General features: G+C 28.5%; 21 protein-coding genes, 2 long non-coding RNA genes, 1 other non-coding gene and 1 pseudogene across 29 annotated transcripts; 14 read left to right on the top strand and 11 right to left on the bottom strand.

The window, feature by feature from the left end:
- The first annotated feature begins 6,283 nt into the window (after positions 1-6,283).
- LOC111684525 (Ca(2+)/calmodulin-responsive adenylate cyclase) lies at positions 6,284-136,164 on the top strand. Of its 5 annotated transcripts, none has more exons than XM_046946805.1 (24): positions 6,284-6,981; positions 108,688-109,111; positions 109,209-109,388; positions 111,067-111,078; positions 111,496-111,669; positions 114,275-114,543; positions 117,850-117,961; positions 118,035-118,162; positions 118,223-118,526; positions 118,608-118,838; positions 119,378-119,383; positions 122,256-122,390; positions 124,425-124,889; positions 124,947-125,122; positions 125,196-125,306; positions 125,392-125,632; positions 127,761-127,907; positions 127,982-128,066; positions 128,131-128,265; positions 128,340-128,514; positions 128,578-130,066; positions 131,782-133,001; positions 133,070-133,863; positions 135,085-136,164. In XM_046946805.1, the coding sequence occupies exons 2-24, from the start codon at positions 108,911-108,913 to the stop codon at positions 135,423-135,425; spliced, it is 7,131 nt and encodes a 2,376-aa protein (XP_046802761.1). In that variant the 5' UTR covers positions 6,284-6,981; positions 108,688-108,910; the 3' UTR covers positions 135,426-136,164. The 5 variants fall into 5 exon arrangements, with proteins under 5 accessions (XP_046802761.1, XP_046802762.1, XP_046802763.1 ...); XM_046946806.1 differs by having other exon boundaries at positions 6,285-6,981; positions 122,256-122,318; XM_046946807.1 differs by lacking the exon at positions 122,256-122,390 and having other exon boundaries at positions 6,285-6,981.
- Trnai-aau lies at positions 77,824-77,897 on the bottom strand. The gene has a single exon. It is a non-coding gene; the product is annotated as a tRNA-Ile (tRNA).
- Positions 136,165-142,252: 6,088 nt separating the features above from the next.
- Positions 142,253-143,844, bottom strand: LOC124419106. The gene is made up of 2 exons (XR_006940404.1): positions 143,790-143,844; positions 142,253-142,451 (listed from the first exon to the last, which is right to left on the bottom strand). It is a non-coding gene; the product is annotated as an uncharacterized LOC124419106 (long non-coding RNA).
- Positions 143,845-143,925: 81 nt separating this feature from the next.
- LOC124418711 lies at positions 143,926-145,591 on the bottom strand. Its single transcript, XR_006940181.1, has 3 exons — positions 145,581-145,591; positions 145,469-145,476; positions 143,926-144,124 (listed from the first exon to the last, which is right to left on the bottom strand). It is a non-coding gene; the product is annotated as an uncharacterized LOC124418711 (long non-coding RNA).
- Positions 145,592-146,159: 568 nt separating this feature from the next.
- On the top strand, positions 146,160-147,163 carry LOC111684500 (antigen 5 like allergen Cul n 1-like). Its single transcript, XM_023446685.2, has 3 exons — positions 146,160-146,313; positions 146,369-146,763; positions 146,829-147,163. The coding sequence occupies exons 1-3, from the start codon at positions 146,191-146,193 to the stop codon at positions 147,082-147,084; spliced, it is 774 nt and encodes a 257-aa protein (XP_023302453.2). The 5' UTR covers positions 146,160-146,190; the 3' UTR covers positions 147,085-147,163.
- Positions 147,164-147,773: 610 nt separating this feature from the next.
- LOC111684509 (antigen 5 like allergen Cul n 1-like) lies at positions 147,774-148,891 on the bottom strand. The gene is made up of 3 exons (XM_023446693.2): positions 148,756-148,891; positions 148,297-148,688; positions 147,774-148,093 (listed from the first exon to the last, which is right to left on the bottom strand). The coding sequence occupies exons 1-3, from the start codon at positions 148,873-148,875 to the stop codon at positions 147,835-147,837; spliced, it is 771 nt and encodes a 256-aa protein (XP_023302461.2). The 5' UTR covers positions 148,876-148,891; the 3' UTR covers positions 147,774-147,834.
- A 535-nt stretch (positions 148,892-149,426) lies between these two features.
- LOC111684503 (antigen 5 like allergen Cul n 1-like) lies at positions 149,427-151,029 on the top strand. The gene is made up of 3 exons (XM_023446688.2): positions 149,427-149,593; positions 150,153-150,547; positions 150,618-151,029. The coding sequence occupies exons 1-3, from the start codon at positions 149,468-149,470 to the stop codon at positions 150,871-150,873; spliced, it is 777 nt and encodes a 258-aa protein (XP_023302456.2). The 5' UTR covers positions 149,427-149,467; the 3' UTR covers positions 150,874-151,029.
- A 2,416-nt stretch (positions 151,030-153,445) lies between these two features.
- LOC111684515 (antigen 5 like allergen Cul n 1-like) lies at positions 153,446-154,636 on the bottom strand. The gene is made up of 3 exons (XM_023446700.2): positions 154,463-154,636; positions 154,017-154,408; positions 153,446-153,954 (listed from the first exon to the last, which is right to left on the bottom strand). The coding sequence occupies exons 1-3, from the start codon at positions 154,586-154,588 to the stop codon at positions 153,672-153,674; spliced, it is 801 nt and encodes a 266-aa protein (XP_023302468.2). The 5' UTR covers positions 154,589-154,636; the 3' UTR covers positions 153,446-153,671.
- A 348-nt stretch (positions 154,637-154,984) lies between these two features.
- Positions 154,985-156,093, bottom strand: LOC111684518 (antigen 5 like allergen Cul n 1-like). The gene is made up of 3 exons (XM_023446704.2): positions 155,836-156,093; positions 155,379-155,770; positions 154,985-155,318 (listed from the first exon to the last, which is right to left on the bottom strand). The coding sequence occupies exons 1-3, from the start codon at positions 155,953-155,955 to the stop codon at positions 155,060-155,062; spliced, it is 771 nt and encodes a 256-aa protein (XP_023302472.2). The 5' UTR covers positions 155,956-156,093; the 3' UTR covers positions 154,985-155,059.
- A 3,345-nt stretch (positions 156,094-159,438) lies between these two features.
- On the top strand, positions 159,439-160,412 carry LOC124418710 (antigen 5 like allergen Cul n 1-like). Its single transcript, XM_046945882.1, has 3 exons — positions 159,439-159,625; positions 159,678-160,072; positions 160,135-160,412. The coding sequence occupies exons 1-3, from the start codon at positions 159,503-159,505 to the stop codon at positions 160,385-160,387; spliced, it is 771 nt and encodes a 256-aa protein (XP_046801838.1). The 5' UTR covers positions 159,439-159,502; the 3' UTR covers positions 160,388-160,412.
- Positions 160,413-167,814: 7,402 nt separating this feature from the next.
- Positions 167,815-168,747, top strand: LOC111684516 (antigen 5 like allergen Cul n 1-like). The gene is made up of 3 exons (XM_023446701.2): positions 167,815-167,970; positions 168,035-168,429; positions 168,492-168,747. The coding sequence occupies exons 1-3, from the start codon at positions 167,848-167,850 to the stop codon at positions 168,745-168,747; spliced, it is 774 nt and encodes a 257-aa protein (XP_023302469.2). The 5' UTR covers positions 167,815-167,847.
- Positions 168,748-169,892: 1,145 nt separating this feature from the next.
- Positions 169,893-171,106, bottom strand: LOC111684517 (antigen 5 like allergen Cul n 1-like). Its single transcript, XM_023446703.2, has 3 exons — positions 170,785-171,106; positions 170,328-170,722; positions 169,893-170,263 (listed from the first exon to the last, which is right to left on the bottom strand). The coding sequence occupies exons 1-3, from the start codon at positions 170,905-170,907 to the stop codon at positions 170,008-170,010; spliced, it is 774 nt and encodes a 257-aa protein (XP_023302471.2). The 5' UTR covers positions 170,908-171,106; the 3' UTR covers positions 169,893-170,007.
- A 3,835-nt stretch (positions 171,107-174,941) lies between these two features.
- LOC111684519 (antigen 5 like allergen Cul n 1-like) lies at positions 174,942-175,892 on the bottom strand. Its single transcript, XM_023446705.2, has 3 exons — positions 175,734-175,892; positions 175,270-175,664; positions 174,942-175,210 (listed from the first exon to the last, which is right to left on the bottom strand). The coding sequence occupies exons 1-3, from the start codon at positions 175,854-175,856 to the stop codon at positions 174,958-174,960; spliced, it is 771 nt and encodes a 256-aa protein (XP_023302473.2). The 5' UTR covers positions 175,857-175,892; the 3' UTR covers positions 174,942-174,957.
- A 2,098-nt stretch (positions 175,893-177,990) lies between these two features.
- On the top strand, positions 177,991-179,024 carry LOC111684523 (antigen 5 like allergen Cul n 1-like). Its single transcript, XM_023446709.2, has 3 exons — positions 177,991-178,154; positions 178,212-178,606; positions 178,668-179,024. Exons 1-3 carry the CDS (start codon positions 178,032-178,034, stop codon positions 178,918-178,920), a joined length of 771 nt encoding a protein of 256 aa, XP_023302477.2. The 5' UTR covers positions 177,991-178,031; the 3' UTR covers positions 178,921-179,024.
- Positions 179,025-180,003: 979 nt separating this feature from the next.
- Positions 180,004-180,965, top strand: LOC111684526 (antigen 5 like allergen Cul n 1-like). The gene is made up of 3 exons (XM_023446717.2): positions 180,004-180,139; positions 180,204-180,595; positions 180,662-180,965. The coding sequence occupies exons 1-3, from the start codon at positions 180,017-180,019 to the stop codon at positions 180,915-180,917; spliced, it is 771 nt and encodes a 256-aa protein (XP_023302485.2). The 5' UTR covers positions 180,004-180,016; the 3' UTR covers positions 180,918-180,965.
- Positions 180,966-188,779: 7,814 nt separating this feature from the next.
- LOC111684504 (antigen 5 like allergen Cul n 1-like) lies at positions 188,780-191,154 on the top strand. Its single transcript, XM_023446689.2, has 3 exons — positions 188,780-188,962; positions 190,371-190,765; positions 190,832-191,154. Exons 1-3 carry the CDS (start codon positions 188,840-188,842, stop codon positions 191,085-191,087), a joined length of 774 nt encoding a protein of 257 aa, XP_023302457.2. The 5' UTR covers positions 188,780-188,839; the 3' UTR covers positions 191,088-191,154.
- A 123-nt stretch (positions 191,155-191,277) lies between these two features.
- On the top strand, positions 191,278-192,557 carry LOC111684505 (antigen 5 like allergen Cul n 1-like). Its single transcript, XM_023446690.2, has 3 exons — positions 191,278-191,738; positions 191,814-192,208; positions 192,272-192,557. The coding sequence occupies exons 1-3, from the start codon at positions 191,625-191,627 to the stop codon at positions 192,519-192,521; spliced, it is 759 nt and encodes a 252-aa protein (XP_023302458.2). The 5' UTR covers positions 191,278-191,624; the 3' UTR covers positions 192,522-192,557.
- A 3,743-nt stretch (positions 192,558-196,300) lies between these two features.
- On the top strand, positions 196,301-197,270 carry LOC111684507 (antigen 5 like allergen Cul n 1-like). Its single transcript, XM_023446691.2, has 3 exons — positions 196,301-196,446; positions 196,520-196,914; positions 196,973-197,270. The coding sequence occupies exons 1-3, from the start codon at positions 196,333-196,335 to the stop codon at positions 197,220-197,222; spliced, it is 759 nt and encodes a 252-aa protein (XP_023302459.2). The 5' UTR covers positions 196,301-196,332; the 3' UTR covers positions 197,223-197,270.
- A 2,038-nt stretch (positions 197,271-199,308) lies between these two features.
- Positions 199,309-200,313, bottom strand: LOC111684533 (antigen 5 like allergen Cul n 1-like). The gene is made up of 3 exons (XM_023446724.2): positions 200,143-200,313; positions 199,683-200,077; positions 199,309-199,620 (listed from the first exon to the last, which is right to left on the bottom strand). Exons 1-3 carry the CDS (start codon positions 200,254-200,256, stop codon positions 199,371-199,373), a joined length of 759 nt encoding a protein of 252 aa, XP_023302492.2. The 5' UTR covers positions 200,257-200,313; the 3' UTR covers positions 199,309-199,370.
- A 2,629-nt stretch (positions 200,314-202,942) lies between these two features.
- Positions 202,943-203,891, top strand: LOC111684532 (annotated as a pseudogene).
- A 4,109-nt stretch (positions 203,892-208,000) lies between these two features.
- On the top strand, positions 208,001-209,000 carry LOC111684531 (glycine-rich selenoprotein-like). 2 transcript variants are annotated; one of them, XM_023446722.2, is made up of 3 exons: positions 208,001-208,158; positions 208,250-208,334; positions 208,396-209,000. In XM_023446722.2, exons 1-3 carry the CDS (start codon positions 208,140-208,142, stop codon positions 208,604-208,606), a joined length of 315 nt encoding a protein of 104 aa, XP_023302490.2. In that variant the 5' UTR covers positions 208,001-208,139; the 3' UTR covers positions 208,607-209,000. The 2 variants fall into 2 exon arrangements, with proteins under 2 accessions (XP_023302490.2, XP_046802254.1); XM_046946298.1 differs by having other exon boundaries at positions 208,068-208,185.
- Positions 209,001-211,175: 2,175 nt separating this feature from the next.
- LOC111684529 (regucalcin-like) lies at positions 211,176-224,307 on the bottom strand. The gene is made up of 4 exons (XM_046945788.1): positions 224,046-224,307; positions 211,760-212,348; positions 211,556-211,700; positions 211,176-211,496 (listed from the first exon to the last, which is right to left on the bottom strand). Exons 2-4 carry the CDS (start codon positions 212,346-212,348, stop codon positions 211,304-211,306), a joined length of 927 nt encoding a protein of 308 aa, XP_046801744.1. The 5' UTR covers positions 224,046-224,307; the 3' UTR covers positions 211,176-211,303.
- Positions 213,881-220,844, bottom strand: LOC111684528 (regucalcin). The gene is made up of 4 exons (XM_023446719.2): positions 220,696-220,844; positions 214,503-215,091; positions 214,297-214,435; positions 213,881-214,227 (listed from the first exon to the last, which is right to left on the bottom strand). Exons 2-4 carry the CDS (start codon positions 215,089-215,091, stop codon positions 214,035-214,037), a joined length of 921 nt encoding a protein of 306 aa, XP_023302487.2. The 5' UTR covers positions 220,696-220,844; the 3' UTR covers positions 213,881-214,034.
- Positions 224,308-224,505: 198 nt separating the features above from the next.
- LOC111684508 (ATP-dependent (S)-NAD(P)H-hydrate dehydratase) lies at positions 224,506-226,069 on the top strand. Its single transcript, XM_023446692.2, has 2 exons — positions 224,506-225,196; positions 225,261-226,069. The coding sequence occupies exons 1-2, from the start codon at positions 224,708-224,710 to the stop codon at positions 225,861-225,863; spliced, it is 1,092 nt and encodes a 363-aa protein (XP_023302460.1). The 5' UTR covers positions 224,506-224,707; the 3' UTR covers positions 225,864-226,069.
- Positions 226,070-232,052: 5,983 nt separating this feature from the next.
- LOC111684534 (zinc finger protein hangover) lies at positions 232,053-245,097 on the top strand. The gene is made up of 8 exons (XM_046947077.1): positions 232,053-232,058; positions 237,141-238,082; positions 238,870-239,022; positions 239,089-240,172; positions 240,351-240,770; positions 240,867-241,768; positions 241,834-242,382; positions 243,018-245,097. The coding sequence occupies exons 1-8, from the start codon at positions 232,053-232,055 to the stop codon at positions 244,500-244,502; spliced, it is 5,541 nt and encodes a 1,846-aa protein (XP_046803033.1). The 3' UTR covers positions 244,503-245,097.
- The last annotated feature ends 2,902 nt before the right edge of the window (positions 245,098-247,999 follow it).

The raw sequence follows: 247,999 nt of genomic DNA, 5'->3' as shown, positions 1-247,999 counted from the left end.
TTTACATGGACAGCCAGCCAGCCGGACAGACGGACGGACGGACGGACGGACATGTCTTAATCGACTCAAAAAATGATTCTGAATCGATCGGTATACTTTAAGGTGGGTTGGACCAATATTTTTGTATGTTACAAACATCAGCACAAACGTATAATACCCTCCCCACTATAGTGGTGTAGGGTATAATGATTTTAAAAATTTTTCGAATGAGTTCATAATTAGTCGTACAAAGCTTTCATGAGGCCACTTTATTCCATATATTTTATTAATATGTATATATGTATGTATATACTAAAGTATACATTTTCTCGAAAATTTCTTCAGATTAGTGGTACATGAATTAACTGTGGACTTGATCAAAAATAGATCCATAGATGTATAAAGCAATTAATAAATGATTTCTAAATTATATTAGCTACATCACAGAAGATGAATTTCAACTTTTTCAATTTATTATATACATATCTAAAAATATTTCTGTAGATGGGTTTTCATAAAAAAGTATCTTACAGGTGGAGGGTATTTAAAAGTCTGCATTAACGAGAATTTAGATTTCCCATGCCTGATATCTGTTATCATTTGAGATTAATAATGATATAGTATTAACTTAAAGGTTCATTATGATTCATATTAAATTTTACACAAACCTGTTATACCGGTCAAAACTATGTACTAAAAAATATGCCCACCAATAACAGTTTGCCCTACCTTAGCGCAGACCCGAACCACGACATTAATTAAAGCAACAAATTGTCAAGAGTAAATGAGAGAGAATAAGTTTAAAACCATATAAACAATTAACTAGTTGAGCTCTCATACAAGAAAAAATGCGTATAATAGGAGAGTAAATGCAATTTGAATAAAAATTAGTTAGACGAATTGTGTCTAACAAGTTGAGGTATCTAAAAGTATAAACAAAATCCAAAACAGTTTTATTGACATTTAATAAACTCGCTCTAAAAGTGAGAGTGATGAGCATAGAGTATGTATTACAAACAAAATGCAGCAGTAATATTGCGTTAAATGAGCATGAGCATGAATAAAATTGAGATAATTTTAGTACGAGACTTAACAAAAAAAAAGAAATACTTAACGTTTCTAGATACGTACGAATGAATGAGTAGCAATCCAAAACAAAAAGAAGTGTATCTTATTAGACAAAAAGTTTTAAACACTTTTAATTCAGTCTACGAAGAGATTTCAAAGCGAACGGTTGGAATTGAAGAAGAATAAAAAATTTTACAAAAAATATATTGGAAATAATCTAGCGGTTGTTAAATAAAAAGTCAAATAAAAATTAAATTTAATGACAAAAAAAAATCTAGATAATTTTTGAGTGTGTTTTTTTGAATGGATAAAACATAATATTTACGACATCTTTGATGAAAATTTATTTGAAAAAAAAAAATGTATGTGAGTGTAAAGGTGTAATAAAGTTAAAAAAAAAATTGTTAAAGTTTTTAAAGTCTTTAAAATGTTTACAAAAAATTTGAAAGAAATATTTATGGTTTAAGCAACAATTAGCAGAAAAATGTATATCAACTAATGGCATTAAATTTACAAAAAAATAATTAATTTAAAATGCTAAAAGGAAATCAATATTTGCGTAACAACAAAAAAAGAATAACAAATAACTAAAAAGGAATATAAAACTACAAAAAATACAACAATATAAATTTTATTACTTATTAAACTAAAACGAAATTAAATAAAGTTTAGAGAAAAAACAAAATTATTTATCTTAGTATCTATTAGATAATCACTCAACAGTGAAGTGCTCAACAAATTTTCCATTTAATTTATTCTTAATGTTTTTTTTTTTGTAAAATTTTAAAATAATTTTTCTTTGTTTTCAAGAAATTTTACAAAAATATTTCATTATTATGTAAAATGCTAAACAAAAATTTAAACAAATTAAACTAAATTAATGTGGAAAAACCAAAAATAAAATCGAAAAACACAATTTGTGTAAAATTGAAAACATGCTTTGCGTCAGCTTTTTTGTCTATTTAACTTATATATTTTTTTGCCAGTTTCCTTTACCTTCTTCCTTCCTTGTGTGTTATTTCCTTCTTTAGTTCCTTTATTTGTCGAACTTCTATTCTAATTCGTTTTGCTACACCTCTTTCTTCTTTATTTCTTTATTTTGTCTCTATTTCCGTATGTCTTCTCCTCATATGGTTTTTGGGTTCTTTACTTTTACGTATATATTTTTTTATTTTGGTAACTTACGGACACGGTTCCTTTATGGATTTGTCTGTGGTTGTCTGTTTGCTAAAGATAAAGTCAAGAATGTTTGTTTTTTTTTTGCGTATTTAAACATGTGTGTTGTTGTACTCGGGTTCTGGTTTGAGGCACCCTACTTGAAAAGTTTTGGTTTTTGCATGTTTTTAAGGAGTTTTCTCTTGTTGTGTCTAGCCTAAAAAGTTGTCTGGAAAAGATTTTTTTGGAATTTTCTGAATGATTAGAATGAGAAGGTGCAATTGAATCATCAGACAATGATATCATAAATGTAATGTATTTAAGGCGTATTAAATAGATAATAAATATTTTGTTTTGGTTAAAAAAAAATTGCTATAAAGTCTTTCCTCTAAGGTGTGAAATTTTTATAATAACTATACTTCCCCACATTAAATTTTACAAAAACAATTTAGGACCAAGCCCACAAATATTTCAAAACTCTCATTAAATCTAACTTTTAATTAAATATTCTTAATTTTAATTAAATATTCTTGATTTTTGAAAAATTCGGAACATATTCTATGTATATATCAAATCAAAAACGATTTTTTTGAAAATCGGAATTAATTCACGATCCTATGATTCTGATAAAATTTCATTCTAATAAACACATGTCTTTAAATCGTATACACATTTAAAGACCTTATTCAAGTTGATGAAAATTCTTATCACGTTTCAGCACTAAAACTGTCTTATGTGAGGAAGTCCACTATTTTAATTCTTTAAAACCGATATAAGGGATAACTGTCTAACGAACTATAATACTCTTGTAAATTTTCACGATGGGACCTGAAAAATGCCATCAAATTATCAACGTTTTCATGGAAGTTGTGTCACTGTTTCATCGAAACTTGCCCGATATTATATCGCAAAATTGCATTCAGGATTAAGACTTTTTCCTTACCAGTTTTGTTAGTTACCCAGAGATAAAGGTATACTTTTCTAAAGAAGTGATATACGCTGAATCCGCAGCTGTGGGCAAATTCTGGAATTCGATGTAGATCGAAACCTCATTAGAATTTTTTAATATTTTTTTTGCTTTTAAATGCCCGGATTTGGCTCCTTGGCTTAGCATTAAACACAATACATAGATATAATTTTATACATTTTGAAAATAAACCCGTTTTTTGGACATATTTAAAAAAATATATATGGCAACCTGAACTGATGTTTGTGGCATTATCGGACCCGATTTGTTTAAAGTCTAAACTCGCGTTACGGTCAATGAAGATCGTTATATCATTACGATCAATAGTTTTTCTTAACATGATTTCGAGAATCTATTTAATTAATTTAGAAGAATTAGAAATGTTTTTGTTTAAGTTTTTATACGAATAAAGAATAAAAAGTTAAAAGCATATAATTAAAAAGTTTTCAATTTTGTCAAAATATCGTCACCATCAAAACTTTGTAATTACATCGATAATAAGCAGAGTGGTTATCGGAAAAGGTCATTCAAGACTTGGTTCAATAATAAATTAAACTCTTCAAAATTAAAATATTAAATAATTTTTACCTCGATTTTTTAAGATTTATTGACAATAAAGTGAAAAGAATATTTGAAGGACATGATCAATATGATCAAATTCCTTACGAAAATTGGTAGAGAATTTATAGTCCATTTTTTGAGTCATAATATATAAAAATTTAATCATTAGTATTTTAAAACGAGTAATGATATGGAATCACGTTTTAAACACTTTCAATACTGCTTTAAGAAACTCCTCCTCCAAGGTCCTATTGTAATTATAACAGACAGGCGGATAAACATGCATGTATGGCTAGATCAGCAAAGAATAGATAAAATCGAATTTTAAAGGTTGAAAATTTCTAGGTTCATTTTCTTTGTGTTTGAACTGTGTAAGAAAATTTTCACATATTGAAGCACATTAACACATCTTTTTCTAAAACTCAGACTTCTTGAGAAAACTATCAAACAATATTATATCAACAAAATACTTTCTTGTAAATATACTTTTAAACATTTAACAAATAATATTTCCTAGATACTTTACAATAACAACAACAACCTCTAAACAATAAAAGCATTAAGAAAAAAACATATCGACCTAAATTCTTACCATACATTATGATTTCTGCTATATGTACTTCTCGACAGCTTTTAAAATCTAAAATGTAGGGTAATGTAGGGTCGTACTTGACCATGAATAATTTCCTTTTTTTGTCCATATTCATACTTTTTGTTTTTATTTTCTTTCCTTTTTCTTTTTCTTCTTCTGGTATTTTTTACTACTATTTTTTTTTTGTTCGTTTTTGCCCTTTTTGTGCTACACTGGTTTCTTTCTCTGCAAGAGCTTCCTGCACTTGTATCTTTTGTCGCGCCCTTTTTGTTTATTTTTGTTGTTGCTTTTACAGTTTATTTCTTGTTGTATCCACACTACTGCTCCTCATGCACTAGTCCGCTCTCTTTGTACTTATGAGTAAATACTAGTACAAGTACTTTTTTTATTTTCTAAAATTCATGTGCTTTTTTTTTGTTTTTCTCCAACAACATTGGAAAACAAGCAGAAAAGTATCCAACAAAACAGTTTGTTCTGTTTGTTTTTATTGTTATTCTAGTACAAGGTACAATTTTATTATTTTTACAACGTTTTTTTTTTTTGAGGAGAGACCCCTTTTATACCATGTGTTAGGCGTAGAACCAGTATTTAAACTTTTGACTGCTTGACTGATTTACTGTTGATGATGGTTCTTATTTTTTTATAAAATTTTCAGGTTTTTAGAAATATTTGTTTCTTCTGTTGTTTACAAATATAATTTAGGTTTTTGTTGTTTGTTTTCATTCATGGTTATTGTTTTTTTTTTTGTATTTTTTAATAATAAAAAAATATTGTCTTCATCAACGTTGTCATAATCATTTGTTATCGTCTCATCCAATGTTGTTTTACACTTTTCTTCCGTTTCTCGTTTTACAACGAACAAGTTTACGTTTAAATGTTTTGTTTTTTTTTGATGAGATAAAGCATTTAATTAAAATTGTACCTGTTACTCTCCCAATTATAAGAATTTTTATTATTTTTAAAGAAAAATATATTGTTCTTTGTTTTTAAGGAAATACCTTAAGGTTTTTCGATTAAATATGAATAAAAACTAAAAAAATAAAAATCTGTATAGAATATTTATGTATAAATTAAATACCTATAGACTAGGCCATAGACTTTAGAATAGACTATAGACTAGACTATAGACTATACTATAGACTAGACTATAGACCAGACTATAGACTAGACTATAGACTAGACTATATACTAGACTGTAGACTAGACTATAAACTAGACTATAGACTAGACTATAGACTAGACTATAGTCTAGACTATAGACTAGACTATAGACTAGACTATAGACTAGACTATAGACTAGACTATAGACAAGACTATAGACTAGACTATAGACTAGACTATAGACTAGACTATTGACTAGACTATAGACTAGACTATAGACTAGACTATCTAAAAATCTATTAATATTTGAAAATTATATGAAATGTTTAAAACTTAATTAAAAAGGCTTCAGCTACAAAAGCGTCTCTAACACTTTCTGATATTTTAAAATAGTTTGAACTAATAATACACATAAATTTTCAAATTAGTTATCGCAATCAAAGTTTTTAATTAAAATTTAATCTTTTTTTTTTTTTTTTTGATTTTGTATATAAAGGCTCCATTTCCATAAAAAAGTACCAAATAATATTATGCGCTTATAACAACAAAATAAACAAAATGTTCTTTCACCATAATAAAACCATAAATTTTCTCTCAATTTTTCTTACGACACAACACGTTTTTATGTCGCGTGCGTTTTTAAAAATAAAACTAGAAAAAACAACAACAAAGTAAACAATAAATAATAAAACCGAAAATGAAACCATAAAAAAAACAATTATCTAAACAACAAAAAATATATATTCACAAATATAAATATCTAACCCTTCTTTTTCTCTATTTTTTAATTTTACAGATAAATTTAAAACAAAATTTTCAAAAAATCTCAAGCAAATAATTTTAAACGAAGAAAATTGTGCAAAAAAAAAAAATATGAACATTCTCCAATATAATAAAAAATATTAAGAGAAAAAAAGCAGAATATAAATATCTCACCTCAACAGCATTTGGATTAAGCTCTATTGTGTTTCCTTTGGGTCGAAGCCAACAAACGAAAAAACTCAACAAACTACCAAGTAACTCTGGTCTGTTTATTGTGTCTGGGTTGGTTGTTTCCAATAAAATATTAAAAAAGTTACTAAAAAACAACCACCTTTTCTTGCTAACAAAAGCAACAATAACAACAAACAAAAATACTGTCATCACATGTAGAAAAAAATAAGTTTAAATCGCAGTTTAATATGAAACATACATAAATATCTTGCAAATATCTTGTGCTTTCAAAAAAATTCCCATCAAGCAGAGTATATATTGTTAAAAGAAAACAAAAGAAAAAAATCAGCAGACTATTGTCAGCCCAGACAACAACTTGAACAACATCTTGAGTTCAAAATCTAAAAAAAAATCGAATAAACATTTTAAATTTATAGAATATTGACAATATTTAACTTGTTATTGTTCTTTACAATATAAAAAGTTTATTCTTAATTGGATTTTGTTTGTTTTTGTATTTGCGCCCTATACATCAAATGTGCTCCATGATTAAATCATCATTTGCTGTTTTGTCTTCATCAGTGTCATCTTTATTGTTGGTCGCATGAATCCAAGTTATTATAAGGTAAGTGACTTTTTCTTTTAAATTTAATTAGATTTTGTTATTTTGGTTAAAAATCAATTTTAATACTTAGTTTCTACTTGTTTTCTGATTTTTTTCAAGTTGTTTATCAAACAAAGCCAAAATATAGTAGAATTAACCGAAAAGTATTTTGTCATAGTTTTATTTTTTTCAAATGAGAAAAATCAATCAATAACCCAGCAAAATATTGGCAGAATTTGAACTATTTTCTAGAAAAAAAAACTCTAAAAAATTTTAGACGGAAATATTTAGAGGAAAAATAGCTTAGAATCTGAACTTATTTCAGTATTGAAATAGTTTAGAATCTGCACTATTAACTAGGCGGAAAATAGCTCAGATTCTCATCAACTTTCTAGACTGAAAATAGCTCCAAATCGCAATTTTTCTAGAATGGTAATAGCTCCAACTCGAACTTTTTTTCTAGACTGAAAATAGCTTAGAATCTGAACTATTTTCTAGACGGAAAATAGCTCAGACTCTAAACTATTTTATAAACAAAAATAGCTCAGACTCTAAACTATTTTTTAAACGAAAAATAGCTCAGACAAGGAGCTTTTTTCTAGAAGGAAAATAGCTCAGACAAGGAGCTTTTTTCTAGAAGGAAAATAGCTCAGACTTGGAACTATTTTTAAGACGGAAAATAGCTCAGACTGGAACTATTTTCTAGAGGAAAAACGGCTCAGCATCTGAACTATTTGCTAAAAAGAAAGTAGCTTAAAATCTGAACTATATTCAAGATGGAAAATAGCTCTGACTCGGAACTATTCTCTATACGGAAAATAGCTCAGAATCTGAACTACTATTTTTAGACGGAAAATAGTCAAGAACCTAAACTATTGCCAGACGAAAATAGTTCAGCATCTGAATATTTTCTGAACGGAAAACAGTTAAAAATCTCAACTATTTTCTAAATGGAAAATAGCCCAGAATCGGAACTATTTTCTAGACGGAAAATAGCTCAGACTCGGAGGTATTTTTTAGACGGAAAGTAGCTCAGACTCGGAACTATTTTCTAGACGAAAATAGCTCTGAATCTGAACTTTTTTCTAGACGTAAAATTGCCCAGAATCTGAACCATTTTCTAGACAAAAATAGTCCAGAACCGAAACTACTTTTAAGACGGAAAATAGTCAAGAACCTGAACTTTTTTCTAAAAGGAAAACAGCTCCGAATCTGAACTATTTTCTAGACGTAAAATAGCTCTGAACTAGAATCCAACTGAGAAGCGATTTCTCAGAGAACTTTAGTTTTTATTTGAAAACATTTGCTGGGATAAACAAAAATGTTGCTACTTTGCCAAAATTCTGTGCAAATATTTTGGTTATTATAAAGAAAGGAAAAATTTCCATTAAAAAACAGAATGTTTTCGTTTTATAAACACGTGAAGGAAAACTGTCATTAAAAAAAAAGTACTTTAAGAATATTCAATGAAATTTAAACATTTGTAAGGACTCATTCAAAAAACTGTCATTCAAAAAAACACACTTTAAAAATATTCAATAAAATTTAAACATTTGTAAGAACTTATTTAAATCCTCAACATGGGACTAGATATTTTAAATAAAACGTTAAAGTAAAAATTAAAAAAAAAGAAAAATAAAAATTTTGATAAATTTATTAACACATTTCCCCTTCCATACCACTGTACTGTGTAAATTGAACTTTTTCTTGATTTCTTAACTAAATGCTATTATTTCTTAATAAAATTTCTTTCTTGCCGACTGTCTAACAGACACATAAAGTTATTGACACCAAAAACTTGCATAACTTCTAAATTTACACTGGCAACTAAATAAACTTCAATATATTATTCAACTTCTTGCTCTTTTTGCATTTTTTCTTTTTTTTACAACTAACAATTGAAGTTGACAAAAGAACCCATTGTTGGTGGTGTAAAATAGAGAAAAAAAACAAAAAAATATTTTTATATACAAAAAAAAACTACAAAAATTAATTGAAAAATAGCAAAGAATTTAACAAACAAGAAACTATAGATAAGAAACTTCTTCTTTTGCACACAATAATGGATGAACTCTGAATAAATGAATGAAATGTATGAATAAAATGTATCATCATTCAGTTATATTTAATTGAGTTTCATTATATTCTATAAGCTAGTAGATTTGAACAAAGAATAAAGAACAAAACTTCCTAGAAACCCCAACAAATGCCAAAGTGTAACTGGAAAATCGTGTCAATTTAATTCAAATAATTGTACATAAATTACAAAACAGCAGCAGCAAGAGCTAAATTATTAATATTGTTTATTTTTTTTTGCTGAATATATATGTTTGTACACATAAATACAATAAATTTATGTTTAAATGATTAATATTTATTAGATAAATGTTGTTTATTAATGGTTTTTTAAATTGTTTGCAAAATGATAAAAACAAAAATTAAAATAATAATGCATAAATTTATATCGATTTTTTAAAAGTGCAGATGTTTAGAAAGTATTTATAAGAATCTATACATATAGGCAGGAGTATAAATAACCCATATTGAAATAAGCTGAGAACCTTAACTATCTTCTTGATGGAAAATGGCTCAGGTGCTAAACTATTTTCCAAATGGAAAATAACACAGAATCTGAACAACATCTTAGACGGCAAACTATTTTTTTAATGGAAAAATACCTCAAATCCGGGACTATGTTCTACACAGAAAATACCTCAAATTTGGAACTATATTCTAGACAAAAAATGGCTCAGATATAAAGAAAATTTATAGACGGAAATAGCTACCAACCTGAACTATTTTCTAGAAGACAGTGCGGAATTTGAAATATTTTCCATCTAGAAAATGGTTCAGATTCAGAGCTATTATCAGTTTAGCAAATAGTTTAGAGTCTGACCATTAGAAATCTAGAAATAGTTCACAATTCTAGCACATTCTAATATATATTGAAGACAGAAAATAGATCAGAATCTGAAGTATATTCCACATGGAAAATAGTTCAGAAACGGAACTTTTTTTAAACAAAAATGGCTCGAAATCGGAACAGTTTTCCAAACTATTTTTTAGACGGTCAATAGCTCAGAATCGGAACTTTTTTCTAGACGAAAAATAGCTCAAAAGCGAAACTTTATTCTAGACCAAAAATAGTTCAGAATGTGACCTATTTACTAAACCGAAAATTTTACCGATTCGGAATAGCTTTTTGTACTATTCTAAGACGAAAAAAGAAGATCAGATTCTGAATTATTATCTAAAAGTTATATTCTAAACATTTTCTAGCTCAGAATCTGAATTATTTCCTAGACTGAAAATAGCTGAAATTAGCTAAGGATCAGAACTATTTTCTAAACGTAAAGTATTTCAGATTCTGAACTATCCTTTATGCGGTATTTCAACTAAATAGCTTCACATCAGATATGGGTTCAAGTCTTCTGAAAAAGTGAGAATGTAATGTTACTCTCAACTGAATGTAATGAGCTTCCAAGTGGGAATTTGCTATATTAAAATCATGCCTTATTGAAGCAGATTTATAAGGGAGAAAATAGCTTCCCTTACAAACCTGCTTACATGTAAGCTCCAATTTTTACAGGGAAAGTAGCTCAAAATTTTAACTCATTTACTACTCTTTAACTTAACTACTCTTTAAACTTAAAATACCTAAGATTGTCGATCTAGACGGAAAAAAATTTAAAATCTTGAATCTTTTAAGAGAGGTAAAAGCATAAAATCTAAATTAAAAATCCCTAAGATTGTTGATGGCAGTTTAAACTAAAAATCGAGACAAAATATATCTCATAACAAGAATTATTTCTCAAATCAATAAAATGCACAACATACAGTCAAACAATAATTAGACTTTACTTAACCCCGTTTCAAAACAACTAATTAACATATGACCCTCATTAAAACTAAGATTTGTACAAATATTAAGTACAAATTGAATTGATTTCCCCTCCACAAAATCTTTGGCAATTTATACTAAAATCTAATTAAGTATTTGTAAAACGTCGGCTCAATGCTGTAGGAAAAAGGGTGGTGTAATGAAAATTTTAAGCTTTTGCCCATTAATATTACACAATTAAAATACTCAATATGAACAAAGTCACTTTGAAGATAGAAAAAAAGGCAATTAAAATTAAACGTTTATGACTGTTGAATGTTTTTCATGTTTTAAAGTTGAAATTTATATTCAACAAAAATGGCACGTCTCTTATTGCAAATGAATTCCAATGGAATTCTCTAACCTGCTACGTAACTGCAAATACACTGAGAGGAATTATGTATATTTAATTAAAATCAATATGTTTTAATAACTAAACATAAACTTTAAAACTTGGAAATCTTTTTTGAGAAGGGTTTGCTGAAAATATGGTCCTTTGAATAGTTGTAAAATTTTACAAATTCAAATTAAATTATTCTAAATGTATTTCTCTAACTTCACATAAATTCCAAACATAATCGTATAATTCTGAATATTTCTCATTATTTGTTAGTTTTTTTTTCAAACTCTAAATACTTTATTTAGTTGCTGTATGTATCAAGTTAAAATTATTTAATTTAGTTCTCTTTAGATAATTTTCATACCAATGCAATTTTATTTATACACTTACATATACAATGTATGGCTTTATGTAAAGTATATACATATATGTAAAACGTGCTCTTGATTTTATTGGAAAAACAAATTAAACAAAACGAAAAAAAAAACAAAGTTTATAACTTTTACACAGCTGCTTTTAACACACATTTATTACACCATAAACATTTACAAAGATTACAAACATACATAGACAAGTAAAATGTATGTACTATACTCTACATTCATGACTCCCTATATGAACAAAATTTACATACTATTCAAACAGATACATATGTTTACACTTACAGTATAGCTAAAAATTTAAGCAATTTTCGGTTACTAAATTATCAAAATCATATAAAATTTGTTAAAACAATCTTCGTATAATAGAGAATCGATGGCTGAACATTGCAGATCAAAATATAGCACAGCGTCTACAGATAGTGATTCTCAACTATATTCTTAGCACCGAAGAAAAAAAATTCATATTAGCAGAAAGTAGCTCTTTGAACTATTTCTTGGGGAAAATGTAAATTACTTTCAAAGCAACAAATAACACAAAATCTGAATTTTCTCTGAGGAAAAAGAAGCACAGAACCTGAATTATATTTTAAACAGGAGACAGCACAAAATCTGAAGTTTCTCTAAAGCTAAAAACGGCATACAGTCTGAACATTATTTAAAGCTTTTAATAGCACATAATCTGAACTTTTTCTATGCAGAAAATAGCACAGAATTAAACTATTATTTAAGCAGAAAAAAGCTCAGAATTTTAGTTATTTTCTAAGCAAAAAGTATTAAATAGTTTAAACTCTCCAAAGCATTAAATAGCACACTAAGCAGTAAATAGCATAGAATCTTGACTATATTTTAAGCAGAAAATTGCATAAATTCTAAACTTTATATAAATCAGAAAATAGCACAGAATTTGAACTATGAATATGATAAGCAGAAAAATCAAACAATTTTTTAAGCCTAAAATAGCAAAGAATCTAAAATAGTTTAAAAAACAGAAAATAGCACAGAATCTAAATTATTTTCTAAACACAAAGATGCACATAATTGAACTTAGAATATGTACTAGTTCTAAGCAGAAAATAGCACACAATTTAGACTTTTTTTAAGCGGAAAATAGTATAGCACCTTTACTATTTTTTTAAGCAGAAAGTAGCACAGAACTTGAACTTTATATAAAGCAGAAAATAGGACAGAGTTAGACATTTCTTTATAGCGCAGCACCTAGACTATTTTTTAAGCAGAAAGTAGCACAGAACTTGAACTTTATATTAAGCAGAAAATAGGACATAATTGAACTTAGAATATGTACTAGTTCTAAGCAGAAAATAGCACACAATTTGGACTTCATTTTAAGCGGAACTTTATATAAAGCAGAAAATAGGACAGAATCAGACATTTCTCTAAGCTGAAGAATCTGAACTATATATAAAGTAGAAAATAGCTCAAAATCTGAACTGTATGTTTAGCAGAAAATATTAGAATATCAAGTACAGAATATGAAATATATTTCAAGCACACACATGGACTATTTTAAAGCTGAAAATAGCATAAAATCTAAATTATTGTCTAAACAGAAATCTGACAAAGATTATCAGAAGATTTTTATTACTTAATAACAAAAAGTTGCTTAGTTTTCAAACAATACTGTGTCCTCTATAAGTGAAGTAAAAATACAATGTATGCGTGAGTAAGACTTAATTCCAGAGAACTTCATGGTGTTCCTTGTTATTGATTGTTTACATTTAATGTAAATAAGTAAAGTACATACAAAAGATACAACACACTACACTCTCTCTCTGCCTCTCTCTATTCATCATTCTTTCGCCCTCTCTTTAACACATACTAAAATTTTATACACTTTACAACATTTAATTGGCTTCATTTCGTTAGTTGTTTTCTTAATACTAGTATTTCTCTAAATTATATTCACTTGTAAGTTGTTGCTGTAGTTTTATTTTCTTATTTGATTTTATTTCATTGTTTACAAACATTTAGCTGTACCATTGTGTTTACATTTGAAATTAACAACAAATTTCATTACATAAGCCATACATCCAATCAGTCAGTCATCCAGTCCGTCCGTCCGTCAGCCAGGCAAGCTGTCAAACAGCTACCGTTGTGCAGGAGTTTTAAACTAAAATACATTTACGAGTTCATATGTTAATTAGTCGGTTATTTTTGTTTTAAATTTTTGATTTAAATTTGAGTTGGAATGCTTAAAATTTTACTTTTTTTTGAGGTAATGTTTACTTTTAATATAGCATTTGTATGTGTTTTTCTTTTAGATGTCATCCGGCAATTAGTTTAATAAATTACATTACTTTAATGTACTTTGACAAGAAAAGTTTAAAATGGAAACTGCAAAGAAATTTTTTTCAAACTAAATTAATACTAAAAATAAATTTTTAATGATGTAAAGGGAATAATTAAAAAGTAGCAGAGAAAAGATTATAATGTAAACTTAAATAAAAATATTTTCTACATACATACAAAAAAAAAAAAAAAGAATATGAAAAAATTCACAACAAATAAAACACATAATCTGAAGTATTTTTAGACCGGAAATAGCTCAAACTCTGAACGGAAATTAGCACAGGTTCTGAGCTATTTTCTAGACGGAATAATGCGCAGTATGTGAACTTTTTTCTAGAAGTTCAGAATCTGAATTATATTCTAGATATAGAATAGCTCAGAATCTAAACTTTATTTTAGACAAAAAATAGTTTAGAATTAAAAATATTTTTTAGACGAAAAATATATCAAAATCTGAACTATTCTCTAGATGGAAAATAAAACAGATTCTGATCTATATTCTAGACGGAAAACAGTTCAGAATCAGAACTATAGCTTAGAATCTGGGCTATATTCTTAAACAGAAAAAAGCTCAGAATCTAAACTATATTATAGACGGAAATAGCGGAGAATCTGAACAATATTCTAGACGTAAAATAGCTCAGGATCTAACCTAAATACTAAACTTCTGTTCTAGACAGAAAACCGCTCAAAATCTGAACTATTTTCTGGGCGAAAAATAGTCTAGAATCTGAACTATTTTGACGGAAAATTTTTCAGAATTTGAACTCTTTTTCAATACGAAAATATCTCAGAATCTAAACTATTTTGTAGACGCAAAAAAGCTTTGAATCTGGACTATATTCTAGACGGTAAATAGTTTAGAATCTGAACTATGTTCAAGACTGTAAATAGGTCAGAATTTGAACTATGTTCAAGACGGCAAATAGCTCAGAATCTGACCTATATCCTAGACGGAAAACAGTTATCTGAACTATTTTGTACTATTTTCTGGACTCAGTATCTGAACTAATTCAAGAAATTGTTTAGAATATTAACTATTTAATAGTTAATATTCTATTCAAAATATATACAATTTCGACTCAATGTCAAATCTATAACATTCGTCACACTATATTTAAACACAAACCATCTTCACTCCATGTTGCACTTGTAAACCACAAACAATGATCTCTAAGTTTCTAGCTATACATGGAATAAAACAAAAATTAGACTTTTGCATGCTGTTTTTTCTCATGCACTAGCTGTTATATTACTCCTGGAGGTGATGATGATATTGTTGTTGTTGTTGGTTAAAGTTCATTTGTTGCAACATTGATTTAGCAGCGACAAGCAAACGAGATGTGTAGTGTATGTGTGTGGTTTATGTTGGTTGCAGTTCAGTGAACCGCTGCAGAAAAAAAGGTAAAATTATAAAAACAAAAAAATAAAAATAAACATACTCATACCGTGTGCTAAGTATACGTTTAACAATTTTAAGGTTATACTGGAGTGTGTGATTTTATGTTACCTTCAGCAAAATAATAAAAAAAGTGTGAAATTTGCGTTACATTTTTAGAAGGATGATATAAATTCTCACATGATGGTATACACACCTTAAATATTCTACAAAAAAATATGGAAAATTATTGTAGGAGGCACCTTTAAAAATTGTTGGCGTTACAAAACATTGGCACAACATACATACGATACTTCTTTAGACTGCCATCATCACCATTTCTATTTTTGCTTGAAAATACATACAGCCTTCTATGGTTTGATTTTGAAAATATTCTCAATAAGAATGTCATTATAAACATCAACATCATCATCGTTTTCAACATCAACATAAAATTAAGAGTTGCGCTATGGATTTCTATTTTTGCTGCTCTACTTCGCTATTTTATATGACTTTGTGTTGGGGACCTTCTTCTATTTGTGGCACATTAAATTAAAATGTGCTGCACACATGTTTGTTCGTAAAGGCAAAATCACACTCTATTTGCAACCATAATTAAAATTTGAAAAAAAAACGAAGAACTGGAAAGTGTTAAAAACAAATATTTGTATCTATGAGTTTTTTTACGAATTCTAAAATAAAATCCATGTGAAGGGTCCTAGATTTCTTTACTTTATGAAAATTTATGCGCTATTTTAAATTTATTCATCATTGCTGGCTTTCGTTTTGCAAACGGAAATCATAAAAATACTTTAAAAAAAATTTAAAATATTCTCTTTTTCTTTATAATTTGTGTCTATTTTCCAGAACGTTGACCATTAAAAGAATTAAGATTTTGATTTTTTTTAATAAGAAAACATTATTTTTTAATCGCTTAATTAGCAGGCAGAAAGAAAGGAAAAAAATGAACTATTTTCTAGACGGAAAACAGCTTAGAATCTGAACTATTTTCTAGACGGAAAATAGCTTAGAATCTGAACTATTTTCTAGACGGAAAATAGCTTAGAATCTGAACTATTTTCTAGACGGAAAATAGCTCAGAATCTGAACTATTTTCTAAACGGAAAATAGCTTAGAATCTGAAGTATTTTCTAGACGGAAAATAGCTCAGAATCTGAAGTATTTTCTAGACGGAAAATAGCTCAGAATCTGAAGTATTTTCTAGACGGAAAATAGCTCAGAATCTGAACTATTTTCTAGACGGAAAATAGCTCAGAATCTGAACTATTTTCTAGACGGAAAATAGCTCAGAATCTGAACTATTTTCTAGACGGAAAATAGATCAGTATCTGAACTATTTTCTAGACGGAAAATAGCTCAGAATCTGAACTATTTTCAAGACGAAAAATAGCTCAGAATCTGAACTATTTTCTAAACGGAAAATAGCTCAGAATCTGAACTATTTTCTAGACAGCTCAGAATCTTATAAACACAAAAGTCACTTGTAAACACATAACACAATTAAATTCTACATAAAGAAGTTTGAAGTAGACTTTAATTGTTCTAACAAAATTTAAAGGGTAGGGTCATATTTACCGCTACCCCAAATGAGCCCTCTTGTAAAAAATCGTCAACAATTATGTTAAAAACCCAATTAAATTTAAATTTTTTAAAATATTTCACATTTTTAAAATACTGACTGGTGTAGGGTATGAGTCGACCATGCTCTACTATACATTCATACTCTTTTTTTATAATTCAATGGCTAAAATCCTTTAACATTTCTTGCAGCTTATAGAAATATTTTCATATAAATAAAATTTACTCTTGAACTCTTGGCTTTTTCATACGTTATTTTCATGGTTAAACTTTAACTGCGCAAAACTAAGTGTTAATTTATTTTTAACTTTTAACAATTTCTAATGGAGTCTAAACATGTAAAAAATATTTTCACATCAATTTTATCTATTTTGCGTATGACCTCGTAAGTACCTGGCTGACGTTAATTTCATTTACTGGAAAAAAAGAAAATGGGTATTTTCCCATTTAGCCCTTGAACTTTTTGTTTAGTTTAAATGGTTTGATGTCTACACTCAATCGAACAAGAATACACTTTTTGCTATTTTTTCATAAATAAAATTTAATGCCGGCATTTTGTATTATTTCAAAAAGAAAACAGAAACCAACATTCATTGAAAATATTCTCTATTTCATGATCCATGTATTCCATAGAAAATTTCGTTGATAACATTTTCACTGAAGATGAGTGCAATGTATTATTTGTTTTTGTTATTTTACCAATTTCACTGTGAAGGTTTCGTATTTTTTTGTTTTGTTCAGCAAGGGCCATTGCCTTCTTCTTCAGCTTCTTGCTAATCAACAAACATCAGCAACATCATTGTCGGCATGTTTTCTTGCTGTAAATCCAATGATTGTAAAAATCTCCACTCTACTAGTGCTGATACCCAATACCATTTGTAATCTTGTATATATGAATATTACAATATTTACTTTAAGTTTACATGCTATTTACGTTTATGTAAACACATTCTGTACGTGTGTGATTGGCTCATATTCCAATGTATAACATCTGTCTGTTTATTTACGAATGGATTTTGCAAGCTTTTACTTTGATGGAATTAATCAAAATAATAACAACAACAACGATAATATTTGTTGATTGTAAATAATCAGGTTGATAAACCTCATTTTAATGATCATGCAGATGCAATACAATTTTTAAATAAAATGTATTTAAATGACGTTGTTTTACGATTACATGTTATTACTTTTTGTTATTTGTTTGAACTATTTTCTAGACGGAAATTAGATCAGAGTCTTTACTATTTTATTTATAGCCCCAGAATCTGAACTGTGTTATAGAAGGAAATAGTTCCAGAATCTTAACTATTTTATAGACGGAAAATAGCTTAGACTCGGAACTATTTTTTAGACGAAAAATAGCTTAGACTCAACTAGTTTCTAGACGGAAAATAGCCTGAGTATCTGAACTATTTTCAAGACGGAAAATATCTTAAACTCAGAACTATTTTCAAGACGGAAAATAGCTTAGACTTGGAACTATTTTCTAGACGGAAATAAGCCCCAGTATCTGAACTATTTCCTACACGCAAAATAGCTCCAAGTCTGAACTAGTTTCTAGACAGAAAATAGCTCAAAGTCTAAACTAGTTTTTAGACAGAAAATAACACAATGTCTGAACTAGTTTCCAGAGAAGAAATAGCTCAGAGTCTGAACTTTTTTCTAAGCGAAAAATAGCTCAGAGTCTTAAGAGTATTTAAAAGTATTTTCCAGATAGATTTAGACGAAATTCTTAACTACTTTCTAGGCGAAAATTTTCCATAATCTGAAGTATTTTCTTAACGGAAAATAGTCCAGAACCTGGAATAAAGCCTAGAATTTTCGTTCACGGAAAATATCATAGAGTCTGGACATTGTTCGGGCATAATACTGACACAGAATATCAACTACTATTAAGGCGGAAAATAGTTCAGAGACCGAACTATTAGCTCATCATCTGAACTATTTTCTAGCTGAGAAAAAGTTTTAAATCTAAACTATGCTAGAAGCCCAAATAGTTCAAAATTTTAGCTACCATCTAGACGAAAAGTAGCTTGGATAGTTTAGATTTTAAACTGCTATCTGAAAAGAAAACAGCTGAGATCCTTAACTATTTTTTTAGACGATAAATAGCTTAAAATCGGTAAATCGTTTAAAATCAAAACTATTTTTTAGAAGTAAAATTATAATCCAAACTATATTTTCAGTGTAAATTAGCTTAGAATACGAACAATATTATAGGCCGAAAATATTCCCGAATTTATTTTCATTTACCTTATTTTCATAATGTTAAAGCTTTGTCCTATATAGAATTATTAATTGTCAATTAGTTAATTAACATTTTGTTAAAATTATTTATTTTTCTTAATTTTTTTTAAGCCAATTATCACTTCATCTAGATTACTATGGAGCAATAAGACATACTGACATGTTTATTATCGGTATTATCTGGAATTATAACAAAATTGTTCCAATAATTGACATGACCAAACCCAATTCTAACAACATGTAAAATTTGAATTTTAAAACGCAATAGTTGAAAACTGAACACGCAGAATTTAAAATTTTTTGATGAAAAAAAAAAAAACAAAAATCAAGAAAATAAATAAAAATCAATTATAATTGTGATTGCATAAATCAAATAAATAATGTTTAAATATAGAGGTATATGTGTCCATATGCTTAAACATGAACATTTTAATCATTCGTTCATTCAAACATTCATGCAGGCAAACATGTTATGAAATTTTTAATATTGAAAACAAAGTACAACCATTTTTAAACTTTGCTTGCTTACTTGCAGTAGAAAAACTTTAAAGGCCTAAAGAAATCGTTTAAATTATATTGAACAAATTCATCATTAAGTTTTTTTATTATTTTTTTATTTCTATAAAGTTGGCTGGTCTGGGGTGTTGTTACGATACATGCACGCACGATCGCATACAGTTACAATTTGTTTGTCGAATGAATGCTAAGGACAGCTGGAGGGACATATTAATGTGGCTGCGTTGTCGGTGACGACAACTAATTGTTAAAGCGCATGCTTAACAACATTGAACAATTCTTTGTAATAAATTATGAATGTGAGGGAATATACAATATAAAATATTCAATAAAATGTAATAAATTATGATAGACACGATCAATCACAAATAAAATTATTCTGTTAATTTTTTTTGTTTGGATTTGATTTCTTGTTACTGTAACTGCCAACTGGCAATAATATTAAAAATAAAATTCTATTTTTAAAGAAATGTTTGTATAAATTTCTTCTTTTAGAAAATCACAACTGGAGAAATTTTATTTTATACAAAATTTTCTCTTTATTGAAAATTTTAGAGAAAATTCTATTTTTATAGAAAATTTTTAAGAAAATTATCTTTTTATTGAAATTATTCGAAAAAATTCTATTTTTTACGAAATATTCAAGAAATATCTATTTTTATACAAAATATTCTAAAATTTTTTTATAGAAGATATTCGAGAAAATATTCTTTTTATAAAAAACTTTCGAGAAAACTCTGTTTGAGAAAATCTTCTCTTTTTATTTAAAAATTTTAAAGAGAATACTTTCTGTATAGAATTTTTTAAGATTATTTATGTATAGAAAATTTTTGAGAAAATTTCCTTTTTATAGAACATTTTCGAGAAAATTTCTATTTCTTTTTATAGAAAACTTTTAAGAAAATTATTTTTTAAATTTTCGCAAAAAATTTTTTTTTCTCTTTTTTAAAGAAAATTTTCGTGAATTTTTGTAAAAATTATCTTTTTATAAAAACAATTTTGTAAAAATTCTCCTTGAATCGAAAATTTTTATAAAAATTCAATTTTGATAGAAATTTTCGAGAAAATTATCTTTTTATAAAAAATTCACTTTTACAGAAAATTTTGGTAAAAATTCTTTTTATATAAAATGTTCATAAATATTCTTGTTTTATCTCTTTTCGTAAAAATTCTCCTTTATAGAGAATTTTCTTAAAAATCTTCTCTTTTCGTAATGTTCGTAAAAATTCTCCTTTTATAGAAAATTTTAAAAAAATTATATTTTATAGACGAAAAATTTCTTTCTCTCTTTCTCTTCATATAGAATATTTTCGAAAAATGTCCCTTTCTATAAAAATTTTAAATTACAAAGTTTTTATAAAAAATCTTAGGAATACTATATTTTTACATAATAAAAACTTAAAAAAATTTTTTGGAAGATTTTCAAAAGAATTTCTTTTTATAGAAAATTAATAAAGGCCTCTTTTTATAGAACATTTTCGAAAAATTCCCTCTTTTATAAAAAAAATTAAAAAAATGCTCTTTTGATAATAAGCTTCTAAAGATTTATCCTCTTTTAAAAAATGAACGAAAATTGATCTTCTATATAAAAGTGTTCAACAATTTCTCTTATGGAAAATGTAAAAATAATTTCACTTTTTATAGAATGTATTTTTAAATTTCTCTTCTTATAATAAATCTATTAAAATTTTCGCTTCTTAAGGAAAATTTTTAAAATTTAATAAAATATTATTTTACTCTTATCTAATTTGTTTATTACTCAATTATATAAAAACGCACCCAATAAGAGGCATGCCACATTTTTTGTTGCTTTTACTGTATTATTTATTAATCAACGTTCAACACCTTGTTCTAAACATTACAACTTTGTTTTGTTTAAATAATTTTAACTCTTTTCATATAAAATAAATTACGTTAAGTTTTATTACAAAACCAGTTATTTATCAATTGAATCAAATAAACAAATAAACAGATGGACGGACAACTGTACTGCTTGATAAACTAAACCCAAAACACTAGATTAATGTATTTTTTTAAGGCACACATTCGACTCATTGTAGTTGTGAATTTTGGAAAACCAAAGTTTTCTTCTAATAAAAAAAAAACTTAAAAATAAACACTGAATTTTGAATATATAAAAATTTTACAATTCTCATCACGTTTTTATTTCATAGACTTTAAATTTATTTTTATCTAGATACAAATATTGAGTGTAGATTGTTTATTTTTTAATTTTGTATGTTTTCGTTTCTGTACAGGCGTGTTAGAGTTTAAAAGTAAATGAGTAGAGTATTTTTTCCCTCATGTGTATAAAGGTGAGCGCATGTGCACTTTAACTATACAAAACACCTTGCCACCCGCTAGCATTTTAAACATGTCTAATGACAGGCCGACGCTGTGCACGAGTGCTGAAATAGGGTCAGAGTTGTTAAATAATGAAATTTTTGAATTTCTATAGTCAAGTCTATAGTCTAGTCTATAGTCTAGTCTATTGTCTAGTCTATAGTCTAGTCTATAGTCTAGTCTATAGTCTAGTCTATAGTCTAGTCTATAGTCTAGTCTATAGTCTAGTCTATAGTCTAGTCTATAGTCTAGTCTATAGTCTAGTCTATAGTCTTGTCTATAGTCTAGTCTATAGTCTAGTCTATAGTCAAGTCTATAGTCTAGTCTATAGTCTAGTCTATAGTCTAGTCTATAGTCTACTATATAGTCTAGTCTATAGTCTAGAATACCATGAACTCGACTTAATTTTATGTCCATGATCCTTTGAAAAAAAGTTTTTGTCAAGGTTTATTCGTATTATTTTTAATTATTTATTTTTAATTATATTAATTTTAAACTGAATCCGTAAAATTGCTAACTCTAATTTGAAACCGCAATATTTAATCAAAATTTACACATTTATAAACCACAATTTAAACTACTGAACAAATCAATTTCCAAAACCCAATAACCCTTATTAGAAACACAAAACAACTAATAATAACTACAAAAACAACTAAATTAATACATTTTTCAATAAAACCAATAAATCATTAATCAATTAAAATTACAAAAACAATAGCAACGATGGCAGCAAAAAAAAAAAAAAAACAATACCCACTTGAAGTATGTCAAAATATATGAGTAGAGTACTCGAACTCATATCATCATGATTATCATCTTCTTCATTATTTAATTTATTTTGTAACACATTCACATACTCGTGCCAACAACTTGCAACACAATTTTAAAGAGAAAAAAAAAACAACACATGCTTGCCTGGGTGCATGTAGTGCAACTTCTAATTAAGAGTATTTGAGACAACAACTACTACAAAACTGCTCTTTAACACTGTACCTTAGTGTATGTGAATATATGTAATTGTTATTGTTATTTTACTATTTGTACGATAGTTGCATTTGTAAAACCTGTATGATTTGTTTTTTCCTCTTTAATCGTTTTCATTTGTTACACTAACTAACCATTCATCCATCTATCTATTCGTTCATATGAGTGAATATTTTCATAGTAATTTTATCTTTCCGTAAGTGGAGTAATTAACGTGGGCACACGTTCTCCTTTTTTTAGTCTGTTGTGAGTAAAATAAAATAAAAAGTGACGTTCCAATATTCAATTTTAGGAATTTAAACACTAAGGGTCTTATTCAAAAACTTTTATCAAAGTTTTTTAAAACAAATTTTCATACAAAATTTTATCTACTTATAAACCTTTGATAAATGATTGTGAATAAGGCAGTAAATAAGCATTTTATTTGGATTTTCAAATGATTTGTTTTATATCGTTTTGTTTTGGTAGGACAAAACTAAAAACTACTTGAGTGATTTTCAGAGTATGTTTATTTTTTATTCAGTAGAGTTGTTAAATTAATACAAAATTTTTAATTTTAAGAAACAATTTCTCATTTTAGAGAAAATTTTGTATAATTTCAATAAGTTTCCTTTTTCAGGAATTTTTCAACAAAATTTTCTTTTTATAGAAAATTTTTAAGAAATTTTCTTTTTTTAGGAAATTTTTAACAAAATTTCTTTTAAAGCAAATTTTTAACAAATTTTCATTTTATAGAAAATTTTTAAAAATTTTGAAGGAAATTTTCAACAATTTTATTTTAAAAGGAAATTTTAACAAATTTCCTTTTCATAGGAAATTAAAAATAAAATCGTTTTATAGAAAATGTTCAACATATTTGTTTATTATGAAATTTTTAACAAATTTCCTTTTTATATGAAATTTCCTTTTTGTATGAAATTTTCCAAAAAATTCCTTTTTGTAGGAAATTTTCAATTAATTTCCTTTCTATAAGAAATTTTCAACAAATTTACTTTTAATGGGATAAAAGGAGGTTTGAGATTTCAAAAAAATTTCCTTTCTATAAGAAGTTTTCAATAAATTTTCTTTTTATAGACATTTTTTAAAAAATCTCCTATTAATGGGAAAATAGGATAAATTCCCTTTTTGTAGGAAATTTTCAACATTTTTTTTATAATAAATATTCCACAAATTTCCTTTTTATTGGAAATTTTTAATGAATTTTTCGTTTTTGTAAAAGTTTAATAAATTTCTCTTTTAATATCCTATAGATTTTTTTAGTTTTCCATATTAGATTCTGACAATTTTTTCTTCATAAAATGTACTCAGATTCTGACAACTTTTCCTTTAGATAAAAATGCACCAATTTTGACAAGTTTTCCAACAGAAAAATTGTTTTTGGATTCTGGCAACGTTGATCAGGATTGCTCTGATTTTGACAAAGTTGAGCAGGAACAAATTGTACTGTAGAAAGAGTTTTCAGATTGTACCTTTAGAAAAAGTTTTCAGATTCTGACAACTTTTCCAACAGAAAAATCTTTTAGATTCTGGCAAAGTTGAGCAGGAAATATTGATCTGATTCTGATAACATTTATATAGAATAAGTTCTCATATTCTGCCAACTCTTCATACAGAAGAAAACACTCACATTCTGACAACTTTTCCTATAGAAAATATATCCTGATTCTGTGGAAAAAGTGTTAAAACTCCTATAGAAAAATAATTCAATTTCTGTTTAGCATTCGGAATCTGCCTTATTTTTTCCTATAAAATAGGACTAAAATCCGGACAACCTTTCCTATAAAAAAGGACTCCGATTTTGACAACTTTCTCTACGGAAAAAGTACTCTGATTGTGACTACTTTTCCTCAAAAAAAAGTACTCAGATTATGTTTTCTCTTTTTATGGAAAAAGTGAACAAGACTCTAATCTTCTCTCCATTTTTTTGAAAGTTATCGGATTCTGCTAACTTTATCTATAGAATTAATATAGGAAATCAGAATCAATTATTTATCGCTATAGAAAAGTACTTTTCTTTTGGAAAAAGTGCTGTGATAAAATCTCTATTAAATTCCTAATTTATTTAATTATTTTTTTTCAACTAACGACGCGTCTTCTTTACATTATTAAATCATTACGGTGGCTAACGAATCGTAAAAGCGATAAAAAATAATATGGTTCCACCTAATAACCATTAATGATATCTTCCCCGATTTTACTTATCATTAAAGCTAACTAATTTTACAATTGATTAATTATACATATTGTGATAAGTAAACAATTGTTTATATGTACTATTTAGCTTTATTGATTTATTTCTGCAGTAATTGTATTGTGATTTATTAAAACCATAAATTGCTACAGTAATTATTAACTAAAAATAATGCTAAAAGTAGACAATAAATAAAACTACAAAGTGATAAAAATTTTGTATTTTTATTTGTTGTTACACATTTATTGTTGGGACAACTAAATAAGTAGGAGTAAACAATTACCGATTACAAAAAAAAAACGAATAAATGTATATTTAAATCCCAACAATTGTGTGTAAAGTAAATAATTCATTATAAGTAATACTCTAATAACAAATTGCTTTTTAAACTAAATAATAATAAATTATAAACAATAAAATATTAAAAACTATAATTGATGACTGCTTAAGTTTTGACACTAACGCCACCTACAACATTTTTTTCTTTTTTGTTTACTTCAAAAAATTTTTTCTTTAGATGGGAAAAGTGTGTTGTTGAGTTTCAAATAGAAAATAATATTTAATTAATATTTAGTGAAAACATAACAACATAAAGTTATATACACTTTTTGTTGTTGTTCTTATTGTTAGTAAATTTATGTTGCCGACTTTAGCTAAATGGGAAATTTACTTTTTCTTTTTTTTCAAGTTTTTTCTTTTGCTGGTTTCAATGTGGGTGTTTAAACATTTAAACAAAATCGTTTTGGGTTTTGTTTTTATATCGTTATTTCTTGATTGGTTTTCTTTAGTCGTATGTTTGTTGTTACTTTTGTATTTTTTTTTGCTGTATTCTTACATGGCTTAAATGTAGCTTTGTCCACTTGACCCACTAACAATTATTTGCTGTTGTGTTTTCATTGTGAATATGGAAAATTTGTTGTGAAACACTAGGGACATGATTAAGGGTCTGTTGGTAAAAGTACTTAGTTTCTTACAAAATTTTCTTTACAGAAAAAGCACTTTGATTCTACTTATAATTAAGATTCTAACTAATTCTAATTATAACTCGTTTTCTAACTTTAACTAATTTTTCTTTAGCAAAAGTAATCTGCTATTGTAGATTCTGTGTACTTTTTGTACAGATAAATACTTAGATTGTGACTACTTTTCATTTAGAGAATGTATAGTAAAAGTATTTTGAATCTTAATACTTTTACTATAGAAAAAGTAATCTGATTACTTTACATATACACACTTTTAATATAGAAAACTGTTCCGCTTAACTTAAAACTACTTTTCTTACCTTGACTCCGTCTGCCTTTCATATTTGTAAAAGCTCTTAGGTTGTGACTTTTCTATATAAAAGTTAAAGTGATTACTATAGAAAAAGTAAACAGATTCTGACTGCTTTTCCTACAGAAAAAGTACTCCCATAGAAAAGTTACTTTCCTTATAGAAAGATACTCAGATTCTGTCTACTTTTCCTACAAAAAATGCACCAAAATTATATTCCTACAGAAAAAATCTACTTGTTCTATAAAAAGAGAAAGAAAAGGTACTCCGTTTCATTCTACATTTCCTAAACTTGTTCTATGAAAAAAGTACTTAGACTCCGACTACTTTTCCCATAGAAAAAGTATTCAGAATTAGACTAATTTTCCTATAGAAAAGTTCTGAGATTTTGACTACTTACTCATTTTCTGGTTACTTTCCGCCCGTAAAAACTTGAAAATGAGGGAAAATCCGATAAAAAAAAGGTATCGAAATTGATACAATCCGTTGTCAAAAGTGATCTTACTACGTTTGTTAACATTTAGACAACAAATGAGTATACAATTTAAGCAACTTTATGACAACTATCGTTGTAGTTTTGAAAAGCATCGTTGTCATTGCATTAACGTATTGTTGTCATTTCGATTACGCTTTATGTCACTTTGGCAATGAATTGTTGTGACTTCGACAACGAAATAAAGTGATCTTACCACGTTTGTTAACATTTAGACAGTGGATGTGTATAAAATTGTAAGAAGACCCAGTTATCATTATGACAACCACTGTTGTAATTTTGACAAATAATCGTCATCATTGCAACAACGAATTGTTGTCATTTCGATTAAGCTTTGTACCGCTTTGGCAATGGTTCGTTGCGACTCCGAAAGCGGAAAGTTCTGGTTGACAATATAAAGATTGGAAAAACATTATATTTTGTTACTTTACTCTCGTTAACTCAGTTCTCAGTGTTTTATTGGCAACTTGTGAATGCAGTATGAATAAATAAATATGAATGTTACTTTTATAGTGTTCATATAATGTTTTATATATTTAATTTTTTTCTTTTGTTTTGCTGTAACGAACACATGTGTCACCCACAGCATAAATAACATTCATAAAATATGAAAAAAAGTAACTCGAATAAATATAAATTTATTTATAAGTTCAATTTAAGATTAAATTTAAGTACAGTAATAAATATTAACAATATGGGAAATTGCTAAAGCTAAAACGGTTTAAGCTTGAGAAATGGCCGGGCTTTAAGTAACAGTTTATATAGAGATTTTTATTTCTCATTTAAGCAAAATATTTTTAAATAATCTATGACTTTCTTTATAATAATATATTTTTTTTTCTTTTTTTCAGGTGAGTACCGATTTTAAATATAATTCTGAAAAGGTATTTAAAAAACATTATTAAAAATAGTTTAATAGTAATATTGATATATTTCATATAATTTATTTTAATTCAAAATATTTTCTTCAAAGTCTCAAAGCTTTAAAAATTTTACTATATAGTTTTTCTCTTTAACCTCTAACATTTTTACTTCCTTTTATTTTACATTCAACTGACATTAAATAAATTTATTCGAAATAAAAACTTCTATTCACAGTTCCCATCAATAATAAAATACAAAGAAAAAACAAAAAAATCCATTTATTGTGAACTAATTTTTGTTCACTGTTTACCAATTCATAAGTGCATCTCTTCATTTTTTTCCTTTTGCTACTGATATAAAATCATATACAGATAATATTCTATACATTATTTTTTCTCTGTAACAACTGACAGTTCAACAATTGTCAGAGAAGTAGAAAATTGAATTCACTTCGCATAACTCGCGTACAGTCAAACGGAATACGTGAATGCTAAATGCATTAAATAAAATATTGTATTTGTATTATAGTGTTTTTTTTCATTTTATTTAAAGTAAATATTGTTTAAAAGGAAAAAAATATTAAATCAAACCTAAAATTCAAGATACATATTAAAGATAAAAAGAAATAAAAAAATCGAAACTGTAGTGAATACAACATGCTGCAACACATGTACAAATAAACAAAAATAAAAAATACGTTCAATTCGATTTTAGTATTCAATTCGAAATATTCAGTGTTCAATAAAAATAATAAAAAAAACTACAACAAAATATTTTCATTTCAATCATTGGCAATATATCTTTAGCGTTATTTTGTTGTTGTTTTAGTAGTATGTTGTAGTAAATAAATATTTATCTAAATATATGAAGTACAAGTCAAAGTAGAAGTCTTTGTAGTAGCAATAACGCAGTCTACTATTACTCAGCAACAGTGGTTCTTAAATGGGAAAATAATTTGAGTTTTTTTCTACAGAGAAATTAGTCAGAATCTTTACACTTTTTCCATAAGAAAATTAGTAAAAATTTGAATACTTTTTGTATAGAAAAAATATTCAGAATCAAAGAACTTTTTATATAGAAATAGTGGAGAGAATTTGAGTACTAGTTCATTAGGAAAAGTAGTCAGATTTGCAGTAGAATTTTTTTTATAGAAAAAGTAAAAATAATCTGAGTATTTAATCTATAGAAAATTTTTCTATAGGAGAAGTATTCAGAAATCAAATTAATTTTTCTATAGGAAAAGTTGAAAGAATTTGAGTATTTTTTTTATTGGAAAAGCTGACAGAATCTGTTAATTTTTTCTATATGAAAGTAGTCAAAATCTGAGTATTTTTTCTATAGGAAAAGTAGCTAGAATATTAGTACTTTTTGTAGAAAAAGTACATTTACAAGAAAAGTTGGCAGAATGTTTGTATCTTTTATGTCGAAGAAGTGGTTAGAATTTAAGAACTTTTTCTATAGAAAAGGGAATCAGAATCACAATACTTTTGTCATAGGAAAAGTATCTGAGTACTTTTTCAATAGGAATAGTAGTTAGAATTTGAGAACTTTTTCTATAAGAAAAGTTGTCAGAATCTGCGAACTTCTTGTATAGGAAAAGTAGTCAGAATTTGAGCACTTTTTTCAATAGGAATAGTAATCTGAATCTATGTACTTGTTCAATAGGAAAATTACTCAAAATTTTAGTACATTTTCTTAAGAAAAAGTAGTCAGAATCCTATTTTTTCTATAGGAGAGTTAGGCATAATCTAATAGGAAAAGTAGTCAGAATCGGAGAACTCTTTCTATAGGAAATGTATAAAGAATCTATAGGAAAAGTAGTTAAACTTTGAGGACTTTTTCTATAAGAAAAATTACTCAGAATTTTACCTTTTCTTAAGAATGAAGTAGTCAGAATCCTAATAGGAAAAGTAGTTAGAATTTAAGAACTTTTTCTATAAGAAAAGTTGTCAGAATCTGAGAACTTTTTGTATTGGAAGAGTTGTCAGAATATGAGTACTTTTTTTCTATAGGAATAGTAGTCTGAATCTGAGTACTTGTTTTATAGGAAAATTAGTGAGAAAAAGTAGTTAGAATCCTATTTTTTAATAGGAGAGTTATTCATAATCTAACAGGAAAAGTTATCAGAATCTTCTCTATAAAAATTTTTCAAAATCTGAGTACTTTTTCTATTAGAAAAAATAGTATGAATGTAAGTACCCTCTCCATAGAAAGAATAGCTACAGTCTGTTTTCTGAGTACTAATCAGAAACTAGTCAGAATGTAGTTTTTCACAGGTCCATACTTTTTTTTGCTACAGGAACAGTTTTAAGTACTTTTTCTCTAGAAAAAGTACTCAGTGAAATTTTAAGTACTTTTTCTATCACAATTTACACACAATTTTACACATTTTTTTTGTTTAAGAACCACTATCACAATTGATTGGTTATATTTCTCTCCAAGAGCCATGAATTATCAATACAAACAAACTAAAGACAAACATATCAACGAACAACTGACGACCGACCGACCGACCGACCGACCAACTGAACAACCGACCCAACAAAACGCTAAATGAATGCGTGTTTAAAAATTTAGGTCAATACACGAAGACGACAAAGTTGTACGTTGCCACTACGACAACAACAATAAAAAAACAGACACTAGCAGCAGTTGTAACAACATCAACATATAAAATGTTGCTGTACTATTGGTTTGTTTGAACGATTTGGATACGTTTTGTTTGACTATTTGACGTTTTGGCGGCTAAACGGCTGCTGCAGTTATTGGGTGCTGCTATTGCTACTGGTAATGGTGATTATGATGACGATATTGCTGCAGCCATTTCATTTAGTTCGAACTAGAGTCAATTTTGTCGGTTGCTGGGTCTGTAAATATTTTAAATATTATGGATGCTGTCAGTTTTTATGTTGTTTTAGTCATGTCAATTTAATTTAAATTTGTAGTTTTGTTGGTATTCAAAAAAGATACAATAAATTTAAGTAATATATAGTTGAAAGAAATGATTCTAGAAAATTTACTGCAAAAAAACATGAAATAAATACTATTTTTTTGTGAAAAAAATTGCATAGATTTACAATTTTTTTTTTGAAAAAATTCATTTATATTTCAAAGTATAATTTAAATGATACGCTTTGAAAATTATTTTTTTTTCGCTTTTTTCACAGACATTTTAAAGTGTTCTCACACACAGCGCAGCACAACACAGCACAGGCAAATTGTGCAGCTCCCAAAAAAAATTTACTTTCTGTTCTATTTTAATTTATTTTAGCGAAAGTTTATTTTTTTTGTTTATCTTCTATTGGTCGCCAACCCATCATCTTTATTGATTTTAATAGATATAGAATAAATAAACCTCCTTCATTTCTTATGTTGGATGCATTTAATTTATTTTATGATTTGTTTATGGAAAAAAAATTCAAAATTTAAGAAAAAGAATGTATGCCACTTGTCTATTTGCTGGAGCAAGAAAAAGAAAAAAAACTAAGCCAAAACAAAATTTATGATCTTTATCATAATCATGTGTGTGTGCGTTTTACTCTGGCATAAAGTTGGTAAATAGAAAATATAACTCAGTCATTTAGACAGACTGACAGTCCACCAGCAAAGTCTGCCACCAAATACATATTAGCAGTAACAGCAGACAACATTGTTTAAGTTGATGATGGTGCTGCTGTTGCTGCTGCTGTGATGAAGATAAATCTTGACATACACCAGAAAAACTTGTATAAGAATGTAAAACATTTAAGAAATTTATTTGTCTTTTCCACATTGTTTTTGTTTTTGATGTGCGTTTTGTTTTGTTTTTTTTTTTTGAAATTTTAAAAATTTATCTCTAAAATGCATAAACAGAGTTATATATTCATTTAGAGATTCATATAATTATAATAAAATTTCTTTTTTTTCTGACCTTATTATTATTTGTGCTGCTTTTGTTATTTTTTTCTAAAATCTGATAAGATTAAGTTGTAAGACAACTAAATTATTTTTTCTTTTTTATTTTGAAGAATGATATGGAAATATTTAATATTTGGGTTAAATTAAAATGATTTGTTTGGGAAGTTGTTTAGTATTTATTTATAAAATTGGAAACTTTTTATCTGAAACGTTAAATGTACTGTGTTTGAGACTATTTTACTACAGACAAAAAGTAGTACGATTTTGATTGATTTTTTTCATAGAAAAGTGCTCATATGCCTAAAATCAAATTCTGTCTGTTTTTTCATTAAAGAGTGCTAGAATTCTGACTACTTTTTCTATAGAAAAACTACTTAGATTCTGAATTCATTTTCTATAGTTAAAAGTCTCAGATTCTGACTGCTTTTTCAAAACAAAAGTAATCTAATTCTGACTGATTTTTCTATAGATAAGTACCCAGATTTCGATTTTTTTCTATAGAAATTGAACTCGGATTCTGCCTAATCTTCCTATAGAAAAAGTTACTCCAATTACGAATACTTTTTCTATAGAAATAGTATTTCATTTCTGAATACTTTCCTTATAAAAAAGTACAAAGATTTTGACTACTTTTCCCATAGAAATAGTACTCAGATTTTGAGAACTCTTCTTTAAGTATTATTATAATTCTGACTTTATTTCTTAACAGAAAAAGAACTCAAATTCTGAACAATTTTCCCAAAGAAACAGTTCTCCGATTCTCTAAGACTTGAGAACGGTCTACCATCGCCACTTTGTCTTCAATGAAGACGCAGGTGGCAATTTTTGCACATTGGCTATGACCGGTACCATGCGCAAGTACTTTGCTGGAGTACTCGAGCTATCTAATCTCTTGCCAAAGTAGTCACGTTGTAAGACAACCACACTACTATGGCTCTGTTGATTCGGCAACAGCACCTAGAGACGTAACCGGTGGACCGAAGCACGATCCTTCAATAAGCCGTAGACATCGTTCTTACTCACAGTGACACGCTGTGGCAAGTCGAATATGAACAGAGTAAACTCTGAACATATCTGGATAAGGAAGGAAACTTAATCGGTATCTCTTGTATATGATATCTTTCATTCATCATCATTCAACCCAGTACACATCTCATTTATTCGACACATTCATAGAGAAAAACATACGACACATTCATTTAGGTATACGGGTGGGGTAAGGCCCGTATACCTCTACATTCATTCTATATCATATACAATTGACACCAACTCATTTCCAACGCTTAGTCCCACAGTCACTCCTCTGTGGGGTATCTGTTGATTTTCGGCAACAGCACCGAACCTTATCCCGAAATATTGACTATTATCATGCATCAGTCTTTTAACCGCCACTTATTCTCTTCCCGCGAATTTGGGTTCAACCAACAGCCACTACGTGGATCCCGAAGGAACCTCACCCAACTGACCAGCGAGGACATAGTCCTGCGGGCAACTGGCCACCCGTAGTACCAGATTATGCGGTGCTCTGGTCAGACCTCTGGCAATCTATGCAAGGACTAAGCCAAGCAGTAGACTGAGACACCAATTTTTCAATCCCGGTCAGATTGGAGGTATTGGGCCCTCTTTATACCCCGGGATTGCAATAACACCAAGGCGGAGGTCTTCGCCAAGGTAACATGCCCCCGGGGGTCCCCCGGATAACAGTTTTACCAGTCATAACTGGCTAAAAAAAACAGTATAACGAATTTCTTTTAAATAAATAAGTCTTATGTGAACTTAAATCTCTTAGCCAAGTTTTTTGAGGATTGGTTCATAATTGATCGCCATATAAGATCCCTTTCAAAATATCTCTTAAACGCTCTTTACTGGCTCAGAAATGCGTGTACAGTTGGGTATAAACCAAAATCTTTCTGTTAACTTTTGTGAGCATCGGTTCATAATTGACTCTGACCCCTATATAAAGTGCCCTTGAAAAAATTACTTCAACGCTTATTACTTGTTCAGAAATGAGAGTACCTCGATGAAATTCGATATAAACATGTTTTGTATGAGCCAAAATCTTTACTTTACAGTTCTATTTTATTCTTCTATCGAAAAAGTACTCACAAATTCTGACTACTTTTACTACAGAAAATATATTCAGATTGATACTACCAAAGTATAACAAGTAGTCCGACTCTCACATATTGGAAATTACTCTCTCACATCTATGAGTGCCGTGTGAATTCGACTCTCTTCTGAGAAATTTAAACTTGTCAAAACCCTCAAATGTTTAACTTACTTTTTTGGTCACTTTTAAGGATCGTACGCAATATTGCAGTTATCCACAAAAAATTTGCAATTTTTTAAAATAGTTTTAACGCATTTTTGATTTAGAATTTTGTTTAATTTTCATGAACTTAAAAAAATTTTTGTTTCATTATTGACATTTCATTTTTGTTGTTGTTGATTTTTTTTTACAAACAGAGTTTCAATTTTTCGTATTGAAAATTCAAACAAATTTAAAATTGTAATTTTTTATAAAACTCTGAGTGTTTAGAATACACCAATACAAATACATTTTTGTTACTAACACATATTTAGAGTTAGGTACTTTTTCAGTAACACATGCTTATAGTTAGGTACTGCTGTCAAAGAGTCGGACTACTTGTTATACTTTGGATACTACTTTTTCCATAGGGAATATTTTCAGATTCGGACAACCTTTAGGAAAATTAGTCTGGTAAAGTAAAAGTATTTTGTTTAATTCTTTTGCTATATAAAATTTTCGTTACATATTCTATTTTTAAAATATTTTCTTTTTACGGATTTTTTTAATCATCATTAATCATTTCAGTACAATAAATAAATCATATTTGTTTTTATTTATTTAAAATAATTATTTATTTGTTTAATAAATATTAAATATAAAAATATTTATTTTCCTATAATATATTTCACAACTATGGCTAAATATTTTCCTTTTTATTTATTGTTTCTTTTTTTCATAATTATTGTTTAATTGTGTGAAATTTAAAATTAGTTAGATAATAAAATTGGCAATAAAATTTTTATTTGAAAATTATGTTAATTTTGAGTCTTTTTTTTCAAACAATAATAAATATATTAATAGATGTTAAAATTTGCATTATAAATTTTGTAAATTACTTAAAAAAAGTAAAACACGAAAACATTGTGTTTCAGTATGATAATTTATTTACGTTTTTAAATTTATTATTTTAAAATGTGACAGTTGTGACAATTTTAATTGAATTTAGAACAATATTTTATATAGTACTTTTTTCTTAATATGTTTATAAAGATAATTATTGGATTTTTATTAAAAAAAAACAGCTTTTCAAAATTAATTAAAGAAAATTTTATATTTTTAGAAAGCTAAAAGTAGAATTTTCGATATCAAAGAACATTTACGGTTTGTAATAATGACATCTCAATGTATATAAATATTTCACAAGTATGATAAAATTTATTAATGTGTGAATTATTTAAAATAGATTTTGAAATATAAAATAGGTAACAAGATAATAGAAGATTTTTTTACAAAATTATTACAGATATTTTAAGAAAAAACATTATTAAGCAGAATTTATATCTACTATTTAGAATAATTTAGTATTGAAATAAATACCCATATGTTACTTAAACAGCCATTAGAATAACAAATTATAAACATTAAGCACAGCCCCCTTCCCGCCTTATTAAATATACATTCCATTTCCTCTTTACATTATATTTTGAAAAGTTTTATTTTATTAAATATTTACAAACTCACTCACTCACACTCTATAAATTATCTAAATAAAATTTGTTAACACTTTTGTTCTAATAAATATAGTAAATACTATAAAAAAAATAATCAAAATTATACCATAAATAAATATTTTGCTAAAAAATTGTACTTTAACGCGAAACTTGTTGAGTTAATTCAAAACAATATTATTGACATTAATAATTTTTATACAATAAACAAAAAAATTTACACAATTTTAATTGAAATAGTAAATAGAAATGTTGTTGCTGTAGGGCAGGTCTATTAGGGAGAAAGATGATGATGGGGGGTAAATGTGAACAATGATTAAATGAAAGTTAATACAAATTTTGTTTTTTTTTTTCATTGTTACCATTAGGTTACAATTGAATGAAGACATTGACCAGAAGTCCGGGTATTAATCGGCTTTATAAACAAACACAACATTAGCTAACTAGAGATATTAAGTCAGGCGCGGATACAGATCAATCGTTTTTCTTTCTTCCTCATTTTTATATTATGTATAAAAGTTAGAAGGAATTCTTCTTTTCCCTCCCCCTGGATATGCACTTGTGTTAAGTAATAACCTATCACCTGGGTCAGTGTTTATGTCATTATTAAGGTCTCAGCTTCTTTCTAAATCCGATGAGACACTTAAAATCGGTTGATAATCTAATACTGACTTATAAATACTTAAAGGTATGAAAACCTGTTTTTGACCAGTTTGGTAAATTTACTCGGCTCTACCTTTCAAAAAAATACCACAACTTCTCAGGTATTTAAATTTTGTCTCACAGTGTCATTTGATTGAATTTTATTTTAAATTCTCTCTCTATACACAAGATCGTTTCCGATCGTTTTATCTATTGCAAAGTATTAAAGAAAATTCTCTGTAATTACAGAATTAATCGTATTTGGTAATTCTTTAGAGATCAAGAATTTTATGAAAAATTCTAAAGAATTTATCAAAGATAAGATTTCTAGGTTATCATATTTCATATATTTTTAAAGAGTGATAATTTTATTGAAAGTTAACTATCTCAGCAAAAAAAGAGCTTCCAAATAAGCGAAAAAGAATTAGAATTTTCTCCATGGAAGTATCAAAAAAGACTTGAAAAAAATTCACTACTTCTGTAGTCATTTCCAAAAAGTAATTTTAATGCTCTTTTTTCGAAAAAAAAAATATATATATATATTTTCAACATTGAAAAAATGGAATTATTTTCACTTCTTCGGAACATTACTTCATCAGAAGGTAAAAAAATCACTTAGTACTACCTTTGAAGTGGTGAAAAATGTTATTCTTTTGGAAGTGTTTCGTTTTATTTTTGCTGGGTACAGATTCACGTATACGGGATACAAGGGTCCCAATTTTTTTTACATTTTTCTCTATTTAGAGCGTTATTTTAAGTTCTCAGCTACAGTAAATGGTTATTTCCAAAGAGAAATACTTTTTTTTAGAATTTAATGACAAAAACTGTAATATCCTGCGATATAATTCGAAAACACTTTAAAGTGTGTGGTGAAGTCTAATCCATAAAAAGTTTAGCGGTTTAGTTTTGTGCGTGAAAGGGTTACATTTTATCTGATATTCTCTTTCGATCGGGAGTTTCATCGAAAATTCTCAGTAGATCCAAAAATTTTTTTTGACAATTCTTGCAGATTTTGAATTTTTTATTAAAAAATACTACAAATTAGTAGTTTACTGAAAACTCTGTAAAGATCAAGATATTTTGTCGAAAATGCTAAATAAATTGAGAATATTATTGATAACTATCTCTAGAATATGTTTTGGAGGTCAAGAATTTTGTCTAAGATTGTTATCTGTAAATTATCGAGAATTAATTCTGAAGTTCTTAAAAAATTTCGAATTTTATATCAATCGAGATCTTTATTCTTAAAAGATCAAAAAATTAGACCAAAAATTTTCTATAAATAAAGAATTTTAAGAAAATTATCTATATGTGAATAGAAAATTTTCTGTAAATCATAAAGATTTTTATGGAAAGTTTTTTTAGAGATTGAAAATTTTATCAACAATTGTCTATCGATCGAGATTTTTATTTTCTAAAAATCGAGAATTTTTCCAAAAATTTATTTTCTATGTTTCAGGAACTTTTTTTTTTTCGCAAAATTCACTAAAAATGAAAAACTTTTTCAAAACTAATTAAATGTTATTAAGAATTTTATCGAAAATTCTCTAGAGATCAAGTTCTTTATAGAAGATTTTAAATAAATCTGAATTTTATTAAAAAATTCCTTTTTAGAACTTTGTGAAAACTTCTTTAAAAGATCGGCGATTTTGTCATAAATTCTCTATAGATTGTGAATTTTGTTCTAGATTTTTTGATAATTTCAACGATAACTTATTTTAAAAATAGGAAGATTTATCGACTATATTCTCTCTGTAAATGAAGAATTTTTTAGAAAGTGTAATTATTTCGTATTTTTGTTTTAAATTTTGAATATTTTTTGAAAATTGTCGATAGATTCTCAATAGTTTGAGAATTTTTCAAAAAACTCACTACTGATTGTAATTTTTGAATTCCTACCTCCATAAAGGCTGCGTTATAATTCTTTAATAAAAGATTAATATCTTTATGAATACAAGGATGAGAATGCAGCTGTATTCTACATTTAGAATTTTTTTTGAAATTAGTGAATTTTTCACATTTTCAAAGGATTAAATAATTTAATACTTGCAAATCTGTCTTTCCCTGTAAAAGTTATTGCAGCTTTAAAAGTGATTAATTTTAATATGTAAACAAAATGTAAAACATTTTAAGCTAAAAATAACCTTAAAATGACAGCTGTCATAAGTTTGACAGACGCTTTACAAAAGCAACGCCTTTAAAAGCATGTCAAATCAGAACAATACTTGTTTGTATGTATATCAGCAACAATGGCAACCAAACAAAAAGCACAAAAAAAACATGTAAATTGAAAAATATTGATAATTTAATTTGTTTTCATAAAAGAAAAAAAAACACAAACTTATTATTAATCATTAAAGATTTTTGAAAAATAAATAAATATTATTGTTGTTGAATAATTGCTAAATCAAACAATGATGATTTAGTGGCCAATTAACACTTCATTTTTATTACTTTTCAATTTATTTATTTTTTTTTACTTTTGTTTTTATATTTTTTATAACAGTTTTTTTTTATTGTTGATACTTTTGTTCACATTTCATTAAATTTAACCATTTAAAAATGTTTAAAAATCTTATTGCTGCTTTTTCAATTACAAATTAACTCATCATATCTCATCTTTTGAAATCAATAGATTTTGTTTTTAATGAATGAAAATTGTTTTTTGTTGTTGTTGTTTTAATTAATCAATTAATTAATTGATTTTTTGTATTTTCTTGGCTACCACAATAACAAAATTTTGTGCAATAAAATACAATAAAAATTAATCATTAGATTGCAAACTAGAAACAAAAAAACACAATTGTATTGAAACCGAAAAAAAACTAATGCATACAATAATTTACAAATTATCTAACTAATTGCATTAGAAATTTTAGTTTCTTTTTTATTCTTCTTTTTTTATAGGTTTTTTTTCTATTATTTTTATTTTCTAAATAGTTTTGTGGCTTTTCTATTAGTCTATATTAAATGAGTGCATGTGTACCCTACATAAGAATTTTAATGGGAGTAGAAATACGGAAAATGTTTTGTGTATTGATAAATTAAATAATTTAAAACACAGTAGGGTGTATGTCGTTGATAAATAGAGCTCGTTATTAATTATTTAATGAACACAAATATATTATTTATAGGAATGGTCAGTTAGTTGCCCCATTCATAATATTAATTTAAAAAAGAATATTTTTTTTTTCAATTAGCATTAAAATCTGAAGTCTGGTTTCTTCTGAATTAGAGTTTTTTTTTGCAAATTTTCTATAAATCAAGAATTTTATTCAAATTTTTTTATAAATCAAGAATTTTAACAAAAACCTCTTTAAATTTGAGAACTTTAACAGAAATTTCCCATACTTTCAAATTCTTTATAGAAAATTCTCTATAGACCTAGTATTTTACAGAAAGTACTCTACAATTTGAGAATTTTATTGTAAATTCTTTATAGATGGGAAAATTGTATAGAAAATTCTTTAGAAATCCATAACTTTATCAAATGTTTTCAATATATTAACTGCCTTGTTCATAAACATTTATCAAAGGTTAATAGAACAAATTTTGTATAAAAATTGGATTCAAAAAGCTTTGATAAAGGTTTATGAATAAGACCTGAAGACATTTAGAGAAATGTCTCTATAAAAATATAATTTTAAGGAAAATTTGCCATTAATCGATAATTTTATTAAAAGTTTTAATTTAATTCAAGAATTTTTATTGGAAATTCTCTAACGTTTGAGGCTATAATTGTAAATGCTATATATTTCCAGAATTAAATCAGAAAATTTCTAAATTTTGAGAATTAAAATAAAATAAATTTTTTTTGAAAATTATTTGTAGATCGAATATTTTATCACACATGTTTCTATAGAAAATACTCCAGATATAGAGAATTTGATCGAACATTTTGAATATATTGAACATTTTCTACAAATTGAGAATTTTATTAAAAATATAAAAAATCTTCCATAGAATTTTAATAAAGAATTTGCTATAATTTTATAGTTTTATTGAAAATTCATAAAACATTCTCTGTTGATGAAGAAATTTGTATAAGTTAGAAAATTTGATTTAATATTCACTCGAGAATTTTATATGAATTTTTCATCAAAAATGTTCTATAGATTAGTAATTCCTAATTTTTATTTTATTGAAAATTCTGTAACTCCTATTTTTTATGCAATGGTAGTTTCAATTCTAGAATTTTGTACTAAATTTTCTAAAGAAGAATTTTATCGAAACAGGTAGAGAATTTTTATAAAGATCGAAAAAACAATGGAAAACTATTTCCGGGGAGTTTTATACAGATTAAGAATTTTAATTGAATATTCTTTAAAGATTGAAATTTATAATTGACAGATCTGTATCGATTGAGAATTTTATCGAAACAGAGAGAGAGAATTTCAAATAAGGATGAAAACTAACTACTATTTGGGAGTGTTTTTACAGATCAAAAGCTTTAATTGAATATTCTATATAAATCGAGAATTATAATTAATAATTCTTTATGAATTGTAAAGTTTATCGAAACAGATAGAGAATTTAATATAAATTTCTAATTCTTTAGATCGAGGTTTTTATAAACATTTTTTTAAAAAAACAAATATTTTCTATAAAGTTATTCTCTTTAGATTAAAAATAAAATAACTTTAAAATTTCTACTTCTACACTTTTATCGAAAAGTTTCTATAAATTAAACATTTTATCGATAAATTTTTTGTATTGAAACTTAGACAGAATATTATTCACAACTTTTCTCGATATCGAAAACTCTATTGAAAATTTTGTTTAACCCCATATTCATAATTGCTTAATAAAGTTGTTAGTGGTTTATTGCAGGAATTGGGTATGGATAATGTGCATAATAAACCTAAAATAACCGATTAATATCTTTACGAATATGGAGGTTAATGTTTAGATCAAAATTCATTATCACAAATTCTATATTAATTTGAATTTTTGATGGAGAAAAACTGCTTTGTTAGTTTTTCATTTCGTGATCCCATGTCCTTGTTAATGGACTTCAAAGTTTTAAGAAGTACATTTAAAAAAAATATTTTAAATATCACGAAATGAAAAAATAAAAATGGAGATTTTTTTCCTTTAATTGATATACATTAAAGGAAAAAAATCTGACGGTTTTATCTAATGAATTTTTTCTCTTTTTGTCGGACGGTGAAATTTAATCAAAATTTTTTTTATGAAAAATTTTCCATAAAGTCTACATATTTTACCTAAATTTGTCTAATTATCAAAAGTTCTATTGAAAAGTTTCTTAAAATTAAAGAAGAAGATTGAAATTTTTATCAAAAAATTTTCTATATTCTGAAAATTTTTCAAGAGTTTTATTGAAATTTCTTTATAAAATTTTTTTCCTGAAAGTCTTTGTATATTGAAAATTTTATTTAAAATGTTCTATAGATCGAGAGTTTTATAGAAAAGCTTCTTAAAATTTAAAAGAAGATCGATATTTTTATTGAATAAGAATTTTTCCAGAAAATCCTCGTTGATTGAGGTATTTTATAGAAGCAGTTGTATAATTTTATTTAAAGTTTTTTTTAAAGTCATTCCAGATCAAAAAGTTTTGATAAAATTCTTTATATATAAAGAATTAAACTGGAAATTTTCTAATAATGGAGAATATTTTTCAAAAATTGTTTTAAATCGATTTTTTTGTATAAAAAGTTCGATTGCAAATTTTTGTTAATTAAAAATTGAATTACTATTTCTCTGAATATCGACGTTTTTATTGAAAAATTTCCATAAAACGATAAATAAACTAAAAAAAACTATAAGTAATGAATATTAATGAAAAATTCTTAAATAAATCTTAATGATAATAAGAGTATTTTAATGAAAGTTTTTAAACAAAAAGCATAAAATTAATTTTCCTGACAAATTGCAGTTAATTGTTTTATTCTCTCTCTCTAGACACCCCAGTACTTTTCTTTAATTTTATTTATTGCTTAATTTAATTAATTTTAATTTCATTGCATGTAGTATTTTCTAAACAAATACAAAATTAATTAATCAAATTTTTTAGTTTTTTTTTCGCTTCTTAATTTTGTTTCTGCTGGCAAAATTGATAATTGTTTGGTATTGAAATTTTTTTCAATTGATTATATTGAGTTGTTTTTCTAATGAATTTAATTGTACAAACAAGAGCATTTAAACTGTAAACAAATTGTTTTATTTAGACTATGACAAATATTTAATGATCAACTATTAGAACAACACTTTGCGAAAATAATGATTAATTTTTGAAATTTTATAAATGTTTTGTTAAATTAATTTAAGAACAAATTTAGTAGTAGAACTTAAGTTAAAACAAAGTTTTTGGCTGTAAATATTTAAATATATTTTAGTTATATAAGCTATTTTATTTCAATATTCACATGTATTATATTTGATATATTTGACTAGTTTGCTCTTTAAAAACACTTAATTGCTTTGGTCCTTATGTTCATAAATTCTATTTTAAAACTTTCTCCTAAAACCCTTAAAATAATAAAACATAATGATAGTTTTTTAAAAAAAAACTTCCTCGTATGATTTATGAAATTCTTTAACACATGTATAAACTATTTATATAAATGCTTTCATATTCAACATTTTTGTCGAAAATTGGTCAGACTATGCAGAGACAATTTTAATGTTTTTTTCCTTTCATACTTCCATATGTATTTCATATTTTAGTTTCAGCCCATTTGCCTTGTTCTAGACTAACTGCACTGCATTATTACCATAAATATTTCACTCTAAAGACTCTTTTCGGCAAAAGAACAATGAACGTATTAAAAACACTTAACGTTCTATAAGTAGACAATGTGTACGACCGACAGATAAATATGAAAGACAATATAAAAATTGTTGGTAGAAAAAAAGTATGATTTCAAATAGAATACAAGCAAAAAAAAAAAAAAATAGATAAATAACAACTGACTATTTGGCAGTAAAGTATTCATATGTTTGGTCATAAACATATACATTTTGCATACATGCATGCAAATTAAAGGGTTTTTGAAAACAGGATAATTTAGAAGCAAAATTTAAAATTATCAAAAAAATTTTATTAAATATTGGCCAAAATTTTTTATAGTTCGTGAATATGATTGAAAATTCTCTATAGATTAAGGATTTTGTTCTGTATTCTTTGTAGATCAAGAAGTAAATTCATTCGATTTTACTTCAAATCGTATATAACTTGAGAATTTTACCAAATATTCTTTAAAAATAAGATATTTTATAGAAAATTCTATTTCGATCAAGATATTTATTAAAAATTTTTTGAAGATCGAAAAATTCTTATAATAACTAAATTATATATCAAGAAATTTGTTTTCTTAAGGTCGGGAAACTTTCGAATATTATCTATTTATTTTATTCACTAAATATAAAAAAAAATTCTCAATAGATCGAAAATTTTATGGAATATTCAGAGATAACGAATTTTATGGAATCCTTTATATGAAATTCTTCTACAATTTCTGAATTTTATCAATAGTTATAGTGTTTTCTGAAAATTATTTAAAGCTTAAATCTTCATCAAGCTCTCAATAAATGGACAATATTATGGAAATTACTTTTCAAGAATTTTTATATAGATCGAAAATTTGGTTAATACTTTACCTATGGGGAACTTTAAAAATATTCCCTAGTCTGGCAATTTTATCATTAATTCTCTATATTTAGAAATTTCATAAAAAATCATTTATAACTCGAGAACTTCATAGAAAATTCTTTAAGGATTTTCTTTATATTAAAAATTTTATTTAAAAAAAAATATTAAAATAAATTCTCAATATGTCGATAATTTAAAAAAATATTCTCTTCAAATAAAGAATCTGGTAGTTTCTTTTATTTAAATAAAGTATTGTATTGAAAATTCTCTTTAGATCGTGAAAATCTTATAAAAAATAAATTATAGACCTACAATCTAAAAATTGAGTTTAATAAAGAATTAACGATAAAATGTTAATTCTTCATTGAATGAAAAAGTTAACAAAAATCCTCCTATAAATTCAGAGTTTCATCAAATTGTTCAATAGTTTAAGAGTTAATCTAATGCAGAATACAATCAAGATTAGTAAGAATTCGAATCTTCGTCATAGGTTGCGTTATATTTTTATTAATTTTTAAAAGATCAAGTCTAAAACTCTATAATTATACAAATGTCCAATTCACAATCGCAGTTGTACGGTTGTATCGTAGTATGTCGCAATTTTTTATTATTGATTTGTTTTTGTTTCAAAAAAAATTTTTATTTGAAAATTTTTATGACATACAACGCTACAACGATACAACATCGATTGTGAACTGAACAAATATTTTGGAAATTATTTTATCATAAGTTATAGTTCTTCTATAGACCGAGAATTTCGTCGATTCTTTACTTATGGAAAACTTTATCAAAATCTTCTTCAGTCTGACAATTTTATCAAAAATAATCTATATTTTGAAAATTTAATCAAAATTCAAAGAATAAAGAATTTTGTTTAAAAAATGTTGAAGATAATTCTGAATTGAAAAATAATTTTTTAGAATATTCTCTTCAAACTAAGAAACTAAGAAAAATTTATTGAAAATTATTTTTAGATCGAGAGAATCTTTACAATCTAGGGGAAAATAAATTATAGATCGAACATTGGTTTTCAAAATTATCCACCGTTTAAGAAATTCTCTAAAAATAAGTTCGTGAATTTTATCGAAAGATTATCGAACATTCATTATATTTTGAGAGTTCTCGTATAAATTGTCGTAATTGTTGACAGGTCAAAAATATTATCAAAAATACTTTATTGGGAACTTTATCAAAAATTTATTATACTTTAAGAATTTGTTCAAAAAATTCTCTATAGATAAAGAATATTTTCCCAAATTCTTAATTCAAACATAATTTTGTTGATAATTCTTTAATTATTGAGAATCTTAGCAAATATTCCCCATGAGTAAATAATTTAAAAGGATATTCTTTTAACATATTGTAAAATTTATTTGCAATCATCTATAGTTTAAAAGTTTTATCGAAAATTATGTAAAATTCATAAATTTTTGGTAGTTCAAATGTTATCAAAATTTTTCATTAAATAATGATTTTTATAGAAAATGTGTTATATTTCGAGAGTTTTCATTAAATATTATACCGCAAATGGTTAGAATTATGTCAAATATCCTCCATATAGAAAATATATTTTAAAAATTATATATAGATTGAGAATCTCATGGATCATTTGAACGTTTCTGTATTGTGCAATTAATTAAGAATCAACTGCCCTTCTATTGAAGTTATTATAAAACGGTTAGTGTCGGATTTTCTAATAATTTGTTTAAAATTTTAAACACCCTTTAAAAATTACTTGTCACAAATACATGTGTGATTTTCATATATCATCTTTTAATAATATTTAGTATTTTTTTGTTGCTACATAAAAAGGGATAATAATAAAAATAACAATTGTTTAACGACCATAAAGTTTAATATCCATAAAATTAAAAGGTAAACACTAGACAAAAACAACTAAAATATATCAACTCACACAAGTATACATATTTATGTTTGTGTACATATCTATATATTTCTAACTATAATATATACTGTAATCCTGTAGTTCGATTTTATAGAAAAATTTTACGTAATCTAATACATAAACTTCTATGAAACTATTTTGAAAAGGATACATTAATTCCTGGCAAAACTATTGGGCTACTGATAGTCTTCTTTAACAACGACACACACACACGCAGACATTTCCTTTTCCGAGAAAGTTCAATAACACTTTTGACTTAATAAAGTTGATTGAACTTTTAATTAAATTTTACTAGAAATTGGTAAACAATTTATAAGATTATTTTTGTATATTTTTCTGAGAAAAGAAATGAACAAAATAAAAGTTCATGTTTATGCTAAAACAACAATAATATCTTAAATATCTTTATCACATTTTAATTTAAAACCATATGGATGCAGCAGGAAAGTGTGCTTAAGCGTGTTGCAAATTTACTCAAGACAAAGTTAAGCACGTTAGCAAACAAATGCTGAACAAAGTTTATTAAGAAGCGTTAATAAAACGCATTTGGTTCGTTTTTATTCCTTAAAGTGTTTTTGTTGAATTTCCGGCAAAAGGTAAATTTAAATATTTCAATTTAAATAAAAACAGGGAATTAATTTAAAACAAAAAATAATTAAAATTTTTTATTCAAACGGAAAATTCTTTGTGTAAAGAAATTTTTGCTTATATAACCTATAAAAGGAAATTTCAGCGAAAAAGTTCTTTAAAAGGAAACTTTAGCGAAAATTTCCTATAAAGCTAAAGTTTTTTTTGCGGAATTTTTCTATGAAAGCGAAAATTTTCTAAAAATACACAAAATTTATTAAAAATGTTTTTAAGCTAATTTTTTACGAAAATTTTCAATGGCACAATTTCTATAAAAATGTTTTTTAAAGTTTTTCATTTTAAAAAGAAAATTTTGTTAAAAAAATCTAGAAAAAGAAAAATTTATTGAAAATTTCAATAACAAATTAAAATTTATCCAGAAGTTCTTATGAAAAGATATCGAAAAGTTTCTATGAGAAGAGAAATTTATCGAAAAAAGTGTCCATAAAAAATTTATATAAAGAGATTAACTGATTGATTTTTTTTTCCTATTAAAAGAGAAATTTATCGTAGAATTTCTTATAAAAATAATAATTTATCGAAAATTTTCTATGAAAGAGAAACTATAATAATTTATCGAAAAATTGTCTACTGAAAAAGAAATATATCGAAAATTATCAATAATAAAGGAATTTATCAAAAATTTTCTATATAAATAATAATTAATCGAAAATTTTCTATAAAAAGTGAAGGCATATCGAAAAATTTTCTATTGAAATAGAAATTTATCTACAATTTTCTATGAAAAGAAAAAAATTTATCAAAATTTTCTACAAAAATATTATCGAAAAAGAGAGTTTTACCGAAATTTTTTTATAAAGAAAGGAATTTATCAAAAATATTCTATAGACATCGAATATTTTCTATAAAATGAGGAATCTATCGAAAATATTCTATAGAAATAGAAAAAAGAATTTTATGAAACATTTTCTATAAAAAAAATCGAAATATTTATGTAAAGATATAAACTTATCGAAATAACTGACATTTTTCGGAAATTTTCTATATAAAGTAAAATTTATTAGAAATTTTCTATAAAAAAAATTGCACATTTTCTATGAGTTTCTTTTCTATAGAAAATCAGCTTTCAGTTAAATATTCTTTTTTTACAATTTAAATTATTTCTCTTTGTCTCTATGATTTTTTTTAATTCATTGTTAATGCCCAACTAATTTGACTGTAATAAAACATATTTAACTTCAAGTACACACTTTTCAAGAATTTATGTGGAAAAACGAATTAATTTTGTAAATATTTATTAATTAATGCTATTTAATTATAAATCATAAAAAAGATAAAAAAGTATCTTAAATCATATTTAAAAAGCAAAGATAATAAATTTAAATACAACATTATTAAATGTAGGTGTATGTATGTAAATAACACATACAATTAAATATATAAATTGTATTGCTATAGAATAAATGTATATTTAAAAGCAGTAATTAAATGATAAAAATTTATTAAATAAAAACGAAAAAACTGCGAACGAAAAAAAAATATGAAATTCCCACGGCCATAATAAAACAAAATTGTGCGTCTATTTGACAGCGTATTTAAAAGTGTGTTATAAAAAATTACTGATAAAATTATGACAAAAAAGCTTATTCTATTTAACGCTGTGCGCTTTTTTATAATATATCAAATTACATAATAATTAAAACAAATACTTACATTTTGTATAGACTGACATTTATTTGCATGTAAACATAAAGTTGAATTCACATTAACAAAATATTTAATAGTTAAAGTGTGAAGACTTAAAAAAAATTTTGTTAAAAAATTATAATTGCAAAATTTTTCTATACAACATACATATATTTAAATTAAATATTTTTTTTATTTTCTATACAAAAGTTACTGTTACCTCTTGGTGGTATGAGTGATATTTTTTAGCTATTAAAATTATTAAAATGTATTATTAAGTGTGTATGTGTTTGTTGGTCTATTACTCATACGTCATGTTGTATATTGCAATCATGTGTACATACTACATATTGTAAGTGGTAACACCTCTTTTCAAATTTATGGACTTTACTTCATGTTACTAAGTATATGCCTTTAGTATTTTTAACTTTTCTTAATCTATAATTAAAATAGTGCAAATTTAAATTAGTTTTTTTTTCTCGCTGCTATTAAATTGCAAATTTTGTTTATAACAATTTAATTGATTTTTATTATTATTAATCACTTTAAGTCACTATTTTTTTAATTAATACATAGTTTATTTCTAATATTAATTATATGTTTTATTAAACTGGTTTTTGGAGAGAGGGCTTTTAAATATTTTGATATATTTATGGATATTTATATACATATATAAATATAAAAAAATTGTGGCTTCGGAGATTGCTTTGTATTATTTATTTTAGAAGCAGTTTTTATGATTTGTAAATATATTTATTTATATCATATTACACTCACAAATAATGAAACATTGACTCATATATAAAATGTTTTATGTATTTAAATACTCAACAGTTCTGTTGGCCATTCTCCAACCAATTGTTTGATATGAAAACTAACTAAATAATAGTTTTAATTGTAAAGCAACTGATGACAGAGGATTTTTCTTGAACTTTGTGTATTAATGTTATAGAATAAAACCTATGTTGAACCGTATGCATTAAAAGGGATGTTTTACATCACACACTGTTCCTATAAAAGCTTGAGGGTATTAAGTCTAACTTCTATTAACCCTCCGTCATGCGCATGTATCTGGCCAGATATTTTACGAATGTAACTGTGATTTTAATATATTTCTAATTTGGTTAATGGTTTGAGTCTCCGGGTCCCCTTTACAAATATTGTTAGATATCGTAATATTGTTACTAAAATGGCCATATTTTTCATATAAATGTACTGAAATACACAGTGTATCTCGCCAGATACATGCGCTACGTACGTGACTATCGGAACATGTGCATGATGGAGGGTTAAAGTGTAAGTTGTGATGGAACTGTTTAAATAAAAAGTTTAATATAAAAGTATTACAGGGATCGTATTCCTGGAAAAAGAAGAGATCTTAGTGGAACATTAAAGCAAACCCTTCCGAAATCTATTACTACCAGCGATAAGCTTTGTATTATCCCAGCAAAAATAAAATGAAGTGCACCCTTCCATGTGTATAGTTTGTTAATTAGTGAGTGTGTTAGTTAGTTAGTTAGTTAGTTAGTTAGTTAGTAAGTTAGTTAGTTAGTTAGTTAGTTAGTTAGTTAGTTAGTTAGGTAGTTAGTTAGTTTGTTTGTTTGTTTGTTTGTTAGTTTGTTTGTTAGTTTGTTAGTTTGTTAGTTTGTTAGTTTGTTAGTTTGTTAGTTTGTTAGTTTGTTAGTTTGTTAGTTTGTTAGTTTGTTAGTTTGTTAGTTTGTTAGTTTGTTAGTTTGTTAGTTTGTTAGTTTGTTAGTTTGTTAGTTTGTTAGTTTGTTAGTTTGTTAGTTTGTTAGTTTGTTAGTTTGTTAGTTTGTTAGTTTGTTAGTTTGTTAGTTTGTTAGTTTGTTAGTTTGTTAGTTTGTTAGTTTGTTAGTTTGTTAGTTTGTTAGTTTGTTAGTTTATTAGTTTATTAGTTTGTTAGTTTGTTAGTTTGTTAGTTAGTTAGTTAGTTAGATAGTTACTTAGTTAGTTCGTTAGGTAGTTAGTTTGTTAGTTAGTTAGTTAGTTAGTTAGTTAGTTAGATAGTTAGTTAGTTACTTAGTTAGTTAGTTAGTTAGTTAGTTAGTTAGTTAGAAAATTGGCTTCACTATGTATTTACTTTTGGAATATTCGGTCTGTTTTGACCTCAGATGCATTCTTTATTAAAAGGTTCAACTGATATAGATCGAAGTGACTCCAAAATGTGTTAATTTTAAGAATTGTTTCCATATATGGATTTTTTCATTCCGTTTGTAACACATCAAAATATTGGTCATAGACCCATAAAAGTATATATATATATTCTGGGTCCTTATTATTCTTATATTTCTGAGACGATCTAGCCATGTCCGTCCGTCTGTCTGTCTGTCTGTCTGTCTGTTGAAATCACGATACGGCCCACAAGGAACGAGCTTGACAGTCTTTAACAATTTGATGGGGAGAATTCAGAAAATTACTAGTAAAGCGTTTATCTAGTAATAATCGACATAAAAAAGTATATACTTAGGAACATAATTCTTTATTCCCAATTTAATAAGGACTGATCTATAACTTACCCCAGCCTCTATCAAAGGTTTCCTTTAGGAAAGATTTTGGTTATTAAAATACGAGTTTTCCTTATTTATATACGAAATTTGACATAAACAAGTTCAATACAAAACGAAATCTATGTACAAAATTTTATGAGTATCGGTTCATAATTGACGCATATAAAAGTCCTCTTCAGAAAATTACTCATACGCTCACGGTTTAAAAATTAAAGAAAAATATTTTGTTTTTAAAAATTAATATTTTGTTAGTTCAAGAGAGCTCAGTCCATAATAGACTTAGGCCATATTCCAAATATCACCTTGATGTTTATAGGGGAGCATTCCTTTAACGGCATATGTTTTGATGGTGGGTATATGAGATTCGGCACAGCCGAATATAAATATGTCTCTTGATAAAAATGTGTCAGTTTTTTTTTATATTCTAACTAGTTAAATAACAAACATATTTATAAATCTTAAAAATTAAGAACACATAAATATTTAAAAATAAAATTCTAATTATAACTAGAAATATAAAAATATTTTCAAATCAATAAACCTAAATCTAAGATAACTTACCACAAAGAGTTTATACAAGATTTTCAAATTTTTATACCTTGATTGTTACTTTTTCCAATTTTGTATTTTTCAATTACAAGTAGCAATTGAATTTTTATTACTTTGTAGTTGGCAGTAAATCATCATCACCAGTATACTCTGTCAATAGCACCATAAACGTGTCATATTTTGAAATACCTAACAGGTCATCAATTTTATAATAGAGAGAAAAAAATGTCCTTTAGACATATAAAACAACAAAAGCAACAGCATACAATAATAACAACATTTAAATGAAATTTAACAAACAACAACATTTATTCATCTATTTTTTCTATAGTCGTAAATAATTTTTCTAAGTCCATTTCATTTCGTTCACAACAAGTTTATTCACATTTTGGTTGTGTTGTGGTTGGGTATTCAAATCGACTGAGTTCAGCTGAAACAATACTCTGCTCCATGGTATAATAGAAGTTTAAGTTGTGACACACTAAACGAAAAGCAACCGACGACTTTAATGTATTGTTTTGAGACTATAGAATATAGAGAATTCAAATTTGTGGTTATGACACCAGGACGACTATACAACAATATAAAACTGAATAAGTGCTTTTATTTCTTTTTATATTGTATGTATATAGGTACATATATTCTATTAGAGAGAAAATAACACGTTAGCATTTAATAGACATTTTATAGAGTTAACAAGCTTCATACATGTAGTATTTGTTTGCATACAAATTCTAGTCCAATTTTTAAAAGAGATATAATGGCAAAAATCGTGTAGATTTGTGTGTGTGAAGTTAAATTCGAATTTAACTAGCAAAGACACAAACCAGATTTGTTAACAGTGCTCATTTTGCAGCTAACAGAGCGCTGTTATCAGTTAACAGAATATTATAATTGAATTAGAAGATCGAAAACTGACCATTTTGGAAGCAGGATGAAGGTTCCACACATCCAACTATATGGAAATGGTGGTCCAAAGGCTACTTAACGGAACTGTGCGTGAAATATATCTGTATTCATAGTAAACATACATAAAAATTGAACTTTGTTTACCAATATTCTGGACAGGATTACTGGAACTGAGTGAAAGTTACACATGTCCCAGTATATGTAAATGGTAGTCCTAGGGATATGTCATGGATCCGCATTAGTGGAATATCTTAAATAATCTTGGATTGCCTTATTTAATTAACATTTTTTTGAAAAATTCTTTAGAGGATTAGTGGCACTGGGTGGAAGTTACACATATCTCACTATATGGAAATTTTAGTCTAAGGGGTACCTAATGGAACTATGTAAGTTAGATATCTGAAATAATTGTGGGACTCCCAGAGAATAAAATTTAGTTTTCTTTAAAAAATAGTACATTTTTTGAAAATTTCTGGAGAGGATTAATGGAACTGAGTGGAAGTTACATATATCCCACTATATGGAAATGTTAGTCTAAGAAGTACCTCATGGAATTATTAAGGTCAAATATCTGAAATAATCGTGGGTCTCCCACAGAATAAAATATTATTTTGTCTAAAAAATACTACATTTTTGGATATTTCTGGAGAGGATTAATGGAACTGAGTGGAAGTTACATATATCCCACTATATGGAAAATTTTGTTTAAGGGATACCTTATGGAACTATGTAGGTAAAATATCTGAAATAATCGTGGGACTCCCACAGAATAAAATTTAGTTTTTCTTTAAAAATAGTACTTTTTTTGAAAATTTCTGGTGAGGAATAATGGAACTGAGTGAAAGTTACATATATCCCACTATAAGAAAATGTTAGTCTAAGAAGTACCTAATGGAATTATTATAGGTCAAAATATCTGAAAAAATCGTGGGACTCTCACAGAATAAAATTTAATTTTCTTTAAAAAATAGTACATTTTTTGAAAATTTCTGGAGAGGATTAATGGAACTGAGTGGAAGTTACATATATCCCACTATATGTAAATTTTAGTCTAAGAGGTACCTAATGGAACTGTATAGGTTAAATATCTGAAATAATCGTGGGTCTCCCACAGAATAAAATTTTATTTTGTCTAAAAAATACTACATTTTTGGATATTTCTGGAGAGGATTAATGGAACTGAGTGGAAGTTACATATATCCCACTATATGGAAAATTTAGTTTAAGGGATACCTTATGGAACTATGTAGGTAAAATATCTGAAATAATCGTGGGACTCCCACAGAATAAAATTTAGTTTTCTTTTAAAAAATAGTACATTTTGTGAAAATTTCTGGAGAGGATAAATGGAACTGAGTGGAAGTTACATATATTCCACTATATGTAAATTTTAGTCTAAGAGGTACCTAATGGAACTCTATATTTTAAATATCTGAAATAATCGTGGGACTCCCACAGAATAAAATTTAGTTTTCTTTAAAAAATAGTACTTTTTTGAAAATTTCTGGTGAGGATTAATGGAACTGAGTGAAAGTTACATATATCCCACTATAAGGAAATGTTAGTCTAAGAAGTACCTAATGGAATTATTTAGGTCAAATATCTGAAAAAATCGTGGGACTCTCACAGAATAAAATTTAGTTTTCTTTAAAAAATAGTACATTTTTTGAAAATTTCTGGAGAGGATTAATGGAACTGAGTGGAAGTTACATATATCCCACTATATGTAAATTTTAGTCTAAAAGGTACCTAATGGAACTATATAAGTTAAATATCTGAAATAATCGTGGGACTCCCACAGACAAAAATTTGATTTTGTCTGAATAATAGTACATTTTTTGAAAATTTCTGGAAAGGATTTATGGAACTGAGTGGAAGTTACATATATCCCACTATATGGAAAATTTAGTTTAAGGGATACCTTATGAAACTATGTAGGTAAAATAACTGAAATAATCGTGGGACTCCCACAGAATAAAATTTAGTTTTCTTTAAAAAATAGTACATTTTTTGAAAATTTCTGAGAGGATTAGTGGAACTGAGTGGAAGTTACATATATCTCACTATATGGACATTTTAGTTTAAGCTGTACCTAATGGAACTATGTAAGTAAGATATCTGAAATAATCGTGGGACTCCCACAGAATAAAATTTAGTTTTCTTTTAAAAAATAGTACATTTTTTTAATATTTCTGGAGAGGATTAATGGAACTGGGTGGAAGTTACATATATCCCACTATATGTATATTTTAGTCTAAGAGGTACCTAATGGAAATATATAGGTTAAATATCTGAAGTAATCATGGGACTCCCACAGACAAAAATTTGATTTTGTCTGAAAAATAGTACATTTTTTGAAAATTTCTGGAGAGGATTAATCGAACTGAGAAGTTACATATATCCCACTATATGCAAATTTTAGTCTAAGAGGTACCTAATGGAACTATGTAGGCTAAATATCTGAAATAATCGTGGGACTCCCACAGAATAAAATTTTATTTTGTCTGAAAAATAGTAAATTTTTTGAATATTTCTGGAGAGGATTAATCGAACTGAGTGGAAGTTACATATATCCCACTATATGCAAATTTTAGTCTAAGAGGTGCCTAATGGAATTATATAGGTTAAATATCTGAAATAATCGCGGGACTCCCACAGAATGAAATTGATTTTTGAAAAATAGTAAATTTTTTGAAAATTTCTTTAGAGGATTAGTGAAACTGGGTAGAAGTTACACATATATCACTATATGGAAATTTTAGTCTAAGGGGTACCTAATGGAACTATGTAAGTTAGATATCTGAAATAATCATGGGACTCCCACAGAATAAAATTTAGTTTTCTTTAAAAAATAGTACATTTTTTGAAAATTTCTGGAGAGGATAAATGGAACTGAGTGGAAGTTACATATATCCCACTATATGCAGATTTTAGTCTAAGAGGTACCTAATGGAACTATATAGGTTAAATATCTGAAATAATCGTGGGACTCCCACAGAATGAAATTGATTTTTGAAAAATAGTAAATTTTTTGAAAATTTCTTTAGAGGATTAGTGAAACTGGGTAGAAGTTACACATATATCACTATATGGAAATTTTAGTCTAAGGGGTACCTAATGGAACTATGTAAGTTAGATATCTGAAATAATCATGGGACTCCCACAGAATAAAATTTAATTTTCTTTAAAAAATAGTACATTTTTTGAAAATTTCTGGAGAGGATAAATGGAACTGAGTGGAAGTTACATATATCCCACTATATGGAAATTTTAGCCTAAGGGATACCTTATGGAACTATATAGGTAAAATATCTGAAATAATCGTGGGACTCCCACAGAATAAAATTTTATTTTGTCTGAAAAATAGTACATTTTTTGAATATTTCTGGAGAGGATTAATCGAACTGAGTGGAAGTTACATATATCCCACTATATGGAAAATTTAGTTTAAGGGATACCTTATGGAACTACATAGGTAAAATATCTGAAATAATTGTGGGACTCCCACAAAAATAAAATTTTATTTTGTCCTGAAAAATAGTACATTTTTTTGAATATTTCTGGAGAGGGATTAATAGGAACTGAGTGAAAAGTTACATATATCCCACTATATGCAAATTTTAGTCTAAGAGGTACCTAATGGAACTACATAGGTAAAATAACTGAAAATAATCGTGGGACTCCCCACAGACAAAAATTAGATTTTGTCTGAAAAATAGTTAGACATTTTTTTGAATATTTCTGGAGAGGAGATTAATCGAACTGAGTGGAAGTTACATATATCCCACTATATGAAAATTTTAGCTTAAAGGATACCGTATGGAACTATGTAGGTAAAATATCTGAAATAATCGTGGGACTCCCACAGAAAGAAATTTGATTTTGTTTGAAAAATAGTACATTTTTTGAATATTTCTGGAGAGGATTAATGGAACTGAGTGGAAGTTACATTTAACCCACTATATGTAAATTTTAGTTTAAGAGGTACCTAATGCAACTATATAGGTTAAATATCTGAAATAATCGTGGGACTCCCACAGAATAAAATTGATTTTTGAAAAATAGTAAATTTTTTGAAAATTTCTTGAGAGGATTAGTGGAACTGAGTGGAAGTTACATATATCTCACTATATGGACATTTTAGTCTAAGGGGTACCTAATGGAACTATGTAAGTTAGATATCTGAAATAATCGTGGGACTCCCACAGAATAAAATTTTGTTTTCTTTAAAAAATCGTACATTTTTTGAAAATTTCTTGAGAGGATTAGTGGAACTGAGTGGAAGTTACATATATCCCACTATTTGGAAATATTAGTGTAAGATGTACCTAATGGAACTATGTAGGTTAAATATCTGAAATAATCGTGGGACTCCCACAGAATGAAATTGATTTTTTAAAAATAGTAAATGTTTGTAAAATTTCTGGAGAGGATTAGTGGAACTGAGTGGAAGTTACATATATCCCACTACATGGAAATGTTAGTGTAAGGGGTACCTAATGAAACTATGTAGGTTAAATATCTGAAATAATCATGGGACTCCCACAGAATAAAATTTGATTTTGTATGAAAAATAGTAAATGTTTTTAAAATTTCTGGAGAGGATTAGTGGAACTGAGTGTAAGTTATATATCCCACTATATGGAAATTTTAGTCTAAGAGGTATCTAATGGAACTATTTAGGTCAAATATCTGAAATAATCGTGGGGCCCCCACAGAATAAAATTTATTTTTCTTTAAAAAATAGTACATTTTTTGAAAATTTCTGGTGAGCATTAATGGAAGTTACATATATCCCACTATAAGGAAATGTTAGTCTAAGAAGTACCTAATGGAATTATTTAGGTCAAATATCTGAAATAATCGTAGGACTCCCACAGAATAAAATTTAGTTTTCTTTAAAAAATAGCATTTTTTGAAAATTTCTGGAGAGGATTAATGGAACTGAGTGGAAGTTACATATATCCCACTATATGGAAATGTTAGTCTAAGAAGTACCTAATGGAATTATTTAGGTCAAATATCTGAAATAATCGTGTGACTCCCACAGAATAAAATTTAGTTTTCTTTAAAAAATAGTACATTTTTTGAAAATTTCTGGAGAGGATTAATGGAACTGAGTGGAAGTTACATATATTCCACTATATGCAAATTTTAGTCTAAGAGGTACCTAATGGAACTATATAGGTTAAATATCTGAAATAATCGTGGGACTCCCACAGAATAATATTTTATTTTGTCTGAAAAATAGTACATTTTTTGAATATTTCTGGAGAGGATTAATGGAACTGAGTGGAAGTTACATATATCCCACTATATGGAAAATTTAATTTAAGGGATACCTTATGGAACTATGTAGATAAAATATCTGAAAAAATCGTGGGACTCCCCACAAAATCAAATTTTATTCTGTGGGAGTCCCAATATTATTTCAGATATCTAACTTACATAGTTCCATTAGGTACCCCGTAGACTAAAATGTCCATACAGTGAGATATATGTAACTTCCACTCAGTTCCATTTATCCTCTCCAGAAATTTCAAAAATGTACTATTTTTCAGACAAAATAAAATTTTATTCTGTGGAAGTCCCACGATTATTTCAGATATTTTACCTACATAGTTCCATAAGGTATCCCTTAAACTAAATTTTCCATATAGTTGGATATATGTAACTTCCACTCAGTTCCATTAATCCTCTCCAGAAATTTTCAAAAAATGTACTATTATTCAGACAAAATCAAATTTTTGTCTGTGGGAGTTCCACGATTATTTCAGATATTTAACCTATATAGTTCCATTAGGTACCTCTTAGACTAAAATTTACATATAGTGGGATATATGTAACTTCCACTCAGTTCCATTAATCCTCTCCAGAAATTTTCAAAAAATGTACTATTTTTTAAAGAAAACTAAATTTTATTCTGTGGGAGTCCCACGATTATTTCAGATATTTGACCTTAATAATTCCAATAGGTACTTCTTAGACTAACATTTCCATATAGTGGGATATATGTAACTTTCACTCAGTTCCATTAATCCTCTCCAGAAATTTTCAAAAAATTTACTATTTTTTAAAGAAAACTAAATTTTATTCTGTGGGAGTCCCACGATTATTTCAGATATTTTACCTATGTAGTTCCATTAGGTACCTCTTAGACTAAAATTTACGTATAGTGGGATATATGTAACTTCCACTCAGTTCTATTAATCCTCTCCAGAAATATTCAAAAAATGTACTATTTTTCAAACAAAATCAAATTTCATTCTGTGGGAGTCCCACGATTATTTCAGATATTTTACCTACATAGTTCCATAAGGTATCCCTTAGGTTAAAATTTCCATATAGTGGGATATATGTAACTTCTACTCAGTTCCATTTATCCTCTCCAGAAATTTTCAAAAAATGTACTATTTTTTAAAGAAAACTAAATTTTATTCTGTGGGAGTCCCACGATTATTTCAGACATTTGACCTAAATAATTCCATTAGGTACTTCTTAGACTAACATTTCCTTATAGTGGGATATATGTAACTTCCACTCAGTTCCATTAATCCTCTCCAGAAATATTAAAAAATGTACTATATTTCAGACAAAATAAAATTTTATTCTGTGGGAGTCCCACGATTATTTCAGATATTTTACCTACATAGTTCCATAAGGTATTCCGTAAACTAAATTTTCCATGTAGTGGGATATATGTAACTTCCACTCAGTTCGATTAATCCTCTCCAGAAATATTCAAAAAATGGACTATTTTTCAGACAAAATCAAATTTTTGTCTGTGGGAGTCCCACGATTATTTCAGATATTTAACTTATATAGTTCCATTAGGTACCTTTTAGACTAAAATTTACATATAGTGGGATATATGTAACTTCCACTCAGTTCCATTAATCCTCTCCAGAAATTTTCAAAAAATGTACTATTTTTTAAAGAAAACTAAATTTTATTCTGTGAGAGTCCCACGATTATTTCAGATATTTAAAATATAGAGTTCCATTAGGTACCTCTTAGACTAAAATTTACATATAGTGGAATATATGTAACTTCCACTCAGTTCCATTTATTCTCTCCAGAAATTTTCACAAAATGTACTATTTTTTAAAAGAAAACTAAATTTTATTCTGTGGGAGTCCCACGATTATTTCAGTTATTTTACCTACATAGTTCCATAAGGTATCCCTTAAACTAAAATGTCCTTATAGTGAGATATATGTAACTTCCACTCAGTTCCACTAATCCTCTCAAGAAATTTTCAAAAAATGTACTATTTTTCAGACAAAATCAAATTCTATTCTGTGGGAGTCCCACGATTACTTCAGATATTTTACCTATATAGGTCCATTAGGTACCTCTTAGACTAAAATTTACATATAGTGGGATATATGTAACTTCCACTCAGTTCCATTAATCCTCTCCAGAAATATTCAAAAAATGTACTATTTTTCAGACAAAATAAAATTTTATTCTGTGGGAGTCCCACGATTATTTCAGATATTTTACCTACATGGTTCAATTAGGTATCCCTTAAACTAAATTTTCCGTGTAGTGGGATATATGTAACTTCCACTCAGTTCGATTAATCCTCTCCAGAAATATTCAAAAAATGGACTATTTTTCAGACAAAATCAAATTTTATTTTGTGGGAGTCCCACGATTATTTCAGATATTTAACCTATATAGGTCCATTAGGTACCTCTTAGACTAAAATATACATATAGTGGGATATATGTAACTTCCACTCAGTTCCATTAATCCTCTCCAGAAATATTCAAAAAATGTACTATTTTTCAAACAAAATTAAATTTCATTCTGTGGGAGTCCCACGATTATTTCAGATATTCTACCTACATAGTTCCATAAGGTATCCCGTAAACTAAATTTTCCATGTAGTGGGATATATGTAACTTCCACTCAGTTCGATTAATCCTCTCCAGAAATATTAAAAAATGTACTATTTTTCAGACAAAATAAAATTTTATTCTGTGGGAGTCCCACGATTATCTCAGATATTTAACCAACACAGTTCCATTAGGTACCCCTTAGACTAACATTTCCATATAGTGGGATATATGTAACTTCCACTCAGTTCCACTAATCCTCTCCAGAAATTTAAAAAAAATGTACTATTTTTCAAACAAAATTAAATTTCATTCTGTGGGAGTCCCACGATTATTTCAGATATTAAACCTATATAGTTCCATTAGGTACCTCTTAGGCTAATATTTGCATATAGTGCGATATATGTAACTTCCACTCAGTTCGATTAATCCTCTCCAGAAATATTCAAAAATGTACTATTTTTCAGACAAAATCAAATTTTATTCTGTGGGAGTCCCACGATTATTTCAGATATTTTACCTACATAGTTCCATAAGGTATTCCGTAAACTAAATTTTTCATGTAGTGGGATATATGTATCTTCCACTCAGTTCGATTAATCCTCTCCAGAAAATGTACTATTTTTCAGACAAAATAAAATTTTATTCTGTGGGAGTCCAACGATTATTTCAGATATTTTATCTACAAAGTTCCATTAGGTACCTCTTAGACTAAAATTTGCATATAGTGGGATATATGTAACTTCCACTCAGTTCCATTTATCCTCTCCAGAAATTTTCACAAAATGTACTATTTTTTAAAAGAAAACTAAATTTTATTCTGTGGGAGTCCCACGATTATTTCAGATATCTAACTTACATAGTTCCATTAGGTACACCTTAAACTAAAATGTCCTTATAGTGAGATATATGTAACTTCCACTCAGTTCCACTAATCCTCTCAAGAAATTTTCAAAAAATGTACTATTTTTCAGACAAAATCAAATTCTATTCTGTGGGAGTCCCACGATTATTTCAGATATTTAACCTATATAGGTCCATTAGGTACCTCTTAGACTAAAATTTACATATAGTGGGATATATGTAACTTCCACTCAGTTCGATTAATCCTCTCCAGAAATATTCAAAAATGTACTATTTTTCAGACAAAATCAAATTTTATTCTGTGGGAGTCCCACGATTATTTCAGATATTTTACCTACATAGTTCCATAAGGTATTCCGTAAACTAAATTTTCCATGTAGTGGGATATATGTAACTTCCACTCAGTTCGATTAATCCTCTCCAGAAAATGTACTATTTTTCAGACAAAATAAAATTTTATTCTGTGGGAGTCCCACGATTATTTCAGATATTTTACCTACAAAGTACCATTAGGTACCTCTTAGACTAAAATTTGCATATATTAGGATATATGTAACTTTCACTCAGTTCCATTAATCCTCTCCAGAAAATATTAAAAAAAAATGTACTATTTTTTCAGACAAAATCAATTTTATTCTGTGGGAGTCGCACGATTATTTCAGATATTTCACCTATATAGTTCCATTAGGTATCCCTTAAACTAAATTTTCCATATAGTGGGATATATGTAACTTCCACTCAGTTCCATTTATCCTCTCCAGAAATTTTCAAAAAATTTACTATTTTTTAAAGAAAACTAAATTTTATTCTGTGGGAGTCCCACGATTATTTCAGATATCTAACTTACATAGTTCCATTAGGTACCCCTTAGACTAAAATGTCCATATAGTGAGATATATGTAACTTCCACTCAGTTCCACTAATCCTCTCAAGAAATTTTCAAAAAATTTACTATTTTTCAAAAATCAATTTTATTCTGTGGGAGTCCCACGATTATTTCAGATATTTAACCTATATAGTTGCATTAGGTACCTCTTAAACTAAAATTTACATATAGTGGGTTAAATGTAACTTCCACTCAGTTCCATTAATCCTCTCCAGAAATATTCAAAAAATGTACTATTTTTCAAACAAAATCAAATTTCTTTCTGTGGGAGTCCCACGATTATTTCAGATATTTTACCTACATAGTTCCATAAGGTATCCTTTAAGCTAAAATTTTCATATAGTGGGATATATGTAACTTCCACTCAGTTCGATTAATCCTCTCCAGAAATATTCAAAAAATGTACTATTTTTCAGACAAAATCTAATTTTTGTCTGTGGGAGTCCCACGATTATTTCAGATATTTTACCTATGTAGTTCCATTAGGTACCTCTTAGACTAAAATTTGCATATAGTGGGATATATGTAACTTTCACTCAGTTCCATTAATCCTCTCCAGAAATATTCAAAAAAATGTACTATTTTTCAGACAAAATAAAATTTTATTTTGTGGGAGTCCCACAATTATTTCAGATATTTTACCTATGTAGTTCCATAAGGTATCCCTTAAACTAAATTTTCCATATAGTGGGATATATGTAACTTCCACTCAGTTCGATTAATCCTCTCCAGAAATATTCAAAAAATGTACTATTTTTCAGACAAAATAAAATTTTATTCTGTGGGAGTCCCACGATTATTTCAGATATTTTACCTATATAGTTCCATAAGGTATCCCTTAGGCTAAAATTTCCATATAGTGGGATATATGTAACTTCCACTCAGTTCCATTTATCCTCTCCAGAAATTTTCAAAAAATGTACTATTTTTTAAAGAAAACTAAATTTTATTCTGTGGGAGTCCCATGATTATTTCAGATATCTAACTTACATAGTTCCATTAGGTACCCCTTAGACTAAAATTTCCATATAGTGATATATGTGTAACTTCCACTCAGTTCCACTAATCCTCTAAAGAAATTTTCAAAAAATTTACTATTTTTCAAAAATCAATTTCATTCTGTGGGAGTCCCACGATTATTTCAGATATTTAACCTATATAATTCCATTAGGTACCTCTTAGACTAAAATCTGCATATAGTGGGATATATGTAACTTCCACTCAGTTCCACTAATCCTCTCAAGAAATTTTCAAAAAATTTACTATTTTTCAAAAATCAATTTCATTCTGTGGAAGTCCCACGATTATTTCAGATATTTAACCTATATAATTCCATTAGGTACCTCTTAGACTAAAATCTGCATATAGTGGGATATATGTAACTTCAACTCAGTTCGATTAATCCTCTCCAGAAATATTCAAAAAATGTACTATTTTTCAGACAAAATCAAATTTTTGTCTGTGGGAGTCCCATGATTACTTCAGATATTTAACCTATATATTTCCATTAGGTACCTCTTAGACTAAAATATACATATAGTGGGATATATGTAACTTCCACCCAGTTCCATTAATCCTCTCCAGAAATATTAAAAAAATGTACTATTTTTTAAAAGAAAACTAAATTTTATTCTGTGGGAGTCCCACGATTATTTCAGATATCTTACTTACATAGTTCCATTAGGTACAGCTTAAACTAAAATGTCCATATAGTGAGATATATGTAACTTCCACTCAGTTCCACTAATCCTCTCAAGAAATTTTCAAAAAATGTACTATTTTTTAAAGAAAACTAAATTTTATTCTGTGGGAGTCCCACGATTATTTCAGTTATTTTACCTACATAGTTCCATAAGGTATCCCTTAAACTAAATTTTCCATATAGTGGGATATATGTAACTTCCACTCAGTTCCATAAATCCTTTCCAGAAATTTTCAAAAAATGTACTATTATTCAGACAAAATCAAATTTTTGTCTGTGGGAGTCCCACGATTATTTCAGATATTTAACTTATATAGTTCCATTAGGTACCTTTTAGACTAAAATTTACATATAGTGGGATATATGTAACTTCCACTCAGTTCCATTAATCCTCTCCAGAAATTTTCAAAAAATGTACTATTTTTTAAAGAAAACTAAATTTTATTCTGTGAGAGTCCCACGATTATTTCAGATATTTAAAATATAGAGTTCCATTAGGTACCTCTTAGACTAAAATTTACATATAGTGGAATATATGTAACTTCCACTCAGTTCCATTTATCCTCTCCAGAAATTTTCACAAAATGTACTATTTTTTAAAAGAAAACTAAATTTTATTCTGTGGGAGTCCCACGATTATTTCAGTTATTTTACCTACATAGTTCCATAAGGTATCCCTTAAACTAAATTTTCCATATAGTGGGATATATGTAACTTCCACTCAGTTCCATTAATCCTCTCCAGAAATATCCAAAAATGTAGTATTTTTTAGACAAAATAAAATTTTATTCTGTGGGAGACCCACGATTATTTCAGATATTTAACCTATACAGTTCCATTAGGTACCTCTTAGACTAAAATTTACATATAGTGGGATATATGTAACTTCCACTCAGTTCCATTAATCCTCTCCAGAAATTTTCAAAAAATGTACTATTTTTTAAAGAAAATTAAATTTTATTCTGTGAGAGTCCCACGATTTTTTCAGATATTTGACCTAAATAATTCCATTAGGTACTTCTTAGACCAACATTTCCTTATAGTGGGATATATGTAACTTTCACTCAGTTCCATTATTCCTCACCAGAAATTTTCAAAAAAAGTACTATTTTTTAAAGAAAACTAAATTTTATTCTGTGGGAGTCCCACGATTATTTCAGATATTTTACCTACATAGTTCCATAAGGTATCCCTTAAACAAAATTTTCCATATAGTGGGATATATGTAACTTCCACTCAGTTCCATTAATCCTCTCCAGAAATATCCAAAAATGTAGTATTTTTTAGACAAAATAAAATTTTATTCTGTGGGAGACCCACGATTATTTCAGATATTTGACCTTAATAATTCCATGAGGTACTTCTTAGACTAACATTTCCATATAGTGGGATATATGTAACTTCCACTCAGTTCCATTAATCCTCTCCAGAAATTTTCAAAAAATGTACTATTTTTTAAAGAAAACTAAATTTTATTCTCTGGGAGTCCCACAATTATTTCAGATATCTAACTTACATAGTTCCATTAGGTACCCCTTTTACTAAAATTTCCATATAGTGAGATATGTGTAACTTTCACCCAGTGCCACTAATCCTCTAAAGAATTTTTCAAAAAAAATGTTAATTAAATAAGGCAATCCAAGATTATTTAAGATATTCCACTAATGCGGATCCATGACATATCCCTAGGACTACCATTTACATATACTGGGACATGTGTAACTTTCACTCAGTTCCAGTAATCCTGTCCAGAATATTGGTAAACAAAGTTCAATTTTTATGTATGTTTACTATGAATACAGATATATTTCACGCACAGTTCCGTTAAGTAGCCTTTGGACCACCATTTCCATATAGTTGGATGTGTGGAACCTTCATCCTGCTTCCAAAATGGTCAGTTTTCGATCTTCTAATTCAATTATAATATTCTGTTAACTGATAACAGCGCTCTGTTAGCTGCAAAATGAGCACTGTTAACAAATCTGGTTTGTGTCTTTGCTAGTTAAATTCGAATTTAACTTCACACACACGTAGATTTAATGGAACCAACATAAGGTAATCTTTTAAAAACAATATCTTTTGAAAGATAAAAATCTGTTAAAAAAGTTAAAGGTATTGAAGACTTAGAATCTGATAAACTTTTACTGAAAGAAATTTTCAGTTAAAAACATAATCGGAAAAACTTGTCAAAACTTTTTATGAAAAACTCGATGTCTGAACAACTTTTTTACGGAAAAGCTCGATCAGAATTTTAAAAAAACTTCCTACAGGAAACAGTTCAGAATCTGAATAACATTTCTATAAAAATGCTCGGAATTTGAACAATTATTTTATGAAAGTGCTCAGAATTTGATCAACTTTTCTATGGGAAAACACGTTTAGAATCTGAACAACTTATCTATATAGAAAACAAGATCAGAACTTTAAACGATTTTCTACAGAAAACTTGATCGCAATCATAACTTTATTACAATTCGATAAAAATTTAAACAATTTTTCAGAATCTGGTTCAGAATCTGAACAAATTGTTTACAGAAAACTGAAAACAACTTTTCTGCGGCTGAGGATCTAAACAAGTTTTCTATTTAAAACTTGCTTAGAATTTGAAAATCTTCTTCGGAATTTGAAATATTTTTTTTATTGAATATACATTCAAAATCTAAAAAAAACATTTCAGAAAATTCGAATATTCGTTTCGAATTTAAACAACATTTCAGCTGAAAACTGGTTCAGAGTCTGAACAAATTTTATACTGAAAATTGGTTCCAGATCTGAACAACTTTTCTTTCGAAACAGATTCTGGATCACAACAAATTTTTACGGAAAAATGTTTCAGGATCTGAACATCTTTTTTATGCAAAATTGGTTCGAAATTTGAACAACCTTTCTGCTTAAAACTTTTTAAAAAATTGAACAACTTTTCTAAAAAAAACTTCTTCGGAATCTGAAAGATCCGAACAATATTAATAGAAGACTTTACAGGATCTGAACAGCTTAACTTCTATATGATAAAATGTATTATTTATTCTTCACAATTTGTCTGTAGAAAACTATTTTAGAATCAGAAACATTTTTGTGTGAAAACTTGATTATCATTCTCCACAACTTTTCTATGAAAACTTTTTCAGGATCTAAACTTTCCAATTAAAGTTGGTCACATTACTCTCCTTTGTATTTCTATACGAAAAAGTATACAAAAAATATGTATGTTTCTATGTGTGTTCTCCTATCTAGTGCTGGTGTTGTTTGTCATGAATACTTCGTTATTGTGAATGTGTCCTTTTCATACAATTTTTTTTGTTCTGCTTGCATATCCTTTTTTATGAGAACATTTACCTGTATATGTATAAATACACATATATTTAACCACATATGTATGTATGCATAAGGATTCGTGACTATCTTTGTTGATATTTATGTATTTTAACTTAGCTTAGCATATTTACTGCAACAGCAGCAGCAATAGCAACAACAACAATGAAAATGACAAAACCAGCAACATTTGCTATAGTAATGATTTACAACAACTGTATTGTGCTGTTGCAGAGGAGCTTGTACTTGTACAATAACCAGACTTAAACTATAATATACGGGAGGATGACACCCTTGCATTACAGGTGTCTGTGTATGTGAAACATATATACAGTTGTGCAATGTAATGTTATATCATTGTTTTAGTGTAGTATGATTATGAATATACACACGTTTATTTGTATCTAGGTATTTCTATGTAACTGTCATTGTCATGAAAGACACTTGTAGAGATACACACATTCTTACATGTGAGTTTACAAGACGACACTTTTCAACACTGGAGGTTCTTTTGCTTCATTTAGTTTAAGACTTGTTGTACTATTATTGTTGCAGCAGTTGCCACTGCTTTTGCTGTTTAAATGAAAAATAATAATAATACAGTGAGGCATTGTATTACAATGCAGTTTTATATTTGCAAAGTATTATTTTTTATGTATTTTATATTGTAAAAAAGGTAAAATACACCATCATCATAGTACTACTACAACTACACACCTCTAGGTAAACAAGTGTTAGTTACATACTTACAGCAGCAAAAGTTGTATATATGTGTGTTGCTGTATGTTTGTATTTGTATCTAAGGTTTATTAATCTAACTATTATTTCCAGTTTATTAACCTTTGCAATTTGTTGTTATTACCTACATTTTTCCACATTGATATTTGATGTAGTAGTAGTATTATTATTTAGTTATTGTTGCTTTTGTTTTGAGAACAACAATATGTTGTTAACATTTCTTTGTATGTTTTGTGTTTGTGTGTATCTTTTTGTTACAATTTTATAACAATTACTTACCGACACAATTTTTTTTATAAAGTCATCTCTGTCAAACACTAGTTTAACACACATTTACATTTACAACATACAGACATGATTATTAAATTGTTTAATAATTAAAAATCATAATTAAATGCATTGAATTTAAACTGTTTTTATCTTTTCTTACAGGTATGTGGACAATTTTAAAGGAAATTAAATTTGAAATATTAAACTGTAAGTAAATTGAAGTTATTAAAGTGTTTTATAAAGGATAATTTAAGTTTAAAATTTTTTGAATTTCACGAAAATAATAATTAGCAACAGGATTTATTATTTTTTTTCGAAAATTTTCTTAGAAACAAATTTAAAGATCTTTTATAAAAAGAGAAAGAGATTTTTCTATAGAAAGAGTATTTTCAAGAAATAATTTCTATAAAAAAAAATAAAATTTTCTATAAAAAATTTTTACCGAAATTTTTCTTTAAAAAGAGAATTTTTGTCAAAAATTTTCTATAAAAAATATTTTTTTTCGAATTTTCTATAAAAATATATTTTTTCGAATTTTCTATTAAAAGAAAAATATTCGAATTTGATAGTTTTCTATAAAAAAATAATTTTTTTTCGAAAATTTTCTATAAAACTTTTTCGAAAATTTTCTATAAAAAGAGAATTATTTCAAAAAAGTTCTATAAAAAGAGAATTTTTTCAAAAAAGTTCTATAAAAAGAGAATTTTTTCAAAAAAGTTCTATAAAAAGAGAATTATTTCGAAAATTTTCTATAAAAAGAGAATTATTTCGAAAATTTTCTATAAAAAGAGAATTTTTTCGAAAATTTTCTATAAAAAGAGAATTTTTTCAAAAAAGTTCTATAAAAAGAGAATTTTTTCAAAAAAGTTCTATAAAGAAGAGAATTTTTTCAAAAAAGTTCTATAAAAAGAGAATTTTTTCAAAAATTTTCTTAAAAAGAGAATTTTTTCGAAAAATTTCTATAAAAAGAGAATTTTTTCGAAAGTTTTCTATAAAAAGAGATTTTTTTCGAAAATTTTCTGTAAATAGAGAATTTTTTCGAAAATTTTCTATAAAAAGAGATTTTTTCGAAAATTTTTTGTAAAAAGAAAATTTTCTTGAAAAATTTTTTCGAGGTTGCAAAAAGTTGTTTTTGTTTTGTATAATCCTTGTTAAAAAGTTTCTCAGGAATATTTAACTAATACGACATGTCTTATAAAGTTCTCCCAGTAACCCCCCTCTTAAACATTAATTAATTATTCATGACTAAGTACTAATTTTTATTTTTACTATTAAATTACAAAAGAAGGGTTTTAATTATTTGTTTTTGCAACAAAGTTTAGTTTATTTTATATTATTTTTCTGCATTTATTATTTATTTGTAGCATTTGTATTCCATTAACTTGTTTGCGGTTGGGAATTACAACCGCAAAATACAATTCTATGCCAAACTTTGTATTTATAGTAGAATTCATTTACTTAATTGAATAAAAAATTATAGAAATTTGGTTTAGAATTTAAATTAGTTTTTGAGAGCAATAAAAAATTGTGTTTATTCAGTTAATTTACTTTTAAGATGCAAAAAAAGTTAATTATATTGAAATCGAAATATTGAATTGAAGTGTTTGTTCTAGAATATAGATAATGAAACACTTGTTCTAATTGAAAATAATAATTAACTTATTTTTTGAAAATTTCAATTAAAAGTAGAGTTTCTATATTTTTTTACAAAAAGAGAATTTTGTTTATAATTTTCTATAAAGATACAATTTTCTTTAAAAAACTGAATTTTGTCGAAAATTTTAGTAAAAACTTTCAATAAAGAGAGAATGTTGGTGAAAATTATATATAAAACCAGAAATTTTTTGTTAATTTTTTTAAAATAAGATAATTTTCCGAACATTTTCTATATAAATAGAATTTTGTTGAAAAATTTCAGTAAAATGAGAATCTTGGTGAAAAATTTTCTTTTAAAACAGAATTTTCACGATTTTTTTTTTTATAAAAAGAGAATCTTGGTGACGTGTCATAATGTCCAGTGACATAATCTCCATAAAAGATTTGACACACCCGAAAGTGTCGTAATGTCATGGACGTTATGAGAATTCATAAAAGTGTCATAATGTCCATGATCATTGTGACAGAAATGTATTGCAAAATTTGTTTAGAATTTAGGAAAGGAAAACTTTTATTCTGAAAAGAATTGCTGTGTATATTGCATTTTGGATTCTTTGGAAAAAGTGTCCTTGATAGACGACTATCGGCCAGGCGCAAGTTTATTTCGAATACCGGTTTCGCAAATTTGAACCTTTTTTAATAAAAAAACATTATGACACGCTATCGAGAATCTTCTCTTAAATTTTTTATAAAAACAGAATTTTCACGAAATGTTTCTATTAAACGAGAATTTTCTTTATGAAAGATAATTTTCTTTAAGAAAAAAATTATCTCAAAAACTTTCTGTAAAAAGAGAATTTGGGTGAAAAATTTCAATAAAAGGACAATGTGTTAAAAATTTTTTATGAAAAAAAAAAATTTCATGAATTTTTTTTTTCTAAAAAGAGAATTTTCATGAAAATTTTTCTATAAAAAAATAATAGAATTTTAAATTAATAGAATTTTTTCACGAAATTTTTCTATAAAAATAATAATGTCTCGATTTTGTTTAAATAGAACTATTTCACAAAATTTTCTATTAAAACATATTTTTGTAGAAATTTAATAGAAATAAAAATAAAATTTTCTCGAAAATTGTCTATAAAAAAATTGTATCGAAGAAAAAAAAAATCGACACAAATTTTCTATAAAAAAAATTTTTAATAAAAAAAGTATTTTGTAGATTTTTTCTTATAAAAAGGAAATTTTTTTCGAAAATTGTGTATAAAAGGAGCATTTTTTCAAAAAAATTCTTTAAAAGAAGATTGTTTTCGATTTTTTATTATTTATTTACATTATATTAAAAATATATAAATATAAGAATATAAAAAGATTTTTTTCGAAAATTTTATATAAATAGAGAACGTTCTTGCAGATTTTGAAAAAGAAAAAAAAATTACGAAAATTTTTTACAAAAAGTAAATTTTTTCAAGAATTTTCTATAAAAGGCAAGTATTTTGTTGAAAATGTTCTATAAATAGAGAATGTTCTTGCAGATCAAAATTTTTTACAAAAAGTAAATTTTCTCAAGAATTTTTTTTAAAAAGCAATTTTACTTGAAAGTTTTCTATACAAAGAGTATATAAAAAAGAAAGATATTTTGAGAAAAACTTTCTTTTTATAAAAAATAAACAATTCAAAAAATTTCAAATATTGTTTAAAAAGTAATACTTTTTTTGAACTTTCGAAAAAGGTTCTTGAAAACCAAAATTTTTTATGGAAAAGTTACACAAAATAGTGAAAATTTACTTTTGATAAAGATTCTTTTTTCAATCAATTAATTCAGTTTATAAATCAATTTTTAATTAGTATAAAAAAATGTGGGCGTTACACTCCTTCAAAACTTATTGGTTCATTTTTAAACGTTTTTAAATTTATTGAATTTTTAACAAATTCAACACTGACTCATAAATGTTATTGTTTTTTACCAATAATTGCTCATAAACTTTAAATAATTGTAATTCAATTAAATATTTTATATTTAGTTTTTTTGTTACTTTGAAACTATAAACATGCAGTGCAAATAAATGTTTAACTTTTAAAGTTTTTTCTTGTTATTTTATTAGTTAATAAAATTGTTGTAGTAATTGCCTTTGCTGTTAATTTAAAGGTGTTCTTTTGGTCACGTACCAAAGTAAGTGACTACTTTTTTTCTAAACGTAATACCACAGTAAATGAAATATTTTTAGACTCTTTTTTTAAGTATTTAACGCCAACTCTTAAATTAATTTATTTTAGTTTTGCTATTTTACTGTTGTTATTTGTTTTATTAAATTCGTTAGTTGTTTTAACATTTTGAATGTCAAATACATACAACAATATGTTGTTTGTTTAATAATGACAACAACAGCTAACAATTCAAGCAGCAATAGCAGCAAAAAAATAAAATAAAATCAGCCACGCCAACAACAATGATGACAACAGCAACAACACAACACAAGACAAGAAATTATTAATTTATTCGAAAACTAATTGACATTGACTTTGTCCTTAAATAAAAAAAATAATACAAAAAAAAAAAAATATTTGTATTTATGTGTGTATTTAAAAATAGCAGTTATGTATACATATACATATGTATGTGTATATAAATAAATGTACATAATAAATAAATATTATGTGATTTAAATAGTTAATTAATGTAATTTATGTATTAAAACATGTAAGGCATTCATATGTTTTGTATTACAATTTAATTCAAGAGTTTAGAATATATTTATTACGAAAATTTCCATAAAATTGCTAAAATTTAGAAACATAAAATTTTATAGAAATAATTAAGATTTCAAACCATTTGAGACATATTCAATCATGATTATAACTATTTGTTATCCATGATAATTTTGTTAATTTAAAACGAGTATAAAAACAAATCTTTGGGTATAATAATAAATATAAATCCTTCAAATATAAACCCTCTCCTTTCCCAATAATTGGAATGTTAATATTAACTTACATGCACCCACTTTAACTCATTTGCCATATTCAGTCATCCATTAATTCTTGATGCATGCATGACATGACATGACTCATACATTTTAGTACATTTAATCCTTTAAAGTAAACAACTAAACATGTGATTTACATAATATAAGCTATACTCATAAATAAATAAATATCCTCTTAAGGAATTGTGTTGAAAACTTTTAAATTAAAAAAAAAAAAACAAAAACAAAATTTTTAGAAAAAAATGCACAACAATACAAATTGTTCAATATACGAACAAAAAGTACACCCACTGAATTTGTAACCCCCTTATATGCATGGAAAAACACTCGACTTTAGTGCATAACATATATAAATAGCTAGTACTTGTACTAGTAAGTAGTTTAGGGTGTGCAGATAGAAATATTTTATTTAAATCAAATTATTACATATTCAATTGCAAATAAATGTCAAAGTGTTTTATGCAAACACCTGCCGTGTTGGCCTAAAAATACCACCGTAAAGGTCTTTTTCAACCTTTCTCCTTTGACGACTCTCCAGACGCCCTATTGTTAATCTTTTACGCAGATGGCAAATATGGTTCTGCCGGTGCAAGTACAAACACTGTGCTCAATTACTATAGCTATCAAATTTTTGTCCAATGTTGCCCCATTGCTTAGCTTCTGAAACGTAAAAAAATCACATCCGTTTACAACCACTCGGATGGTCTCTGTTGAGTCAACAATATCAATATGAATAGAGACATTATTCGATAGTATGAAATTCGAATCCACCAATATGCCGAATCCATCAATTTACTCATAGAGAACACACTGTGGTAAAGTTTTCCCTCAACATAACTGGACAAGGAAGCGAAATTTTATATTATTAAATGTATTCTTATTCATCCGACACACTCAAAGAGAACTACATCAGACACACTCATTATATGTATATGGTTGGGTAAGATCCGAATACCCTACATTCATCTCATATCATATACAATTAACACCAAATCATTTTAAGTGCTTAGTCCCACAATCACCACTCTATGGAGTATCAGTTCTCTCGGTAAAAGCACCATACTTTCCTGAGCTTTTCTCTTCTTAGGTTTATTTTTATATGTTAACTCCCCAGGTAACATGATCGTCTTTGCCTTAGATAATGAGATAGAATCCGATTTTTCATTTGGAGAGTCGTGTTATTGACACATTTTGATGTTCAGAAGCAACTACTTCAACTTCCTAATCTGTGCTTCATAAAGCCGTGTTTTTAGTAATACCATCTTTATCCATTTGCTCTATTTCATCGTTTTTGGGATTAGCTTTTATCCTTCCTGACCATTATTTAAAGGCTGCTGTTGCTCAAACTCTCTCGAAGTGGTGGACAGTCTATTCTCCATTAGCTTAAGTAAAACTACCCAGCAAAAATAAAACGAAGTACTCAGAAAAAATCACATATATCACAATTTCAAAAGTAGCACTAACTGAATTTTTTAGCTTCTGTGGAAGTAATGCTTATTGACATTCAAAGAAGCGAAAAGAATCAATTTTTTTAATTGAAGGTATATTTTTTGTACAGCAATTTTTTGCGTTAAACCAATTTTATTTTGAAGTTAATAAATGTGTGAAATTTTTTTATGTTAATATTTTTTGAGTCAAATTAGTTGTACTCTATAAAGCTAAAATTTAACTTCATGATAAATTACAAAAAAGAACATATAAATTACTTCATGAGAATGAATTCATTTGCAATGAATTTGGAATCAAATATAAAGGACATCTCTCGTATGACAAGCATGTGTTTAAATTAACACTTCTTCATATATTTTTCGTGGAGTCTACTTCTTTTTGCTTTTTGGAAGTTCCTTTTTTGCTGGTTATAAGTGGGATCTATCACAGTCCTCTATTCGCAACACGTAGACACATTTGGTAGGATAAATCTTTACAGTTTTTTATAAAGATTTCTGGATATTTACAGAATCGGTTGGTTCGGTGTTACTTAGTTTTTTGTGTGTAATTTTTGAAGAAATGAAAATCGAGAAATAAAATTGAGTAAATTTTTTGTCCGTAAGCTAAATTTGCTAAAAGAGAAAGTTAATAAAGTTAATACTTTTTCTTAATGAACTTAAATGGGGATTTCATGGATATTGTTTCATAAATTACTTTAGGGACAACCTAACTCACAATTTCTATTGTGTATTTAAACACATATGCACATGACATTGAAATTCATATTATTATTTTGCATTTTGCTAAAAAAACAACAATAAATAAATGGAAGAACAATGTATTTCAAAAAAAAAAAAAAAAAAAAAATATATATATATATATATATATATATAGTTTTTATGTATATTTAAGCCCTTATTTTGAAAAAAAAATATTTAAAGACATGCAAAGGCATAAAGATTGCATGACCAAAAACAAAATATAAATACAGGGTATAAAGGCCATTAAAAAAGGGGTAAAAGGTATAAAAAACATAAAATGTAATTCAATAAATAATAGCTATACGTAGAAAAACACATGGGAAAATTCAAGCACAATATATATTAAGTAATATGTAAAAATATATAGTCGGCCATGACCGATCATATGATAGCCTACATTAGTGATTATGTTAAAAATTTTGAAAAGGACTTTTTATCTTAACGAAAATGGACAAATTATTTAAACTTATATAAAACTTCTTTATTTTTGAGATTAAACAACATTTAACATAATTATTAGATCTATTCGAGGGTGCAGTTGTATGGGGAAAAAGAGAGACGGAATGACAGACAGACAGACAGACAGACAGATAGACATACAAAGCTTTGAAAGTAATTCTGAGCAAATATTTTTGGCTGTTACAAACATGAGCATAAACGCATAATACACTCTCCACTATAGTGGCGTAGAGTATAAAAACATTGTTTTTAGACATATTGCGCCTTTCTTTACTAAGCAAATAGAGAAATGTCTATGAAGTGTCAAAAGCTATTTATGATAATAATTATAAATCATGTAAACTGTTAGTACTTAAATAAAAAGGTGAGGTGATATTTATACAATGTTTTTAACACTTCCCAATATTTACCTTGAGCTGTAAACGAAAATTTTTAATTTTTTTTAAATTAATTTTATGCTTTTTTAAATAAAAATTATGTTTCATAAATCAATTATGAAAATTTCTTTAATCGAAATTAATCTTTTATTATATATTAGCTGTTGAGACCTTTTTATCAATTTCCTTTAGGAGACATCTCACTCTTCTTTTTGTCTGCTGAAAAAGCAGACATTTAATTTGCATAAAGTTTTAGTAACCGTACCCCCGTATTCCTAAAGATATTAATCGCTTATATTAGGTTTATTAAGCTTTTTTTAATATGTATATTTTATATACATATATGTATATATGTGTTAATGTAAATTTGTATATTATTTTTTCTTTACATGTCAAATAATCATAATAATTCTTTCAACACAATAATTCATTATTGTTGGTCTAATGGCCAGAAAAAAATCTAAAAATATTTACATATTTTTGACAAAAAAATAAATACATAATACATTATTATTACCCATGACTCGTTCAATCGTTTATGGCAGTTAAAATGTTATTTAACGGAAATCATCTTTAAATTCGAAATAATGACACATGTCAAACATACAAAATATGTAAGAATGTTGTAGTAGAATGTATAAAAAGTTTTTTGTTTTTTGTATTTTTTTTAATGTGAGTAAACATTTATATAGTATCTATACTATAAATGCTAAAAAAATTGGAGGATAGGTTGAAAAGTACTTAAAAATGTTAACTAAATCTTATTTGCTTAGGTGGACCTCTCTCTTCCCACTCGCTTTCAAAGTAAAAACATACATTGAACAATAATAAGTGAGAAAACTAAAAATTTCGATAGTATTTCAACAGACAACTGGAAACGAGTATTTACCTTGTTTGCTTACAAATGACTACTTAAATAACTGCTTACAAAAGACTGTTAAAAACTAGATTTGTTTTTCACACAAAAAATTCATCTCACTGAATACGAACTTGGTCGGTCGTTCTGTTCGTTAGTTTGATGTCTAACTCTCATTTATTTTATGAGGCTTTTTTATTTTCGGAATCATGTAATGTAGCCGGTAAGTGGTTCTGTAAGTACTACTTATTACCGAGCATTCTGTTTGCTCTGGATTCAAATGTAATACTTTATTAAAACAAGCCTGTCGATCACGAGGCTATAGAAAAAGGCTTTAACTTATGGTTGTTTTAAGTGTCCTTAGTATTTAACAGATTTTGTACAATCTTGTTTTATCAAATTATTACCTTTCTCTCCTGACTGCCAATTACATTATAGACAATATGGATAGCATCAATTTTTAATACTGTTGACCCTCCATATTGTCACATCAAAAGACCAATCTTGTCACATTTTGAAAGGTCAATTCATATACCAAACTTCTATAAAGATAGGGTCCTCTTTCAAATAATCCCAAGTCTAGATATCAAACGAGTGAAATTTTTGTACTTTCCTTAAGAAGGTTCAATTCTCGAACAATTCCCCAATTAATCTGAATTATTTGAGATGTATAAATTTCAGATTTTCTTCGCTTTAAATAATCATTGTACCGATATTCAACGTTCTAAAAAATATAAACACGAAAGGAGTTTTTTTGTGAAGCGACTCAAAGGGAGTGTTATTATTATAGATTCATTACAGCAGCTTGATGTTATCATAATCCCAGCAAAAATAAAGCGAAGTACTTCTAAAAGAATAATACTTATCACTACTTCTAAAGTAGCAATTAGTTAATATTTTACCTTCTGTGGAAGTGGTTTTTAATGACTTTCCAAGAAACGAAAATAAATTTACTTTTTCTATGCTAAATATATTTTTTTTTTGAGATAAAAATTTTATGTTTGGACTTTAAAATTAATTATATTCTATAATAATACAACTTCACTTTCGAATATCTTCCAAAAAAAGCAGCATAAAATCTACTTCTTGAGAATGATTTCAGAAGAAGTGAATTTGGAATTAAATAAGAAGGACATTCTTTCTATTGTAATTGAAGAATTTGCGTTTGTGAATTTTTCTTCTATGAATTTCAAGTAATTGGCAGAACTTTAATTATAAATAAATATAGTTTGTTTGTTTTGCTCAATTACCCAAGCAATTGTAATTGACGATGTAATAATATATCATCATGTAATCATTACCTTTCAACCCTGAGCAGTTACACAGATGTCAAGGGACCTACAATTGGAAGAGATGTTAACGAAGGGATGGCAAGATTTCTACATCTGGTACCACGTAACGAGTTTCCTCGTTCAGGTTTCCTAAAAAGTCTAATGAGTGGTTTAGTTATATTTTGTGTCGTTAGTTCATGTGTTATTTTCGAATATGCAAATCGAGTAATCTACTAGAAATAAATCGTAGTCAAATAACTTCATTAGAACGTACATAAGTTATCTGGGAATCTTTACCACAGAGTCCTCTCTAAAGGGCTTCAAAAGTGTATATACTTATGTGTATATTTGTACATTTAAATGATTATACTATACCGTAATCAATGACATTTATTTATCTTTATTTATTATTTTTTGTTCTCCTTTCATTTTGTTTATTTATATTTTTGCTCTTTCCATTTCCATTTAAAAAATGTCACATTTCCGTAGCAGTTTTATGTTGTTATTTTGTATTTGTCAAATATGCAGAATGTTTTCTACCGTTAGAAAAATTTAATTAAATTAGAAAAAAATTGAACTAAAAAGTAAAATATTTTTAATAAGAAAAATAATTTAAAATTCAAAAAAGTTTATTGGCCCATGAGGGGATCGAACCCGCGACCTTCGCGTTATTAGCACGACGCTCTAACCAACTGAGCTAATGGGCCATGTTGTCGAACATGAAATTTTCACAGATGTTTAGTATGTGTTAGACATGTGTATTTTTAGAATAGAAAAGTAAGTGATAAGAAAAATATATTTTTTTTTATTTAGTGTTATTTAAATTATAAAATAAACAAATTATAATAAATTTTATCGCTCAGTATGTAATAAAAATTGTCAACAAAGGTTTATGATTAAATAAATTCAATTAATTTGTATAAGTTACGCATTCTAGCGTAGCGACACATTGTCTGTGCGATAGATGTAGAGATTTTAAAATAACAATATAAAATAATTTTTGTTAAATATAATTTGTTTAATAAAAAATATTTTATTGTTTAATCATGTTATTGCATGCTTGTTTTACGTATTCTAATATAAATGCTTTCGTCAAACAAAATGAAAATTTTATAAAACCAATTGTGCACTTTTATTTTTTAAATTATAATTCACAATTTATTTTTTTATTCATCTTAATTTCTATTTTTAGTGTTAGTATTATAATTTACATTTGTTATTTTTATTTTCTTTATTATTTTCGTATCTATTTAAATGACTTGACAAATTCATCTACCCTCTCTCTCTCTCTCTCTCTCTACACGCATTGCAATTAGCACTTGTAATTAAATGAACATTATTATTAAATTAAATGCAATGAAATGTAATAAAATAGTTGTATTTATGGTTTCATTTTATTGTTTCCTATAATGATGATAATAATGAGGTTTTCCATATTATAACAACTCAATTACTCGCAAAATTGCATACATTAAAAACAATGTTGATAAGATTTGTAATGCATATTGTGATAAAGATAATGAGACAAATTGTTATAAAATTGCATTTTTAATACATAGCTATTTACTTAAGTCGACTAACGGGCCCTGGAAGATTTGATGTTTAAAATTTAATTATAAAAACACATTTTATTTTTTTTTTTTCGATTAAATTTGAAATTAAGTCAAGTAAATTTTCAACTTGAAGAATATTTTTGAAAAATTCTTTTAACAGAAAATTGTCAAAATATTTTCTTTTAAGAGAAATTTTTTTGTACTACACACGACTATAGTAGGGACGGTATTATTCGTTTGTGCTGATGTTTGTAACAACCGAAAGAATTTGTTCTACACGCTTATGCGCTTTTTGAGTTGATTTAGCTATGTCCGTCTATCCGACCATCTGTCTATGTAACAATGTTAAGCTTGTACGCAAGCTTAAGGTTGCAATTATCAACATAATTTGATAAATTTTTGGCACACACCTCCTTTTGGCGCAAAGACGAACGCTACTGAAAATCGATGAAATCAGTCCAATAACACCGTACCACGGAATAGTTTCAGTATATAGTTTCAGCTAAACTTTAGTCTAGTCTATAGTCTAGTCTATAGTCTAGTCTATAGTCTAGTCTATAGTCTAGTCTATAGTCTAGTCTATAATCTAGTCTATAATCTAGTCTATAGTCTAGTCTATAGTCTAGTCTATAGTCTAGTCTATAGTCTAGTCTATAGTCTAGTCTATAGTCTAGTCTATAGTCTAGTCTATAGTCTAGTCTATAGTCTAGTCTATAGTCCAATCTATAGTCTAATCTATATTATAGTCTATAATCTAGAAGAGTTAACTAAATTTGTTTAGAGAAAAAAATTTAATCTTAAGAAATAATTTATTGTAATTTTCTCAGCAAATGTAGTAATTTTGACCTCTATGAATTATATTAATGAAGAACTATACAATTTTTCTCTCACCTATAATAGTGTAATATTATGTCATCCATTAATATTATTACTGGCGACAAAATAACAGTGTAATAAAAACAAAAACAGTATAAATAAAAACATAAACACCCACGGACACAGTTGACAAAAATATATGAAAAACAAAACTATATAAAAAGAAAATTTTTCGTAGAAACATTTTAACAATTGCGTAAAACAATTGTATAAATAACACAACAATAGAATTGTATAAAAACAAACTTAAATACATTTCATTTAAGCCAAATTAATCCAGTTTTCATCAATTTATAAAAACACATAAAACAAAAATGAATCAAATCGTTGTGGGATGTAATCATATACATTGAAGATTATTTAATTTCTCTTTTAATATTTTTGTTAGCAAAAAGATTATAGCGAAAAATAAAAGTTTTGTAAATATTTAATTTGCAAATCTTATTTAATGCCACCAGAAAGAAAAAAAAACAATTGTTTAAATTTATATTTGTAGGCTTTTGTATTTTCCCCCAATTCTAAATGTTTTACCATTTAAGTGTTATTTTTATAAGAGTACGGAAAAAAATTTATAATTGAATAGATCAAAATATAATTTAATGTTTACAAAACTGCTTATCTAAACAAAATTATCACAGTTGCAAAAACTCAAATATTTTTGTTTTTTCTTTTTTTTTTTGGTGTTGAGCAAAATGCGATTTTATAAATATTATGATTTTTGTATTGGATTCAGTTGTATGTAAGATTTTATAGGAGTGTTTTGTATTATTTCAATTTTGATTAAAAAAGTAATCAATCAAAATACTTATATCTTAAAATTCATTCGCTAATATTAAACTATTTTTTTAGCTCTAAAGTTTCAATAAAAGTACAAACTTTTTAGGATTTTTTTTTTTTTATTGAAGATTTTGTAGGAAATTCTATTTTTTATAGAAGCATTTTCGAAAAATTCTCCTTTTATAAAAAATGTTCGAAAAAAATATATATATTTTTTGAAGACAGTGTTCGTAAAGAAATTTCGAGAAAATTCTCCATGCCACTGCACTGCGGGAGTTTCCTAAATTCACTGATCCTGCCTTTCACCTCAACTTTCTTGGCTCTTGATGTAAACTCGTTAAGGCTTCTTGCAGCCATATATGGATCTATATATGCTAGATTGTTCCGAGCTTATCAAAAGTTTTATCGAAATTTTTCGAAAATATTTCTATTTACTTATATAAAAAATTTTCGATAAATATTATTTTCGATATAATTTTTTTAATAAAAAATTTTCTAGAAAATTCTCTTTGTAAAGGTTTTTTTTAAAAAAATCTCTTTTGTAGAAAATTTTTATGGAAATTATGTTTTCATAGTTTTTTAATTCTGTTTTTATAGAAGATTCAAAAAGATAGTTTTTTCAATTAAAATTTTTGAATTAATTCTTTTTATATAAAAAATTTTTGTAAAAAATTTTACGAAAAATCTCTTTTTTCAAAGTATTACAACAATTTCCTAAAAATTCTCTTTTTATAAAAATCTTTTGCGGAAATTTGCTTTTTTTATAAAATTCCAAAAAAATCTCTTTTAATAGAAGGTTTTCATGAAATTTTTCTTATCTGTATAGAAAATTATTTTTTTTTTACAAAAAATGTTCCTGAAAATTCTCTTTTTACAGTAAATGTTCGTAAAAATTCACTTTTTATAGAAAATGTTCGTAAAATTCTCTCGCTTTAAAAAATTATCGTAAAAATTATATTATTGTAGAAAATTTTTTAAAATTGGTGAAAATTCTCTTTCTATAAAAAATTTGTGAAAATTCTCTCTTTATAGAAAATGTTTATAAACACTTCCTCTTTATGGAAAATTTTCATGAAAAAATCCTCTTTTAGAAAATTTTAGAGAAATTTCTATTTTGATAGAAAATTTCAATATTTTGTGTTTAATAGATAATTTTCATTAACTATGAAGAGTGTTCGAAGTTCGCCTATAATTCACTTATACCACTTGACAGTTTCATAATAACAACAATTTTAGTCGCACACAAATTATTTCTAGACAATTGCCAATATTAATATGTAAGTAGATATTTAATACGAGGGTGTTTTCTATCTCTAATAAATACAAAAATAAAAAACATTCAATAATGATAAAAATAATACCCTCTCTGTATAAATAATAATTGGTATGGTAATTGTTTTTTAACCATATAAAGCTCAAATGACAACATTGTCTCTAGACTATTTAAATCTAAGGAGGAGTTTATCTTGAAAATTACAGTTGACCTAATTTAATAAAATAGACTGATGCAAAGAAAAGATGCCGAAAAAACAATTAAATTTGTCACAAAAAACAATTAATTTTATATTGTTTTTAAGGGGGATTTAGTAATATTTTTGTGGGGATTTATTCAATATTGTTATCTATACAAAACTTGTATTTTTGCTGTTTATATTTTTTCGGCTTTTGTTCATTTGTTTTTAGTATTATCTATTGTTTAATTTATTTAGAATTCTTTTTGGTCTTGTGTCTCTTATGGACTTCACGTTTTAGTTGTTATTATCATGTTATTTTTAATATGATTTATTTTTATTTAATATATTTTATATGATTACTGCAATTTACTTAATAAATATAACATTTATTTAATGTCGTATCTTGTCATTTAGATTAATGCATTTAAGTTATAAAGCATGGAATGCACAAACTCAGCGTGTGGCAAACAGTGATGTCAACTTTTTGAAAATTTTTCTTCCAGAATAAAAATAGTATGGAAAAGAATAAAAAGCTTATTAAAATTTTTTTCTAGAATAAAAATAGTATAGAAAACTTATTGAAAGCCTATCGAAAGCTTTTACTTGATAGAAAATTATAGAAAGTTTTTTGTAGAATAAAAATCGAATAAAAAGTTTTGTAAGTTAAAAACTTTTAAGAGAATAAAACAAAAATATAAAGTTCTCTCTAGAACAGAAAACATATTAAATGTTTCTTCTAGAAAAAAAGTTAAAATGTTTTCTATGCGGAAAGCCTATCAATGGATTTTTACATGTTAGAAAACTTTTAAATTAAACTATTAAAAATTTATTTATAAAAGTTTTTGTATCTAATAGGAAGCTTATCTAAAGCTATATAATATACTTATGGAAAGTTTTTTTATGTAATGGAAAGCTTCTCAAAAGCTTTAACACTACTTAATCGAAAGTTTCTTCTAATATAAAAATTTTGCATGTAAACATTTTGTATATTATTGAAAGCTGAGGCTTATCGAAAGCTTATTGAAAGTTTCTTCTAGTTTGAAAAACTGATTAAACTTTTTTTATAAAGCTTTTTACATAATAATGTATCAAAAGTTTTCTGTATAAAATTCTATTCTATTAAATGTTTCCTCTGGAATAAAAAAAAACAAATTAATAGTTTTTTTATGAAAAAAGCTTTTAAAGAATAGAAAGCTTACTGAAAGTTTCTTCTAATATGCAACACTATTCAAAAGTTGTCTATGTAATAAAAAACTTTACTAAAGCTTTTTACAAAATAAAAAAACTTGTCGAATATTATCTGTCGAATGGGGAAGTCTCTTCTAGAACAAAGAAAAAATTTATCGAAAGTTCTCTGTTTCAATAGAAAACTATTTAAGTAAAATTTTGATAAATTTGTTGATAAAATCTTGTAGATTTTTTTCAACTTAAAATTTTATTAAAAAATTTTTAGAAAAAAGCAATTTTAAGAAAAAAATTATATACAATTGTAAATAGGTAAAATGTTTTTAAAGCTTTTAGGGTGTTTGTATATATTACATTCATAATTCCTCTTTAACCTTTCATCTTTTAACATAAATACCACCTTTTTAACTTATGATACTTTATAATATCATCAATACAATCCGGCGTTATCACAAAATTTCCCCTACAAAGTTTATTGGCACCTTTCACTGAGAATTATTTAAGGGTTGCTTATAAATACATTAAATATTTTTTTTAACAATTTGTGAGCTGTAATTTCACACTGATTAAATGTTTATAAACAACATGCTATACATTTTTTTTATTTCAAACAAACAAGCATATGTAGCAAAGTATTGTGCACATAGAAATATATCATCAATGTGTACGTATATAAATTAATAAATATTGTATGTACAACATTTATACATACATACATACTTGACGATACATACCTTTTTCCTGCTGCTATCAAGTTTTTATTCAGAAAACAAAAAAATCAAATAAAAATGCGAAAAATGAAACTCACTGAAATAGCAGCAGTAGCAGAGTAACGACAACAACAGCATTTAAAGCAGCAGTAGCAATTTAAAAAAGCAAACATTTTATTAAACTTAGAATTCTGAAAGCCTGGTAGTAGAAACTAACCAGCACTACAACAAAAATTATAAAAATATAAAGAAAATTTATAAAACAAACAGAGGAGAAAAAAAAACAATGAATGACGACAAACTTTTCTTTTTGTTCTTTTTTGTAATTTGTGCTAACTTGGTCTGTAGCCAGAGAACAAACAAAAAAATACTTCTGTTGGCCAAAGTTTAGTTGCTGCAAGTTGCTGAAACCTGCAGAAAACCGAAACAAGAAATGCCACAAACAACATTCTTAACAACAATATCAATTTGTGGCGAAAGAAAAACAAAAACTTCTTTAATAACAAATTCATAAAACCGGACTTTTTTTTACAAAGATGCGTAAATTTGAATTTTTATGTTTTGTGTTGCTGCTTGCTGCCTTTTGCTTATTGCGTGACTGACATTTCAAATGGACATTAAAATTATTAAAAAAGTGTATATATATATTTTTGGTTTTGAGAGAAATTATGACATTTAAGTATAGGTATGGGAATTCAGCTTATTAATAACAACAACTGTGCACAAATTAAAAAAATTTAAGACATTTGTGCATGATACATAGCACTTAATTGAGTAGCTGGGAGTATTGATTATAAATTTATGAGAAATGAGGAAAAGAAAGAGGATAAGAAAGAAATTAACTATTAATTTGTCGAACATATTCTATAAATAGAGAATTTAGGCAAGATTTTCGATAAAAATAGATATGTTGTCAAAAATTTCTATAATTTTGACAAAATTTTCTATAAAAAGAGAATTTTGCTAAAATTTATATAAAAAGAGAATTTTGAAAAACATTTTCTATATAAAGAAATTTTCGAAAAAAACATTTCTATAAAATTAGAGTTTTGTCGAAAAATTACAATAAAAAGAGAATTTTATCGACATTTTCTATAAAAAAGTGTTTTTTGGTAAAAACTTTCTATTAAAAGAAAATTTTGTCGAAAACTTCTTATACCCTGGGTGCTTTGCTACCCTATTCGAAGTTAAATGAAAATAAAATTTAGATTACAAAAGTATAAAAGGATCAACAATTTTATGAAATAAAAAAAGCACAAAAAAATTATCTCTTATAGATTGTAGGACTGTGTAGTTTTAATTTCATGTTCTTTCTACATAATAGAAAATTAAAAAAATAATATCTTACAGATTTTTAGAACCTTGTTTATTTAAGTTTAAGTTTTTAAGTTCAATAATTTGTCTTAAAGGTACCAATTGATGAACGAAAAAGTACCCAAATGTTCTCTTTTATATGTTATAATTCAATAAAAATGATATGTGTTTAAGTTTATGTTTATAAGCTAAATTATCGAAAGCAATTAAAATTCGTTGAATAATAAAAAATGTACTTTTATAATTTTTCAATAAGGTACGAATGTGATATAATTTTTTTTCTATGTTCACTCGATAAAAAAGTACATGAGATTAAAAAAAGTACCAAAATATAATTTTTATCGATTTACTACTAAAATGAAAGCGAATTTCGAAAAAGTACCAGACACCTGTACGCTAATTTTAGGAATAAACAACGATAAGTGTAACGTTTTTGTTGTACCTCTTTTAGTTTAGGAGATATTAAGTTACCAAATTTACCCGTTTTTACCCTTTTTTACCCCCTACAAATTTGAATTTTCAAAAATCCTTTCTTAGTGGATCTACATGACAAAAACTACATTTAGAGTCAAAATGTCATGTTTCTAGGTTCAGCCGCTTAGGCTGTGCTATGATCAATCTGTCAGTAACGCAACTCTTTTGTATATATAGATAATTTTAATTTCCATTCTAGAATAGAATTTTCTCAAAAAATAAAGTTTGGTCGAAAATTTTCTATAAAAAGAAAAGTTTACTTCAACATTTTCTATAAAAAAAAGAGAAGTTTGCTCGAAAGTTTTCTATAAGAAAAATATTCTTAAAATATTCTTTAAAATATTCTTTTAAAAACATTTTTTTAAAGTCTGTCTGTTAATATGATTTTCACTATATTAAGAACAAATAAGATAAATTCTTGTGATATTTAATGAAATCGGTTCAATTTCCATTTAAAACGTTGGTGGTTTTAAGTGATATTTTTATTTTCCTTCTTCTCATCAATAAAGAGAATTATTCTTATGTTTGTATGTAAACTTTCATTTGTTGTTTGATTTGTTTTGTCATTTCGCTTGTGTCATTGTAATTTTTTTTGCTTTCATCTGTATTCAGATTGTGTGTCTGTTTATGCGTCCGTCTTTCCGCCCATATGACGCTATAAAGGAATGACAATAAGTGTGACAGTCAGATTGTCTAGAATAAAGTACTGACGGCGCCTTCTCATAACTTGCCATACAAGTTGATAAGTTTTATAAGTGTCTGTCTGTCGTTCTGTCTTTTTCTGCTGCTGTTAGTTGTGATTATTATAGTTGTTGCTGTTTTTTTTTTTCATAAAAAGTAAAACATCATTTTGCAAAAACTAAACTACCAACAACCAGGCAGCAAGTGTATTTTATTTCACTGTCATCATATATAACGTTGAATTTTTTTTTTGTTGAAAAATTTTTTTATTGAAGGGGCAACACCCCACTACCCACAAATAGATGGGAAGGCATATAACTGACTGGTAGACTGGGCTGTTTGGTTAGTTGGTGGTTTACTTGTTGTTGTCGTACATATAAAAATATTTATAATTTTTTTTTTACTCTGATGATCCATAACATGATGCCTTTTGCGAAACCAGAGAGGAAGGTGTGTGTAAGTGTGTCCGTCCGTCTGTATGTATGTCTGTCTGAATGTAGAAATAAATACAAACTACCAACATTTATACTTATTTTGTGTTGTTTTACAGTATTTTACTTATGATTGAGTCAGTTTGTATATAAGTATTTTCGCTTCTATGTATGGTTACTGCCTTTTTTCCATAACAAAGTATCGTTTGAAGAAAAGTGTTAACAGTAAGAAGTTTTTACGGTTTTGACAAGGATAAATATTAGTAATTCGAAAAATGTGTTAGCTTATCATTTAAAAAAAATATTTTAATTTAATTACTAACAAATTTCTTTTTATTCAATTTCAGGTAAATATTTGGAAAATATAAAAATATTTGTTTCAAGAAGCAGTGATTATTTTATTAAACAGTGAGTAAAAAATGTCTCTTAAAATTTTGATTACCTCAAAATAGATTTTTACTATTATTAAAATATATGACTTTTCCGGGTTTGTTATATAATCCAGGTTATAGACTGTTCTTTAGACCAGACTATAGACTGTAATATAGTCCAGACTATAGACTGTTTTTCAGTTTGAGCTATAGATTGTTTTTTAGTTCAGACTATAGACTGTTTTATAGTCTAAACTATTGAATGTTCTACGGACTGTTTTATAGTCCAGACTATAGACTGTTCTATCGTCCAGACTATAGACTGTTCTATCGTCCAGCTTATAGACTGTTCTATCGTCCAGACTATAGACTGTTTTATCATCCAGACTATAGACTGTGCTATAGTCCAGACTATAGACTGTTCTATCGTCCAGCCTATAGACTGTTCTATCGTCCAGACAATAGACTGTTCTAAAGTCAAGACTATAGACTGTTTTAAAGTCAAGACTATAGACTGTTCTATTGTCCATATACTGTTCTATAGTCTAGGGTATAGAACGTTCTATAGCCAACATTGTAGACTATTCTATCCAGATTACAGACTGTTCTACAGTCCAGACTATGGACAGTTCTACAGTCCAGACCATAGACTGTCCCATAGTTCAGACTATAGACTGTTCTATTGCTGTATTTGAAGCCCTTCCAAACAGCTGATTCACCACTAAAGACACAAATCTAAATGGCACTAAAGTAGTGTTCAGTATTTGGGGGACCAATGTCCTATAAATGAGCTTCTGAAATCTAGCAAGAACATCAAAGGGAACTCGTTATAAATGCAACTTATTAGCTTGAAGCGAATATTCTTCAGAACTCTTTTTGACGCGAGAGAGAGAAATTTGTATCATTCGTTCTTAAAAAGCGAACGAATTAAGACTTTTGTCGAATTAAAAAATCGCTATAAAACGAGAAGTCGAAAATTCCTTATAAATAGAAAATTAAAAAAAAAATATTCAAAATAAAACATTTAGCGAATATTCTTTATCCCTAAGTTATCCCTATAATCATACGAAAAAAACTACTCTCGTACAATCTTTAGTTTTTTGAAATTATTTTTGCTGAGTTTTATTTTAGTTTTTGTGGAAAATATACTACTGGCTACTGCTGTTACTGTTATTTCACTTTTTTCTCTTCTCGTTTTCACTCTCTTCCCACTCCACTTGTTGTTGCGCACAAGTGCGGTATGTTTTCAAAAATCTAAATAAAAACATTTGCCATTTGAGTCTGTACGCCTGGTATTTAGCATGAATTATCATAAACATGTTTGTGACAATTTATCATATTTATTATTACAATTATTATGATGAAAGTAAATATAATCAATTGTTTGTTTGTCTGTTGCTCATATTGCTAGCAGAGCATCCCTAGCAAAATGATTACAATGATAATGATGCAGATGATGTGATAAGATGATTTGTTTTTTCTTTCTTAGACATATGATAAAATATTATCATTGATAAAAATCTATATGTGTAAACACAACCACCCGCTATTAGGGGGTAATTTCCGTTATTTAGTTTTAAAATGCGTAGGAAAAAGTTCTACCTTAAAGAATTTTCCTTTTTGTTATTATACAATAATGATAAAATATTTTTGTTGTGTTCTATAGCTGCAGTTCTTTGTTTGCAAACAATTCCTCTCTTTTTGATATCACAATTTGTGACAGGCGCTCAAAATCTTGAAACTAGCAGCAGTATTTTTATATAAAAAATTTTCATATTTTTTTTATATAAATATTTTCACTTTATTATTGTTGTCGTTGATGTTATTTTGTAGTGATATGTTGTTGTTTGTTTGAGTGAGTGCAAGTGAATAAGTAAGTAAGTAAGTGATTGACAGACTGTGCCCCCTCCCCTTATTTTACACCAGCGAGTGTAAGTGTGAGTAGTGTTTTGTTTACTACTATTACTATTTGGTATTTTTTTAAATTAATTGAAATTGAATCAGTTTTTCATTTTTTCTTGCTATTGCTGCTGTTGACGTTGTAGTACGAGTATATGGAATTTATTTAATATTCTTTATCTAACAGGGAAAACATAATGCAATTATATGCAAAAATATTGTAAGTGAAAGAGGAGGATTAGGTATTCAAAAGTGTATTGTGAAAAATTTGTATGCAAACCGATATCTGTTAGTTGTTGTAATGAATGAAAATTAAAAATGTTTAGGGAAATTTACTGTGGTTTTGATACAATTAAGGTCATTGTTATTGATATTTAAGTAAAAATTGTAAAATATTTAGTTTCGATTAGAAAATGTAACCAAATTAATTAATCATGCTCTAAGTGCGAATTGAAAAATGGAGAGTGTTTTAAGGATATATAAATAGGAATTGTTGTAGTTATCTTAGCGGTAAACTTAATCTGTAATGATTTGTATTGGTGTTAGGTTTGATGAGTATATTTTTAAAATTTGTTTATACTTATATAAAACTTAATTGTGCCAATTTTTAGAGAGATTATAGAATATATGACGTAATTATGGCATAAAATGTCCAAATCGGAAGGTACGGTTGCATGGGGGCTAGGTGAAATAATGTGCCGATTTCAACCATTTTCAATTTCGTCCCTGTGCTAAAAAACATGCTTGGCCCAAATTTCATCAAATTATCTTGAAAATTGCGGCCTGTACATTGCGCACAAGATTTACATGGACAGCCAGCCAGCCGGACAGACGGATTCTGAATCGATCGGTATACTTTAAGGTGGATATTGGACCAATATTTTTGTGTGCTACAAACATCAGCACAAACGTATAATACCTTCCCCACTATAGTGGTGTAGGGTATAATTATTTGTAACTTATTTCGAATTTTATAGTCAATTGACTATTTCCATAAATTAATCAAACGGCTGGTCTATGAAGCAGATTAGTAGAGTTCATACACAATATATATGTCGCTAGACTACATCTATATATTAGTCAAAGGAATTGTCTATAAACGAATAGATATTTATACAGTTTCAATGGATGCTATCGCTAAGTGCTATAACAATAGTCAATTTTATTATGAAACTATGCGCCCAATTTTTTTTAACAATATTTATGTTTATACTTATGACATACACTAATTTCATAAGTCAACACTGAATATGCCTTTAAAAAAATTGCTGATTCCTATGTATTTCTACCTGTTGCGTTCAAAAATTTCCCTTAGTTCTAGTTTCCGGGATATTGTGGTTTTTGGAAAAACGTTATTTAAGAAATTTTTTGGTATTTGTGAATTATATAATATTTTGAATTCATGGGTATGTAAAAATAGCAAACAAAAGTTGAATTCAATCCAAAATATTTCACTGCGTTTTTTTTAGCGAATTTCCAGTTTTAACCGAAAAATGGTATTATTGGTTTGTGTTGGTAGTACTTCATGAACAAACTCCAACAAATTTAGCCCAAAGTATTGTTGTAAGGATAAAACAAAAAAGGCTCAATTTTCAACATCCTTGCAAGGTAATCTAGTATTACTGCAATAACTGTCATCATGATTATGCTCTTTAGAAAGATAATTTTATGTAGATTTTCATGTTGTTCCAGATCTGCAGAATTTATTAACATTGTGTGTACAAAAATCGCAATATATCAAAAATTAGAGCTAACTGAAAATTTTAATACTGATTTTTGAACTCATATCATAAAATAACATAACATTAATCATTTTTTGACTAGGAACAAATTTTATGAAGAAAATAAAAGAAGACGAACATAGTCTCCATATACATGACAATATGGACCCCGTGTCACACACTTGTGATTTATATCTCAGGTGGTATGGAAGGTGGGTGTGGCTGTTGTTTGAATAGGGTCAAAAGTAATATAAAATCTTGCGGTATTAAATTAGTGAAAATTGATTAATTTTCGTTATTGAGTTTATTTCAATCAAATATATCAAATCTTTTGAATGATGAAATTTATTTTTGAAATGTTTTTTAATTTAACTATATCCAAATTTTCATTTCTCATTTACTGAATCACATTAAATAAGTACTTTAAAAAATAATAATGTAATTGTCGTAAATCTATATTTATGACAAAAAAGTTTCTCTATGAATACCCTTAATTTGCAATAAAAAATAGTACTCATTCACTATAGCTCTATCATATACACTGTAGATTGACGTTTTTAAATTTTGTGGTGTGACATCAATAAATCAAATAAATTGAAATTCTTATATGAAATTATAATGAAAAAAGTAAATCACTAGAATGCACAAATCAACAATAAAAAACACACGCCAGATTGCTGCTTAAATTTACTAAACGTGTCTTTAGTGTTACAACAGCAACGACTACATACAACATGCACCAGGTGCAGGCGTCATGCGAATACTTATAATGCGAAGCCAATGCTTGCAGTAGAAATCTCAAACAATTAAGACACTTTTAAAACAAATAAACAAGAAAACTTTTTACATATCCCCTCGCAAGAAAATAAAACAAATCTCAAACAATTAAGACTATTTAAATACTAAAAACAAGATAAATAAGTTGGTTTTATACATTCACCTCGCACTACACCATTGCCAGCTAAATTCTAAATTGTTTTGAATAAATTTAAACATTTTCTTATAAAATTTGATATGCCAAAGTAAATAGGGAAATTTCTATTTTTTTTAGTTTAATATTTACTAACAAATACTATTGGAAATGGTGTATTTTTTTACTAATTTTCATATAAATGGTTTTGCTGTACAAAGTAATCGACATTTCGTTGCTATTGTTCACATCACAACAAGCCTTAAATTGTTGTTTTTGTTAATTTTGTTTTTATCAAGATTTCAGGTTTTTATTTTTTCGTCTTTAAAAAAAGCTTAATTTGCATATTTTCTACACCTCTCACTCATTGCATTTTTGCCACTACAAGTGCAATAATTATTAAATGGTTTCATTCTGTACAACATGTTCCACTTTTTTTGCGTTTTGAAGTAGTCGATTGGTTAGGTGGTGTATTTAACCTGACTCTAATTGTTCGTAATTGACCTGCTTGTTTGATTTCATTTCATTTTACAAGATCATGGTTAATCATTTGTATAGTTATATGTATGAGGTTTTGATTATTATTTGCATGTATTATTGTGTTTAACTACAATATAGTTCAGATGTTGGTCATAACAGTTTTAATTAATTAAATATAAAAACAAGTTTATTATGCAATATATACTATTATCCTATAGTCTGTATAAAATATGTAGTAACCTATAAACTGTATTACTGCAATACTGTTCTATAGTCCAGACTATAGACTGTTCTATAGTCCAGACTATAGACTGTTCTATAGTCCAAACTATAGACTGTTCTATAGTCCAGACTATAGACTGTTCTATAGTCCAGACTATAGACTGTTCTATAGTCCAAACTATAGACTGTTCTATAGTCCAGACTATAGACTGTTCTATAGTCCAGACTATAGACTATTCTATAGTCCAGACTATAGACTATTCTATAGTCCAGACTATAGACTATTCTATAGTCCAGACTATAGACTATTCTATAGTCCAGACTATAGACTGTTCTATAGTCCAGACTATAGACTGTTCTATAGTCCAGACTATAGACTGTTCTATAGTCCAGACTATAGACTGTTCTATAGTCCAGACTATAGACTGTTCTATAGTCCAGACTATAGACTGTTCTATAGTCCAGACTATAGACTGTTCTATAGTCCAGACTATAGACTGTTCTATAGTCCAGACTATAGACTGTTCTATAGTCCAGACTATAGACTGTTCTATAGTCCAGACTATAGACTGTTCTATAGTCCAGACTATAGACTGTTCTATAGTCCAGACTATAGACTGTTCTATAGTCCAGACTATAGACTGTTCTATAGTCCAGACTATAGACTGTTCTATAGTCCAGACTATAGACTGTTCTATAGTCCAGACTATAGACTGTTCTATAGTCCAGACTATAGACTGTTCTATAGTCCAGACTATAGACTGTTCTATAGTCCAGACTATAGACTGTTCTATAGTCCAGACTATAGACTGTTCTATAGTCCAGACTATAGACTGTTCTATAGTCCAGACTATAGACTGTTCTATAGTCCAGACTATAGACTGTTCTATAGTCCAGACTATAGACTGTTCTATAGTCCAGACTATAGACTGTTCTATAGTCCAGACTATAGACTGTTCTATAGTCCAGACTATAGTCCAGACTATAGACTGTTCTATAGTCCAGACTATAGACTGTTCTATAGTCCAGACTATAGACTGTTCTATAGTCCAGACTATAGACTGTTCTATAGTCCAGACTATAGACTGTTCTATAGTCCAGACTATAGACTGTTCTATAGTCCAGACTATAGACTGTTCTATAGTCCAGACTATAGACTGTTCTATAGTCCAGACTATAGACTGTTCTATAGTCCAGACTATAGACTGTTCTATAGTCCAGACTATAGACTGTTCTATAGTCCAGACTATAGACTGTTCTATAGTCCAGACTATAGACTGTTCTATAGTCCAGACTATAGACTGTTCTATAGTCCAGACTATAGACTGTTCTATAGTCCAGACTATAGACTGTTCTATAGTCCAGACTATAGACTGTTCTATAGTCCAGACTATAGACTGTTCTATAGTCCAGACTATAGACTGTTCTATAGTCCAGACTATAGACTGTTCTATAGTCCAGACTATAGACTGTTCTATAGTCCAGACTATAGACTGTTCTATAGTCCAGACTATAGACTGTTCTATAGTCCAGACTATAGACTGTTCTATAGTCCAGACTATAGACTGTTCTATAGTCCAGACTTTAGACTGTTCTATAGTCCAGACTATAGACTGTTCTATAGTCCAGACTATAGAATGTTCTATAGTCCAGACTATAGAGTGTTCTATAGTCCAGACTATAGACTGTTCTATAGTCCAGACTATAGAATGTTCTATAGTCCAGACTATAGACTGTTCTTTAGTCCAGACTATAGACTGTTCTTTAGTCCAGAAGCCTATACTCTACACTATAGACTGTTCCGTACGCTGTAGTTCATTTTTGTTGTCAGTTAATATTTCCAGTTTCTTGCTTAATTATTTTGAAATAGTATTACTATTTCAAAATAATTAAGCAATTTTTTAAATCATATTATGTAAATCACGAGCTGTTAATTGGTGTCAGCTTTTCAACGCTAATAGTGCAATTAAGTAGTTTATAAGTATTTGTGTTGTTTTTTACTTTTATTGATCTAAATCTAAGAGAACAAAATTATACTACAAAATAGAAACACTTAATTGTTTCTAATATTAGTTTTCACTTCGTTTACTAAGGGGATTTTTGTTGTGAGTGAAAACACAATCATATAATTTGTAGGGAATATATCTCCCGTTTAACGTAGATTACAGGTAAATATGATGACTTGTTATAGATATAATTACTAAGCTTTAGTTAACAATTTTATTTAAAATGTAACTTATAGTTTTCAAATAAAAAGTCATTACATGATTTGGTCCTTCGACAATTTACTCTTTAGAGAATATAAGCATAAGCGTTTTAATAATATAAATTTGACATTTTGGGGAAAATGTTTTTAATTTGTTTCTTCGCATTTATTATTTGGGTAGCAATTAATTTGTTTGTGAATATTTGTTATTTATTTGTACAAAAGTAATTGCAATACTTTTGTGCTAAAAATAAACCATAAATAGTCTATAAATTAGAATTTTATTAAACGAACAAACAAATACTTCTCTAATAGCTCATAAAAAAATAAATTTTTAAAGCAAATTGACGTAAATTTTGCTTAAAATTACATTTACATTGTTTACAAAATTTCGACGTCAGCAATTTGCCAGTGCAATAAAAAAAATAACTATTAAGTTTTATACAAAAATATGTCTTTTTTGAAAATTTACTAAATAATATTTAATCAAAAGAAAAACAGAACAAACAACAAATTAAAATACATTTTATTTTCAAAAGATATTATTTATAAGAAAAACGTGTTTTCTATAAATTAAAGCAAATTGCAAGTGTATAAATATTTTCTACTCAGACGACAAATATAAAAAATACATATTTACATGTTGAAAATGTTAAGAATAAAAATGTGACATGCTGTCACACCTCGACCATATAATTGTTTAATTGTCGACGTAAATCATGAATCTTGTTTGCAGAAATGTTTTTTGTATAACGGGGCTACATAATTCTGATTCTTGAGATCTTTTCTATTCTCTGCTGTGGTTTGTTTTTGCTGCTTTGTTCTTAGTGTTTCTATTGTCGGTCATATAGTCTGACAGACGTACATCATTTCTAAGACTATAAACCATTTACCTCATTATCATTTTATATACTTGAAACAAAATATTTTTTTTCATTTCATTTGAATATAAAACATTTGTTTCATTGATTTGTTGGGGGTTGACAAATAAGTTGAGAAAAAATGAAAAGTTATTCATATTTTTTTCTTATTTATATAAATAAGATTATTATTTTGAAATCTGTAGGTGTTGGCGAAATTTATATGCTCTATTTGTGAACTGTGGAAATTAATTAATATCCAGCTTTTATGTTTGTTTTGATAGATTTTTATTTTTTTGTTTTTATTTTTCTTTTGCATATTTAAAGCATTATTCAAGTTTAGAAATATACAGGTATCATAAGATAAAATTTAATGCAAGATTTTTTATAAAATAAATATAAATTTTCTATACAAGCAATATTTGATAAATAGAGAATTTTAAAGAAATATACTTCAGTATATAAACTGATCATTAGACCAGACAATTCATTTATATATAGACTTGTATATATTCTAGATTATAGAATGGTCTGTAGTCTTGATAATAGATAGTCTAGATAACTGTCTGGACTATAGTCCGGTCTATAGTCCAAATTATAGACTTGCCTATAGTCCAGTTTATAGACTGATCTGTAGTCCAGATTTTAGACTGGTCTATAGTACAGATAATAGACTGGTCTATATTCCAGATTATTAACTGTTCTATAGTCCAAATTATAGACTGGTCTAGTACAAATTATAGACTGGACTATAGTTTAGTCAATAATTTGTTTATTAGTTCAGATTGTATACTTCAAACTATAGACTGATTTATTATCTAGGCTATAGATTGATCCTTACTTAACTGGTCTAAAGTATATATTGATATAGGTCAGACTATAGACTGATCTCTAATTTAGAATGTAGACACATTTGTAATTCAGACTGTAGACTCATTTGTTGTTCTGTAAACTGTAACAGACTGTAAACTGATCTGTAGTTCAGACTATAGACTGACCTGTAATTCAGATAATAGACGGATCTATAGTCCATTCCAGTCACAATTTCTTAGTTGACTGATCTGTAGTTCAAAATATCGACTGATATAAATATTGGACTATAGAGTAAATTGTAGTTCTTAATACTGAACTGTCTGTAGTACAGACTTAAAATTTATCTATAGTCAAGGCGGACTGACATGGTTCAAACTATAGTCCACACAGACTATATATTTGAATTTAGTATGTAAAATGGTTAAAATTTGCTTTCACCGTTTAAGTAATATTAAATATTTATATTAACTTGCAAACTTTAATATTTAAAAATTTTAATATTATCATATTTTATTTAACTACACTACTCGAAAGCATTATGTTATTTTTTACATTTAAAATTGACTCACCTGTTGCCAACACTTAAACAGTTTTGCTAAAATAGAAATGAACAATCAACCATTCAGTTTAACATTATGCAGATGTTACAAATTTTGCAAAAAGCTCATAAATACTTGTTCTATCTGTCGTTGACATAAAAAGTAAAAAAAAAACTTTAACAAATAATGAAATTGATTAAAAAATAGAAGCTAAATAAAATTTATAAATTGCTTCTTTTTTCTTATATCTGTAGAATAAAAAATAATGTCACTGTAAGAAATTTATAACAAAAAAAAAAAAAAATATAAAAAATAAAATGAAAAATATTAAACAAATCAAATAAACTTGTCACCATTTACAAGCAGCAGTTTCATTTATTTATTTTGCATTCACATACATACATATTTTTTTAATTTAAATTATTTAAACAGTTGTGTTAATTGTTAATGTTTTTTCTATTTGTTTTAAGCAACAGAAAGTATATAGAATTTTTTTTAATATATCTTCTATTTAAATTTGTAAAGACAATATTTTTATTTTATATTTTTTGGCATTAAAATTTATACAAATTATTGTTTATTCATATTTTTTTCTTTTTAAAAAATATTCGAATAAATGTCGTTCTTATTTTTAATTTAATAAGAAAATTTGGAATTAATTTATGGCAAATTTAAATGATTTTTGTTTGTTGTTTGTTTAGCTTGAAATTTAAATTAAAAAAAATATTTTTAACACTCATACGTATAAGTGTGCAATTAATGGTTGTCAATATCAATCATACGTAGAAATGTGGATGAACTTGTATGTAGTTGTAGCGACAGTGGTGAGGAACCGTGTTGTTGTGATTAAAAAAATTATATTGAATTTTACAAGAGGTAATTTTGAAAGAAAATCTAATTACCTGTTATTTTTTTCTCCCGGAAGGGAAATAATATATTGACAGCAACTAATAGGACAGCTCTTCCTTGACAGAAGAAAATTTTATTTATAGAGATATCTATGAATGAATACATATTTTAATAAGAATACAAAAACTGTTTTATTAAAACATTAACAAGCTCTTAATGACAAGTGAACTATTGACTCAATTGCTTTTCTGGAATTTCTCAATTTCATAGTTACATTTAGTAACAAAATGTATTTTGTGTTTATCATAATATGGATAAATATGTACATATGTTAGTAGTTACAACCAAATTAACAGATTTAAGTGTTTTTTTGTTGATGTTTGACAATATGTTGGAAAAAGGTTTTTGTTGCATTAATGTCAGTTCAAGTACTGTACAGCCAAACACTTTACAGCAAAAGAACACTTTTAACAACAGAGACATATGAAAGTATACAATACATATGTACATATGTTTGAGCATATATGTATGTAGTTATATTTACGTGTAAATGTCCAGTATAATACGGATTTTTTAGTGTGGAATTAAAAGTTTTTAAAAATATTATTTTAATATAGATTTTCTATAACTTCGCTTTTCATAGAGAATTTTCTATATAAAAAAATTTTTTGTAAAGAATTTTCGATAAATTCTATTAAGTTATCTATAGAATTCGTAATATGTTCTCTACAGAATTAACAAATAAATACTGCTTATGGAAAATGTTGAATGTTTCTTTTCTAGAAAATGTTCAAATATAAAAAAATTAATAAATCCCTTTTTTGTAGGGAATTATTTCTACAGAAAATTCCATGTCTATATAGAAATTCCATGTCTATTCTCATTCCCTCTCTTTCTACAAGGAATTTTTGATAAATTCTATTGCTATAAATAATTTTCGATTAATTCTCATTCTATAGTGAATATTCGATAAATTTTCTTTCTATAGAGAATCTTAAATAAGTCCTCTTTCTATAAGAAATTTTCAATAAATTATATTTCTATAAAAAAATTTCGATAAATTCTCTTTCTATAGAGAATTTTTGATATATTCTGTTTCTATAGAGAATTTTATTTAAATTCTTTTCTATAGAGAATTTTCTTTAAATTATCTTTATATGGAGAATTTTCAATAAATTCTCCTTCTATAAGGAAATTTCCTATTTTTATAGAGAATTTTCAATAATATCTTTTTTACAGAGAATTTTGAATAAATACTGTTTCTGTAGAGCATTTCGAACATAGAGAACATTTTCGAGAAAATTCTTCTTTTACAGAATTTTTTCTAAAAATTCTCTTTAAAGAAAATTTTCGTTCTACAGAAAAATTACTTCAAAATGAAAGTTAGAACTCTTTTAATAGAAAATTTTCGAGAAAATTCTTTTATAAAACATTTTCAAGAAAATTATATTTTTATTGAAATTTTTCGATAAATTTTCTTTTTAAGAAATTTATCTTTTTATATAAAATTTACAAGAAAATTATCTTTTTATAGAAAATTTTAGAGAAAAAATATATTTTTATAGAAAATTATCTCATTATTGAAAATTTTCGTGAAAATGATCTTTTTATTGAAAATTTTGGAGAAAATTATTTTTTTATTGAAAATTTTCGAGAAGATACTATTTTTATGAAAAATTTTCGATAAAATGATCTTTTTATAGAAAATTTTCGAGAAAATTCTGTTTTTATAGAGCTTTCGACAAAATTCTCCTTTTTAAGTAAATTCAATTATTGTAGAAAACTTTCGAGAAAAAGCTCTTTTATAGAAATTTTCGGCAAAATTCTATTTTTATAAAAATTTACTTTTTATGGAAAATTTTCTAGAAAATCCTCTTTTTCTAAAAAAAATATTTCAGAAAATTCTCTTTAAAAAAATTTTCGTTCAAATTTCCTCCTTGTAGAAACTTTTCAAATTACCTTCGTATATTGTTGAACATGTACATTCGTGATGATTTACAATGTTTTTTGCCCATTTTGTACAAACCATAAATTAAATATTAACAAAATGTATTTCCTCTTAATGATACATTTAAAAATAAAGAGCAATTTTAATTTAAAAATCTATTAAATTAAAATAAAGTAATTTCTTTTATCATCCTTTTTAAGTTCTGAAAATAAGCACACATAAAATTTAATCATTATCTATTTTTAAGATGATGTAGTAGACGAACATGAAATTCATTCATGCCTAATGAAAAAGAAAATTGGCAATTGACATTTACATACACATGCCACAAGTTGTGGCAATTGTGAAAGTGGTAGTGATATTTTACTAGTTTCTTTAGTTTTTTTTTTTTGCAAAATTTTTACAATACTTGCCGCCACTTAAACTATTTGACACCATTTGACACTCAAGTCAGACGCCACATCGAATAAGAACACAATAAAATTATTTTAATTAAATGAACAGCGCAACAATACAAGTGTAACAATCACTGCAGCAATAATGTATTGTGCCAAAATAAAATAGAAATAAGCGCGTGCCCTGATATTGGTTTCGATTTAAGCCCAAAAAAAATGTATTTACTAACAGAAAGAAAATATAAATACAAATAATAAATTAAGCAGACAACAATTGTATAAATATTCATTCATATTAATTTCATCACATCTCATCTCATCTCATCCACCTACAGATTCAACTACTTGTCTTGTGAAGTGTTGTAGTTGTACTTTCATTTTTGTATTCGTTGAGTTGGTGAGTGAGTAAACAAACATTTGTTACGCACGTGAGTCGAGAGTGAGTGTCAGTTTTCGACTGACGTTAAAAGTATGGAAATATGTCTTAATAAAAGACATAAATTGGGAGAGTAGCGAATTTAAAGCACCCTACTTTCTTAATTTGTTTATATTTCCGCATCCAATGCCCAGTTTTTTTCTTAATTATCAGAATCAAAACTTATTGATCTAAAATATTGCCCTTTGTTTCAAACTTATTATTAAACTGATAATATCTACACTTCAATCTACACCAATCCATTAATATTTAAAATACTATTTGAAGAACATAAATTAAATACAAAAGAACATACAAACAAAAAAAAAAAACTAAATGTGATTCTGTTCATATTTTGTTGGCGAGTTCTTAATCATGTTTATAAATTCTTTTCTTTAGCTATTTTTGCCACTTTTTTTCCTCTACTTGCCAAAAATAAAACATTTCAATTTGAAGAATAACATCAACAAAGAAACACAAGTTGACGTTATATATTGGATACATTGAATATATTGAACACAATTATGAAGTATTTGTATCTGGTAAACATTTATGGAAGAGAAAAAATTTAAATAGAAACACTTGAACACACAACAATAAGTGTGCAAGTATTGAGGATTTTTGTTATATATTTAAATATTTTTAATTTTAAATTGTTGTTATTGGGCAATTAAAATAATATTTTAATATTAATTAAAATCCACTGATCAACTAAGCAATTGGATTTAAATCAATACATTTTTTTTAATTAATAATAATAGTTCTAATAAATTAAAATACATGTATAACAAGTTATTAAAATATCTGTTTCAGAATAATTTAATTAACTATGCTGCTTTTTACAGCCACATTTCTGTTTTTAACCTTTGTTTATATAAGTTTGTAAAAATTATTTCCTACTTAAACTCGATTTTTGAGTGAAAACATAAAATTCCATTTTCTGGCTAAACTGGAAGAGCTAGGGCCAAAAGAATGAAAACCTGTGATCACTTTATTTTTTTACTAAAAAAACATAAAATTCCATTTTCTGGTTAAACTAGAAGAGCTAGGCCCATAAGGATTAAAATCTGTGATCACTAGTATTTCCTACTAAAACTCGATTTTTGAGTGAAGACATAAAAGTCCATTTTCTGGCTAAACTAGAAGAGCTAGATCCAAAAAGGTGAAAATCTCTGATCACTAGTATTTCCTACTAAAACTCGATTTTAGAGTAAAAACATAAAATTCCATTTTCTGGCTAAACTAGAAGAGCTAGTGCCAAAAGGATGAAAATCTGTGATCACCTTTATTTGTTAATAAAACTCGATTTTTGAGTGAAAACATAAAAGTCCATTTTCTGGCTAAACTAGAAGAGATAGGGCCAAAAGAATAAAAATCTGTGATCACTAGTAATTCCTACTAAAATTCGATTTTTTAGTGAAAATATAAAATTCCATTTTCTGGCTAAACTAGAAAAGCTAGGACCAAAAAATTAAAAATCTGTAATCACTAGTATTTCCTACTAAAACTCGATTTTTGAGTGAAAACATAAAATTCCATTTTCTGGCTAAACTAAAAGAGATAGGTCCATAGAAAAAAATCTGTGATCACTAGTATTTCCTACTAAAACTCGATTTTTGAGTGAAAACATAAAAGTTCATTTTCTGGCTAAACTAGAAAAGCTAGGGCCAAAAGGATGAAAATCTGTGATCACTTTTATTTCTTACTAAAATTCGATTTTTTAGTTAAAACATAAAAGTCCATTTTCTAGCTAAACTAAAAGAGATAGGTCCAAAAGGATGAAAATCTGTGATCACTATAATTTAATACTAAATCTCGATTTTTGATAGTTAAGAGAATGTAAATGAGAAAGTATAAAATGGAAATATTTAAGTTTTTTTTTTAATATTAAACCTAAAAGCACAGAATTTAAGTTGGTTAGTTAGTTAGGCTTCTACGGTTCAACATAGACCGATTGATGATAAACCAGTTAGAAACCAATCTTGGACACATTTTGTTGGTTTCTAAATGAGATAATTCTCAATCTCATTTTCACCCCAGTAATTAAGTTAAATGTTCTATTAAGTCAAAAAAATTTTAAGTAGACGTAAATTCTTTTATCAACTTTTATAAGGATAGGGCCATAGTTACCCCTATGAGGCCGTTTTTTTTTGTCAACAATAAGTAAAAATGTACCGGAATAAAGTTTAAAAACAAATCAAATGCTTTAGTTTTTAAAAATAATCATCATTTTTAACATACTGACTGGTGGAGAGTATTATATGGTCGGCCATGCCCGACTATACATTCATACTTGTTTTTAAATAAAACTATTTACAAATCAATATCTATTAGATTAAAACTATTTTCATTTACTTTTACATTTTGCTTTTCAACATTTTCTCTAATAACTTTTCCCACTATGTACAAGTGTGTAAGACAACTGACAAAGTGTCAAAATCTTTATACAACATTTTTTTTTAAAGAAAACTTTAAAGAAACAAAATGATAAATCTATATTTAAAAAAAATTTATATAAAATTTAGTTTTAAACTTTATGTATTTGACAAGAGTGTACACAAGAAAATGAAAAAAAAAAAACGAAAATGAATTCAATAGAACAAAAAAGAAATAATGAAAATAAAACTTAACACGGAAACGGAAGTTGAGCATGTGTATGAAAGTGTTGAGAGTAATATTTTAAAGTGATACTTGTGTTTATTGTGTCAGTACTTGTATTAATATTGTTGTAGTACTTCTTTTCTCGTTTTAGTTGTAGTAGTTGTTATGGCTGTAACTTATACTTTATAGCTTTGTTGTTTTGGTTGGAACATGCCACAAAATCCCGTTAAGCAAATAAGCAACATTTATCATAAACCTCCTCCAACTCTTGCAAACATTAGGTTTCGTTGTTGCAATAAGCAAAGTGTTGTTCTAAAAACTTTTCAGAGCACAAGTAGACAACACAAGTTTTCTTTAACTTTTACGAGCATTAAGGAAAATTTGTCTCCACATACATACACTAGTTAAGTCCCAGTTGTGGGTGTTAAAAAAGGAAACATATAAATAAAATGGAAAAAATGTAAAACTCTGTGGAAGCTTTATTCGGTAGTGAATAATTCATATTTTTATATGAATCTAAGTGTATGTTTGTATACATTTATGTTTAATTTTTATTTCCTGCCACTAAATAATTTATGATGTTGACATAAAATATATATTTATAAAAATAGAGAGAAAAAACAGAAACCACATGATTAAGTTATGGTAATTTAAGTAATTGTATGCATATTTGTTAAAAAAAATATATATATAAAAAAACTAAATTAAAAAGTTTGTTTTCAACAACTTTAAGTTATTAAGTAAAAGTTGAAAATATTTTAACAAAATTGATTGTTGAACATTTATAGTTTTAATTGTTTAAATAACGAAAGTTTTTTTTACTTTCTTGTCTATTGTTTAATTTATTTTGACCTTGAATGTTGTGATTGATTGTGCCACCAAATTAGTGGTGTGCAACAGAAAACAAATACCAAACAAAATTACTTGTCAAAGTTCGTTCTATTAAGATTTTTGCAATGAGTTTTTTTTTTTGTAATATTTTTTGGGTATAAGTTTTGGTTGTAATATTTTTTGGGTATAAGTTTTGGTTATGTCAATCGATTTTTATTGGTTTGTTGTTGAAGTATTTTTAATTCAAATCAGAGGGGTATATATAAGTTTGTCATTCCGTTTTTAAATTGTAGTATATACTCTAGATCCTTATTGATTAAGTCATGTGCTTCTGTCCGTCCGTCTGTGTATGTTGAAATCAGTTTTTAGAAGACCCCAGATATCAGTAAGATTAGTATCTATATATATAAAATTCTAACGTTACTGACTGACTGACTGACTGATTGACTGATTCATCATCGCACAGCCTAAACGGTTAAAGCTAAAGAGCTGAAATTTGGACAGGGAGTTGGTCTCCCACCAAATAGATCCACTAAGACGGGATTTTTGGAAATTCGAATGTTTAGGGGGTAAAAAAGGGTAAAAACGGGAAAAATCGGTAACCTCATATCTCCTAAACTAGAAAAGATATAAAAATAGTTTAAAGCTTATCGTCGTTCATTTAAAAAATAAGCGGACAGGTGTCTGGTACTTTTTTCAATTTCGGCCCCTTTAGGGAATAAACGGGTAAAAACTGTATTTTGGTACTTTTTTTGCACCCCATGTATCTTTTAAACCAGTGAAGATTCAAACAATTTTTTTGACTCCTTCATAACTTGACGAAAAAATAAAAATATAAATTTAGTACTTTTTGGTTATTCGGATGTTTAAGGGGTGAAAATTGTACCTATTTTTGGTACTTTTTTCATAAAACATTGATTTTGGTTTATTATCTTATACATATAAATACGTAATAACGGGCTCCCACTTCGATGTTGCAACATTTTGGAATAGAATTTTTATTTCGTTAATGGGTAGAAAAAAAGTACCAAAAGGGGTAAAAACTGGAAATTTGATTTTATTCAAACACAATGATCCAATTTAGATAAAATTTTTAGATTTAGAAACACTAAATATGCTAATGAGGTGTTATTTGGAAACCCGGTACCAAGTGATATTTTTTGGTACTTTTTCATTCTCCATCTGGTAGTTTTTGAGTTTTCTTTGATATTGAAATCGAAACATGAAATTAATAATAAAGAGACTTTTCAGTACTTTTTCGTTCTACACAGGTATTTTTTTGAGTTTTCTTTAAAATTAAACCTAGAAGCATGAAATTAAGCATGTAGAGCCCGGAGTAAGTGAGAATCTAAAAAAAGGGGACTTTTTGGTACTTTTTCGTACTTCGACTGGTACTTTTTGAATTTTCTATAATATTGAACCTAGAAACATGAAATTAAGCATGTAGAGCACGTAGTAAATGAGAATCTATAGTTTTTGGTAGTTTTTCGTTCTACAAAAGGTACTTTTTGAGTTTTCTTTAAAATTTAACCTAGAAAAATGAAATTAAGCATGTAGAGCCCGGAGTAAATGGGAATCTATAAAAGGGGACTTTTTGGTACTTTTTCGTTCTTCAAAAGGTACTTTTTGAATTTCCTATAATATTGAACCTAGAAACATGAAATTAAGTATGTAGAGCCCGGAGTAAATGAGAATCTATAAAAGAGGACTTTTTGGTACTTTTTCGTTCTTCAAAAGGTACTTTTTGAATTTTCAATAATATTGAACCTAGAAACATGAAATTAAGCGTTTAGAGCCTATTTTTAAGTGAGAACCTATAAAAGGGCACTTTTTGGTACTTTTTCGTTCTTCAAAAGGTACTTTTTGTGTTTTTTTATAATATTGATCCTAGAAACATGAAATTAAGCATGTGGAATCCGGAGTTAATTAGTATCTATGAAAGCAATCAGGGACTTGAGTGAATGAAAATTTAAACTGGAATATTTTTGAATTTTCTATAATATTGAACTTAGGAACATGAAATTAAATAAAATAGGTCCTTTGGTACTTTTTCGTACTTCACTGGTACTGGTACTTTTAGAGCTTTCTAAAATATTGAATATACAAACATAAAATTAAACACGCAGTATCCCAATTGAACGAAAATTGAAAAAGCATACTCTGGTACTTTTTTGTTCTTTTACTAATATTTTTCGAATTTTCTATAATATTGAACCTAAAAACATTAAATTGGACATGTAGCTTCCTGATTGTATAAAAATCTTTATGCGATTTTTTTGGTTTCTGGTTGAAAATTAAACATGCGTCATCCCGATTTAATGAAATTATATAAAAAGGCACTGTCTGGTACTTTTTCGTTCTTCAACTGTTTTTTCTAATATTCTGTAATATTGAGACTAGAATCATAAAATCAAACTTAAAGAGTTCTCTAAATGGGGAATTTTTGATATTGCAGTTATATATATATATATATACATTTACAATAATGATATTTATTTTATTCCATTACGATGAGGGTAGCGAAGCACACTGGTATAGCTAGAAAGTTTTAATAAATAATTAAAAAAATTTAATTAATACTAAGGTTGTTCCATACAATTGGAAAAATTGTTTTTTTTTGCACGTGTACGATATTTTAGTTAAATAACTTTTATCTAATTTACTATTTCTACACACTTTAAAAATATTTGACATCCTTCGGCAAAAAGAAAAATAAATCAAATTTATTTTACAACAAATTATTATGGTTTTGTTTTATGAATTAGAGATATTGCCCTACAAACATACATATATTAGATAAATCCACCTTTTTTTATTCAAAAAATCCAGTTAGATTTATCAACTGTATAACTACCATTTTTGCACTATTATTTTTTTCTTAAACTTAATATTAGCTTACACAATGTTTTTTTTTTGGAAATAATGATGACCAAATCGAAATTTCGAACTTCAAAAACAAAAAGTCATTAAAAACCCTCTAATCAACATTAGTAATAATTTATGACCATTTTAATTTTTACCCTCATAACTAACAAGAGCTATATAATATCTGTAAGAATCGAAGAAAACCCGAGCAACGCCGGGTACATTTAGCTAGTATTTAATAATTATTTTAGACATATTGGTTGGAGCTACAATACTAATACAAAGAGCCTTATTGGCTCTTATGAACTCTATAATTATAGGGCCTCATTTAACCCTAGCCTCTTTAAAAAAGCTCCCTTCAAAATTTGACAATTTTATTCAACAATAAATGACTGAGGCAAGGTACAATTCAACTTAAGAGCTTTATTATGAAAACTAAATTAAATTTTATTCTTGTAACTTCATACTTGTTTTTTTCTAATGCATTTTTTCAAACTTAAATTATTTTTGTACATCTTATTAGTACATGAAATATGCATCAATTGCATATAGAAAATTATTTAATTTCAAAATAAATCAATCATAATTTTTAAAAATTTTACATTTTTACGAACACATTTTAAACACATTTTAAATTCCTTATTTAAATTCCAATATTTCATACATATTACACTGTGTGTATGTATCTCATATAAACCACCTTGACGTTTACTATAGATAGTCATAGTATTAGTAGCTGGTGAATAGAAAAAATTCTCTTGTGTTGTTGTAAATAATTATAGAATTTTTACAGTTAACGAAGCATAAAATCATTCGTGTTCAGTTTAGTTTATACATATTTTTTCTTTCTCCTCTATTTCCCATCTAACACCATTATGCCACACATGTACATAAGTATCTAAAAATGTTTGTAAAATCGTTTCATTACAACTACAAAGTCATTTTTCCCACACTTTTTTGTGGTAAGGTTATTATAGCTGTTGTTATTTTTGTGTGTGTTTTTTTCTACTTTTTTCTACTTCTGTGTTATGAACTAAACAAATTTGCTAAAGTGTTTGTAGCATGCAACAAATACATTGATAGGATTTTTATTTACAAATTTACACACATGCATTAGACCTGCAGTTAGAAGGACGTACATGAAATAGGCTTTAACGTGATTATTAATTAGGAGAAACTTAGATAATTATCTAAAATTACTTCAAGTACAAATAGTTAATTGATCTTACTTTTAAAAGTTATTATACAGAATAGTTACACTGTATATTTTCTAGTTTACTAGGGGACATAAAAGTGATTAACAATTTCTTTACTACAAAAAATACAACGATTACAAATGAAAAAACTAACTTTGCAATATGTAGATATATAATTTTGTTAGGTTAAAAAATTACTTTTCAAACAACTGACTACATTTTTGACTACTTAAGGACAATCAAGTAATTAGTGATGTAGTTTTCATTTCACAAAGATTTGGTTGTAACTTGTAAAATAACTTAAAAAATTTAGAAAATCGGGCTAACTTATTAGTTAAGCATTAAAGTTAAACACGTAAGCGTTCACTCCTTTCAAAACTGCTGGGTAGTAACTGTGTAGGTAATGTAAACAAATCAAAGAGAAAGTGAAAATATACAAGTATTTTTAGATTATTTAAAAGGTGTAGATTTTTTAAATGATAATTTAAAAATATAGAAATATTAGAAAATACATCCATAAACATTAGTTTTTACAAAAATCAATAGGAAATAGTAACACTTAACCTAACAGGATAAATTTTGTGTTTGAAATTAATAAATATTAAAATTCGCTTCAGTTTTAATAAAAGAGACTATATAAACTTGTAAAATTACTGTATAAAATACTTAAGTCATACAGACTTGTTTCATATTCCAGTTCGGAGACTTCGTTAACTTGTCAATAGTTCATAGGCTATTCAAAAGAATTGCTAATAGACTAGTAGCTGAGCTATCCAATACATTAGCCTTTCTACTAGCACATAGGCAAGACAAGACAATATAGTATTTAATGGACTTGTCCATACACTGAAAGAAAAAACTTCGTAAATACTATGTTATGTTAATAATTTTATTAATTAATCTTATCTTTTCTATTTTCAGTTACAAATGCCATTAGCCGGAACAAATTCTCAACATCTCTAAAAACTCTTCTAATTTTGGCTTCGTCATTTTAAAAGACCGCCTCACCCAAGGCGGTGGTGGTTGGTTGGGCATTTTTACACAAAATTTCTTTTCAAACTTTTTTTTACTCCACCTACAATTTTTTAAAATTATTTTTTTATAACTTAACTAAACTATAAATTAAGCCAAAATTGATTTTATCATGGATCATGCGGTTAAAGCTACACGTGGTCGACCCTGGAATACACTGCGTTTTGAAAATGATGAATTAGAGTGTTTGTATCAACGTTATACGTTGAAATTGCAACGTTTCTCGGTGCTGGGTGTAGTAGCTTTGGTTGTGGTGCTATGTGGTGTTATGGCAGCTTTATCTTTAGCTTATAATAATGCTCCTACATTTCACGTAAGTATATTAATAATATAATAATAAGAAATATATATATTTTTTTTTGTAATTGATATATTTGATTTTTTGTGATTTTTTTCTTCTTCTTTAACAGAATGTCTTCAATTCATTTGTGTGCCTGTTATTTGCCATAATTTTAATATTGTTACAATGTCGCGTGATCAAAGATCATCATTTACCCTGTCTGTGTTATGGCATTTTATTGTTTACTGCTGCCATTTGTATTGTATCGATGCCAACATTAGGTTCCGTGTTTCCGGTGGATACCAAAGAGGTAAGTTGAAACTTTTTTCTTTTTTGTTTTAAATGTGAAATTGAGAACATGCGATTAAATAACAAGGTATTTGTTATAGACAAATGAATTTTATATATATCAAAATAATAAACAGGGTTTGAAAAAGTATTTAAGTTGAAAGAAGTGATTTTCTTTTGATGCCAAGAAGAAATCATACCAATTTGAGATTTCTTGTTATGGAGTCCAGCGTATCACAAAGGAAACATTCAGAATCAATGAAATCAGACAGTAGTCGGTCTGTGACAAGTTTCGCGGGTGAATCAGTTTCGTCTCAAACGAATCAGTTGGAACTGTGATAGTGTGATCAGAGTTAAGCAGTTACTATGATTTTATTAACTTAATGTCTTGGACGTTTAGTTTTGGTGTCGATACGTCTGATTGACCAGACTACAAAAACTATTTTTGACAGGTTCAGGTTATAGTGTCTTTAAATCGTATGATACCCAATTTCTTGGTATTCGTATACTTTTTTTCTGACCTGACCTAGTTGAAATTGACAATAGTCTTAATGTAGCAATGCCCCCCACATATCTTGATATCCAAACTTGTTTACTTGGCCTGGGCGTTCCGTGATTTACGTCCCATAATCACCATTTTCGAAAAAAAGCAAAAGAAAAAAGCACATTCAATCCGATTGAGCAGGTTTGCTATAAGTTACGGTGAGCATTTAGTTCAGCACTGGAGCAAATGCTCACACTTTCCGCTTGTCCATCTCGGTTTGTATGCTCAAAGCAACAGAAGTTTTGTTTCGTACCATATCGAAATAATAATTGTAAATAAAAGTAGACGATCTCGACATGCTCCTCTGTCCGTCCTTCTGTCTATTGAAATTTGTATGCAATATAGGGTCCATTATGAAAGAAGTTGGGTTGTTTCGTACCATATCAAAATATTAGTCGTAAATAAAAGTAGACGATTTAGACATGTTACTCTGTTCGTCTGTCTATTGAAAGGCCTGGTAGGATCCGAAGAGGAGCAGCTATTTACAAAAAACAAATGTAGATCACATAAAAGCTTAATTATTTTAGGTTCCAATTACTAAGGTCATATATGCATGCCTGTCTGCCAGTCTGATGAAAGCTCGATAGGATCTCAACGAAAGAAATTATAGTGCTTTAATGTTTCATAAATGTTCTCATTCACCACTGCTAAGTATTGTGTGTCTAAAAATTGGTATAGAATTTTATCAATTAAAGCAAAAATTATTAGAGTACATGATCCATTTAGGTAATCCCAAAACTACTAATTATAGTACATGATCGGTTCATGCACTCCCATAATTTTAGCAAGAAAGTAGTTTTGGGATAACTCCGACGTAGTTCATGCATGGTTTACTTGTTTTTCCCCTAGAACTTTACAATGTTAAATGGAGTATGTTTATTCCGTATATTTGAATTAGTTGTTGACCAGTCCTAGTCCTGTGGGGAGTAGTCTCAATTTTTTGCAGGGTTTTTGTGTCAATTCTTCATGCAATTAATAAATTATTTTAACTTTCATAAGTGTCCCCCACTAATAACAGTCTCTTAAATTTAGACTAAAATTAATTTATACTTTTCTTTCGCAGATTTTTTACAAAGTATTTCATATAAAATTAAATAAATTTTATTTATATTAATATTATATTTTTTAATTTTATTATTATTTTTTATTTATAAAGGAAGAATCAGAGGTAATGATGATAAAAATAAAAAAAAAAACTATAAAACATAGATGGTTTAAAGAAAACACAACATTACTAAAAAGCTAAATTATTTCATCAGCTACTATTCTTACTATTCTATAATTTATTAATGGTTAAAAAAACCCATCCATTTTTGAAACAAATGGAGGTCATGCCTACAATATTTCTAGAATTTTTTTCTCACCATCAATTTGTATATGATTGATTTTATATCTCATGTCAGACAACAATGTAGTTTTAATATAAATTACTCTGGACACACATCCTCAAATATACACACACTAGTAGTAGTTTACTATAAATCTATATTACTATCTACATAATGTAGTTTGCATATTTTACATTTTACTAATTTGATTTTATACCATTTTTTCTTTATTTTTTTTCTTTTACAACAATTTACAGGTCATGGCCGAAGGTGTTTGGCAAATAGTATTTGTGGTCTTTTTGGCTTATGCCATGATGCCATTACAAATCTGGGAAGCTGTTTGTTTTGGCATAATCCTACCATTGGTGCATATTAGTTTAACTGTATATAAAATATTTACAGATTCATTTCGTTATTTGGAATATAATCAGGTAAATATTATGATCATAATAAAAACAACAGTAATCAATTAAATTAGAAAATATTTCATAAAGTTTAAAACAAAATACTCTATAAAACGTTTGCTAGTATAAGCATTATAAAAAATCACTTTTACAAACTATAATTTAATTTAACAAAAGTGTATTTATTATTCTATTAAATTAATTACTCAGTAGAGGTTTAAAAAGTTTTCTACAAAAATAGGATATACAATATTCTGTTATTTGCTTTCTTCATTTTCCGTTGTGGTTAGTTGCTTAATTTTACTCTTTTTTATTCGGTTAAACTCAAAAGGTCAAATGTTTAAGTGCTAAAATACACTTTAACTCTCATATGAACTAATAAAATCTCCCACTATTGTTTATGTAAACTACTTACGTATGAGCAATATTTAATTCATATGAGAAAATTAAATATTGCTCATACGCATCATCTGTGTTGAATGAATGCGAAGCAAAAGCATTTAAAATTAAGTTCATACAGTTCATTCGTTTCTTTTGCTGTTTTATTTAAAGGGTGTTTTGGGTTAATTTTCATTTCAAAACTGCAGAGGTGGTTACTTTTTATAATTAAATGCTTTAATTTAGTTATTTGGTAACAATTGATGTTAAGTGTGTTAGATTTAATGGGGTTTTTGTAGGTTATAGCAATTTTAAGTGATTTTAGTTTGATTTTTTTTTTTACTTTTTAGTGCCTAAGAGCAAAAAAATCAACTATAAAAGTAGAACAAGTTGTTTATAAAGCATTATTACGTCCTTGTTTTAAAATTGCAAAACATTTTTCATTTATTTCAATAAATTGAATTTACAATCATTGAAAAAGAAAATTTGAAAACAAATTCTTAATACATTTTGAAGGCAAATTTTGATTTTAATATATTTTTTAAATTTAAAAATTAAAACTATAAAATCGATTATATTTTTTACATTAATATTGATAGTTTTTATAAAAAATGTCTTAACTCGAACATTAAGTACGGCTAAACAATAACGATTTTTGTTAAAATTCAAATAATTATTGAATCTAAAAAAAATAATTTCAGAATGAATTCTTTGAGAACATTTAATATTTTTAAATGTATATGAATATGTTGTTTTATTATAAAATAAATTGTCCTAAAAAAAATTGAGAGTGCCAAACTTAGGCCAATAAATAGTCGTACACAGCAAAATGTACACCATGAATGTACTGAAAAAGAGCTTAAGGAGATTTGATTTTAACGCCGACTTGTCATAGGAGGGTGTCCTTTTTATTTGATTCCTAATTCATTACATCTGAAGTCATTCTCAGGAAGTGTTTTTTTTTTTTTTTTGAAGTTATTAGGAAGTGAAATTACAGTATTATTGAATAAAATTAATTTAATTCGAAAATATCAATTAACTCCAAAATAAAAATTGTTTAATTCAAAAAATTTCGATACAAAAAATATATCTTGTAGCAGTCCATTTTTATTGAACAGTATTTTATTATTTAAAACTACATTTAAAATTTAACGTTTGTTTAAAATACAACCCTGTGAAAAGTCACACCAGTATTTGAATTTAACGCATATTTTTGAATTTAACGTAATCTTTATTTAACAGTATTTTATTATTTAAAACTACATTTAAAACTTAACATTTGTTTAAAATACAACCCTGTGAAAAGTCACAATAGTATTTGAATTTAACGCATTTTTTGAAATTTAACGTACTCTTTATTTACCAGTATTTTATTATTTAAAACTACATTTAAAGCTTAACGTTTATTTAAAATACAACCCTGTGAAAAGTCACAGCAATATTTGAATTTAACGCATATTTTTGAATTTAACGTACTCTATGAAATGCAACTTTGTTTTTACCTTATTTTGCAACTATGTTAATGATCCCTACAAATTAATGACAACTATGTGTGAAAAAGGGTATAAAAGCAGCGACATTGCTGTGAAGAATTTCAGTAGCATTCGGACACTTCAACTGTGAAGATCATTGTCCAGACTAATTTAAGTACCGGACGTGCCTTCTTGCTAAGTGAAAGATAATACCTACTAATGTTTTTGTAAAGATAAAATATTTTTTGTATTTTTCTTATATATGTGTTTGAATGAACCCATACAATCTTAGAAATAAGATTGCTTCAATATTAAGTTAAAAAATTGGATTATTTTCGCTTCGTTAGACGTCAATAAACATCATTTCCATAGAAGGTAAAAAAATCACTCATTGCTACTTTTGAAGTGGTGATAAATGTTATTCTTTTGGAAGTACTTGGTTTTATTTTGCGAGGTAGCTAGGAAAAATTTCTTTATAATGAGAAAAAATTTACATTAATTTTATAGAAAAGATAAGCAATTGTTGTATTTTTGTTTTTAAAAATATTTTTAATCTATCAAATAAAATAATCGATTAAACGAATATTTTAAATCGATAATTAAGAAAATCATTTTTCATTTTATAAATTCTATATTATTTTTCGTTCCTATAAACTGTATATATTACGAGTTCTTATAGACAGCGAAGTCAGTTAGGCTATGTCCTATTTATCTATTTTTTAATCTATTATTCGATTAAATTTTCATTTAGTAATCATTAATCAATTTTAAATATTTTCCAGCTTATTGCCAACATTGTTATGTTTATTGGTGTTAATGTGGCCGGTCTTGTGGTCAATATTATGATGGAACGTGCCCAAAGGCGGGCATTTTTAGATACACGCAATTGTATTGCTGCCCGTCTAGAGATACAGGATGAAAATGAGAAATTGGAAAGACTACTATTGTCGGTACTACCTCAGCATGTAGCAATGCAAATGAAAAATGATATACTCTCACCGGTGGCTGGACAATTTCATCGTATTTACATTCAAAAACATGAGAATGTTAGGTAAGTGACAAAATTAATAAATTAATTTTAGGAAATAATATTTGTGTTATTTGTTTCCTTTTTGTACTTTTGAAAAGCTTTTAATAGAGCTTCTAATAATAACCATTAATTGCCTATTTCTGTTCGAGCAGAAAATTGCAAAAAAAAAAGCCATCTGTTCTTAAATAGAATAATTATATTTTTTCTACAATTAAAATATTTTTATTTACAAATTGTACAATTTTTTTTTCTTTTGTTTTGTTTTACATTTAAAAAAAAATTTCATTGGCCTGAATTCAAAAAGTTAAAATTGTGTGTTTTTAAGATGTTAAGTGAAAAAGGTCTTATGGGGCAAAATATTGTAAGATAAAGAATAGATAAAAAATTTATGAAAAATATGAATCAAAGAAGTTCTTCTGGTACTTTTTGTTTTTTTTTACCCTACATATTATGCGTTTGTGCAAATGTTTAAATACCCAAAAATATTGGTCTTACACTAATACAAATCGGATCAGAAATCGTCCGTCCGTCTGTTTGTGTTCATATAAAGCTTGTGCTCATATAAAGCTTGTGTAAATGTTTTATTATTTAAAAAATAATTCAAATTTGGTGGACCATTCCCCACCATTCATACTTGTTTAAATAATATATTTTGAATTTTCTATAATATTAAATATATTATTGTTCTTCAAATTTTACTTTTAAAAGTCATACAGCAACAACAGTTCTCTAAGAAGAATAAATTTTACTTTTTCTATTAGGGAGATATATTATAAATGTTCTTTTAAAAATTTAATTTAAAATAGAGTGTCAAATATGGCACTTAATACCTTTTTAACTATCCCCTAATTTAATCATTTATAATTCGTTTTCTCACAGACCATAAGCTGACATATGTTTGATATATTTTTCTTTTCAATTTACAAAACATTTCTACGTACACACTCAAAGCATAGATAAATTTAAAAATTGTTATGATTGATGAATTTGGTTGATTTAAATGAAATGTTTGTTTAAATGTCATAAATAATTCTGTTTTAATTTAAAAGTAATGTTTTTTTTGCCAAAAATAAAAAGCGAAGAAAAAAAAACAAAAAAAAAAAAATGTAAATAAAAAACCAGAAATGCAAAATAAATTAAATAAAATATATATTCATTTAATTTATATTCATTCATACCACACAATCTAGTACTACATGTAGTTAATATAAACGTACAATAATTCTTTTAGTAAAAAAATTTGTTGCATCTAAGCATCACATGCAATTTATCCAAAAAGAAGATAAACCTTTATTTTAGTTGTTCTTTCTAACGTATTGACGTCACCGCCTGAATCAATATAAATGTGTGTTAGTGTGGTTGGGCGGTTGGTAGAATGTTCTTTTGGATTTACATTTCTTGGTCGATTGTTGTCCTGTACAGACATATATCTGTGTCTGTATATGGATTTGTTTATTTTTTTTTTTTTTTTTTTTTTTGCATTTCTTTATACAAGAAGCACTTTTATTTATTTAGTTTATTTTGTGCATTTAAATTTAATGTAAATTCTTAATGCATATTTTGATCGTTTTTAACGTTTGTATATATTTTTTTTTGTCTTCCGCGTTAATAGAAATTTGTTGGAATATTCAATTTTATTAATTAATGTTTTTGTGGTAAAAATTTATTCAGTACTTTTATTTAAATTAACATAAACATAGTTTTTTAAGCATGAGATCACACTCTTTTTACAAAGTTTTCTTGCAGAATGTGAATAAAAAAATGCATTTAAGTTTTATGCTATTAAATTCATTTATATTTTTTATATTATTTTGTATATTTAACTTAAAGTCTTTTGTAAACACTTAAACAAATTAAGTCAATAAAAAATGTTTAACCATTATAATCAGCTTTAAAAGCACCATATTGCGTATGATTATTATTTAATGAAGAACAAATATTGCAAAGAAATCATACGCCCCGATGACCACAGACATTGTTAAACAATTTCTGAAGAAATTTTGCAAAAATATATTTCTTTAGTTTAAAAAACAAAAAAATCTATTAAGCATTTGCTAAAGCTGTATAAATATGAACTTTGAACTTTGATTTCTAATATTTAAGGAATGTGGTTTTTAATGTTTTAAAGGACTTTTTAATTAAAAAATTTTTCAAGTGTTTTTAGTTTTATTAATTATACGGTGGCTTTAATTTTAACCGAATTACTGTATATGATTAAATTAAATACTTCATAAATACATTTGTACCTTAGTTTAGTTTCAAGGAAATCGTAGGTAACAGATTTACAGGGAAAACAAATATGAATGTATAATCGGCCATGGCCCACCATGTGAAACCTACACCAGTGAATATGGATTATTTTTTAAGTAATAAATCAATTGTTTGAAATTAGGGAAAATTCCGGGGAATTGTTACTTACTATCCTTATAAATTTTGGTTGAGGAAATAACGCCTACATCAAAGTTATTTATGTGGAAGTTAATCCTTAATAAGTGAATGATTTTCTAAACGGTAGATAACATACTAGAAAATTTAACATAATTATGAACCTAAAAACCTATTATCCGACCCTATAGAGTATGTATGTATATTTGCAGCCTTTCTAAATTGCAGAGTTCATTATATAATGTCCGTCTGTCTGCCTATCCGTCCTTCTATATGTTTGCTGAAATAAATTTTCCAAAGATCCCAGATACTATCAGTACTCAAATCTTCAACAATTCTTTTAGACAAGCTTTATAGAAGTTTCCTATTAAAAATCAGCCTAATCGGTCCATAATATAACAAAATAAAGTCTCATAAGAAAAAAAATGTTCTTGTAGTTAGTTAAGACTTTTTGGTACTTTTTTTATTCTTAAAAAGGTACTTTTTGAATTTTCAATACAATTGAACCTAGAAGCATGACATTTAGCATAGAGCAAGTGAACACCTCTAAAAGAAGATTTTTAGAACTTTTTCGTTCTTCAAAAGGTATTTTTTGAAATCTTGTATAATATTGAGAAAAAGTATATAAAATTCGGAGCCACCGAATGTAGAATGCTTACTTGTTTCTATTAAAACTTTTATTTATGTTCGCTGACAAACCACAATGCAATAGATCCTAAAAAGTCGAGTAAAGATACAACTTCGAGTAAAGAAAAAAATTATGTAACAATGATGGATAAAGTGACCGATCGAATATAACAATCCAACTTGTTTTTAATAAAACCTGCAAATCTGTCAGGCTTATATTTTATACAATTTTTATGTTGTGAATAATTTTCAAATTTACAAAATTTTTAATATTTTATAATTCCTAACAAAATTTATGTTTTTCCTCAATTACAGCATTTTATTTGCGGATATTGTTGGCTTTACTGTATTGTCCTCTCAGTGTAGTGCACAGGAATTAGTAAGACTGTTGAATGAACTTTTTGGTAGATTTGATCAATTGGCTCATGTAAGTGTTATTAAGTAGCTTTGATCTTGTGAATTAAAAAAATAAAAACATATCTTTATTTACAAATCTTTAGGACAACCATTGTTTACGTATTAAAATCTTAGGAGATTGTTATTATTGTGTATCGGGTTTACCCGAACCACGTAAAGATCATGCCAAATGTACAGTTGAAATGGGTCTCGATATGATTGATGCTATAGCGTAAGTCAATAAAAAAGCAATAATTTTTTTATTTATCGTAATTGTTTGTGTTTCCTATAGTTCGGTTGTCGAGGCTACCGATGTCATGTTAAACATGCGTGTCGGCATTCATACGGGTCGTGTTTTATGTGGTGTTTTAGGTTTACGTAAATGGCAATTTGATGTCTGGTCCAATGATGTAACATTGGCCAATCACATGGAATCGGGTGGTGAACCGGGTAGAGTACATGTAACCCGTTCCACTTTAGACGCTTTATCCGGCGAATATGAGGTAGAGGCAGGACATGGTGATCAAAGATCATCATATTTAAGAGATCATGGTGTTGATACATATTTCATAGTGCCACCACCACACAGGCGTAAGGTAAGTTTTGTGAAATATATCAAATTTATTAAATAGTTTTATTGTATAATGATTTATTTGATTTATGTTTTTTTTTTTTAGCCCTTAATGTTAAATACTCTCGGTGTCCGTTCAGCTATTGGTTCTCGTCGTAAATTATCATTCCGCAATGTTTCGAATGTGGTCATGCAATTGTTGCATACCATAAAATTTTCCGAACCAGTGCCTTTCTCAAATATAGCCACTGGTTCTTTTCCCTCCTCTGCTGGCAGTGGCGGTGGTAGGGGCAGTACAGCAGGCGGTGAAAATCAATTGGAAAAAAGTACTAGAAAGGTAAGTTTTTTTAATTACTTTTTATTACTAGTTTGGCAATATTTTGTTAGTAGTTTAGTGGTAAATTATAAATTTTATTTTTGCTTTAAATAAAAATATTTGCCTAAAAAAGTAGTTTTGCTTAAAAAAGAAAAAAAAATATAAAATTTGCATGATATTTTTTTAATAAAAAGTTATTACAGAAAAAAAAATTTAAATAAATTACTAACCTTTTAAAAAGTTATTTGATAAATTGAAAATATAATGAAGATTTTTAAGAAAACATTTTTAAATTAATTTTTTTTATTTTTTGTTTTTATCTTTTCTTTTTTATTCTTAAACACCTTATTGGCTGGGCTATTTATTTAAAATGATTATATTTTATTAAATTTTTGTTTTTAATTCTTTTACAAATTTCACGCTTTGCTTTAAACACTTTTAAACCTTCCTTCTACAAAAAATTTAATTAAATTTATTTTTTATTCCCAATTTTTTTTTAATAATTTATTTAATTTTCTTTTTTTTAATTTAATTTTATTTTCTTTTATTTTTTATTCCAGGATGCGGTAAGTTTAATTTTTATTTTAATTCTTATTATTTTCTATCTAAACAATTTTAAGTTTTCAACTCTTCGTTATGGGTTTTATATGAGAATATAAAGAGAGAAATATTTTTGTATAAAATATTTTTGAAAAAAGTAACATGTCCACATGAACATGTTTGTGTTTTTTGTAAAAAGTAACTAACAATTTGCGGTGTAAAATTTGTAGTGTTGTTTGTTAAAAAAAAATTTAAAAATATTAAAAATTATATATTTTAAACAATTTTTTTCAACTTAAAACTAGATTTTTATTTATCTAGTTAATTTTATGTTTAACTTTTGTAAATGTCGGAAATTTGTTTATAATTTGTTGTGTGTAAATAAAAATCGTATCTTATTATAATAAAATTAGTTAAAAAATAATTATATAAATATTTATGTAAATTAAAAGTAGTATTTAATTATTATAAATAAGTAGTTTATGAAAAATTATCTTTCTTATAAAAAAACACGAAATTCTAAATTGTTCTTATTAAGATGATTTGCTTACAAAGTTCGCTTTAAATGTGAAAGAATACCTAAATATTTTTATAAAATTTCAAACCATCTGTTTGAAACACATCGAAATATTTGTCATAAACCCAAACATATATATTCTGGGTTCCATGACTGTTCGTCCGTCCATCCGTCTGCCTTTTAAAAGCACAATAGCGTCCGAATGGAAAGAGCTACAAAGTTAAACGTTATCTAAGGTTTTTTAGATATAGAAAATTGACCTAATACAAGTAGCCTCCCGAAAAGCAAGATATTCGATACAAAAAAGTTCAAAATTCTTTCTACGGTCAATAATTGACTTAACCCTTCATAAATTACTTTAACGACCATTACTGCCTTTTTAGTAAAAATTAATGATAAAATTTGACAAGCAAGTTTCTTAAGAGTCAAAATCTCCTTACTCCCCATATAAGGTCCCTTCAGAAAAAATCTATAATTGACCTTACCTTACAGCCATATTTCACGGTGGTCTTTTTACTGTGTGAGCTTTTCAACGACTCACCACCGACCTAATGTGCATCTTACCATGTGCCGGTGCATTTTACGTTTATGGAATTTCTAGTATACGTGCACTTTGCTCAAGTACTTGAGCTATCTAATCTCTTGTCATAGTAGGCCCATTGGGGACGTATTTGGTAGTCCGAAACACTGATCATTTCAAGGTGTTATTTTTCAACCACTGGATGAACTTTGCAACGACTCACCACCGCCGCCTTGTGTAATTTACACGCCAGTGACATTTTACATTTATGGAATTACCAGTTCAGTATACGTGCTATTTGCTCATGTAATCGAACTATCTAATCTCTTGACATAATAGTCCCTTTTGGAAAGGCAGGTGTCACGAACAAGCTCAAGTTAACCTCGACAAAGGAAAACTTTATATGTCACTCAACAACACTACTAAGATAACTCTGTTGATTCGGTAACAGTACCTAGGGGACGAAATTTTTCGTCCGAAACACGAATCTTTTTCAACCACTCGATGAGCTTTGCGACGACTCTCTTACCATAGTAGTCCTGTTGGAGAAGAGTTCAATCTAATCTCGACAAAGGGAAAACTTATATGCCGTCCAAGCACACTATCAGATTCAAGTAACAGAAGGTATACCTACACCTCGTATAATCAATATTTGCATTATCAGCTCAAACCCAATATTTTGTTAATCCACAGTCATGCTTCTAGTAGTTGGTACCGCTCCTAGAATCTAGAAAATTTGTTACGAAAATTATATTTTGCCATGAATCAATTTTTTAGCCAAGCACCCTGCTACCTGCCAGTTTAGGTTTAAACCACAGCCACTACGTGAATCCCGAAGGAACCACAACCAACTGACCAGCCAGTACTCTGTCATGCAAGAAAGTATCCACCTGTAGTACCAGATGATGTGGTGCTCTGATTCGAACTCATGTCAAACCGTACCAAGAACTTGCCGAGAAGTGAAATGACATCATCAGTTTGTAGTCCCGGCAGACTAGAAGTACCAGTAGCATCTTTTTACTCCGCGATTGCTTTTACTTTTTTCACTTATTCTTTATTCTTATTCCTCCTATGTATATTTTGTATGAAAAATTTTGGGTTTTGGCGGGGAAATTTTCAATTTAACCACACACAACCCCCACCCCTTGGATCCGCGCCTATTCTAGGTTCTTATCTAAGATAATCAAGCTATGTCCGTCCGTCTGTCTGTTGTAGGCTTAAACGAGAGAAGCTTTTAAAAAAAAGTCATATAATGCTTGATATTTTTGAAAACTACACACACTTTCCTATCTATTGATATATAATACGACCATCTCATCATTTCAATATGGCAACGTTGCTCAATTGATTTTTCTATTAATTAGAAACGAACATGAAGCAAATCATCTTATCAACAAGATTACAAAATCTTACTCAATCTATATTGGAATTTATTTTTGATTTAAACAACATTTCTTAGAAATTTCCATAATTAAATACTTGCATTTTCAATATGAAAAATTTAAACAAAAAAACCTTATTTAGTTTTCTGTTAAATAAATAAACTTCTCTTCTACTTCTATAAAGTCTAAACTCTTCTAATTTCTTTTCTATTATATTTTCTTTCTCTATTTCTATAAAACATTTATTTCTTTTTTTTTTGTAATCATAAATTATCCATTTTTTTCGTTAATTCTATAAAAAATTTCCTACTCTATCTCTTCATCTGAACATTTAACTTTTAATTATTTTTGTTTTATTTTTTTAATATTAATATCTTTATGTTTTCTTTATGTTTAATTATTGTTAATTTAATTTATTTCTGTTTTATTATTATTATTCTATATTTGTTTTTGTGTTTCATTTGTGTTTTTTTCTCTAGGTAATACGTCTACAAAAAATCTTACATGCTCCAACACCACCAGGTGGCGGTGTTACCATACAAGTAGGAACAACTTCTAATTCAACTTCGAATACGATTAGTCGCATTCATAGACATAATAATCACAAAAATAAAGTGAGATTTGTTGTTTGCAAGAAAAAAAAAACAAAAACGACAAAATACAAAACATATAAGTCCATTATTTTAAAATCAAAAAATTAAAAAAAATTACAAATTGTTATTTGTTTTTGTTTTTACCAACCCTCCATTCATTTGCTGGTTTTGAGAAAAAAAAATCTTTTTTTTTTGAGTTAACGTTTTTATTCCAAATTTCACTTTGATTTCGGTTGCAGTTTTTTTCTTGATTCATGAAGTTTTCTTTTTTTAACTTTTAATATTTACTGTCATGTTTTTGTGAGTCGAATTAATGTATCTTTTTAAAATTTTGTACAAAATTTAATTGTACAAATTTTTAATTAAGATGTTAAAAGTTCGATTTTTACCAAACTGGTCAGTTAATCATTTTTATATATTAGTTGCGTTTTTTATGATGTTGATTCCTTAATAAAATTTTTTTAAAGAAATGTTTGGATTATTTTAACATTAAATTTCTTAACAAAAAATATAGTTGAAAAGAGCTTTTAATGAAAATAACGTCTATCAGTGAAATTTTTTGAAAAGATAAAATAAAAAACTTTTTTAGTGAAAAATTTTTTAATTTCTGAAAATTTGAAAATTCTGCGTTTATCGCCCTTTTGAAAGGTATATTTTTTACAAACATTTTTTTCTGAAAATTTTCAAAAAATGTTCTTTTAGAAAAATTTTATACTCTATGAGAAATGTTTTGTTCTAAAAGCTTTTTGTATTATTTTTGCCTAAAAGCTTTTTACTAAAAAAATTTAATTTTAAACATACAACATAATATGCTTTTATGTTGACAGAAAGCTTATTTATGAAAAAAAAGATTTTTTTATTTTTTGAAAAGCTTTTTTTCGTAATGTCTTCTTCATGAAAAATTTATAAAATAAATTGTGAGAAAACCTTTTCTCCGTTTATCGTCTTTTTGAAAATAATTATTTTTAAACGCTTTTATTTTCTGAAAAATTTCAATTAAAAGCCTTTTTTAGAAAAACTTTATATTCTGTGAAAAACGTTTTATTTCAAGCGTTTTTTTTATTAAAAAAAGGTTTTTTTACTTAAAAAGTATTTCGTTCGGTATAAATTTTTTTTCACTACTGAACATTCATTGTGAAAAATGTTTGAAAAAATTTTTATGGAGAAAGTTCCTTTTTAAAGCAAACTTTTTTCTGAGAAAGCTTTTTTACTAATTTGTTTCCGAAGTAAAACTTTTTTTAAGAAAAGCTTAATTCAGTGAAAGAAATATGTATGATATTAATAAATAAAAAAAATATTTAATTTAAATATTTTTCTAAAAAAATTTTTTCGGAAGTAAAAGCTTTTTTTATATTTTATTCAGTGAAAAAGAGCTTTTGTAAATTGTATAAATAAAATTTGTTTTCATAAATTTTTAATCGAAAAAGCTTTATCGAAAAAAAAAATATTTTGCTAATGAATTTCACTGGGATTTAAAATTTCCAAAATGCTACTCTTTTCCTAAAAATATAATCCAGACATTTCAGTAAATGATAAATTCAACCTAAAAATACATTTGAAATTTATTCATCCCAGAAGTTGTTTTCGAGTTAAAAAAGTTTTGTCTTGATTTATTTGCAATTTGCATGTATCTGAGTTCTTTAAAAACCATTAAACAACAACATTTTCTTTTCGACAACAAAACCGTAAACATTTTATTATTTTTCCATTGTATGATTTTTTGTAAATTTTGTAAAAAAAAAACAAACAGAATTAAAAAAAATCATTCTAAAAAAGCATGAATTAGCTTTATCCATATATAAAACAACCAACCTATCAGTAACATTATTGCATGTAGAAGTTATTTATTATACTACTAACATTTTATCTCTGGGTGTAAGATTTATTTGCAAAAACCATAAATATTTTGTTTATTATTACAATAACATTTAAACATTAATATGATTTTCTTAATAATTAAAACTAATTTATTTCTTTTCTTTACAAAATTTTTTTTCAACTTTCATTTTAAACACCCCCCGCCCCTACAAAAAAACAATACATATTGAAAAATAGTCTAAAGTAACCGATAAATTTAAGAGACCCTTTCGCAAGCGTCACTCTTCGGTTCATCATCAGCCGACAAATCGTGTAAATCGTTTTCTTTCGCAAGCTATAAATGCTCGTTCTGTGGATTGTGATAAATCTGAACATGTGGATCGTATAACTTTAAAATTTCGTGAGAGTGATAAAGAAAGGGAGTATCGTAAAGATTTCGATTTAGGTTTTACAACCGCTATGGGCTGTTCACTTTTACTGTTGATTTTGGGAGCAGCTTTACAAGTAACCGCTTTGCCCAGGACTTTGATTTTATTGTTATTATTTTTAACGGCATTTGTGTGGGTGAGTGCTGTTTTAATGCTTTTATTGGCAGTACGTTTAAAATGGATCAATTGGGATCTATCACAAAGTTTTACTTTACGTATGGCCATAACAATATTTACGGTGATTTTGATTTATTCAGTGGGTCAAGTGAATGTGGTAAGTTTGTTATAAAATCTAAATATTTAAAGTTTATATTAATTTATATGTTTTAAGTTTACCTGTGTTTCCGATCATCCTTGCTCGAGTAATATTACTACAGCGGCACCAACTTTAGAAGAAGATCTGCTAATGATGGCCCATCAAAGTGAGGCTCATCGTAAATGTTCTTTACCCCAATATGTTTCACTATCAGCCACATTTGCTTTACTATCGGTTTCGGTATTCCTAAGGTAATTTTACTAATAATCAAATAACCTTTTATGTAAAATTTCCAATAATCAATAATTTATTTTTATTTTCTAGGTTACCTATTATATTTAAATCTTTGCTGGTCATAATGATGGGTGTCATTTATAGTTTATTTATTGAACTATCTCACACAAATATTTTTGATTGTTATGACAGTCGTGTCAAGTAAGTGTTTAAATCTTTTAATATTTATACACAAAAATATATGTGAATGTATTGTCCTTTATTCCTCTTTCACACAATTTTGTAGCGCCTCGATTCCACTTCATTTAATCTCATTGGCTCGTATATTAATTTTTATGATTGCCATTCTTGTACATGGTCGTTTAGTTGAGTGGACAGCAAGGTTAGATTTTCTGTGGCAATTGCAGGCATCTCAAGAGAAAAAGGAAATGGATGTTTTGCAGGAGTCGAATAAAAGAATATTGCACAATTTGCTGCCAGCCCATGTGGCTGCACATTTTCTTGATAATCAATTTCGCAGTAATATGGTGAGTATACAAAGAGTTTCTTTATTATTTTGTATTTTATTTTATATGATTACTGCTGTTTTATATCTTTGAATTTCGTTTGAAGGTCAAGTTTATTGCTATAATATTAATGTAATGTAAAGTTGAGTTTTTTTATTCTTTCAATTAACAGATAAAATGTATTGAAAGAATTTAATTATTTGTTTCATGTGTTTAATGGATATTTTGTGAAAGATGTTATTGATGGTTTTAAAAAGATTTTCTTTAAAAGTAGAGTATAAAGGGGGTCATGAGCCACTGTTTTTTTTTTTTAACTCTCTCTTTCTTATAAAAACCAACAATTATATTGATATTTATTTTCTCGTTTTACATACTTATGTATTAAACTGATTTTTGGTTTAGCATTTAATCCATTTTGGCAAGTGTGCCCTTATGGCGCTTAATCCCCCTTCTACCCTACTCAGTGTTTAAAATCTTTTTAAGAAGATTTTGTTTACACAACAAAATACATATTTTCATCATGACATATGCCATTAACTAAGATAATACTGTTGCACTGTGGTTCTCTCCGGGGCATGTTACTTTGGAACATAGGTGTTACCAATACCTCTAGTCAGCCGGAACTATAAACGTGTGATGTCAAATGTATCCTCGGATTCGCCTTGGAGTTATTTTTCATAGGCTCTATACACCAGATAATCTGATACTACGGGTAGCCAGTTGCCCGCAGGACTTGTCCTAGCTAGTCAGTTGGTTGAGGTTCCTTCGGGATACACGTAATGACTGTGGTTTAATACCAAAAATCTCGGGGAGAGAATGTTGGTTTGAGGACTGATATATCCTGATAGACCGTTGTCAAATCTACCTAGTGGATAAAAAAGACCACCGTGGAAAAAGGCCGTCAAGGCAGGTGTTCACGTTAAGCACTCGACATTCGTGTTACACTGTGGTATGAAAGAGTTCCAAATTTTGATAATTAATCTTTCATTTCTAAACGGTTTTTAAAATTTAACATGGGCTTTGATTTTAAACTGATATCAACCCGTAATTTCTGAACGAATAGTTTGTTCATTATTGAAAGTGTTCTTGACGCTAATTTGGCACACCTACACTATAGGTTAATTTTTATACCCTTCACCTTCGTGAGAAAGGTATATATAAGTTTGTCATTCCGTTTGTAATTTCTATAATATAATTTTCGGTCCCTATAAAGTATATATATTATGGATCCTTATAGATAGCGGAGTCGATTAAGCCATGTCCGTCTGTCTATCTGTCTGTTGAAATCAGTTTTTAGAGGTCCCCAGATATCGGCGAGATTCGAATCTTCAATAATTCAGTTAGACATGCTTTCGAGAAGAACGGTATTTAAAATCAGCAAAATCGGTCTATAAATAACGGAGATATGAGCAAAAATCCGAGACAACCTCTGAAAATTTCATCAAAAAAACCACATTTTTTTCATGCTTTGTTAAAAAAGCAACAACAATACTGTGAATTGGATAAAGATGTACATGTGCGTGTGGAGATGTATTTGGTTTTATTCAGCTGTGTATTTTTTTTGTATGTTTGCATGCTGTTCTGTTCTCACGAAGGTAAGTGGGTATAACAAGAACAAGGAGATAAAGCAGTAATATGTTGGTAATACAGCTCTGATATTTGTTTGAGGGTGGTAATACAGTTTGACGGTGGTATTACAGTACAACGGTTAATATTTCTTTCTGCTACAGTTTATATTTGTTTGAGTGTATGTTATGTGTGACATGTGTGCAGAGATACAAAATAAATACAAACTGTTTTTTAAAACATACTTGGTGAAGGGTATATAAGATTCGGCACAGCCGAATATACAAATATTACTTGTTTTTTCTTCATTAAATAAGAATCAGCACTTGTCAAAGCTTGTTTGTAATCCGATCGATTGATAATTTTAAAATCTATCTAACAGAACATTATTTACCATTTAATTAGGGAATAGTTTACTAACATTGTCCTACAAAAAGAAATACAATTCGTTAAACACATCTGAATTTAATAAAAAAAAAACTACTGAAACTAGTCTCTGGTTTCAGACTTATTATATCTAGTTTATAGCCAATTATCAATGTCGGACAAACATTTTTATAATTTTATTTTCAATTCAATTTAGGAACTTTATCATCAAAGTTACGCCAAGGTGGGTGTAATATTTGCCAGTGTGCCAAATTTTCATGAATTTTATACGGAAATGGATGGTTCCGATCAGGGTCTAGAATGTTTACGTCTGCTTAATGAAATTATAGCAGATTTTGATGAGGTAAGTTGAACAAATCTCGTACAAACTTTCATAAATGTAAAATTTATAAAATTTTATTTGATTTTTTAAAATAGTTACTAAAAGAAGAACGTTTTCATGGTATTGATAAAATCAAAACTGTGGGTAGTACTTATATGGCTGTTGTAGGTTTAATACCAGGTATTGTATTGAAAACATTTTAAACCGAATAATAATTTTAAATTTGAAATAAATCCTTTTTTAGAATACAAAATCAATCCGGTAGATCAAAATTCTGTAAGGCGTCATATGACCGCTTTAGTGGAATATGTTAAGGCTATGCGGATGTCTTTGCAAGAAATAAATAGTCATTCCTATAATAATTTTATGTTAAGAGTTGGTAAGGACTCCTTTAACACCTTTACATATAATCAAATAAAAATCTACTACATCTTAATTATAATTTCTTTAAAGGCATTAATATTGGGCCTGTGGTGGCTGGCGTCATAGGAGCCCGTAAGCCTCAGTACGATATTTGGGGCAATACAGTTAATGTGGCCAGTCGTATGGACTCGACTGGCATACCCGGCTATACACAAGTTACTCAAGAAGTCGTAGACAGTCTGCAGGGCTCACATTTTGAGTTTAAGTAAGTTTTTTTTTAAAGAAATATTCTGTTAGATATGTGTTAAAAATTTGCTACCTCCCACAGATGTCGCGGCACTATTAAGGTAAAAGGTAAAGGTGATATGATCACCTATTTCCTCAATGACAACTCCAGCAATGGCCTCAATGGTGAAGTGCGTAATGCCATGATTGGTAATCGGCCATCCTTTGGTCAGCTGCCACAAACCCAACTGGCTAGCCAATTACAAACTACCGAGTATTATCAAAAGCAGTCACAATATCAAGACAACAACTATCATGTTAATATGAATTCCGAAACCTATAATGTTAAAAAAGATTTCGGTCTTAATAATATGGAACATGAGGGTAATAATGTCTTGATAAAGGCCAACTCTATGAATGAAGAACAACAGTTATTGCTGCAACATATGCAGCCACAACATCATCAACATCACTTACAACAGCAGCAACAGCAAAGAATGAATAGTAAACTGCAGAAGCAACCATTCCTTGCCAATGGTGGATTGCCGAATATACATGAAAATGGTCATAATGGTGAACATAATGGTAATGAGCATAATGGTTTCACTAATGGTTACAACAATTATCCAGGTGGAGGCGGAGGTGGCGGTGGCAATGATTTCTCACAGCAACAACAACAGCAGCAGCAACAGGCAGCTGCTCAGCATCAGCGTCAACATTCTTCTAGTTCTATGAGCAGTATGGGTTTAAATCCTAATTCCATAACACAACAACAGCAACAACAACCTTTACCTCAACCACCTTTACCACTACCACCACCACCTCTAACATCATCTACATCAGCAATGTCCAATGTACCACCCGCCCTACAACAACATCATCAACTCCAAAATCAACAACCAGCATCATCCCTGACATCATCATCGGTAATGTTCCGTGAACAATTTAATATTATTGAAAATCCTAGCAATAGTCGTTATAATATTCTTAATAATTATAATAATCCTCCTACTCCTCTTTCACAACATTTAATGCATCATCACCAACAACATCAACAACAACACAATCAACTGCAACAACAATTACATCAAAATAAACAAATTCAACACGATCAATTGCAATTACAACAACAGCAACAACTACAAATGCATGATCCTTACGCTCCGCTGGAAAATTTCAATAATTTGTTATATGGTGCCGCTAACGGTGGTAATGGTAAACGTGAACAAATGCATGCATCCTTCATCCATACAACAACTACAACAAATCTAACTACTACTTCTACTACTACACCAACTTCTACTACTTCTGCTACTACTGCATTAAATAATTATCATCATTATTTGTATCAGCATCATCCGGCAATGCAACAGCATCATCATAATCTTAATAATCATCTATCACATCTTAATAATTATCATCATCAACAACAACATAATAATAAAAACTATCAGCAACAACCAACACAACAGCAAACATCATCGTTATCCTCTTCGCCCATTTTGACTCACAACAACTCAAATAATCATTTCAACAATTATCACAATTGTCGCGAAAGTGAACCGTTGTTGCTTGCCACTCAAGTGGCCAAGGTGAGTTACATAGACGATGATAGTAGTGATTGTGATGATAATGATAATGAAGAAGATGCATTTTTGGGTGGTAACGAAGAATACCTCTTATGATCACTTCACATCACAAGTAGTTGAATGTAATCGTAGTAGTTTTTCTCTCTCTCTCTCTTTCTCTCAAAAGCACAATTTTGATATAAATACATTTTGTGTATATTGGTGTTGGTATCCTTATACATAGTGGGGCAAAAAAAAGAAACAATTTGTAGAGAATTACCCGCAGTTTACCCGTTTTTATTTTTATACATATTTTTGTATAAATATTTGAAATTTTCTGTTCTTCCACCAACTTCTAGAACTACGGTCTTATGTCTAAACTAAAATGGTGATAATCATCTTAATCTTAATCAACTTCAACTTTATCTAACTTTGCGATAAGTTGTATTGCTATTACAAATATAAATTAGCTGCCAAAAGATCGTGAGTTCTATATAATTATTGAACAAAAAAATAAATTCAAAATTATTATTCATTTTCATATTTTCCATTCCCATACTTTAATGATTAGCGCATAATGCTTGATTTCAAAAGTAATTCTCAAACACAAACAGCAGTTATTTTGTATTCTTTTTGATGATTAATAATTTATAATTATAAAAATATTTCTATTTCTATTGAGAAAATTTAGAGAAAATTTCGAGAAGAAGATTTAGAACTTTGTGTTAATAATTTCTCTAAAAATTTAAAATTTGAGACAGAAAAAGTAAAACCTGCTTTCAGAAGTTAAAAAGATTTGAAAAAGACAATTTAATTCCATTCAGTAAAAACCCCCTAAGGAATAATAGTCGATCGTAAAAAAGTTTTTAATATGAAGATCATCGAATCAAAATTTTTTTCCTAAGAATACAAATTGATCGAAAGTATTCTCATGAAATCTTTTCGATTGATAAGTTTCCTTAAAATGTTTATTAATATAACAATTTTTCCTAGAAATATGTTCGATCGAAATGTTTTCTAAAGAAATCTATTCTAAACGTTTCTAAGGAAAAACAGATCAATTAAAAGTTTTTAAGGAAAACTAATTGATCGAAATGTTTTCTAATAACAAGAGGTCATTTGTTGCAAATATTACTTCAAAATCATCGTGGATGTTTATAAGTCGTTAGATATTAATTAGCTGGAGAAAGAAAACATAATCAGAATCTTTGATTCTTTAAATTTAGCTAAGATTAAAGTTAATTTTAAGGTAATAATTATGCCCTTTAAATACAATGCAAACATTAATTACGACAAAGCACAAACTAAAGACAAGACTTACCCACCAACTCATCGACAACTTTCTATCAATAATCCTTGATTTCAAAATCTTCGCTGTGAATATTCCCAAAGTCTCCTAACAATGATTTAATTTTTTATATGTGTCTTTTATTATTTTATTTACTAAGTGGTTAATGGTTTTCTATATTTCATTTGTAAATAATTTATTTTATGTATTTTTCTATATTTTTTCTAATCCCTTAAATCAAATTATTAATTGTTTGTGTTGCGCCTAAATGAATGCATGGTGGAACATCTAAAACTCAAAATCATCATTATCTTTATGTGTCTTATGTATATTTGTAATTATCTGTGTTTATATGTATATGTAACCATAATAATGATGCTCTAAAATCCTCGTGCTAAATTCCTTGTCCAAATGATAAATTCAAATACATAATAAAAAAAATGTCATAAAGATAATGCCCATGCAACATCATCAGCAAATGCATCATACTCCCAATAAATATGAACCACCACGTTATATGTGTCCCAATAATTTGTTTATACAACAACAGCAACAACAACTCCAACAGAATTACCAGCACTACCAACAACATCAGCAACAACAATATCCTCTCTACTCCCAACAACCACAACCTCCTCTACCAGCCCTACCACCCAAACCTGCCACCTTAACAACGAGTCTAAAACAGAATACACCTCTTCTACGATCATACATGAAGCCTCTACCGAAGCTACCAACTGAACTGGAAGAGAGTCGCGAAATGTCTTCCACAGATGATTTAAGTTCACGACCTCATTCGCCCTCAATGAGTTCGTCCGACGAAAGCTATTCCAAAACCACCGAGGGAGAGGGTGAAGAAGACTCACCTCGCATAACAGCAACTAATAATCTTGTTACACGCAATGGTGGCAATCCCTTACAATGGCTATATCCCTGTGACATACAAGTGGATCCCACTTCACCTGTCATCGACATGTCCAATCTAAAAGATTTTGAAGTGAGTTCCACAACAGAAAGTCAGGGTCAGTATACTACCACAACGCAAAATAAGGGAGACTCTTGTAATAGTTTTGAATATCAAGATCGTTTGTTACTGGCCCAAAGCAAACAGGGTAATGGTAATGGTCAGACATCGATTAGTGGCAATCAAAATGCTACCAAATCACCATTTGAGAGGGAATTGCAAAGACTTTTAAATGAATCCTCTAGAGCTAGAGGTTTAGCTACAACAACACACAATTCAACAGCAGCTACAGCGTCCTCATCGACGGGTGGCAATATAACATCCGTTTCGGGAGGCAATGCTGAAGGCGGTAACACCACCAGCAACAGCAGCAGTCGCAACAACATAGACATCAGCTACTCTGGCAGTAATAGTAAATTAAGTTCGAATGGTCTAAATGTGGCCGCTGGAATTGGAGGAAGTGGTAGTCTGGGCAGTAATGGTAACTTGAGTGGAAGTACTCCACTGAGTGGCAACAATAATTTGAAGAATGTTACCACTGCTATGGCAGCCACCATATTGGATGAATTAAATTCACCTACAACGGGAAGACAACTGGGATCGAAGATACCTGTGAGTACAAGTTTTATGATAGCCAAACATCCGGTGGGGCTAGAGGCTATAAAAGAGATAACTAGGAACAAAAATCCATCAGAATCCAGTCAAATGTAAGTTTGAAAACTAAGGCAATATTTTTAATACTTGAGATAAATATATTAATTTCATTGTCTAACAGGCAAACATCCGACACCGAATCCTGTGAAATATTACATGAAACACGTAATCAACTAAATTTGGCCATGATGGATATGACCAATAAATCTTCGACCTCTACTAATGGTACAAACTACAACAATTATCCTCAGCATATACAAAATCAACAGCAGCAACAACCACAACAACAGCAACCAATTGCTACCAAAGAACATAATCATCGTCATCGTATGCGACCACGTTCCAAAGATTTCGATCAAAGTCACGAAAGTCTTGATCAATTAGACGATCCTGCGGATAATAAAAATTCGCGGTATAATCGTCATCATCATCACCACCACCATCATCATCATACAAATCATCATGGTCACAATCATCAGCGACAACGGAACAATCATCAACATCTTGTCAATAATCATGATGAAGATGAACGTGACGATACCGAAGATAATTTGGCCGATGAAGAATTTGAAGATGATGAAGTGGGACGTGATGTACGTAAGAAACGTTTAGCGCAACCCGACATGGTCAATAATCAACATCAGCAACAGCCACAAAATCATCATCAACATGGACCATATCATAGTGAAGATGATTTAGACGATGAGGATGATCATGAATGCGGTCCTGAGGAGGCTTTAGTCGGAGCTTTATCGAATGGTTTGCACGATCATCGCAGCGATTTAATAGAAGCGAATGTGATAAATGATGAGCTCAAATATGGTGCCGGACATCATAATCATCAATCGATGGACTCGAATCATTTGGAAAGTCAATCCGAGTGGTCGGATGATGATTGTAGGGAAGAAGCTACAGGTAAGTGTTGCGATATTTAAAATTAAAGTAAACTTCATATAGATCGAACCAAAAGAAATAAAACTTTGTGACCGAAAGGTTTTCTAATAAAATCAATTCGATCAAAAAGTTCTTAAAAAAACTGTTCGATCGAAAAGTTTTGTAAAGAAATCCATTCGATCGAAAAGTTTTGTAAAGAAATCCATTCGATCGAAAAGTTTTCTAAAGAAATCCATTCTATCGAAAAATTTTCAAAAGAAATCTATTCGATCGAAAAGTTTTCTAAAGAAATCATTCGATCGAAAAGTTTTCTAAAGAAATCATTCGATCGAAAAGTTTTCTAAAGAAATCATTCGATCGAAAAGTTTTCTAAAGAAATCATTCGATCGAAAAGTTTTTTAAAGAAATCATTCGATCGAAATGTTTTCTAAAGAAATCATTCGATCGAAAAGTTTTCTAAAGAAATCTATTCGATCAAAAAATTTTCTAAAGAAATCCATTCGATCAAAAAATTTTCTAAAGAAATCCATTCGATCAAAAAATTTTCTAAAGAAATCCATTCGATCGAAAAGTTTTCTAAAAAAATCCATTCGATCGAAAAGTTTTCTAAAGAAATCCATTCGATCGAAAAGTTTTCTAAAGAAATCCATTCGATCGAAAAGTTTTCTAAAGAAATCCATTCGATCGAAAAGTTTTCTAAAGAAATCCATTCGATCGAAAAGTTTTCTAAAGAAATCCATTCGATCGAAAAGTTTTCTAAAGAAATCCATTCGATCGAAAAGTTTTCTAAAGAAATCCATTCGATTGAAACATTTGCTAAAGAAATCGATTCTATATCTATTTTCTAAAGAAATCTATTCGATCTTAATGTCTTCTAAAGGAATCTATTCTATCGAAAAGTTTTCTAAAGAAATCCATTCGATCGAAAAGTTTTCTAAAGAAATCCATTCGGTCGAAATGTTTTCTAAAGTAATCCATTCGATTGAAACATTTGCTAAAGAAATCTATTCTATATCTATTTTCTAAAGAAATCTATTCGATCTTAATGTCTTCTAAAGGAATCTATTCTATCGAAAAGTTTTCTAAAGAAATCTAATCGATTAAAAGGTTTTCTCATAATATCTATTTGATTGAAAAGTTTTCTAAAGAGTTACGTATGTGTGTTATTGAAATTATGACCAATTAAATATTAAGTATACGTATTAGAAATAACATTTCCATTAATCTTATTTTATTTCTTAGGTGGTGCTGAATCCACTGGCTATATCACCGATGAACCGGGTTTGGAAAATATATCTTTATTAAATGAGGCAGGTTTAACCGATGCCGAAGGTGCTTTATCCGATGTCAATTCTTTATATAATGCCCCAGATGTTGATGATACATCTGTTTCCAGTCGTGCCAGTTCCAGACTATTAAGTTTAGATTCATTAAGTGGTTTATATGATTGTGATATGGATTCAAAACACGAAATGGCCATTGTAAATGTATCACATAAAATAACAAGTAAATTTGGAACACCACAACAACAACAGCAGCAACAGCAATCACAACATCAACAACACCAGCAACAACAAAGTTAATTAAACCTTTAACGATTACTTTACTAAATACTAGTATAGGTGGTAAGCAAGAGAAATTAGAAAGTGAGCACATCATCCATAAACATTCTCTCCTTAAATTAGAAATTAAGAGACAAAACTAAAACATTTTTTTTTTCAAAATCTATTTTCCTTAAGATGTATGTGGTGCATATATTCAAAACCAAGATGATATAAAGAAAACCTAAAATTTATTTAAAAATGGTGTCTATTAACAACTTAATACTACTTAATTAGATGTGTATGTGTTAAATATATATTTAAAGAAAAAAGTAAAAATAAATAAAGTATTTTTTGATAGCAGTATATTTAGATTTAACCAAAAAAAAAAACAAAAAATATACAATTTATCAAAAAGATTATAAAGTAAATCTTCATAAAAGGTACATAAACTTTAAGTTATCAAGTCAAGTCAAAGAAATATTTAAGTTAATTAGAAATTCTCAATTGTAAATGTTACTACAAAAAAGGCAACAACATTGCTGCTGTATACATGTATCTAAATATGTATTAACAATTTAATGCTTTATAAACAATGCTTAATTAAACAAACGATAAAATGTAAAACAAGAGAACCTTAATTAAATATCCCGGTTAAAAAAAAATACAAAAAATATTTCCAAGAAAATACAATTAGTAAACAAAATTTTGCGCTTCATGACAAAAAAGTTTTTGTTTAAAAGTAAAGAAAATATAAACATAAAATTCAATTTTAAATAAAACAAACCTCTCAATTGCTTTACTTAATTATAATATTAAAATTAATAACTTTTTATAAATATTTTTTAATTTTTTTTTTTTTACAATTATATACTTAAATTAGATTTAAATTATGAAATAATTTCTTGTAAAATTATCTATTAAAAAGTATAAAAACGCCAAGCGTTTTTTTTTTTAGTTAGTGACATACTTTTAGTTTATTTTACATTAACATTTATTATTTGCTCATAATGCTTCCAATTATTATGAATATTTTTATATTTTCTCCCAAAAATTAAAAAAAATGGAAATCTTTAAGCTAAATGGCATTCTTTAAACTCCTTAACAGATAAATAACATACTTATTCATGCACAACTAATCTAACAAAATGTTATCACTAATTACTGCTGTACATAATTAATTAAACAACTTAATATGTGTTTTAATTTCTTTTGTTTGTTTAGTTTTAAAGTCATTATTCTAGTTTGTATAATTAAAAAAAAAAAAAAAAAATTCAAAAAGAATATTCAAAATTACATTTAAGCCTATTATTAAAAAGAAATATTAAGTAAAACGCTATTCATATGGAAAAAGAATGTAAACTATAATGTAATTCATTATCATGAATTTAAGTTATTTACCAATATAATAAATACATTAAAAAATCAAGAGAAAATTATTAGAACCTATAAATATACAAAATAATTTGTCTTATTTTCTATTATGATTTAGATCAATATATTCACTGTAAGTAACAGGAATTGTGCTGAGCTATCACTTGGATCCTTGTCGATTATGCAAAAAATTGAGCGTTTTAATTTAAAACGCTTATAATTACATAACGAGGAAGCGTTTTTAAAAGTTAAAGATAGCGTCTTGTAATCCATATCTTTTTTCATAAACATGCCAAATTTGAAGGTGATAGCTCCAATATTAAGCATACTATGGACAAAATTGTGATTTGAAGATTCAACCAAATCAAGCTTTTTTAATAGCTTTGTCAGCAAGGAGTTTCAAGCGTTATAGCTCAGAAACTACTGAAGCGTTTTAAGTGATTTCTTTATCACATGATAGATTTGGAAATCTAGTTTTGTTACATGCAAAAAATTCATCTTACAGATTCACCTTATCCGAAATACGTAAAGTTTTCGTTTTAAAACGCTCCCGAAACTTAACAGTATTTTCAAAATGATGTAACTTCTAAACCAATGAAGCTTGTTCCGAAATTTCTTCGCTGTAGCATAGATTTTGAATTTAGCTTTCGTATGCTGTGCAATTTTTGAGAACTGCCACGCCCATTTTTCATTTTACAGCATTTTGAAGTTTAAACGCTTACAAAACAGGTGAGTAAGGAGCGTTTTAAATTTTTTGAAAATGTGTTGAATTGTTGTATCTTTCTCTACATCCATGCCAAATTTCATCCAAACAGCTTTTAATCTGTAGCAGTTATAAGCTATTTGCTGAATTTTTGTTTATTCCACAAAAAGTGATTTTTCAAAAATCCAATTTTTTTTGTGAAGTACTAGGAAAACATAATCGAACAGTAGGTGGATTCCACATCGTGTTTTTCTTAAACTCGCTATAACTCTGAAACTAAGAGAGATAAGTGAACCTAGTTTTCGACAAAGAATAGCTTAGAAATTGAGCTATAACTTGGATGTAAAATGTTTACGCAAATGCCACGCCCATTATGAGAAAAGTGGGCGTTTTACATTTAAACGCTTGTTAAAAGGGTATTTATAAAAGTTTTTAAAAACTAATGATGGCATATTTTAGACAATATTTTTATCTATAAGTATGTTGAATTTTGTGGTCATAACTCCAATATTGGATTCGCTTTGAAGAAATTTGTGAGTTTAAGAATTTTCCACAAAAAGCTGTTTATGTGTCCTAATCATATTTTATTAAAAAACGCTATAACTCTGAAACTAGCGAAGCGATTCACATGATTTCTTTTTCATGTAAAAGCTTAAGAAGTGGACTTTGGCGGGGAACTAAAATTTTTGTCAAACTGCCACGCCCATTATGAAAAAAGTGGGAGTTTTGCTTTAAAACGCTTACAATTACATAACGAAGAAGCGTTTTTAAAAACGAATGATTACGTCTTGTAGACAATATATTTTTTCATAAACATTCCAAATTTGGAGGTAATAGCTATAACACTGAGCATACTATGGACGAAACTGTGATTTTAAGATTTAACCGAATAATGCTGTTTTTATAGCTTTGTCAGCAAGGAGTTTCAAGCGTTATAGCTCAGAAACTACTGAAGCGTTTTAAGTGATTTCTTTATCACATGATATATTTGGAAATCTAGTTTTGTTACATGCAAAAAATTCATCTTACAGATTCACCTTATCCGAAATTCGCAAAGTTTTCGTTTTAAAACGCTCCCGAAACTTAGCAGTATTTTCAAAATGATGTAACTTCTAAACCAATGAAGCTTTTTCCGAAATTTCTTCGCTGCAGCATAGATTTTGAAATTAGCTTTCGTATGCTGTGCAATTTTTGAGAACTGCCACGCCCATTTTTCATTTTACAGCATTTTGAAGTTTAAACGCTTACAAAACAGGTGAGTAAGGAGCGTTTTAAATTTTTTGAAAATGTGTTGAATTGTTGTATCTTTCTCTATATCCATGCCAAATTTCATCCATACAGCTTTTAATCTGTAGCAGTTATAAGCTATTTGCTGAATTTTTGTTTATTCCACAAAAAGTGATTTTTCAAAAATCCAATTTTTTTTGTGAAGTACTAGGAAAACATAATCGAACAGTAGGTGGATTCCACATCGTGTTTTTCTTAAACTCGCTATAACTCTGAAACTAAGAGAGATAAGTGAGCCTAGTTTTCGACAAAGAATAGCTTAGAAATTGAGCTATAATTTGGATGTAAAATGTTTACCCAAATGCCACGCCCATTATGATAAAAGTGGGCGTTTTACATTTAAACGCTTGTTAAAACGGTATTTATAAAAGTTTTTAAAAACTAATGATGGCATATTTTAGACAATATTTTTATCTATAAGTTTGTTGAATTTTGTGGTCATAACTCCAATATTGGATTCGCTTTAAAGAAATCTGTGAGTTTAAGAATTTTCCACAAAAAGCTGTTTATGTGTCCTAATCATATTTTATTAAAAAACGCTATAACTCTGAAACTAGCGGAGCGATTCACATGATTTCTTTTTCATGTAAAAGCTTAAGAAATGGACTTTGGCGGGAAACAAAAATTTTTGTCAAACTGCCACGCCTATTATGAAAAAAGTGGGAGTTTAACTTTAAAACGCTTACAATTACAAAACGAAGAAGCGTTTTTAAAAACGAATGATTGCGTCTTGCAGATAATATATCTTTTCATAAACGTTCCAAATTTGGTGGTGATAGATAAAACGCTGAGCATACTATGGACAAAACTGTGATTTTAAGATTTAACCGAATCATGCTGTTTATATAGCTTTGTCAGCAATTAGTTTGATGCGTTATAGCTCAGAAACCATCAAAGCGTTTTAAGCGATTTCTTTTTCACATGATAGGTCTAGTTTTGTTACATAAGATTTCTTTTTAAAAATCTTAGCAGTGTTTTCAAAATGTAATAATGTAATATGTATATGTAATATATATATGAAATGCAATATAACATAAACTAGTTCTGCATAACAATGAAGAAAATTCGAAAAAGCTTAATTGGTTTAGAAGTTATTACATTTTGAAAACACTGCTAAGCTTTTTATTCGGATTATTTCGGATAAGGTAAATCTGTAAGATGAAATCTTTGCATGTAACAAAACTAGATCTATCATGTGGAAAAGAAATCGCTTAAAACGCTTTAGTAGTTCCTGAGCTATTACACTTGAAACTCCTTGCTGACAAAGCTATAAAACAGCATGATTCGGTTAAATCTTAAAATCACACTTTCGTCCATAGTATGCTCAATATTGCAGCTATCACCTCCAAATTTGGAATGTTTATGTAAAAAAAGTAAAACTCCCACATTTTCCATAATAGGCGTGGAAGTTTGACAAAATTTTTAGTTCCCCGCCAAAGTCCATTTCTTAAGCTTTTACATGAAAAAGAAATAATGTGAATCGCTTCGCTAGTTTCAGAGTTATAGCGTTTTTTAATAAAATATGATTAGGACACATAAACAGCTTTTTGTGGAAAATTCTTAAACTCACAAATTTCTTCAAAGCGAATCCAATATTGGAGTTATGACCACAAAATTCAACATACTTATAGATAAAAATATTGTCTAAAATATGCCATCATTAGTTTTTAAAAACTTTTATAAATACCGTTTTAACAAGGGTTTAAATGTAAAACGCCCACTTTTTTCATAATGGGCGTGGCATTTGGGTAAACATTTTACATCCAAATTATAGCTCAATTTCTAAGCTATTCTTTGTCGAAAACTAGGTTCACTAATCTCTCTTAGTTTCAGAGTTATAGCGAGTTTAAGAAAAGCACGATGTGGAATCCACCTACTGTTCGATTATGTTTTCCTAGTACTTCACAAAAAAAATTGGATTTTTGAAAAATCACTTTTTGTGGAATAAACAAAAATTCAACAAATAGCTTATAACTGCTACAGATTAAAAGCTGTTTGGATGAAATTTGGCATGGATATAGAAAAAGATACAACAATTCAACACATTTCAAAAATTTAAAACGCTCCTTACTCACCTGTTTTGTAAGCGTTTAAACTTCAAAATGCTGTAAAATAAAAAAATGGGCGTGGCAGTTCTCAAAAATTGCACAGCATACGAAAGCTAATTTCAAAATCTATGCTACAGCGAAGAAATTTCGAAAAAGCTTCAATGGTTTAGAAGTTACAACATTTTGAAAATACTGCTAAGTTCCGGGAGCGTTTTAAAACGAACACTTTACGTATTTTCGATAAGGTAATCTGTAAGATGATTTTTTTTCATGTAACAAAACTAGATTTCCAAATCTATCATGTGATAAAGAAATCACTTAAAACGCTTCAGTTAGTTCCTGAGCTATAACGCTTGAAAGTCCTTGCTGACAAAGCTATAAAAACAGCATGATTCGTTTAAATCTTAAAATCACAGTTTCGTCCATAGAATGCACAGCGTTATAGCTATCACCTCCAAATTTGGAATGATTATGAAAAAATATATTGTCTGCAAGACGCAATCATTTGTTTTTAAAAACGCTTCTTCGTTATGTAATTGTAAGCGTTTTAAAGTAAAACTCCCACTTTTTTCATAATGGGCGTGGCAGTTTGACAAAATTTTAGCTCCGTGCTAAAGCCCATTTCTTAAACTTTTACATGAAAAAGAAATTATGTGAATCGCTTTGCTATTTTCAGAGTTATAACGTTTTATAAAAAAGTATGATTAGGACACGTAAACAGTTTTTTGTGAAAATTCTTCAAATTACAGATTTCTTCAAAGCGAACCCAATAGTGGAGTTATGACCATAACATTCAACATACTTGTAGAAAAAAATATTGTCTAAAATATGCCATCATTAGTTTTTAAAAACTTTTATAATTACCGTTTTAACAACCGTTGAAATGTAAAACGCTCACTTTTCTCATAATGGGCGTGGCATTTGGGTAAACATTTTAATATCCAAATTGTAGCTCAATTTGTGAGCTATTAGATGTCGAAAAGTTCACTTATCTCACTTAGTTTATAGTTATAGCGGGTTTAAGAAAAGTACGATGTGGAATCCACCTACTGTTCGATTATGTTTTCCTAGTACTTATATATATATATATCTATATATATATATATATATATATATATTATATATATATATATATATATAGATATATATATATATTATATAATATATAGTAATTATATATATATATATATATATATATATATATATATATTATAATATATATATATATATTATATATTATATATATATATATATATATATGATAGATATATACACATGTTAAGGTTTTTATATTTAAGATAAATTTAATTAATAAATTAAAATAATTTACTAACTAATTCTATTTATACAGTGAATCTATTGGAGACCACACTGCCCTAGACATTCCGTCTGCCAGCATATGGTTTGTCTGAGGCATCGGTCACAGAAATAAATGCCTATAAGATAAAAAGGTAAAATAATATAAAATAATGTTTTTAAAGAAACATTTTATTCTTTCTTCTTATGTTCTGCATTATTTAAAGCCTGGAATTTTATAGTTGTGGCTGATGATAAAGAGGCATCCTTTATTATCATAGTGAGATCCCACCAGGAATTTTAAACTTTATTTAAATCCAAAGCCAGTGCTCATTTAGTGCTCAAAATAATAACAACAATCTGAAATAAAGTTAGAAATAAAAAAATTTTTAGTCTTTTATTCAATTCAAGATCTAAAGCAATTCCACTTCAGTTGAAGTCTCTTTTTAATTCAAGTTCTGTTATGGTTCTGTTCCAAGACCCTACAACGCAGAGGTCAAATTATTATACCCTACACAACTTTAGTGGGGAGGGTATATTGGTTTGTGCTGATGTTTGTAATGCAGAATACTATTTGTCCTATATCTTATAGTATACTATTCGGCTCAGAAATATTTTTTGAGTCGATTTAGCTATGTCCTTTCGTATATCCGTCCGTACATGTAAACCTTGTAATCAAACTACAGGTCGCAATTCGAAGATAATTCAATGAAATTTGGTACATGATATTCTATTGCCCCAGGAACAATAGTACCCCCGAATAGAGAAATATTGTAATCAAACTACAGGAGATAAAGCAATGAAATTTGGCACATGATCTTTTATGGTACTGTATTGAAAACAGTTAACATCGGTCCATTATTTCATCTAGGCCCCATAAAACTGAACCCGCCAAATAGGGCTTTTAAGTTCATAATTACGTTTAATATACTCGTATCTAGACAAAAAGGCTGCAAAATCAAGTTCTATACTAGCCTTGATGACCCTGCTGAACTTTATAATCTTATAATTAGGGGCCTCATTTGACCTAGCCCTTATAAAACGCCCCATCAAAATTTTACATAAATATCCACAGTTATATTAAACATATATGGCTTATGTATATCTGATGCATCTTGCCTCCATTCAACATAAATGCTTTATTATGAAAACTAAATTACATTTTATTCGTATACAGTGTAGGGGTATTATATGGTCGGCCTCGCCCAACTATAACTTCTTACTTGTTTTTTTTTTGTGTTTTCTTTAATCTTGAAAACTTTTGCGTGTAAACTAACCTTTCTGGTAAATTCCTATTTTGAATCCGAAAACGGACTTAGAATGGACCTAGTCTATTGTTTCATCTAAATTCACGAAAGCTTTTTTATTTAGTACAATTTGTACTATTATTTCGGGATATTTAGGCCGATGGAAACAGAAATTTGTAATTTAAGACTAAAATCAGAATTTTGCCAAACATTACCATCTCTGGCCCCAAGAGCCATTATTTTGAACATTTTTATATTTTATATGCTACTATTTCGGTATTTTGGCCACGAGAAATGCTAAATGTGACATTTCAGATTAAAACCTATAATTATTCCGAAAAAGGTACAATAATCTTCAAAATTCTTAAAAAAAATTAAACCATTTTGTCGCATAATTTCCGTAATTTCGTCTGAATATTTGGTTTTTGTCTTAACTAATTTTAATACTTACTATTCAAACTACTATCCAAAAGATAGTTGGAGGTTGAGATAATAGCTCTTAGAGTTTTCTTCATCTTTTAATAAAATAACTACTTATATGTATGTTTCGTATGAGAAATAAATGCCTATAAGATAAAAAGGTAAAATAATATAAAATAATGTTTTTAAAGAAACATTTTATTCTTTCTTCTTATGTTCTGCATTATTTAAAGCCTGGAATTTTATAGTTGTGGCTGATGATAAAGAGGCATCCTTTATTATCATAGTGAGATCCCACCAGGAATTTTAAACTTTATTTAAATCCAAAGCCAGTGCTCATTTAGTGCTCAAAATAATAACAACAATCTGAAATAAAGTTAGAAATAAAAAAATTTTTAGTCTTTTATTCAATTCAAGATCTAAAGCAATTCCACTTCAGTTGAAGTCTCTTTTTAATTCAAGTTCTGTTATGGTTCTGTTCCCAAGACCCTACAACGCAGAGGTCAAATTTATTATACCCTACACAACTTTAGTGGGGAGGGTATATTGGGTTTGTGCTGATGTTTGTAATGCAGAATACTATTTGTCCTATATCTTATAGTATACTATTCGGCTCAGAAATATTTTTTGAGTCGATTTAGCTATGTCCTTTCGTATATCCGTCCGTACATGTAAACCTTGTAATCAAACTACAGGTCGCAATTTCGAAGATAATTCAATGAAATTTGGTACATGATATTCTATTGCCCCAGGAACAATAGTACCCCCGAATAGAGTAAATATTGTAATCAAACTACAGGAGATAAAGCAATGAAATTTGGCACATGATCTTTTATGGTACTGTATTGAAAACAGTTAACATCGGTCCATTATTTCATCTAGGCCCCATAAAACTGAACCCGCCAAATAGGGCTTTTAAGTTCATAATTACGTTTAATATACTCGTATCTAGACAAAAAGCTGCAAAATCAAGTTCTATACTAGCCTTGATGACCCTGCTGAACTTTATAATTATGGGGCCTCATTTGACCCTAGCCCTTATAAAACGCCCCCATCAAAATTTTACATAAATATCCACAGTTATATTAAACAATATATGGCTTATGTATATCTGATGCATCTTGCCTCCATTCAACATAAATGCTTTATTATGAAAACTAAATTACATTTTATTCGTATACAGGTGTAGGGTATTATATGGTCGGCCTCGCCCAACTATAACTTCTTACTTGTTTTTTTTTTTGTGTTTTCTTTAATCTTGAAAACTTTTGCGTGTAAACTAACCTTTCTGGTAAATTCCTATTTTGAATCCGAAAACGGACTTAGAATGGACCTAGGTCTATTGTTTCATCTAAATTCACGAAAGCTTTTTATTTAGTACAATTTGTACTATTATTTCGGGATATTTAGGCCGATGGAAACAGAAATTTGTAATTTAAGACTAAAATCAGAATTTTGCCAAACATTACCATCTCTGGCCCCAAGAGCCATTATTTTGAACAATTTTTATATTTTATATGCTACTATTTCGGTATTTTGGCCACGAGAAATGCTAAATGTGACATTTCAGATTAAAACCTATAATTATTCCGAAAAAGGTACAATAACTCTTCAAAATTCTTAAAAAAAAATTAAACCATTTTGTCGCATAATTTTCCGTAATTTCGTCTGAATATGTTGGTTTTTGTCTTAACTAATTTTAATACTTACTATTCAAACTACTATCCAAAAGATAGTTGGAGGTTGAGATAATAGCTCTTAGAGTAGTTCTTCATCTTTTAATAAATAACTACTTATATGTATGTTTCGTATGAACAATCACATTAAGTTTTGTGTTGATATTTTAACAGCTGAAAGAGATACAAATATAAGTTTAATTAGTTCTTAATTTCTAAAGAAATTTAAATAATTCAAAATAAAATAAAATAACGTATGTATGTATGTATGTAAGTATATAATAAAAATATTTTTGAAAACAAAATTAATAAAGAAAACTATATGAAATAAAAAAAATATAGATAACTTTTTGCGTTTTAATATGATAAAATATTTAAAGAAAGTAATATTCATAAGTTATAAGTTCTGGGAACTTTTATTCAATATTACGCTATGAAATCGGTAAACAATCGCACGTGCAAATTATATTTCTTTTATTGTCAACAGCTTCAATTTTGTCAAGAGATTTAATGTAAATAAAAAAAATAGTATCTTAAGTAAATATTTAGGAATACAAATTTAAATAAAAACAAAACTATAAACACGCCTATTATCTATTAAAAAGTAAAACACTTGTATCTATTACAATGAATATACATACATATACCCAAGTAAGTAAATGCAAACAAACTTTATCATATAAAAGTTATAGCTACTGAGAAAGCCTTTATCAGTTTGACTAAGATAAATCAGACTAAAATAACTTAATTTAAACGATGAATAATATCTTGGTATTCTTCTATTTCTCAGCCATTATTGCAGTAGCATCTGCTACCGATTATTGTTCCAGCTCAATTTGTAGCAAGGGTGTTAAGCATATTGCTTGTGACAACAATGGAGTACGATTTTTTAATAATAAATAAAAAATGAATTAAAAATTAATTTTTTTTTCAGAAATTCGATGCTTCCTGTTCGGCCGACGCAAAAATGGTAACAATAACCGATTCATTAAAGAAACTATTAGTTGATGCTCACAATGTTAAACGTAACTTCATTGCTCGTGGGGGTGATTCCAAACATAGTCCTGCTTGTCGCATGTCCACCATGCAATGGGATGATGAATTAGCTGCCGTTGCTGCATTCAATGTTAAACAATGTAAAATGGCTCATGATAAATGCCGTAACACAGATGCCTTCAAATATTCCGGTCAAAATCTTGCTTGGATGGGCTACTATGGTATTCCTAATGATGCTCAGAAACTAACTCAAGCCGTTGATATGTGGTATTCTGAAGTTAAGGACAGCAAACAAACGTATATTGACTCTTATCCTAATGGTTATTCCGGACCGTAAGATTTTGAAAGCATTGTTAATTAAGTAATTAATTTTTAATTGAACTTTATTGTAATTATAGAGCTATTGGTCATTTCACTGTCATGATGGCTGATCGTAATATACGTGTCGGTTGTGCCGCCTCTACTTACTCTCCAGCTGGTCAGCCCTATAAGGCTTACTTGGTCGCCTGTAATTATGCCACTACCAATATGATAAATTTCCCCATATATGCCAGCTGCAAGAAAGCTGGACAATCTTGCACCACTGGCAGTAATCCCAACTATCCGAATTTATGTTCCCTTTCCGAACAGTATACTGTTAACAAATGGTTCTAAATTTAAGTAATTATACAAATAATAACTAGTTTATTATCAGTTTATAGTTATGAATTTAATAAAGAAATTGATTCAATAATTATCTATCTATCTATCTATCTATCTATCTATCTATCTATCTATCTATCTATCTATCTATCTATCTATCTATCTATCTATCTATCTATCTATCTATCTATCTATCTATCTATCTATCTATTTATCTATCTATCTATCTATCTATCTATCTATCTATCTATCTATCTATCTATCTATCTATCTATCTATCTATCTATATGTATATCAGTACGTCTATAATAATATAATATATATATAAAAAAGGATTTCACATTAAAATGAAGAATTTATAATATTTGGGAAAAAAATAATTGCAAAAGTTACAAAGAAGTAGAAAATTGTATTTTTTAAATAAGAAGAATACTATTGTAAAAAGTAAAAAAAACATTCAGTTGTTTTATCCGATTAACCGAATAATTTTGAATTTCTCGATTATTAATCGACTAACATAAAACCTCAAATAATTATTTGTCGAAGAAAATAAATGAAACAAAAAAACCGAAATATTGAATACACTTTTAACAAAACAACTGATCTTATATAGTACGGCTAACATCACAGTAGTAAATGTAAACTTCTCTCAAAATTAATTAATGTTGTCAGATAGAAGTGGCACAACTCATACGCACTAGTTCAGATAAAACTTTATATATTAAAAACTGTGATATAAAACAATTTCAACTTTACACAAATTTAATAATAACCATAATTAGCATCAAAATGTTCCTTGATGGAACACAAGTTAGGATAGGAAGGATTATTGCCAGTTGAGCAGTTTTTCGCTGGTCTATCACATTTTACATAAATAGGAACATCTCGCAGATTACCAGAAGCATAGTTGCAAGCTACCAAGAAAGCTTTATAACGACTTCCAGAAATAGAAAATGTCGCAGCAGAACAGCCTACATGTGTGTTACGATCAGTCATCATAGCAGTGAAATGACCAATGGAACTGAAATCAAAATTATAATATGTAAATTATGATTTTACATATAAATGTGAGACCTGGTTCACAGTAAGAAACTTTTTTTTTTGGGAAACTTTTGAATTTTATGTGTGAGAAAAGGAGAAAGATTTCACACACAAAATAAAAAGTTTCTCAACAAAAGTTTCCCAATGTGAGCCAGGTCTAAACAAATTTCTTATATAACTTACTACAATTGTTCAACGGGAAATGAATCAATATATTCTTGTTTAGAATTAGCTACTTCAGCGTACCACAACTCAATGGATTTATTAAAACCTGCCTCGTTATTAACAGGTTCCAGATAATGTATCCAAGCTAGATTTTGTCCAGCAAAACGGAACTGTTCAGTGTTGCGACAGGAGTCATGTTTCATAGCACATTGTTTCACATTAAAACTAGCCAAATAAGCTAATTCATCATCCCATTGCATGGTGGCCATGCGACAAGCAGGTTTGTGATTAACATCACCACCGCCAGCAATGAAATTACGTTTCGCATTGTGACCATCAACAATCAATTGTTTCAAAGAATCTGTCATGGTAACTATGGCAGCATCGGAGGGGCAAGTAGATGAAAATTGCTATAAAATTCGATTATTAATATATATATTGGACAATTTATAAATCTATTTTAAAATAGAATCTTACTCCATTATGTTCACAGGTTATATGTTTACGTTTGTAGCAAAGATCTTTTGAACAATAATCGATAGCCGATGTAGTCACAAGAATTGCTGCAAGCGCAAAAACTATTAAAAATTGTCTCATTTTTAGTGGCGTTTTAATTTTGAATTAACTACTTTAAAATTCAAAAAACACTTTGCTTTTATACTAGATCTTGATTTTGGAGATATAGGCTAATATTTGAACAGTTGAAACGTGGATATATTATTTATTAGTCTTATTTTTTTTGAAGATATTGTTATCTAAGACAATGAGATGCAAACAAACTTTTAATATATAAATTTATAAAAATAGGACAAATATGTATGTATTTAATTAGTTAGAAACTTAATTAAAACAATATTAATTAGTAATTTATAATAATTATATCAGCTGATAAAATTATTATAAAAACTTTCACTCTCAATATCCACTATAATCCTTCCCCCAGCTTTTATTTTGCCCACAGATCTTTATACAAACATTAAACTGTATCTCAAGTCAATATTTTCAATTAATTAACATATTAATGACTTTAATTAAAAAAACATGATCATCACGCAAAAAAACAGTTACATCTTTTACAAAAACAAAATTTGCATTTAAAACACTCCATTACTATAAAATGTGCAATTGATCTTGATATAATTATCAGTTTGACTTAAATAAATCGAACAGTAATTACTAACTTAAAACGATGGATAGTTTAACGATACTTTTCTATTTTATGGCCATTACCATAGCTCTAGTATCTGGCACCGACTATTGTTCCAGCTCACTATGTGACAAAGATGTTAAACATATTGCCTGTGACAACGATGGAGTAAGTTTTCGTAGTATTAAGTTACATTAATATATTTTTATCCTACACCACTATAGTGGGGAGGATATAATGCGTTTGTTGTGATGTTTGTAATACCCAAAAATATTGGTCCTACTTTTAAGAATACCTTTCAGCTCAGAATCACTTTCTGAATCGATGTTATGTCCGTCTGTCTAACTCTCTGCCGGTCTGTCCGTCCGTCTGTTTATGGGTCCATGTAAAGCTAGTGCGAATGCTACAGGTCGTAATGTTTTGACTTAAGTCACGAACGTTATTTAAAATAATTGTTAAATGTGTAAAATATTCTTGTATGTCAAGAAAAAAATCGAAAAACATAGATTTATAGAATTTTAAATGACACTGCAGATTTTTGTAATAATTTGATCTTATTTGACCGTAGCCCCCATACAAATTAGTTTAAGGTCAAGATTAATTTATAAACTCAATAACGCGATTAAATTCAACATAAATAACTTTGTAATAGACGTAAATTCCACATATGGTCGGCCATGACTGACTATATATTTATACTTGTTTCAATAATTCATTTAACTTTAAGAAATTTGCTGAATCCTGCTCTGATGATGCTAAAATAGTAACGCTTACCGACTCATTAAAACAAGTATTAGTTGATGCACACAATGCTAAACGTAACTTTATAGCCGGTGGCGGTGATCCTAATCACGATCCTGCTTGTCGCATGGCCACCATGCAATGGGATGATGAATTGGCTGCCATTGCTGCATTTAATGTGAAACAATGTAAAATGCAACATGACAAATGTCGCAATACAGATGCCTTCAAATATTCTGGTCAAAATCTTGTTTGGGTGAGTTATTACGATTATCCCAATGATGCTGAGAGACTAAAACAATACGTTGACATATGGTTCTCTGAAGTTAAGAACAGTAATCGTACAATTATTGCGTCGTATCCTATGGATTATAAAGGACCGTAAGTTTGTAAAATTATTGTAATTATTTTTTACAAAATTTCTTATCGATTTTTTTTCTTTTAAATCTAGCATGATTGGTCACTTTACTGTTATGGTGGCTGATCGTAATATTCGTCTGGGTTGTGCTGCATCTACTTATGCTGTACAAGGTCAGTCATATAAGGCTTATTTGCTTGCTTGTAACTATGCTACCACCAATGTTTTGGGATTCCCCCTCTATGTTAGTAGCAAGAAACCGGCTGAATGTTGCACTACTGGCCACAATCCCAAATATCCGAATTTATGTTCTATTTCAGAGGAGTATTCCGTTAACAAATTTTTCTAGTAAATACATATACACATATTTTTATATATACATATGTAAATTGAAATAGAATTTAGCAAATATATATATAAATAAATAATTGTCCAATTCACAATCGATATTGTATCGTTGTATGTCATAAAAACTTGCAAATAAACTTGTTTGAAACGAAAACAATTCAAACAAAAAAAATTACAACATACTATGACACAACTATACAACACCAATTGTGAATGGCATCAATATTCAGCAAAAATATTTGAAGAATTTATTGCAAGTTTTCTATTAATAGAAAATTCTTCGAAAAATTGTTATTTTCTAGGAAAAAAAAATTATAAATTGATTTTTTTTAATTTCTTTAAATGGAATATTTATTAAAAATTTTTTTATAAATTAAATTTTTAATCTAAATTTTCAAGAAATAAAAAATTGAAAATTAAACAAGGAAGAGTTCTATTTTCCTTCACAGTCAGTACAAATTTTAATACAAAAATCACAAAATGATAGTTTTAAAACAAAATGGTTTTAAAAAGTATCCTTTTATACATTTTAATTATATCACATAACAAAAAAGTAACAAAAAATGCACTCTTATGGTTTAAATTCCATTTACTCCCTTTCTCTACACGCTTAATTTTATATTTCTTTAATAAGGAAAACGTACCAAGAAGATCTTTTTATAGGTTCTCATATACTCTACGGCCTATATGCTTTATTTTATGTTTCAATATTATAGAAATCAAAAAGTAAAAGTTATAAACGTAAAAGTACCAGAATATTCAATTTTACAGGTTCTCACTTACTCCGGGCTCTACATACTTAATTTCATTCCATTTCGAGATAATAACAACACGACATAACAACATTTTCCATATTATGCTGTGTGTTGTTGCTGCTACTTATTTTTGTGTAAGCAAGTCGAAATTTTTAGGGGTTTTTTGGGATTTTTTAAAATTTATTCGTTATTTATGGATTGATTTTGCTGATAAACAAGAAATAAACAAGACAGAATTGTTGATGATTCAGAAAATTAATTTTAAAGTCATTTTAACAAACACACAGATTGACGGACAGACACACGATAATGGATTCACTACCCAGCAGTTCGACAAAGAGTCAATGCATACGAAAAAGACAGTAATTTCCACTAATAGTTAACCACCTGGATGATCGTAATTCGTATGTTTTGGGTCATTCGTCACGAATGTACCCTTTGTAATCGAAAATGAAGACAGTCGTCACTTTAGTGTCCTCTTTGTAAGCGGGAGCGGAGACAGTCCTCTCTTTACTATCCTCAAGTAACCTAAAGATTATACTCTTAAAATTAGATTTTTTTGTACTTCTGAAAGTAGTTATTTTACCCATGAAGAAAATGAAGAAATGATTATTACTTTCTACTAATATGCCACCATCTGGTTGACTCAAATTTTTATCATTCGGGTCAATCGTCACATTATTGTGCCATAGTATTCTATAGAGTAGACACTTGAAATTTTTAAATTTTAGTTCCATTAATATCTTACCGCCTGGCTGACTCCAATTCGTATTTCTTTGGTCTTTCAACACAAATAAACTCTTTGTAATCGAGAATGAAAACAGTCGTCACTTTAGTGTCCCATTTGTAACCGAGAGCGGAGGCAATCATCTCTTTACTGTCTCTTTGTTGGGTGTAGAGTAAGGATTGACTTCCTCGTAGGACAAGCCCATGTTAAAATGGTTGGTCACCTGGGTAGTCAGGTGGCTAGGGGCCACCACAAGTGGTAGGTTAAGTGGCCAGTTCGGGACTGTCCCGTTGAACTGCTGGGTATCTACAAGAACTCGTACACATATGTATGGGTGGCCTAATATACATGCATGGCCTAATATAGACACATGAGCTGGATCAAAGGATAAAAAGGTCCTTTTTAAGAACTTTATGATTTTTTCACATTTTTGGCAAATTAACCTTTTGCAAATTAAGTATCATATGAAGGCTCTTTGGGAGACTATATCAATGACATAACACAAATTTGTATACAACTCCAATATTATTACAAATGTCGTAATTCTTCCGAAAATTTTTAAGTTTTTATTTTATTATAAACCTCATACAATTTCACCGAAAACGTTTCCTCTGTTTTTCGAAATTGATTAAGGGTTTTCATTTAAACGCTTAAGTTTCCCATTTGTGCAAGTAGGCAAGTTTATTCGACTTGTTTCATGAAATCCCTGTTTAAATTCTGTTCAATTACAATATTTATAAACACTTAAATACAATGTGAAACAAAATCAAAAAATAATAAATAAATTATTTTAACAAAAAAATTGACAAAATATGTTTAACATGTGAATATTTAAGTCCATAAATTCAAATGTGAACAATAGCGAACGGATTTATTAAATGTACAATGTGTTTGCGCAAGTTTGCCAGTCTAAATAGTCGCTCAAACTTATAAGGGTTGTGCAAATCAATTTCCATACAAGTCAATTGCTAGAATGGAAACATGCACAGGTTGCACAGTTTACGAGGATTTTGAACGTTTAAATGAAAACCCTTATTATGTTTTGTATTTGTATTTATATTATATACATATGTATATATAGGCGTAATTTCTTTAACTTTACAATGATTTATAACACTTAATGCTTTCATTCTGTTATCAATCAAATTTTTAGTTGACTTGAAATATTAACACAATTTATACCAAAAACAAGTAGAAAATGTTTACAACAAAATATGCAATTTATTTTAAAATAACACAATTTAAAGAAATTTTGTAAAATTACTGACAATAACAAATTTAAAACATAATAACAAAAAATTCTCCATTCACCATAAATCAAACATACAGATTAAAAAAAAAAGAATCCTTCAACTGAAACTTATTAACATCATAAGATTCCGAAGTAGAACACAAATTTTTATATGATGAATTAGTGCCAGATTCACAATCATCAGCTGCCTTATCGCAACTTTTATATATTGGAAAACCCACCATATTAGTAGAGGCATAATTGCAGGCAAACAAATAATTATTATGAGAGTCCTTGGAATAAGTGGCAGCAGCACAACCTACACGAATATTACGATCAACCATCATAACGGTAAAATGGCCAATATCACTAAAATAATTATATATTTAACAGAGCACCTAATATATTATGAAAATTTTCCGGCAACTTACGGTCCAGAATAATCACTGGGATATTCATCAAGAATGGACTGATCAACATCCTTCTTTTCCTCAAACCACAATTTAATTGATTTCGTTATTTGCTCAGTATCATTTTTATTATCCGAAAAGCCTATGGAACCAAGATTTTGTCCAGAGTATTTGAAATCCTCAGTATTATGACAATCATCATGATTCATTTTACACTGCATAACATTATATTCAGCTAACTTGGCTAATTCATCATCCCATTCCATGGTGGCCATGCGACAGGCAGGTTTAAAATCATCATCACCGCCAGCTATAATATTACGTTTTTTATTATGTTCATCCACAATAAGTTTTTGCAGAGAACTAGTCATTTCAACCATTTCAGCATCATCCGGACAAGAGGAAGAAAATTCCTAAAAAAACTAATAGAGATTTGTCTTTTCATTAAGATAAGAGCAACAACTTACCCCATCATGATCACAAGCAATATGAGAGCCTTTTTTCCCATCACAAATAGAGTCCGAGCAATAATCTGTAGCCTTGGCTAGGTCGAATAAAATCGCAATACAACAAATTGCTATGAATTTATTCATTTTTTTGGATTTTTAATTTTGAAAACTTAAGTTTAAGTTTGGATATGTAAAATTTAACTGATAAAGTTTTCCAAAAATGCTCAAGTATATATACTAAAATATATTTATGTTTTAATTTTTACAAATTGTAATTAAATAAATATTACATATTATTTTAATAAATTTAAAAATATTCCATTAAATTTCGTTTTTGTCACAAAAATTTTATGGAAAAATTTGTTCGAATTTAAAATTGTTGTTGTTATTCAATTATTTATTATTTAATTTATTTAACAAATGTTTTTGAAACACCATCTTGAATACGCTTTCAACTATAATCATAAATGGAAAATTTTTTAACAAACTTTATGTTTATGAGTGTGGAAAATATTTCAAGTTTTTATGCTTATCCCGAAATCAAATATTATTAAGGATATAAAAAAAATAATTTACATTTTGCAAACAACTTTATTCAAAACGAATTTAACACAATTAATTAAAACCATAATTAGGATCAAATTGTTCATTAACGGAGCACAAGTTAGGGTAAGAAGGATTATTGCCAGTTAAACAGTCTTTAGCTGGTATATCACATTTAACATAAATCGGGAAATTTGGCATATTACCAGAAGCATAATTACAAGCTACTAAGAAAGCCTTATAAGGTTGTCCAGAAATAGAATATGTAGATGCCGCACAGCCCACTCGTATATTACGATCAGTCATCATAGCAGTGAAATGTCCAATTGAGCTAATATATTTAAAATTACAATATTATAATGAAGCAAGCAACATTTCTTATTCAACTTACTTTAATTGAGAAGGTGGAAATGAATCCATATATTCTTGTTTAGAATTAGCCACTTCAGCGTACCACATTTCAATGGCCTTATTGAATTCTTTCTCGTTATTAACAGGTTCGAAGTATCCCATCCAGGCAAGATTCTGTCCAACATAATGCAATTTGTCTGTATTGCTACAGGCATCATGTTTCATTGCACATTGTTTTACATTCAAACTGGCGAAGTAAGCTAATTCATCGTCCCATTGCATAGTGGCCATGCGACAAGCAGGTTTATGATTAACATCACCGCCACCAGCAATGAAATTGCGTTTCGTATTATGACCATCAACAATTAATTGTTTTAAAGAATCTGTCATGGGAACCATGGCGGCATCGGCAGGACAAGTAGAGGAAAATTGCTAAAAAAAAGAACAAAAGTCAGATCGAATCATTAAAAATTTTAATTTTTTAAATTCCAGCTTACCCCATTATGTCCACAGGCAATATGTTTACCATAAAAGCATAAATGATTGGAACAATAATCAGTAGCCGATGTAGCAGCAATGACCGCTGCAAAGCCGAAAACTATTAGAAATTGTCTCATTTATGTGCCGTTCAAATAACTTTTTCACTTTAACTACTATAATTTTTTTAAAATACACTTTCTTTTATAGCTTTAAAGTTTTGTTAAAATTTGGCACTTGCAAAATTTCCATAATCTATAATATTTGATAAAATTATTTTTTTTAAGTTAACACATAAATAAATATATTATTTTGCGATATTTTGTACACTATTTGCTTTTAATGAAATTTTGTTGATATATGTAATATCTTATTTTGCACCTCTATTATCTTTTTATTTATTATACTTTGATAATGAATAGGAAAAAACCTCCCAAAATTAAAAGTCGATTTTTTTATTTATTGTTTTTTAAGAAAATAATTAATAATAAAATAATTTAGTTTTTAAATTGAAATCATGTGTTTAATTCAATTAAACTAAGAAGATGATTTTATAAAAATTCTCTATTTCTCTCTTCTTTATTATTATTATTATTATTATTATTATTATTATTATTATTATTATTATTTTTTTTTTTGAAAAATTATCTTTTTTATGTAAATTTAAATTAAAAAAAAATACTTTTATTATTAAAATTTAAAATTTTTTTAAATCTGTAAATAGTTTTACCCCCTTATTCACAAACAAAATTTTTTTATTAAATGTTTATAAAGAAAAATTTCAATATAAGTAAAATCTATTTTATTTCAATACAATTTTCTATTTTTTTAAATTCTCTTCTTTATTTTTTTTAATTATCTTTTTTATGTAAATTTATATTAAAACAATACCTTTATTATTAAAATTTCTTTAAATCTGTAAATAGTTTTACCCCCTTATTCACAAACAAAATTTTTATTTTATTAAATGTTTATAAAACAAAATTTCAATACAAAATATATTTTATAAACCGTTTATAAAATGAAAAGTTTGTTCCTGAATAAGGGGGTTATGATTTAACCAACATCTTTATAAGTTAAAACTTAAGCTCAATTAAATGATAGTCTGATCCTAATCAGAGCTTTTGCCAAATATAGACGAATCATCGAAAAACTTATAATTTGATTTCTTTATGTAAATATGAAAGTTCCCAGCAAAAACTTTCGTTAAAAAATAATTATTAAAGAAACTTAAAAAACTCGCTTTTCACTACTTCTTCAATAACATATAAATGTATTTTTTCTAGGTTCAATATTTAAAATCTATTAAATCTATTATGATTACAGTCTCAATATTTCAGAAAAAATTGCAGTTGAAGAAAGTAAGAGAAAGTCCCTGTTTATCGAAAGTTCCTGAGTGCCAAACCTCTTTTAACCATTAAAATTTTTAAGAACGCAAAAGTACCAGAAAATACAAAAATTTTTGATATTCAAAATATTTTGTTTAATATTTCTAGGTTCAATATAAAAGAAAACAAAAGGTACTAGTTGAAAACGAAAAATTACCAAACGGACCACTTTTAGGACTCCCATGCTTAATTTTATGTGTTTTTGTTCATTATTATAGAAAACTTAAAAAGTACCTTTTAAGGAACGAAAAAGTATCAACATTATAGGTTCTTTTTGACTCCGAACGTTATATGCTTATTTTTATGTTTCTAGAATCAATATTATAAAAAACTCTAAAAGTACCCAAAAATAGTATTTTTTACCCCTGTTGCAAGTAACAACCCATTGGAATATTTAGTGTTACTAAATCAGGGATGCCAATGGGGACTGATTTTTAAAAATCGCGGATTCTAAATCCCGAAAAATAAAAATTTTCAAAAAATCTTAATAAATTGCCGACAAAAATAACATTTGCTATTTCATATTACATTATGAACACACTTTGTATATGTTAACTAATACATAATTATTTTGTGAAATTTTTAGAAAACAAATTAATTCAAAGTACTAAAAATAATAAAATAGTTATTTAATATGTTGAGTTTTTTTTTTAATTACTTAATGAATAATGTAATTCTATTAAAAAGGGGCCAAAATGTTTAAAATTTTATGACCCTGCTCATTTTTTAATCAAAATCTATTACAATTCTCTTATTTAATATTTTATAATGTATAAATATAGCGGAAAAACGGTTAAACTTCTTGATTTTAAAATCCCGAAAATTCCCGTGATTTAATATTCGGTATTTTTAATTGCGGGATTTTCGGAAATCGAGAATTTCCTTTTGGCATTTCTATACTAAATCTACCAATTTCGTAAATTTAATTAAAATTAGATTAATAAGTTTAAATAAAATCAAATTTCCCGTTTCCCTTCAGTAAGTATACATCTAAATGTACAAGATGTATACTTACTAAAGGTAATAGTGTTCTATTAAAAAAATATTCACGCCTTAACCCTTTCACGCACAAAACTAAACCGCTGAATTTTCTAAGAATATGATTTCACCATACACTTTAGTTTGGAATATATCGATGAAAAATGAAAAATGGGTTTTCGAAGGATATCACAGGATATTATCCTTTTTAGCATGTAGTGACATCAAATTCTAAAACTAACGTATTTTTCTTTACAAATAGCCATTTACTGTAGCTGTGAATTCACAAAAAGCTCTAAATCAAGGAAAATGTAAAAAATCCCGTATACGTGAAAGGATTAAACTTACGAAAATAAAAAATTTCTAAAAAAATACATATTTTGAATTTTTTGTTAAGTTGTGAAGGAGTTTAAAATAAGTTTTTTTTTAAATATGTTAAAGCTGCTTTTTGAGGGGTCACTTTATGGGGGGTATCCGAAAACGTGGATCGATATTGCCCATTTTCAATACCAAATAAATCTTGCCTATAAGAAATATTTATGTGAAATTTTAACCCTCTAGCTCTTTCCATTCGGACTCTATCGTGCTTTCAATAGACAGACAGAGAGACGGACGGACAGACATGGCTAGATCGTCTTCGAATTTAATGACGACCCAGAATATATATACTTTTGTGGGTCTATGACCAATGTTTCTATGTGTTACAAACGGAATGACAAAATCAATATAAAAATAAATATCATGCAGAATCAAGAATAAATTTACAAAAAATAGTGGTGGAATTTTATATATACAATATAAGTAATTTTAAGATTACGTTAAAGTAATACAGACGGTATGAAGTAGCCATTAAAAAGTAAGTACAATTTATTACCATGTTTTTGTTGGGGGTTTATGTTGTGTTTTGTTTCAACAGCATAAAGGATTCTTTATTCTGAGAAGGGATTTAAATGTAAGCACATACTAGCATAATTTTATTGACACATATTGATTACTTTATTGAATTAAACAATTAAATCAAATTATATAATTAAGATTATTAACGTTAACCTCCAGAATTCCGGAATAGATGTATGTTTTTAAATTTTTAATTAACATATTAATAAACTAAACAATTATGTTAAATAAAACCAAAAAAAAAATAGTAAATATTTATTAAATGGTTTAAACAAACTTTACATGAAACATTTGTATTTACCTAAAACAAATAGTCATAAAAAAAGCACTTCTAACTTTTCAGTATATAAACTTCAAAATTTCATTAGAACAGCATCAGTTAAATTCTGAAAACTGAAAATCAAACAATTCTCAGAAAAAAAACATGAATAAATTTGTGATAGTTTTTTGTTTTGTCACTTTGGCTTCCACTGTAATAGCTACAGATTATTGTAGCAAAAAAAATTGCGATAAAGGTGAAACCCATATAGCCTGTGACAATGATAGAGTAAGTGATTACAATTCAAACATATGAAAAATTCTAAAAATTTGTATTTTAGGAATTTCATTCAAATTGTCCCGACGATGCCGAAAAGCGGGAAATTACCGATTCGCTAAAAAAGTTAATTGTCGATAGACACAATGAAAAGCGCAACATCATTGCTGGTGGTGGTGAAAAACATCTTAAGGCCGCTTGTCGCATGGCCACCATGGAATGGGATGATGAATTGGCTTCTTTGGCTGAACTAAATGTATTACAATGTAAAATGAAACATGACAAATGTCACAATACCGATGAGTTTAGATATTCCGGACAAAATCTTGCCTCATTAGGCTTCACGAAAAGTCCTAATGACACTGCTTTGATTGAAAAATCTATTAGATTATGGTATAATGAGAAAAGCGATGTTAAACAATCCTATATTGATAAATATCCTAAGGGTTACAAGGGACCGTAAGTTGATGTTTTATGTGAGAGTTTGTATAACTTTTTAATATAAATATTTAATATTTTAGAAAAATTGGTCATTTCACTGTTATGATGGCTGATCGTAATATACGTGTGGGTTGTGCTGCTGCGACTTATTCTGCTTCTGGCAAAGGAAAAGCCTATTTATTTGCTTGTAATTATGCCTCTACCAATATGGTTAATTACGCCATCTATAAAAGCTGCGATAAGCCTGCTGCTGATTGTAAATCTGGCACTAATTCTTCCTATGAAAATTTGTGTTCCACTTCAGAATCATATAAGGTTAATAAATATCCTTAGATCTGCTGTTTCTTCTTTGGCAGCAACTTTTGTTCTATAAATATAGAATGTATTTTTGTTGATTTTTTTAAATTTGTTATTATGTTTATTTTAAAAAAAGTGGTTTAATAAACTCCCAATTATTAAAAAAAAGTTTATTTAAAATTGTTTTTATCAATATTATTTTTATAAATTGGTCTAGAATTGAAGATTTTATATATTTAGTGCTAAGAATGTGAGCTTTTCGGAACTCGAATTCCAATACCTTTTTTATAACGCCACTTTTGCACAAATGAATAGATTAAATTATAAAATGAATGAACTTTTTGGTACTTTTTCCTTCTTTGACTGGTCCTTTTTCTTTTTTATACATACATGCAAAAATCTTATTAAATGATTTTCAACAATTTATGTTTCTGGGTTAAATATTTAAAAAAAATGTAGAACGAAAAAGTTCCTTTTTAATAAGTTCTCAGTTAATTCAGTCTGTATATACCTAATTTCATATTTCTATGTCAAATGTTATAAAAAACAAGTAAGAGTTCTATATTCGGCTGTGCCGAATCTTATATACCCTTCACCATGATGTGTTTAAAGCCTTTTGTACCTTTTGAAGAACGAAAAAGTACCTTTATAGTTTTTTTTATGTGTAAATTTCTTTATAGCTCTTTATATACATTTATCGAAATATTTACCATTATTGTTAATATCATTGTTTTCATCTATATTTTGTATTTCACTAACCTCATTATTAAAAGTATGTTTATTATATTTAAAATTTGTTATTTCTTTATATTGGTTATCTTCATGTTTCACATGATTACACCTAAAAACTATATCTATAGATTCATGAGCCGAAATTTTATTTTTCACATTATTTTTAACATCAATTGTATTCATATTTGTTATAATATAGTCAATTATTGTATTTTATCTTTTCGTTATTCGAGTATATTCTTCAACTATTTGTTTTAGGTAATTATCGTTCAATATATTCTCAATTCTTTATATACTCCATCTTTAGACCAATCTATGTTAAAGTCTCCTGCTATTAATATATCACAATTGTTTTCGCCAATTTCTTCAATAACTTCATCGAAAATATCACAGAATTCTGCTTCATTCAGCTTGGTGATCTATACACTGCCATTATTACAAAATTGTGCATGCACTAATCCAGTATTTAAAATCATATACTCTATCCAGAATTTGTGTTATTTTAAAATGTTCCTTAACATATATACTAACTCCGCCAGTTCTCTTAGAATTGGGGAATGTTAATATTTGTTCATAACCATTTAGAGATGTTTCATTTGCTCGTATATCTTTTGTAATATGCGTTTCAGTTAATATCATAAAGTCTGGTTTATCATTTGCCACATATATTGAATTGAAATTATTAATTAATCCTTGTATATTTGTATAAAAGCCGCGAATTTGCTTTAATTGTTAAAAATTTAAACCAAGTTGTGTCTTCTTAAAACTAAGTTTATGTTTATACACTGGACATTGTCTATACATAGTATGATGATTTTCATCAAGCCCGAGATTTAGTTTCTTATTAACTTGTACACAGTTTATGCATTTTTAATTGTTTCATTATTGCATTCATTGTTCCTATGGGAGCCATGGCATTTTATACAAATTTCTTGATTTTTGCATTCGTTGCATTTTTCCCATCCGATATTAATTTTCTGATCCTTCATAATTTTATGGTACGATTCACTATCAATTTTTAATTTCGCATTATATATAATTTTATTGACCCTTTTAGTTTCGTATAATTTTATAACAGTTAATTCACTATCATTTAACATAGGGTTCTGTTTCCTTATTTTATCTACTAATTCCTTTTCATTATATTTAAATGTCATATTCACTACATCAATTTTCAGTTCAACCGGGTTTGGAATCTTTATTTCATATCCTTCACTCATTTCGTTTTGTATTGGTGTTTTTATTTTCTCTCTTTCCTCATCATTTTCAATTTGAATTATCAAAGTTCCATTTCTTCTATTTTCAACACTTGTTATTTTTAGATTTGCAGGATCAACATTCTTATTTAACTCTTCTTTAGTTTTATCAACATTTTGTTTTTCTTTTGGCTTTATTATTGATGGCACTTGTTTTTTTGCATCTGGTATCACCGTATTTCTAACTGTTTGTGCATATGACATTTGATTTGTTTTGACATTTACTTCTTTAATCACTTTCTTTATTTCATTACACATTTTTATGTTACTATCCTCCACTGAATTACATATTTGTTTACTTTTATCTTCTAGTTCATTTATTTTATGATTAAAATTTCTTATTTCTTGTATTTTTTTTGCAGTTTTTAAATGCATAGTCTAGTTTTTTAATTCTATCTTCATATCTTATTTCTATTGCTTCTAGTAATTGTTTTATTTCATTTTCATTATGTTTTAAGGATGTTTCGAATTCATATTTATATTCTTTTAATTGTTGTTTATTTTTTTGCACACCATCTTGAATATCTCTCATCACTTCATCGATGTTATGTATATATTGCATACAATCATCACATATGAATCTAACAAAATTATTTTTATTTAGAATTCCTAATGAATATTGGTCTATATCCGAACATTTTGCAGAACTATGATAACTTTTTCCATAAACTCCTTCACATTTAATGCCACTTTCGTCTCTAATTGATATTTTGCACTTATTGCACTCAGCCATTACTGAGTTTTATTTTAGTTCTTATTTTCTTATTATAATTCAGTTTATTAATTCAAATTTTTATATTTCCACAATTATTGAAAGTTGTTTTTTTGTTTTAAATAGTCTTGTTCTATTTTTTAAACTTATAAACATTAAAATTTCAATTTTTTGTAGAGCTTTTATAGTTTTCAATAGATTTTTAGTTTTCAATCTTAAATTGGAAGTTTAATTAAATGAAATCAAGTTTTGATTTTAAATGTAAGAGTGTGGAAACAGAAATATTTTCTGTTTCTGATTAACGAATGCACGAAAATCCCGAATTAACACGAATTTAGAAAAAAATAATTAACTTTTCTAAATTTTAATTACTTTTAAAACATATTTTATTGTTATTTGTTCTATTTTTTTTCGAAATTTTACAAAGAAAACGAGATTAATATCATAAAACATGTTACATATTCAATATTTATCACGTAAGGGAGCTAATTTCAAAGCATAATTTTGTCATATTTTCACACAAAGTTTTCGTCAAATTTTCGACAACATATTCAATGTTTGTTGGGTTATATTCTTTAATATTGACAACTTAGCCATTAAACATAACTCCCATATCTTATCTGCTAATTGCATCATTTCATTAATGTCGTTATGGCTAGATCCTGTAAGATCTACATTAAGAGTTTCCTCAACTATAATTTCTTCAAAATATCTTGACTAAAACTAGTTCCAGCTGATAAAGACAATGAGCGATAAAACTCGGATGGTTTTCTGTTACCCATTTCACTATTTGACAAAATTTTCTCTAACCGGGAAGTTTCACTTAGTGAATGTCGTTTTACTAATACCTTGTTTAGATTATGATAAAGGTTATTAGGTGGTGGATTTTGAATTATATCTAGAACTGTTATTATTACTTCTTGCGAAAGTGATGTAATAATGTGTTCATATTTTGTGCTGTCTAAAGATATGCCTTTGGTCGTATATTGCATTTCTATGTGAATAAACCAAGCATCGGAACAATATGTCCAAAATTGCGGCAGTCTGACTGACGTTGCGCAAAGATCGCAACGGTGTTGCGCAATTGAGGTTCGGCCAGTGTTCGGTGTTCAGTGAAATTTTGACCGAATAATTTAACCAGAAAGAGATTAAGAAGTTAAGAAAAGTGAAACATTTAATTTGAATTATCTAGTTTCGACTATATATCTTTCATCTCATTTGTAACATTGAAATTTTCTAGGTCCTTATTTTCAAACAATCTAGACATATCTGTCAGTCAGTCTGTTAAAAGAACGATAGGACCTAAATTATTGTTGCAGATTGATTTGAATTCAAAATTGGTTTACAATTTAGGGTTCGCTTTAAAAAATAACAAACGTTCACAACAGGCTTAAAAATACTAGTATTTTTATGAAATTATACTTAAATTTTTTATGAACCAAAATTTCATATAAATCGGCAAATTGAAATTTGCGAATTGTGTTAAGTATTGTAAGAATATTATCTTTATATTATATATATATATATTTTTATTTTTTAGAGACTGTAATTTTACTGATTCGTATTTTGATTTCGATACATATTTAAAACGATATTTCGATCACCTTGGATCATAATATGATAATATGGTGTATAACAATATTATGATAAATACAAAAATCATAATATGATATCTTAAAATTGTTACAATAACGACAATATGTTTAGACTACCATCATAATTTTAACCACAACCATATTTTTTCTCAGCGTGCTCTTACAGAGAATTATATCATTGTCAATGAATCGTTAAAAAAATTAAAGGTATTAAGATTTATGCATTTCACAAAAATAGTTTGTTATTAGAAATTTATCACTCTCTGGGATTCGTAATAAGTTGATAATTGACCCAATTGCCAATTAAAGACCCTTTTCAAAAAATCTTCCGGATGTTCATATTTTGGTTTTAAATGTTATAGGTTAGGTTAATAGGATATATACTACATCCAATCCGAATAAATACACCTAGACCATAATCGGGCCTGTAATGCGCTACTTATCATGAGAAGAAAAAAAAGAGGGAACTGAATAAATTATTTTTCAGTGTTCAGAAACTCAGTATCCTCAACGTAATTCCTAAGAATCTTTCAATCAGTGTTAGCCAGAAATGTTATTTCTGGAATAACATCACTTCCAAGATACTTGGATCTAACTTCGACGAATGTCTGACAGTGGCAAAGAAAAGTCCAGAACGTGCTCGTAATCCTGTGTGTCCACTCAGAATACCTACTATCATACTAACTTCAGACTTGCTCATTTTGAGGAGATTTTTCGTCTTGCTCTCATCAGGGTCACCCATAAGATTTTCGTCGTTCTACCAACAGTTTCATTATTCCAAGAGGTCTTCTGGGATTCACTCACCCATTGTTTTAGTTCAGCTTTTGTTGCGTCGAATGGTTTTGCGTTTGTCAGGTTAACAGCCTCGAGGTCCATTCCCTTTAAAGCTATTACATTCGCTCTTTCGTTATGGGCTGGGCTGGAGTTAGCAAAAAGTTCTATTTGTTTCAAACTATATAAAATTTAATATATATTTTATATAATGGATTCTCACTCACCCTTTGGTGCACTGATCCAGAATATATATACTTTATAGGGTCGGAAAATTATATTATAGAAATTACAAACGGAATGACAAACTTATATATACCCTTCTCACGAAGGTGAAGGGTATAATTAAAGAACCAAATATGTATCAAAAATTCCCTTTTAAAATTAACTTTTGAAAAACTAAAAATTATAAAAAAAAACACCCTTTTATAGATTCTCATTTACTCCTGATCTAAATTGGTGCCTCCTTGGAAGCAGATTTTTAAGGCAGATAGCAGTTGTTACTGCTTGCACTTGCTATTAAAAATTACATGATTTTTGTATGGGATTCGATTTAAGTGCTTTTAGAAAGTAAAATTGTACACCACAAACAATAATTGCTGAATATATTTTTTTGCTGGGATGTTTATGAACAAGGAAGTACACGAACAAAATTTACCATATATTTCAGTGTGTTGTTGTTTATAATTTTTTGTCTAAGTGTAAGGGTTGTCATTCGAATAAAAATGAATCAAGGAAAAATTTTTGTTTTTCTTTGAACGAATAAAAAATTTAGGTTAGATTGATAGGAGGATGTATACTACTTCAAATTCGATGAAAAACACCTAGGCCGCTTTTTCTTCAGACTTGCTCATTTTGATGAGATTTTACGTCTTGCTCTCATCAGGGACACCCCATAGGATTTTTGTGGTTCTACCCACTGTTTAATTATTCCAAGAAATGGGATCCTCTCACTCAATTTCCTTTAAATCTATTACATTCGTCCTTTCGTTACCGACTAATCCCGAGTGGGCTTGTACCCATATGATGTGAACCTTACCTATGATAAAGTATTCAGTTAAAGCTGTCTTACAACCCAATACGGTATTAGATTTAGTTCTATCTCCTGATATCGCCCTAATTGCCTTCTGGCTGTCGGTAAATTTATAAAGCGCTGCGGGCGCCATATTTATTCTAATCCAATGTACGCATTCCGTTATTGCTCGCACTTCTGCCTGAGCCATCCCTGTAACAACGAATTCCTACTGGTATTTGCTCTAATGTTCCGCTTGACCAATACATTCTATCTGGGATCAGCGTTTAAAGTTTCCGACATATTCTGTGTCTGGTATACGTTCGCTGATTATGTAAAACCTTCCAATGTGTCCAGTATACATTGATGATGTGTCCTATAACCGCTTTTGATCAGCATAAAGAAAAGAGCTTTTCGGTTGTAAGCGCCGCCTCATATCTTAAATATGTTTCAATGGGTGAAATATCTAGCAACGTTTCCAGAGCCTTGGTTGAAGTAGTATACATGGTACCACTTATACTACTTTTAACAATTTATAAAAATTTATATTTTGCAATTTAAAAAGTAGAATGCTTCCTATTTTATAAGTGATTCTATGGATTTTTTAAAAGTTTGCAATAAGTGAAACAGCCGCACAGGCATTTTTAAGCGAGTTTGTATGTCAAAGTAATTTTCTGATGAGAAATTTATATGGGAGGTATGATGGATTATTGACCGATTTTCATAATATTTTACAAAAATTGTTTGGTTCCTTATAAATTTGTACATTTCCAATTTCATTGCCATCCGCACTGTTAGAAGCCAGTTATCTGCGTTATAGTATTTTTTGAAGTGAACCTTATATGATCGCTATTTTAAATCGCAGATAGATATTGCCCTACTTCAGATGAAAATTGCTATATCGAATAAGAAAATTATTATGATTGATATACGTTGAATACAAGGGGCCACGCCTACTAGTTTTATTCTGCCCATTTTAAGCAACATTAATATATGACATACAAAGGAACATTAAAACTTATTAATGATTTTTTATATACATATTTCAATTCATTTAAGTAACCTGTAATCTTGTAAACTTCAGTATTCCTGTTTAATAAAAAATATTTTTGTTTAGTTTACATTAAGATAAACAAATTTTAAATCGAATCAAAATATTTAGAGGTTATTAAACATAAAACAATAGTAAAAACCAAAATAATAGTAAATATTTATTTAATATTTTAAACAAATTATTATTCAAAACACAAAACTACAATGTAATAATTTGTTGTAAAAGGTTAAATTTATTTGAAACATATGTGTTTATTTAAAACGCCAAATTTAACTATATAAACTTTGAAAATTCAACGAAACAGCATCAGTTAAGTTTTGAAAACTTAAAGAATCAAACCGTGTTAAAAAAATAAGCTAAAAACATGAATAAGTTCTTAGCAGTTTTTTGTTTTGTAACTTTGGCTGCCTCTGTGATAGCTAAAGATTATTGTAACAAAAATCTTTGTTTTAATGGTAACAAACATATTGCCTGTGAAAATGATGGAGTAAGAAAACTGATTTTAAATAAATAAAAATAATAGATTAATATTATACAACTGTTTATTACAGAAATTCTACTCCATTTGTCCTAACGATGCCGAAAAGCGTAAAATGACTGACGCGCTGAAAAAGTTAATAGTCGAAGAACACAATGAAAAACGTAACATTGTAGCTGGTGGTACTGTTAAACATCTTAAGCCTGCCTGTCGCATGGCCACCATGGAATGGGATGATGAATTAGCTTCTTTAGCTGAACTCAATGTTTTGCAATGTAAAATGAAACATGATAAATGTCACAATACCAAGGAATTTAAATACTCCGGACAAAATCTTGGTGCAATTGGTTATAGAGGCAATGTTAATGATACTGCTAGCATACTAAAATCTATTAAAATGTGGTTTGAGGAAAAGAAGGATGTTAAACAAGCAATTATTGATAAATATCCTAAAGGCCATAAGGGACCGTAAGTTTGAAACTATCTTGACTAAAAGTTTGATACTTTTATATAGAAATTTAAAATTTCAGAAAAATTGGTCATTTCACTGTTATGATGGCTGATCGTAATACACGTGTGGGTTGTGCTGCTGCCACTTACTCTGTTCCTGGCAAAGATTATAAAAATTATTTGTTTGCTTGCAACTATGCCACCACCAATATGATTGGTTTCCCCATCTACAAAAAATGCGATAAGCCAGCTTCTAATTGTAAATCTGGAACTAATTCAAACTATAAAAATTTGTGTTCCACATCGGAATCTTATAATATTAACAAATTTCCTTAGATTTTTTATGTATGATTTACACAAATTTTGTTATGCGAATTATTGTTTAAATTTCGTAAATTTAGAATTAATTTTAATGTAAAGTTTAATAAAATTTTTAATATTTACAAAGAAAAAAATTATTGCAAATGATTTATCACTTTTTAATCAACTACTGATATATAGAAGATAAAGGAAAAGGTGTAGATAATAGAGAATTATCTGTTTTTCAGTTCGATTGTCTCGACCAGAGACTGTTTTATAGTCTCGACTATATACAGTTCTATACTCTCGACTATAGACTGTTTATAGTCTCGACTATAGACTGTTCTACAGTCTAGACTATAGATTGTTTATAGTCCCGACTATAAACTGTACTATAGTATCGACTATACACTGCTTATAGTCTCCACTATATACTGTTCTATAGTCTCAACTATAGACTATTTTATAGTCTCGACTATAGACTGTTCTATTGTCTCGACTATAGACTGTTTATAGTCTCCACTATATACTGTTTTATAGTCTCACCTATAGACTGTTTATAGTCCCGACTATAGACTCTTATATTGTCACAACTTTTTATAGACTTTTTTATAGTCTCAACTATAGACGGTTTAATAGTCTCCACTATATACTGTTCTATAGTCTCGACTATATACTATTTTATAGTCCCGACTATACACTGCTTATAGTCTCCACTATTTACTGTTCTATAGTCTCGACTATAGACTATTTTATAGTCTTGACTATAGACTATTTTATAGTCTTGACTATAGACTGTTCTATTGTCTCGACTATAGACTGTTTATAGTCTCCACTATATACTGTTTATAGTCTCGACTATAGACTGTTTATAGTCCCGACTATAGACTGTTATATAGTCTTGACTATAGACTGTTTTATAGTCTGGACTATAAACAGCTCTATAGTCTCAACTATAGACTGTTTATAGTCTCGACTATAGACTCTTATATTGTCACAACTCTTTATAGACTTTTTTATAGTCTCAACTATAGACTGTTTAATAGTCTCGACTTTAGACAGTTTTATAGATTCGGCTATAGTCTTTATAGTCTCAATTATAGACTAATTTACAATCTCGACTTTATATACTATTTTATAGTTTTTACTGTAGAGTCTCGAAAAAAGAGAAAAGTACTAAGTATATTTATAATTAACAAAATTTATTAAAACTTTTTTTAATTCACAATAAAACTACGAAATAAGAAAGATTGTAATTTTTCACAAAGTTTGTGCCAAACACCAGAAATTACAAATCTAAGGATATTTATTAACATTATAAGATTCCGATGAGGAACACAAATTTTCATAGTTAGGATTAGTGCCAGATTTACAATCAGCAGCCGACTTATCGCAGCTTTTATAGATGGCGAAACCAATCATATTGGTGGCAGCATAATTGCAAGCCAGCAAATAATTTTTATAATCTTTACCAGAAACTGAGTAAACGGCAGCAGCACAACCCACACGTATGTTACGATCAGCCATCATAACAGTGAAATGACCAATTTTTCTAAAAATATATAATGTTTATAGAGAAAGTAGCAAACTTTTGGCAATGATAATTTCAAACTTACGGTCCCTTATAACCCTTAGGATATTTATCAATAATAGATTGTTTGACATCCTTTTTCTCCTCAAACCACATTTTAATAGATTTTTCAATGTTAGCAGTATCATTAACATTGCCTCTAAAACCCATTTCACCTAGATTTTGTCCTGAATATTTGAACTTATCGGTGTTGTGACATTTATCATGTTTCATTTTACATTGCAAAACATTGAGTTCAGCCAAAGAAGCCAATTCATCATCCCATTCCATGGTGGCCATCCGACAGGCAGGCTTAAGATGTTTAACATCACCACCAGCAACAATGTTACGTTTTTCATTGTGAGCTTCGACGATTAACTTTTTTAGTGAATCTGTCATTTCACGCTTTTCAGCATCATCGGGACAAGTGGAATGAAATTTCTATAGTAAAGATAAATATTAAATTTTATTTTTATATAGTTATTTAAAATCAATTTACTTACTTCATCATTATCACAGACAATATGTTTGTTACCATTAGGGCAAAGATTTTTGTTACAGTAATCCTTAGCTAACACAGAGCCAGCAAAAGTCACAAAACAGAAAACTGCTAAAAACTTATTCATGTTATTCGTTTTTTTAGTACTCTTCGATTTTTTTAGATTTCAAACTTAACTGATGCTGTTTGGTTAAATGTTCGTAGCTTTTATACTAAAATTTGGTATATTTACTATTATTTTTTGAAACGAAACATGTGTTTTATATAAGTAACCTTAACCTTTTACAACAAATTTTTACATTGTAAAAGTTTTTTTCAAAATTTTCCTTTAAATTATTAAACAAATATTTACACTATTTTGGATTTTTTAATAATGTAAACCTATATTTTGTTTTTCTATAAACAGGAAAATTATAGTTTGCAATGTTTTTTTATGAAAGTTCAAAAATTTTAAACTTTGTTTTTATTTTTTTTATTAAGAAACTTAGATTAATATTTCCGTTCATATCATATACATACCTTATGTTTCATATACATATGTATGTATTTATACATGTGTGCGTTAAAAAATACACACTTACAGTAATGGTCGTGGTACACCCATTCTGTATACCAATCGGGTCAAAATTACTTTTGCTGTCGATATCCGTTTGGAAATTTTTCTGTCCGCCTGAATAACTTCACTATTTAGCGATCTGAAATTTTATGCTTAACAGCAAGTTGAAAGTGGTGGAATCTGGCGCGATATTTCCGCAAGTCGCACATACAATCGGCCAAGCCACATATTAAGTACCTACATCAAAAACCCCCTCTAAAACCGCTTGCAGAAAATTGTTTCAGTGTATCGAAACAAAAGTAATTTTCAAAATAAATGTTAATTGCAAAAAATATTGTCAATTTAAATAAAGTTATAACTGGTAAAGGCTCATATATAGTCTGCTATATTTGACAATATTTTCATAAATTTTTTATTGCAAACTTTCCAGCAAAAACTCGGTAATGGTTTGCACTTCCATAACCACTTACTTTTTAATGATTACTTCTTACCGTCTGCATTACTTTGAAGTACTCGGGTAATGACTGTCTTATAACCTAATATAGAAGTACATTATTTTTAGCTTTAGAAATTGTGCTTTATAAAAAAACAACATTAACTTTGTGTCTTAAAACAATTATTTGATGCGTAATAAAATCGCTAATAAACGCGCAATAAAATCGGTAAGCAGTGGTGCAGTGAGTGTAGATCATTTAACTTACAAACCAGTTCATATTCTCACAGGTTCCATTTTCTATTAAAAACAACACAACGTACTCAAAAACTTCTTTGTAACCTAAATATATTTCTTTAACTCCCTATTTGTAAATTAGCGTAGTACTTGCTCCAATAATCATCAGTATATTGTCCAGGCTATGGTCTACAGTCTATAGAACAGTCTATAGTCTAGTCTATAGTTTAGTCTATAGTTTAGTCTATAGTTTAGTCTATAGTTAAGCCTATAGTTTAGTCTATAGTTTAGTTTATAGTCTAGTCTATAGTCTAGTCTATAGTCTAGTCTATAGTCTAGTCTATAGTCTAGTCTATAGTCTAGTCTATAGTCTAGTCTATAGTCTAGTCTATAGTCTAGTCTATAGTCTAGTCTATAGTCTAGTCTATAGTCTAGTCTATAGTCTAGTCTATAGTCTAGTCTATAGTCTAGTCTATAGTCGTTTCTTCAATGGACCCCCTTTATTCTTCAATGGAGTACTCAGGTGGCAATTTTTTGTACATTGGCTTTGACCGGTCCATGCACAATTACTGAAGTACTCGAGCTATCTAATCTCTGACCATTGGATGGCCTCTGTTGATTCGGCAACAGCACCTAGAGACTTAACCGGTGGACCGAAGTACGAATCCATCAAATAAGCCGAAGACATTGTTCTTACTCACAGGGACACACTGTGGTAAATCTGTTGTTTCGGCAACAGCACCGAACTTATCCCGAAATATTGACCTTACCTTACATCAGTCTTTTAACCGCCACTTACTCTCCCCGCGAATTTGGGTTTAAACCACAGCCACTACGTGGATCTCGTAAAAACGTCAACCAATTGACCAGCCAGGACATAGTCATGCGGGCGACTGGCCACTCGTAGTACCAGATTATGCGATGCTCTGGTCTAACCTCTGGCAATCTATGCAAGGACTAAGCCAGTTTAGGCCAGACTGGAGGTATTGGCCACCTCTTTATACCCCGGGATTGCAATAACACCAAGGCGGAGGTCTCGCCAAGGTAACATGCCTCCGGGGGGATAAACGACTTCTGTGTGTTTGTTGAAATAAGTTTTTAGAGGACCCCAGATATCGGCGAGATTCGAATTCTTTAATAATTCTGTTAGACATGCTCGCTATTTAAAATCAACAAAATCGGTCCATAAATACCGGAAATCTGAGCAAAAATCCGAGACAACCTCTGAAAATTTCATCAAAAATTGAAATTTTTTTCATGCTCAGACAGAAATTGCAAAAAACAAAAACAAATTAATTATGAGGAGCCTGGCTTAAGTAAAAAGCCATAAGAGGGAACTTTTTGGTACTTTTTCGTTTTTTAATAGGTACTTTTTGAATTTTCTATTATTTTGAACCTAGAAATATGAAATTATGTTTGTAGAGTCGGAATTAGGTGAGAACCCATAAAAGGGAATTTTTTAGTACTTTTTCGTTTTTCAAGGGGTACTTTTTGAATATTCTTTAATATTGAACCTAGAAACATTAAATCAAGTATGTACAGCAGGGTTTAGCCGAGAATTTTCTATTATATTGAACTTAGAAACATGAAATTTAGCACGTGGGGCCTTGACTAGGTAAGAACCTACAAAAAGGGACTTTTTGGTACTTTTTCGTTCTACAAAAGGTACTTTTTGAATTTTCTATAATATTAAACCTAGAAACATGAAATTATATATGTAAAGTCTGAATTAAGTGAGAACACGTTAAAGGGGAATTTTTTGATACCTTACCATTTTACAATTGGTATTTTTTATTTTTTGCAATAAAATTCGTACTGTCTGTTTTAACACATCATGGTGAAGGGTATATAAGATTCGGTACAGCGTTCTTACTTTTTTAACATTAAAAACTTCAAAAAGACTAAAAATGTAATGAAATATTTAATATTTAAAGTCATATTTCATGCCAAAAGATTTTAAAAATTTATAGTTTGATATAAGCTTATAAACTAACATTTTAATAGATATCATGTTTTTAAACGATTAAAAAGGAATGAAATCCAAAGTAATCGGGTTTTTTCAATTACAGCATTTTTGTTCAAGTTTTACAAACAAAAATTAAAAATTTCTAAGAAATTAAAAAAAAAATTATATTTTTTTTAATTTAAAAAAAAAATAAGATTAAATTTTGAAAAAAATATATATTTTTATATATACAAATGTGAAAAACTAGAGTGAAAAACATCAAAATATGCACTAAAAGAGTAAAATATTCTCAAAAAATTAAAAAATATGCCATAAATATGCTACAAAAGTCAAATCATGCTAAATTATCTTATTGTTAAAATATGCAGAAATATGTTGTAACAAATCTATGCCAGAATTCTTAAATTAATCTGAAACTTTTAAATATGCATATTTTCCATGCATTTGCATTTTTTGGTTTTCCAGGTAATGACTTAAAATACTAATGAAGTAGTAGTGAAAAGAGGATTTATTAGAATTTTAACTCATTACTTTTTAATTTAAGTTTTTCCTGGGTATTTCCAATACACTCAGTGATCAGTATCTAAAAGGTACCTTTTAATACATTTTATTTTATAATAATTTAGATAGAAATCATTCTTATTGGACGATTATTAATATATGGTTTCCAGTTACAAGTCTACGGACCCCTAATGGTCCATAACTATATTCCTGGGGGTCCGCAAAGACTAATATTCTAATCCACATTTTAGTCTATCCTATTGACTAGATTAAAAAGCAGACTATAGACAGGACTACAGACTAGACTAAAGACTAAACTAAAGACTAGACTATAGTCTAGTCTATTACATGAAATAAAAAACAGCTATTTCTTAGAAAGTAATTTATTTAAAAAATTTTAAAAGTTCAACAAAAAATGTATAAATTTCAACAAAAATTATTAATTTATATAACAAAAAGTTAGCAACAGGTAAGAAGAACATATTTAAGGAAATTTGTTAACCTTATACGATTCCGAAGAGGAGCACAAATTTTTGTAGGAAGGATTAGTGCCAGACTTACAATCAACAGCAGACTTATCACAGCTTTTGTAGATAGCATATTCAGCCATACTAATAGTGGCATAATTGCAAGCAAACAAATAAGCTTTATTTTTCCCAGAAACAGTGTAAGTGGCGGCAGCACAACCCACACGTGTATTACGATCCGCTATCATGCCAGTAAAATGAGTAATTGTTCTGAAATTTTAATTGAACATATACAAAGATATCGAATTATAAATTCCAACAGTACTCACGGTCCCTTATATCCCTTAGGAAATTTATCAATAATGGATTGTTTGACATCTTTTTTCTCTTCATACCATAATCTAATTGATTTTTCAATCATAAAATTATCATTAGGACTTTGTGTAAAGCCCAAGGAGGCCAGATTTTGTCCGGAATATTTGAACTTATCGGTGTTGTGACATTTATCATGTTTCATTTTACATTGCAAAACATTGAGTTCAGCCAAAGCAGCCAATTCATCATCCCATTCTATGGTGGCCATGCGGCAAGCAGGCTTAAGATGTTTAACATCACCACCAGCAACAATGTTACGTTTTTCATTGTGAGCTTCGACTATTAACTTTTTCAGCGAATCAGTCATTTCACGCTTTTCAGCATCATCGGGACAGGTGGAATAGAATTTCTATAAAAAATGTTATTTTTTTTTTTTTGTTAACTTAAGTTAACTTGCTTATAAAACTCAGTTGCTTACTCCATCATTATCACAGGCAATATGTTTGTCACCATTATAACAAATTTTATCGCTACAATAATCCGTCGCTATCACAGAGACGACTAAAGTAGCAAAACAAAAAATTACTAAGATTTTATTCATGTTTTTAGTTACTTTTCTGAGAACTGGTTGATTAAAAATTTTCCAAATTTAACTGATGCTGTTTTGTTAAAATTTCAAAGTTTTTATACTAAAATTTGGAGGGTTTTTAGTAATAAATGTTTTTAAATAAATACACGTGTTTTTTTCGATAACCTTAACCTTTAAGAACAAAATTTTTAAAATAGTTTTTTCAGAGTTTTGTTTAATTTTTTTTTTTGGGTGTTTATTAACCTTTAGATATTATTTTATTTTTTTGTTATATTATTTTGAAACTAAGATCCTGAAGACCCTAGATATCTATAGAATAAAAATATTGAAAATTTTCAGTTTTGTAAAAAGTAATATTTTTTGTATAAAATCATTGTGGTTTTCATCGGTTCTTATACCCTACACCTTACACCACTTTGTAACGCACAATAATATTGATCATATACCCACCTTAAAATATACCTATGTCCGTCAGTCTGCCCGTCTGCCTGTCTGTCTGTCCATGTAAACATTGCAATCAAACTGCAGGTCGCAATTTTGAAGGTAATTCAATGAAATTTGGTATATGAACTTCTATTGTCCCAGGGACGAAGCCTATTGAAAATGGTTAACATCGGTGCATTATTTCACCTAGCCCGCATACAACTTAACCCCTGAATAGGGCCTTTAAACATTGTAATCAAACTACAGTTCGCAATTTTGGAGATAATGAAATTTGGTACATGATCTTTCATGGTACCCTAGACGAAGCCTGGTTTACATCGATACATTATTTCACCTAGCCCCCATACAACTAAACCCGCCGAATAGGGCTTTTATGTTCATAATTATGTTTAATATACTCATATCTCGACAAAAAGCTGCAAAAACCAAGTTTTTTACTACCCCCATCAAAATTTCACTTAAATGTTCACAATTTTATTCAACAACTTAAATGCTTTATTATGGCAACTAAATGACATTATATTTTTGCAAACGGTGTAGGGTATTATATGGTCGGCCTCGCCCGAAATTTTATTATTTATATTTTAAATAAAACAAGTAAGAGTGCTATATTCGAATCTTATATACTCTTCACCAAAGTGTATTTTAAACACATTAGTTTTATAAATTTTTTCCCGACTACATTAATATTACACTAAAAGCAAAACAAAATGAACAACAACAACGCTAAACGAAATAGAAAACAAAATACACAAGGCATCTAAACCAACAGACATCTAAACATACATAACGAAAAACACAGAAAAACAGAATAAACAACGGAATAAAACCAACCTACATCCAAATATACGAACAGAATTCACAAAAACAAAATACAAAACTCAATGCCGCCAACAGCATCCAAACATACAAAAAAATACACAGCTGAATAAAACCAAATACATCTACACACGCACATGTACATCTTTATCCAACTCACATTGTTGTTGTTGCTTTTTTAACAAAGCATGAAAAAAATTTGGCTTGATGAAATTTTCAGAGGTTGTATCGGATTTTTGCTCAAATCTCCGTTATTTATAGACCGATTTTGCTGATTTTAAATAGCGATCTTCTCGAAAGCATGTCTAAATGAATTATTGAAGATTCGGATCTCGCCGATATCTGGGGACCTCTAAAAACTGATTTCAACAGACAGACAATCGACTCCGCTATTTATAAGGATCCAGAATATATATACTTTATAGGGTCGAAAAATTATATTATAGACGGAATGACAAACTTATATATACCCTTCTCACGAAGGTGAAGGGTATAAAAACTTATTTAACTTATGGATTCCAAAGATATCTGAGGTATAAAATTAATAGGTTTCAACAGACATACAAAATGCCTTAGAATCCAAAATCGGAAAATTATATCGTAGGAATAACAAACTCAATGACAATAATCATATAACCTTCTTACGAATGTTAACATAAAAATAAACATAATTTCCGAAGCCACTATAAAAGACCCTTATTCCAAATATAACCTTAAATTTACGACACACACACATAAATTTTAGAGTTCAAAAATTAGTTTTCCAAGTAAATTTTCTATAAAACACATGTTTTTATCTAAAACAAATAACTGTAAATTATTTAGAATTTTAGTATAAAAACTCAAAAATTTCATTCAGACAGCATCAGTTGAGTTTTGAAAACTCAAAAACAACTACAATTCTCAAGAAAAATAACTAATAAAATGAATAAATTATTAGTAGTTTTTTGTTTTGTAACTTTGGTTGCCTCAGTTATAGCTACCGATTATTGTAGCGATAAAATCTGTTATAATGGTGACAAACATATTGCCTGTGACAACGATGGAGTAAGCAATATGATTTTAAACAAATAATTTGAAAATTATAAACTGTTTTTCTTACAGAAATTCTATTCAACTTGTCCCAAAGATGCTGCAAAACGTGAAATGACTGAAGCGCTGAAGAAATTGATTGTTGAGGAGCACAATGAGAAACGTAACATGGTTGCTGGTGGTGATATTAAACATCTTAAGCCCGCTTGTCGCATGGCCACTATGGAATGGGATGATGAATTGGCTTCTTTGGCTGAACTCAATGTTTTGCAATGTAAAATGAAACACGATAAATGTCACAATACCGATAAGTTTAAATACGCCGGACAAAATCTTGCCTCATTGGGTTTTACACGAAGTCCTAATGATGATTTTATGATTAAAAAATCTATTAGATTATGGTTTCAGGAGAATCGCGATGTCAAACAAGCTGTTATTGATAAATTTCCTGACGGTTATAAGGGACCGTAAGTAGCATTGTAATAAATATTTCCATTTATTTGTACGTCTTTATTTTTGATATTTCAGAACAATTACTCATTTTACTGGTATGGTTGCGGATCGTAATACACGTGTGGGTTGTGCTGCTGCTACTTACACTGTTTCTGGCAAAAATAAAGCCTATTTGTTTGCTTGCAATTATGCCACTATTAGTATGAATAAATATGCCATTTATAAAAGCTGTGATAAACCTGCTGTTGACTGTAAGACGGGCACTAATCCATCTTATGAAAATCTGTGTTCCACCTCGGAATCATATAAGGTCAATCAATTTCCTTAGTTTAGTTAGTTTTTCTATTAACTAACATTGTTATTTTTATCTAAAATTAATATTTGTTTACTTTAAAACATTTTTAATAAATTTATAATTACGTATTAAAGAAAAATTAATTTGAAATTGTTAATCATTATTAAAACTTCGATTAGTTTTGAATTGCGTTTCTTTAAAGATGTATCACTCATTAATTAACAAATAGGCTTTCAAAAATCGAAAAAGATAGTTTCAAGAAAAAATGTTTCGTATGCTTTAAAACAATTAACTACTTATTAAATAACATTTATACAAATCAAGTTATTTTAAAATTAAAACAATATTTTTATTGATAATATATGATTCTCATTAAAGTTTAAATACGGAGGTAAATTTCAGCATTTCTTATTGATTGAAATTTGTAGTAGCAGATAGTAAACAATGATGTCATACAAAATTTCAATTCGCCTTGCAATTGTACTGTACTTATCACACGATTGTTGTGATAAGAATTTCAATCATAAATTTAAATTATTATTGATAACAGTACTTATTGGCGACTAGACGGTGATTATTGAAAATTCTGTTTTGTTTCTCTGTTGTAGTTCTGCTCTAGTTCTGTTCTATTTCTGTTTAAGTTCTGTTCTAGTTCTGTTCTAGTTCTGTTCTAGTTCTGTTCTAGTTCTGTTCTAGTTCTGTTCTAGTTCTGTTCTAGTTCTGTTCTAGTTCTGTTCTAGTTCTGTTCTAGTTCTGTTCTAGTTCTGTTCTAGTTCTGTTCTAGTTCTGTTCTAGTTCTGTTCTAGTTCTGTTCTAGTTCTGTTCTAGTTCCGTTCTAGTTCTGTTCTAGTTCTGTTCTAGTTCTGTTTTAGTTCTGTTCTATATATAAAAAATGTATATTCATTATGGGTATTTGAACTAAATCATTTATTGGAAAGCCCTCTAAATATTATTTAACAAAATACTTTAAGCCGTAATCAATTAGCATCGGTCATTGCACGTAAATTGCAATTTATTCCTTAAAAGTCACAAACTCTTTTACAACAATTTTAGTATAAAATATAATCTATTCTAGAAAGATAAATTCAAAAACTATCACCGTCAAAATTTAATAAAATTTAAAAATAAAATGAAAGGATTTATAACATTAGTTTACTTTGCATCTTTAATAATTGCTGTGATAGCTACAAATTATTGCAGCAAAGACATTTGTAGAGAGGGTGTCACCCATGTTGCCTGCAATAATGAAGGTGTAAGTTAATAATCGCAAATATATGGGATATAACAAAAATAAATATTAATTATTTTCATATTAGAAATTTTCCCCCCGCTGTCCCAAGGATGCCGAACTTAGAGAAATAACTAAACCATTAAAAACCATGATTGTCCAGGCTCATAATGAGAGACGTAATACTATTGCTGCTGGTGGCGGTGGTCTTAAGCCGGCTTGTCGCATGGCCACAATGGAATGGGATGATGAATTAGCGTCTCTGGCTAAACTTAACGTCTTACAATGTGAAATGGAACACGATAAATGTCACAATACCGATAATTTCAAGCATTCAGGACAAAATCTTGCCGATATAGGCTTTTTTGAAACTGCCAATGACACTGATAGCATACAACAATCTATTGATTTGTGGTTTAATGAAAAAAAGAATGCTAACCAGAATATTATTGATAAATTTCCGAAGGATTATGCGGGACCGTATGTTAACTTTTTGTATTTTACTACAAATTAAGTCTATTTAATTTAACAAATTAATTGTTTCAGAATGGTAGGTCATTTCACTGCAATGGCGTCTGATCGTAATATACGAGTGGGTTGTGCTGCTTCCACTTATACTGATGCTGGCAAAGATTATAAAGATTATTTGTTTGCTTGTAATTATGCTGCCACTAATATGGCTGAATTCCCTATCTATAAAAGCTGCGATAAGCCTGCTGCTGAGTGTCAGTCTGGTACTAATCCATCTTATGGAAATTTGTGTTCCACTTCGGAAACATATGATGTAAACAAATATTATTAGGGATCTCATTATTTGGATTGTCTAATATTTTTTATTTTATAAAAAATTTTAAAAATTTTTTAGAAAATTATCTTTTTATAGAAAATTATTCATAAATTTTCCTTCCTGTGCCGAATCTTATATACCCTTCACCATAGTGTATTTGAAACATTCTTAGTTTTATAAAATTTAAATTTATTTCATTTTCCCTACTATATTATTATAGCAAAAGTAAAACAAAAGAAACAACAACAACGCTTAACGAAATAATACACACAAGGCAATAAACCAACAGACATCTAAATATACAAAACGAAACGCGGGAAGAGTAAGAGTCGGTTAATGGACTAATTTAAGGTAAAGTCTATATTTCGGGATAAGTTCAGTGCTGTTGCCGAAGATAACAGATACCTCACAGAGAGTGACTGTGGAACTAAGCGTTGGAAATGGGTCGTATATGTATATGATACGGAATGAATGTAGAGGTTACTTAAAATGAGTGTGTCGGCTAAATGAGAAGTGTGCTTTGTTCAATGATAATGGATGAAAGGTATAATATACAAGTGATTTCCTTCCTTGTACAGGTATGTTCAGAGTAAACTCTTTTCATACAAGAACTACAACATTGTGTCCCTGTGAGTAAGAACATAGTTTCGGCTTATTTGATGTACTTAGAGATTAGATAGCTCGAGTATTTGAGCAAAGTGTAAGATACACAAAGGGGCAGTGGTGAAATGTTATTTTCTACTCACCCAGTGAAATAGGTCTTCAAAGCAGGTGTTTGCGTAAAGCTCTCGCCTTCAATATCCTTCTTACGTAGGTGATGGGTAAATTTTATATTTCATAAAAAATTTTAAATAATTTTTGTTATTTAGAAAATAATAAATTTTCCTTTTTTTTGAAAATTTTCGATAAATTTTCTTGTATAGAAACATTTAATAAATTTTCCTTAATGTAAAAATTAAATTTCTATTTTCTTTTATATAGAATATATAATATTTATTATAGAATATTTATCGAATATTTTAAAAATTTCCTTTTAATCGTTTAACATTTTCTATAAAGTAAATTTTTGAAAATTTTTTTTTTGGTAAAAATGTTCAATAAATTTTCTTTTAAAGAAAATTTCTGATTTTAAAGTAAAATGTTAATAATTAATAATTTTCGAAAATTCATTATCTTCAATGATAATAAAAATGAGCTTAGATACAAATTTCAATTATAGGGTCTTAACCTTAAAATTTGTCAAGTCATAGATTCAATATTTTTTCGATTTTCTTGTGTAAATATTTAAATGTTGTAATTTAACAAAACATTAAAAAACATATGTATTTACCTTAAACTTTAAAAATTCCATAATTTTTTATAACTTTAGTTATAGATCAACAAAAACAATAGAAATTGAATTTTTAATTTAAAAAACCTTTTCACTTTTTGTTTTGCGACAATTATAGATAGCGCAGCTGCTACTGATCATTGTTTAAAATGAACTTGTAATTCTGTCAAAGATTTTACTCATATTGCCTGTAAAAGTAATGACTTAAATAATATTTGTATTATTTAAGCCATTTATGACTCCTGTGCGTCTAATGTTACCATTATAAGTAACTATTTGGATCCAGGTTCTGGATTTAAGAACCATATAAGTAGCGAAGTCCATTAAATTACATATTTATTTATGTCCGTCTGAATGTATATGTTAATTGAAATAAATTAAATAAACTCTCCAGCTAGCTACAGAATCCAGACATTAACCTTAAAATATCTTTTACAAAAAGAAAATTTCTCAAAAATGTTCAATATCGAAAAATTTATATAAAAAATAAACAACATACTTATAATAAAAATAAATAAATGTATGTATGTATGTATGTATGTATGTATGTATGTATGTATGTATGTATGTATGTATGTATGTATGTATGTATGTATGTATGTATGTATGTATGTCTGTCTGACTGTCTATCAATATGTTAAATGAAATCAATTAAATCTTGAAGAGGTTTATTACAAAATAATTTTTAACGAAAAGAAAATTTCTAAAAATGTTCAATGTCGAAAAATTTATGTAAAAAGATAAAATTTTCCAAAATTTTCATTAAAAAGAGAAATTTATCGCAAAAATTTTTATAAAATATAAAATTTTTTTAAAGAAATATTTATATAAAAAATGTATCGAATATTTTGTATAAAATAGGAAATTCTTCAATAATTAAATAAATTTATCGAAAATTTTCTATAAAAAGAGAAATAAATCAAAAATTATTTCAATTAAAATAAAATTTTATCGAAAATTTTGTCAAAAAAGAGAACTAAATAGAGTTTCTATAAGAATATAAATTTATCGAAATTTTTCTATTTAAAGAAAAATTTATCAAAAAATTTCGATTAAAACAATTTATTTAAAATTTTCTTTTATAAATTATCTTTAAAGAAGACAATTTATTGAACATTTTCTTTAAAAAAATTTATAAAATATATCTATTAGAAATTATCTTTAGAGAAGATAATTTATGAAAAATTTTTTTTTAATGAAAATTATGGAAACTTTTATATTAGAAATTATCTTTAGAGAATATAATTTATGAACAATTTTCTTTAAAAAAGAAATTTTAATGAAAAATATTTTTTTAAATAAATTTCTAAAATCTTTTCAATAGAAACATTTTTATGGAAAGAAAGTTTATGGAATAAATTCATGGAACTTTTATAAAAAAACAAAATTATTAAAATTTTCTTTATTTATTACAAAAAAAAATTAATGGAAAAGTTCTATAACAAAGAAATATATGAAAAATGTTCATTAAAAAGGAAAAGTATGGAAAATTTTCTACTAACAGATTTTTATAGAATAAAATTCTGCAATTTTTTCTATAAAAGGAAAATTTCTGAAAAATGTTATAAAAAAGAAAATATCTGTACATTTTTCTAAAAAGAAAACTCCTGCACATTTTACAAAAAAAAAAAAAAATTCTGTAAATTTTTCTTTAAAATGAAAATATATGCAAATTTTTCTATCAAAAAAAAACTCTGTAAATATTTTATAAGAAAATTTCTGAAAAATTTTTTATAAAAATATAATTTCTGAACAATTTTCTATAAAAATATAATTTCTGAAAAATTTTCTATAAAAAGAAAATTTATGGAAATTTTATAAAAAAAACATAAAAATGTAAAAGTGTTTAGTCCTACTATGACAAATTGGCTTTATAAAAGTGTAATTATACCAATTCTCTCTTATGCTTCAATAATCTGGTGTACTGCTTTAGATAAAAACTGCAATATTAAACTACTACAGCGTACATGTTGCATGGGTATAAGTGGTGTCATGTGTACTGCTTCAACCAAGGCTCTGGAAACGTTGCTAGATATTCCACCCATTGCAACATATTTAAGATATGAGGCGGCTCTGACAGACGAACTTTAGGCGAACTGACCAAAATCGGTTATAGGACAGGTCATCAATGTATACTGGACACATTATATGTCGGAAACTTTGAAATGCTGATCCCAGACGTTGTTACACGGATAGCTCTTAATTGGGGGATAAATTGGGTCTGGGGTTATATATTGAAATTCCATAAGCAGAAATATACCACAGTTTACCTAATCATAGCCCCAGCTTCCAGGCAGAAGTACGAGCAATAAAAGAATGCGTAAATTGGGTTATATAAAATATGGCGTCCTCAGATGGCCAGAAGGCAATTAGAGCGATATCAGGAGATAGAACTAAATCTAAGACCTATTGGATTGTAAGAAAGCTTTAACAGAATACTCTCCTAGAGGTAAGGTTCACATCATATGGGTATCAGCCCACTCGGAAGTAGTCGGTAACGAAAGAGCGAATGTAATAGCTTTAAAGGGAAGAGATCTCGAGGCAGTTAACCTGACAAACGCAAAACCATTCGACGCAACAAAAGCTGAACAGTGGGTAGAACCACGAAAATAATATGGGGTGACCCTGATGAGAGTAAGACGAAAAATATCCTCAAACTGAGCAAGTCTGAAGTTAGTATGATAGTACGTAATCTGAGAGGACACACAGGATTACGAGCACATTTATGCAAAATTGGAAGTGCGGACTCAGACGTATGTAGAGCATGTGGAGAGGACAGTGAAACTCTCGAGCACTTTCTTTGCCACTGCCAGGTATTCGTTGAAGTTAGATCCATGTATCTTGGAAGTGATGTTATTCCGGAAATATTCCTGATTGGAAAATTCTTATGAATTACGTTCAGGAAACTGAGTTTCTGAACACTGAAAAATAATTCATTTAATAAAATAATTTTTCATGATAAGGAGCGCACAATATGTCCGTGCGGACTAGGTGTATTTCTTCGGATTTGATGTAGTATACATCCTCCTATAAACCTAAAAAAGTGTTTATAAATTTGACATATTTTCATCAACATATTTATTTTTTTTTCTCTCGCACATGATATAATTTTATTTTATCAAAAAATAAACATATTTTTAAATACAAATTAATACATAGCAAATATTATTAAAAAAAAATAATAAAAATTGCCGTTTATTTAAACATTTAAAAAATGTTATTTATCTTCTTATTATGTCATCTTAGATACAAATATTAATTAAAATCTGTGTCTTTTTCTTCAAATTAACTTTGATTTTTAATTAGACCGATCACTGAAAACTGTAGTAAAGATACTACAGTAGTTAAATAATGGTAAATATTATAAGTATATTACGTAGTTTGTTAAATAAATATTTTATGTCTGTGAAAAATATTAACTTTTTAACATTTATTTGCACAAATGTTTTCATCTTTAGAAAACAATGTGTTTATGCCAAACAACAATTGTCCATTTATTCATAATCTCCCCGCAAATTCCTATTTCTTATGACATATATCGATACTGAATGCTATGAATTGCAGCATATGTAAAGTTGTCATAAAGTTTTTCACGTATCGAGCGTTTGCAGGTTGAAAGCGGTATACCGACAAAAGGGTCGGTATGCTCTCTTGCAAGCGAGGAGCCTAGCTTGGCAAGAGAGTCCGCGATGGTATTACCAGGAATTTGCTGATGTCCTGGAATCCAATACAGTCCTATTGTGGAATGTTTCGCCATCTCGTTAAGGGATGCCCGGCATTCTAGGACTAAGTTTGACGTCGTGTAGACACCACTTAGAACCTTAAGGGCTGCCTGGCTGTCGGTATAAATTCGAATATTTGCACCGTATATTCGATAATACCTGAGCCAGTTTGCAGCCCGTTTAATGGCTGATAGTTCAGCCTGAAGGACGCTACATTGGTCAGGAAGCTTGAATGATACTTCCGTTCCCGAATGTGCTATGTAAAAGCCACCGCCTACACCATGGTTTGATTTTGAGCCATCAGTGAAAACCTTATACGATACGTCATGGAGGATTGTTTCCATCACATTTGGATCGTGTCGGATATTCACCGAAAAGCTTCTATCAAAAGACGGTTTGGCGATGCAATAGTCGATATTGTCAGGAATCTCTCCTAGACAATCGAGAATGGTGGAGTGACCTGACTGAATCATATGCCACATACCAATTGTATTGAGTCTAATAGCCGCGTTGAGGGCAACCTCTTGGGCCATTAGATCAATAGGTTACAATCCCATCATGACAAAGAGAGCCTTTGATGGGGTGGTGCGGAGGGCCCCCGTTATCAATAGAGCTGATGTACGAAGGATTCCCTCAAAACGTTTGCGGTGTGAGTCCTTTTGTACAGACTTCCACCATACAAGTGCACCGTACAATAGTATGGGCTTGACTACCATGTCAAAGAGCCATTTGGTGTTCTTTGGGGTTTATGCCCCATGATTTGCCAATTGCTCTCTTACACGAGTATAAGGCCGCAGCCGCTTTTGATACTCTAATTGAGATCAAATAGATTAGTTTTTATATATATATATAGGATATACTCCCAGATATTTAGCACTATCCGATAACTTCGTCGTGTCGTGGTGTGAGGTGGGTATCTGTGTACTTCTTAGTGAAGAGGTTCTTTTCGATGGATTTACACCAAGGGGTTGAGGTGTGTTGCTACACGAGTGTCTCTTGAGTGCAATCTCTTCCTTTGCGATATAATCCTATTTGCCGATATATACTATTGCCAGACACATAGTCTATATAGATAATTACCTTAATCCCTATAGATCTGAGATTCATAAGAAGTGGGTTCAACGCTAGGTTCAATAGAATTGTGATAGAAATTGTCCGCGATTTGCCACTTTTGTGACATTTGCTGCTCCCATTTCAGAGATAATGATTCGTTGAGTCAGTAATCTCTTGATGAAAGCTGTTATTGGTTGGTTTATACCCAGGCCAGTCAGGGCCGTTGTTACCGTGTTTAACAATATAACTTCACCTAAATCAACTAAAAAAATTATATTTCTATTAAAAACTCCCTATCTGAAGGTTGTAAAAAAATGTTATAATAAAAATAAGTTGTATCTGATGTAAATTTGTGAAAAAAGCATTATTTTGAATAATTTTGCAAATAGTGCAAAATTATTCAAAATAATGCTTTTTATATAAGAATTTAAAATATGGTCGAGAAACCATAAAGTAGAAGAAAAAATTTAAAAATCTTTAAAAACTAGCGAAATAAAAAGTTCTTTCAAAATTTTCAAAAATTTCTCATATTATAAAGAATTTTCGGAAATTAAATTTTCTTCTACAGAATTTTTGAAAATCTATATCTTTCAAAGAAATTTAGAAAAATTGTATTTCTTAAAGAATTTTTTTATATAAAATTTTACAAAATTTTAAACTTCTTCTAGAAAAATGCAATTACTTATAAAAAAATTCTAGAAAAATATAAATTTAAAAAAAAAATTCCATTTTTAAAGAAGATTTTCAGAAAATTTATATTTGCTTTTTCAAATTTTTAAAACATTTTTAATTTTATATAAAATTTCGTAAAAAATCTATTTTTTTTAGATTTTTATAAAAATTGCAACACATTTTGGTGTAATCTATAACTGAATTATTTAAATTGTGTCTTTTTCTACCCAAAAAAAACTTTTTATTTTGGATAATTGATATTTTCATTTTTCGGCATCAATAGGGCTTCTCATTCTTAAATAAAACACTTAAAAACATTCTGAGTTACAAAATATATTCATATATTTTGTTTTGGCTCAAAGAGAATAATAAAGTTTTCCAATCATCCAGCCTTTCATCCCCATCCATAGTTTTGAGCGAAACACAATGTATTTTATTGATTTTAAGTTTATGTATTTGAAATTATTATTTTAATGCACGTTCATATCGAACAATAGCTATTGTTACGAAGGAATAGTTACGAACCAGACGATATTGGGTGAAGTTCATTGTCGATTCAATAAAATGGTTTTTATTTAAAATTAATGAAAACTTGTAACACTGTGTAACTGAAAGTAATTTCATGAGTAAAATTCAATTTTCGGTTTATTTTTAAAATAAAGATTTTATTTTCCGTATTATTGACTAATTATTACACTGTTAGGTTCAGTGATTTTATCTAGATTTTTACCATAAAAAGTGTCTTTTCCCAGAATATATTTATTTAAGTAAAATTTCGAAGTAGAATTTCACAGCTAACGTTTTCAGAAATACTATAAGTACATTTCCATTATACAGACATATTCACGTAGGTATATTGAGATATGTGTACATTGTCTAATAAATAACTTTTTTTCTTTCATTTTATAATTAACAATCGAAAGTAAAACCAATATTTTCATATACAAATATTACACAATGCAAAATGTCTGCTGTAATTGTTGCACTTTCAATTTGACAGACATATTTGTTAAGATTATAAAGACATATGTTTCAGTATGTAATTAGCTTTAAACGCCTTTTCTAAAACTCCTATAAAATATTGCTGAAATATTTGAAAAATTATCAGTTAATCGGAAATAGTTTAAACTTAAAGTTCTGTTAGCAGTTACAATAAAACAATGAATCAGTTTTCAGTCTTAATGAGTTTAATAGCGGCAATTGCTTTTGCCTCGGGTACGGATTATTGCTCGGATTCACTTTGCAGTGCTGGAGTCAGTCATATAGCTTGTGGTAATAGTGGTGTAAGTAAATTTATCAGATCCTGAATTTTGTCGATTCCCTGTTTATTGAGGACATTTTAGGAAAAAGCTATTAACTAACTAACTGACTGACTGACTAATTAACTTACAAACTACCTAACTAATAAACTAACTAACGAACTAGCTAACTAACTAACTAACTAACTAACTAACTAACTAACTAACTAATTAACTAATTAACTGACTTACCAACTACCTAACTAATAAACTAACTAGTTAACTACCTTACTAACTAACTAATTTTTGTATGAACACGATTTTGATGTATTTTTTATAAAAAATTCCATAAATTTCCCTTTTTATATAAAAAAATCGATAAATTTCCCTTTTTATATAAAAAATCTATAAATTTCCCTTTTTATAGATAATTTTAATAAAAAAATAATTTTTTTTTAATAGAAAAATATGGGTAAAATTTTCTTTTTATAGAATAATATCTATAAATTTTTCTTTTAATGAAAAAAATGTCGATAAATTTTTCTGTTAATGGAAAAATTTTAATAAATTTTGTTTTAAAAAAAAATTTTTCGAAAAAAATTTTTTTTTTGAGTAGAAAAGTGTCGAAAATTTTATTTTAATAGAAGAATGTCGATAAAGTTTTTTATAGAAAAATGTCAATAAATTTTTCTTTTAATACAAAAAATGCCGAGAAATTTTTGATGTAATTTTTTTTTCATAAAAAATATTTGATAACTTTTTTATAAAAAAATTTCGATAAAATTTCCTTTTTACAGATAATTTCATAAAAAAAATAAATTTTTCTTTTAATAGAAAAATGTCAAACAAATTTTTCTTAAATGGAAAAATGTCAATAAATTTTTCTTAAATGGAAAAATGTCAATAAATTTTTCTTTAATGAAAAATTTCAATAAATTCTGTTATAATAGAGAATTATCGAATTTTTTATAGTAGAATAAAGTCGGTAATTTATTTAAATGGAAGAATGTCGATAAAATTTTCGTTTAATAGAAAAATGTTGATAAATTTTTCTTTAGCACAAAATTGCCAATAAATTGTTCTTTTAATAGAAAAATGTCGAACAAATTGTCTTTTAATATAAAAATTTCAATACACTTTTTGTGATGTAAAAAAGGATTTGTCTTTCCATTCTAATAATAATTTAATAATTTTTATTTTATTATTATTCATAATTTTCGAATAAATAAATGTTCTTTTAATATAGAAAATGTTCGATAGGAGGATGTATACTAACATCAAATACGAAGAAATACACCTAGGGCCTTGTTATATACACAACTTTCGAAAAAAAATTTCTAATTTTTTAGAACATTTCCATAAGAGATCTCATTTTGCAAACGTTCCTTTTTGGAAAATCTTTTCTAAGTACATTTATATAAAAAATTCACAACAACAAATTTTTTTTTTTTAGAAATTTGCTAATACATGTCCCGCTGATGCTGCCTTAGTCGATATTGATGAGAATTTGAAGAATGTTATTGTTTCAACCCACAATGAGAAACGTAATTTCATTGCTGGTGGTGGTGAAACCAAACTAAGACCTGCCTGTCGTATGGCCACCATGGAATGGGATGATGAATTGGCTGATATTGCTGCTTTAAATGTTCAACAATGTGCTATGGCTCACGATAAATGTCGCAACACTGATGCCTTCCATTATTCTGGACAAAATTTAGCTTGGATGGGTTTCTTTGGTCAAGCAGATGATGCTTCCATGTTAAAACAGGCAGTTAATATGTGGTATGGTGAAGTTGCTGACAGTAAAATGGAATATATAAATTCGTATCCCAATAACTATAAAGGACCGTAAGTAGATGGCAAAAAATACATATTGAAGGATTAAAGTTTTAACGTACGTTTTCTTATTTTCAGAACTATTGGTCATTTTACAGTTATGGTAGCTGATCGTAATATTCGTGTGGGTTGTGCTGCTTCCACTTACTCTGTAACTGATCAACCTTATAAGGCTTATTTGGTGGCCTGTAACTATGCCACAACTAATATGATTAATTTCCCCATTTATACCAGTTGCGATAAGGCAGCTTCTTCTTGTACCACCGGTGTTAATGAGGATTATCCCAATTTGTGTTCTCCTTCGGAAGTTTATAAGGTTAACAAATGGTTTTAATGGATTTTTTTAAGTAGAATTAAAATTTAACACAAAACATTAAAGCAAATCAATTGAAAAGGTAAAACTTGTATATGTATTTAATTTGGGGATCGTTCAACAAATTATAAGATTGTCATGAATAAAATTAAAGATCTTGACTTTATTAAAAAGATCTGATCTTAAATAGAAATTCATCTTATTAGACCTACTGAACCATTTAGTAGAGTCTGAAAAGTTCTACATAATATTTAACTACAAAAAACATTGATATCGACGCAAAACTAAATATAGAAAAATGTTTATTTGGTTTAAATATATTTTGAATTTAGTTTGCCAAAATATTTAAAATAAAAATATTTTAAAAAATTCTTTTATATGAATAACACTATCACAACATATCAAAACAGCTGTATCAATATTGATGAAAAACATGTATAAAATTTTATTGACAAAAACAAATTGCTAATTAAATTTGCTATATAAAAGGCTCAACATAAGTGAAAACTTCAACAGTTGGGTATTGAACTCTAAAACTCATCAAAAAATTCTACCAATATGAATCGTTTTGTAGCTCTCGTATGCATGGTTGCAGCAGTATCTGCCACCGATTACTGCTCCAAATCTATCTGCAATAATGGTGCTAAACATATTGCTTGTGGACACAGTGGAGTAAGTATTATGAAACTTTTTAAAATCAATTGAATTTATTTGATCCATTTTAAAATTTCACTTTCATAATTTTAGCAATTTTCTCCCACCTGCCCTGCTGATGCTGAAATGGTAAGCATTGATGATAACTTGAAACAAGTTTTAGTTGATGCCCACAATGAAAAACGTAATTACATTGCTGGCGGTGGTGATTCTAGACACAGTCCTGCCTGTCGTATGGCCACCATGGAATGGGATGATGAATTGGCTGCCATTGCAGCTCTTAATGTTAAACAATGTCAAATGAATCATGACAGATGTCGCAATACTGCTGCCTTCAAATATTCTGGACAAAATCTTGCTTGGATGGGTTTCTTCGGTGCTGTCGATCATGCTGAAAAATTGAAGGAATCTGTTGATATGTGGTACTCTGAGGTTAAGGACAGTCAACAGGCTTATATTGACTCCTATCCTAGTGGTTATTCGGGACCGTAAGTTTAAGAATATAACTTTATTCTTGTTCATATTTTAATATTATTTGTTTTCATATTTAGTGCTATTGGTCACTTCACTGTCATGATGGCTGATCGTAATATTCGTGTGGGTTGTGCTGCTTCTACGTATACCGAGGGTGGTTTTAAGAATTACTTGGTTGCTTGCAACTATGCCACCACCAACATGATTAACTTCCCCATCTATGCTAGTTGCCAACAGGCTGGTACCTCTTGCACAACTGGCACCAATCCCCAATATCCCAACTTGTGTTCCACCTCTGAAGAATATGCTGTCAATAAATGGTTTTAAATGAAGTGCTTATTTCTAAATAAAAAATTTTGAAAAATGAGTTCTTGCCTATGTTTTTATACCCTACACTACTATAGCAGATTATTTACCTATCGGCTCAGATTCACTTCTGAGTATCCATGCAGATAATGCGCGCACGTTAAAGTTAGCAATTTGCATAATAATTTAATAACATCTCACATACAATTCTTCTGACCCATGAACCTATTGAAAATGGTAAAAATCGGTCCATTATTTCGCCTAGCCCCATACAAAACCGTACCTCCCGAATAGTACTTTATGTTCAAAATTATGTTTAATCTTCCAGTATCTCTATAAAACTAATTTTTATATAAGTCCAAATTTGATCCTAGCCCCCGTATAGGACTGTGTAATATGTTGAATGGTGATAGGTATAGCTATTCCCGTTCTTGTATTATCTATAACGTTTACTTTACTGCCGGATATATATCGGCATTTTATCTGCTCATATCTCAGGAATCAACAACTATGGTTTTAAGATTTTTTAACAGCAGTAGTTAGATATTAGGGGTTTCCAGTACCTCATCCGTTATATGATCCTTTTTCTATCCGGAGCAAAAATTCGTTGTTCTCTGCAATTCACAAAAGGTGGTGATTTATCTCTTATTCGATTTATGCTTAATGGAGATCACCGAGAGAAGAGATCTTCAAAATACTTGATCTTGTAAAACAATCTAAGAACTTTGCTGTCTAATCAATATATTTATGACTGTTTAAATTTCATTACAATGAAGTTTATATGTTAGACATGCTGTGAACAATAGGTAATAAGTAAATAGAGAAACCAAAATATACACTTTACATCCGTATGACTAAAGCCGTATGGTTAATTTTTTGTGTTTATATGATTGCTATAAAATAATAACAAAGTATAATGAAAACAGCTGTTTTCTTTTTCTCCTTTGTGTTAACATATTGCGTTTAGAAGATCCCATTCGTTCTCTTATACGCAAAATTTTTACAGATCATAAGGAGTGAGATCGAAAAATTCTGGCCTTAGCTCCGGGCAGTTTGGAGGATTTGCCTCTCTTGGTACAAATACCACATTATTGTTCTTGTACCACTCAAGGGCTTGTTTACCATAGTGACAGGATGTCAAGTCAGGCCAAAAATAAGTAGACACATTATGAAGTCTTATGAATGGAAGCAGCCTTTTTTGTAAACATTCCTTAATGTAAATTTCGGTATTTATAGAGCCCGTTGTAACAAATGATTGGCTTCTTTTGCCGCAACTGCATATTGCTTGCCATACCAAGAACTTTCTGGGAAATTTTGTCTGCTTTTGGGTCCTAAACATTTCTTCAACATTCCCTCGAGCATCAGCAACATAAAACTTTTGACCTGGAAGTTGCGAAAAATCTGCAGGAACATACGTTTCGTCATCCATTATGCAGCAAGAATATTTTTTTATAAAACTTGACTTCAATTTCCGTGCTCTGTTTTTGGCCTCTAAATTTTTAGCAGCGTTCCTGTCAGGAACTTTTTGAGCCTTGTATGTTTTTAAACCTGCATTAGCTTTAACTTTTCGTACCAAATAGTCCGAGCACTGAGCTAACCGAGCTGCTTTCCTACCGGATGTGTTGGGAACTCTTTTGAAAATGCGTTCTATTTTTTTGGCTTTAGAAACATCATGTGGACCATTCCTTCTAGCTGAACCAGGTTTTCTATCAACTGACAAGTTCTCCCGGTACTGTTTAATAACATTGGAAACAGTTTGACGGCAGACCTTTGTATGCTTGGCCAACTTTTTGTAAGACCAAGTTGGGTTTAGTTGAAAATATTTAATAATTTCAGTACGCACTTTTTTCTGGTCACTCATTTTAAGCAGATTAACAAAAAAATTAATATAATTGACATTACACATAATAACTGACATGATTTTCAAATGTAACATGATCAAAAAAAAAAAATCAAATAATACTTTGGTTGAAAAATGTAATGAAAAACGTGTGTTAAGAATTTTTCGATCTCACTCCTTATCACGTGCTCGTGTGGAGGGGGCTATATTAACGATAATTATTGCATTCTATCACAACACCGATTAAAATATCAATTTAGAAGAAAGACATATTTGCCAATAATGACATATGTATGTTCGGAAGAGATCGGTTTTAAAATGTAAGTCATTTGACATAAAATATCTTAAATGTAAACTTTTAAGGGTCTCTGATCAATATGTTTTACAAATTTGAAGTTTGCAAAACTTTTTTTTAATTAAAAACAAATAATTATTGCTTTTTGTATGTATGTTTTTGGAAAAAACACATGTTTTAATAATTAGCTTACAAAAAATAATTTCATAAAAATTCTATAAAATATTGTTGAAATAGTGAAATTTAGCTAGTTGATTACAAATTATCTTAAGTTAAAGTTCAAATAGCAGTTAAGTTATTTAAATCGCTTCACTCACGAATGATTACCTAGATTTATTATGTGATGTTGGTCTCCAAAGTGTAAGTTTGAGTAAAAAAATACATTCAATGAAAAGTGGTTTCAAAAACTTTGAGTGGTAAATAGATCTATGTAGAATCAAGGGCCAGCAACGCGGATCGGGCACCACTATTAATTGCATTAAACATTCTAAGTTTTTACTTATGGAAATAAATTGTTATAAGCGATTAGGTTGATCTGCTACTACCAACTCTCAAGGTGATATTTCTCATAATGTTAATTTTATTGTTTGGAACTTTGAATAAAAAACCTATTTTTTAAATCGATATATTTGTTATTGAAATATTAAAAAATATAAACTATTCTTATAGAAATTTTTCTCTAAATGTTCTCATAGAAAATACTCAACAAATTTTCTTTTTATAGAAAATTCTTTTAACAGAAAACATTTGATAAACATTTTTATACAGAAAATACATTAAATTTATTGTCAGACAAATTTGTTTATAAAGAAAATTTTAGATAAATTTTCTTTTTTAAAAAAAATATCAATAAAAACTGCACAAATAAAATTTTCAATTATCTATTTGTGGAATTCACAATCGGTGTGTACGGTTGTATCGTAGTATGTCGTATTTTTTTGTTATTTTTAATTCCAAAGAATTTTATTTGAAAAATCTTTATGACACACAACTCTACAGCATTAAAATCCTCCCAGCAAGAATAAGACGAAGTACTAATAATTTAAATAATAATTAAGTCAAATTAGTTGTTTTATATAATACTACAATTTCACTTCCTAATAACTTCCAATAAAGATCATAAAAATTACTTCCTGAGTATTACTTCAGATGAAGTGAATTTGGAATCAAATAAAAAGAACATTCCTCCTATGACAAGCCTGTGTTAAAATCATAACTTCTTCAGTTGTTTTTCAGTACTTCCATGGAGTAAATTATACTTCTTTATCGTTTCTTTGGAATTTTTTTACTGGGTAAAGATTGTAAATTGGAACAATTATTAAAAAACTTATTTTCACATTGATTGAAAATAGTGGAATTTTTTTAAAGCATTCAATTAATATAATTTAAGCATTTTTATTTGGAATATAATTAAAAATATGTTTGTCATCATTAAAAAATATTTGTTTAAAGAAATGCGTTAATGCAAAATATTTGCATTAAATCTAAAAATCTAAAATTAAATTTAAAAAAAAAAAAAACAAAATGACAAAAACTAAAAACGTCATAATTTTAAAATAAAATCAAAACACTTGTTTAAATAACAAACTAGACAATCCTTCCAAAAAAAATGGTATATAAGAAACAATAATTAGACAATAATTTAACAGTTGGTTTTTTAACTCAATATAAGAAAACACATACTAAATATTCTCAAAATGAATCGTTTTATAGCCCTATTAAGCATGGTTGCAGCAGTATCTGCCACTGATTACTGTTCCAACTCTATTTGCAATAATGGTGCTAGACATATTGCTTGTGATCATAGTGGAGTTAGTATTTCAAAACATCTTAAAATCAATTGAATTTATTTGATCAATTTTTAAAATTCTTTTTTTATTTTAGCAATTTGCTCCCTCCTGCCCAGCCGATGCTGAAATGGTTAATATTGACAATAACTTGAAACAAGTTTTAGTTGATGCCCACAATGAGAAACGTAACTTCATTGCCGGCGGTGGTGATGCCAGACACAGTCCTGCCTGTCGTATGGCTACCATGGAATGGGACGATGAATTGGCTGCCATTGCAGCTCTTAATGTTAAACAATGTCAAATGAATCATGATAGATGTCGCAACACTGCAGCCTTCAAATATTCTGGACAAAATCTTGCTTGGATGGGTTTCTTTGGTGATGTTGATCATGCTGAAAAATTGAGGGAATCTGTTGAAATGTGGTACTCTGAAGTTAAGGACAGTCAACAGGCTTATATTAACTCTTATCCTAATGGCTATTCAGGACCGTAAGTTTTTAAAGATAATTTTACTTTCTTTTTCACATAATTTCTTTTTTCTGTTTAGTGCTATTGGCCATTTCACTGTTATGATGGCTGATCGTAACATTCGTGTGGGTTGTGCTGCTTCTACGTATACTGAGGGTGGTTTTAAGAATTACTTGGTTGCTTGCAACTATGCCACCACCAACATGATCAACTTCCCCATCTATGCTAGTTGCCAACAGGCTGGTACCTCTTGCACAACTGGTACCAATCCCCAATATCCCAACTTGTGTTCTACCTCTGAAGAATATGCTGTCAACAAATGGTTTTAAATGATATTCTGCGATATTTTAGCAATAAAATCAACTACAATTTAAAAACTTGTGTTTTTCTTTGTATGAATTTGATATTTCATGCTTCTAATGAAAATGCTATCAATAATGGTTTTAAACATATCGGTGCTATTATACGAAAGCAATTTCATAAAACCCCTTTGACTTAGAAAAATTATATATTAATTAAAGAGTAAATAACTTATTTACCTGTTTTATACTGGAACTTCACCTTACAGGCGATCTGAAAGGAAACAAAAATAAATAAACATTAGTACTGATAACATAACTAAAGTCATCTTTACACGAACCCTTAAGTATTATGAACTATCATAAACGTTGTGGGTCCGTCTAAATCAATATGCAATGTAACCACAACACATTGAGAGAAAATACAGATGGACAATTTGTAGACTTATGGTAGAAGGGGGACCATAGCCTTTTTTTTTTGAGGCGGCCTCAAATTATAACCACAATACATATTCTTAATTTTCTTAGTTTGGATACTTAGATATGTTGGCTTTAGTTTTATTCCTTTCAATTTTTCTTAAGTCATCCTCATGTACAGATTTTTTAACTTTTCCGCACTGACCAAAAACGGCGATACCGCCCCATCCATGGGGTAAATACGCCAAGGGGATGGGGCAGATTTGTCAGTAGTAAAATAAAAGAAAAAATTACAAAAATAAAAACTTATTTTGCTGTTTTATACCTTAATTCATTAAACAAAGTATAATAAATCTGATATTTATTGTTTGTTTCACAAAACTTAACAAAAAAAATTAAAACAAATTATTACTGATTTTGTCTATATTTTAACCAAATTTTGTTCTATTTCACAAGCATTACATATATTTGGCGCATGTGCCCCACGGACAGTTCTGGGGTTTAGTTTAATTTTTTTTCAGGCTTCAAATTATATTTTCGAAAATTTTATTATGTCTTATTGTTCACTATTATTGACATTCTATACTGACCAATATATTTTTCACAAAAACTAAAAAAGTTAGCACAAAAAGTTCACACAGTGAAATATTTTCACAGCCCTTTGAAAAACAATTAATCATGTCTGCCTCCCATCATATGTAAAGTTAATGTTTCAAATTTTCAGGGATGATAGATAATCGATAAACGAAAACAAAATTTAATAATGCGATAAAATCGATTACTCGGTTTTCAAGTTATTCGCATTGACAGATGTGCCCATATGGCGAATGATCCCCTTCACATTAGATCATTGAGAAAAAAAAAACAGTTAAAGCAAATTTCATTCTAATACTAGTATTCCTAAAAAACTTCATAACGTTCAAGTAAATTTCTTGCATCATTTAAGAATATATAAATCTATATTGTGCCAGGGTTTTGATGTTAAAAAGGTACAGGTATGTCCCAAATTTTATCAAATTGTCTTGAAAACTACGACATGTAAAGTACGCACAAGATTTACATGAACACAGACGAATTAATGCACAGACAGACATAGTGTAATCGACTTAATGTTAATTCAAGCCTTGAACGTTATTGGAATCGGTATAAGATTCCCTATAAAAGCTCAGATCTCTAAAATAGCAAAGTTTTCTTAATTCACTATAAAAAATTAATTCTTAAAGCAAAAATTTTTATCAAAATATAGAAATATTTTTTGGTTTTTCCTTTTAATTAACGGCATTAATTTTGAAAATTTCCGGGATCCCTGTACATAACTCCCATCTGGATGAAATGTTAAGAATATATAAAGCCAAAAACAGCACAAACTCCTAAGCAGAACAATTTTAAACAAAAAACTATAAAACTCCTTAAAAAACTAAAACAAGTACCTAACAACTTGGTAATGACTTGCAATTAACATACTTTTTAATGACTACTACATATTTTTCTGATTACATAGAAGTACTTTAGTAATATTTTATTAAAAATGTATTATACAAATACTTTTTAATTCATTTGTCAATTGATTTTCATGGTAAAGACATAGAACCTGTATACGTTTTTTCGTGCGATTTTTATAACGCGATCGTTATAAATTTTAAGATAATCAGCAAAATTTTTCATTTCTAATAGAATAAAAATATTAAAAAAGCACAAATTGTAATAAAATTCCAGTTATTTTTATTAATGTTATTAAAATCAGATATCATCAAACATCATTTAGAACCATTTGTTGACAGCATATTCTTCAGAGGGGGAACACAAGTTGGGATATTGGGGATTTGTGCCAGTGGTGCAAGAGGTACCAGCCTGTTGGCAACTAGCATAGATGGGGAAGTTGATCATGTTGGTGGTGGCATAGTTGCAAGCAACCAAGTAATTCTTAAAACCACCCTCAGTGTACATAGAAGCAGCACAACCCACACGAATGTTACGATCAGCCATCATGACAGTGAAATGGCCAATAGCACTAAACAGAAAAAAGAAATTGTGTGCAAAAGAAAGAAAGTAAAATTATATTTAAAAACTTACGGCCCTGAATAGCCATTAGGATAGGAGTCAATAAAAGCCTGTTGACTGTCCTTAACTTCAGAGTACCACATTTCAACAGATTCTTTCAATTTTTCAGCATTATCAACATCCCCAAAGAAACCCATCCAGGCAAGATTTTGTCCAGCATATTTGAAGGCAGCAGTATTACGGCATCTATCGTGATTCATTTGACATTGCTTAACATTAAGAGCAGCAATGGCAGCCAATTCATCATCCCATTCCATGGTGGCCATACGACAGGCAGGACTGTGTCTGGCATCACCACCACCAGCAATAAAGTTACGTTTCTCATTGTGGGCATCTACTAAAACTTGTTTCAAGTTATCGTCAATATTTACCATTTCAGCATCGGAAGGACAGGAGGGAGCAAATTGCTGGGCGAGTTTTCAATTCAGTAAAATAAATTCAAATTCACTTGTAAAATTTTTGTAATACTTACACCGCTGTGACCACAAGCAATATGTTTGGCACCATTATTGCAGATAGAGTTGGAACAGTAATCGGTGGCGGAGACAGCTGCCACTAGACACAATAGACCTACAAAACGTTTCATTTTTTGTGAGATTTCAAATTTGTTTTGTAGTTTTAAGTTTAACAACCAACTGATGAATAATTCAGTTAAATGCTGCTTCTTATATACAAAATTTATGTATTATTTAGACTAAAGTTATATTTAGTGGAGTTTTTAGTTTAAAATTTGTACAATTGTTTTTATTATAATTTTTCTTTTTAAAATCTTTTAAATATATTTTTAATTGTTTTAGTTCTATTTTTAATGCAAATATTTTGCATTAACGCATTTCTAAGCAAATAAATAAAATAAATAAACATATTTGTTTACCTTTTAAAATTTTTTTTTTAAGTTTTTTTTAAGCCATATATAAATATATTTCGATTTTAAATGCAATGGAAATTAATTTTAGTTTACTTAGCAATAATTTTCAGGAAAAAAAATAAATCTAATTTAAATTTATATAAATTTATTTTTTTATTATTATAGTATGATTTTATTGAGTATTTTCATACACAAATTAAATGCAGTTTTAGACTGTAAACCTTTTTGTTCTTGTTTATTTTAATAATATATAAACATTTATAATTTGATTGATTTTTTTAGAAATGTCAAAAAAATAATAATAATTTTGTAATAGAAATTTTAAAAAAAAATTCTTTAAATATTTGCTTGTAGAAAATTTGGTATATATTTTTCTGAACATTTTTGAAATTCTTTATTACATGTGGCACATAAATTTTCAAATGGTGCTAAATTGTTTTAAATGCACTTAAGTACATTATAGCCACCTAAAAGTTTCTTTCGATTTTCTTAAGCACTTGAGAGTCTTTTTGTTCGGTCTTGACAATTCCTTAAGCTACCCTATGCATATTATAGTTGCCCCTTTAGCCTTTGAGTTAAAAATTGTTTGGCTTTTGTTATTTACCACTAAAAAGTTGTTACTTGAACGTATGAGTGTTTTTTTTTTTTTTTTGTAATTGTAAAATAATCATACGTACATGGTTCTACATTTCATTGTTTACTTTATTTAATTTATAACACCGTCCGACTAAAAGATAAAAAATCTTTAGACAAAAACCGGATGATATACGTCTGATGCTATAAATTTAAGGATAAAAATCTACGTTTTTAGTTTTTCATTTCATGATCCTGTGTCCTTTCAAAAGAACTTCAGAGTATTAAAAAGTACAGTTTTCAAAAAAAAAAATTTAAATACTTTTACTAATCAAACTATGTCAAATTTGGTGTCAAGCAAACAGGAAGAGTTGAGAAATATTTTGCATTATTTTTATTTAATGCTGTTAGAAAAAATTAAAAAAAAATGTTGAAAGATTTATTTATACATCTTTTGATCCTGACAGAATAAACTAAAAATAACACAGAATATTTTACAACTCTTTTTCTTAGCTTGACATCAAATTTGGCATTGTTTGATAAGTAGAAGTATTTTAAAATATTTTTTAAAACTTTGAAGTCCTTTTGAATGGACACACGAATTGAAAAACTAAACACGCAGATTTTTTCCCTAAAATTTATAGTTTCAGACGTATATCATCCGGTTCGTGTCTAATTTTGAGTGTCGGACGGTGAAATTTTTCTTTGTTCATACAACTCCTATGTTATTGTTCAAATTTGGTACACGTTAGCTTTAAGTACCCAGGAGATACACTATAAAGTTAATAAAAATCTGACATTGTCCATTACATTTTTTTTAACAAATTATATTGTGCAGGCCTTTATTACGTTTTTTACTACAAACGTAAAAAAAATAAAAATATACTACGAAAATGTGCGAAGTCCTTACAACTTGCTTTTATAAATTTGTTTGGTTATTGTAACAATTTTGTTGATTGATTAAGCAATTAAATGTTAAATCATGTACGTATGATTGTTTAATTTCAAAAAACTCATACGCTCAAGTAACTAATTTTAAAAGTAAACAAATAACTCAAACTTAAACAACCCAGAGACCAAAGTACGACCATAGTCATATCTATTTAGATCATAGTCTCCCAGAGAGATACAGATAAAAAAGCACCACTACATACGCAGAAGTGACGTTTTTTCAATGAGATTGCACTGAAAAGAAGATTTGGCTATTTCCAATTTCAAATATTAAATTCCATTACAGTGAAATGAAAACTTTTTTATAAAACTCTGTAAAAACTTAAGGTATAGAACAAATAATGGAAACTCCTATCGAGGCACATGTTGAGGTTATAATGTAAAAATTTGATTTGAAAATGATAAAGAATACAGTTTATACACTATTTAAATAAAATTTGTTTTTAAATAAATAAAGGGCTCAATATGAAAATTTCTATTAATTAAAATTAAATTTATTTTTCTTCCTACAAATTGTTGCTAAGTAAAACTAAATAAATTTCCGTTGCATTTCAAATCGAAAAATATTTATCTTTGGCTTCAAATAACTTAATATAAAAATATTTTTTAAAATAGTAAATAAATATATTTATTTATAAAAATACTAATTTTGTTTATTTGCATAGAAATGCGTTAATGCAGAATATTTTCATTAAAAAAATAGAACTAAAATAATTAGAAATATATTTAAAAAAGTAAAATATTATAAAAACAGCTGTACAAATTTTAAACTAAATCATCCACTTAACATAATTTTAGTCAAAATGATAAATTTAGTATATAAGCAGCAGCATTAAACTAAATAATTCATCAATTGGTTGTTAAACTTAAAACTACAAAACAAATTTGAAATTTCACAAAAAATGAATCGTTTTGTAGCTCTATTGTGTCTAGTGGCAGCTGTCTCCGCCACCGATTACTGTTCCAACTCTATCTGCAATAATGGTGCTAAACATATTGCTTGTGGTCACAGTGGAGTAAGTATTGCAAGAATTTTTATTAATTTGAATTTATTTAAATGATTTGAAAACAATTCCAGCAATTTGCTCCCACCTGTCCTTCCGATGCTGAAATGGTTAATATTGATGATAAATTGAAACAAGTTTTAGTTGAGGCCCACAATGAGAAACGTAATTTCATTGCTGGTGGTGGTGATGCCAGACACAGTCCTGCCTGTCGTATGGCCACCATGGAATGGGATGATGAATTGGCTGCCATTGCTGCTCTTAATGTTAAACAATGTCAAATGAATCAGATGTCGCAACACTGCTGCCTTCAAATATGCTGGACAAAATCTTGCCTGGATGGGTTTCTTTGGTGATGTTGATCATGCCGAAAAATTGAAGGAATCTGTTGAAATGTGGTACTCTGAGGTGAAGGACAGTCAACAGGCTTACATTGATTCCTATCCTAATGGCTATTCAGGACCGTAAGTTTTTAAATATAATATCCTTGTCTTTCTTTTTTCCTTATTTTCCCTTTTCTATTAAGTGCTATTGGCCATTTCACTGTCATGGTTGCTGATCGTAACATTCGTGTGGGTTGTGCTGCTTCCATGTACACTGAGGGTGGTTTTAAGAATTACTTGGTTGCTTGCAACTATGCAACCACCAACATGATCAACTTCCCCATCTATGCTAGTTGCCAACAGGCTGGTACCTCTTGCACAACTGGCACCAATCCTCAATATCCCAATTTGTGTTCCGTTTCGGAAGAATATGCTGTCAACAAATGGTTTTAAATGATTGTAATCGAGTTATGAAATAAACATTCCAATTTTATTAACTTTGTATGTTTTTAAGTGTTTTATTTAAGAATGAGAAGCCCTATTGATGCCGAAAAATGAAAATATCAATTATCCAAAATAAAAAGTTTTTTTTGGGTAGAAAAAGACACAATTTAAATAATTCAGTTATAGATTACACCAAAATGTGTTGCAATTTTTATAAAAATCTATAAAAAATAGATTTTTTACGAAATTTTATATAAAATTAAAAATGTTTTAAAAATTTGAAAAAGCAAATATAAATTTTCTGAAAATCTTCTTTAAAAATGGAATTTTTTTTTTAAATTTATATTTTCTAGAATTTTTTTATAAGTAATTGCATTTTTCTAGAAGAAGTTTAAAATTTTGTAAAATTTTATATAAAAAAATTCTTTAAGAAATACAATTTTTCTAAATTTCTTTGAAAGATATAGATTTTCAAAAATTCTGTAGAAGAAAATTTAATTTCCGAAAATTCTTTATAATATGAGAAATTTTTGAAAATTTTGAAAGAACTTTTTATTTCGCTAGTTTTTAAAGATTTTTAAATTTTTTCTTCTACTTTATGGTTTCTCGACCATATTTTAAATTCTTATATAAAAAGCATTATTTTGAATAATTTTGCACTATTTGCAAAATTATTCAAAATAATGCTTTTTTCACAAATTTACATCAGATACAACTTATTTTATTATAACATTTTTTTACAACCTTCAGATAGGGAGTTTTTAATAGAAATATAATTTTTTTAGTTGATTTAGGTGAAGTTATATTGTTAAACACGGTAACAACGGCCCTGACTGGCCTGGGTATAAACCAACCAATAACAGCTTTCATCAAGAGATTACTGACTCAACGAATCATTATCTCTGAAATGGGAGCAGCAAATGTCACAAAAGTGGCAAATCGCGGTACCCCACAAGGTGGAGTTCTATCTCCACTTCTATGGAACCTAGCGTTGAACCCACTTCTTATGGATCTCAGATCTATGGGATTTAAGGTAATAGCATATGCAGACGATGTGTCTGTAGTAGTATCTGGCAAATATCTGGATACTTTATCGCAAAGGATGGAGATTGCACTCAAGACACTCAGTACGTGGAGCAACGTCAGTGGCCTTGGTGTAAATCCATCGAAAACGGAACTTGTCCTCTTCACTAAGAAGTACAAGATACCCACCTTCACTCTCCCACGACTGAATGGGATAGAATTGAAGTTATCGGATAGTGCTAAATATCTGGGAGTAATCCTAGATTCAAAACTATCATGGAGTTTGAACACTCAATCTAGAGTATCAAAAGCGGCTGCGGCCTTATACTCGTGTAAGAGAGCAATTGGCAAATCATGGGGCATAAACCCCAAGAACACCAAATGGCTCTTTGACATGGTAGTCAAGCCCATACTATTGTACGGTGCACTTGTATGGTGGAAGTCTGTACAAAAGGACTCACACCGCAAACGTTTTGAGGGAATCCTTCGTACATCAGCTCTATTGATAACGGGGGCCCTCCGCACCACCCCATCAAAGGCTCTCTTTGTCATGATGGGATTGTAACCTATTGATCTAATGGCCCAAGAGGTTGCCCTCAACGCGGCTATTAGACTCAATACAATTGGTATGTGGCATATGATTCAGTCAGGTCACTCCACCATTCTCGATTGTCTAGGAGAGATTCCTGACAATATCGACTATTGCATCGCCAAACCGTCTTTTGATAGAAGCTTTTCGGTGAATATCCGACACGATCCAAATGTGATGGAAACAATCCTCCATGACGTATCGTATAAGGTTTTCACTGATGGCTCAAAATCAAACCATGGTGTAGGCGGTGGCTTTTACATAGCACATTCGGGAACGGAAGTATCATTCAAGCTTCCTGACCAATGTAGCGTCCTTCAGGCTGAACTATCAGCCATTAAACGGGCTGCAAACTGGCTCAGGTATTATCGAATATACGGTGCAAATATTCGAATTTATACCGACAGCCAGGCAGCCCTTAAGGTTCTAAGTGGTGTCTACACGACGTCAAACTTAGTCCTAGAATGCCGGGGATCCCTTAACGAGATGGCGAAACATTCCACAATAGGACTGTATTGGATTCCAGGACATCAGCAAATTCCTGGTAATACCATCGCGGACTCTCTTGCCAAGCTAGGCTCCTCGCTTGCAAGAGAGCATACCGACCCTTTTGTCGGTATACCGCTTTCAACCTGCAAACGCTCGATACGTGAAAAACTATATGAGCTTGCGCAATGCAGATGGTCGACTGAAGCCACCTGCAGACAGGCAAGGATTATGTGGCCATCTTACGACCCACAAAGATCCCAAGCCCCTTTCTACATTCCGAGAGTTAATCTACGGAACTTAACGGCAGTGGTAACTGGCCACTGGCCTTTCGGACTCCATGCAAGAAGACTGAACCTACACAGTAACGACTTCTGCAGGAGCTGCCAGGATGAAGAGGAAGAAGAGAGTATAACTCACTTCCTCTGTCATTGTCCTGCCCTAGCTGATCACTGAATGGGTCTGCTAGGCAGCTACTTTCTGCATGACCTAGCGGATCTATCGGAGGTTAATATCCGGAAGATAGATTCCTATATTCGTGCGACAAACTGGTTCGGTGGAAACCAGAGTGATTAGGTTGAAGTGTACTAATACTCCGACCGTTTTCTCTAGTTTCAGGTATCACAAAGGGATCAAAATACTGGACCCAAGTGTGTCCCCAGTGATGACATCGCGAGGACGACCTGCCTACCTAACCTAGGTTAAGTTAGGTTGATACTACATCAAATCTGAAGAAATACACCTAGGCCACAATTGGGCTTGTTGTGCACTCACTTATCATGAGAAAAAAGGGAACAGAATGAATTATTTTTCAGTGTTCAGAAATTCAGTTTCCATAACGTAATTCCTAAGAACCTTTCAATCAGTGTTAGTCAGAAATTTTATTTCCGGAATAACATCACTTCCAAGATACTTGGATCTAATTTCCTGACAGTGGCAAAGAAAGTGCTCCAGATTTTCACTGTCTTCTCCACATGCCCTACATACGTCTGAATCCGCACGTAATTTTGTATAAATGTGCTCGTAATCCTCAGTGTACACTCAGAATGCGTACTATCATACTAACCTCAGACTTGCTCATTTTGAGGAGATTTTTCAGGATCACCTCACAGGATTTTGGTGGTTTTGTTTTGTTTTGTTTTTCCAAGAAGACTTATGAGAATCTCGCGTCGAATGGTTTTGCGTTTGTCAGGTTAACTGCCTTGAGCTACCTTCCCTTTTAAAGCTATTACATTCGCTCTTTCATTACCGATTACTCCCGAGTGGGCTGGTACCCATATGATGTGAACCTTACCTCTGTGAGAGTATTCAGTTAAAGCTTAATATCAATAAATATTATATTTTGTGCAATTTAATGAAATAATTGAAACCAAATTGTTGATAAAGTAGCATATTATACGGTTTAGATCAAAAATTGTTATATTGTTAAACACGGTAATAAAATTAATCAAATTAGTATCATAATGAGTGATATTTCCAAAACTATTAAACCCATTTTAAATATTTTGGCGAATTTGTATTCAGCATGTCCAAATTATTAAAAATACTTGTATTGCAGCAGAAAATTATCCAAAATAATAGAGTTTAAAGTAATTTTTGGATAAGATGGAAAGTTTTGCATTCAGAATTTTTTCTTTTTTCAAGATAGAGAAATTTAAAAATTGCTATATAATTGCCAAAAAAAATATATTTTTCTTTGAAATTTATATCACTGATGGGGGAAAGTTTGCTAGAAATTTTACCATCAAAATATTATTTTCATAAAAATGACAGATAGCAATTATTGAATATAGTCCCTCGATAAACATTCTAAAAATTTCTATAGAAAAAATAAATTTTTGAAAATTGTCTTCAAGAAAAACAAATTTTTTAATGTGATTTATAAAGACATATTACTTTTGGAAAATTTTCCGTAAGAAATATAAATTTTCTATAAAATCTTTGAATCATAGAACCGTTACTTTTAAACAACAAGAATTGCTTATTTGTTACTTACTACTAAAGAAATACAACACTGTTGTTGTGTATAATATTTTTTTGTGAAAACAGCTGTTTTGCCACACACGTCATTCCGAATAAAATCCACAACAAAAAAAATTAACAAAATCATTGTGAAGCAAGTTTTTATTTTGTATTTACTTCTAGCAAAACTAATAAACACAAAAATTCTTTAAACTGTTTTAAATTAATTATTACCACCATTTCAATATGGTGTATATAGATCGGAGTAAGTGAAAATAATGGGATAAGATGAGTTAACTAGATTGCAGAGATAATTTAATAAGAAATTAAACTAAATGACGTGTTTTATTTTACAGATGGTCGTGTTTTAGAAAAGCGGCCTTGGGACCTAGACCGTGTTAAGGAAATTTTCACGGCTATTTGGGTCGTAGTGCTGCAATTGTAAGTTTTTATTGTTTTTTTTAGCAATAAAACATAAATAATAAATTTATGTTATTTGTAGCTTCGCCACACTGTTTGCCCCTTTCCAAACGGAAAACCGTGGTGGCAGTCGTAGCAATGGCCGTGGCAACAGTTGGGGCTCCGGCGGTGGTGGAGGAGGTGGCGGTGGAGGAGGTGGTAGCTCTGGTGGCAATGGAGGTCTACGTCCCAATCGTCGTATAGGTCGTGTAATGAATTCAATGGATTGTAATATCCCTGGTGGGGGCGGATGAGCAAGATAAAGTGTCCAAGCTTGAGCTTAAAAGCAATGACTAATTTCATAATTAGAAATTCTCATTATCAATAAGATCTTAAGTAAGAGAAATCATTGCTTGCTTGGACACAGCTGAACCCCCCTCATAGTCAATCTTCATTCATGTTAACAACCATATGAATAACAATTTTTATAAATGAAGATTTATAATTCTTTTTGGCATTTTATTGCCCTTATGATGAATCACTTGTAAACTCTGTATTGAGGGAAGTGTTTCGGAATTTTTTTAAGAGTTGTAATTCTTCTATAAATTTTGTAAGATTGACATTAGTTTAATTTTATATTTAATATTTACATAATGATTATTTTGGCCATTTATTAAAATGAAAACTTTGTAATACTTTTTTTTCGAATTATATTGACATTACATTTTTTTGGTGTTTATAATAAATAGTTTTGGTTTAAAATTGTAATGAAATTAAATTTGAATTTTAATAATAACTAATGGTAAATAAAATAGTTTTCTATAAATTAGAATTTTTCAGAATTTTACAAAAATTTCAATAGTTTTCTATACAATCGAAAAATTTCCAAAATGTTCCATATAAAACGCTAATATCGTAGAAGTTTTCGAAAACCCAAACAGGAAAAATTTGGATAACTTTCTATAAAAATAATAAATTTTAAGAAAAAGTTTCTATAAAATATTTTAAAGCGATAAGAGATATTTAAATATTTTCTATAAAAAAGATAAATTTTCTAAACATTTTTATAATAAAAAAAGATTTCCTATAAATAAGAAAAATTGTTAAAAATATCTATAAAATAAGAGATTTCAAAAATTTTCTATAAAAAGGAGACATTTTCAAAAATTTTCTTTAACATTTTGTTTGAAGTCAATAGGAGTAGAGTTCTCAAATTTTGCATGAACAAATGAGCGAACTAGCAAACGTGGGTGTGGCTCTTCCCACGCCTATATTGATAGACAATAACAAATGACGTATATTTGGAAAACTATAACAATTACAGTTCTTAAATTTTCCACGATAAACTTTAGTATAAATATTTTGTGCAAAAATGGGCGTATTTGAAATAGTGGGCGTGTTATTTTCTATATACATATTGATATCATAACTCTTATATCTGGGATGCTATAAAATTTAGAGCTCTCAATTTTGTCGAAGCCAATTTAATATGAATATTACTAATTAATCAAAAGTATTACTTGGTCTCTACTAATTTAATCAAACATAACCTCAATCAAGGTAAGTTAAACGAAAGCACGCAATTCATGCAAACAATCCATAACTTGGAAACAGTTATACGGAATAATATACTCAATTTGTGCGGGTGAGACGCAATTCTGTCGAAAGCTTGGCAACAAACACAAGTTTGATTATCCTTTATTTTTTTGGGTTTTAATTAGGATGGCGGTGCATCAAGCACTCATATTGCCAGGTTATCACACGTTTGTCCAGAGAAAACCCCACCAACCGACCTATACCTTCATATAGGAAGTTGGAGCATCCGGACTTGATTTCATCAAAAGTATTAATGGTCTCCACCAGAAAAAAGTTCCATAGTTTTAATGGTCTCAACCAGTATATATTTGAGTTTAAATGGTCTCCACCAGGTTATATCGTGAGTATTCTATGGTCTCCACCAATAAAAAACATAACCTCATTCTGAGTAAAACGAAAGCACGCGTTTAATAAAGACAACGCATAACTTAGAACAGTTATACGAAGTAGTGCATTAAATTAGTGCGGGGTGAGAAGTAATTCTGTCGAAAGCCCAGCAACAAGCACAAGCCTGACCATCCTTAAGATATAAAAACGATGACGCGAGAGTTGTTCCCCAACTCAGACCTGAATTACAACTGTTGATTATGCTTAAGAAATAATAGCGATGACGCGAGAGTTGTTCCCCAACTCAGACCCTAATTCTAAAAACAAGCAAGAGTTCTGTATACAGCTTTGGCGAATAGTATATTACCCTTTACCATAGTGTCAGTTAACACGTATTTTATTACAATTTAAAGATTTAGAAAATTTCCAGTTAAAGAACAGAAAGTGTAAACATATGTCATAGGCATCTTATACATATTTCAGATTTTATTTTCCTAATTTAGAAAAGTAAAAAAGTGCAAATAGAATGGCCAAAAAGTACCTAAAAGTCCCATTTTTTAATTTTGCGTTTCAGAACTAAAATTACAAAATATTCAAAAAGTACCAGTTGAAGAAAAAAAAATAAAAATAGAAATCATTTTTATGTGTGAAAATACATATTTCATTGCATGAGGTTCCTATATATCTGATTATATGTTTAATATTTAAGAAATAACAAAAAGTACCAGTTGAAGAACGAAAAAAACACATTTCCTACAGATTTTAAACCACTCAAGACTTTGAATGTTCAATTTTAAGTTTCTTGATATAATATTACAGAATATTTAGATCCCAAAGACATTTGGGCTCTTCAAAAAATTAATTTCAACAAATATATACAATATAAACAAGTTTTCAAAAAATTTTAACAATTTATAAAAATTTCAATCATATTGTTGGTTTCAAAATTTTAAATAACCAATCCAAGGGATTAGAATAATATTTCCAATTTATTAAAATTTATTTTACAATTTTCTATTTAAACATTTTCTAATCAAACTATCTAATTCAATAATACTTGATTATATAGAAATCTTTAACATTTTAAATTAAATTTTAACATTTGTCATTGGATAACCTTTAGCACCCAAGCCGGTAACTTTAAAAACCGAACCACAGGGAGGAGGAAGATCATCTTCATTAGCGGTGGTTACAAATAAAATATCCAAATTCGGACCACCAAAAGCCACAGAAGTAACATGCAAGCAAGGTATTTTAATTTCCAATAAAATTTTTCCCGTACTAAAAAACAAAACATAAAGTTACATTAAGTAGTGTTATAAAAACCTTCTTAAACTTACTTAGGATTGATTTTATAAACCGTATAACCATTAAAAGTGGCCACATAAATATTGCCCTCGGTATCAATGGTCATGCCATCGGGTAGTAAATGATCTTTGGTGGTATTTTTACGAAAGTCCAAAGTAATTTTAGGTTTATTAATATCTATTAGGAATAAAATAATTATTATATACACAAATTACAGTAGTTTATAATCAACCCACCAATTTGTCCTGTGTTTACATCATAATCATATTCCTTAACCTCAAAATCGGCGGTATCAGCAAAATAGAATTTCTTTAGTTTATCATCCCAAGTCAAACCATTCGAAATACCCACGTCAGTTTTAATTATATCGATTTTACCTCCCTTTTCATATTTATACAATTCACCCCAACGATGTTCATATAAATCACCCACATGACGCATGGTACCAGCAAATAAACGTCCTTTTGAATCACATTTACCATCATTCAAACGAATAAACTCATTACGATCATTACCCATTTGTACCTCGAACAGAGTAGAAATAGGTTTTGCTGTTGGAGAAACTCCATCCCAACGAACAACTAGACAACGACGTCCACAACCCACAGCAAATTGATCGGTGGTACCGTCGACTGGTATAATATAACTAGCATATTCTTCTCCTTCTACTTTAGCTTTATAAACCTTATTCTCTTTATAGCTGTAGCGTAAAATTTTACCAGCATTAATATCGACATAGTATAAATTTTGGCTGGCAACATCCCAGTGTGGACCTTCGCCCATATCGGCTAAAGATCCTTGAATTTCTTCAACTTTATAGGACATCTGAAAAAATGTTATTTTCCAGTTAAAAAATGCCACATGAAAGTTTGATCTCGAATTGAGAATGAAATGAAATTAGATCTTTTTGTGAAAATGGTTGCATGATGGATATTTGAACAATAGTGTTGAAACCAATTTGTTTTAATTTGCAAAATTTGTTTTAATTTGCAAAATTGTTTAGCAATAAATTTAGAAAAACTTTTTAAATTAAACTTAAAAATGCAGATAACAAACAATAACAATAACTCCTTCATTACAAGTAATATTTAAAGTTGTTATTAGTAATACCTCAAAACTTAAAATAGATCTAAGAGTCAACATTTTTTTTATAGTTTGAAGGTGTAATCTGAACGAAACTGCTTGAGTATCGAACTATTACTAAACAGTTTTGTAGTTTTTTTATGTAATAAAAATACAATTGGATTGTATCTTACGTTGATCGCAATTGTAGTTCTTAAAAGTATACTTTGCACCAATTATAATGTGGTCGACCATTTCTCCTTCATCTTTTTACACAAATTACAAAGACAGGCAACATTTGAGATTTCGACAATGCAGTTGCAAATTTTAAAACTAGGATTCGATTAAGCCGAGATCTATTCTTTAGAAATGTATACTTTGGATTCTGTGTTAAAAATTCAATATCCTAACTTGCGCACCGCCCTGTAGTCAGCGGCTCTCGAGAATACCGAGTAATGCTTCAAAAATTTTAGCCAATTTCACTTATCTTGGACTAATGCCAAAATCGATTCTATGGCTTTTATTCTACAGTTTTATGACAGCTTGTAACCCAAATATTTTCCATTTTTTATGAGAGTTATGAAAACTAGTAACTCTGAAATCTTTCGAGCTATTATGAGAGGTTTTTTCTCTCTTAAGGATGAATACCGTTGTTTATTACATATAAGGCTATAGTATTCCGAGATGATATATTTCTGCCCGTTTATACATCTATTATCTTCTAGCAATGTATCGCCTCAGTAAAATATAAGCATTTCAGAAGCATAAACTCAGTTATATCTTTTCTAATATTAAAATGAAAACTGTTTAGGATTACAGGACTTTAGCGTTCCCACGAGTAACGGTTTTTCGCACCGGAACGACTCGGAGTTTTCCGGACTACGACCAAGGATTGTCAACTCATCAACACCGACTTTACACGTGTCGCTGCTACAACAATAACCACAGGACTTTACGCAGACATGTAGTTTCACTATTTCGCCGATACAAAAAATACTCAATAGTTCATATAAACTGTAGATCAATGAACCTTTCAAAGATCTTCGATAGAAAATCTTTGAAATTTTGCCGCTTTTTATAATTGATTTGATCACAATTGCAATATTTCGCCGTTTCGAAATATTCAGTAGTTGTCGATGATGGTACTTCCTTTCCCAATCCTTTTCTTTTTCCGATTCAAAAAATTCGGTAGTTTTCGATGATGCTACTTCTTTTCCAATCTTTTCCCTTTTACGGATGATTGCTTTCTCCATTATACAAATTTACTAAAATTAATTAATAAAACGATCATAGTGTGTGTTTTCTATATAAATTTTATAAAAATATTGTCTTTTTATTGCACTGTTTTAGCGGAAGATCAAAGCCAGATAAAACAAATCGAATATATATAGAAATATATAACAATAAAACATTAATGCTTAACTACATCCTAAATGAAGTGACCTCAATTTAAATTTGAATTTTTGTCATAGGATGACCCTTAGCACCCAAACCTGTAACTTTGTAGGTGGTGCCAGCAGGATCGGGTTCACCAAAACGAGAAGAGGAGGTCACAAACAAAACGTCCAAATTGGGACCACCAAAAGCAGCAGAGGTGATTTGTTTGCAGGGGAATTTTATTTCCAACAAAACTTGGCCAGTGCTATAGAAGAGTCAAAAAAGTAATGAAATTAAAGAATATATGTAAAATTTGGAAAAGCTCAAAACTTACGTGGGATTAATTTTATAGATGGTATAACCATTGAAAGTGGCTACATAAATGTTGCCCTCGGTATCAATGGTCATGCCATCGGGCAATAAATGATCCTTGGGACTGGTTTTGCGTAGATTGAAAACTACTTTGGGATTGGCTAGAATTATTATAAGAAATCATTGATTATATGTTCAGTTTTACATTTTCGGTTTCAATTAACTTACAGGCCTTGCCAGTTTCAAAATCATAATCGTATTCTTTAACCTCATAATCGGTGGTATCGATATAATAGAATTTTTTGGTTTTCTCATTCCAAGCCAAACCATTAGAAATACCTACATTCGATTTGACGACCTCAACCTTGCCACCCTTTTCGTATTTGTACAATTCACCCCAACGATGTTCGAATTCATCGCCGACATAACGCATAGTACCGGCAAACAAACGACCACGAGGATCACATTTGCCATCATTGAAACGGTTGCCTTCGAAACGTTCTTCACCCATTTGTACTTCGAACAAAGTCTTCAATACCTTAGCAGTCTCAGAGACACCATCCCATTGTACAATGACTACACGACGACCAGAACCGACAGCAAATTGATCGGTAGTGCCTTCGACGGGTACCACAAAACCAGCTAAATCCTCGCCTTCAATCTTTGCCTTGTACACTTTATTTTCATTGTAGTTGTAACGCAACAACTTGCCGGCATTAATGTCAACGAAGTACAAATTTTGGGTGGCAACATCCCAGTGAGGACCTTCGCCTAATTCAGCATGAGAGTCGGGAAGAGGTTCAACTTTGTAAGACATCTACAAGAGGAATAGCGACAAAAGACAAATGTAATATTTATATGACATGAGGTGGTGGGTTCACACAAAACTGTTGAAATATTTACAACTAAGGTCTGTCGTTTGGACCAAAGTGGATGTGGAAATGTTTTATGTTAAAAATGAAAAAAAAGATATAGAAAAATTAAAGTGAAAAATGTGATTTAAAGTATATATTTGTGAATACCCTTCACCATTTTAAAATTATATTGATTTAATTAAATGATAACCTTTGAACCTATTTATTTTCACTTATAATAAATGTAATAATTATAATTATATTGCTTGTTATACTTAAATGGTTTTACCGATAACCTGGCGAAAACATTTGTCTATAGAACTAATATGAAAAACCCAGATGCTAGAGAAATGATTGGTAAAATTATTGGATTGAAATTGTTTTAAAATGAATACTTTAACGTAGCTCAAGGGCTCCATCTAATCCCAATTTGAGAATGATTTTAAATCACAGTTGTTTTTAAAGGTCAAATATTTTGAGAACTTGGAAACCAGAACATGTTTAATTCCTGAAACAACGATTAAGGCCCATTTTTAAAATAACTAAAAGTAGTATTTTATAATGCAGATAACTCGTTTCTTCTAATTAATGTACTTTAGTTAAAGCATATCGATAAAGTATAAGAAAATTTTCACGACTTTAATTACGAATTGGTTTTGTCACTTTAAATCGTTCACCTTATTAGCGTTCAAAGTTCCTAGGATAGTAACAATCAACTGTTCTAGTAGATTAGGGGAATTGTTCCTGACACTTTAAACCGTTAAACTGATTGTCATAAAAATACTAATTGAAACTTCTTAGACCTATAGTTAAGGCTAATAGATAAAATCGCAAGTAAGATCGGTTGGACCTTGTTGACAACCAGTGATAGAAGACATCAAGCCGGCCGACAATGAACGGACATAAACCTATTACTCTTAAAGCCAGTGGTAGAAAGACAAAATCACAAGCTAGTCCTCAGAGAAAGTCATGCTTTGTATACACTATTGTTAGATCTTACAACGTAGGCAGTATAATGTGCAGAAAATGTCTAATAATACTGTCAACTTACAAATTTTGTCTTGCAATACTTTCGATAATGTTTTTTCTGACAAAAGAAAAATTGTAAGTTCAAACGATTATTAGACATTTTCTGAAAATTTTAGTGACAACATTGTAAGATCTGACAATCGTGTATCACGGCTTTAAGTTGACTCGTTTCAATAAAAAATATATAATTATGGCAGCTTAAATAGCTAATTTCTGAAGTATATAATAAAAATCAAGTTTCAAAAGTCTACTCTTTAGATTACTTTGGGATAGTGAAGACTTCCTTTTCCCATTACTTTGGGACACATTTGTAACAAATAAGCGAATTGACTTGAACTAGTTGACCAGACATTAATGGAAATTACATTGACTCCTAGTAAAAGTAACGTGCCGTTATTTAAAAAAAATAACTAAAAACGCTCCTAAATCAGGTCAATTTTTTAAAATTTACGTTTGATAGTTGAAACCTGATCCTGTAAATTCTTACACTTTTTCTTATACAAAATTCTCTTTCATATAGTCAATAAACTTCGCAATATTCAGCAAATTTTTATATTTAAACAAAAATTTAAAAATATCACTAATTTATTAGTTTCTTAAAGTTAAACAACCCATAACTTTAACCCTTAATCCATATTTGTCATGACACTGACATATTTATTGGATGTAAACAAAAAGAACAATAAGTTTTCCTGCTTTCAAATATTTCAATCCAGCTGTGTTTATATTTTTTAAAACCAAAAACTTAGTAACCGTTTTTTTAGTTTAATTATAAATTCAATTAGATTTTCTAAATATATAACTGTATAATCATTTAACACCTGGTTTAAATTGTATGTTTTATTTATTTATGTAGATAAAACTCATTGATTTATGTCAACAGTTGTTTAATTAAAACAAATAAAAATTAACAATGAAATGTTATAATTAATTAAGACGAAGTGTATGGGAGCTACTTAAGATAATTTTAAAATATATTAAAAAAAATATTCCAAAAAAATACAATTACTAAAAAGTAAAACTAGTTTTTAAAAATTTTTTATATTTAACCTAAAATTTGCATGACTCTACTTGACTCTATTGACTTTAATTTTTTTATTTAATTACCCACAAACAATTGAAACAAAAAATTCTTAAATATATTATTACCGTTTTATTAACACTACTATTCGTTATATTAACTTCCATTGAAACTTCTTTATGGCCATTGCCATAAGCCTCTCTTATGCCAAATATACTTGAAAGTAAGACCACAAAAAATAATTTAAAACTTTGAGTTAACATTCTCATTACGATTGTTAGTTATTATACGTTTGGAAATAATGAGATTCTAGTTTTGGCACGAGATCAAGAAATACAACAACTAATATTTATTAAAACTGCTTAAGAGAAGCGCGTTTTCAAGACAACTTTATCGTTTGTTCGATCGATTGCAACTAAAGTATCTGTTAGGATTTTAAAGTGTATTTATGAAATTGAGATGATTTTGAGCAAAAATGTAATTTTGCAGTTTGAGCAAAGGGTAGAGATTAAAGAAATTAACTCTTAAGAAGAGCGAATTAAATGTGAATTTAAATTAAGTAATATTTAGAATGTGAAAAATTTCGTTTTAATTAAGTTTTCTTATAAAGTTCAATAGAAATTTAGTTGTATTAATTTTAGTACAGTGAGAATGTGTATTATATATTAGTTTTTTTATGTTTTTTATATGAACAGGAAGGAAATTTTATTCTATCAATATTTCATTTGAAATGTTAAAAGTAACATTTATTAAAAGGAAATAGAATATAAGAACTAATCTTTTGGGTGGAATACTTGAAATTCAAAAGCCAAAAAAATTTTATTAAAATATTTGATTTATCGATTTGTATAAATTATGGGGACTTTACAATATATTTTTTTGTTTTAAATTTAAGTTTTTCTTAATTTTCAGATTCCATTTATAATTGCTTCTAACAAACAGTCCGCAATAGGAAACTTTTTTTGGGAAACTTTTGATTTTGCATGAGAGAGAAAGATAAAGAATATCATCCATCTCTCTCGCGGTGAGGAGTTTCTCGTACTCGGAAACTTGCAATTAATACATAGTTTCTGAAACAAAAGTTTCGATGTGTGGATATTAAGGAAACTTCAAAAAAGCATCAAGAAAAAGTTTATCTACAAAAGTTTCCTAGTGTGTACCAGGTCTATGGCAAGACTGCGATATTTAATCTTGTACTCAAAAACATCAAAGGGGATTAACATCAGAATCAATTTTTTTAGATTAACTAATCTGATTATTAATTGGCATGTGATAGCCAACTAAAAAAACCCGCTCTAAGTGTATCTAATTCCCTGATTTCTAACTCTAACTGATAATATTTCTATACGTCACCTTCCTGAGAAATTCGAGTAATTTCTATAATGTATATATTGAGTCCTTATAAATCCCTACAAACGATGAACACAGTTTTCAGAAGATCCCTGATATCTATAAGATCCAAATCTTTAATAATTCAATTAAAATCTTTATTAAATATTTCGATAATATCACTATTTAAAATAAGCGAATTCCATGTACAACCTCTGGAAATTTCAATAAAAAGGGTAAAGAGAGCACAACATGCCCGATGGAGGCCTAGATGTACTTCTTCAGATTCGATATATATACAAAAAATGGGACCAATAAAAGTGGACTTTTTCGTTCTTCAAAAGGTACTCTTTCGAATTTCCTTTTATATTAAACCAGAAGCATAAAATTGGTATATTTTTGGTCTTTAACTGGGATTTTTTGGTTTTTCTGCAATATTATATCTAGAAACATATAATCAGACATATAATATATTGATGGAATGAAAATCTATAAGATAGTTTTATACTTTTGTTCTTTAACTGGTACTTTTTAATCATAAAAATGCAAATTCTATAAAAGGTGACTTTTTGATAATCATCTATCATTCAATTGGTACTTTTTTGTTTTTTTTTTTTGAAATTTTTAAACATAGAAACATAAAATCATACATAAAGGATCCTAATAAAAAGACTATTTAAAATAATAATCTTTCTAGAACTTTTTGTAAATTTCCGGTGTAGATTATATTGTCTTTTATATAGTACATTTTATTTTATCTTATGAATAAAGGGTATAATATATAAAACGCTTAAAAAATAATATTAGATATCTTGAAACAAATTTTTATTCAAGTACACTTCAAAAAAGGCTAAGAACTTGAATCGGTTTCAAAATTTTTATTAAGGAACTATCAATTAATTAATTTTGAAAAAAAGTTTTAAAATCTTTTATTTATGATTTTCAATAAGATTTGTTATATTTGAGAGAATCATTAGCAGAATATTTGTTCAATTTGCAATCGATGTCGTATCGTTGTTACGTTGTAAGTCATAAAAATTTATCAAATAAAATTAAAAAAAAAAACAAATCAATTATAAAAAACTACGACATACTGCGATACAATCATACACCACCAATTGTGAATTGGATAATTATTTCCAATAAATCGATAAAATTTAAAAGAACTAAAAATTCTGAAAATTAAAATTATTAGATTTACAAAATATTACGAAAAAGATTAGAATTAAAATATTTGTGAATTGTCTGTAATTGCAAAAAAAAAAAATAAATTTACGTTAAGGTAACTTCTCGTTTGAGTAATGGAGATTTTGTGCAAAAACAAAATGATTTAATTATAACATAAAGTGAGGTTATGTTTGTCAATGAAAGGACCCATATTCCTTATAATTATTTATGATAACCTGCTACTAAGTGAGGAAGTCTGAAGACGAATATACACAAATCTAGTTAAAATACTTTCACCATTTACTAGAGGGGAAAAAAATAACTCACCCATTTTTTACAATATTTTTATAAATCTGTAGTATTTTCTTAAAAAAATCACACAAACAAATTTACCGACTGACTTAAACGAAAAGATTTCAGAATTTAGCACTGTTTTAAAAACATTTAAAATATTTTCGAAAAATTATTTAACATTTAAAATGGATTTTGCGACAGGATAAGCTATTTCCTGTATGTACCATGATATCGAAAACGATTTTATGTAACAATACATACGTAGGTTTTGAGTAAAGTTCAATAATGTTGAATATAGAATTCACTGGAGGAAATGGCTCCGATATCATGATATCGGATATTCAAATCCAAAAAAAATCCAGCGAGAAATATACATATGTATGTATATGTAAATATCACCAGATAAGAATATATATTTATATTGATAATTAAAATATTTTAAACAGTAATAGGTTTATTTTGCCAAATCACATTTGAAATTTTTATATAATAATTGTTTTTTGATAAAAATAACAAAAATTAAACACAAATTATGAATTTCACAACTATAAAGTTTTTATAAAATATTTTAATATCCCATATAAGATTTTTCAATCCTTTTTCTAATTAACTTCACTTCCTTTAAATTCACTGATTTTAATACCACATCGTTAAATATAATTATGTATTCTCTATATCACTTTTTTAAAAAAAATTCCACAATTATTTTATTAAAAAAAATCCATACCTTTTTTATTTTTTTTTAATATTTTAAACAACTACGAAATGAAATTATTTAAAAGTGGACACTTGAAGACGAGAATGTCAACTGATGATTGTAAATAATAATTGCAGATCTTTTATAGGAAAAATTCTATATTATTATATATTTCAAGTTGCCGGTTCAAAAAAAAAACAACAACAAAAAATAAAATATTGATATCAATTTTAGCGTATAAAGTAAAGAACAAATACAAATTCGTACTACGATGAATTTGTGGACATTAATGACAATTTGAAATATTTGTAGCGTAAATAAAATAATATAATTGTGATAAGACATTGTAAAAAATGTTTTTTTTTTTTTTTAAACATAATTATAATTTGTCTTAAGATGTATATTACTTATAAGGTAATCAGTTGCTATGTAATAGTAATTAAATACATTTTCCGGTTTTAGTTAGATTTTCTGATGAGATCCTAAATATTATTATGATGATGAAATTCGGCATAAATAACTTTTACATTAATGTCCGATTTCAGAAAGTAGAAAACAATTTTACAAGTTTTCAAGAAATTTCTCAGTTTTTGATACTTCTTTCATATACCATTTTAAATATTTCATGCTTATGAAATACAATATTACTAAATTTTATGAGAATATGACAGAACTCTTGGGGTAACTGTAATGAAGTAATCATATACCATACAAAATGTCTTAGCCTTCCTTTTGAAATGTGTTTTTAAACATAAAATCGATGGAGAATCACAAAATGTACTGACTTAAGTGTTTTAAGAAACTAAAATAAAAGTCCTTGTAATTCATCTATTTATCTATCTATCTATCTATCTATCTATCTATCTATCTATCTATCTATCTATCTATCTATCTATCTATCTATCTATCTATCTATCTATCTATCTATCTATCTATCTATCTATCTATCTATCTATCTATCTATCTATCTATCCATCTATCTATCTATCTATCTATCTATCTATCTATCTATCTATCTATCTATATATCTATCTACAGTCAATGTCTCTAATCACACATTTTCGCTATATTTTCAATTACAAGCGACATACAAATTTTTGATGAAAAATTTAAGTGATCACAAGTTATTGTTATTTTTTATTTGGGGAGTTATTTAAGGATCTACAGGCGATTAAAAATTTTTCAATTAAATGGAAAATTTAAGTGATCTATAATTTTTGATATTTTCTTAATTGGAGCTTTAAAGAAGGATCTACAGTCAATTGGAAATTTTTTATATAAAAATAAATTTCTAGTGTAAACTCAATCGAAAAAAAGCAATTTCTAATGGAAAATTTTAATGGTCACAGATTTTCTCAATTGGACGCTTATTGATTCATTATTTTTTCTCATTTGTATAAAAAAATACTGATTTTCTTCAAACGCATTAGTACAGATTTATTTGAAATACTATTTTTTCATTATAGTGCACTTTTTATATTCGTTTTGATTCCGCTTTAATAATTGATAAGAGAGAAATTACACGAGACTCCGATAAATATGTTTGTTGATATTTTGCATCGACTATAAAAAACATTTTATAAAAAATTATAACTTAAAGTTTTGCTTTTAAACGAAATACATTTTGCAAAAACAAAAATCATTAAAGGATGTTGTTTAATCTTTTGAAAATTTAAATTAAAAAAACAATATTTCTTATTTAAAGTACACATGTCTGACCTTTTTCAAAAAAAATACTGATAAAATTGTAGTTAATTATAAAATAAGTAAAAGCAAAAATAAATTTCACATAAATAATAAATAAAACTGGCAGAAGAAAATTTGAAAAGGAGTTAACCATAACATATAATCAAAAATTATAATGAGCGATTTTTTCCCTTAACCAATATACAAAAAACTTCCTTAATTATCAAAATTTCGTTTATTAATAGGCCTCTTACTTAGTGATTATCTTTATTTAATACACACTTTTTTTAATTCTTATCATTTTTATGACTTGTATTTTCTAATTTAAATTGTTTTTTAATTAATTCATCATAATATTTTATGTAGTCTATGTATTTGCTATTGTTTGACTTTAAATCACGTATTTGACCCTAATGTTAACCCGGAACGTGATTAACAAAAAATGTTTGCCTAATTATAGACTTCATAAGTATGTTCTTAGAAAGACTGAATTGAGGTAGATCATGAAAGGGTTTTAAAGAAATGATCATAGATTTCTCATTGTTTAGTTGGCCATTGGAGGAACTACATTTGCTTTAAAATTCTTAATACAAAATTAGTTTTTAAATGGTAAATTTAAGTGATAACATATTTTGGTTATTTAAGGATCTACAACTAATTTTAAGTTTTTCTTATTATTATTATTATAATTTTTATAAAAAAAATTTTAGTGATCGCAGACTTTTACGGTTTTTTTAATTGAAACAAATTTTTGGTTTTTTATATACGATTTTAAGATTCGTATCTAAAAATTCATTTTTTAAGGTTAAAATAAGTGATTATAGTTTGAACTCTTTTCAGTTGGTGCGTTATTTAAAGGATACACGGCTGATTTTAAGTTTCTTACATAAAATTCGATTTTAAGTGGCACATATGTTTGAGTTAATACCGATTTTCCCCATTTGTTAATTGACGCGTTATATAAGAGTATACAGTCATTTTATTTTTCATTTTACTTAATTTCATTATTTTTTAAAATCAGTCTTTAAAAAACTATGGATTTATAATACAAGTTAGTTCTAGTAGATATGCAGTACAGTTCTATTCCCTTCTCTTCCAGTGCAGTTCTAGTTCTGTTTTAGTCTGTTCAAGTTCTGTTCTAGTTCAGTTCTCTTTCAGTTCTAGTCCTAGTTCAGTTCTAGTTATAATTCAGTTCCAGTTCAGTTTTAGTTTAGTTTTAGTTTAGTTCTAGTTCTGTTCTAGTTCATTTCTAGTTCAGTTCTAGTTCAGTTCTAGTTCAGTTCTAGTTCAGTTCTAGTTCAGTTCTAGTTCAGTTCTAGTTCAGTTCTAGTTCAGTTCTAGTTCAGTTCTAGTTCAGTTCTAGTTCAGTTCTAGTTCAGTTCTAGTTCAGTTCTAGTTCAGTTCTAGTTCAGTTCTAGTTCAGATCTAGTTCAGTTCTAGTTCAGTTCTAGTTCAGTTCTAGTTTAGTTCTAGTCCAGTTCTAGTTCAGTTCAGTTAAGTTCAATGAAATTAATAACATATTTAAATTTAACGGTTTTGCGTATTTAAAAGAAATTTCTTCAGAATCACCTTATTGGTATCAAATTACTTATCAGCTGTCATTTATACACAAGGTCATTTGTTGCATTTTACCCTCCACCGGCTTAACATTATTACAGCATCAACAAGTAAATTATATACGATTATTTACTTACCTTTATAAATAAAACAAAAGTAATACGATTTTCACTTTAAAAACAACTTTGTTTTATATATAAAAAGAAAGTTTTATATAAATTGAACTTAAAACTCGTAAAATATAAAAAATAACACAACAACGAAGCAATAAAAGCCAAAGAATACACTAAACTAGCAAAACAAATTTGTTGGTGATGGTACTAAAACAATGACAACAGTAGGGGTTGTATTAAGAAGTAACAAATCGTACATTATTGTTTATTAGAACATATATAATTTCAGAAAAGAAAATTAAGACTAAAATTAAATTAAATATTTTAAATCAGTTAATAATTTACTTTTCGAATTGGAAATTATAAATTTATCAATTTTTATTATTAGTAAGATTTTATTATTTTTCACATTGCACTTTATAAAGTATTTGATACTCTTTTTAGCAACTCTTCCTATTTGTTTAGTAAACAGCTGACAGCATTTTGCAAAATCAAATCCATTCTACAGTTCTTGTTATTTGCATAGCAAAATGCAAATTTATTAAACAATTGATTATTCCAAAGTTCACACTTCTGTTAATTGTTAAATTGGTTTATTTTTAAATATAAAAATCTAAGAAAAAACAATTTGTAAGCTTTTAATAAAGAAATGCGTAAAGCTTTTTAGTTAGGGCTTTGGCGAAATAATGCAATCTACATTTTTACGTACGAAACCTCGTATAAATGTATTTTTGTTAAATCAATTCAAGTGTTTGCCAAGTCCCACGATAAGTAATTCATGTAGTTTTTATACTCAACAAATGTTGACATCCTCCATATCGTCCCCTTCATTATCCTCGATCAACACCAACACGAATAACATGGAAATACCAGTACAAACTCAAAAACTCTTAAGACTCTCGCGTACCATTGTACCCAAATTATCGGATTGTAAGCATAAGGGCCAGTATGGACGTATAGGAGTGGTAGGTGGTTCTTTGGAATATACCGGTGCTCCATATTTTGCGGCCATCTCGGCTCTAAAAGTTGGAGCCGATTTGGCTCATGTGTTCTGTCAAAAGGAGGCGGCCGTAGTCATTAAATCCTATAGTCCAGAATTAATTGTTCATCCACTACTCGATGCTGAAAATGCAGTGGAATTGATAGCTCCCTGGTTGGAACGTTTACACGTGATTGTAAGTATTTCAATTTGAAAATTTTGTTTTTTTTTTTTTTAATTTTACCTATTTCCTTATTTAGGTCATTGGTCCTGGGTTAGGTCGTTGTCCACTTATACAAAAGACTGTCATAGAACTAATTAAGGTTTGCTTACAAATCGAAAAACCTTTAGTTATTGATGCCGATGGTTTGGCTATTTTGAATGATCATTTAGATTTGATTGAGGGTCAACGTAATATCATTTTAACACCCAATGCTATAGAATTTCGCCGTCTATTTGGTACAGTAGCTTCGCCGGCCAGTGAGAGTGATAAATTTTGCAAAGAACGCATGACCTCATTGGGCGAGGGAGTTATTGTACTCGAGAAGGGTGCTAATGACCGTATACACATACCCAATACCTCTGAAATATATGCTCTGCCACCTGGTGGTTCGGGCAGACGTTGCGGTGGTCAGGGTGATTTATTGTGCGGTGCATTATCCATCTTTTTCCATTGGTCTCTGGAGTCGAATCAAGCTAATCCCGCATTTTTGGCCGCCTTTGCTGCCAGTTATTTAGTAAAGCAATGTAATGCCGCGGCATTTCAGAAGCATGGACGTGGCATGTTGGCCACCGATATGATTGGCGAACTGCCGTCGGTATTTGCTCGAATTTTTGAATCACCCGACGGTCATGGATGTTAGCATTGGTTAATTGGCGGTGATATTGAGTTTAACACCAATGTTTAATGATTTTTTTAATATTAATATTACAATGAAAAAATAACAAGCAATAATAATCCCCTTTTGTTTATAGGTTAGGTTTCCAAATACAATAAACTTCATGTCGATAATACGTATATACTCTTATAAAAATAAAATTTACATACATATATTATATATTCTATATATATATTTACTTGTTACGAAAAGTTGAAAAAGAAATTACGTATTTAAAATTTAATAAAAACTTATATCTATTTTTAGAAAATCTAAATATTTGAAATATTTATTCTTAAAATAATCATATTTATTAAAATATTTATTATAAATATATTAGTATTTAAAAATTTATTCGAATTTAAATAAAAAATTAATTACTCCATAATAATTATATAAAACCAACTGTTTTCTTACTACTGCAGTGAAACAGAACTGAACCGATTTAAATTTGTCACATAATTACTTTAAATTAAACTTTTTATAAAGCAAACAACTTTAAAGTATAAATTTGCCTAAATTGCTCTAATAAATTATAAAATGCAAAACAACTTGGGATCAAAAAAAGCTTAATTCTAGTATTTAACTTTTAACGATGAAAAATGTTTAAAATAATAAAATCGGAGTAAATTTTGAGTTACCTACATAACATTGTACCTCCCTAAGACAAACATTTCGAAGCTGCCATATAGCGATAACAAATGATAAAATCAATGCTGCCACACTTCCACCTCTTTCGTTTACTTTATTTTGTTATTTGCATTCTTTCCATCATGGCGTTTTTACATAACATAATTTGAACGGCCTAGTACAATTCCAGTTCATTCCTCTATATTTCTATACGGAACGAAAGAGAGTAGAAATTGGAAAAATGCAGAAAATCCCGGCAAAATCGGCACAGTTCCATCTCAAATCCCGTTGTGTGAAGTTGTATAGAAATCTTGGTTGCTCTGTGATCGCACACAAACTAACATACACACACACATTAAAAAAATGTAATAGCAAAAAAACGGGGAAAGAGAGTGAAAAGATATTGCAAAATAATTTGAAAAAATACGCACAAATCAGTGGGTGAAGCAAAGAAATAAATAAGAAGAAAAACAACAGAAAAATAATTAAAATAAAAGTGAAAATAACAATAATTAAAACAGGAACATTTTTGTTCTAAATTAATACATAACACTCAAGACGAAGAACGAAAAAGAGGAAATACTGCTGTAATAAAATAATTGGAAATAACGGATATAGTTGGCATAGAAAAAAACCTTTGCAGCCAGTCCATAACCGAAACGTAATCAATTTGTTTTGTGGCTAAGGAAAGAAAAAATCCAAAATGTCGGATGAACAACGACATCACATACAGCCGCAGCAGCAACAACAGCAAACTCAGCCATCATCACAGCAGCCGCAGAGGAGACATAATTGCTGTCGCCTTTGTTTAGCTCCAGACAATGAATGTATATCCATTTTAAACAGTTATGCTGCCGACAAAGAACCCTTGGCAAGCAAGATACATACCTGTGTATCCGTTAAGGTAAGTTGGAATAAATACCAAACACACCGTGTGTAGGTATATTGATTTTTCCCGAGTGCCAGGAATAATTAGGGAAGAGTATACGACTGCGACGACAATAACGAGAAAAGCCACACCCGACATCCATTGCCATGATGGCTGGCTGGCTGTCTGGTGGACAGGGAAAGTTTAGCAACGCAAAATGTGTATGTACTTTATCTAGACACAAGTGTGCCATTCCATGAGTGTCATTTAAAGTGAGGTTAAGTTGAAACCAAAAAGCAGTCATGCAGTCATCATTCACATTCTCAGTAATTTGCCAGCCAGCCAACCAACCAACCAGTCAGCCACTTTGTGTGCTTTTTTGTTTTGTTTGTTGTAGGTATTTTTTCGACGATTATATTCGAGCGTTTGTTGGTGTGTTGGTTGCCCTCGTTTGACGTCTGCATCATCATCATCATCACCGAAAACATCGCCATTGCCATGTTTGCCAGTTGCGGTGGTAGTAGTGAAACCACGACGGACGACGATGATGATGATGAAGACTTCGTCATGGTCGTAGCCATAATTGTTGGTTGCTTGGCTAGCTGGCTGAATGGCTCGCTGGTACTTTTTTGTTTTTTTTTTCGATTGTTGTTATGGGTTGTCGCCATGAAGGTGTTGTCGTCGTGGTGGTTTTTGTTGTTTTAGCTGATTATATAGGTACAACATGATTGTGCAAGTTGCTGTATATTTGTCTTTCATTTATCTATCATTTAGGCGATTAGCGAGTCTAACAATTCATCCATCTGTCCGTCTGTTTGTCTGTCCACGCTTTTTTATGTGCAACGTTCCAAGGGTGACTTATTTAGGTATATGAGTTTATTTCTGAGTCTGTCTGTGTGTAGCTAACCAATCCAAAATCCAAATCACATGTTTCATTCCCAGTACATGTGGATTTCATCATTGAAGTTATATATTTAATATTGTGTATTGTTGTTGTACCTTGGGTCTGAGTAAACCACCAGTATGAGCATATTACTCACAACAACTCTGTATTATTATTATTATTATTATTATTGTATTGTGTACTCTATTCTTTAGCTTCTTGCTATTATTTTTGTATCGATATTGTTTGTGTGCTTTGATGGAAAGAATCGATCGATTCCACTTCGTTTCGTTTATTTTATTTCTGTTTTGAGTAATTGTTGTTGCTTTTGGGTCGTTAGGTAGCTTTTGTTGTTTTTATTGCCTCCGCGCTATCTTGTGCTTGGGTTTTTTGTAGTTTGTATCACTGTATCATGCCCTGGCTGGTTAATATTGTGAACCAAAAAGTGAACCATACTAAAAAATACATAACATTGCTTTACAAAAACATGTAAATTTCTTAATGGTGCTGAGGTCTATGGTGGATGTGGTCGTGGTGTAGTTGTCATCATCATAACCATCGTCAGCACCCGGGTAACATGATCGAATGTTTTTTGGTTTTTGTAAGTTTTGTAGTTTTACTAATGTTTGCTTTTTCTTGTTTTAAATTCTTTGTTGTCGTCATACCTGCCTTTAAATGTAGTCGCTGCTGTTTAGTTCGACTGGTTCCCGTACTGTTCCGTAATATTCCACGATTCTGTTATCTCTTGTTTTTTATAGTTGTATTTATTTTTAAAAGTGTTGCCATACACAGATATTTTAGACTAGAGAGTATTTTACTTTTAAAATAGAAACGTGGTGTACATGTCAACTATGAATTGATTTTCTGAATAAAGTTCCATGATATTGGAAAAATAAATTTTAAAATTTTTTTACCTTTTACCTTTATGAATGTATGTATGGTTGGTTTACAAAACACGTGTATTCCATTGTCAATTATAGAATTATCATTATACCCTACACCACTATAGTGGCGAGGATATTATACGTTTGTGCTGATGTTTGTAACATACAAAAATATTGGTCCAATACCCATCTTAAAGTATACCGATCGATTCAGAATCATTTTTTGAGTCGATAAAGACATTCCCGTCCGTCCGTCTGTCCGGCTGGCTGGTGCGCAAGGTACAGGCCGCAATTTTCAAGATAATTTGATGAAATTTGGACCAAGCATGTTTTTTGAACTTTTTATGCCATAATTACGTCAAATATTCTATTATCTCTCTAAAAATTGGTACAAATAAGTTTCATATAAGTATAAATGACACTGCAGATTTTCGTAAGGATTGGCCTAGCCCCCATACAAACCCTCCTTCAAAAAATGTCTTAAACGTTTAAAATTGACTTGTAACCATTTGTATCGCAATGAAACTCAACAAAACTAACTGTTATTTAAAAATATATCCTTTTCCCAAATTTACCGAGGATCGGCCCATATTTGACCCATATAAAAAGCCTCATTTAGAAATTTTGTTTTTTTTTATCAATAAATTGCTTAAATATTTTGGAATAATATTCAACATAAAAGTTTTTTTTATAAAAAGTACAAAATTTTAAAAATATACTCATGGTGTAGGGTATTATATGGTCGGCCATGCCCGACTATACTTTCCTACTTGTTTTTTAATATTAAGAAGGGGTTTTCCCTATTTTGCAATGTCTCATTCAGCAACACCCTAATTCAGTTAAGTTTTCAAATCTATTTGCGAAATATGAAGCTCTAAAGCAAAGCTTAACGCATATTGTTAATTTTATATTTTCCTTTATAAAACTTCCCAAGTTGGTCAAAAAAATTTGTTCAATTTTTAAAAAACCAAAAAAACATTTATGGAAAATTTCAGTCTTACTAGTTTTCCCTTTTGTGCTCCATCGTGTTTTCAACAGTGAAGGTCTTATTTAGAAAACAGTTTGTCGTTCTATCTCTAATATATTAATATATTTTTTAACAAAAAATTAATGTTTTTGATACAAATGTCGACAGAGTTTAAATCTCTTCTCATTCTTATAAACACCTATTTATTTAAATCCTTCAGTATATTCCCAACCTTTATCATTACATCACCCAAACAAGATTTCATCTTTATTTTTAATATACGCAATAACTTTCCAGACATCACAAACAGGCATTTATTAATATAGCAAAAGCAGATGTTCATATAATCTTTCCATAGCTGGTATAACTACACCAGTCCACCACATCCAAAGCAACATATCATAACATCATTCCATTCTGCATTTACTTTTATATCCAGCTTACAAAGTTTACGCGTATGAGAGTATCTTTGTGATTTGTATTTGTATACATCTTCTTCCTTCCTTAAGTGTTCTTCAGAAGTATGCGTACCTCGCCCCTTATATACTTTGCACTAGTTCGTACGGTATGGTATGCTGGATTTGTACAGTAAATCATGTGTATGGTAGTAATAATGACGATGTGGATGATAATTTTGCTGACGATGATGGTGGTGGTTGGTTTCTTTTTATGCCTGGCTGACGTTGACGACGATTGCCTGATTGTTAGGCTGCCGGGTTTCGTTTGGTTGCCTTTTCCTGGTATTCTCTTTCTTTTGTGTATAGGCTTTTTGTCATCATCCTCATCGCGTTATTTTATCGATTTCCACTCATCATCCATCTCTGCTTTTGTTCTTTTATTTGTTGATGTTTTTCGTTTTGTAGTTTTATTCGGTTAAGTGGATTGATGTTGTTTTCCAGAATAATTTCATCATTGTTGCCAAAGAGTAAAAAGATCAAAAATAAGATGTATGTTTGACATACTTACATAACTCTTTATAATTAATTACATTTTACAGCTTGTGATATTTTTATTTTCCTTTTACATGCAAAGATTGTGTCCTGTAGATGTCCTTTAATCTACATCAAACTACCTGCTTACAGCAACATTTTGCTTTCATCTTCTGTTCGTGTACGTGTGTATTTATGAATTGTTGTTTTCCATATTATGTTTCATTTCTTTTGGCTGAAAGTTGTTGTTATGGCTTGCTTGTATTTGCTGTAGTTATTACCATTGTTATTTTATATTGAACTGGTTGGCTACTAAAATGGTTGGTAATGATGGATTTCTGTTTGAGTTTGTTGTTGTTTATATACAAAAAACAACAACAGCAAACTCGTGTCCATGCTTAAGATTTGTGTGTACAACAATGCTCTGTTTTGCAGCCGTCATTTGAAGTTCATAATTAACATCAGTTACCAAGCGACAGCTGCTACTTTCCATTCCAGGCCAGCGATTGATGTTTTTTTCGAAAACTGTTCCATTTTTCGTTCTTGTTAATAACAAACCCAACCATTATGTTCGCTTGAAGTTACATAAACATGCTGTAGTTTCTCTGTATTCCACACGCATTTCTATACATTTTTTTGATTGTGACACTGCCTGCGTCTTTGGTTGTGTGCGTCTGGTGTTTTCTGGATTTATCTTTTGTTATTTGTTTCGTATTTTTTCTTTTTCTTCTTCTTTAGCCGTTTTATTTGATTACTTTATTATGTGTGTGTTCGTTTTTGAATTTTTGGAAACAGTTTATCGCTTGTGTATGAGTACCGCTGTTCTTCATTCCCAAACTGTTGCCAAATCCATATGGTGGTTATGAATACTCAAATATATGGTATGGTATTCAAACTGCTTCGTGTACATAAAATAGTAGAAACCACGAATGTATTATACTTCTAGCTTTTTGGTTTTGCCTTTGAGTCTCTATTCGGCCATGCGGTGCCAACTACTAAACCACGTGATAATAATGAAAGTAAAGTGTGGAGTAGTTGTTTCCATCGTCTTCTATTTTCGAGTATTTTAGTTTGGTTTTGATAGTTTTGTAACATTTTTGATTTTTATAACAAAATGGAAATTTTGTTGGTTGTTTTTATTTTATGAGTAAGATGACGATGTTGACCTACAAAATGAATCCTTATATATGTATGTATATAGATGGTGTAAATGACTAAACCTAAGTAATCTGGTTGAATAAGAGCAATCAATTTTAGCCTAATAGAGGACAATTTAAGGGCAGTATTTATTTTTGAAATTAAAATAGTTTTAAATTTTAATAGGTTTTTAAGTTTTAAAGTAAAGTTAGTATATTACTTTATAACATAAATTTTAGCTATAAGTCAACATAATAGGTAATATTATGTTATATTTAATACACTGTACTATAAAAAAGTGAATTAGATTATCTCATAATCTACTAGTCCGTAGACTAGTAAATATACCACTCCATAGACAAGTCAATAGAAATGTTGACAGACTAATCAATCAATCGACTAGTCCATAGACTGGTAAATAGATTTGTCCATAGACAAGCAAATAGACTTCCCAGCAAAAAAAAGTGAGGAAAAGGAAGTGGAATTTTCACCACAAATAACATACTTGAAGTACTTCCAATTTTGGGTGAATTAGTTTAGTTTAAAATCGTAGTATACCAAAAAGTTATACATTCACTCGGAGACCCATGAGGATCCAATGGGATTCCCTTTAAGAAGAAACAAGAACAAATAAAAAGAAAGACGGTAGAAAAGTCGAGTGATAAGCGTGTTATTTGCTTAATTCCTATCCTAATAAAGAGAGCATGTTGTTAGTATTGGAAGATAATTCTACGAGAACCGACGTCTAAATAACCAATCTACTTCCCTGACAAAACCTATCTCGCTTACCTCCTAGATCATCATGTAATGTGTTTCCTAGCCATTTTCGCATCATTGTTAAATCAATCGCATGGAGTACTAATTTTGCAGGATCATGGTAATTTGTGATTAAATTTTTTCAATATGTTCGCACTTGAACATTTTTAAACAAATTTGTTAAATTTTTTTGGAAATAAAATTAAAATATTTTCGAATACAAAAACATTAACGATTTTGTGAAAGCAAATACTTTCCATATTTATCATAAAGAAAAATTGATACTTTTTCTAACTAATATTTGCTCCTTTTTGAATTAATATAAAACAAAAAATATCTAATTTTTAATTTATTTAATTTTACTTACTATCCATACCAATTTTAGATTCTATTACAATTTCAATAGAAACTTTAATCAAATAGCATATTATGTGATGATGATGTTATACTAGTTGGATGAATGTTGTTTTCCTATGTACTCTATTGATGGGTGTTGTGTGTGTGGATGTGCAAGTGTATGCATTAAGTACATATAATACATACAAATTTATATACATATATTTGTGTACATATGTACTTTTATATTTGTTATTACTCCAACTATATGGGAACAAAAGGACGATATACAAACAAAAATATATGTACATACATAGGTATTAACAAGTGAATATTTGTTTTTCTATATAATTATGCCTGTAGTTGGGGGTATGTATGTGTATTAACTTACAAAAACTGACCTTTAATGAATGTAATCGTTTTGGGAATATTATTGCATCTAAGTCAACATAAATGATAAACAATTATAAACAAATGTAAGATGCAATAAATTTGCGAAAAAGTTATAGAAATATTTAATTATTAGAAACTTTTAATGGTAATTTGAAAAAAAGCTTTTGTTTTTATAATAATGATAAATTTGCATAATTATTTAGAATTATAATTATATAATATTTTTATATTGCAAACTTGCATAACTGCAATTTGTCACAAATTGGACAACAAATTAAAATTTATAAATATTTCAGAAGATTCAAAAAAAAAAAAAAAAAAGAATTAAAATGTACATAGATAATAGTTTTTATTTTGTTTACAAACATTTGCAATATGAAGTGAATACCTTTAGTTTTACAACTGGAAAAAACCTATTAAACTCAAACTCTTTAAGAAAAATTTCTTTGATATTAAATGTTAACCAGGCTACTTATTATGAATTTATATTAATATACATACATCGTATGGTCATGTATTAAGTGTTTGTTGTTATGCCTACAAGTAGGCATCTGCATATATACAACAATAAATACATAGACATACATAAATGTATACATATAACAATATACATACAGGATAAGATAGTTATTCATGTATGTGTGTGTGTGTGCATAAATGTTCGGCCAGTGGTGCATTTTGGTGGTTACTCTCTTTTGAAATGGTTTATTCACCTTACCCACTCCATGGTAAACTAACTCCATACTTCATACCAACAGCACCTCAATTTGCAATTACATTTACATCCATCTATACATATGAATAACAAGTACAACTACTATGTTAAGTACTTTCATAATGATATGTTCGGTTTTCTTGCCTTACTTGATGTTGCTGTTGTTTTAGTAGCTTGGATTGTTCAGAAGTATGGGCTAACAAGGAATACCTTGTCATCTTCCTACTCTGTTGAAATTTAAGTATGAGTCCCTGGTAGTTTCTTTTAAAATTAAATACAATATTTATTGTTTATTATTTTATTACATCCTGCGTAATTGTTCATTGTATTGTATGTTTTTTTATTTTGTTGTTAATATTAGTGTTGTAGGAGTATGTATAATTTATTTTTGTTTCCTTTTATGTTCTTAATAATTAATGAGATGATTTGTGTAGGACATTTTTATTATAGACATTTAGGCAATTGAATTAAATATATGTTTAATTGAATTATAATCGTTTTATGATATTATTTGACTAAATGGATTTATGAAAATTCTAATGCTTGCGCTTTTTTGAACACAAAAATATTGGGAACATTTTGAAAAAAAGATTTTAAGTCACTTTATACTTTCAATCTTTTAATTCTGTTTAGTTTTCAGTTTAGTAGTTCAGTTTTAGTTTAAAACTTTAACTCGTTTTCTAGCGATCTTTTTTATATAAATATTTTGTTTTCCTTAAACATTTCTAATACTGCCTTAACACATTCTTAATGGCACAACTACCATCTTTTCAAACACACTTCCGTCATCTCTATCACTCTTACTTATTTCATTTATAATACATGCAGTAAGTTTCAAATAATTTGTCTAACAAGAGCTGTGGGATTTCAAAAATTGCCACCATTAGTTTTACATAAATTAAAAACATTTATTTAGAATAACAACCACAACAGCAACTTCAATAACAAGAATAGTAGGAGTAAGTTTGCTGAACTTAAAACTCACACTTGAATTGTTCTATACCCATAACTATTGTTTTTACTCAATTTTTTTCAAAATTTTAAAATTTTTACTTATGTAATTTTGTGGAATAAAATCAGGAATATTTAGCAGAAACATTATCTCTATTAGTAGCCATTGCATATTAAATATTTGTGTCTCCTGCTTATTATTTCTTAAATTAAAATGTCATTGACCCTTTTCGTTTTTAAGTATATACTTATGCAAGTACACTAAGCATGTATATTCAGCTGCGGCTTTCTACATACATATGTTTGTATGTGTGTAAAACAAAATTATAACAAATATAATTTGCATTTGAAGCATAATTTTATATAAAATATACACACACAAATATATACGCACTAAGTGTTTGTATTTTAACCCAGGAAGCAAAAGGATATGAAGTAAAATTGACAGCAACTAGATATTTAAGATTTAGATCAAATAACCGTTCAATTGTAGTTGAGATCTAGGTAGTTATAGTTCAGTTTTAGTTTAGTTCTAGTTCAGTTCTATTTCAGTTCTAGTTCAGCTCTAGTTCAGTTCTAGTTCAGTTCTAGTTTAGTTCTAGTTCAGTTCTAGTTCAGTTCTAGTTCAGTTCTAGTTCAGTTCTAGTTCAGTTCTAGTTCAGTTCTAGTTCAGTTCTAGTTCAGTTCTAGTTCAGTTCTAGTTCTGTTCTAGTTCAGTTCTAGTTCAGTTCTAGTTCAGTTCTAGTTCTAGTTTAGTTCTAGTTCTAGTTTAGTTCTAGTTCAGTTCTAGTTCAGTTCTAGTGCTGCTTTAGTTTAAGTTTATTTTTGTATGCTGGGTTTACATACATTAAAGATTTTGAAATATCAATTTTGTTTGTTTGTGGTTGTGTTGCGTTGTGTGTGCTCCTACTCCTAATGTATAAGTAGTTGGATGCTATTTTAGTTGTTGTTGGTATTTATGTCCTTGTATGGTTACTTTATCTTTGTTTAAGTAAAATTGCATTTCATTGCAATTTGTTTGTTCGTGTGTTAAATTTGCAATTGGCAATTGTATGGCTTTAAATTTCTACAAAAGTATAATTGTCTGTCCAACGAAATCTGTGTGTGCATTTGAATGCATTTGCAAATGCAAGCAAATAATTATTTGTAATCAATTGTATGCAGGGATGTGAGAATGTGTTGTTTTATATACCTTATTATATAAGTAGTTTGTGTATTGTATATAAATGTTATATACTTCTAATTCTTGTTGTTGGTATCCTTAATTATTATCCTTCCTTATAATTATATCTATTGGATAATTACTTTTTTTGTGTGTTCCTGACGTCTTTGCTTTGCAGTCAGTAATTGTTAAGACAAAATACTGATTAAATATATCTATATACTCATATGAATGTACATAGTTAAATTTTTTATTATACATACCTAAATTATGCAAATATTTTATTAAATTTATTAAATGTATTCTTGAAATAAACATTTAGAAAACAAAAGCTTTTTAATAAGATTCTAATTAACACTATTGTATATAACCATATTGTTGTTATTGTATTCTATTAATGTATACAGAAGGAATACGTTTTGATATTTTTAAAGTTAACTTGATAAGTTTGTTAGTATCTACAGCCTTTAACTTTTTTACTTTAATCTAAAATTTTAATGAAAATTGTTAATTTTCGAATTTTTTTATTAAACTATTTGTCTCTTAAAAATGAAATTTAGCTTTTTTATTTCTGGCATAAAAAATCTTATATTTTCTTTTTAATTTGTTATGCAATTTTACTAATTATACACTATTTATTTCTACTTACAGATTTCTAGCCATGATAACTTATCATTACGTATCTGTCATGCCTGCATAAGTTACCTTAACTCTTGGCAGTCCTTTAAGAATCGCTGTCTAGCCGCACAAGTCAAACAGCGTACATGGCTAGAGGAAAAACATTCAAACAAATCTGCGGAACAGCATCATCATCAACAAACAGCAGATAATCATTATGATGATCAACAGCAGCAACACCACCACCAGCAGCAAGAAGAACAACAACAACAGTCATTGGCTTCTTCCATATTGGAGGGAATATCAACGCTAAAAAAACGCAAATCTTTAACAGTCTATGTGAGTCCTAAAACGCAACAAACTAAACAGCAACAAGAAAAATTATTACAAAAACAGCAACTAAATATTCTTATGCCGTTAACAAAACGTCACTATACCAAACATAAATACAATACGTCTCAGCGACAAACGCAAAGTCAAACAACGCATACAGCATCAAATACGACGTCGTCCACAACACCGCAACATGTACAAGCGTCCGCAACATCATCGTCGACATCCTCTAGTAAAACTAAACATAAAGCGGACAAAAAACAATTGTCTGCTAGTGCTACTAGTTCTCCCATACAACAATCATTCGTTATGCCAGCAGTACCACCACCACCTCTTACTCCTAGTGTAACTGCTACAATAACCACTTGTACCATAACGGCACCGTCAACAGTGACAACTACTGCAACGGCTATCACAACAACAAACAGCTCAACACTAACTACTGCAATGGTGGCTAGTAGTAGCAGCAGTAGTAGTGCTACTGTTACCACTACTGCCACTGCTAAGGTTGCTGTTAGTTCGGTGGCTGGTGCTGGTTCTAGCGATGAATGTTTGTTGGAAGGATCTGCGGCATCCTCCTCGTCAGCAGCTTGTACAAGTGCTGTTCAACAATTGCGTTTGTTTAGACGATACTCCTATAATGTAAATGTATCGTATACAGCGTACCTTTCCAATACTATTTCCTTTTGAATATTAGTATTTTTTTAACGGACAGATTTTATTTCAATTTTTAAATATTTCTTTTGGCAATATTTTTTGAAATGTATGGAAATTCAAAATTTTTTGATTAAAATGAAATGAAATCTATAGAAAAACTTAGAAGTTAAGATGTGCCAATGTTTGTTTTATAATTAAAATTTAAGAACTCGTTTCATTAAGTTCATTTGATCAAAGAATGTCCCCTTTGAAAAATAAGTAAAACTAAAAATATTTAAAATTTTTTTACTAAAAAGTTCACTTTTTTCTCACAAAAAATTTTTACATAAAATGTTCTGTAAAAAAATTTTTAATTTTTTTAAAAAATCTTTGAGTTTAGTTTTCATCAAACATTTTAGCTAAATAAGGTTTTTTTCAAACTTCTATAAGTTTATTTTTAAAATTAACATTTATGTGCATCACTTTGGTAACAAAATATTGAATTGAAATGATTTTCAAAGAAAACAAAAGATTTCCGGAAAAATCTTATAGGTTTGCTTACATAGGTCCATAAATTCAATAACAAAATATTGAATTCAAGTGGTAATTAATACAAAATAAAGGATTTTTTTGTAGAAATCTTATAGATTTGCGAAAATAAGACAAAATAGTTGTGCAACCTTGTCAAACGATATTTATATATATAAAACTGATTTTTAAATAGTTTATAGTTAAAAATTAATGCACTACAGCTATTGAAGACGATTTTTTTGTATATTTCTTATAATTTTAGCCGTTACCTGCAGTACAAATAAAAGACGAACCACTTGAGGCGGATGATGATTATAATGGAGCTAAACAACAGCAGCAACATGATGAATCAGATGAAATGGTAGTAGATCCAACTATGTTTTTAGAACGAACCGCTGATGAGGGAGATTTTATGGTAAGTACTACTAACGCCTAGATGAAAATAAACAATTTTATTTTCCTGTTTAAAAAATTTTATTAGGAATCCACTTCCAACTATGACTATGATGTGATAAGACCACCAGCCGATTTAAAGCCTTTACCAGCTAGTACTACCATACGTATGAGTACTAAAGATGCTGCTTGTCGTGCTTGTAATTTGAAATTTTCAACACGAGCCAATGCCAGACGTCATGAAAAAAATCTACATCCCAATCTCTTTGAGACGCTAGAGGAAAATGATCAATCTATAAATAAACAAACCGCCGCTTTAAATGCCTCCTTAGAACTGCAACGTGCTGTAGCTGCCGCTGTGGCTGCCGATGCTTGTAAGTTATCCAGTGGCGCCGTGATAACACCACAAAAATATCGACAAGAAGTTGTTAATGCTTTTAATAACAGTGAATTTGGTTTTGATTATGATAATCCCGAAAAGTATCGTGAACTTTTGACCGATGAGAAAATTGTTTTCCTACAACAAAACGATGAATTCCTAAGACAATATCAAAATATGACTTGTCGTTGTTGTAATAAATACTATTCAACCTATAAGAATTTCATGGCTCATATGCGTAAAAAGTACCTAACATTACCCAGAAATTGTTGTTTCAATTGTCTGAAATTGAATGATTCCAAAGCATTGTTTATATCTCATTTGAAAAAGCGCAACTGTATAAATCTACACAAAGTACTGCATAATCTAATGGCTAGAAATGCTAATTTTGCAGCAGCTGTTACCGCAACAGTAGCAGCCGCTCCCGAAAAGGTACGCGCCAAAGAATTATTGGTCAATAAAATGTACGAGTGTAAACTTTGTCCTAAAACTTTCCGTTTAAAATTGGAATTTCGTTCACATGTCTATGATGAACATGCTGATGTTCAGCGTAAAGATGTTAGCAGTACTCAGTGTTGTTATTGTGCCGTTGATATTGAAGATCCTGCAGATCGTAAACGTCACTACAATAATATGGATTGTATTGTTACTTTACGTTGTGTTACTTGCGATACAAAACATGAAACTCAACAAAAGTTTATGGAACATGTACAAGAAAAGCATTTGGCCAATTTTGGTGAACAGACAAAATTCTTATTAAGTGCTGATAATTCGCCGAGTAAAATGATGGGAGGTAAGTCGTTAAAAAGAAAACATATTTTTGTAGTTTAATATAAATTTTTAGTGAAAAGAAAAATTTTTTTTTTTTAAATTTCACCTAAAATTTAAAATTTGTAGTGAAAATTCTTTAGAGACCATTTTAAAATTCATGTGTCTCCTCAAATTTTCATTAATTTTTTTTCTCTTCTTAGGAGCATCCTCAGCCGATGACTCACGCAGTGGTCACTTTAATGTTTCGCTCATTAATACCACACCCAAAACACAATATTTCTCACGTATGCCTCAGGCTTGTCCGATATGTGGTCAACAATATAACAACTACAACAATGTCTTACGTCACATGGAGTCTAAACATCCCGATCAATTGCCACAAACCTATAAATGTGTAAAATGTGGACAAGGTTATCCTCGGCTATCGAATTTAAGAGAACACATGGTTAGTGCTCATGGAGCGGATAAAGCACGACATACTGGTTTCGAATACATAGTAAATGCTGATGCTGTTAAGGCAGCTGCCGGATCTTCAGCAACCGCACCACAAAATCCCTATACAGGACGTTATGATTATGTGATGAAGGATTTAATGTCTATAACAAATGGTGGGACAGTTGGTAAGAGGAGGAGTTGTATGAAAAGAAATAAAAATTAATTTTGTGAATTTTTGTTTTTCTTCCCCGATTTGTTTTTTTCTTTTTTTGCAATTTTAGTGGATGAAGATTGTGAAAGTGAAAATGCTTCGAAGAAAATGCGTTTGGAACCTAATATAGCGCTTAATAATAATAATGGATCGGTAACTAATGCTAGTCCTCGAGAATGTTCGATTTGTAATGCTGTCTTTGCTAATAATATTGGTCTATCCAATCATATGCGCTCTCACCAAAGTGCCCAAAATAATAATTTTGGAATTTCATCTAGCAAATCTGCGGCAGGAGGTAATGCTGCTGTACAGTCCGCAGTGGGTGGACAGCAACAGATATTAAGAAAATCTTTAGAACAGGCAGCCGATAGACGTTTTAGACGTATGCGTTGCCGCATTTGTCAACGACGTTTCTCCTCCAAGAAATCCTATCGTTATCACATGCTCAATGATCATCAAATACGCAATGTACAATTTATCAAATGTAAACTCTGTGATGCTGAATTTGCCTACGAGAAGGGCTTGAAAGTGCACATGTTTAAGATACACAATACTTTGCTCAAGGATGATATGATTATTAAACAATATGAATGTGAAATTTGCTCCATTGTCTATCGTACAGATGTCGAGTTGCAACATCATTTGGCCAATGTACATAATAAACAAGGAGGCTCTTCCAATATAAATGAAGACGATGATGCCTACAATGCCGATGAGTCTATGGCTGCTGGTTTGGTGGATAATAGTTCGGTGGGAGCTGATTTATCGGGCATTTCAACGCCGGTTAGTAATGTGGGTTTGGGTGATACCCAAGCGGGTCCTTTGTATTGGTATCAATGTAAATATTGTCCCTCCAACTTTAATACCAATAAAAAATTGGCCATACATATCAATTCTCATGATGAATTTGATTCCAATGATTATTCTTGCAAAGATTGTGGTAATGTCTACAGTGGACGTAAAAGTTTATGGGTAAGTTGAAAAAAAAACTTATTAAATAAATTTGTTTTTATAAAAAGCTATATTTTTCTTTTTAGGTTCATCGCTATAAGAAACATCCTCAAATACCCGAACCCTCAGAGTGTGTGATGTGCAAGAAGGTATTCTTTGATGCTCAAATGTTGGAACATCACATACCCTCCTGCAATCGCAAACCTATTACCCAGGCAGCCAGTGAAACTGCTACTGCTGTGTATAAACACAAAACCGGAGACGATGAAGATGATGAAGACGATGAGCAATCCCGTGATGGTGACAATACCCTTTCCAACGCCATTAATGCTACTGTGGGCAGTGCTAGTAATTTGAAAATAAAATTACCAGAAGTTGCTTGCACTATTTGTGGAGCCCGTTTCACGGACCAGGATCTCTTTGCCAAACACATTCAAATGCATGAAATGGAATTGTATACTGATAACCCCTTGGCGGCCATGTTCGATACTGGCCCCGCCGATCCTAATCAATTCTATATGGATCGTATTAACGATAATGGCGAGTATGCATGCGATTTGTGTGCAAAGACATTTACACAAATGACAGCACTTAAAGTGCATAGGAAATGGCATTTCAGAGGTGATAGCAAACAGGTGAGCTTTTGGACTTGTGCAGTGAGGCTTTGAAGTCAAAAAAATAAACTTAAATCGTAAATATAAAACAGCGTTTTAAATGTCCACTACGTGTAATGAGCGAAAATAAAAAAAATGTTTATGAATGAAGTTGAAAAAAGGTTTGGCAAAAGACAGTCGAAATTTTGTTTAAAAATTAAATTTTAAAAAATGTTTAAGCTAAAGTAATTGATTAGCTAAATGTGGACACTTTTAGTAAAGGACAGAGAAGGTCATTAAAATAATTTTCTTATATTAAAGAAAATATTTTAAAATTTTAAACTTTTCTGAGAAAAGTAAGATTTTTAAGTTATTTTCTTAAAAAGCTCGATTTTTAAAAGATGTGTTTCAAAATCTTCTACTAAAAGTGTAAACCTTTCCATAGCTATTTTAAATAAAAAAGATTAACGAAATCAATCTACGTGCTATAAATAAAGTCATCTTAAATCTTTCAAGTGGAACAATTTCTCAACATAATATTTCTGGACATGTGTTTTGCCTCCACACCAGTCACAAAATTATAAAATAAATGCAATTATCTTTCAAATATCAAGAAATTTGTTTTCATATATTAGTATTTTTGTTCTCTTTTCGTCCCTATCTTTTTCCAACTATAGAACGAAGCCGATCAACATATGTCGAGCAACAGCAATGTTCAACAACAACAGCAACAACTCAACCGAAACCAACAACTACAACAGCAAACACAACATCAACATCAGTCCAACAAATCCAAGATGGCGATCAACCCTCAACATCTACTGGGATTACAAGCGGTGGGTCTAATGCCACGTCAATTTGCCAATATGGGCGGCGCCAATCATCGACCCCAGAAACGTAAACGTGAACTTAAGTGTCAATATTGTCCTTCAACCTTCATCAGTAATAACAATTTGCGGCGTCATCTCTATGAATTGCATAAAAATGAAATGGGTCATTTGCCGGAGCCACCAAGAATTGAATGTGATCCTGCTAATACGTGTGGTAGATGTAATATTAAATTTGAAACAAAAGCAGAATGGATTGAACATAAAGTTGCAGAAGCTAGGGTCATGAGACCCTATGGACCATTCCAGTGGGGTTGTGATTTATGTGGAGCATATGTTTCACGCAAGGAGAAATTAATAAATCATTTGCATAATCATATGAAAGAAGCAGTAATAGTGCCCGTGGAACATCCAGAGTCCAATAAACAACAGCAGCAGCAACAGCCTCAGCAAGTTACAGCTCAAACAGCAGTACAAACTCAAAGCCAAAATCCAACACAACAGAAAGTGGAGGGAGGCAGTGATGTTATGCCGGAATTTAAAAAGATTAAAATACCTTCCTTGCCACGTAAACCCGAAGCCGATGAAGAAGAATCTAGGGATAGTGTTAAAGATCAATATGATGAAGACGATGAGGATGATGAAGATGAAGAGGGAGAACAGGAGCAAGAGCATGAAGCTGATGTGGACAATAATAATGAAGTTGAAAAGCAACAGTCACAGCAACAGCAGCAGCAACAACGACGACCTGCCGTAGAAGAATTCGATGAGGACGAGGAAGAAGAGGAAGAGGAACCTGTAGAAGGTGAAGAATTTGATGATTTGGCCGTGGGAGCCCAGCAGACGGTAGGTGGTGATGAAGATGTTGAAGAGGATGATGAGGACGATGACGACGATGAAGATGATGACGATGATGACAGTAGTGATGCTGATGATGAGGATCCCTCTACCAACGAAGACACCAATGAGGCCTCTAGTCTTAAGGGGGGAGTTAACAAACCACCTGAACTACCACAACCACGCAGTTATAATGACACCGAAGTCGAGGGTGAGGAAGATGATTCCGATGAATTCGATGATGATGAAGATGATAACTCCTCAACTGAAAATCGCAAACCACCCACCTCATCAGTAGTCAATAGTAATGTGGTGGTAAAATCACGTTATTCCTGCGATTTATGTCAAGTGTATTTCGATTCACAGCAAGAACTGCAAAAGCATGTTAAAATGCATTTTCTTAATGGACCCGGTTCGGTAACACTAACCGAAATCAAATCCTCCAAATCATCATCGAACAAAAGTCGCAGCAGTAGTAGTGATGTTTTGGCCGTGTAGTCATCATAGAGAATTTATTTATGTATAATTTAGAATTCAAAGAAAATGAATAAATGATTTTTGTTACCAACAACCTATCTTCTTAAAAACATGTGCCAGTAGTTTAAAAATACACTTCTATTGCTTTCCCTTTAATTAATGAAATCCAAATGGATAAATGTACAATAATTCTTTTTAACAAATTGCTACTGAAAATAAGTATTTTAACATTTTTTCTTATGATTTTTGTTATTCATATTATTTTTATTATATTCAACTAAAATTATATCACTTTGAATTGTTATTCTCTCTTTTAATTTCTTTTAACTTTTTTTCAATTATGTTTTCTTTTTTATTATATTATGTTTATATTTATTCTTAACTTTTCGTTTGCTTATAACTTAATAAATCTTCTATAAATATATACATTATAGTGTTAGAGTATTAATAAAACTAATAATTAATGAATAATTTAATTAAATGCTTTGTATGTATCAATTTTAAATCGTTACTATACTCTAAGCTACTTTCGGGTATATTAAGCTTTTGAAGGTTTAGCAACAAAAGCATTCGTAATACTTATTATACAAAATACAATAACATTCAAAATTTTGAAAGAAAAATTATAAAAAAATGAAAACTTAAAAATTTCAAATACAAATTAGTTATTTAAGATACCTTTTTATTTTTATTTTAATTGCATTAACTTGTAATAATTTAATTAAATATTAATGAATGAAGAAACAAAAAAAAAAACAACAAGAAATATATAATTAAATTTCACAATTTAAATAATAAAAAGCAAAAGAAAACTTAATAAATTAGAAAAATTAACAAAAATATTGTTTTATTTGGGGAAAAAAGTTTAAAAATCGTTGACCTTGGGTTGGTACTATTAAATCGACAACAGTATAATTTAATATGCAAAATTACTCCTAAACTGAGAAAAGGTGAAAATTTAATTTTGAGACCAATTTTTTACATTTTTCAAATTCGTCAGAGAAAAAGTTATAACATCGTTATTATTTAAATGTTTTTTAGAATTCTGCAATTTTTAAAAATTTTTTAAAAAAAATCGAATTTATGTTCGAAAATATTTAATACCTATTAAAATGATCCTAAATTTTTGGACATTTATAATTTTGAATATTTTAAAATTTTTTTAAATTTAAAATTCAAAAATAAGTGAAAAATTGTAAAATAATATAAACAGGATTTATCAGATTTCGAAAATTCGTACTCATGTTCGAAGAATAAATAATAATAAAATTTTTGATTTTAAGACAATTTTCGAAAATTCGAACTTCGAAAAAACGTTAAAAATGTGAAAATGGTATTGTGCTTTTTTATTTTATTTGAGGGCATTTTTTAAATAATTAAAAAAATATTATAAAGTAAAATTAATTTGAAAACAGTTTTTCTAAAAAATTAATTGATGTAAAAAACCACTTACCTTTTTTTAGTTGATGACAAAATAGCTTTTGAGAATTATTTCTGAAACCTTAAATCCGACTTTATTAAAATTACTTATTTTTTGTATTTACTTTATAATATTTTTATATATTATTTTAAACACTTAACACTTCTTATCAAGGTTGTTTTGCACTTCACCAACGTTTTCAATTAAAAAACCGTAAATTATTTTAGATAAATTACTTTCGTTAACATGCTAATAGACAACCTTGAGTAATTTTTAAAAGGCCATTTGCATACACTTTTTTTACTATTTTTAAACATATATTTTTTTAAGTGTATGCCTATTTTTATTTATTTTTTTTTTTTTGGATATTTTTAACATATTTATTAATTTTTTTCTTGAATTTTTAATTTGTTATTATTTTTAATTTTTTCTATTTTCTTTTTTCATTTTCTATTGCATTATTTTATTCGTAAATTATTGCAAAAGGAAATATTAACATCACTGCCTTATCATTCATTAAATTCCAGTAGTATTTACTCTATACTTTACATTTAGCGAAGTCACAAACCCAAACACTTCATCATATATTTCTCTACAATTTCCATTTCCCAACATTAAACAAACTGTACACAAAAAAAAATCAATCATATAACAACAAGCTAAAAATGTTCTTTTTCCTGTAACACATTTTACATCTAGTTTAAAACTTTGACAGTCATTTAACCGACATACGTGTGTAGAGACCGAAAGACGTTTAAATAAAGAGAAGAAATTAAAGTTGCAAATTATTGTAAAAATAGGCGATTTGCAATGAGCTTATAGTGAAGAAGGGTTAAGGCAAGAGACAATGATCCAGTGTAAACGTCATATTAGTACTAACTAACTAACTAACTAACTAACTAACTAACTAACTAACTAACTAACTAACTAACTAACTAACTAACTAACTAACTAACTAACTAACTAACTAACTTACTAACTAACTAAGGCAAGAGACAATGATCCAGTGTAAACGTCATATTAGTACTAACTAACTAACTAACTAACTAACTAACTAACTAACTAACTAACTAACATTTGGAAATTCGAATGTTTAGGGGGTAAAAAAGGGTAAAAACGGGTAATTTCGGTAACATCATATCTCCTAAACTAGACAAGATACAAAAGCAGTTAAAAGCTTATCGTCGTTCACTTAAAAAATAAGAGGACAGGTGTCTGGAACTTTTTTTAAATTTGGCCCCTTTAAGGAAAAAACGGGTAAAAACTGCATTTTGGTACTTTTTTTGCACCCCATGTATCTTTTAAACCAAAGAACATACAAAAAATATTTTTGGCTTATTCATAACTTAACGAAAAAATAAAAATACGTATTTAGTACTTTTTGGATATTCGAACGCTTAAGGGGTGAAAATGTACTTACTTTTGGTACTTTTTGCATAAAAGGGGACTTTTTTGTACATTTTTGTACTTTTTGCAATTTCTATGATATTGAACCTAGAAACATGAAATTAAGCATGTAAGGACCAATAAAAGGGGACATTTTGATAATTTTTCGTTCTTCAAAAAGTACTTTTTGAAATTTGTATAATATTGAACTTATAAGCATGAAAAGTTTACTTTTTGATTTTTTGCATAATATTGAACCTAGGAATGTGAAATTAAACATGTATTACCGGGATTACGTGAGAACCTCAAATAGAGAACATTTTGGTACTTTTCGTTCTTCAAAATTTTTATAATATTGAACCTAGAAATTTTTATAATATTGAACCTAGAAGCTTGAAATTAAGTATATAGAGCCCGGATTACGTGAGAACCCATAAATGAGGACTTTTTGGTACTTTATCGTTCTTCAAAAGGTATTTTTTGAAATTTCTATAATACTAAACCTAGAAACATGAAATTGAGCATGAATTGCCCGGATTAAGTGATAACCCATAACAGGGGAATCTTTGGTACTTTTCTGTTCTTCAAAAGGTACTTTTTTAATTTTGTATAATATTAAACATAGAAACATGAAATTAAACATGTATGGCCCGGATTAAGTGAGAACCTCAAATAGAGAACATTTTGGTACTTTTCGTTCTTCAAAAGGTAC

The sequence above is a fragment of the Lucilia cuprina genome, chromosome 3, assembly GCF_022045245.1.
Source record: "Lucilia cuprina isolate Lc7/37 chromosome 3, ASM2204524v1, whole genome shotgun sequence".
Lineage (NCBI taxonomy): Eukaryota > Metazoa > Arthropoda > Insecta > Diptera > Calliphoridae > Lucilia > Lucilia cuprina.
The sequence above is the reverse complement of the archived record's forward strand: the minus strand, read 5'-3'. Positions and strand labels throughout refer to the sequence as shown.

Coding starts and splice junctions, on each gene's coding strand:
- LOC111684525 (XM_046946805.1), top strand. CDS start 108,911: ATGGATCATGCGGTTAAAGCTACACGTGGTCGACCCTGGAATACACTG. Junction 128,067..128,130: donor TGTTGTAGGTTTAATACCAG/GTATTGTATTGA, acceptor ATCCTTTTTTAG/AATACAAAATCAATCCGGTA. Junction 133,864..135,084: donor TTGTAGGGAAGAAGCTACAG/GTAAGTGTTGCG, acceptor TTTATTTCTTAG/GTGGTGCTGAATCCACTGGC.
- LOC111684531 (XM_023446722.2), top strand. Junction 208,335..208,395: donor TGGGTCGTAGTGCTGCAATT/GTAAGTTTTTAT, acceptor TGTTATTTGTAG/CTTCGCCACACTGTTTGCCC.
- LOC111684526 (XM_023446717.2), top strand. CDS start 180,017: ATGAAAGGATTTATAACATTAGTTTACTTTGCATCTTTAATAATTGCT. Junction 180,140..180,203: donor TTGCCTGCAATAATGAAGGT/GTAAGTTAATAA, acceptor TTTTCATATTAG/AAATTTTCCCCCCGCTGTCC. Junction 180,596..180,661: donor CCGAAGGATTATGCGGGACC/GTATGTTAACTT, acceptor TAATTGTTTCAG/AATGGTAGGTCATTTCACTG.
- LOC111684516 (XM_023446701.2), top strand. CDS start 167,848: ATGAATAAGTTCTTAGCAGTTTTTTGTTTTGTAACTTTGGCTGCCTCT. Junction 167,971..168,034: donor TTGCCTGTGAAAATGATGGA/GTAAGAAAACTG, acceptor TGTTTATTACAG/AAATTCTACTCCATTTGTCC. Junction 168,430..168,491: donor CCTAAAGGCCATAAGGGACC/GTAAGTTTGAAA, acceptor TTAAAATTTCAG/AAAAATTGGTCATTTCACTG.
- LOC111684534 (XM_046947077.1), top strand. Junction 238,083..238,869: donor TTAGACGATACTCCTATAAT/GTAAATGTATCG, acceptor TTATAATTTTAG/CCGTTACCTGCAGTACAAAT. Junction 242,383..243,017: donor TCAGAGGTGATAGCAAACAG/GTGAGCTTTTGG, acceptor TTCCAACTATAG/AACGAAGCCGATCAACATAT.
- LOC111684515 (XM_023446700.2), bottom strand. CDS start 154,588: ATGAATAAATTCATAGCAATTTGTTGTATTGCGATTTTATTCGACCTA. Junction 154,409..154,462: donor TTGCTTGTGATCATGATGGG/GTAAGTTGTTGC, acceptor TAGTTTTTTTAG/GAATTTTCTTCCTCTTGTCC. Junction 153,955..154,016: donor CCCAGTGATTATTCTGGACC/GTAAGTTGCCGG, acceptor TAATTATTTTAG/TGATATTGGCCATTTTACCG.
- LOC111684517 (XM_023446703.2), bottom strand. CDS start 170,907: ATGAATAAGTTTTTAGCAGTTTTCTGTTTTGTGACTTTTGCTGGCTCT. Junction 170,723..170,784: donor TTGTCTGTGATAATGATGAA/GTAAGTAAATTG, acceptor TCTTTACTATAG/AAATTTCATTCCACTTGTCC. Junction 170,264..170,327: donor CCTAAGGGTTATAAGGGACC/GTAAGTTTGAAA, acceptor ATATATTTTTAG/AAAAATTGGTCATTTCACTG.
- LOC111684528 (XM_023446719.2), bottom strand. CDS start 215,091: ATGTCTTACAAAGTTGAACCTCTTCCCGACTCTCATGCTGAATTAGGC. Junction 214,436..214,502: donor TTTTGAAACTGGCAAGGCCT/GTAAGTTAATTG, acceptor TAATAATTCTAG/CCAATCCCAAAGTAGTTTTC. Junction 214,228..214,296: donor ATCTATAAAATTAATCCCAC/GTAAGTTTTGAG, acceptor ACTCTTCTATAG/CACTGGCCAAGTTTTGTTGG.
- LOC111684500 (XM_023446685.2), top strand. CDS start 146,191: ATGAATAATATCTTGGTATTCTTCTATTTCTCAGCCATTATTGCAGTA. Junction 146,314..146,368: donor TTGCTTGTGACAACAATGGA/GTACGATTTTTT, acceptor TTTTTTTTTCAG/AAATTCGATGCTTCCTGTTC. Junction 146,764..146,828: donor CCTAATGGTTATTCCGGACC/GTAAGATTTTGA, acceptor TTGTAATTATAG/AGCTATTGGTCATTTCACTG.
- LOC111684519 (XM_023446705.2), bottom strand. CDS start 175,856: ATGAATAAAATCTTAGTAATTTTTTGTTTTGCTACTTTAGTCGTCTCT. Junction 175,665..175,733: donor TTGCCTGTGATAATGATGGA/GTAAGCAACTGA, acceptor CATTTTTTATAG/AAATTCTATTCCACCTGTCC. Junction 175,211..175,269: donor CCTAAGGGATATAAGGGACC/GTGAGTACTGTT, acceptor TTAAAATTTCAG/AACAATTACTCATTTTACTG.
- LOC111684509 (XM_023446693.2), bottom strand. CDS start 148,875: ATGAGACAATTTTTAATAGTTTTTGCGCTTGCAGCAATTCTTGTGACT. Junction 148,689..148,755: donor TAACCTGTGAACATAATGGA/GTAAGATTCTAT, acceptor CGAATTTTATAG/CAATTTTCATCTACTTGCCC. Junction 148,094..148,296: donor TTTCCCGTTGAACAATTGTA/GTAAGTTATATA, acceptor TTTTGATTTCAG/TTCCATTGGTCATTTCACTG.
- LOC111684518 (XM_023446704.2), bottom strand. CDS start 155,955: ATGAGACAATTTCTAATAGTTTTCGGCTTTGCAGCGGTCATTGCTGCT. Junction 155,771..155,835: donor TTGCCTGTGGACATAATGGG/GTAAGCTGGAAT, acceptor TCTTTTTTTTAG/CAATTTTCCTCTACTTGTCC. Junction 155,319..155,378: donor TTTCCACCTTCTCAATTAAA/GTAAGTTGAATA, acceptor TAAATATATTAG/CTCAATTGGACATTTCACTG.
- LOC111684505 (XM_023446690.2), top strand. CDS start 191,625: ATGAATCGTTTTGTAGCTCTCGTATGCATGGTTGCAGCAGTATCTGCC. Junction 191,739..191,813: donor TTGCTTGTGGACACAGTGGA/GTAAGTATTATG, acceptor TCATAATTTTAG/CAATTTTCTCCCACCTGCCC. Junction 192,209..192,271: donor CCTAGTGGTTATTCGGGACC/GTAAGTTTAAGA, acceptor TTTCATATTTAG/TGCTATTGGTCACTTCACTG.
- LOC111684529 (XM_046945788.1), bottom strand. CDS start 212,348: ATGTCCTATAAAGTTGAAGAAATTCAAGGATCTTTAGCCGATATGGGC. Junction 211,701..211,759: donor TGTAAACACAGGACAAATTG/GTGGGTTGATTA, acceptor TATTCCTAATAG/ATATTAATAAACCTAAAATT. Junction 211,497..211,555: donor GTTTATAAAATCAATCCTAA/GTAAGTTTAAGA, acceptor TTTGTTTTTTAG/TACGGGAAAAATTTTATTGG.
- LOC111684507 (XM_023446691.2), top strand. CDS start 196,333: ATGAATCGTTTTATAGCCCTATTAAGCATGGTTGCAGCAGTATCTGCC. Junction 196,447..196,519: donor TTGCTTGTGATCATAGTGGA/GTTAGTATTTCA, acceptor TTTTTATTTTAG/CAATTTGCTCCCTCCTGCCC. Junction 196,915..196,972: donor CCTAATGGCTATTCAGGACC/GTAAGTTTTTAA, acceptor TTTTCTGTTTAG/TGCTATTGGCCATTTCACTG.
- LOC111684503 (XM_023446688.2), top strand. CDS start 149,468: ATGGATAGTTTAACGATACTTTTCTATTTTATGGCCATTACCATAGCT. Junction 149,594..150,152: donor TTGCCTGTGACAACGATGGA/GTAAGTTTTCGT, acceptor TTTAACTTTAAG/AAATTTGCTGAATCCTGCTC. Junction 150,548..150,617: donor CCTATGGATTATAAAGGACC/GTAAGTTTGTAA, acceptor TTTTAAATCTAG/CATGATTGGTCACTTTACTG.
- LOC111684504 (XM_023446689.2), top strand. CDS start 188,840: ATGAATCAGTTTTCAGTCTTAATGAGTTTAATAGCGGCAATTGCTTTT. Junction 188,963..190,370: donor TAGCTTGTGGTAATAGTGGT/GTAAGTAAATTT, acceptor TTTTTTTTTTAG/AAATTTGCTAATACATGTCC. Junction 190,766..190,831: donor CCCAATAACTATAAAGGACC/GTAAGTAGATGG, acceptor TCTTATTTTCAG/AACTATTGGTCATTTTACAG.
- LOC111684533 (XM_023446724.2), bottom strand. CDS start 200,256: ATGAAACGTTTTGTAGGTCTATTGTGTCTAGTGGCAGCTGTCTCCGCC. Junction 200,078..200,142: donor TTGCTTGTGGTCACAGCGGT/GTAAGTATTACA, acceptor AAACTCGCCCAG/CAATTTGCTCCCTCCTGTCC. Junction 199,621..199,682: donor CCTAATGGCTATTCAGGGCC/GTAAGTTTTTAA, acceptor TTTTCTGTTTAG/TGCTATTGGCCATTTCACTG.
- LOC124418710 (XM_046945882.1), top strand. CDS start 159,503: ATGAATAAATTTGTGATAGTTTTTTGTTTTGTCACTTTGGCTTCCACT. Junction 159,626..159,677: donor TAGCCTGTGACAATGATAGA/GTAAGTGATTAC, acceptor TTTGTATTTTAG/GAATTTCATTCAAATTGTCC. Junction 160,073..160,134: donor CCTAAGGGTTACAAGGGACC/GTAAGTTGATGT, acceptor TTAATATTTTAG/AAAAATTGGTCATTTCACTG.
- LOC111684523 (XM_023446709.2), top strand. CDS start 178,032: ATGAATAAATTATTAGTAGTTTTTTGTTTTGTAACTTTGGTTGCCTCA. Junction 178,155..178,211: donor TTGCCTGTGACAACGATGGA/GTAAGCAATATG, acceptor TTTTTCTTACAG/AAATTCTATTCAACTTGTCC. Junction 178,607..178,667: donor CCTGACGGTTATAAGGGACC/GTAAGTAGCATT, acceptor TTGATATTTCAG/AACAATTACTCATTTTACTG.
- LOC111684508 (XM_023446692.2), top strand. CDS start 224,708: ATGCAATCTACATTTTTACGTACGAAACCTCGTATAAATGTATTTTTG. Junction 225,197..225,260: donor TGGAACGTTTACACGTGATT/GTAAGTATTTCA, acceptor TTCCTTATTTAG/GTCATTGGTCCTGGGTTAGG.